This window comes from Numenius arquata, chromosome 4 (assembly GCF_964106895.1).
Source record: "Numenius arquata chromosome 4, bNumArq3.hap1.1, whole genome shotgun sequence".
Lineage (NCBI taxonomy): Eukaryota > Metazoa > Chordata > Aves > Charadriiformes > Scolopacidae > Numenius > Numenius arquata.
In genome coordinates this window covers 32,574,089-32,862,446 of record NC_133579.1, presented here as the reverse complement: position 1 = coordinate 32,862,446, position 288,358 = coordinate 32,574,089, and the positions used below count along the sequence as shown (strand labels likewise).

Below are 288,358 nucleotides of genomic sequence, written 5' to 3'. Positions count from 1 at the left end.
GGTGGAGGTGCAGGCTGGGGGAGAGACAGCTTCATCAAACAGCGCCCTATTTACTCAAGAGCTCACTGCTACTTTTTCCTGCGGGAGCAGCAGGGACAAACAGAACCGCTCAGATGTGCTCTTGAACGCAATGAGCTTTTGTTTGTTTATTTTGCAGTCCACAACTTGATCTTTTTTTCCCTACCTTTCCTTTTGCTACTTATATTGAGGCATCTTTTCAGCAGCTGTGCATCAGCTGACCGCAGAGCTATTGACTTCTGCAGACCTAGATTTTAATTAAACCAATGTATGATCTGGTCCATTATGTCCAAAGGAACACATTAATGCGAGAGTACAATTCAATTTCTATAGATCTGAGAAACTTTTATTTGGATTGCACTGTTTTCTGTGTCCATTGTAACTGAGGTTAGAAGCTACAAACATAGCAAGCAAAAATAAACTAGTAAAGGTTCCTAAAAGACTCAGGTTGCTTTTTTTTTTATTCTGTGTGCATACCTTATCATTATATTGATGTGTTCAATTACCATGCAAACCTACCAGTCTGTACTTCTGTAAGGGATTTGAGAACGAACATTATTAAATGTTTCTAGAATACATCAGATAATGTGGACTTTTTGGAAGTGCTCTGAGTAGGTTGTGAAAATGAATAGAAGATTCTACAGATTTCCTCAGTGCTGCTGAGGCCTGTGTTTACCACTATGAATTCCTTCATATGATGAGATACAAGAAATATTTTTGAATACCACTGATGTTTTGCTTTTGAATCATATCTGACATCACTCTTTTCCAGGATGTCAGGAGGGCAACCCTAGCCTTGCTGAAGTCAATGCTGGCACTGCATTGACCGCAAAGTCTCCATCTGAAATGCTGCATTAGTCCTCATCACTCACACTTCTGTTTTCTTAAGAAATATTGTCTTTTGAACAGTATAGCCTGAAAGGTGACCAAAGAAAATTAGATTGTTTTACAGACGAGTAAGCAGGAAAAGTGGGGACAAAACCAAAATGAGTTTTAAGGGAAAGCAATATGAAAATGACATGAGTGATCTGGTGCATTGGTTCTATTCATTTCCTTAGTTGTTGAACGGACAGTTTTGCAGTTCAAGTTTTGCTTTTCTGTTATGTATGTATTGTAACATATATAGTACTTAAAAGACTGCCCTGAGCATTGGGGAGAAAAGAGAGAACACAACCATAGTGTAGCTTTTCTGGTGTAGGAAAAGAAGCTGACAGCCCTACCTTTTACATCAGTAAAGCAAAGTTCCCCTGTTGACAGCACTCATGATTCCTGTTAAGATTGTCACAAACAAGCAAGTGTTGACATTTTCACCCACTATTCTTGTTATCTAGACTGAGTAAACTGCTAAAATTTTCATGTAATAGAAAGTTCCAAAAGTAAAGTTCTTACGAATTCAGTATGAATAATTGTATCATTTAATACACAAAGTGCACTTACAAAAGCAGGACAAAAAAAGCCAGCATAAAATTTACATCACAGTTCAGGAAAATGAATTCCATCTTTTTACAAAAGAGTTCTCTTAAGCATGTGCCTCACGCATTTCTTTGAATCTAGTTTTATTGAGTCTAGTCCTGAACACCTTCTGACACGGAAAGATCTACTTTTGTCAAAACTAGAACAACCTATGAACTTCAGAAAGAGCAATGTAATTTTCTTCTGTCTGTGGCCAGGATCCACAGTCATCTTTATGAGATGTTATTACTCACTTCCAATAAAGTATTTTGACTCTGTAATTTTCCATAGCAATCAATGGGAAGTATCTTGGAAGAAGTCTATAAAGGAGCTGGGAACCTAAGTAAGTTTAGTTAGGAGCTGGGAACCTAGTTAAGTCCAGACCTACGTGCTTACTCCCCAGTGGCTTCATCAGGAAGATACTACTGAGAAAAAACATCACAAGGATGTCCTCCTACCTTTGGTCACTCTAATGGTTTGGTACTTTATTTTTTATATGGTTCCAATAATAAAAATACTTGACTTACATTGGTAATTTTTTGTTTCTGGAAAGAGAACTCACTGTTAAACAATCCAGCAAATTGATTTAAAATATTTCTTACTACTAAAGTCTTTGTTACTACATAATGTATATATAATAAAGCATATAATTAAAATAATGTTGGTAAAATGCACTTATATTTAAAAATTAACATTTACTTAGCATCTCAGAAACAATAAACAGTTCATGTGCTCATGCACATTTCCTACCTTTTTTTGCTACAGTCCCACTTTTCATTTTTAGGATGCATTGAATAAGTGAAGCACAAAAATCAGAGGCTGAGTATAGGTATATATACATACAATTTCTCTTCAGAAAAGTATTTCGGTAAAATCTGTCTGCTCCTGTATAAATTCTTTTGTGTGTTTTTTTCCCCTGTAGTGAAGATGAAGCTGGAATTGAGGTTTAAGCCTCTAAACTGAAGCCTGGTGATGGTACAGTGAAATAATTTAAAGTGTATCCATATTTAAGCATACGAATAGTCCAGAAAATTCCAGAAATCTTTTGACAACTCAACCCTTAGCTGACCGACCCATTCTATTTGCTGCAAAAATATTGTCTAGATTTGGTTATGTTTTGTTTATAAACACAAGGCTGAAAATAGGCTTATTTTCAAGACTGACTTTTTTTATTTATTTGTGAAATAAGGTCATGCATAGTAGTCACATCAATCTTACTCCATTGTTTTTCTTTACGGCAGTTCCTGGAGTAGAAATTTACATTTTAAAGGCAGATGTGAACTTTAAAAGCCATTCAAAAGCTAAACCAAAAGCTTATGATTCATAACCCACCTTTCATTCACCTTCTATAAAGTTATTAGTATGGAAAAAGTCAAGTATCTATAAGCATTAAGCCAACTTCTATCTATATTCTTGGGAATAATGTAACCCTGAGGTCATAGTTGTTGCTACATTCAGATTTCTGTAGCGGAGAGGTGTCACTAATAAACTGAAGTTTATTGCTCCTTGCTGACATTTAGAAAGAAGTAAACATCTGTCCCTACTCACTTGAGAGCCATTGCCATTCCATCACAGAGTTTGTGCTGATTTTTTTTCTCCTAGCTCTCCATTCCAGTTCTTAAATATGAGCTCTAAAATAGCCTTTGAAATGCAGGCAATCAAAAGTGGAGAATGAAATATGAAGCTATAGTTTCCAAAATCCCATCGGTATTTCGCATTACAATTTAGTGTTTTAAATTAGTATTCTAAACATATGACTTAAAAATTATATATGAAAACATTTACCCATACTTTATTCAATGTCCAGCAATTTTCTCTGTAAAAATGACAAAAGCTAATCACCATGGCCTAGCAACATGCTTTTGCTTTTGTAAGGTCCCGGTTTCTCCAGTTTCTCCCAGCTTTATAGTCGTTGAAAAGGGTTGCTTGTTTCACTTTCCTTGATTTGTGTTAGTTACCCCATGGGATGCTTTTTAGCGTCGGCTGCAGAGAGCAACAATACTTGATTTTTCTTGACGTAACAGAATCAAGGGTACTTTGATGAACACTTGTATTACACTATAGCACTACAGAGCAAGTCGTATAAAACTCAGGAGAGCACGCTAGACATCCAGGTCACGGGCAGAGCATCTGCAGAAGTCATTTAAATGGATATTTAGTCTACCTTCAAGCAGCTCCATAAAATGGGCATCTTACTGGTTTGAGGAAATAGGGCAAGAATAGAAAGGATTAAGTTCTGTAAAATGAACTTCATGTTCCTATATAGGAAAAAAAGAAATACAAGCTGCAGAAGATACCTCAGCCATGTGGAAAATATCAAAGTTATCTACACTGAAAGAGATCATAGCAGAAAGAAGTAACTTGGTTTGAGCGACACGGGACTAATTTCTCTTCTATTGCTTGAGAAAACTGCACTTTTAGAAGACTCTAATGTCTTAATTTGTGAAAATATTTACTTTCTAGCCAGCTATGGTATGAGGGTTTCAAGGTCTCAGTGTTTTCGAGCCTTGCCAGGTGCAGGGCTGAGGAGGAGCAAGACCCGGGCTCTTTACCCAAGCTGGCCAACAGGATTATTTCATACCATCACATTCAATATAAATTAGAAAGTTTGCTGCATAGTGTTCTCTGTCACTTTCTCCCCCTTGATGGCTGTGATCCTGAGAACTTCTTGCCCCGGTGCTGGAACCCTGAGCCCTTCCCTTCCTCCCGAAGGCACAGCGCTCGCAGTGTCCGACATTTGTTGTCCTCTGCTGGGAGTGCACAGCTTCCTACTGGTATAATTGGCTGAGTATAATCCTTATATATTTTATATTGGTATTGGGATCAATACTGGTTCTTTAGTATTATGAACATTAACTATTTAGAATCATAGAATCATTCAGGTTGGAAAAGACCCTTGGGATCATCGAGTCCAAAAAGTATGTAGTCTTATCCTATTAAAACTATTAATATTTCAGCCCTCGTGTTTCGTTGTTTTTTCCTGATTACCCTTCCCACGTGGGGAGGGGTCATTGGGTGATAGAGTAATTGTCTAAACAACAATAAATTGTCGTGGGTTTCTCAAACCCTAACACTTGGAAAGCACAACTGCTGCTGAAACAGCTGTGTACTGCTGGTAAAGCTCCCGAGACAGGCAAAGCAAGCAGTTGCCAAAGGCAGTGAGGAGGCTGTTGTCAGTAATAAGGTCAGGGCCTCACTGCTTAGCACTGGAGACCTTGGTCACCAGGGCTGCTCTTTGGGCACAGATTGAAAACTGGTGGGCGGGAGCACAGCAGCCAGGGGAGAATAGATAGGACACCTATGGTGGCCGCTGACACTACTGTCCCCTCCATCCTGGAGGCAGCAGGAGCAGCATCTTTGGCTTTCTCAGGCTCTCCACAGCTGCTCAGAAGGGGCTCGTGTGTCAGCAACATCCTGGCCTTGGCTTGACCACCGTCTTCACTGGTCAAGGGAAGCAAAACTCAATTTGTACACACTGCTGAGGAGCCTGAAGATGGCTCCAAATACAACTATGCAAGAAAAAAATATGAGGGAATTGCCATTTTTCTGCAGGTATCATGTCCGAAAAGTGTGTGATTTATGTGATTTTGATTGCTCTTGGAATATTGAAAATTTGTTGTATGGATACCTATATAAGCAGAGATTTATAGTCTCCAGGAAAATGGTACAACTAACGTCTGTAACTACGCAAAGGACTTGTGCAGATACAGTAGAGAAAAATAGCCTTTTTTGTGGACAAAAACTGCTAGTTCACTATTTCTACTAATTTTATATGGCAGACTGTTGTCATATAAACTGTGAGGCAGGAAGAGAAAACTCTAAGGCAGATTTAATAGCCTTCATTAGAATTACTATTAGAATTATCAACAGATCCAAACTGCTTTACAAAATATATTTTCTATCTTCTAGTTAAATAGCCTGACAAAATTAATTTCAGTTACAAAGTTCTGGGGATGACTAGAAAGATATTTTCTTTCACAGGTTTGTATGCTGCCCATCACCTTACTACTGTTACGACTTTGGCTGTGTCAGAATTCAGGGAAAGGACATTAAAATATAGACATCAAAATGAGAAAATGGACATAGAAAAATCAGTCCATAGTTGCCATAGATCTTAACTAAAGGTCCTGCGGAAGCCAGATTTCAGTGCTGCTGTCAGTTCTCTGAGTTTTGGCTTTTTCCAGCTCTCACCATTTTTCTCATAGAACAGAGACTGGTTTTACCTTCAGCTAATTAGTGAAACTTTTTTATTGCAGTGGATGGAGGCAGCTCAAGCTTGATTTTGTTTGAGCCAGACTTTTCCGCTTTATTGATTTTGGTAACTACCTGAGTGGGTGCTTATTGATTCAGGCACAGCTGTGTGGTGTTTTAATTTGCTCCGGGAGAGGGCTTCGTTCAGAGTCCGGATTATTAGACTGATTCTGTTTTTCATTGTTCTGAGACTTCACGGGAGATGTTATTGCTCAGAGTTTATTTGAAGTTTACTGAAAATATAGGTGAGGTTGTCTTCCCTTCCCTTGTTTCCCAAGACTTGCTGGGTATATGCAGAGCACCATGAAAGAGGGTTCCATTGGAGGAGTTCCTAATTTAACTGCCCTACATTTCAGAAGGCAAAACAGAAATCAGAAAGAAGAATGATCAATTATGTATAACCAATCTTCGTAAATACCTTCATAAAAACCCCACTACCTTTGGAGACACTCTGTTTCGGTGCTCAGCTATCATTTACAATCAGAAAGCTGCTTGCTATTGTTAACTTGCGTTTCTAGTGTAGCAATTTAAGCATGCTTCTTTCTGACCTGTGGATATGGAAAACAGTTTATTCTCTTTCTTTTTGCACTTTTAAATATCAGATGACTTGCATGCCTTGCTGTTCAGATTCACAGGTGTCCACCTGGTGGAGTGACTTAAGGTTGATCCAAAATACGAAGATTGCCTATGCTTGTCCTCCTGGAACAAAAACAGCAATGTGCCTTGATGTACAATTATCATTTTTAGTGAATTCAGAGGATCATACAAGCTGTCCTAAAGAAGCATTGAAAGTAGACACAATAGTGGAGTATGCACACTGTGTGTCTTTAGGTGTCCCTTTTAGTCCTGCATACAGTGTGGTCCTTTGTGTCACCAGCCCTAACATACAGCAGGAGAAGTTGTGCCTTCTTTTGGTCATCAAAACCCCTCATGACATTATAATTATTAATACCGATACTCTAATTTTAAAAATAGATAACTTCTTTTTCTTGTGCCTTTAGAGGTCACTTTTACTGATATTAATGATGGAAAGATTTAAAGAAATCTTTTACAAATAAATGGTAATGTTAATATTGGCTGGCTATCAGCGCAAAAGAGGGCAATATCTACCGAGAATTCATCCAGAAATTCTCCCATGGTAGTTTGCAGTATCCCTGGGATCAAGAGAAAATCTGCATCCATACCTGAGGTAGGAGAAGAGATTGTCAGCTGAGAGAGAGTACGATACATCCAGAACATCAGAGAATGTTGCCTGAGTAAAAAGAGATATTAAAAGTCAATTAACTGAATTTATAGATTCAGATGTTCTATTTGGATCATTAATATGGATATTATGGGATATTAACTTACTGCATCTATTTCTCACTTTCCAAACCCTGAAAGGATCTGAGAAAAAAAAAAAATCCTAATGGATTTTTCAAATATTTTTAGCTCAGAAAGCATATTATCATTTAGATTACACAACAGTAGGCTACACAAAGCCTTATACTTGAATAAATTTGTAGTTTCTTAAGTATTATTGGTGGAAGAAGTGCTAATGAAATCAGTCTTTAATTTGTGGCTTTCTTTGTGGCCCTAAGCGCAGCAATGTTTTTGTTAGAAAACCACCAGAGGGAGCCTGGTGAGTCTGTAGAGACAAAATGATGTAGAAAAGTGACAAAGCAAAAATAGGTTTTTTAAAAAAAATAAAAAAAAGGAAAGCTAATCTTGCCTTTTTGTTCCTATGCAAGAAGCTTTTACACAAACCGATCTTTCCATTGATTTCAGTAATGAAATCTGTTTGGCTAAACAGTTTCCTGACTGAAGTCCTGTAAGAGGGCAATGAAGATTAAATGATGCGTCCTTGTTTCTTTAAACCACATCTATAGATTATTTTTTTTCAATTAAATAGTTAGGGGTGCTTTATGTACACATTAGCTAAAGTGCTTCCTTTTAAAAATTTATAAAGTGCCCTAACTTCTCATAAGGGATGTCTTTAATTCAACATATACAATAAAGACATTAGATTTGAAAACTCAAAAATGTGTTTTCTTCTTTTGGTACTAGTAATACCCCTTTGATATCACAATGGATGATATCCAATAGAGAAACTAAGGTAGCATCGCTGCATAAATGAAATTGCAAGATTCATGCATGAAAACTTTCTGAATACAGTTTTCCATTTTATCAATGGTTCAGTGTCAAAACAAACTAATGTATCAGATGGGATAACTGCAAAAAGTCTTAATTCAGCCATGTCCTTTTCAGTAATTTCAGAAGTTATCTGGACTGTAGAATAAAGACTACACTCAGTAAATTTGCAGACAGTGCTATTGTCAACACATTCAAGAGCAGGCTTAGAAATCAAAAGGATCTGAGAAAAACTAAGCCCCAATGTAACTTCCTTTGTGGCAGGATAGCATTGACACACATCCAGTTGAGGAACAACAGGCAAGGTAGTGGTGCCTTAGAAAAAGATCTCAGGATCATATTGGATTTTAGGCTGGACCATAACTAAATAACAAGATTTTATCATAAAAAAGGCAATGGTGGATGAGAAGCTCAACATGAGCTGGCAATGCATGCTGGCAGCCCAGAAAGCCAACCGTATGCTGGGCTGCATCAAAAGAAGAGTGGCCAGCAGGTCAAAGGAGGGGATTCTACTCCTCTACTCTGCTCTCATGAGACCTCACCTGCAGTACTACTTCCAGCTCTGGAGCTCTTAGTACAAGAAGGACATGGACCTGTTGCAGCAGGTCTGGAGGAGGGCCACGAAGATGATCAGAGGGCTGGAGAACCTCTCCTATGAGGACAGGCTGAGGGAGCTGGGGTTGTTCAGCCTGGAGAAAAGAAGGCTCCAGGGAGACCTTATAGCAGCCTTCCAGTACCTAAAAAGGGCCAACAGGAGAGATGGGGAGGGACTCTTTGTCAGGGAGTGTAGCAACAGGACAAGGGGCAATGGTTTTAAACTAAAACAGGAGAGATTTAGATTAGATATTAGGAAGAAGTTCCTTACTGTGAAGGTGGTGAGGCACTGGAACAGGTTGACTAGAGAAGCTGTGGATGTCCCATCCCTGGAAGTGTTCAAGGCTGGATGGGGCTTTGAGCAACCTGCTCTAGTGGGAGGTGTCCCTGCCCATGGCAAGAAGCTTGGAAATCCATGATCTTCAAGGTCCCTTCCAACCCAAACCATTCTAGGACTCTATTAAATACATACTGGAATATATAAATAAAACTGTCTGCTAAAATTCTTGGCTAAAACAAAATAGAACAAAATAAAATGTTATTTGATTTGACCATGAGCTTTGTCAGCAGCTAAAAACCACATTAATAGAGGAAGGTAATTACTGGAAGCCTGCTAGTTTATAAACTTCTTCAGCTGAAATGGGAAGCTGATGCTGCTTTATTTTGCAGGGGTCTCATGTTTAGAATAAAATTTGAGGTAACCAATTTTAAATGAGTACTAATATTGAAATGTTTACCAGAGCAAAGAGAAAAAGAATTTGGCTTTTGCAAGCATTTAAACCAAAACCCAAATTTGGAAGATGAAGTCTTAAGTTTTCATCAGTGTGTGGCATCTGTGTTTCAAAAACAAAGACTTAGAATCTGCATGTGTAAAACAGAACTTACATTTCCAAATGTCAATGGCAGTGATCCACCATAATTTTCTTATCCGTTTTCTCACAGTAATAGATGAAATATGGGATTATAATTGGAAAGGCTGTTCCTTTTAAGAGATGATTGCTTAAGATGACAGTCTACTTATACCGTTTCAGAAAGAAGAATCCAGCAATGTCAGCGATAGCAAAGAGTATGAGTTCATTTCCTAGTGAGTTGAGTTTTAACATTGTCTCATAAAATTAATGCTGCCCTTTTCTGTATTTTTATACAGTATAAATGGAATCAAGGTTTTCTACTTCATTGTTTTCAAATACGTCTAAGGAAAATGAAAATTCTTTAACTTTCTTACTATATTATCATTAATTGTAAAAGTTGTACAAAAATATGTTTGTTTTTCTTGTTTCAATCACTTAGGATTGCAGTCTTGATGTGGTATTACACAATCTTTTGATTGCATGCTAGCTCATGCAATAAAATCGGTATTTGAGATAATTGCTTTAAAAATTTGAATATAGTCCGATTTAACATGAGGTCAAGTATTATTTTAATTGTAGTTGTAGCTAATCCAGTGAAAATACACCACAAGAGCATTCAATGATTTATGAGTGGATGTGCTGGCATTTTGACTGCTGTTCAATAGCTGGACTCCATAAAACTGGTAATGATTGCATGGTGTAGCAAATATGACTGCAATTTATCAATAAAATTGTACTTGTTTCCTCTCAGAGGTAAAAACTGGCTTTTTATGTGACACCATAACCTCAGTTCCCAACATCTGACTGAATGTTTATACCTTATCCTCTGAAAAGTACAGTAACGGAATGACATGTACAGAGTTATGTGTGTGATAGTTTCTCTGTGGCCGTTTCTCTGAGTGGCAGTAGGTACCGAATAAAGAGTAACATGCTGAAACAAGCCTTGAACATTGCAGGAAAGAAACAGAGCTTCTGTTTGCTAAACCTCCTGCTCTCTATGTTATGGTACAGCCTCTCTGATTCACACGTCGTTTCACGATGTGACAAGATGCAGTCCTGAAGAACTGCAAAATGACACAGGAGCAGAAGAGAAGGAATGTTTCTCTGTGGTAAAAATTTTTGTAATTTTGGGAAAAAATATGGGGAAACAATAGGAATTCCCTTTGTCTGCTGTCACTGTTCCCGACTAGAATTTCAAACAGCCTATTTTGCATATTAGTATCACCCCTTATAAGACTCTCATATCATATATTGCATTGTCTTCTTAGACAGGGTAGGATGGATTGATTCCTCAGCTTTAATTAGGTATATTTGTAAGTCAGAAAAATAATCCAACTACCCCTGGGAAAAGGCTTACAGCTGGAAGACCAGGTTGGAGAGATGCAGACTCAGTTATTTCCACAGCAGTTTTTAATGCTGTACTCAGGAAGTAATCAGATTTTTTTCCCCCTCCCTTGCCATTAGTAAATTCCCAGGGAGTTTTTCAAATGCTCAGATACATTGCTGGCCAGAGATATGTGAATACCTAATGCAGAAAGTGGTCACAGTATTAATTTTCCTTTCTGGACCCGATGGCAACGAGTGAAGAGAATGGTGTATGAGTTCTCGGCTCATGATTGTGAGTTATCATTTCTCTGAAAGCAAGTTTCCTCATCTGTTCCCCAAAAGTGAAGGTGAGTCAATTAATAATAAGAACAGAAACCCTCAGCTCCAGCTCAAACATGCAGCTGTTTGATCTTCCTAAATAATTGCCTCTTTTCAGCAATCCTAAAAACTCTCCTGGGTTTTATTTGTCCTAAAGCAGAAAAAAAATCCTTCAACTTTAAATTACTGTTCATAATCCTAACATTTTGATAAGTGTCTGTGATCAAACAGTATCTAATTACTCCATATGTTTAAAGGAAATGCAAATAGTCAATAGCTACTCACATACAAGATACAGGAAGATGCCTGTAGATCTAGCTAGCTATATAGCTTCTATAAACAGGAGTATCATAGGATACCTTACTGATTTCCATAGAACTAACAGAACAGGTTATCGTGCTTAAGCGTTAGTGCCACCAAATCCTTGGAAGACATTTTGTTAAAGCATTCCCAGGTCTAAAGCTAAATAACCAGCTCTTAACATCAAAAGGTTTTAATTCTCTTTTTCCTTTCCTTCCAGACAATTTGCTATAAATAGAATGCTATTGCTACCAAAAAAAAAAAAAGTTTCCTTTCAATCAGTACATTTTTTTCACTAACAACAGTTAAACCACTGGAACTGGAGTTCTTTCTCACTTGGGAAGATTTATAAAAGAGCACTTGCTGCCTTTCATGATTGGAAGAGCAGGAGCATTATAGCCCACTTCACAGATGAAGATTGGGATGAGGTCAGTTCTTACAGCAGTGACCATTAGTTGTCTGCTTTGTATATGACCTTACAACCTGCCAGAGACCCAAAAAAAAAAAAGAAAGAAAAAAAGGTAGAACATAGAAATGTGACTAGAGACTAGGAGAGACCGGGGAACAGCTCACTCATTACGATTGTGCACTCACTGCCTCAAAGTCTTTCAACACGGGGAAACTTTAGGGTTGATGTACACATTTAGTCCAATGCAAATCCCTTCAATAAGGCAGTCTTGCAACAGTTCATTAAGAAGGACCTTCAAACACGAACATGAATGGCAATAGGATAAACTTCAGTTAAATTTCGACTCAAGGACCATAAACAGTGTAAAATACACCTGTAAGGAAAGAAATAGCACCCCAAAAGTCATTTTCAGGGAAAATGGACAGAACTTCGTTTAATGAAGCAATCTCCAGTTTATCAGTTCCCCTGAACCTGTTTTGTAAAGTCTACAAAGGAGATATTGCCTGTATAAATAAGTGATCAGTATCGGGGGGGGGGGGGGCATGGGGCAAGTACTTTGATTCTGCAGTACTGAATTCAAAGGGCAAAATTTCTATCAAGTTGCTTGGAAGGAGAATCAAATGCCAAATTTGGTTTATTGTGGTTTCCACATTTTCTGCAAATAAACCTAAATAATACTAGTCATGATGATGCTTTATAGTGCAGGTAAAGCTGATCTATTTGGAGTGACTGATTTTAATACTTGAGCTGCCATCTTTTTGCTCAAACACAGGACGTTGATCAAGAACGACACAGTGTGATGAGATATCATTTCCTGAGAAAATTCTGATTTTAGGGTAATATTCCTGTAAATATCTGTTTCTGGGGATTTATTTTATTTGCATAAATAACATTGCTGCATTGCTTCTCTGGGCTATTTTTTTTTAATCACTGATTATTCAAAGGAGATTATGTTTATGTTGGAAAAGAAGCATCATTGATTATGATTTCAAAGGCAACATTGGATTTGAGGAAAAAGCAGCAAAAACTGGAAAGACAAGGGAAGCTGCTTAAAATTATTGATTCTATAATGATATTAAACACATTAATTATTTGGTGTTATGAAGAGATGTATGAACAGGCAGGAGTAAGATTTGTAACAGCAACAGATGGAATCAGAGCTGCAACAGCAGAAGCATGAGAAACTGAGTGTGTAACGGCAGACATAGCAACGTCCACACTTTGGATTCTTCACACTACTTAAACCACCTTTTGTTTCAAGAGTAGCACCCTTATGTTCCCCCTTAACATCGTGTACCTCATTGAGGCTATAGACACAGAATGGACAGAAATATAAGGTATCATGGGAATAACCAGATAACTGTAGTTAATGCAAAACTTGACAGTATCTCAAATATTTCCAGGTAATGAGTCAAATCCTATTTTGAGAGCAATGACAATCTACTGAATTAAATGCCAAACTGGGCATTAAAATTTATGTTAGAAACATTCATTCTCATACCAAACCATGCAAAGAATAATTACAAAAACATCTTCATTCACAAAAGTATTATTAACATTATTATTATGATATTATTATTATAATAATATTTATGTATTATTATGACATCATTATTATATTATGAACATTAATAGTCTAAGAAATACCCCACAATTAATGTGTTTTACTTTTGTCATGTCCTGATTCTGTGCATTTTCATCTAAGAATGTGATTCTATTTTTGGATAAAGCAAAGCTAAAGGATACTGAACTCTGTCACGTTCAGGCCAGGACAAAAATACTTGAAGGATAAAATTACATTGCTCAATGAATTATCATTAATCAACATGGGGGAAGATTTGTTATTTTTCACCATAATGCAAAGGTAGACAACAACTCAATGCCTTCTCCTCCATTTATATGTGTTTTTGAAGCACTAGACATTGCCTTCTTTCCCCGCTGGCCATACTATAGAACCATATTTTGCTCTGAGAGGTCTGGATTCAAATTTGCCGAGTTAAATTTCTCTCACACATACCAAGAAAGATTTAGTTTCGAATGCGCCAGACCCTAAAGTCATTAACTTCAGCAGAATTAGCAGTACAGGTCCATGCAGATTTGTTAAAATCCCTGCACAATAGGTTGTATTTTGTACTTATTTTAAAGGCTAATATTCCCTTGAATGACAATGAGCAGCTAATCTGTTGGAAGGGCAAACCAGTGAGTTTAAGTGAAATCAGAAACTGGATAAAGAATTCCGTGCAAAGAACCATCCCTGTAGTAGTGGAATGTAATGTATCCAAATAGCTTTGGATAAGGTTATTTGCCCTAAAGTTACAGGTGCAGTTCAGCCACAGATTTAAGCCTGCATAAATTAGGCCCTAGAGATTTACTCCCAGTAATTCTTGCCTAAATTCTTGTTAAGGCCGGCAGTGAAGGACATAGAAATCACATAAAGTAAGGCTGAATGCAGGAAAATCCAGGCGTTCGCTTAGGCTATAACTACACTAGCGTATTAATTTTGATTAAGAGCAAATCCCTGGCTGACCCCTGTTCCTGTACTTCCGTTCTGCCCACTCAGGGTGAGCCTGGGGGCTGCCTTCCAGCTGAAGCTGAGCTGGGGATAGGGTATGCTCCAGAGCACACACAGTGTGCTGCGGCGGCTGATGGATATTCAGTGCCTCAACCAGACTGGAGTGGGATCCAGATAAAATCACTGGAAATGTGTATATCATGGAGTTTCGGGTTCCAGGCATTAACTGTTTGGTTCAACGGACCATGTCCCCTTGTGCCGTGCTACTTGGTCCCGTAACACAGCCAAAATGCAGCTATTGCCTGAAGGCAGGATGAAAATCATCTTTTTAGTGTAGTAATTAGTCTGAACCACAGGTTAAATAATTTGTTGAATTTGGGCTGAAGTTAGGTCCCTTAGGATAAATGTGGGTAGGTTTCATACTGAGTAGAATAATTGCAACAGGTTTTGTCACTGTGTTTTTTATGAACAGGTATTAAGTCAGTCACTTAAGCAGCAGTTGTTTACAGCTGACATTTCATTAGCCCAAGTATCCCTCCTGAATGGCTTTGCCCAGGGCAGTGAGTGTTACCCTTGGCAGTGAATCTGCCCCAGTATCTCCTTTACTGAGAGTAATGAGAAATAGCAAAATGAAATTTGCAAAATAAAGAAGCATTTACACAAATAATTTGGAACTTGCATCCATATTCAGTTGATGATGCTATTATTTGGCATGCAAAAAATAATAATAATCAGATAGTTATCTTAGTCTTTCATGATAAAAGCAGTTTCATAATAGTAATCTTAGGGAATTCATAAGAAAAACAGATTTGAGCAGTGCTTGCCTGAGTCCTCCTATTAATCATCCCCGAAATTCATTTAAGAGTCTGTGCTAAAGAAATTTCTCAGTGGGAAATAAGGATGTTTAGCTTCTTGCATTGCTAGATTCACTTAATGAGTTATTAAAAGTCAGGGCCTTTCATATTGAAGTTTATTAATTATATAAAATATAGATACAACAATAAATCCAGATACTATTTACTTTGAACTCATAACAGTTTGCAATAAAGTTTCTTCTCTGAAAATTAATAATCAGCTGCAGCTGTGGGTCTGTTTTTTAAAAAATACCAAATATTTTCCCTCTTTCCTTCACATTCATCATACAAATGCTGTAAAGATGCTTAGAAATAATGAACAGAATTGAAAATTATTCAAATTTATTTCTTTGTCAGCTGTATAAAGAAATTCAGGTCTAGAAAGGACCTTCTAGATCAGTATATTGCAGGCAATCACTGTGGAAAGATAAGGTACAATCCTCTCAGTGTCATGGAGCAGCAGGGACTTCAGAATTATTATTGAAGTACTGTTTCTTTGAAAACATCCAGTTTAATTTGCCTTTTGCTTAGTCCACGGTTCTCAGAGAATGTTGATGTAAGAAACCTCCCTTTTAATCTTAGAGAACACTTAAAGAATCTAAAAATGATGTGTCAAATCTGTTCTGTGATTCTCTACCTAAACTTTGAAACTTTGGGGTTTTTATAGTTATTTTCCTTCTTACTGTTTTGGGGATGGAGAGCGGTGTCTCTGTGTGTATGTGTGTGTGCACATGCACATGTGTGTGCACATGTGTGTGCACACGTGTCCGCACACGTGTCCCCTTATTTTTGAGTCCAGGCAATGGAAATGTTTCAGATTTCCATTAAGCAAAGATCAGATCACATTAAGCACAATGACAGAAAAATGTTAATAAGATTCTAGAGAGTATAAAATCAAATTAATTTAAAAACAACCTTTCAAAAATAAATCTGAGGAACGAAGAACCATGGAGGTCTGGCTGCTTTGCAAAGAGTCCTACCCAGAACTCAAACACTGAGTGAAAATTTCACTGAGTACTCACCTTACTTGGCAGCTGCTCATCAGGATAGACATCACCTATGTCATTTTTCTATTAATTAATAAAGAAATTCTGCATTTTTATGACTTTAGTTTTAAAAATTCAGGACTCGGGAACCAAAATTTGATCAGTTCAGGCACACAGCCTGGTATTTGCAAACTTCTCTTTCATATGATCCTTTCAATTTCTCACATTTTGTTGACTTTCCTTCTCAATGAATTTAAATATTGACCCATGATAGGCATCCTTTGGATCCAAACAAAGGGCAAAATCAGCAGCAAAGGATGCCATTCATTGTACATCATCTCATTACTCATGTGAGTCAATCTAACAGGTAAAATGGGTTAGAAAAGCAAACGTTTTCAATACACATATTTAAAAGAGTTTCCCAGTAGTTTAGATGAATGAGGATATTTTGATAAAGTACATTCACATGTGCAAGGCTGTGTTCTGTCACTCATTCTCTTAATTTTATATGAATCAGTCATTTAAAATATGGTAACCAGGTAAAGCTGCTTAAAAGCTCTTGCTGACTAGCTCACCTTGACAGAAAAATATTAAAAGCAAATTCTGGCCAAAATCTGCATTTACTTATGAGATCAGTATACACTATTGAAATTTTAATGATGCAGCATTTTTTTAATGCTCGGAAATGACCTAATTCATGTGCCTTCACTAAGGAATCTAAGCTCCATAAGTAAACAACAGACAAAGATGAACTTAAGTACTCTAAAATAGCCTCCAGGGGTCAACTCTCTCTGCTGACTACCAAGAAAAACTAGGCTACTGACCCATACTTACCACACTGAGAAGTAAAAACATAAATAGAAAAAGACACACTTGAGTTCCCATAGGTTAAAAACACTGTTCAACCCAATTGCTCTCACATATGTCAAAAGTCAGTGACAGTTTCTTGTAAACACACGGTCTATTGGAAAGATGATACACAAGTTATAATTAGAGTGTATTACATGGATAGCTTCCAGTCTGCTTTCCTACTCTGTGTGCTTGCCGTCCATAATGTGATGTCTGAAAACTAACAGAGCCACCTTTGAGATGAGTCCTTGCTTAATTTACCAGTAAAATTTCTTTCTGGGGGGGAACTACAGAATTTCAAAACCAAATAATGATTCATTTTTATAACTGCAAGAACTCAGTTATGTGCTGTCAATGTGTGTATTAAAATAGTCTCTTCAGTTTTTCAGGGAGCCCCAGCAGAGCTCTACTGAGATATGTGGAAGATATTTTACAAACCCTCCAGAAAAGTGGTTGGAGCACCCAAAAAACAGGTAACTTCCTCCAAGAAAATTTATGTTTAGTTTTTTTGGGGTTTTTTTGACATGCTCTTTTATTTCTATGCTATCCCAAGGAACTTGATATTTTTGCTGTTAAACAACTTCTGTTTTATATACTACATTTTCATTTTCACACTGCCCAAAAAATAGTGTTCATGTAATTGCACACATCCTAGTAGATATCGGATTAAATTCAGCTGCAGCCTCCTAAATTTTGAATACATGTACTCCTGCTCTCTTTATCCAGTTTGGCTACATTGGCCCATATCCCACAACAGTGCAATGGGTGACCTGGGGTTGCCCTTCTCATCAAGCACATCTCCTTGCAGAGACAGCTGAGGAATGACTGAAGGAAAGCTCACCCTGGAGGATGCAGAACTGTACAGGACTTGGGAATCTTTCTGGTAGGCAGAGGCAGCCCTGTGTTCAGCCCCAGCATGGTTCAGTTAGTTAGCAGTGCTGAGCTACACTCATCATCTTTAAATGAGCAAAATTTTTCCATACAAACTGGGTGACCCCTACAACCAAGGTTTTAAACCATTTCTTGAACACCTGTAACCTATGACTCCAGTACTTTGGCTACAGTATATCAACTCACTTCCAGACTATACTAGTACAATTCTTTGAGAGAAGAGGAAAGACCCCAGTGAAGTCAACATTTCTCTGTTTAAAGCGAAGGAATTAAGATTTACTCAAACCCATGTGAAAATCAGCAATAGCATAATTTTACTTTGTGCTTCTGTGATACATTAGACATTTTTTGTTCCAAAATGTATTTAAATAATTGATAGTCTATTTCTTTTGGCTTAGACAGACAAAACAAGCTTCTTGAATCCCACATTAACTGATTTTTTTCATAGATGTCAACATAGTAGCAATGGTCTTCATAAATATTCAGTAAAGGTACTGGATTACATGGCAGAGCAGAAATGGTAAAACTGTCTCTATACTACTGAGGTTTACGTGCACAAGAAATGATCTTTATTCCTAGCACTAACTAACCTCTAAAAATCTCTTCATCAGGGAGAATAGTTTCATTAGTTATATCCTTTAAATCTATAATACTATAAAGACAGGACAAGAGAAATCCAGGTGAATATAACTCAGTGATATTGGCAAGAGAAACTATGGATATTCCTCAGTTTGTTGTCAAAAGTACAAACGTCGATTTGTAATGCAAGCATAACTTCATAACTTCAAGTGCTATTTTTAATCTAGCTTTTTCTGCCCAGCTATGCAATGTGTATCTCTTGTGTATAATGCATAATCATATTTTTTCAGGTAAAAGCAATGCTGAAGGAAAAAAACCCTGGAAGCCAAGACTTACAGTTAGTTATAACTATGCATGTTTAAAGAGAAGAAGTTCTGAGATTTCCGCAAGCAGGATGTAAAATTGGGAGACTGCCTTAATTATTCCCAGCCTTCACCTTGCAGAGAGTAGAAAGCCGCTGAAAAAGCGTTTGCATCTCCCTTGTGTCTTGTTTTGCAACTGTTGGCAGTAGTATGAGAATCATTCACAAAGTATTATTATGTATTTTCTATTTTATTCAAGCAAAATAATTGTGTCTGTGTGCATGTAAACATTGCTATTCGAGTGTCTAATACCAGTGTTTGCTGTGGTAACAATTCACCAGCTGAAGCCCCGTGAGTGATGTGCAATTACTACTCAAAGAGTTCAGAGGTTTCAATAGCAATTCACAGAAGTCACTTCATAATGGTGCTGCCTTCTGGCACCACCAGTCCAGTTTTCTTTCACCTGCCCAGCTGAGAGCAAAATTGCACCAAAAGTGATATCTTTGTTGTATTTTTCCTCATGACATTGTTTTTTTCGGGTTGTAAAGAGTTAAGGTTTTTTAGGATTTATACCTAAATTGCTTCTGTAGTTTCCAGTTTAACGTATTTTTCATGAACATGAATTATATCAGCAGCAGTTATGGCTGCAAAATACCAATTTCAGCTTGTTCTCATCTTGATAATTATTTTGCTCACTCTGTCTTGTTTGTTGGGTTATAATAATTGCATTATTAATATGCTTATGCTGATCCCTTGTGCTGCCTAGTGGGCTGCCTTCTCTCCTCAGACAGGATTTATCTTAAAATCAATATAGTCCCCTCAGACTGAAAAAGCAGAATTTCTTATTTGAAATTCAAATACAATGTTCATGCTAATGCACCTAGTGTTTTAGGTCCACTTCGGAAAACTGTGGTACCAGGGAGTTAATTCCTCAGAGAAGCAGCATAAGCAGGAGTTGCTGTCAACCTTCTCCTAAAACAGCATGTGTGCAAGACAACTTCCTTGTTCTGATGAAAGTTTTGTCTTCATTTTTTAAACTAAAATAATAACCCAGCTGAGATGAAGGTTGTTGTTGGTTTGGGGTTATTTTGGACCAAGTTGCTTTTCCTTGCATAAGTGGGCTCGTGGGGTTTGCACGCACAGCTTGCTCAGCACAAAAAAGCCCAGCAGTCCAGCATAAGATTTTAGGTTCTGGCAACTAAGTCTAACCATCCTTGTTTGTTCCAATGGTAAATCCAAAGGGAGTTGAAAACACAACAGATCTACCCTGCCTGAAGTTTTATGAATCTGTTGTAACCGAAACACTTGTGGCTGCTTGGTCTGTGTGACAGCTCTTAGTATGCTTGTGTGGTAGAGTGGTTTGAGGACCAGGCAATCTGAAAGGACACTTTCTAAAGAAGTACTTGACTTTCTTTTATAACCTTTTGAAATGGGCACTTAAGAAAAATACATAACCATTGAGAAAATATTAATTACACCTATAAATGTCTATATACTTTAGAACCTTGGTTCCTTTTAAATTCTGCTGACATCCATGTAAGCGGTCCCACTGAGTATACTCGGGGCTTGAGGCTTCCCCTCCCTGTGTTGTCTTATGGAAATCAGCAGGCCTTTTCCCAGACAGCTGCTCACACAGAGACACTTATTTTATCAAGCAGGGAGGTATTGGCAACACATTCCAAGTAGGAGGACTTCGATTTGCTGGAATTATTTTGACCTGGGTTTCTTAATCTTTTAATTTGACTTCCCTGGTGAACTGCAGGGAGGAGGTGGGGAGGTATTGCTAAAACAGCTTTATAGGGCCTGTTATGAAAAGGTTCTTTATGGAGCAGGGGTAAGAGTAAGGGTAAGGGTAAGGATAATAGCAAAGGAAAGGAAGGATGGAGAAAGAGCTTACAGGGGTCAGTCTGCTGCATTTAAAGTTGGTCACTGTGAGCCCTTTCTTTAATCCCACTCCCTTTGGAGAGGACATGATGTGGCTGATCTGCAGAAGGACCAATTCTGTAACCACCTATTAAGCTAATGCTATTTAAGAAATGCTCATTATATTAGTTGATTTCTGCTCTGGGTTGGATTAGATACCAGAAATGGCCCTTTCGGCCTATGTTTTTTGAAGTGTGACACTTCTTTATACAGCGATTCATTTTATTAAATTTCTTTGTGTATCTAAAGAAGGAAGAGAGTTCTAAAAATAGCTCATAAATCTTGCTACCACGGTTTTTAGAGTTCTTTTGCACATTTTAGTCAGCTGCTAAAGAGACATGAAAAAGGCATGATAAAAAAATTTAGTTATTTTACCAAGTTGAATGTCCTTGAACACGTTAAAAAATTCTGTAGCACTTTTGAAGGAGTTTTGTACAGATTATTCATAGAAGAGATCATTTTCTTTATAGCCACCTGAACAACAACAACAACAAAAAGTTCTAGTGAATTTCTTCTTTATTAATTACCCACTTCTTTTAAATCTCCATGGTGCTGAAAAAGGCTTTTTTATGATTTAGTTTAGAAAGGCCTCTTGAGCAACTCTCAACCCCCAGTCTGACTGAAAAATATGCTTGATATAATACATTGACTCAATTTGTTTTGAAAAGTATCTAGTCTACTAACCTGACAACTCCCAATGAAGGTCCATTATTATACATGGGAGAAGAATGAACGTATTTCTCTTTATTTCACATTTCACCATTTGGTCTCTCTGGGGCTTGGGTGAGGAAAAGGAAGATGTTTAATCTGTAAAATTAGTATAACTTCTTCCCCACACAACTGGATATTGGACTTTTTGTTAACTGAAAATGTAAACACTTGTCATCCTTGGCTAGACGTGCAAAAGAGGGGTATGTAGAAAGAGAAAGAAACGATGTCTCTCCATAGGTAGAAGTGGCCTAGCTTCTACAGACAGAGGAGCAGCTACTATTGATTTTCCTTGTGAGTCTGTCTTACTTCGGGACCAGAGGAGGCATTCCTGGTGAGTAGGAGAGGGAGGGGAACTGTAGCAATGTTCTCTTTTAAGCATGAGAGTTAAATGGCCTGAATGGAAAAAAACCAGTGACTTTCAGGACTTTTAGTCAGCTTGCTTTCTAGAAATCCAGGAAAAAAAAATCCATTATTGATACTTTTTAATTGATAGAATTATTCCAAAGAAGCTTAATTTCAACAAACTGCAGTTTTCATGTTTAGACATCCATACGAAAGCTGTGCTTTCGTCTATACTGAACCATTCTCCAAGCCTTTGAAACAAAAGATGAAGCACGCAATTATATATGCCATGGGGGGGGTGGGGGGGGTGTTATCCTTATTTACTGACAGGAGTAAAATGTCAGCATCAAACAATCTGAACATTCAGCATGTCAGAAAAGGCTCCCAAACCAATTTGACATCAGTGTATTCTTCAGCCTCTTTTTATCTTCTTTTTATCACATGCTGAAGAAACACTGTTACAGATGTATTTTTCTGCAGCTTGATCACTTTCGAATCAACTCTGGTTTTCATTTCAAAATGTCCACGGCCACATGCCTGCTTTATTTTCTCTTGAAATCAGAGCTGGCTTGAGTGCCTAACTACAGGTCAATAGGCTACGTGAACAGTTACAGGTCTGACTGACTGATAGGTGACTCGTATATCTAAATGTATTGTGTAAGGTAGCCTGTGTTTTCAGAAGACGTAGAAATGCAGCTCTCAGGCTGTACTTCCTCTACTTATTTTTTCTATGTCACCTTGAAACCTTACTCACTTTTTATCCGTATGAGATTCTTCACAAATTGTTCAAGTGTATGTATGTATTATTTGAGTCAAGACAGCTATTGTCAACACTCACAGACAAACCAACTTTTCTTTCTGGAAAAGTATTCTTGTTGTATTTTAGCTATGAACATTTTGTTATATCATGTTCAAAGACAGATGTGATCTTCAATACTTGCTTTCTACGAAGAAGCAAATATAAATGAAGACTAGAAAGGAATGATACAGAAGTGTGGCAAGTTTATGGAGGACTTACGTTGCAGGAAACCACAGGTAGTGCATCTTAGCAAGACATTGTATGAAGGTCCTATAAAAAAAATGCTTGGAACAAAACCTTTGAAAATTTGAAGTAGAAACTGTACAAATTTATTCTACAAATCATAGAATTTAATAGAGAATAAACCAGTTTCTAGATAAAAGCTTTCTGTATATGTCCATAAAAAGAATGCAAAATATATAAGGGTAATGCCATTCTCTACTTTGAGAGCATGCAGTTTCCCAGTGAGAGTGTGCTGGGTGGACTGTGCTGTACAGTGCTTCTTAAAAGTGTTCATGGAAAAAACATCTTGTGCAACCTCCTGCACTACGACTCTTCCTTATCATGAGGATGACAGGACCTTTGATACGGTCCATATTTTCATGGTTTGCTAAAGGCTGCCCGTGGGGAGGCATGAGTGTCAAGACCAGCACTCTGCCTTCAGTCCTTAATGCGCTGAAATTAGGTCAACCTTTTTGGTAGCTTCACTGGTACAAGGAACACTAGAAGTTTTGCTGAAATCCATTCACTGTTGCATCAAAACTTCTCCACAGGCTCCAAGACAGAATTTCACTTTTGTTGCTGCTTCGTGCAAATTTACCTGATACTGAATACTTTTTTCCCTTCTCTACTTCAAGGCTGTGAAGTAATCCCTAAATCATAACCCTGATACATTTTTCATTGTTTCTGTTGGTATGTTCCATCTACTACAGATCAAATCAGCTCAAAAAAAAAAAAGTCCTAGCATTTACTATTTAACACAGTGCACATAGCAGCTGTTTCTCTGATAGCACTGGCTGTCTTGTCTTCAACAGCTGTAATTTTTGAATGATAAAAAATTATTTTGAAAAACCTTTACAATATGCAATTAAAAACCTAGGTTAATTGCAGCACTGAATTTAAAAGTGCTAGAGATATAAAGCATGCAGGGATGATACGGTCTTCTACAGATGTTCAAGGAAAGAAATCAACTTTTGTAGAGGAACTGGTTTTATAAGGAAGACCACAGTTCTTGTTCAAAATTGAAGTAATCTCATGTCTTACAGCTCGTAATTTAGTCTTGTTTATTATTTCAAATACCTGCAACAACTTACAAGGTCCCCACAAAACTTTAAATCTTTGTCTTTTTTTTCCCTTTGTTTATTAAGGATTACATTTTGGACACAGAGGGTTTGTTCAAACTCTCAAGTACATTAGAAGACTAGACACTCATTTAAAGTGCCTATAATTAAAACATTTCTTCTGAAGTCCTGATGGGAATTACAGTAAAAGAAAGATTCTGCCGTTAGCTTCAGAGATGTTATAAGGAAATCAATTAATATATGATGCATGACACTTAAAATAAATGTTACAAAAGATAATAAAATGGAAAATATTCTTCCCACTGACATGATATTTAAAAATGTTCTAACAGAAATAATTATTTTCACACAAACTGGCAGCCCATGAATGCCTTTTGTGTTCATACACAAATGTGGACTGTCTTTTCTTTAGGAAGAATAATTTTTCTTTTTAGGAAGAATGGGCCCTGCAAGTCTGCTGACGGCGAGGCTGTTACCTCTCATGTGCTCAGTCATGAAGCACATCACTGGGAAAAGCCAGCATGGACTCACCAAGGGCAAATTTTGCAATTGTTTGCGAAACAAACCCGATCGCCTTCTACAACAAAGTAACCTGCTTGGTTGATGTGGGGTGAGCGGTGGACATTGTCTACCTGGGTTTCTCCAGGGCTTTCAAAAGAATTTCCCCACTGCCTCCTACTAGAGAAGCTGATGCATTATGGTCTAGGCAAGTAGTCTGTGTGGTGGGTGCCAGAGGGTGGTGGTAAAAAGCTTCTTTTCAAACTGGCAGCCTGTCACAAGTGGGGTTGCCCAGGGATCAATATCGGGTCCAACGCTGTTTAATATCTTCATAAGTGATCTGGATGATGGGATCAGCTGTACCCTGATGAAGTTTGCTGAGAATACCAAATTAAGTTGGGAAGTGGACACTTTGGAAGGGAGAGCCATCCTGCAGCAAGACCTGGATGGTCTGGAAGAGTGGCCGAACAAGAACCTTATGAAGTTCAACAAGTACAAGCATAAGGTCTTGCACCTGGGAAAACATGATGCAGGAGTGCAGCACAGACTGGGATCTACCTGGCTGGAGAGCAGATCTGTGGAAAGGGATCTGGGGGTCCTGGTAAACAACAAGCTCAATATGTGTTAACAGTGTGCTGCTGTGGCAAAGCAAGCCAACAGGATGCTGGGAATCACCAGCAGAGATAAAGTCATTATCCCACTCTAGTCAGTGCTTGTCAGGCGACACTTGGAATACTGTGTTCAGTTTTATTCCCTGCTATACGAAAAAGATGTGAACAGGCTGGAGAAGGTCCAGAGAAGGGCCACCAAGATGATCAGAGGACTGGGAAGCCTACCATAAGAAGAAAGTCTGAGAGAACCGGGTTTGTTCAGCCTTGAGAAAAGAAGGCTTAGGGGAGACCTTATCATCATGTTCCAGTATTTAAAGAGTGGCTAAAAAGAACATGGAGACTCCCTTTTCACAAGGAGCTACATGGGAAAGACAAGGGGTAATGGGTACAAGTTACCCCAGGGCACTGGACAAAAGAAAACAATTTTTCACAGTGAGAACAATCAGCCACTGGAATAATGTCCCCAGGGAAGTGGTGGATTCTCTATCATTGGACACTTTTAAGATTCAGCTGGACAGGGTACTGGCCATCTTGTCTAAACTATGTTTTTTGCCAAGAAAGGTTCAACCAGTTGATCCTTGAGGTCCCCTCCAACCTGGTATTCTATGATTCTATGATTCTTTTATTTGTCAAGTGCATGGTAAGTGCTATCATTTATAATGCCAAAGCGTTTATTTTATTCTTCTTATGCATCTTTTGCTATGCAGTGTTTCTATTTGTTTAGCATGTTGGCACCATGGTGCAAGGCCAAGTAAAGATTGCTATTGCAATTCAGCCTGTTTCTAAGCAAAGGCGCCAAGCTTTTCCCACAGCATACTGAGCTTTGTTTCACGTAAATCACACATTCTCCAAGCACAAAAGCTAACATCTATTTTCAGAGTATATAATCTCGGAGAAGAACAACATGTTCTCTATTTAATGTGACTCTACTGCTTGTACTAGAAGATAAAACACTAAGTATTTCTTTGGAGGGAAAGCTCTATTTAAAGTATCGGGAATATAGCCCACATAATTCTATTCAAGTTATCAAGTATTTGATGCCTTACAAAAATTCTTCAAGCTATGATGAAGATTATTTTTACATTATTTAAAATAACCTACACCAGTTGTGAGTGAGGCTTGTAAGGCTCTTGTCTAGCTTCATGGATATCACAGAGCGTGGATCAAGCCCCAGGTCTATATCACATGACAGGGGAAACATCAAACAGGTGGAGGAAGCATTCAGCACCTAAGAAATATGCATGCAGGTTTACTCTGCAGAATAGTCACTTGCATTTACCAGAGATAAAGAAAAATGTTGATGACTAATTTCTTTTCCATCAAAAATATTTTCCAGTGATTTTCCTAGAATGTTTGCAAGACCATTTCTTTGCAGAACCTGCTTCGTATATCTATTTTACTCCCAGGAAAGATATAATTTTATCTAATGAAAGCAAATCTCACCTGGCTGTGCTGAAAGCTCATGCACTGAATATTCCTGGGTACTCTGCAGCCATAGCTAACTACCCCGATAAGGCCCACATAGTACAACAGCATTTTCTTCTGCAGAACTCTTTTATCTAAGAACTTTTGGCCTGCTCCTAGTGAAAAGGCAAATTCTTCCTGCCGGCTACAAAATTATTCTCATTCACAGGGTGATATAAGCAGAGTAGCTCTTAGTATGTCTCCTCCAATAATGGAGAATAAAAGAACTGGTAAAACATGAACTTCCCATTATTACGCCTACTGCTGCCACAGTCTCTGCACAGTTTCTCTAATAAATCCCATGTGTAGTACAAATGCACTATTTCTTCTGCCTGAGAAATTAGATAGCCCATGAACATGGGAAGGATGGTATTAGTATCAGTCAGCAGAAAAGTTCCTGATATTTCAGTGTTTTCTAACCTGCAAACGTCCCCAGGTTCCTTTGTTATTTAAAGAGGACACAGAAGTGTCAAGAAGAACAAACATCAAAGTGTGAAGTTTATATCTAAATGAGTGGACTCACAATTATTTTTGAGTCATATGCTAACCCTGTGCTGTGTCAGTGTGAGTGTTTATGTGTGGATATGTGCAAACATACACTAGCCCCATATTTTGGTGAGACTTTCTTTACAGCAATAGTAATGGCATGCTCAGGCCAGGAAGGAGCTATAGCATGTTAATCTATCATGGGTCAGTCTCAGTGCAGCCCCAGAATTCTTTTTTGTTAGTGTGTCCAAATGGGCTACTGTTGCTAAAGAGAACTGATGTAGAGGAGGATGATGCTGAGCCAGACAAAGAGAACAGGGGTAGCTCTTGCCATGGGAAAAGTGGGGTCCAACACAGCAGAACTTCATAAATCTCACTAAAACATTTCTTTGTTATTCTGTCTTAATAGTAACCTGCATGAAGCACAACACAAGGTGTAACAAGGAGGAAACAGGCCATAATAAATGCAAGATGTCAAAAATTACAGCATATACCAACATTTATTTTCCATATTATTATTATTATTTACTAGTGCTTAACTGCATCATAGCATTTTCACACATTTGTGCACCTGTGCAGCACCCTTCACTAGGGAATTTTCTGCTAATCCCCAAGCCTTCAAAGATGAGCTTGTGGCAAATCAGTCTTAGTGCAAAAAAGGGCATGTAGCAGAAATTTTCAAGGCCTTTTCAAGGTAATAGCTATTTTCTCTTTTTTTCAAAGTGTAACATCTAAGCCGTTATTATCTTCTTATTGTCTTCTTATTATCATGCTAATGTTAAGAATAACGTACACTGTTCTTGTTTGTGCTATGCTGCTCAACTGAAATATCAGTTGTGTTACACATGCACAGATTTGCTTGTGCACAAATCTACTATTAAGTTTTCTGCTGACACCTTCACCAGTCAAAATGTGTTAGAGTTGACACTGATGATACTTCATGCTCACTAGCCTCTAGAGAAACATCATTCTTTTCTTCTACTAGAGTGGTTAATAGGAATATTTTTTCATAGCTTCACTGAAAAACTGTTTTAATTTTCTGTGTAAACTAGTTACACCTAGGAACGTAACAAGAGAGCTAAGTCAAGGGCTGGTGCCTATATCCATTTCCCTCCTATAGTATGCTTAGTAATTGCACACATCCTTTCATTGCCATCATTTGTGGTACGTAAGACCATTCTGTTGGCAGAGATAGCATGAAGAAAACAAGGCAAATATTAGGGAAATGGTCCAGTTTCAACACTACAGTAGTACAGATCAGCGAATGCACATGCAATGCAACTACAAGGAGCAATGAAAATGGCAGAAACTCAGAGAAAAGGTGACAGAGCCAGTGGCTTTGCACACCGTTAGTGTTAGTACATGTATTTTTTTTAGTGGGCGGTGGTCATTACCCTTAGAGCCATTAATGGGTGATTTAGTCCTTTTGTCAATGGGAGACTGCAATTCAGCAATGTAGCCTTGGTAGCAGACTGCAGAATAATGGAAAAAATGTAACTAACCTTGAGGAGGAGAGAATGAAACACTTCAACACAAAGTGAAGTGTTGCCCACCATTATGTCTCTCTTAGGGAGATGGTAAAAATATGTACCCAGAGACCAGGACTTGCCTGATCTCCATTGATTTTCTACACAAGGATGCTTGTCCTATCCTCTCCCTCATCTGTCTGCCTCTTAGCCATTAAGGCATACAAAGAGAGACAAAGTCATCTATTGATAATGTGCTTACGTGCTGGCCTACTATCAGCACCCTTTACCAAAATTACCAGACATTATTGAGCCTTGGTTCGTCTTTTTTCCACAATAGTGTATGCTTTTGCTAAACAGCAATTATTTAAGCTAAACTCCACTCAAGCATCTGTCTCAAGCATAGAGGTTTGGGGGAGGGAAATCTCAGCCCAGATGGTTCAGCTGCTTCTGAGAAGAAGGAAATGCATGCTGATTATTCACATTAAAAATAAATCTGATCACCCTCTCAGAATGATGCCATTCTTATAGCAGTTCAGAGAGTTGGCCACATTTTTAGCCATTATAAAGCTCTCTGAACCCTAGTGACTTCATACTTGGAACAGGTACAGGCAAGGAAAGGGAGAGACCTAAATCAAATGTACAAAAATTTCACATTTTCTTATGCACAAGAGCTGATCCTGGCCCATTCTTCTAGTACATTGGGTACCTGGCATGAGGGCCTTTTCTGGCATGTAGAATTCACTTATTTCAGCTCCCATGCAAAATAAATAAAGAAATAAGAATAAATAAATGTTCTGTCCTCTGCATTTATGATTAATTGACATGATCCCAACATAAAGCCACCTTACTTATGAGGAAGCAGCAACATGGCGGTGGCGCTTGGTGGGTGCCTGGGGCTGTCACTGAAGAAGGCACAGCACCTTGGCACTTGAGGCCTGCCATGGCTCATGGACAGGCTGCTTGCGGCAGCAAGAAGGCACAGTCCCTGCCTCCATGGGGGATGGAGAGTCTGGAGCTCTGCAAGCGGGGTCACGGACTGTAGGGATTCCCATTAGGGCTGGCTTGTAGGGAGGGGGTGAGTTGTGGGGCCGGTGCTCTTCAGACCCATGATGGGAACTACCTCCTCCTGCAGGGGCCCATGCTGGCTCAGCTGGGTTGGGCCTAAGGTGGGAAAGACCCCATGACTGCAGGGGGCAAGAGCCTGCCCCGGGCTGCCCACAGGGGCAGAGGGACAGCCCTGAGGTGACCCTAGGACAGGGTTCAGGGCTTGAGTGGGAAACACTGGGGCACCTCAGCACCAGGGTTTGCATGGAAGCACCGAGATGTCTCTGAGGGGGCAGTGACACGGTTTAAGTGAGAAATGCTGAGGTGTTGGCAAGGACCGTGATGCGATTTCAGTAGGAAACATGGTGGCCCCTCAGGAAGACACACCAAGGTGCTTCAGAGACTCTTGTTTCCTCTCCTCCTTAGTATGCAAGTCTCTTCTTTCCTTTCATGCTTTTTAACACAGCTCTTCCAAATTGGGAACTTTGTAAGTTAAGGTGCTTAGACTCATGGTTGGTTTTTTTCACTCCCACCAGTGATTCACTAGTTTAGGTGTCACTGCTGTCCTAGTCAATGCTCAGTCTCACCCTTTCTTCCCTGGTCTCACTCCTCGTGGACCTTTGCAGCCAGGACTCAAGTTTCATCCTCCTATTGTAGAAGACATGAGATTTCTGGAGCCAGACTCTTTTTGGTGGTTCCCAGTGACAGGACGAGGGGCAACGGGCACAAGCTGGAACATAGGAAGTTCTATTCAAATATGAGGAAAAACTTCTTTGCGGTGAGGGTGACAGAGCACTGGAAAAGGCTGCCCGGGGAGGTTGTGGAGTCCCCTTCTCTGGAGTTCTTCAGGACCCACCTGGATGCAGTCCTGAGTAATGTGCTCTATGTAATCCTGCTTTAGCAGGGGAGTTGGACTAGATGATCTCTAGAGGTCCCTTTCAACTCTGACAGTTCTGTGATTCCATGATTCCATGATTTTCATTACAAAAGAAAAGTAGGGACTGATGAGTATAAAATTCCATGGCAAGGTGTTAGTTTTTACCCTGCTTCTACATATCAAATAATTTACACTCTCATTTTCACTGCACAATAGTTGGAAGATAACAGTTTTAGCTTTTCCCATCAAAAAATACTTGCTGCACAGTTATGTTATCAGGGAAAAAGCACTACTTACTCAATAAAATACCATCTACAAGGTATACATTTAAAAACTTTGAGACCCAATTCTGCTGTAACACACGCCAACAAAATTGCACCACACATTCATGTTAACTTTTCACCACCACTGGAGTGGTTTTGGTGTTGTGAACCTAGCACGTTTTCATTTCTCTAAAGGTTTTATTGGCCTCTGAGGGGAAATATGGAAGTTTCATGTAGGAATTTGTTGATATGGAGTCTTATTGTACGAGGAGTGATTTATTTTGTGATGTTTATCTTTGAGGTGAAGTATGGGAGGAAAGAAGGACAGCAGTTTAGTGACAACAAATGGGTATTTTTGTAAGGGACAGTTCAGTGCAGAATAGAGGGCACAGCTGAGGATGCCTGAGCAGTGCAATGGGATTGCTGTGGAAAGGTAAAGTGGGGGTGGGCTTTGGAAAGTGGCCTTCCTGACTACCTCCACCTCTTTTCTTCTGTCTGACTAGCCTGAGGAGATCAGTGCTGGAGCGTTACCCAGCGCAACAGTGAATCCCTGAAAACTTGAACCTCAAAAAAAATCCACAGAAAGCATGAGTTCAATGCTTTTCATATCACTTTATTATAACTAAATAAAGATCAGAAAGAACCTCGGGCTCAGCCTGACTAAATAGAGTAACTGGAACACAGCGCTCTACCCGCTGGTTGAGCAATGAGGTAGAAACTCTGTGGCCTTGGAGAATATATTATTATAATACCTTACCTATTGGTGTGTTTTATATATAATAAAGCATTAAAACTCAGAAAACCTCTTGCTGTCTTTACCTAAAGAAGAAAAGCCCTGTGGGGGGTTGTGGGGGAGTAATAGGAAACCTAAATTATATTCACCTGGAGAAGGGTGCGGTCTTGAAACCGGGAGCAGCCACACCAGAGCTGGACAGCTGGGAAGAGAGGACTGGGTGAAGCATTGCTATTAGTATGGTTGTGCTCTGCTTGCGTGAGGTGAGTTGTGAATTAGAATAGATATACGTCTTATACTTAAAATACATACAATACATACAGTAAAATAAGTATAAATTTTATTTTACTATGAATCAGAAGCCGCATTTTCAAGTTCAGAGTTAGCCTGGGTTAACTTTTCAGGCTCTCTTTATGCAGTGTCGTTATCTGGAGTCACTATGCAACAGCTAAACTGGAGTTTTTGCTTCAAGACCGAAAATGTTCCCATGAACTAGTTTAAGAAAAGAAATCACACGGATGCATTGCTGAACTTAGTGTTTCCTTAAGTGGGGGAGGTCTTCTGTGCGTACTAAAAGATCCACAAGCCTATTACTGTAAAAGCTAGAATAAAAGAAGATAGAAATTAAAGATAAATGTAGATAAGTAAATTGTAAAATAATATACTATTTCTAGATTTTTAAAGCTGAGTAGTAGTCCAGGTTTATCTGGACTTTGAATGCCAACTTGAAGTAGCAGAGTAGTATAAACACTTAAAGAGAAAAATGGTATTTGGGGCATAAGAAAGTTGATGGTACCACAATCTGTTGCAAGGAATTGGTGTTTCGTGTAAGGAAGAAAATTACACTGTCGAAGAACATGCAGTTCTTCGTTGAAGGTGATATACAGACATTATAAGCAATTTGCCATTCGTTGAAAAGAACAGATTCTTTGGTATTCAAAGTGAGAATTAGTGAACCGGGTCTGAGTGTCACCACAGACCTACTAACACTAGCTTGCTTCTCTCCTTGCTTGGTGAACGCATCTCTGGTATTCTTGCATTACCTGTCTGCACCTTTCTTGTTGTGGATGTCCCCCACTTTGTTCAACAGGTATTCCTTAGTTCTATCAAAAATTACGTTCAAGAGAAATAATTTCTCTTGGAGCTGGAGAAATTTTCTCTTTCTGGGAAGGGAAATTACTTCAGCCGTATAGCCATAGTACAATTGTCTTGAATCACACAATTCCCCCAGCAAGGATAAAAGTCCAACCTGTCTGATGATCTATAAAAACCATTAAAATTTGCTGTGATTTTTTTCTGTGGAATTTGAAGACAGTTCTTAACAGAATCAGCAGTATCATAAATAGGCAAATTGTTCAATGAGTAGCAAAAGTGGGAGTATTGTTGGTCATGATCCTTTCCTAATTTTGTATGAAAAGGGGTTTTTTTTGGTCTTCACTTGTATGTAGATCAGCTTGCTTTCCCTGAGTTGAAGGAAATCTATGTAATCTCTTTGTTTGCATTAGTACTACGCAGAATTATTTTGTGCTGTTGCTCTGCAAAGCTCAGCATCCCTCCTTTTAAACTGAGCTAGGAATGTGACATTAATATGAGGTTCCTCCTGCCTACAGAAAGGAAGCCACAGAGCACCTCTTCACTTGCATTGGCCCTAGCAAAGTACAAAAAAATCCAACAGCTTCAAAAAGCATTCAGCCAACAAAGAGCAGTTAGAAAAAGAAACAGTTAATGGTATTTTAAAGGTCTCATATGCCTAATTATTTGAAACTGTATCCTGCTCATAGACTGATACTGGAGGAAGTTAAACAAGTTAATTAGCAGGTATTTTGGCAGTCTGCTCAGTTTAATTCTCTTGCTACATCCTGCTAGGTCAGAGTATCCAGAGGGTAATAATGAAAAAGCTTTGGAAAATTCTGTCCTGGCTGAGTGGCTGTACATCATGATCAACTGCCCTTACACCCTTGCTGCACATATTATTTTATAAGTTACCTGAGCAGATTTTGCTGTTAGAGATGCAAGTGGACACTTACCCACCTTGGTAAGGTTGGGAAATAGAAGGAACATTTTTTTCTTGATTCGATTACTTAGATAAAACCACAATAAAGCCACAGCCTTCAGGCAGTATTCTGTTACCTCACTCACCCTGGACTCTTAAGCTGAGGAGGAAGGGGTGTTTGCAATGACAGAATACCCATCAGGAGACGGCCCAGATCCTTGAACCAAGATCAGTGGTCCTAGCTAGAATACTGATGCAGAAATACTGGCTTAGCAAGTCAAAGAGGGTGATTTCTCAGGGAAAATTGAGATATTACAGTTTGTACACTACATAGATGTAGTCCTTGGAGCAGGTAGCATGTTTGGTAAAAAGATGTATGACTACTGTAAATCCAAAGTATGATCTTTTTAGAATCTGAAATTCAACTTTTGGGTACCCCTGGAAGCTTAGTGCTATATTAGAAGCTCACAGTAGCCTAACCAAGCAGGCTCACACAGAAAAAAGCCTGAAGCACCAGATATGTTTGGTGCACATGGTTCATCCATGTTTCAGTTTTGCAGAAACATGAGAAGTAAATGGTGTAGAGCTGTGCTTTTTCCATGCACCTACATCCACGCAGTGGGGGAGCTTTCCCAGAGAGCAGGTCCCCATGACCATGTAGGTCTCACCAGATCTCACTCTACTTTCCCATTGCAGCAGGCCAGGGGGCAGGAATCAGCCATTCTGTTCCAGCTGCACAGAGCCATTTCTGGAAAAGTCCTTCACTAGCATGTTCTGTCTAAAGCAATGTTGCACTTGCTTAAACTCCTTCTTTATCCCTGCTAGATAAAGAACCATGCTCTTTACTGGGGCAGGTGGGTAGGGCCTGCACATCTCACCCAAAAGCCAAACGCAATTTGCTTTGGCTGGTAGGACAGTGTTTCCCACAGGATCAGCTGCTCAGAGGACAGCAACCTTCCCCTCACCCAGCAGTTTTTCCTTCTCCTAGTCTGACTTGCTTCCTGCTCTCTTGCCCAGAACTGGCTGGCTATTCCAGATGCAAAATAAAAATCAGGACACCCTGTAGAAAGCCAAATCAATGGAAAAATCCCTGATTTGCAAAGCATCTTCATGCCCTGACAATATTGCACCAAGTTCCAACTCTAGAGTCCAATGGAGCAACCGCTTTTTACAGGATGAAACACCCAGCACAGGGAACAGCACAACAACTCCAGCCTCCGACTCCTTCAGCCTGACTTTTGCACTAATACCAACATTTTGTGGCTGACTGTCCATCTGGCAAATCCATGGGCTCCAGTGGAAATGCCCCTTCCAATGTACATTCTTTTATTTTCTTGTGAGATGGAAGCAGCTCCTGCACTGGGGGCAGTGGGCTCCATTCTAACCAGAAATTCATAAATCTCACTCAAATCTGTCATTCTGTGTTAATGAATGTTGACATGCAGTGGCAACATAACACAGTGGAGGTAAATGTGTAATTACAAAGGTAAGATGTAACGAGTTTTCATATATGTGTGTGTGTATATATATATATATTTTTTTTTTCTAATGCTTAAGTATTTCATCGAGTTCTCATGCATTTGAGCACCTGCATAGTAGCCTTCTCTGGGGATTTTGCTGTCTATCCTCAAGCTTGCAGAAGGCAGGCATGTGGCAACTAGGGTTGATGAGGAAGAAGGACATGTTGGACAAAGTCACAAGGCAGTCTTTTACAAGGAAACAGTCTTTTTTTTTTTTTTTTTTTTTTTTTCTGTGTTCCAAAGCATAGCAATTAAATAATTTGATCTGGTTAGTATTATCTTGCTAATGAGTGACCCATACTGCTCTTATTTTCAATAATGTTGTTCTCTCAAACCTGCATTACTTGCCCACATATGCATGAGCCTACTGCAAAATTTTATAAGATCAGGTAAAAAGCATTAGCATTCCTACCAGAGAAGATGAAATCTAGGTTGGCAAGGGGGTCAGATTTAAACTTTTCTTTAGCAAGTAGAGGTACTGATTAGTCTCACATTCGGTTCTGGAACTTAATTATTGTACTACATGCCTTTTGAGCAATGTACTGCATACAGAGGATAAGCATATCTTGGAGCCTGTGGTATGTTTTTTTAAAAAGTAAGTATTACACAGTACAGTCTTTGTATCTGCATAATGTCACCAGAAACATCCGCAAATCTTCAGTTCTCTCTGATCTTATTACTTTCCTGACAGCTATAAACTGATGCCTCAAAATGCAACACTACGGACAAAAAGGTTTCTTTTCACCAAACTGAATTCCTCTGCCGGAGAAATACTCCAATGACAACAGCAGCGGTAAGCTAGGGTTTGTGCCATTGTGCGCTGGAAAGGGAATAGAAGTCATTCACGGTTCTTGCTAAAGTTTTAAAGTCTCAATCCTCCACTGTGACCCTCCAGATACTAGTGGGATTTTTCTCTTAAATCATCAACGGCTCATGTCATCTGACTACAGCCTCTGCAGAGTTATTGTTCCCTCTGCAGCTGGCTCAAAAGCTAGAATGTAGTGAAAAGGTATCCACACTTACACTGTTTTAACAATTTTTAAATCAGTTTCATGGTTTAAGGTGCTAGACTGGCACAATATGTTCTTTTTAGAATATTTGGACTTGCAATATTTTAATAATTAGAAAGCAACTGCAAGTGCACTGGGGCAGTCTGCTGGCCTTTTATCAGTACAGGCTTGTATTTTCACACATGGCTTGGAATGTCCACCAGTTACTTCAGCCAGCTGCAAGAACGGGTAATTCTATAATAAGGAAGAACAACTTGGATAAGTACTACTCACTGGTGAGAGAAAGTTTGCATAGATATTCACAATAGATAATTTAAAGTTCTCATCCTTTCTATTACATAGTGTTATCTGACACGACTTATGTTTGTGTTTTTTGATAGTCCCTCTTTCTTGCCTACTTTAATCAGAAGTGACATGTAATTTCAGACATGATGCAGTGAGACGAACAGTTCCTGACTCATAAAGGTGCTGTGTCAGTCAGCAAACAGAAAGATTCACGGAGATTGCGCTGCTTCACATTAGTCCAGACTTTCACAGGTTTCTATCTAATCCCAGAACAAGAAGCGTTAAAGCATTGCATGCCGTGCATGAGGCTGCTGAATCACCAGGCTGTTTCAGTCTGGAGAAACTATATAGAGCAGGTTTATGATATAGGTGAAAGAAGTTCTGTCACTTTCCAGAATATGTTAATTCACAACTTTTAAATAAAGGTTGTTGCATGTAGAAGACCAAATCTTCCTTTTTTGCCAATATCTCCAATTACTATTTCAGCCTTACAGCGCTAGTTCAGAGTCCCATCTCTCAGTACACAGGCATTGTCTTCTGAGTGCAGCAAAGGCATATGTAAACTTACCAGGCAGGGTTTTAACTTTGCTCTGGGAATGTTCACATGGCTGGAGTTCAGTGGCATAGAGTCAGCTGAGTCTTGTGTTTGTCCTTACCTTCGCCCATTCTCCTTGAACCAAATCACTCTGTGGCTTCTGACCTTTTGGTCAAAATAGTAAAACTGACTTTCCCTTGATGCACCATACGTGACAGCTAATTTTGGAAACATAAAAGATTGTTGATTTGTTGTCACAGGTTTATTTCAGACAGTATTGTGGATTGGGAAATAAATATTACCACTGTCAGAAGGATTATTTAACAAAGCTGTAAAAAAATCTGTATGGCTACCAGGCAATGAAGATACCAGGAAAACCTGTAGAGAAGGAAATTCTCTGCAATCCAAACTGAGCATATCTAGTGCTCTAAAAACATACCTTGGCCAATCTAAAGTTGTCCAAAGACTCAAAAACAGTGAAGAAAACCGTGGAGACTTAAGACCATTCCATGCAATAACGGCTGTTCAGTCTGACTTTGTGCTACTTACATTACTTTCAGAAATTTAAATTAGAATAGGTGTTATTTTTAGCTTAATTATTTAACTTGGTTTAACCATTATGATATTTGTTAATTAAAGGTTGGTTTAATTGAAACTAAGAAGAAACTTTCTCATTTTATTAAATCTTTATTCATTGAAGTCAGGCTTCTAGAAACATATATAGAGGGGTTATAACTGGTTTAAGTGGCAGAACTAAAGCTATGGGCTGAATCTTATGCAGAAGTTAAAACCAATTATAATACTCCTTTTCAATTTTAGTCTTGAAAATTAGTCCTTAAGTCAATGCGTAGTGAGACAGATGTACAGTTAGATGTGAAATTCTGTGAAGGCAAGGCAAAAAATTAATTGGACTGGAATTTGAAAATTCATCAACAAAACTTTAAAAAATATGCAGGTTGAACACATTCAGCACATCAGAGGAAAACTGGAGTAGCATAAAGCTGCTGAGTGAAGGTGCATACTCAAAGCCACTTTCATAGTACATAGTTCCAGTTCTCTGTAAGCAGTTCAAATACTCCGAAGTTTGGTAGCACAACTGCAACCATCCTCTGTAATATAAAGAAATGCACTTTCCAATACTTTCAGTACCCCTAAAAGGGTTGTCAGTAAATTCTCTAAACATTCCTTTATAAGCAAAATGGATGATGACCATGTCACTGATTTGCAAAGTTCCAGGGAAGGGAGCATTTTCCTCAGCTAAAAGCAAACAGAATTTCAAAGATTTGTGTCATATATTTTAGAAGTGAAAGAACTCTTTCTACACTCAATGATAAGATGAGTAATAAATATGGGAAGCCAAACTATTTTCTTCATTTTTTCGATTAGCTTTTTAAAGGTATTTATCAGTGAGGATATGACTTTCTAATCAGATATAACCGCTAAAACTTGACAACATGAGAAACAGATTCAATGTAACAGTGAAGAAGTCTTCTAAACATGCTTTAGTTCTGCCGATTTAAATGAAACTTATCTCCTATGCTAGTAACATAAAAAGATTACTGGAAGAAAACGTTGGTCTGTTTGAGATGTAATTATAGAATAAACCAGGCCTGGATGTTTGATTAGATTCAATCTACAAATCCTATTCTGTATATTCAAACTCATAATTTAAGTGTTTCATCTAAATTCAGAGGCTGCCAGGTGCAGATGATAAGCATGAAATAGTACAGTACTTGTTACAAAATGTGAATATACTACTCTGAGGTAACACAGTTTGACCCGTATGTTAGATAGTTGTGATTTTTGACACAAGCAAAAATTCATCCTGTGAGCAAAAAGGCCTCTGCTGCTTCATTTGTCTGATCAAGTGAATTTTATTTGTCTGGCTTTGTACGGCGTTATATCTAAGGTCCCAAAAAAGTTGTGAATTTTGTGCCATGGACTCACTGCATCATTCAATAATATAGTTCAAGCTGTAACTGTCATAAAGCCACTTTGTAGACACTATTCCTGATGTGTGTGATTGCAGTTACAGTCTTGCCTCCTATTTCAGCAGTATAAACAGTCTTGTGGAATAAGGAGACTTTTCTTTCATAATGAAACATTAAGGTAAACTGCACTTCAGATTTAGAAAATCTGAGACCCTATCAACATACAGGCTATGTACTTACAGTACTTACTCTTCATTCCACATTGGGACAGCGAGCTTTAATCTAAATTTAACACAGGGTTCAGGGTAAGAGGTAGCCCTGGCCCAGCCTGTGGTGCTGCACTGCAATGACCACACCATGCACACTAACAGACAACCCAAATTTTTGCATCTTCACTAGCAAAACCCCTGGGTGGATGAGATTCCTGCAGCTGATACTGGAATCTCTCTGGTTACCTTACTCCTTGTCTTGTTGACAGCTCCTTCTGACACAATCTCAGATCTATGTAAATGCCAAATCCCAAGAATAAATTGCTGTGAGGGCAGAAACATCTTTTAAGGGACTGTCTTGCAAAAGCACTGTTCGCTTAAATGTAAATGCTGTACAACAGAGCTGCTTCAATCTTAATGCAGTAAAACCAAGTATAAAAATAGATCATATGTTCATTATCCTCAAGCTTAGAAAGTCTCCATTAAAAGAATGAGAAGAACAATTCTACATCCATATGCTTTTGTGCTGTGGTGGCACATGTGCAAATTTATAACACCATTGCAATACCAAAATGCAAATGGAAAAGGCCTGCAACTTGTCCTTTCAGGTCTATCTACGAGCTCTATTATAATTCTTTCTCACTTTCAGAAATGCAAGACATTGAGGCTACAGCTTTCCACCCCTTGATTTTGAAACAAGTTATACTTTTTTCAGAGGGCTTGAGCTAGACCAGTAGTGCTGTCTGAGGCTGAAGTAAGGAGAACACGGAGCTTTCTTCTGAATGTTGACAAATAAAGACAGGAAAAACTCTATGAGTGTAATCTCCAATCATACCTGCCCTGAAGTATAGCACACTGCAGGCAGAATCATACGTTAGTGTAGGGTGGGGTGACAAGAAGCAGTAGCGACCTCGGAGTTTTTTCAGGAAACTGGCACCTGTGGCCATGAGAGGCTCTTGTAGCTGCCACTGTCATTCTTGCAGTTTGGGCAGGAGATCGTACCAATCTTGACCGCTTTTCTTGTGGGCTTGCAGTGTGCTAGTTACACAGTATGATAGTTCATATAATCACGCTATATTTGTTTATTGAAGTGTAGTTTCACTAAGTGAGACCATTAAATGTTATGGGCTATATTAAATTCTCTTATGCCTCTGCTCTACAACTACAAGATAAGCCAAGGAGATCTGTACTTTCTACATTCAGAATGTGACACTTCAGTATTTATTAGATAGAATCATAGATACTTTGAAACCAAGTTGTAGGCATTTCAGATTGGGTATCTAAATGAATAGAAACTTCTGTCTTTAATTTCTGGCTGTATGCTTCTCTTCATGTATCAAGTGAGGGTTGTAAAACACCCTAGTGCTACATTCACAAGCAGCATAAAAAATGTTGAGAAGATAAAAAATTCTGTCTCTAGAACAGCATTTCTGCAGCTAAGGGTAAATATGATAAATAAGGCATAATAATGCATTGTCTGCACACTGTGGGGAAAAAATAGCCAAAATACTGAGTAGCTAACTATCCACAGAATGCTACCCACCTGTGTGTTGAATGAGGCAGGGGTCTCACTGAAGAATATCATTCAGTTAAGCACTTAGATAGTGCTGGCCCTCATCCTTGCATTTCTCAACTTTAGAAACCTTGACTTAATACCCTCCCTGTCTTTGGTCAGTTGGTTTTGTAAGTAGGATGTATTCAAGGAATACTGAAGCTCTTGTAACATGGTGAACAACAACCAAGATTGAGTTCACTTTTCCTTACTCAGCGGTCATCAAATAATGACATATTTCATGTCACCTAATAATGTTCGTAAAGGAAGATGTAAAAGGTAGAGGGAGGTTGATAAATGTTACAGGAAAGTTTAATAACTTTGCAGTGTTATAGCACTTTTCCACTTTTTTTTTCTCTTTTCCTTCTTCCTGCTAACGTTTCTTCAAACTTGGTCTTTTCTTATTCTCCATCCTGTGCTGTCACCTGCATTTCAACATAGTTACTGCTGAAAATATGGATGAGAGTAGCTGTTTCCAAATCTCTTTTATATTTAGATATTGTAATAAAAATATAATGAACCTGCAATGAGTGATTTGCAACACCAGAACTCCAGTTTTCACTATATAAAATGTACTCAAAAGTCCCAAAACTTAACAAATAAGATACAAAAGCAAATAAATAAAATAAAAAAAGCTGTCAAAAAATGTTTACTGTACTAACATTTAGAAGGATGCTTTTCGTTCTTAAATTGCTAATATTTTTTGTCAAATTCTGTACTAAAACAGTGCATTTTTCCTGGCCAGTTAATTGCATATATGCAATAAAATGGAAGAAACTGTAAATCAAATGCAGTATGAATTGCTAGTAATAGACATGCAAAAATGTATATAAAATAAACTCTTATTTGTAGTAACAAGATCCTGATTTTTTTCTGTTCAAGTTCAGAAACAACTGTGAGTATTGCTTTCAGGATTGAATTAGCTGAATTCTGAAAAATTGTGAAACAATTTTGTAAAATTACTCAGATCCTAAAAATTTAGTAATGTCTCCTTTATTCATCCTTGTTAAGTTTTCAAGTCATTTCCTACTCTAAATTTTAATACTATACTTTGCCATTCAGACGTGACAGCAATAATTATTGTAAGCTTCACATAGATCAAAACTAAAAAGCTTGTGACAGACAACCTGACAACAACATGAACGTTTGTCATCAATTTGTAGGCAAAGTTCCTCTTATTTCTATGTTGTGGTAGTTGCTATAAATTAAGTAGACCCATTCAATGCAAAGACAAAGGAAAAGGGCGTACAAGTACATAAATATTTGATTACTTGAAATTGTTTAAAGCTAATAAATAATTACCTAGCTTTGGGCAAATTTATGCCATATCTGCCAAATATCATTATCTGATATGTAATTAACCTGTCCTGTAAGTCTAATGTATTAGCAACGCACAGTAGGTTTCCATGTTTTACACAGTTTATATCTCAGTCTATGCCATCTGCGTGACACTGACAAGTTGCCACAACGATATCAGTTTTCCTGACCCTGCAATGGCAAGTCAATGACAGTGCAGGAGCATCAGTGCAAGGTGGAAAATTTAGGAGGAACAGAGTTTAATAATATCTGTATAGGCTGCTAGTTTTCTTTCTTTTACTCAGGAAGGGCAGTACCATCACCAGTGTTAAGTTCAGGTGCACATTTCAGGGTATTAAGTGTGTTAATAGTATGTTAATGCTTTGCAGAACTGAGGTTTCATTTGTCTTCATACACCACCAAATATCATAGAACTGTTTAAACCTTTGGAGAAAGGGTTCAGTGGGTGCTGGATGGAAGACCAGGTCCAGGAAAGGCACGCTGTCACTAGATGGCAGAGAGGTGGTGATTTTAGGGCAGAGCAGAGAGTTGCAGGAGAACTCAAAGACCTATTATGACAGCAGTGCTTAATAGCATTGCAAACTAATCCTTTTTATGTCATTTGCCATTGCAGACATTTAAAATTGCAGTACTGATGTAGTAGAAGAATATTGCCCATCACTTTGAATCTTGAAACAGAAGATTCACAAAACAAATGTACTTCCTTGACAGACCACAGGGACTCGTGAGGTTTCCACTTGTGTTTCTCTTCCGCTCGGCTCAAACTGTTTTTTCTCAACCTTTCACAGGAATTGCCTGAACCCTTTGGAGTTACATTTGCTAATGGAACACAGATGCCGAGGAGAAAACTTACAGCCTCCCTAAGGTGTATCTCTGACACAAAACAATTGCTAAAGAGTATTGTAGCAAAATAATTCTTCATAAGGCATGCCTAAATCAGCTGTTGGAGAAAAGACCACTATGTGTCCAGGCTCTTCTGTCCAGAGGGTCCTCCTTTTTGCTATGGTTTTCTTAGTTTCCTGCTCTGGGGAAATGACTGACATTAAGGATAATGAATGTTCTGACTCACACTTCTGTTAGCGATTAAGTCATATTAAAGATTCTCCCTCTGTGTGGGTGGAGGAAGCTGGGCCTCATTAGAGGTTCAGAAGGAAAGATCAATGTATTAATTAGTGCACTAGAAAATGACAGCCAGGATCTCTGGATCTGATTTTGCACCGTGCTCTAGCTGCACTATCTCGTATGACAATTCTTCTAGTCAGAATTTGTTCCATTAGAAGACTGTTCATACTCACAAATTTGAATAGGATTTTCCATTGTTAAGCATCAACATTAATAGCTTATAATCCTCCTGAGAAAAACAACTTTTATTTGTTCATCACTGTGTATCATTGGCCTGGCTCTTGTTATCTCAGTGCAAAATTTGAAGGTGAAACCCAGACAGAATTATTCCCTGTACTCTTGAAATAGTGTTGCCAATATACTGGAAAATGGAAGTATTCAATTTATAGTGACTGTTTCTGTTCAGGAAAGACTCATTGTCATCTTCTGTGGCCCTCTAGATCTTGGTAAGTAAATAGGATAGGTAATTTTGTACCTCTTGGCTCTGTAGCTGGACAAAAGCTGCTTTTTTTTAATTACTAATTTTCAAAACCTTAAAATCTTACATGCATGAAGATGCTATTTTTTTTAACTGTGAAACTTTCTCCCAGATGATAAATATTGTGTGTATTGAAGATTGCGTTTGAATTTTTGATTCAGAAAAGGAGGCAGCAAGGACACAAAAAGTTATGTGGCTGTTAAAAACTACTGGTGTAGTTTTTAGCACCAGGAGCCTGGTGCACCTAAATTACTATGTCAGGTAATTATCAGTGTTGCAACAAGACCTTCATCAAGATGGGCTATCCCGCCTATTTTTAAATTTTACAATACTATTTGCATTGTATTGTAAAAATGTTTGCATCTTCCACTGTAATATTTGGAGGTGGGTAACAGAAAATAGAGTAAAATAGAGGTGATGGTAGCTGATCCAGCATATTCTTAAGTGCTAAGTTTATTTTTTGGTATTTATTATACATTCTGTCATTTTGGGGGGGTAAAATTACAGCTGCCAGCTAAAAGGAACAACAAAGTATTAGAAGCTAGCTAGAAACTTTGTTGCATTAAGAAATTCTTTCATTCAAATTTTGTTTAGTGCCACAGACTTTGTTCCCTCTCCCAAAAGCTTTCTATTTCCATGTTTCCACTATTATTAAATACTGTTTTAATGCTCAGGATTTAACTTTCTGGCTGAATAATGAATGACTGGAGTCCACAGAATAAGGTAAATACAATTGCCTTTCACTTGATTTTGTTTGCTTGCTTGTATCATCCATTTCTTGCCTTTCTATTATCTATTTAGATTGTAAGTTCTTCCAGGCAAAAGGCATTATACTCTTCCACACATTCACTTGCTTCATTTTCTCTAGATTCATTTTAAATGTATTTTAATTGGTAATCCCAAGGCAAGAATTTTTTATCAGTTTCACCTGTAGTTTTAACTTGTTTTCAAAATGTTTAGCTCAACAGTTTTTTAAGACTTTTTCCCCCATACATTTTTGATTCACCTTAGAGAGCAAATGCTCAAACTGCTGCTCAGGCTTTGAAACCACTAACAGTCTGTTATGCCTTTTTGGATGTTGCTAAAATTCAGTCTCGTGTTTAATGATTCTCATCAGAAAAGAAATAATATCTTAGATCCATTAATTTAAATGTACTTTAGCAAGAGCTGCTTATGCCACAGTTATTAATATTCTCTTCTCATACTGCTCCTCTCTGAGTGACTGCAACTACTAGCAAGTATTTTGGCATGCATGTAATTAACGAGAACCAGGAGTATGTTTGGTTAATGAAAAAACATTAGAGGAAGATTTAAATATCCTTTGCTGACTAATACTCTTTTATCTGAGGAAAGGACAGCCCATGGGCCTGGATGGTGTTCAGCTTAGTATCATTCAATTCCTTGCATTTGGAAGGGATTTTGCTTTTCTTGTTTGAGGCAAGAGCGGCAGAACATTTTGTGCTGTGGTGTATCACTCAGGGTCGTTTCTTTACCTGCTGTCCATTATTACAGACAGTGTTTTCTCTCCATCCTTCCCCTTCAACATTTCAGAGTATCACAAGCAAACAAGGTCCGTAGTATAGAAAATGGACAGGAATAAACCAGAAGTCTAAATCGTTGTGCATACATTTCAGATGGGAAGAACTGAGTTTCATAGTGACCTATTTTCTGTTTCTAAGCTGGACCAAGAGCCTCAGAAAATACATACCCACCCTCCATTCAGCAAGTGCAACTTGACGTCTCATGCCATTCTTCTAGCTGGTGGTGCCTCACGACATTGGGCTATGACATTGCTGTTAAAAACAATGTATTGTTTCAGCTTCTTCCCCACCAAGAGGAAAATGATATGGTTGTAAACAAGACCAAGAAACTATTTGCATTGCTGGAGATCTTCACGTACAGATCTCTTCACCCCCAGATCTCTTCACCCCAGTGAAGAGATGGGCACACACGCTGCCAAGCAACAGTTTCAGAGCTCTCACAGAAAGGTGGGACCTGTGGCATGTAGTGGAATAATATTATCTCTGTTACTGTTGCAGAGAACCTACTGCAGTGAAAGGGGTATATTAAATCATAGGTGATTTCCAGAGGAAGAAGAGATTTGGCCAGTAAGTGACACTTCTGTTGGCACAGGCAGTGTTCTTTAAGCTTGTCCGTGCTTGCTGGTGTACCAGTCACGCTATGTTACAGGCAACAGCACAAAAGTGTAAATGATTGAGACAGGGTGAGTATTCTTGAACTCTGCCTCTTCCACGCTCCATTATATGCATATGGTATGTTGATTTTAGTTTGATTAATGAGGTAACTTTTTGGATTTCGAATATTTCACTGTTAGCTAGTTGCCTGAGAGCGGAGAAGGCTGAAATGGTTATCACACATCTAAGAGGAACTCTTAATTTACCAGACCAGATCATGACTCCCAGTGTAGCCATCACACGCTTCTAAACAATGTACTGGAAAAGCTTCCTAAAGTGAAAGTGTCAGAGTGCTGATTTTTTCCCAGACCTTGTCCAGAAGGTTTGGTTACAGCTTTGCTAACCTGCCACAGTTGAATGACACCAGACGCACTAACAGTAGTATGTTCACTATAGAAAGAAAAAAAAATAGATTAGGATCATGCATATCCACCTAATTATTATTTGCTAACAATACATTTTTTCCTATTTATCTGCTTTGAAGACTAAAACCAAGTGTTATGTGCCAGACAGTAGAGAGTATACAGTTTATGTGGGCTCAATTTCTTCTTAAAAAAAAAAACCTTTAATAGAGCTTGTCATTTATTTCTTTACTTTTCCCCCCACTTTTCTAACAGCGTTATTGGAAATTGAAGAAAGAAATTCTGTCTCATTTCTCAATAACTGCTCTTCACTAGGAGACTAGACTTCTTCACGTAAGCATGCAGGAATGCAGTATATTGTATTTTCGAGCTCATAAAGTGTAAAGAATGGAGCAAGCTATTCTGTTATTGGTAGCAGTTCCATGCCTTGTACTCCTCCATTTTCATAGATGTGCAAGCCACATACTAAGACAAAGATGCTGGTTTTTGACTGCTTTTTGGTGAAAAGCATCTTTGCTCTATCCCAATTGCACAGCACTCAAAAATTTTTGAAACCTTGTTTGATTTCATTGTCTGCTTTGTTCAGTCAAAGTACACAGCCATATGCACCGAATGGTCAACACGGCATAGGGATTTCTACCTCAGAATTGGATGCTTAAACCGATGTAGTTTCAGACCATATACGGGAAATCTAGTAATTGCTTTGGCTAATTTTTCTATATTTATGAAGAGTGACTCATGTTCCTTGCCCACACAGATTCGCTCCATTTTCTTATTCCCCTTTAGCCAGAGTGTGCCCCGGTGCCTTCCTCCTGATTTGAGGCATCAACCAACACTTCAGGACTATGTAACACCTGGTGCTTTCTCTTCACCACTGGCCATGTTCCTCAGGGACAGTCTGCTTATGGGGAGTCACCTGACTCACAGATGATTCTGTCTGTAAGCTTATTTCTGTACAGAATATTACAGTTTTTCAAGACCTAGGGACAGATATCCCTAGGCTGAAAGGAACTGGTGAGGAATGGAGAAGCAGTCTGATAAAACAAATAAAACAGATGAACACTGGTTGTTTTATTATTTTAATTTTTTCCCAGATAGCTTTTGTGTAGGGCTTTGATTTGTGAAGTTTGGGTGAGATTAGCTGTGGATTTCAGACCTGTGACCAAACTTTTTCAAAGCTTGATGGACTGTCAGATCTGACAGTTTTGTTTCACTAAGATCCAGGTTTTCTACAGCCACTGTCACACACAAGCTTTGAGGATTTAAGCAAGCAATTTCATCTATCTATCTCTGCATCCATTTGTCTCTTAATTTGGCTTGTCCACCTAGGCTAGTTTTTCTTCAGCGCAATGGCCCTTACTGTGTTGTTTGATTCTGCTGTTATGACAGGCAAGTATAATCTTGGCAGGATCTTACAAACAATGTTATGATAACAATAATTAAAAAAATAATAAAAAATATATACTTGGAGACAAAATAGTAACTTAAATAATGATTCCTTTGTTTTTAGAAATGATTGCAGAACATAAAAGTGTTAAAGAAAAAGCTTTTTCTTTTTGTCTCTGAGCATCAGATACCTACATGAAAGTCTACACTTCCAGAGAAGTACAGAGGTAAAGGCAGAGTCAGAGGTTGGAAGAGCAATTCCAGATTACGGTCTCTCATAGTACAGATAAATATGAAGTCTAAATGTCAGCTAAATACAACAATTTTCCCACTTTGGTTTTGAATGAATAAAGCAAGGTTATGTAATGTATGTAAGAAAAGTCTTTCTCCCTTATTCATGTAGTACTATGTCCATTTTGAGAAGTTATCATTTGGGGCTTGGGTCTTTCCCTCCCTGTCTCAGATTGCCTCTGCCCAGTAGCCTCCACCTGAAACCATGGTCATTACGGCTTCTTTTAGCTTCCAACAGGGAAACACTTTCACAGTGCATCTTCAGGGATGCTTACATCTCCGCTTGCTCCCCTTCCCGCCCTTTGGTGGAGTGTTAGCTCTCCTCCCCTTCAGTCCTTCAAGGACATCCAGACAGACCTTTTGCTCCTAAACTCATGTTAATCCATGTTTATGCAGGAGATAATCAGGCCACTCTTCTTAACGAAAACCAAAATTGTTTCCCCTCCTTCGATATGCATATATTGCTTTGTCAGCCAAGGGGTTGCTGCCTATATATAACTAGCTAGTAGACAATACTGCCCTTCAGTGAGTAAAATTCTTTCCTCCTCTGTTTAATGACTGCTTGCCATGTTTCAGTGTGGGATGTAGCTTTCACTGCACTTTATATTCTATATCAGTCTGTACATTAAAACCATAATTGAGATACTTACACTTAGGTGCTTGCCTGCGTCTCATTGGCTGAGTACTGCTTAGATTGACAATGAATTTTGGTGACAGTTCTCCAACCTCCTACTCCAAAGCATTCCATTGTACATACTAATGGTCTTAGGATAACAAAGCTATACATATAATATTTTTTTTAACTCAAGAACCTGACTATATTAGGAGAGACATGCTTTTAAAAATGATAATAATATAGTGACTTCCGATCAAGTTTAAAAAAAACTTGAAACTCCAAATCTTTGCAAAAATTTGCATTTTGAAGACTAGACATACTGACTACCATCAAAAACACTCTGAGTGGAGGTAGTTCAATCTTGTATTTCAGATGTGGAAATGGCAGGTTTTCTCTGAAGTGATACTTGGTATTGTTGAAAAACAGCTCAAGATAAGAAAATAGTGTTTGTGAGACAAAACTGAAAGAATAATTTATACCAGGGACTTTGATGAACAGAAAGTGAGGTTAAATATGTCAAGTAGCTTCCACACTCATTTCATTATTTGTTTAAAGTTACTAAGCAAACCTGACTTGATTCCAAAGGGATTCTTCTACCTAGTCAGCAGTATCTCAAAATTCAAGCTTTTTGTTGATCCAGAAGAACTAGTCAATGTACAATCACTAATTGAGCTTATTGACCGCGATTCTTCAAAACATCATTCATATCCAGCTTAGAACACGTGACTGAATCCCACTGGAGTTGCTGTAAGCACATGTTTAAATGTCTTTTTTGAGCAAAGATGGACAGAAATCTTGCAGATTTGCATTTCAGATCTAGCACCTTCTTGCCATATTTCAAAAGTTAAAATCCCTATGGCTGTTTCAGCCCTGAAAGGGTTAGGGAGTTCCAGAAGATGCTGTCTTCTAGACAGTCCTTGCTTTCTTGAGAATCTAAGTCCTCTACCTGAAGCATAACCCCTAGAAGAATTAAACTCCTGACAGTGTAAGTGGCTGAATGCAAATTTTCATTTTGTCCTGTCACTGCTGGGCAGTCTACTGTATATGCATGAGCCTTCCCACTAATGAAGAGAGAGGTTTGATCAGGGGCTGGGTTTGTTAATTGGCTCTGTGCCAGGGCTTTGACAAGACTTAAAGAGCCCTCTTCATTATTTCATGACCCTGAAAGGTCTCTCATCCAATATATATGTTACCTTAAAAGTGAGTAACTGTACAAGCACTTCAGCCTTTTTAACTCCTTAAGCTACTTGTCCCAAACACTTATGACAGGACACCTCAACCAATGACATCCTTTTCTTCATGGGAATGCAATATAAACATGGAGAGAAATATGGAGAATTTAATGTGTTGGATTTTTTTAACTTGATTGGATGCACTCAGAAAGCATTGGCAATGTTTACACAACTCTACTGCTATCTTTTCGCCTTATTCTGTACAGAGATCAGACAACAATTTGATGGATCTGGAGGAGGGAAAACAGTTTCATAATAATAAACAGTTTCTGCATCAATGTAGCTAACGGGCACATCAGATGCTAATAGTTGTGCATGAACTTTGTGAGGCATCATGATTATCACATTATCCTTTCCCAAATCATCTGCATTTATTTCCCAATGACAGTCTTTTTCTCTCCATTTAATGGTAAGAAAAATGAAGGAAATTAGCTGGAGATTTTCCTCAATGAGAAATTTTTCAAGAGAAAAAGGTAAATTACATTTTTTCTTAAATAAAAAAAAATCTCAGAATATATCAAATGAAAAAAAAAAAATCTGTCTCTTGCCACAGAAAAGTGTAACCACCACTGTTTTTACCTCTTGTCAGAGGAGTTAGTTCTGAAGCCTGTTATGACAACTGAAAAGTTAGATATCAGTCTCAGAGAAGCTAGACATTGAATTGGGCCATAAAAGCTGAGGACTTAACTCACAGATAGCCTTGGAATGACTGCGACAGTTTCTGTGGAAAAAGGCAGGTGGCAGTGCTTCTATATTAGATACTTTTCTAATCATGCGGACAGAATATGTTACTGATATAGACCTGTCCGTGCAGGACCTCTCTTGAGCAGTACATCCACATGTGTGAAAGGATCTTGATAAAACAGATCATTGTACAAAAGCAAATTTCACCTATCCTGACACCTCATATAATAAATAACTTTGCAACTAATGTTATTTTTTTTTAATAGGAGTGCTTGTAAAAAAGTACTCCACACCACATTGAGAAATTGCAAGATATAATCCTAAAGTGGGATTTTTTCCAAGTACGGGCATGTAGTAACGGTGCACTGCATCACTAATTCTCAGTATTATTGGATAAAGCAGAATTATTTATTTACTTTGTGATCTAATATTTAAGACATGGATACAGACAGAGAGAAATTGACAACACAAAAATAACTTTCTTCCAAATTTAGTACTTTGCAAGGGAAATAACGGAGAATGTGAAATTGGCAAGTATCATTATTATTGAAGAAACAGAAGACTTCATTAATAGACAGTGCTGAGTGAGAGACATGTAAAGTATCCATAAATATTAGTTGTTGCATGTTTTATTTTAACCTAATATTTCACTTAAACAGTGGTCTTATGACAGAAGTTATCATTAAAATACTGTTTTCTCTACTTAATAAAATGGTTTTCAGCTTTTTGTGTAACTGCTGTTATCATCCTGAATTAAATCTCTGACAGCAGGCTGGATGCCACACATGACAGAAAATTCAATTCCTCTCCCTGAAGAGCTTACAGTCTGATTAAGCTGACATTCAAATCGACGTAGATCTGCTCATTAACTTAAGGGAAAGGGGCTGATTTCATCAGCCCAGATTTAGAGTTAAGGATCACAGTCGCAGACTGCTTTGAATAGGCAGCTTCAGTGAATCTAAGTGAAAGATGACATTCAGCAAGCTCTTTGTTGCAAGTGGAACACCCATCGAAAGCACTTCCCCCCCACACACACACACTCAAAGATGCTTTCCCCCGGAAAAGTGGGATGCTTTTTGGTGCTACTCCCAGCACTCAGCACAAGCAGAGCAGAACACAAGATTTCCAGGGAGGCTGAAGAGATTCTGCTTGGCTTGTTCAGCCCCCAGGGTCAGCAAAAGAGGCCTGACCCTGAAAGGGATCCTTTAATTTTTGAAGTTTATTTTCAACAAAGCAAGTGTGGAAACTTACTCTAGAAATATATTACTTCTTACATTTATTGACAGTTTTAAAGATATGCGTAAGATTTGCAAACAGCGATTTAAGTGATTTCTATCCCGTTTCATGGGAAAAGCAGGAGCTAACTAGTAGCCATGATCTAAATATATTTGCTCATTGATAAAACAGATATTTTTTCTTCATCTGGCTGCAAATTAGATTGTATTTGAGCTCCTAGTTTGGTCCAACCAGTAGGAGGTAGGCATTTTCATTAAAAATGTAGGTAGTACAGAATTCTTCAAAGATCTTCATGAACTACAATCCCACAGCATGAGAAAGTGATATAGTCAAAAGGAAAAAAAAAAAAAAAGCATGCTATAATAAAAGTGTACTAGCTGTAATAACGTTCATTAATGTCATGGTGAACCCAAGGCCTTTTTGTGCTAAATGCTTTTTCCAACATGGAAGTAAAAGATGGTGACTATTGAGAAGACTTTAAATAATAGACAAGACAGCAGATGGACACAGGCAGATGGGAAGGAGTATAAAGAGGCGAATACTATCGGTCAGCTTGCCTGGCAGTTGTCTCAGTACACCAAGAGCTTAACCACAATCATGCTGTGGGTGGGTGTTTTTATTTGGGGAGGGAGTGAGTGGGTTTTGCATGTTGGGGGCTTTTTTGTTTGGGTTTTTTTATTGTTTTTCTTGGGCTTTTTGTGGGTTTTTTGTTGTTTGGTTTTTTTTTTTAACATACACATTATTGTAATTGAAGGTATTAAAGCAACTGGAAAGGGGATAAAGAGGTAGCTCTGCAGATGTTTGCAGGGAGAACTGAGGGCGCAGATAATCTCACAATGTCATCTCTACCTTTCCCTCTAAGGATTTGTGTCAATTTAGCAGGTTATATGCTCAATAAGCAGTTAACTGGCTTCAGAATTTCCCACTTCATACTAGACACCTACCTTCATTTTGGTGGAGTTAACTCTCCAAGAATTTTAATTGCACAATATTTTGGTAATGGGGGTGAGGTGCATGTTACCTGTAAAACTAAACATTGTAATGTAAAGAGGTGTTCAGTCTAAGGGTCTTGTGATATTAAATATATACTTGATTTAACTTGGATTGATGGGTCGTTATTGTCATCAAAATCACATTCTCCCTTAATAGTCATTCTACAGTAGAACACTTTAATATTCTTCACTCTGTAATACGTCCTTTCTGAATACATCATTTTCTCATGCTGTGAGATGCTGATACTTGATGTAAAAATTATGCACCAGCTATATTACTAATAAAAAAATACAACTATCTTCTGCTATTCTGGACAGGCGGGTGGGTCCCGTTCATGCTAATTTACAGTAGTACTTTCACAAAACTTATCTTTGAATGAAGTTCAAAATAGAACAGTAAATCATGTTGATTTCTAAGTGTAGTGAATAAAACATTCTAAAAATTCTAAATTAGAACTTTGTTTAAAATGTATCTAGAAAAACGCTTTTTATTTTGTTAACTTCTAAGGACTTTTTTTTCCCAGTGTAACTCTGTTAATGAAAATGAAGTTTCATACTAGTAACTGGAGCTTATCAGGAATGGAAAAGCTTACCAGGAATGAGATAGACTATTGCTATCTCAGAGCTGCTTATTCTTTTTCCTTCAAGAGGCAGCTTTAATATTTAAAACAACTAAATACAAAGAAGCTGTATAGTTTGCATCATGACAGAGATGAGCAAATACCCTAAAATCTATGCAGTAGTGTATTTTGGGAAACAGCTGGATGTATTTACTCTTGTTTCTAGACTGAATATAATTTTTTACAAGACATTTGCATCCAATAGACTGTGAAATACATAACAATTAGCAACAGAAAAGATCAGATACACCTGGAAGTATTGTTAGGCGGTCAACTCCACCCATTGGAAGACTTAGTTTTGGCCACTTACAAGTTCACCAAATTTCAGTTATTTGGGAAAGCAATCTATTTGGGATGTGCCCTTCCCTACCACCTCCAAAATGTTGTTTGAGCTATTTCTTACACTAGGATTGTGCAGAAAACTGCTTTCTCCATGTAAAAACAAACCAGCAAACTTAGGTTTTGCAATGTAGTTGTAAAAATCCATATGGGTTGTTAATATTTAGATCTACAATGCAGGTTAAAATGAACATCCAGTGGCCATGTCCTTCATACCTTGTATTTTTTTTTTGGCAGAGAAATGGAAATCTTAGCATAGTCAAATCTCAGGTTGATTTGAGGTGAAGTATTGGCTGTGGAGGCAAGGCAGCAATTAACCCGCTCAAGTCCCTTTGAAAGTTCCAAGATAATCCTTTATCTTCTGAATGTTTGGAGGTTGTGACTTTTCAAAGTTGAGTCTTGTAGCATTGTGACTGTAAAGAAGGTCTCCTGAAGACTGATGTATGGAAAAAAACCCATTGAAATAGTAAGAAGGGAATTGAAGACAATACTATTCAATCAATCGATCAGAAATGTGTTTACAGTGATTACTGAATATTGTATCTGCTTTAATAGATTCAGACTTCTGCATTGTTCTTATTTTCAGTCTTTTTCATAGTAAATCTCAAATAGTGGTCTTTTATTATGGTTGAATTTATTAGGTGTATAAACCTGAAGCGCTCTCTGATTGAGGTTTGAATCATTCTCTTATCTACCATCCCTGAATTTGGGGTAAACTCTAGTGTTAAGCAGTGCAGTACAGTACACACTGTAAAAGGAATGAACTACTAACTAAAAGCTTCTCTCTTTCTACTTGCTTACCTCATAGCATAAGTCAATACATACTTGTCAGTCAGATGCAATCATCAAAAATAGACATTTTCTGGCACAAACTGGGATACTATGAATGAATGAGACCCATTTCATTGCAGTGACACAACACCCTGCAAGGGTACTGTATCCTACTCTTTAAAAATAAAATGCAAGTAATTTCCTTTTGTTGTTCACCTCCACTTTGCTAACTTTAACACTTTGCAAATGTAGTCTTTGGGGGAAGGGAATGTTACACATTGACAGTGCTAGGTAAAGTCAGCAGCAGAACAGTGTCATGTGCACTTCATTAACAAACATTGCAAGCATAGTTGATAGAATTCTTTCTTATTTACATTGCAGTAGCTATTTAATCTGTTCCGACTGAAAGAAAAGATAAGAGAGTGGTTCGCACACTGCCATGTATGAAAGAGAAAAGTATTTCCCAGTGGGGAAAAAGAGAAGACAGTGCAAGCAAGTACATGCCCTATAATCGTGCACTTTGCATAGATTTACACTGGAAAATGCTTGTTGTTTTCAAATCCTTCTAGACTATGCAACAGCAAACCAGAAAAATGGCATGATTTCCTATCCTATGAAGCTGAAGCCCAGCTGCAAAATGTGATTGTTTTTGTAGCAGGAGTGGAGACAGCAAGGAGGCGAAGCCCCCAGTTCAGTTACTAGAAATGTTTGCTGGTTTTTCTACGCTCATACAGCCGCAGCTGTATTCTGGAGTATGTTTTATGTGTGAGACTGCTTGGCTTCCTCTCATTGGAAACGCGTTGAATAGCAATAAAGCAGAGCTTTGTGGATGTCTGCCCACACAGTGACTATAGATTCTTTCTTTAGCAATGGGAGAAAATGTAATAATGGCTATCAAGTTTCAAATTTAAAGAATATGTTTTACTTATTGTAAAAGTGATCTGAGCATGTCAGATGCTCCTGTAAAGACATACCGTATTTCATCTGCATTCTGTGATTTACTTTCAAAATGCAATGAATTCAAGAGCTGGGTGATCACAAATTGCATGTCATACAAATCTTAGCCTTTGCAGATTTTCATTTCAAGAATGAACACTGTAACAAAAAAAATCATACATTACCTTATATCACATATTTTAATACATCTTTTATTTCCCTTATAAAAATGAATTTGTAATTTAAAATGTCAGAATCCTATGATTATGTAAAGAATAATAAGTAAGTTATTTCATTGTAGGTGCTAAGCAATCATTCTTACTGGTAAATACACTAAATCCATTCTTATGTTCTGAATCTGTTTTTTTCCAATTACCCTTTTTTGGAAACTCTCACTTGGGGAGTTGTACATCTTTTTTAAAACTGAGGAAAAGCATTTTTCCCCTTTTTTTCATGAGGAAAAGTAAAAGGACTTCCAACTGGATAGCCCTGCATCTAACATTTGTTTCCAAGCTCAATGCAATATGCAGTGAGAGCTTTCACGTTTCTGGAATAAAGCTAATTTCTCCAAATGGCTCCCATAAACCGGTACTTCAGCGCACTGCAGGTGTTGGATTGAGAATATGGATATTGCAAATGGAGACTCAGACAGGCATTACTTCCTCTCACACTGAGCTGAGCAAGGACTGCTATCTTAAAAACATTTATATTGAAATACAGGAAGTGTTGTGTTGGTCATCCTAAGGAGAAGTCCCAGCCCTGAAGAACATGCAATCATGCAATGTAAAAGCCAAGTTGTAATTTGTGGAAAGGGGAAAATGAGAAGAACAGAGGTTCAAAGTAGATAGAATCCTGGATATATCCACTTCTGCCCCTCTTCAAGTTAGCTTTAGGTCTGCTCACAGAGGCCTTTACCACACTCCATCATGGCTTAAGAAAAAAGGAATATACATGCATCATATGTATGTACATGTCTATGTGCATGCATCTGTAAGTAATTAGTGAGAATACAGACACTTTAACTTGTGTAAGTGAAGAGGTATTTATACACAGGCTTGTTTTCCATTCATTCATTTGTAAATTAACTGCACACATCAGACATGTTTTCTCTACTGATTAAGTGCTAGCGAGAAACACAAACATGGTAATGTGCTTAATAGCATTTAAAGACATCAAATATTTTCAACTAACTTTTCCATTAGTTGCAATTTTCATGTTCAAAGAAACAGAAGAGTAAAAACTCCTTTTATCACAGGACTTTTTTGAGCACTACTGCAGCAGTACATGAGATCTGTTTGAAATCTCCTGTGAGATGATGAGTTTTACAGAAAACTGGGTTGTCAAAGGCAACAATTAGACAGAGACAAAAAACTATAAAATGGAGAAAACAAGTTTGAAAGTCTGCTATGTTCATCGTCACAGTCCTGTGCTACTACAGCCAACTGTTTCTGAGCTTTTTGATCTTTTTCGGCAAACAGGATATTGGTGGTATCATAAAAATAATGCTCATCTCTTGAAAAATGCTTTACAATTTGAAGATAAAATATTTGGCAAATTATTCTGAATAGAAATTCTTGTTTTATCATTGTTAGGTTATTTCTGCTCTGAAACATAACATCACTCAAATCTTTAAATGCCAGTATTTCTGTAAATGACTGATTTTCTTTCTTATTCAGGCAAGGATATAACATGTTATTTGCAAGGACTGTCAATATCTATTACATTGTCATTCATCCACTGCTGTCTTCATCCAGTAGAGCGTCATAATTTACCAGGAGAAAGATTTTCTTTCCAATATATATTTACAATGAGGTCATATGCCTTAATATCTATGGCTAGTAAGAAACTATGAGTTTGGACAAGAATTCTGAAGAGGGTCTGTCCCCTTGTGGCTGTAGAACACCTCGATTCTCAAGGTTCATTTAGAAAATAAAAACGCAATTATTTTAAGAGTCAAAGGCTTCAGAAACAACAGCTTTTTAACTGCCCCATCACAGGTATTTGCTGAAGAAGGACATATTTAGAACCATTTTTCTAAACATTTGGCAGACATATTCCAAAATTTAGCCACCATGACCATAGAAAAAATTCTCAGCAACTTTGGGATTCATCAGTTACTAACACAGAACTCCCAGTTTGTGACAGATCTCAGCATCTTCAGATACTGGTGTTCTGTTTCCCTATGTACGCAGTCTGAGATTACTCAAAAAAGCACTCTCTGAGATGATGCTCTTGTATTGGAGTCTTCTTGGAAAAAGAAGCGACAAGAACTTGTTCTGATTCTGCTTATAAAAGTACTGCAAGCATTGTGTTGTTATTTTCAAGGACTCATACATAATAAAAGGTTTTATGAAATGCACATCATAAAAGGTTTTATGAAGTACAGCAACCTCATAAGTCTTTATAATTAAGATTTGATTTTAAGACTTAAATGAAAGCATTATCATCTGGAGTTCACTGAAGGTCCATTCATGAAAAATTTCAAATGAGTTCATAATTGGGTCTAGATTATGTTTCCTCTGCATGTAGGGCTTGATATCATTAATCTTGCATTGGCAATCACCACTGTCTCAATGATGGTTCCTCATTAGGGCATTTTGTGATTTGCCATTTCAGTTCTTGAAAGTGAATAGCTGTCCTTTCATCTTAATTTAATAGCATCCTGTGAATTTTAATTAAATCATTCTTTGAGTTTATATCACATTGGTCTGGTTACCCGTTATGAGGCTTTCACACCCAAACTATAGTTTCCCTAGTAAGTCTAACCTATTGGCCAACCAGGTCAATTGTTTCTCATTAGGAATAATAAATGGCCAATTCTAGCACAAAAGTACATATGAAATATTGAGAAAATTCTGCTTTCCTTCCATTCCCTTTCTCTGATTTGCATAAAGGAACACTTTATACTTGACTCAAGCAATTTTCACTGGACAGTTAATTAAAAAAAATATCAAGATTAATTTCCCTGTGTTGCTTGACTTCATCCTGTTGTTTATTCAGGTAGAGCTCTTTACAGTGGCCCAAAGAGCAGGGGTGAAATAGTGTGTGGGGAATATTTGAAAAAAGAAGACGACATTTCTCTTTTCTGTTTGCAACAGGAAGCAAACAGAAGAAGAAACGATACTGGCTTTGTAGACCTGGCCACATAAGCGTTGGTACTGAACATACACGCTTGCTTTCTTCATGAAGAGTTTCCAGGAGCTGGCATTCATTAGGAACAGAATTATAAGGGCCAAATCAGAATGTCTAAATTTATAGCTACCAACACTGTCCATTGATTCTAGTGTTTTTAGAGAAGTTTAATTTTTATGAGTATATGTAAATGAGCATACTGAATCTGCATACATAGAAAAATCCTGGAACAGTAAGGGAAGCTACAAACTGAAGATGCTCAACACATTAAGAGAGAGCTGATGCAGCTATGACATGTAACACAGCTGTACAGACATTAATTTTTCAAAGTTTTTTCCACAGACTTTATGACAATCCACATTCTGCAGTTGTGACTCTCCTCTCACCTCCCACCTTTAGGCCTCAACACAGTAACTGGGCATAATTGTATGTAGACACACACAAGTATTTTTTTTTAATATATATATTAAAATGTATGATTTGCATATGCATATCTCTATGCAAAGATATGTTCACATGCGTAAGCACATGACCCACTGCCTGCAGGATAATTATTCTAGCTCAAAGCTACATGTAATATGAAAGTATGCAAGACGGGTTCTAGTCTCTTTACTATGATTTATTCATCTGCCTTCTGAATGCATAGTTAGATGAAATTTTGGATCTAATTTTTCCAAGAGATTTTATGCGAAAAAGGCAGAGATGACCACCTGAAGACTGAAATTGAGTGTTGTCTTTTCAAGCTGATAAACATTAGTTTCTTATTGTCATGCTTTTTAACAAAGTTACCATTTAAAAGTAAAAATATGCATAAAGCTTAACTATCAAACACATTTAATGTGCTCCTCAAATTCCCAAGAAAAGCATTATCTTTTTGCCAATGAAGGAGTGTGAGGAGAGTGATTCAAAGCAGTATTTTCTGTGTTGTTAATGTAAAATTCCCAGACTTTGAATTGCTCATAATGGTGATATTCTAACTATTCGTTTCCTCTGCAACCCTTCCTTCCTTCTGTGTTCTTTTAAACTCACACTCCAGCGTTTCATTTTCAGGTTTTAGCACGCTGTATGGTAGTCTTCGTACTTACAATAAAGACTACCATTGCAAACTCCTCAGTTCGCACTGTAAGGAATTACTGGTAGGATGTTCCATTCATACAAAGGAAGTACTTATCCAAATAACTGTTTATCCATAAAACATACAGTTTATAATCTAGCCCAAAATATTTCTCTAAAGCCTCCTCCATCTTCAAAGATGAATAGTAAGCCAAAAAAGATTTAAGTTATGAGGAATTAGTGGGTAGCTGACTTAATAACTCCATCTGCTGAGGTTTAAACATGATGCACTTGACAGGTGCAACAGATAAATACAGTAATCACCAATGAATCTTCCAAATAAAGTGGCTTCTTAAAAAAAAAAAAAAGCAACTCTCTTTAAATTTACTTCCTACTTTTACATTTTTTTGCACAGGATGGAAAGAAACATTACTTGCCCAAAGTATTCATAAAAGTGAACTGCCCCCCCAAAAAGCCAGATGAAATTCAAAAGGCAGTTTCTTTTCCCTCAAACCCCACACACCCCCAGCTGGGGGACTCAGCTGTGAAACTTCTGCCCAAGAAGGTGGCGAACTTTGCCCACGCCTCACGCCAAGGTGGCACCGAGTCGCGGGGCTACAGGAAGCCCATCCCATAGCGTGTGGCTCCCAGTGAAACACAGAGTTATGCCCTGTTTCACCGGTAACTCGGGCTCAGACCAGGCAAAGCCGAGTTACCTAGGCATCTGCTGTGGGTCCATGACTTTGAGTCTACAATTGCAGTTAGCGTTTATTTTTTTTATCATGCCCCCTCCCCCCGCTTCCCCAGGAACCAGATTTATTAAAATCCCACTAGGTCAAGTTATGTGGACGAGTTACCGGCCCACGGCTGTCGAGCCCCAGAGGGCAGCGAGCAGCCCGGCAGGTTACCACCACTTGCCCCTCCAGCTCCTGGTGGTCCAAGCCCACTCGTCCCCCTCCCACCCTTTACCCGGTAGTAGAGCGCTGCCCACTCCGCTCAGGCCAACGGGCTCCTCTCCCTCCTTTCCCCCCATCCCCCGGGGGGGGGTCCCTATCCCGCCCGCCTCCGCCGGCGGGGCACAGCGGGTGTCCTCGCCCGTTGCTTGTTTCTGGTGGCGGGCGGCGCGGCAGCCGGCCGGCGGTGAGCGGCTGCCGGACGCACCTCCCGCCCAGGTACCGGGCCCGCCGCCGCCGCGCTTTCAAGGGAAGCGGGGGGTGGTGGTGGTGTGTGTGTGTGTGCGTGCAGGAAAAAGCAAGCCAACAAACGGCAACGCGCCAACACGGAGTGGGGGGAGCTCCGCGCTCGGCGGCGGGAGGGAGCCAGGCGCGATCCCGAGGTTTCTTCCCCCTAGCTCCAACCCTGCCTCTCCCGGTGGGTGGCGGGGACGGGGGGGGAGTGCTGCCCGCTCGCACCTCGGCTGCCCCCGCTGCATGCAGCCGCCGGAGCGCCGCAGCCCAGGAGGACACGCTGGGTGCGTTCTGATTTATTCCTTTCTTTTTATTATTATTTTATGGCGGGGGGGGGTGGGTGTATTTTCTTTCTCTCTGGGTGGCTTCGCAGAGGGGAGCCGTTTAGAGAGGGCAGCTGGGCAGCCCGGGGGGCGAGCGGGCCCCCCTCCCTCCAGTCCCCGTCCCTGCCGGCGCCTCTGGGGCCGTGCCCGCCCCGCACGCCGGGCTCCGCCGTGGTGGTTGTTGTTGTGCTCCGGGGAAGGAGGCGGTAAAGCCAGCGGTTCACCCGGGGCGGGGGGGGCAGGGGGGGTAGCGTTTCGACTCGCTTCTCTTCCTCCTTGCCGCCTGCGCCTCCCCCTCGGCGGGGCGGCGGTGGGGGGCTCGTCGGGACACACCTGGAGCAGGTGGCGCCGGCAACAGACGGGCAGCGGTAAGGTGGCCCCCGGGCTCCCTCCTCCCTATGATTCCGCCTCCGGGACGGGTACCCCGCCGCCAGGGCGAGCGGCGCTCGGGGCTGAGCCGCCCGCCGAGGGGGCAGCCGCCGGGGCCGGGACCGGGGCGTTACACAACCGGGCGGGGGGCGGGAGGACGGCGGACCAGGGGGGCACAGCCTGTGGCGGCCCGGCCGGCAGCGGGAGGCCCAAACTCGGTACCGTGGGCTTCCGGTTTCACATCGTGGCCGTGCCCGGACTTTTAAACAGAAACGGCCAACTTCTCCTTTTTATTCGGTGTTGGGTTTTTTTGTTTGTTTGTTTGTTTTTTACCTCAGGGAGGGCAAAGCCTCGCCACAGGCGCTGGCGGGCAGCGGAGGAGCGGGGCAGGTGCTGCCCCCGCCGCCATCCCACCGGCTGCTTCCCCCCCGCCCCGCTCCGTGCCTCCCCGGGCACTCACCGGCCCTTGCCGGGCGTGATTCCCCGTGAAGTTCCTGTGAGGAAAGTGTCCCGTGAGGAAAGCCTGAAGTGCGCCGGGCGGCGGGGACAGGGTTGCGGCCCAGGTGCCGCGGTGGCCCTTCCCGCCCCCGGCTCCTGTCAGCGCCTCCCGCGGGTCCCCGCCGCCGCCGCCGCCACCACCTCCTCCTCTTCCTCCTCCTCCTTCCCTCTCTTACCGGCTTGGCTCGGGGCCGCCGTCCCTTTCGGTGCGCGTCCTCAGCGGTGCGGTTGCTGGTGGAGGGTTTGGCGGCGTTTAAAATAAGCCTGGGTGCGCGGTGGGCTGCGGTGGTCAGGGTTTCTCCCTCTGCTCGTGGGTTTTGTCGCTGCGGGGCTTGTCTTGGGAAGGATGCAAACATGTATTTTTGTAATTTTAGGTAGGTCAGTCGCGCTAAGGTTTCCTGTGGGCATCGCGTTTGTCCTTCAGGATATTGGATGCTACGTTTGGAGGAATGTTGATTTAAAAACAAAAAAAAGATACGAAGAAACTGTGAAAATAAAGGCTTTCTTGTGGAGAAACTGAAGTTTTCCCCCTTTTTAGTGGTGACCAGAATTGAGTCTCAGGTGATCAAGAGTGACAGCATGTAATTTACACTGCTTTATTTCTGTTATATCGGCTAATTATTCTTTAAAAGCTGAGATTAGTAAGTGGGACTTTCTGTCTGTGGGGTACTGCTAGTTCACAGGCACAAACAAGTTAACCTGTAGACTGTGGGGCGATTGTGTATAAAGGCTTGAAATACCTGGCTGGAAGGATGATGAAGCGCTCCCTGTCAGTCAAGGTAAATAATAACAGAGTAAGAGACACTCTTGGTTTATGTTAATGATTTCATTACTGTTGGTAGTTGAGTAGGAAACAGTTCTCTAAAGTCTTTAAATGGCCTTAGAGCAGTGAGTGATAACTGGTATGAGTCTGTCAAAGCTCTCAAGCATCATGGATTATTACGCTTTTTGCATTTTACATGAGCTCTGCCTGTATGCATTCTGAATTATTCTAAAGAGCACCCCTGAGAACATTAAAAATGCCGTACCGGCATATACCGAAGTTTCTATTGGCAGCAGCCAAGAGTTAGGTGCCCGGATAGGACCATGCTAGGGAAAGCTTGCAGTGATGCTTCCCCAGGGCATGCTCTCCAGGCAGCTGTGGCTGAAGGATTCCCTTGGAGAGAAGTGTTGCCTTTGTGCTTGACAGATACAAAGTTTGTTGTTTTGTTTTGTTTTGTTTTTTTTCCCCTTTGATCTTATATAGTAGCTTTTGAAGCCATGTAGACTTTTAGTAAGATAATAGAAAGGTATCTGAGGAAATAGGTAACCAGATGGAGTGTTTTACAGATGTTATTGATCACCAATAGGATGGTCAAAGGGCAATTTCTAGTTTGCAAAGGCCCATGCATGTAAGTATATTAATGGATATAATTTTCCAAGCGATATTCACATATTAGGCTCTGAGACAATCCATCTAAAATAAAGCTTGATATTTATAATGAGAAAAAAAAAAGTGTTATGCTCTTTGAATGTATCCTGATGAAAGGGATTCAAATTCATTTTCGCTAAACTGGGAGGAAGTAATGAATAAAATGTAACGTTTTGTCGGCTTCACCGGATTTATAATAAGTAGAGAATTAAGAACAGTAATTGAGGATTTATACCATGCTGTACAACTAAAAAGTGTACACAAACTTTCAAAGCCCCTGTTCTGTAGTGATAATTACTATGGATGAGGTAGTGAATGTTAGTCATTATTGTAGTGACAAATTTTGTCCCACTGCAGACCCTCTACTTTATGAAATTGGAGCACATTACTTTAAGCAACTGAAAATATTAAACTATGTTTATTTTGTGCATTCATGAAAATTTTCATGACAAAATTGCTCATGCATTGGGCTTTATTCCTCATAAAGTCAGCTCCCATATGAGAGATTTCTAGTCAGCTAAGGCCTTACATCCTTTTTAAAGACAAGCTTGCCAGAATTATCAAAATCATGGACTCAAAATATCCTGCACGTGCACAGAAGGATTATATCTGTTTTCAAGGCATGGCAACAACTAAGTCTTGACATTGGTCACCTTGTGAATAGGTACCATATTTGGGACACGCTTCCAGCTCTTTCCAGTTCTGAGAGTTTGAGAAGATGAGTGTCAGTGGTGTGCTGGATTACAAATGAAGGTACGTGGAATGGTAATGGTAGGATTAGGCAAGAGAGCAACCTATCCTAGGGGAATGCCGGTGTTCTCTTTCGGTGTTGCCTGGAGAAACACGGAATTTGGAAAATAGATGCTTGAGTCTCAGTACCACTGCTTATGCACAAACTTCCTATTTGCTCTTTTTGTGATGGTTTTATTCAGTACTCGATATAAATTACCCATATGGTTGAAATAGCCACTTTATTCCAGCCAGTTATTTATCCCATCAAATAGAACATATCATTATAGTTTAGGCTCTAATTGCTCTGCTACATGATTGTTATGACTAAAGAAACACTTTCATTGTAAACTGTTAAGAGAAGGCAAATTAAACTGAAATCCATGTCTCATACTTGCAGCACAAGTAGCAAAAGTTGTTGCGTACAAAATGGTATGCTACCCGTTTTCTGTCAACTTCTTACCTGCCAAAAGGATGGGCTGTGAAAATAGCTGAGTGCTCATATATTAGAACCTGGGCAGTTTAGTTCAAATTTCTACTTAGCAGAACTAAATTGATTTAACTTACATGAGAACATAACGATTTTTGACAGTCAACACAACATATGGACTAATGTGGATGAAATCTAATATTCCTTGGCTAAAACACTGAAAGCACAACCAGTGTTTACTGTGGGAGAAGGCTGGAAAGTTTGCAGTGTAGGACTGCTCTTGCATGCCGGTTTAAAGTGTAAACTCTTGTCATGGATTAAAGGATAGCGCAGTCTTCTGGATCACTGGTGAGGTGCCCAGTCCTGTGGCGTTTAATTACCTGAATAATTTCTCTCTTGGGCAAGATGTCACGTTGAAGCTGTGATCCGTGTTTTCTGTGGTGAGTCTCTTGCTTAAATAAATGGCACCAGTGATGAACAGCAGTAGGTCAGGAACTTTTAGATGCAGTTTTGAATAGAGCCAGTTGATAGTCTTTTATAAAACAGGTGTTTTGGGGGTTTCTTTAAAATGCTCTGTTGCAGATGGAAAAAGAAAAAGCCATTACAATTTTCCAGAATTGTTACATGCTTCCAAGAAAAAATCAGCAGGACACTGGCATTTCTGAAGCAGCTTGAATTTATATGTATTAAAAAAAAAAGTTAGCTACCAATGGAAGAAGAATCAGAAAAAGGATACATGCTTTAGAGCTCAGCTGTTCAAATAACTTGTACAACTGGAGTTTTGAACAGATAACACTAAGCTCCAGTACTTTTGCATATTACTGCTGTTAATATCCATTTTCTGGGGCACCCAGCTTTCTGCACAAACTGCTTACTTTGGACCTAATGAGGTAATCGGTCTAAAATGAACAAGCAGGTCTCTGAGAGACCGGTCCAGTTGCCAAAGGCAGTGGCTGACTTCAGTGGAGATTACATTAGAGCTATATTACTGTAGCCATCAGTCATAGTTCTGGGTCTCGCTGTACTAATTGTTGTGCAGGCAGATTGTTCTCACCCCAGTGAGACAACATGTGAATGCTGCATCGAGCTAACAGAGCACAATATGGTAACGCTGACTAGGTCTTAAATGGAAATAACACAATCGAAATCTAGTCCTCTAGGGGTTTCGCCCACCTGAGAATTTAGACAAAATGTTCTTAGTTATGCTTAGCACTGTAGAATTAGCTGTGGTTGGAAAGAGTTGCATGAAACTTCATTGGCGGCTCTTCCCTAGAGAGACAATGATAGTGTCTAATCTTGCATATTCAGTGACATTAAATAAAGGCTATGTCACGCTCAGTTTTAGATTTTCTTTACTTAATCATCTCACTTAATCACTATGGATTTTCTGTATGTGTTTCTCTGGTTATTTTCATACTCTAGTAGCATGTGAAGAAATTTCTGTCTCCTACTATCTAATCATCATGCAAATATCAAATGTAGTCCTGGTTGAATCTTTGCGTCACATGGGCTTTTGGGTATAGTAGTAAATACTTTTGATGTTAATTATTTAAATGATTAGCAATTTCACTAACTTTTCTTAAGAGCAAATTGTACTTACGTTTTCTTGCTTTGCCAGCTGTTTTCAGCATTTGACTTTTGTGGTTGGTTTTTTTTTTTAAAGAAATTTTCTTGATGTCCAGGAGATATCAATCACTCATCTCATTTTTTACATGTCATCTTCTTAGTTGAGAGGTTTGTAGAGACTGACCCTTCCATAAAAGGTTGATGATTCTGGGTTTAACTTTTCCATAGAGACTGACATGCAACTTCCTATATTTTCTTTAAAGGATTCAGAATCTATTATGAACAATGTTTCGTGGTTAAAGAGTTTCTAAATAGCAGATACTTAAACACTTCCTGAAAACAGTATTTGGATTTTAATGTTCCGGGTTTCTCATATTTGGAAAAAAGCTTTGTGCTTCTTAAAATGCTCAGTTAAAAATAATGGGAGAACTGTTTGGTTAATATAAAGTGAGATCGTTCCTATGAGGCTTCTTGCATCAGTCGCAGTAACTGTGAAGTCCCAGCTCTGTTGCTTGGAATAGCTGTAAATCTTGGACATAGCCCAGGAAAACCCACGCAAAGGGCAAGTGAGAGAAAAACAAGAAATAACATGGAAATTTCCAGCCAGTTTTTTTTCTTCTGTCCTGAAGTGATTTTGAAATAACTCAGTAGGGACGTTAGTTTTCTAAATCTTTGCTTCACTATGTGCTTTTTTTTTTTCCCCTGAAGCTTTTATGAGGCCTTTCAAAGGGCAGGAACAAGCAAAGTAATAAAACCTCTGAATTGATCAATCTTTTCAGATATCTGGTAGTTAGTTTTTTTTTTTTTTTTTTAATACACACCATTCCTTAAATTAATTCAGGTATGTAGTGTAGTTTTTATATGTTTACCTGGTGCTTTATCTTTGGCTTCTGCTGAAGAGTTGAAGTCTCTGGATCACAAGTGAAAATAGGTTTGTTCTTAGCCTACTACTTATTTAGAAATCACAAAATTTAGGTAAAACAATGCAGTTGGACAAGTTATAGCTATCTTTGGAATTCAGACACTTGAAAAAAGAGGCTTGGCAGCGTACTGACAGACACACATAAAGCTGTTCTGGAGAAAGTTTATGTACCGTTTACAACCCTTGGATCTGCTCTTAATGTTTGCTTTTAATCCTTGACTTCCTGGAAGAGATTTTTCAAGAATTCAGGAGAAGGAGCATAGTAATCAAAGATACTGATATGTTCATCACACCTGGCTGCATTTTTGAGTTAGTTCTCTTGATTGTGGTCTTGTGAATACACATGCAAAACGATAAAACCTGATGGTTATTTGTGATGGATTAGGTTTGATTGAGGACTTGTATAGTGCAACAGCAGCCTACCATCTCAATAGTAATGTATGCGTTCTCCACAGATTCAAAAAGCCTTGAAGTATAAGTGTTCTGTAGTTGTCAGTGTCCTGCCATCTTTTTTTTTTTTTCCCTGGTTATAAATTGGGCCACGATAGTTTGCAGATTAGAAGGCAATAGCATATTCTGGGTATCCACGGACCTTTCAGAGGACAGGGTATAGCTCCTTCTTCTGTTGTGTCTAGGGATCTACTGTCAACCCTGTCTGGGCATGGTATTGCCAAAGTGTGATATGGTGGTAAGAAGCCAACTTGGAGTAAGTTTGTCTTGGGACATAAGGTGTTTCACTGGTAAAAATGTCACAGTAAAATCGTAGTTTCCAATGTGACGATAGCCTCAGAGGCCTAAGGAGGGTTTTCCTGTACCTTCTGCTTAGCGTCAACATTCATAGTTTTCCTTGATAGATTTCAGATAGATGTACTGAAGTAAGGTAGAGTGACTTCAGATTGGTGATGCAGGTTGAGTGCATTCAGTGGTAGAGATGGTCTTTGCTGTCTCCTCAAATTTGCTTCCTCACCAACCTAACTATCACCTCTACCTTGTCTGCTGCAACTGACCAAATCTCACTCATTCCTCAGCCTTTGTATAGGCTGGGTTATTGCCTTGATGAAGGTACAGCCTAGAATATTTTTTTGTAATGCAGCAAGTCTGCAGATCCCAGTGACAGTTGATACTGTCCTATGGCCTTAAAATCTCTGTGTAAACCTGAGTGTCATCAACATATCCCTGGCTCACAGCCATTTTCTTCTGACTAATACATTTAATATGTATTTAGAACTTCTACTGACTTCCCATAGTACCCACTCCCAGGAAGTGTTCCTGGAGTCCATGACAAATTCCTTGAGTAACCTAGATTCTCAGCTCATCTCAGAAGAGACTCATCAGCTTCTGGGATCACAATTAAGTGCACAATATGTCATGGTTAATAGCAAAACATTGCTTTATGGTGTTGTGTAATGTATTGTAATGCTTTTCACTTATCTTTCTCCATCATTGTTATTTCCCAGATGTCAGCATCCCTCTTCTCTTCTGATTCTAAAAAAAAAATCAGTCCTTAGTTAAACTCTGTTGTCAAATCTTGTTAATTCTCTGGATGAAGAGTAGTGTTGGAACATCATCTTAAAAGCTAGCATAGGCAGAGCTTGCAGGGATTAAAATAAAATCATATACTTGTCCGTTTGAGTGTTAAGAAGGTACAGAAGCAATTAGGATGGGTTTGTGCATCCACTGTCTTTCTGTGTGAAGGACAGCTCCACTACTTTGTGTCTGGAAAGGACCTGTTACAGTGAAAACTATGGCAGCAAAGACTGAAGCCAGATCAAGGAAAATAATTGGCCGATGTTTTCAGCAGATCTGTGGTATCATGTAAAATACTGATGAAACAAAATAAAGCAGTAACTTTGGAGAGTGATGTGTTCCTCGAAGCTTTATCCATAAAGAGTGATACAATCCTTATAATATGAAACTTTCTGCCCTTTATTGTGTTGCATTCGTTGTGTTTTGACAGCTCACATCATTCTAGAGAGCTAAAACAGGAGCAAAAACCAGAATCCCCAAAATACTAAAATACACTGTCAGGTTACACAGTGATCCCATTTTAGTTTGGCTTTTTAGTGAAATGGTCACTGAAAAGTACTCAGCAAGTTAATTCTAGGCATTTTCATCTCTAGATTGCGCAGTTAAAAGGAAAAAACCACAAAGCGTGAAAGGCTGACCAAAGACAATGGTGCCCTGTTGTGGAAATGGTTGCCTGGAGTGCTTCATCTATCAGCAAAATAGGTGATAGCAAAGATGGGCAGAACCTATTAATATTTCTTAAGTCAGCCTTGGTGTCAACTCTCCCTTTGTTTTTGTGAAAGTAGGAAGAAGATAAAGTAGTGATGTTTTATTAATGGGTTTTTTTTGTGTTTTGGTTTTTTTTTTGTGGGGGTTATTTTTTTTTTTTTTACCTTAATATATGTGCTCAAGTAATTGGGACTGACTTAGAGGAAAACAATTGCAATTATCTTTTACCTTGGCTCTTGTTGGGCGTTTTACACCTCGACTCTTTCCCCAAATGGTGGAAGTTACTATATTGAGGGATATCTTACTAAACGAAGTGTATAGCTTCTACAAATAGAAACTCTCTGGCTTGGTTTTTCGCAATCTTTTATCTGTACTATTACTTTGCCCTGACTTGTTTGTGGAAAAGAGAGAACTATAAGCTTCTGCGTAGCTTTCATCAGCACAGTCTGACTCAGCACTGTTTACCTGGAGGGTAGGCAATAATTTGGCTTTGGTTTTGTTTTTCAGAAAGATACTCTTGTCAAATGGGAAAGAATCTGTAATAGGATCCCAGGGAAAAATTGTTGTTGTTTTAATGGCAATTTTAGTAGGTGCTCTTCAACCAAATGCAGGATTGTTGGTGTTGAAAATGTTCATCTGAAATTTTGGCTGACTTGTATAGTGGATTGCTAAATGTTCTATTCTCCTCCTCTTGTGGTAAAAAGCTTTTTATGTGGTGTGGTTATTGGGTTTTGGTTTTTTTTCATTTTTATTGTTTTCTTAATTCTAACCCCTGAATGCCACAGCCTTCTTTATCAATGAAAACAGTATTTGAAGAAATTTGGTTCCAACTCAAGGCTAGAGTTGTAGCTACAAGTCATAATTCTATGTGCCCCTGGAAAGTGTGAGGAAATGTTGCAAAATACCTCTCATTACTTCTAATTGGCCTTTTATTGCAAACGGTTTGTACATTTCATCTCTGTGAGTAATATTTTGTCCAACTACTAGGCCTTAGTGAAAAGGGTAAAATATACCTACCACAAACAGCATATAGCAGCAACAAAAGTGTGCTCTGTGGCTGAATGCAGTTATCTGGTACAATGCTGAGTAGCATCATACTTGGAATTCTTAACTGCGGTTTATATTCTACCGTTAGGGACTGTTCTATCAGCCATGAAGTTTATGTTGTGCCTGTAGTCTCTTCGTGTTTATAATTAGCTTTTGGTTTTGGTGGCTTCTCTCCCATAGCGGCTGTGCTACTAAGTGAATTAGGATTAATTGTGGTTGAGGTTGTTCAGTCTTCCTGGCTCAGTGAGTTAAGGAGCGTTGTAGAGGCTTTTGAAGGACATGTTCTGTGGGGCCCTCATCAGGCACATGACTAAATACATGCATACGCAGTTCTTTTGATCTGCGTAAGTGCATACAATTTGGAGAATAATGAAGGCATTCAATTTACTGCACATACATAGATCACTTGTACAACATGTTTTGAGTATGCCAGAAGTTTCTCCTGTCTTCCTGGTTGCATTGCGCCTAAATGTGCATGCTCTGATTAACATACGTACACAATTCCAGCAGATTTGTAGACTCATTCAGCTTAGAAGAGGCTTCGAGAGGTCTCCAATCCATCCTTCTGCCTGAAGTGGGGTCATGTACCAAATCAGACCAGGTTACGTAGGGCTTTGTTTGGTTGGATCTTGGAAAGCTGCAAGGACAGATATTCTGCTATATTTTGGGGCATCTGTTCCAATGCTTGATTATGCTCATAGTGTATTTTTTCCCCCTTATATCTAAAGGTTTCGGTTGACATCATTCTCCCCCCACCATGCACCATGGTAAAAAGCCTGGCTCCACCTTTTCGGTAATCTAATCTTAAATATTGTAAAGCCACTATTAGATGCTCCAAAACCTCTTCAGGCAGAAATATCCCAGTGTCTTCAGCCTCTCCTCACAGGGCACGTGCTCCAGCCACCAACTGTCTTTGTGGCCTTTCACTGAACTTGCTCCGGTTGACTGATGCTTCATACTGGGGATCCAAAAGTAGAGCCAGTAGTCCAGATACCTAAGTAATGGGTGGTACATGAAGTAGAACAATTGCTTCCCTCAGTCCACTGACTGTGCTTCTGTTGCTGGATCCCAGAATATTGTTAGCTCCCATCGCTGCCAGGTGGGCTGCTGATTTGTGTCTCACCTACTGTCCTCCAGAACCCGCAGGTCCTTTTCAGCAGACCTGCTTGCTACTAACTTAATCCTCAGGCTGTGCTCTTGTAAGGTTTCTGTTGGCTCATTCCTCAAGCCTAAGTCAGTCCCTGCCCATGGCAGGGGAGTTGGAACTGGATGATCTTTAAGGTCCCTTCCAACCCAAACCATTCTGTGATTCTATGAATGGCAATCCTGCCTTCCGGTACATCAGCTACACCCCTACATCTGGTGTCGCCTGCAGACTTGCTGAGGGTATGTTTTGTACGTTCTGCTGGGTTACTGTTAAAGATACTAAACAGGATAGTGCCCCTAACCTATCTACTTGTAACCAGATTATGGGTAGATTGGGAACCATTAACAGCTACTCTTCAAGCCTGATGATAGAGACGGGTTTTTATCATCTACTGGTCTACCTATCTAGACTGTAACTTACATCAGGTTAGGTGCAAGGATACTGTGGGAGACAGTGTTGAAAGTCTTGTTAAAATCAAGGTAGGTGACACCACTGATCTCTCATCTGCAAATCCCATGAGTTTACGACAGAGGACAATCACATTGATCAGGCCTTGTTTAACCTTGGTAAATCCATGCTGTTGATTCCCAGTCACCACCTTCTTCATATGCCCAAAAATGACATCCAGGTGGGCATATGGAATTGGCTGGATGGTCGCACCCAGAGGGTGGTACTCAATGGCTTTAAGTCCAGATGGAGAGCAGTGACAAGTGGTGTCCCTGAAGGGTCCATGCTGGGACTGGTACTGTTTAACATTTTTATCAACGACATAGAGGGATTGAGAGCACCATCAGCAAGTTTGCAGATGACACCAAGCTGTGTGGTGTTGTCGATACACCGGAGGGATGGGATGTCATCCAGAGGGACCTGGACAGGCTGGAGAGGTGGGCCCAGATGAACGTCATGAGGTTCAACAAAAGCAAGTGCAGGGTTCTGCACCTGGGCTGAAACAATCCTCAGTATAAATACAGACTGGGGGATGAGGTATTAGAAAGCAGCCCTGAGGAAAGGGACTTGGGGGTGCTGATGGACGAGAAGCTGGACATGAGCAGGCAATGTGCACTCGCAGCCCGGAAGGCCAATCACATCCTGGGCTGCATCAAAAGAAGTGTTGCCAGCAGATCCAGAGAGGTGATTCTGCCACTTTGCTCTGGTGAGACCTCACCTGGAGTACTGTGTGCGGGTCTGGAGCACTCAATATAGAAAGGACATGGACCTGATGGAGCGGGTCCAGAGGAGGGAGACTAAAAAGATCAGGGGGTTGGAGCACCTCTCCTATGAGGACAGACTGAGGGAGCTGGGGTTGTTCAGCCTGGAGAAGAGGAGGCTCCGGGGTGACCTCATAGCAGCCTTCCAGTACCTGAGGGGGGCCTACAGGAAGGCTGGGGAGGGTCTGTTTACAAAGGCCTGCAGTGACAGGACGAGGGGCAATGGTTTTAAGTTGGAGAAGGGGAGATTTAGATTGGATATTAGGAAAAAGTTCTTTACCATGAGGGTGGTGGAACACTGGAACAGGTTGCCCAGGGAGGTGGTTGAGGCCCCTTCCCTTGAGATATTCAAGGTGAAGCTCAACGAGGCCCTGGGCAACCTGGTCTAGCTGGGGGTGTCCCTGCTGACTGCGGGAAGGTTGGACTAGATGACCTTTGGAGGTCCCTTCCGGCCTGGACCAATCTATGAATCTATGTCTGAACATACCATGGGAGTAGATTATCAAACAATGACAGTAGGCTGGACCATGATGCTTTCTTTCCCAGTGATCCCTCAGACTTGGTAACCTGTGCAAAATCCCTTTCCTGCTCTTCTTTTCTGGATGCCTAGTTGTTGTCCATCTGTAGGTGACTGAGAGCATGCTGGTCACAGGATGGAGCACCTGCATCTTGGGAATGTGGTGCTGAATGAGTTGGGACTTCATGTGACCTGGGGGAACAAGCCTGTTAGGAACAGGATAGAGTGAGTCTTGTTCCCTGCGTGTGAGGAATTTGTGAGAGAGGAAGGTGGCAGCAAAAGTGACAGTAAGTTTAATATTATATTGGTTTGATCATTGTATTGGTGATTTGCTTGTAGCCAGTGGGCTTTGTCTTAGATTCTCTTTTGTATTTAATTATGTCGATAATCTTGCCATTAGCTTGGTAATAACAAGAAATACATATGCAGGTATCAGTGAGAGGGCATCTGAAAAATCTTTATTTGAATTCTAATATGCATTTAAAGCTAAAGCTTCTTTTTTTGGTGGTTGGTTGTTCGGGGTTTGTTGTTGTTGTTGCTAATATGAATTTAAAACTTCTCCAGTCATGTGGTGGCTTTTTTTCTTCTAATCACCATTTTGATATTCTCTTATTACTCGTAATTTTTTAGGTGGTCTTTGGAAAACACCGCTGACCCTCAAATGCAGTAAGACACGCAGTAAAACTAGGACTTGCTTGATTTGCACATAGTAAGAAGCAAACAAACACTTATTGGGGAATTTAGTATTTCTCAGATCTTATCATTGGCACCACATGACTTACTGGTTTAGACTGGTTTAATTTTCCAACTTTTTCTGTTACTGATAAACAATGATTACTCTGTGTAGTTCATCACGTATCAAAATAATTTGTCATGTGATGATAGTGGTCCTTAGCTTCATACTGTACAGAACTATACATTATGGTTTAGGTATTCATTTTTACTCACTGTGTTATTATTTAGGATCTGAAAAACCTCTTGGGAATAAAGTTATAAATATGTTTAACAAAATGTTTTTCCAGGACCAGTAGCTGAACTGGATGTAAGAGTTACATTTTACAGTTTAGAAATGTTCTAGTAACAATCCTGTCAGCAGTGAATTAATCAGAAATACAGCTTTCATAATATGTTTTGAATGGCATGGGTAATTAACTCGTGATTTTAATGCTTCCAATAGCACTTAATTGCAGCAAGGCTTTAATACTTTAGGAAAAAAAATCCTAATAGATTGCAAATCATTGTGTGTATTTTAACTCAATATTACATGGACCCCAAAATCATATTGGTGATTTCTAAACTGAGACTGAAAAATGCATGTAGGGGAAAAAGTCAGATGCTAAAAGACAAACAGTACCTCTGTAGTAAGTTTTAGATACATAAGTTCTTACTGTTATCTCTAATGTCTGTCTCTTAGATTTTAGGAATCTGGTTTTATGCTTTAATTATTTGTGAAGTATAAAATCATGTTTTCCTTTTGTCCAATTTAGTAAATTAATCACTGCAAATAAAAGATTAACATACACATTTGACAATGGTAGAATATTACATTTCAAGATGGCCAAATGATTAAAGGTATTTCACAATCAGCCGACTCTGTACTTTAACCTAAGAGAAATAACCAGGGCTTTGGAAAGAGGGCAATGAAATAATTTCATAATCACTCGTGCATTATAGCAGTAATACTGGCACACACGAATATGAAAGCTGGTGTTGCAGTGTCTTCCTGATGCAAAACAATACGATTGTCTTCACTGAGTTTGCTTGTGTAAGAAAAGACCACCCAAATAAGTAAGATCAAATGAACGCAAGATTTTAAGACATTCATGTTTGTCACACTAATTTTATATAGATAATAAATAGATAAAAAGGTTATTTTGCATATGTTGTTTTGTGGTATTGAATCATCTTGTGATGATTTATTTTATTGATTGAGAGGCATTGACTTCAAGTATGTTGACTCAATTCCAACTTCTAATTACATTCTGTTTGTATAAAAATTCCTCCTGTAATGTCAGTTGAATAAGTTGCCTGTCATTTACTGTTTTAAGCATTTTAAGTATTTTCTATTTAAAGGTTGCTGCAATTCAGAAATGTTTGAAATGATTGTTATTTGCATTTGTTTGTTAACTCTGTGCTTTGAAGTTATTGAACAGATTTTATTCTTTATTGTAACTGAAATTGCCACTCTTGAGAGACTTATCGTATTTTTACAGTAATGATTTATGATCTCATGTTCTGATTTTACATAGAATACCAATTTTTTATAAGGTCTGATATCGTTCAAGTTCCTGAAAATTAAACTATCATTAGATGAAACTAAAAGACACACTTAAATTATTTCAGTTCAGCCTCTGTCATAAAGAACATGACTAGCTCCTCTACAGAGAGATCCTTGTGATTGCTGTCCCAACAGAAATTCGTAACAAAGAGCCTGAAGAAGGCAAGTGGCTTTTCAGCCTCACAAGAATAGTACCAGTTGACATGAAACAGGGAAAATAAAAATTATGTTAAGGGAAACTGAGGTAAGTTCAGACTAGCAGGATGCTGAGTACCATTACTATGATACATACATAGCATGTTTCAGTCCAGGAGAGATGATTTCCTCCTGCTTGCAATACCATATTTATAATACAAGCTCAGCAGGTAGGGGGAGGGGAACATAGAAAAAAAAACAACAACAAACTATCTCCTTTGTGAAAAATTATATATTCTGGATTGTGTTTGGACATGGGCAGGCTGCAGTGTGCAAAGGGTAGGCAAGTGAGGAGCAAGATGCTGGTATTGCCAGGAGTGTTATGACTTTAAATGAGCAAAATATTAATCGGTACCAAAAATATTAGGCGTCCTTGTTTCTGTTGTGTTGTGATACCATTCTTTTATTAACCTGTGCGTGTCCCAGTCCCACTGAACCTGGCATTGCTGTGTGTCTGATTCTGTTATTATCTGCTTACACTTTTTCCCCGTGTGGCATTTGAGAGAGTACATGTGATAGGGTCTGCAAACCTTCTCCATTCTAGCAGACAACTGATGTATAGTGTAATTTTAAGTGCTTTAGGACTGGCTATTCATATGATATAGTTGGCAAAATAAGGGAAATTTTATGTGCATTACTAATTGAATTTAAGAGTGAATATAAGTGAACTTTGATGTATCCACACTGATGAAATATTTACATGCGGCTATGTTAAAAAAAACAACAAACCAAACAAAAAAAACCCAACCCAAAAAACAGTTGTGGTGGTAATTGCTTTCCACTTTGCATAACTTTAAACATACGAAGTCTGCAGTGCTTTTAGCTTTTGTTTTTAAACATCCTTGCCAGATACTATGAAGCCTGTGGTTTGGAGGTGGAGCTGTGTTTTTGATCAGGGTGGTTATTTTCTGAGTGAATTTTGCGTGCTTTGCGATACTAAATGGACAAAACATATTTTTTTTCTTATCATCACTATATTTGTGTTTTGGCCACTGACAAGAGACCAAACTGGGAATGGATTTACTCATAGATACTTATTTATAAGTGGTAATGCATTAGACTTACTGAATGTACCAAAATAAGATAGTGATTTAAACAGTAGTGTTAGCTTAATAAGGGCAAGTTTGGTCATCCAGAACTATTGTAAGGTTTTAAAATACTATGGACTAAACATTAGGGACCACAGCTGGGCAATGTTGGCATAAAGAAGGGATTGGTGCTGTACATGGGCCATGAGCGATGTATTCAGAAGTGAAAGGCTCCAGCTGCAACATCTCTTCAAAGTAAATATAGCAACTTACTTAGAAGAGCTGAATTTCCAGTAAAAAATAGTTATAAAACAGCTAAGCTGTCAATATAATTTAATTGCTTGCAAACTGATTGATCCCTTATCTTTGTGATAAAAACTCATTTAAGCAAAATGCTACACTAAATAAAAGACCCATTGTTTTCACCCGTTGATAACTGACTATTAAATGACAGTTTTTGTTTCAGGTATAGTGTAATTGGTACTTCAGAAAATAACTTGCAGTATTGACTGCACTTTTAGTGCCATGAACTGTTGGTGTTTGAGAGTGCTGTAGGTGAATTAAGAGTTGAGAGTAACAGGTTAGGTAGTGGTGGTGTTTCAGGTGGGAAAGCGAGGAATTCAGCCAAATCAGCAGCTCAGTATCTATTTTCTGCTAAGGAGTGGGATGAGAGGCATCTTTATTGGTTGAATCAATGATACAATGCACACAGGTTTGAAATGGCTGTTGCTGGAGGGCTTGTTATGTGTATGTGGATTATAAAGTGTCCAAGACTGTAGAAATATTATTCATTATTGATATCCTGTGGTGGTGTGTTTACTGCAGAGTGCTTGAGGAGGGGATGGGATTTTAAGGCCTATTTTGGGATTTAGTCTTGGAGGAATATTATGAAAAGAGCACACAGTTTGTAAATTATTTTGGAGATCGGGGTTAAAGTGACTTCAAGAGCCTTGTATAAAGCAGCTAGTCAATCTCATGCTGAGAATTAGATGCCTCAGGTTATTATCCAACAAGCAGAAGGCTCCTTAAAGTCAGTATCCATCCAAAGCCAGCATTTTGTGCTGTGCTGCTGCTCCTGTTCCCAGAGCTGGGAGTGGTTGTGTGTGTGCTTTGTGTGTGTCTCACAACCCTTTTCTTTGAGGGCAGGTGCTGACAGCCTTGTAGAATGGCTGACTTGCCTAGACCGTGCCGTGCTTGGGATGAAGATCAGCTCCGTCTCTTCCCCAAAGGGTTCAGACCCGCTCCAAGGAGGAGGCTTCAAAAGTAGAGGCTGTTGGGCAGGAGTGCTGGTCCCTTTCTTCAACAGACGTGTGTCTTTGTACAGACAAAATTACAGTTTTCCTGTACTTTGTACTGATCGCTTACAGGATAAAATGGATAAGCAGGAATTCAGCAATGAACTCAGACGGGGGAATAAAGTCTATTTGTCCAGTACCCTACACCCTTGTGAAACCCAGCTGGCTAAAAGCCAGCACATTTCATTTTCACTCTCTCTTTCCAGGGAATCACTGGTTTTGTGATTTTATTTTTTGGGGGGGTTTATTATTTTACCTTTTTTTAAAGTCAGTTGTCAGTATATGAACAGGTTCAGCAAAAGTTAGTCCCTCTCCGCTCTCCCCCTGCCCTGCTGTCCTCCAGGAAATTTCCTGTCTGGAAATATGATTGGAATATCCTCAGGCAAAAGGAGTCACCTCTGTCATTTGGGGCTGTTCTGCTGCTGTGGCAAGAACCACGCCATTCATGCAGTCTCTGAAATACAGTAGTCAGACTTTTGCTTTCCATCTTGAACACAGCTAGGTTTTCTACTCTCCTCCAGTTCTTCCAGAGCCCTGCTCTTCTTACGTTTATAAACACTCTGACTTTCAGCTTAGATTTATACGTGGGCAGCATGTTTTTTCTCCTCTTCTAACACTGTCATTTAGCTTTGCTTTACTTAGGCTTGACATGTCATGGGCTTTTAGTCTTATCCTTGTATAACAGGCTCCTATTGCTCTCATCATCCTTGCATCTGTTCTAGTAAAAAATTCATGTTGTTAAATATGGCTGACCAGAATTGTACCTAGTATTCAGCTGAGGTTACGCTAGTGGCTTGTATGATGACATTATTTCTTCGCTATCTTGACTGGAAATATCCCCTCATAATATAATGTAGGTCTGTTTGTCTGTTGTCTTGTTTTTTTCTTTTTTTTTTTTAATTTTCCCCTGACAGATCACATTGGTGACTCACAGTTATCCTGTGATCAAGGCAGGCTGATCTTTCCCCTTGGTATCTTCTAAAACAATCCCTGGTTTCCCACATCCTGTGTGAGTATGCTAATCACATGCTTATTATCTAATGGTATGGGTGACCTCCTACTATAGCTGTTTTAAAAGAAAGGCAGGGAGGAGGGGTATTACAGTGGTTTCCACTGTGTCTTGTGATAAGGCTGAGCATTTGCAGTGTCTGAGAAATTCTGCTGCATGAAGACCTGGAATGGCAGAGAAGTACCTCATTGTATATTGATGGTGTTCTGGTGTAAAATCATGTGAAGCTGCTTGGCCGTGTCATCATGGCTGGAGTGTTGTTTTGCGTGACTGATGGCAGAGCTTGAAGTCCATGAAGCACTTGTAAAATAAGATAGGAGGTGTCTGTGGTGATTAAAAACCCCAGCATTATGTAGTAGCTGAGACTGAGTTTTCAGAATTACAGCTCTGGGTTTAAGTTTCTAATGTCTGCCTAAGCTTCTCAAGTGGGCCGTAAGTAATTTTTCATGTATTGCCCTTAACTTATCTCCGCCTTTGTTCTGTATGTCTAATATGGGAGAAAGATTTACTTCCTACTCATATATTTTGTATACTTATGTTGCAAGACCTTTCGGGAAGGAACTTCCTCGCTGTCTTTGCATGCTGTCTGGAATGAGACCACTTGGTTGAAGTCTGTGGACCCTGTCACGATTTTAATGGTGGTATTCAGAACGTTTTCTTCCTTTAAAAACATTCAGTTAACAATAAAAGTAAAATAGTTTGTCCCCGTAATTTACAAGAACAAGATATTCTTGTGAATATTATATATAAGCCTACTTAACTTTTAATCATATGGTGGATTCGAAGTATATTTTGGTAATCATCTTTGAAAGTGAATACACTGCTAGTTTCCTTATTGAAACACATTTTCTTTGCTATTTTGACAATTTGCCAGATTTTTTAATCTTTTTTTTTTTTTTTGTATGTTGAATTTGATGTAAATTGTGAACTGCATTAGAAAACTATGCTGAAGAAACGACTGTTTGGCCTGTCACATTCTTTGGTTTTCCTTTTCACATGTAATAAAAAAGTCTGATTTTCTTTTTAATGAAAGAGGGGGAAATAATTGTCTTGTGTACATTTTGTACATTCTCGTGTTCAAATAGAAAATTTTCCATGGGTCTGCCATTGTTCTCTTCAATAGTAATTCAGTAATGACTATTTCTATGCTGGTTTTGTACATAGTCTGGGTAAAGGTTGGGAAAGTAACATTAGTACATGAAATTTAAGATTTAGATAAAATGAGGTGATGTTTGAGTATGAGATGAGTACTTGAAAGCATATTTGAAGAAGCACACAAGTACAATAATTGTATTGGGGTGATGTAAAGACTTAAGTGCTTTCTAGTGGAGATTTCAGTGCCAGGGTTGCTGATGTTACTCATTAATTATTTAAAATTTCAAGTGCAAAAACTCATAGCTTAGTGACTGTAACCTGCTGAGCCTCTGACCTAAACAACTAAAGCCCAAAATACCTGGACTAAAATTCCATTTGGAAAGGTGATAGATTTATTTATTTCTCAGATATACAGTTATCCTTAGCAAAAAATAATTTTGCTTTCTTTGTTCAGAAGGGAGAGCAAACCATTGTATAATTGCCAGAGAAAATCCCAAACCGGTGTCATAGTATCTGTGTTTCCAGATGGGCATTCATGAGCACAGAAAAATTGCTTCTCTACAGCTTTGTAAGTCACTTTGTTCTTAAATTTATTTATTGATTGAGGAGCAGATGAATTTACAAATCCTTACTTAAGGTTCACAAGGTGTTACTTGCCAACTTGCATTGCAAACCCATTTCAAGCTGGAGAACTGCCTTGTTTATGCTAGCAGACTGTGGATAATGCTAACCTGTTAGGAGGCTGTCAGATGAACCTTGAACCTTGTTACGTGTTTTAAGCACACTCACAAATTACAGTGTTCAGGACTAAATCTCCATCAAGTTACTTAAAAAAATTACTTTCAGAGTGTAATCTCATGCATGAACCCTCAGGAAATCAAGCTAGTAAAGGAGAAGGCAAAAAGAAGTAAGAACCATAATGCACAAAGAATGAGAAATATAAGCATATAGTTAAGGATGCATTTTTTTCACGTCAGAAAAGCAAAGTTGAGTTTTGTGCCTCTTCAGCTGTGTGTTTATGGGAAGGGAGGGACATGGCTCTACAGCAGTAGATTGAGCCAAGAGGGAGTCAACTTGGAGTATGGTGAAAGTCAGACCCTTTCGTAATATCAATATTTATGCCAAATGTAACAGAGGAGCATTTACAGGAAACCCATCTCTTGGTTGATATGTTTACAGTACAGATAGATTATATACGAAGTCAAAACAGAAGGAGAGAAAGGTCGGGAGGAGAGAGAGGCTTTTACCTCTTTTTTTTTTTTTTTTTTTTTTTTTTTTTTAAATTGAGTTATTTAATTGAGAAGGATATAGTGGTTCAGTGTTTTGTCACAGCAAACTTAACGGTGTCTGGAGAGGGTGAATCATCTTCTTGTCCCATCTGTCAGTCTGTTGAATATGAGAAGATAAGAGCCAGCGTACAGTGCCTTTGATTCATGTGCGTTTAGACGCACTGCAGGTGTGCATTTTCTCATCAGTCTCTACAGTGCGCTAATGAAACGCTGATCATCAAAGTGGCTGTGTTCCCTGGGAAGCTTAGGGGACCTGCCTCACTTTGGAAGGGAGAATATACTGCTCACCATTTGGAGAGGACTTGTTTTTCTAAGCAGGGAACGGGGAAAAAATGTGAGTCTTCAAATATATCTTGTTTTTATTCTCATGGTATCTTTTCATTTTTATGTGAAAACAGATGTGAGGTCTTGTTTGATTTCAGAGTACCTTAATCTCAAAAACGGAAAGTCTCCAAGTAAAAAATAATGATACTTGTCTGTACAGTTTCTTGATTGCTCTGTGCTTTTCCCCCTCTGGTACTGGTAAGATTATTACTTTGGCCTGAAATTCTCTATGATTTCAATGTCATTCTTTTTTCTTTTTCCTGGTTAATACTGCACTTCTGTTATACATTCTTGTGTGCTGGTTTATCTTTTTAAAAAATATTTTAGCATTTAGGTCAAGTGTGTACCTTCTAGTTGTTGACTCATTGAGGCCAGGAGGTGAAGTCCACAGCTGTGGAGGTGTACTCCTAAAGTAAATGTGGTACTTTAGAAGCAATGATAGTGGAAAGTGATGGTCTTAGAAGTTTACTGTGTATCTTTGCAATGTACAGAATAAGGTTATGTTGTGTCTCTGTTCTTAGTCATTCTCTCTGTATCTTTCTCCGTCCTTTTTTTTTTTTTTTTTATTTTCATTTTTTTCATTGGCGAATTTATTTTACTGCAATGTCAGATTGTTTTGTCTCTGGAGTACACAGGTGCTGGAAAATATCACCAATGATTTCGTGTCTGATTCTTTTTGGAGGGTTGGGGAAAATTGGTCCTTGCTCCTAGGTTTTGTGTGCCATGAAGACCTAAACAGTCCTCCAATATGAAAAAAACAAAACAAAACCAAAAACCAGCCTGTTTTGTTCTGGTGTTGTGTATAAAAGACAGTGTGTAGCAAATTAAATGAACCTGTTGATACAAAAATAGAAAATAGAAATAAAAAGAGAAAAATCAGTCTTAATTTCGTAGGTTTTTTGGTATAGGTTCAAGGGATGTGTATGTTTGACATACATGTGGCCCTCTGTTCCCTAGACTGGGAACAGATGTGAGGTGCAAGTATCTCAGCAAAGGCATGGAGTACATACAAGGAAATCCACATTTTTGTAGGTGCTGTGGTAGAAGTGCAGCAGGCAGAAGGAATGGCGTGGTGGGGGACCTGGATGTGCTGGGGGCATCTGGACCTTGCCCCAGGTCTTTGGGTAGTACCTCCCTCCCCCATCAAATGCACTGACCTCTCTTTTAAGGTGGAGGTGATTAAGGATATTTCCTTATGACCCTGCAGGTGGATTGAGATAGAGTTCGCAGGGCTCCACTAATCTTAGTGTTTTGAAGACAAACAATAAGCATGAGGCTAATGCCATTTGGTAATAATCACTGACAATTTGTGTTTATTTAAGGGAGTATAGATATCAGTGTGTGCTAAGTGATGTCAGGTGAGCATTTTTATATTCACAAAGGGAAGCAGAAAATCCCTGTTGAGAAATTTGTTTTAAAATTGTATCTTTTCTTTTTCTTAGTGAGTGGGATGAAGGTGATGGTATTCCAGAAAGGAAAGTGAAGTGGGTTGAATGAAGAAAGAAGAGAAAAGCAAGAGAAACCTAAGCTACAGAAAATAAAAATATGTTGTTTAGCAATTTCATTATAATTGTTTTTACAAACTGTTGTCTATAATCAAGTTTGGACTATCCTTAGCTGTGCTGAGGTGGGATTCCTGAAAATCACATGCTTTTATAAAAAAAAAAAATAAAATGCAATATCCTTCTTGTTGGCGATAGAGGAAAATTGTAATCAAAGGAGTCAGAGAAGATCTCAAAAAAACCTTGGGTCCTGTCTGCTGTGTTTACCTCGTGGCAATTCTAGGAAATAGCTTGCAGCAGTGTTCTTCCCAGAATATATTCTGTCTCAGTGTTGTAGCCTTTCTCCTGTGTTGTACTGTTTGCATAATAATGTAGTGAAAATTAAATAATTTTGATGTCCTTTGCAATGATACATGAGGTTATGTAAATTATTGAGTGACTCTGCTAGCACTGAGGACTACTTTCTCAGATAGATGTTGTTTAAGAACTTGGCCTATCTCTAAGAGGGGTGGCTTTCTAGGTCTAAGATCCTTGTTAAGGCACGTGCAGTTGTCTATAAACATGGAAAGTTGTCTATAAACATGTCTAGGTTGGCCAGGACTGTGATATGCAAGGCACTCTACAAGCCTGATTACATACACCTATCGGTACTAAACTCCTGGTGACTTCTCTGATTTATATATTACCGTCACCACTGAAATCTTGGTTCTGATCACTCACAATGGAAATGTGTCTGGAATAATGTATTTTTCTGGCAGGAAGGGTTTCGCAGAGAAGTATAATTGTGGAAGTCAAAAGGGAAATAAGATTTGATCTTGCAAGGATTACACAATTTCACAGGTAATGAAAAATTAAATCTGCCTTAAATAACGATGAAACTTGTAAGGGAGATAAGGCACCATATTTTATGAAATAATTTAACACTTGATTTAAGAGGGCAGGATTCCCAGGAAGGAGTTTTGCCCATGAGGCAGGTTACTTTGTTACGTGGTTGCTCACATCTGTCTCTGAAGCTTCTGACCATGGCTGCTGATGGAATTAGCTGCGGGTCACTCACCTGTGCCCACCAGAGGTTTTCATTCTTGGTGCATTGGAATACGAGGCTACCATGATGACGGAATTCTGAAGAAACAGATGAGGCATGCCCAGTGTCTCAGTCTGTTTTGAAAGAAGGCTGTAGTGAAGGGCTTCCTTCCAAAGATGTATATCACAGTGAGAGCCTAATAAAAACCCACTCAAAGATTTCCATCTAGCTGGCAGCCAGTGCTGGGCAATGTGTCAGCTTGCTTCCCAGGAAGCTACGTAACCTGGACCTGACACTAGAGAAAAAAAAAAAAAGTCTTTTACATATTGTTTTGCTGGGTAAGTTTGTAATTAAGAGTCTACGTTAGAGGGCTACCAAAATTAGAGAGAACTTGCACATTTCTTAAAAGTAATTATGCTTTTTTTTTTGTCTAATGAGATCTGGATATGGTAGTAAAATGTATGTTTACTTGGATAAGAATAGTCATGAATTTAGCAGGAAGTTTTAAGTAAATTCCTCAAATATTTTTATATTCTATGGTTACCCTTCCCATGTGTGAGTAAGGCCAGGAGCACTTGGTGAACGTATCTAGCATTGTAGCTCCACAACATTATCCAACAACATCAGTCTGTGGTGAATACGTATTCCTAGACAAGGTAATAATTATGTTCTGATACTTGTAAATATGTAAGTACTAGCATACCTTTATTATTATGTGTAGTTCTGTTGAGTCATAATTAAGTGTGTGGGAAGAGGTAAGACTAAACCCTTATTTTACATAACTAAATTACTCTTCGAGGATCATATTTAACAATCCATTTGCAGCATCCTGTGATTTACATTTGGTAGTTTATGTATTTTAATATGAACCATTAATGTTCAATAAAGGTGCTTCAGGTGCATTGGCTTGTGGCCTCTTGTAACTCCTGAATTTCAGTTGGTGAGCTGTCACTGCAAACCAGCTCGTGGTCTGAAGTTTATTGTTTGTATTTAGAATATAAAAAAAATTACAGTGTTCTGTGAGATATTACAGGAGGACACTCTTTACAGTCTGACCATTACAAGGAGTGAACTTTTCTCAGGCTCCTATGAGTGAGTAAGAAAATGCTATTTTGCAGTTAAAACAGCGTAACTTGGAGAAAGTGATATCACTGTATTTCTTGGTATATTCAAAACGTTTAGAGAAGCATTTTTCTGCCTTTCAGTGAAAATTCTAAATGATAATGTAAACCTCTTTATAGGACAGTGTGTGTGTGTGTAAAGATGATTAGAACCTCTTTTTAAACTACAAATACCCATTTTATTTCAACAGGCAGACTAGAATGGGCTACAAAAAATGATATGATACATGTTTCTAAACCCCTATTTTTAATCATCCATTCAGATAGAGAATTAAGTTACAATATCCCAACATACGTACATTTTTATAGGTATTGTTTATGAATGTGATGTGTAGGACTGAGTTTTTTCCATCCCTTTTTGGATGAGTTTTATTATTATTTTGTGCTTGGCAGACAACAAGGAGAAGTTTCTGTCCTTGGGTAGGGCAGTGGCATTTCTGTAGTTGTTGCTAGTTGGAAGATGGCTTCCTATCGTGAAGAAAGCGGGAAAGCCGCTTGGTCTAGGCTTCCATCAGGTTACCTGTTAGACTGATTCCGTAAGAAGGTAAATTGACGGGAGGAGACACTTTATTTTATTTCCTCAGGCAAAATCCATGGGCTATTTTTGGAATTACTTGAAGCAGCCTGGATAGCTGGCGTGACCTTTGTATCCGTCATCAATCGGGAAGTGCCTGGCTCTCGGCAGCAGAGCTGGTTCAGCTCGGTACGTGGTCGTGGCGTAGTGCTGGGGTGGCTGGGTGACTCTGCTGGCGGCAGTTCACAGCTTCCCGCCGTAATTCACTCACTTCACCCAAAGGAGTTGTTAGGCAGCTGAAACGTTCTCAACTTTTAGTCCTATTAAATCAGTTTGCTCACGTGGCCTGTTATTTCCTGGGCGTCTGGGATGGTTTTAATATGCTGAAACCCACAGTCTTGGTGGGGAGTTTCGTAGGTGATGTACTGGTGATCCTGCAGACTTGCATAGTGTTCCCTCTCATTTTATGACTCAAGCTCATGTGTGAAACCTCTCATCTCACAGGATTTATGAAACTTGCTGGGTTTCACCAGGAAGGTTTCAGATAAATGCTATTGTTGTGGTCATAGGCTCGATCTCATGCTCAGGCCTATCCTGGCAGCGTATTGTTAGATGTCATTCACGTCAGATTCAAGGAAGGTTACTGCATTTCTACAGTACTTCTGGTTTTGCATTGTTTTAGAGCTTCGTGACTGTTCTTGTGGCTATTTATCAGTGCTAAAGCATGTACGGACACCTCTGCAAACAAGAATGTTCATCAGTTGACTGACATTAATAAGTGCAAGAAGCTGCTGCTTCGCTGTATAGTCTGGCAACCTGTATGTTATGAAGGTGACTAAAACGAAAATACAAATCTTTCAGCTCAGATTTTTTGAATAGTTGGCTGCAAGTTCCTACAAAGGTTGTACAATGAGTAATCCCACTGAAAGCAGTGACTCAACTCATTGCATAACGATTGGCGCAGGTAGAACCTGTGCAGTGTGGTCTCCTTGCCACAGTAAGAACCAAAATGGGTGTTGTAAGTCTCAGCACTTCAGGATGTACTTGCATCCTGATGTGAAAATGAGCCGTGTGCTTAGTTTTCAATCAAGCAAGGCAGACTTCTGCTTGAGGCTAAAGTGAAAAATTAGGTCTTTTTGTTGTTGTCGATGATTTTAATGTTTACAGACTTATGTGTATGTATATTTTTGCTTCCTAATCAGGTATCTACAGAAGAGTTGGCACTATACCTTTACTTTCCTGATTCACGTCAGATTTTTTGGAAGCCTTTTTTTCACAAAGGATTACTTACGCTTTTCTCTATTAAATAAGTAGTGTGAAGAATTGTGTTACTTTTAGGATACTCTTGCTATACGGCCTTCTGCTTTTGTCTCTTTGGTTAAAAGGTAGCTTTATCTCTACATAAGGAGTTTATAGCAGATACCTACAGCTAACTGAGACTGAGTTTAAACATCCGCGTTCATTTATGCGTGAAAAGGATGGAGTAAAATCTAGTTGTATTAGCGTTAATTTCTGAATATGAAGTGAGAATAAGAAGGGGTGGATCGTCTGAATTTTGACCACACGTTGTCCCTCTGACACATTCAAAACAACAAAGGAAACAGAAGTGCAGGCTGAAATCAATGCCATTAGTTTTCAGCTGTTAAGTCTGTTCCTGTAGAGAAATGTAGCACTCAGCCCAGATGTAGTTGTACTTTCAATCTGCACTCCCAAACTTTGAATAGCATTGTGCCTTTCCATTTCTCCAAGCCTTTTTTTCTTTTTTATTCCATTCTGTGTGTAATTTTTAGCATCTTGCTGAAGGAATTATGCACCTGGGAATCAAGAGGGTGTTGATCAACCATTTCATACACTTCTCCGTTTGCTTGGTTTTCATTTTCTTTGCTTGCTTTGTGTAGACATTTGAGTAGAAAACTGGCCTTATCATTTTCAGGTATCTCTGGTGTGGCAGCATGGAATTTTTTATTGTTTTTCTTTTCACTGGCCAACAAATGATTTTTAGACATTTATCTGACTTAGTTTCACAGCAAAACTTGTCTGTATTCTGGTACCTTTTTCTACCTTGGCATTGCAGGACTGGGACTATGCTGTGCTCAGTGTTTCATGGGTACAGGGTGCTTGTTCCTGTAGCGTTACTCCAGAGACACCAGGGTGACAAAGGGCAGGCAGGGCGACACTGATCAGAGTTCTAGTTTGCAAGTATTGCGTTGGCTTCGCTCTCTGTTCACTTAAACATATGTGTATTGCAGATCAAGTTTGATAATCTTTCGATAAATGACTGGAAGAGTAACACTTGAACATTATGCCTTTTCTTTCTGCTGTAGACGTTTCCTATAGTTTTGTATTCCACCGTTTTCTGTCTGTTGCAAAGTAGGTGATGTGAGAGGTGAGCTGCTGCTCAGAAGGCCAGTTTGAGGTAGTTTAGCTGTGAAACTCAGTTTATATGAATGTATTTGTATTTTTCCTTGAAAGTTTTCATAATCTTACAAAAATCTGAATTGGTTGTGCTGATTTCACAATATGAAAGGATATGATTTTTTGCTTTTAATCTTCTATGCAATAGATAGTAATGTTATGTTTACAATTTGCCAATAAACTCTACCTTGAGTATACTTACTCAGTTTGGATGTTTTTTAATTTTTCATTTGTGAGACCTCAGAAGTGGCTGTTTGTGAGGAATTACCTAATCGGATACCGTGTTATGTGGCACTTTGATTTTACAGCGAGTGGAATTCAGTGAATAGTCAAAGGAGGCTGCACTGCAGACCCTCACTAATTTGAAATTTATCTTCGGGATTGGGTGGAAATAAATCTAACAATCTCTCCAAAAGTTGTGGTAGAGATACAGGACAAGATTGCTTTTCATAAAGTACACATTTCTGTGATGAAAAGTCAGAAGTAATCAAAGTCTCTATCTTTAGAGTCCTTTGGTACACAAATCAGCGCACGTAGCTGGGGTTTTAACTATATTTGTATGTTCTACCGAGTGTGACCAGTTATTAGCCTATTGTTTTACTTCATGCATTTTCTATCACAGTAAAGATCTGGTTGTCCTTTTCTCCCAAGCCTTTTCATAAGATTATGCTTAATGAAATAATGTAGTCCTCTGAGAGTGAAAGCGTTGTGCCGGGATTTCTGTTTATTGCAGAGTAATGAAGTGTTACTGTTACCACCGGAAACTTCACTTTATTACTGAAATTTCAGTTCATAATTCTGAGAGGAAAAAGTCCACTTGAAACTTCTCTTGCATGTAGTCTCAGGGTTTTAAGCGCTACCTTGCACTTCAAATCGGCTGAAGGCAGCACCTGTGTATAAGAGCCTATACAAACACATGCTTCTATGAGAAGAAATATGTAGCGTAACCACAAGAGTACTCTAAAAGCTGAAATTTGAGTGTTGTGGTTTAACCTACATAAGCTCTGTTAAAGCTGAGATACAACAGGATGAGCCAGAAAATACAAAGAAAGAGTTGGCATTCCTTTCTTATGTGCTTGTCATGAAAGTGTAGGCTGTAAAGAACAATTCCATTCTCACCTCCACAGCAAATTGTTGGCTGTTTAGTGTGGTGCTTTTTTTCAGTAATTGCTGTTTATATAATGGCAAATGTGAATTTAAAAGAACTTACTTGATCTTTTATGGAAGTTTGTAGTTAGAGATCATTTGATATATATTACGCTGTTTTGGTATTATAAACATAATGTTGAAAGACAGAGCCTCTACCTAATTCCTAATGTAGTTTTGATTTATGTGCAAATTTCACAAAAAAGCCTTTATTTTCAGTCCTCTGTTTATGTCTTTTTTTAGAAGAAGGAAAACGTTTTGGTAATGCTTGGATTTGCAAAATAGACCAGATAAGCTTTTTTTTTTTTTTTTTCTTAGGATCTTTCACAGATCTTACCTTGGACTATAAAAATGCTTATTGTATGAGAACCATCTCTTTGTTCCATGTCAGATGAAAAATTAATTTGTATTTCAGTACAAATGTATTGGTTTCAAAAATGCTGTTTTGGTTTTATCTTTTCAGAATTTGAAGTTCTGGTGATCCATCATGGGGAACCATGTAGGAAAACGAGAACATGGCGCTGACAAGTCAACAAAGGTAAGTGTAAAAAAAATTGAAGAGGCAAGGCTACTTCAGCAATACGTATGTTATGAAATACATACTTTTTTTAGCACATTAGTATGTTTACTAGATCACCTTCACCATTCCTATTTTGTAGTTGTCACTATAAAATGACCACCTTTTTTTTTAAACAGGGTCCTACGAGATGTGGCCAAATGAGAATTTTGCTGTGCTGAATTTAATGAGATATGGTCTTCTCCTGCGTCAGATCCATAGCTGATAAAAAGCTTCTCAGTCATGGTGGAAATGAGCCTTAGAAGCATAATATTGGAGAAATTTTTAAAGAGCCAGGGAGCTTAATTATGTTCTGCGCATTGGCAGCTTTCCATGTGGGCATTCATTTGCTGTATCCATAAGAAAGAAACTATATAGAAACACATAAAATACGAGAATTCTAAAGGAAAAGATTGTCAGTCTGAGGAGATACAGCTTTAAAAATCTCCTCCCCAGGAAAAAAAAAAAAAGATGAGAACTATCAAAATGTTAATTAAAAGTTAGTATTTGCTTTCTAGGCCTCTGCTGACACTGTTGTATATTTTGCACATAATGTGGTATTCTGTTTGCCTTGTGATAATATCTTGTTTATTTGTTTTTCTACATTGTACCGGAAGAGAGTTCACACGTATCTTAAAAAAGAAACATCTTTCTATATATAAAAAAAGATGCTTCTTGTTGCTAGCTGTTGCTAATTTCCCTCCACCGGTCCCCACCCAAAAATAACAGTTTGCTGTTTGTGCCCACACTGTATAAAGCTGTTGCCCTTTGCATTGGACAGGTGATGTAAACAGACAGTTCTGTGCTTTATCTGGAGGAACATGGGTATTTTGCATTGCTGTGGCAGATAAGCAGCTATCCCTAAAACATATACAAACTAGAATTCATACAGTTATCAGTCCTTTGCCATCTCCTTTAGGAAAACATATGAGCACACTGGAACGAATAGGGAGAAAAGAGCAGGAAGAGAGGACAACTGGCTATGTATATTTTTGGTTTGTGTTTGTACAGTGTTTTGCAGAACGGTTTTGTGGCCCAAAGTTTTGGTTTTGGTACAAACGATAGTATGATTACTAAGCTGTGGTCTTGTAGTGACCAGTGTTGTAGACTTCCCCGCTAGAAAACTCAGTTCCGTAGATTGAGCAGAGTCAAATGCACCAAACAGATGTATGTAGCCTAATATTTTGATCCTTTCTGAGCAAGGATGTGAGGTACGGCGGGTGTACAGAGCTTGATGAGCTGTTGTGTACCACGTATCCCCTGCTTTGGTCTTTGAGAACAAAATTTGGTTAGAAAAACACATCGTAACTTTTCTCCCCCTGTGGGATCTGGGCTGCAGGTGAGTGAGTTGGCGGGTATATGGGGCCTTAAAAAGGAAAAGATTCTTCAAACTGTAGAGGCGATGCAATAGGTGCAAGTTTGTGGTGGTGGTGGAGAGTCAGAGTCAGGTGGCCATGAGTCTTGCACTTAGTGCGTAAGACAGGTCTACAAGGAAATGGATTGCTGCAATTTTTTTAATTCCTCCTTTTTCCTAATTAGTTCATGGAGAATACTTGATTCTGCAATCAAAATAATAATCATTTACCTAAAGTATTTTTGAAGGGGGAACTTATTTCTGTAGTGGTATCTTCTGTCCCTCACTCATCATTCTAGAGTGACAAAAAACCAAACCACCAAACCCCTAAACTTTAAAATAGGCAATACTTGATCAAAATCTGCCTTTATGCACATAAGACAGTAATCATGTCAAAAGAAATGGTAAGGCCACAGATTTAAAATCAGGAAATGTATGGTTAAGGCGCTACTATGTATTCCACATAACTAGTCAATCTTGATTGAGTTCTTCCAGGCAGCATTAAAATTCCTACCGTCAGTGGTAACCATGTGTCATTCTTTTTCTTTTTCTTTTTTTTTCTTTTTTTAAAGTTAAAGTAGCTTTTTTCTGCTGTTGGTCAATATAGCTGTAAATTAGAACTGTTTTCCCACCAGTCTGCTAGTGCGGTAGTGTGGTATGGGAGACAATTGCTGAAGTCTTGCAAAGACTGCAGTGGAAATGCTGAACTGCCTCCCCTTGCTCTTAGCAATAGAACTGCAATGAAAAAAAGGCTAACATCTCATTAAGGATCTTTCCAAAATTCATTACTTGTAACTTCAGGCTGTTTTCCTTTCCCAAAAATATAGTACAAAAGAACAACAGCATTTTAGGCAGCTGCTTTGAACCTGTGATTTGCTGTGGTTCAGATTTGCTGCACAAACGCTGTACTGGTTCCTGAGCTGATAGACCAGTTCTCCAGACAGCTCTTCTATGTATAGTGACACTACAGAGACTGTTGCCAAACTGTACCGACTCTAATTCTTGATTGTCCAATAAATGTCCTATAATACACAATTACTATGGGGTGCAGGTTTTTTGAGTTGGCATCTAGCTTTGGTTTACTTTCAGTAAATTTGGGTATTTGAATTACAAAATTAGAAATAGGGAACTGGAAAGCAATTATTTCATCAAATGTCTAACGTGACACCAAGATGCTTTCAAATTGGAAATGTGCAAAAGACAGCAAGATGGCTTCCCGTGCTGTGATAGGTCTTTCGAAATATTGTTCCTTTCTTGATTTATAAATATGCCAAGCTACAGTGATTATTTAATAAACAATAGGAGATACTGTGAAATTAATTGGATGCTTTAAAAAAAAATAGTTGGTTTGTTTGACCTAAATAATGCCAAAAAGATTTGCAAAACACTTGCAAACACCCTCATGTTTTACTCAAAGCAGTAACATACTCTGTCTCATTTCTGTCATATTTCTTTCTCGTGTCTAATGGATCTGTATTTTTTTTCATAGTTTTGTAAGATAGATAAAAACTATTCAATGAACCCAGCAGTTTATCTTCTTTCTTTGCACTTTGAAGGACATTAGACTTAGCAGTCTGCTTAATGCATTAGTAATCGTGTAAGTATTTATTTTGTTTAACTTTGTTCTTAGTGTTAATACTTGGGTTTAAACTTATGTAAATACATCTAAGAACAGCAATAGCAGAAAGAATGGGCTGTCCTTCGTGCCCTGAGTTTAATTTCTCAGAGAGCTAAATGTAGAAGGGTAGACAGAGTAGATGACTGAGGTTTTATTGGTCTTTGTTTGGAGCTGTAGCTGATCTGTGTTCATGTGGCACCATCCCTTAAACAATTCTGCACAGCGCATATATTGCCGTCTCAAAATCTTTGAACCTTCTTGCTACCTGTCAAATTGTCTCTTAACTTTATTGATTGTTCGGGAAGATGACATTGGAAAGAAGGTTTCCAGCATTTTCCCGTCTATTCCACAGCAACTACCAAGTGCACCAAGCCTGATTTTCATGTGTCTCAGGTCATGTAGTACTGTGGGGAGCTGGAAAAGATCAAAATCTACTGCCCTGCCATTTCAAGGGATTGTTTAAGAAACTTATACAGGCCTGGAACTTGTTAGATTATTGGAAATAATGGATCATCTACCTATTTCATGTCCTTGTCGTACTTGGGGTGTGCTGTAAGTAAACCTAATGAGCCAAAACCAATTGCTACCTCTGATATCTAACTCCAAAAAACTTTGGGAAACCTAAATTGCCACAGGATATTGCTTTCTCACAGGCCAAAATTGAAATCAGATGTAGTGATGATAAGGCATTCAGTCTACAATTTAATATTTTGTTTGAACTAAAAGCTATCTGTTAACAATGACTAAGTCTTGCTGTGTAATAAACTTATGAAAAATCTTGCCTTTAATTGCCCTGTATGCACCTAGATTCTGTGGTGTGTTTTGCAGAGGTTGATTTGATAATTTTAATAAACTAAGTGGTTCTCGGTGTTTAAGGAGAACTCAGTATAATTAGTTCAAGCTAAAATGCTACGGTGAGCATGTATCAATAAATTGGATGGTTTCTGTGCTACTTCTGAGGAGATTCTATTTTCTCTCCTGCTTTTTCCCCAGTTGTCTTGCTAATGTTCAGGAATTTGCGCCCTGCACAGTCTTACTCCGGATAATATTGGCAGAAAGTTTTCTCGCTCTCCCTGATGAGAGGGAGGTGGAATTCTGAAGGTGGCTGGCTCAGGACGGTAGTTGTATTGTTCACCTCATAGATGTATTTCTGCTATCAAAAGTGTTTTCATATTGATCTCGTCTGATGCCCTGCCTCTCATGGTTGAGACTGCTTATAGACCTGAGCCATATGTGTGGTTTTTACCAGGTGCTTCCTCTTGGTATGCATCATAGAATATCAAGAAAGGAAAAAAACAACAGATGAACTAATTTTATTTGCTTTATTATTTGGTCTGAAGTGTTATTTTTGGAAGACAGAGGTTTATTTTTTATACTTACAGTTTGAGATTTACATGACACAGATTATGCGGATTTTGAAGACTGGGTTATGCTTTTCTATAAAAAATAAATAAAAACCTCAAAAAAATTCAAATACCATGTTTGATTGTATTACGTTTAAATAAATTGTCTTATTACCATACATAAATTAATCAGTGCAGCCTTTTCACTTTTTTCCCCTAGCAATTCTGTGTTTTCTCAAAGTTTTACCTTTTGCAGCAGAGCAATGAAGAGCACAGAGGCTATAGCAGTGTATTCTTTGTAATTTGATATATTGATTAAAACACTCCCTCTCAAGCCATTATCTTTCTGCAGGCAAAGAAAAGAGTAAAAATTTGAAAATGTTGAAAGCACCAACTTTTTCTGCGAGAGCTTTGATGAGCATTTTCACCAGGCAGTTTTAGGGGTTATACACAGTAGAAATTCTCTTGACCTGCCAGTGTCTGGTTAAGCCAGTGGCTGGTACAAGGCAGTGCTGCTTTTGGAAGAGGGAGAAAGAGGTGTGAAGGGAAGTTCTAGGCAGTCAGCTTAAGCAAGACCAGTTCAATTTGACAGATGTCTGTTTTCTTCAGGTTCTATCATCGACCTAGATTTGGCCTTGAGCAAATCCTGTCGTGCTCGTTCTATTCTCCTATTTCATTTCTTAACCTTCATACTGTCTAACTGGATTGTTCGTTGGGACAGATGCGGTGTCATTCTGTATTAATTGTGGTGCTTGGAGACCTTGAGTGGAGCCTTCAGGCACTGATGTGCTTCAGCTAGTGAGATGATATCATAGTGGTACAGAAATGACTGTACTGGTTGAAGCCTCTGAGAATGCCAAGTATGCGGTAGCTGTGACATCTGTCTTCAAAAATTAAGACCATTGCTCAGTATGGTACTGTAAGTCTGTGTTTAATGTTTAAGTAGGCAAGTAGCTCTGCTATTTATAATTTATGTATCTAAATTCAAGTTGTGTTTGAATAGCTGACTGCTCGTTACACTCTTCAGGTACTGAATTTAATAGGGTCAACTGTACTTACAATATTTAAACTTTCTAGTGTCTAAAATATGCTAAGCTCATCGGAAGGATGTATGGAGGGTAAACTGTCCCTGGATCAGAGCTGGTACTTTTACACTTCCCTGTTTCCCTTTGTTGTGCATATGCGAAGGCCTCTGAAGGTGTAGCGAGGCTTCTGTGCAGAGCAGCTGGTGGAAGAGTTAAAGGTGGGAGGCAAGGCAGATGCGAGTGCGAGGAGCAAGTTCTGGTCAATGCCACAGCATTTAAGGAGCTGCCCAAATTGTATCATCTTGGCAGAATGTCACTAGGTCTGTGTTCCAGTGAAAACGTGAGTAAATATGTAGGTGAAGGTTACGTGGGATAAGTTGAGAGCATGTTTTTCTGTTGTGTGCACGACTGCTAAAGTACTAGTGGTTCTTGGTTTAGGTCTTGCAGGTTGAGCTTGGACGGGTGTAGAAAGAAGAAGCGCAGTTGCTGTGGTTTTGGCTGGGGGGGAGGTACGGTTGTGGGCTTTGTTCTCCCACCCGAAGCCTGCAGAGCTGACTCGAAGAATAGGGAAGTACACGCTGTACTTTTTAAGGTGGTGTGCCTCAGACGCCATGCTTTTGCGGTGTAGTTTTCTATAGTTCCCTTCTTGTTAGTGTTGATATAGAACTAGATAAATGTCCTGTCAAATGAGTCAAACCACTTAAACTAGCAAGGAGCTGGAAGGACAGGGGTGTAATGCACTGCCCATCCTCTGTTAACTCTCTGTGAACTGTTCTAGTTGCTGAGATGTTTTTTCTAATAAGAGTCAGCCCATACTTCAGCCTGAGAACATGTTGCTCGCTGCTTGAGCATCTTCATGCCGGAAAACTGAAGGTGAAGCTGTTTGTATCTTTAATCTTGAGGAAGCAGTAAGTGACATGAAGATCCTGAATGGGAGCAATATCTTCTTCCTCACATAACCTTGTTGTGCTTTTACTGTTGTGGTGGTCATAGATCAGCATGTGACAGTATGTTGTATCACCTGCTCTGGAAGTGGGTGAGAGAAGTCAAAGTAACAAACTAAAATTTCCATTAGTTATATTTGAGAAGAGCCTTAAAAAAACCCTTTCACGGTAAAGTATTGCCTTAGAATGCAGTTACATCTGTAAAATCAGTTAAATCAAGTAAAATCAAGCGTTGGAGAGATTGCCAAGCTTTACCTATGGGTACCCAGGGCCAAACCACAGAAGAATCTCCAGTATCTAAGACAGTATCTGTCCTGTAGCACTTAAAGTATTAAACCCCAGTAAAAGTGCATTTTGAAGTTTGTCCTCATTGTTTTCTCCTAATGCTGGTTCTCTTGCCTTTGATGTTTCTGGGCAATAGCTGGGCAGAAGAGTGCTGGAGCCATGTTTTATTCTAGTTCTCAGTTTCACATGCTTGTATTTCTGATGGTGCAACTGACTGTGCAGGTAGGTCAGTGTAACTAGTTGTGAGACATGGTTTTACACTATGCGTTGGTACAAAGCCAAAACCCCTGCTCTGCTTAGGTCTCATGCTAAATGTTCTGCCATGAGAGAAGTTCCGCATTGCGTTTGTAAATTTGGCTAGTGTGAAATGGACATCCGAAGGAAACGGGTAACAGGGCTTCCCCATACAAACAATCACTTTAACAATAGCTTCTTTTTGCACTTTAGAAGCTGAAGATTAATTTCTTATGCAACTAATTATTTGTACACTGAGCAAATTTAACTTGTCTGCAGCTACAGTTCAAAAACTGATTTTTCCACTTCAAGCTAAACTGTCATGGGATGTTTTTCCTTTTTACTTAAATTTCTCATTTCTCATGCCTTCTGCTTTAAGTTAATGGAAATACTTAGGTAGCATTTGCTGGAGAAAAAAAAAAAAAAAAAGGTTTTTGCAAAAGGAAATTGAAAAACTTTTAAGCAGAGTAATATGACTTTTTTCTTGATTGCTGAGATAAGGTTCACTCTTAAAAACAGTCTGATCTTTCAGTGCAGCATCCCGTGGATGTGGCCATAAAAATACCAGAATTTGCATAGAGCTGAAAGCCACAAGATACATACCACTTACCCTGGATAATTAGGGGGACTTCCAAGCATGAGTTGCAATCAAGAAGAGGCAATAATGGAAATCTTGCATCTTTTTCACAGTGCCACAGAGTGACATTCAGGTTGGTGTAGCTGGACTTTGCTAGAACTGAAAGATTAATTGAGGCAGCCGTGAAGGCACTCAGCTTGCTCATGAACTCTGTGCAGCTCTCAAAAGCCACAGAAAAGACCTAGGAGCCAGAAATCTTAGCAAGTCTATCACTCGTGAGATCTATCCTTAAACAAGTTGCTTATTGCCAAAACAGTAGTCACTGTTTTTGAAGAGCTTCATGATTGGATTCACTGTCTGGAGGTGCTGAGGTTTTCAGATGAGTTATGGAAATCCCAATATACTGGAAACATCTCTGTTTAAAGGATACTATCCGAGACAGTTATGTTGAAATCTGAGTGATTTTTTTTTTTTTTTTTTTGGTTTTGTGGTCATAACTGACTTATATGTCTAGCACATTTTCCCAGCCTTTCACACACCCCCTCTTCCTTCCTCCCTTTATCTTCCTTCTACTCCTTCCTACACCAAATTTCGTTCTGCACGCTACTTTCTGCCAGCATCTCCATCTCTGATGCAACCTAAATTCAGTGCCGTGTTTTGATTTTTCTGAGGCATTAGAAATAATACTTAATTGCTAACAGTGCAATTGCATGCTCAGAAACAGCGAAGAGACTGCCAGCTAACAGGCGGTCTCATCAGGAAGGTGGGAACACCGAAGAAGAGAAGAGAGAAAATGTTCACTTTTCTGACAACACACTTGAAAAATGGTTTTCTCTTCCAGCCAGCTCTCTCACTTCATGTTAACGTACAGCTCTCACTGTATGTTGCTTTACAAAGCAGTCCAGTAGTGCTATTGCCGATATTTGAAAGCTGAAAATCAACTATGATTTTTTTATGACCAACTGTTGTTGTCATTTATATACTGTTTTGTCATAGAGTTGTGTTGCCTTTTTGCATTTTTACTTTGCACCTGTTAAAGAATTTGTTTTATGCAGAAAACAGAAGAATTGCTGTTGAATTCTTATGGGGAAATGTGGGTAAAATTTGTCAATATGAAGTGAAACTGTGTGAAAAAAACCTTTAAATCCCACTTTAATTCCTTGTGTGCGTGTATATTTATGTATGCACATGTTCCCATATAAAAAAGTACAAGTGTATATTTAAAATATATATATGTATATATATAAATGCAGGGTATATTCAAGTATAGATACTTTATTTACATCCCTGTATGGCTGTCAATGTACTCATCAGGGTAAGTGTTCTCTTAGTGTTGAGCCAGAGCTTTCTGCTGCAGATGAAACTTGCCTTATGGTGCACAGTGATCAAGCCTGAATAATCAGTCAGATGTTTTGTTTGGTTGGTTTTGGTTTGGTTTTTTTTTTTTTTTTTTTTTTTTTATACCCCAATGTCTGAAATTCCAGACAATCCTGGTTTTTTTGAGACTTGGCAGATGAAAGGTTGGTGAATGTGTGGGACTCTGAGAATCTCAAGTCAGTGCCTGTAACAGTTGAGGAATGTTTATATCTCATAAAATACATTAAAGATATTTCAGTAATTATTACTACTGTGTATTGATTAAAATATTTAAATATCTTTATGTTTAACAAATACATAGTACTAGTACAGATAAATATATCTGAGTGTTCTAGGAAAGGCTTCAGCTCGCAGTAGGTGAGACCCACTGCATAAAGCAACAGCTGTTTTCTCTTTGGTAAGCTCTTATATGGAAAACTCAGTGTGTTTAGGATGATTGATGTTACTTCTGGAGCTTGGTCACATGAGATGAGATTCTAGGTCGAAAGCTGTACATAATGAAGACTAAAGCTTATTTTCTTTGCACTGAAAGAAATAACTTACCTTATGCTGTGGGGTACTTGCTGATAGAAGGGAGGTCCTCTTCTATGGTGTGGTGCTAATCTGTTTCTTTCAGAATACAGTCAGTGTTAAGAGAAAACTTACATTACATATTTTATTTGAGGTGGATCTGAACAACATGGTCTAGTGGGAGGTGTCCCTGCCCGTGGCAGATGGATTGAAACTAGATGATCCTCCGACTCTAACCATTCTATGATTCTTGCAGATTCATTTACTTGATAAGTAACTTCTAACGTTATTTTTTTTTTCTACAATTCAAGAAAATATAATTCTTAAGAAGCGGGTTTTCTTTGTATTTCCTTCAGCTAATTTCCTGACTTGTAAATAAGGGTATTGGTAAGGCGGAAAAAACAAGTGAAATACCTATTTAAAATTAAGCTTTGACACTTTTTCCCTCTTGCTTTAACCTCAGTGCTTTGTGTTTTCCTTTCCTGCAATTTCCTTGGGAGGAGAGGGAACATGACTCTGTTCTGGAATTTCTTCAATGTACCTTTTCTGCCTGTTGCATCCCCTTTTCCTTTCCTCTGCTATCTTGTCTGTTGTTTATTATTTTATTATTATTATTCTATTATGCTATGCTATGTAGGCCCTATAAAGATCTACAAAGCCATCTAGAAATGAAAGTTTTATGGAGCCTGGGGGAAAGGAGGCCAAAAAGTCCATGTCAGTGGATGCATTCAGGTGGGATGGGGAGCCCTGGGTTCTAATACCCTCTCACCAGATTGTCCAGGTGTCCTGGCTAGTGACCTTTAACTTGAAGTACACAAACAGCCAGGATAACGAGTGCTATGTCTGCCTTTGAAAAGGGATGCTGAGGTCTTTCAGACATCAGATTCTATGCTGGGATTTTACAGAGAGAGTTTATAATGCAATAGCATAATGCAGTTAATGCTGTAATAACACTGTATTGCAGCTGTTGAGTCACCTGATTATGGGAGAATAAAAGATCTGTGGCATTTTGGAAGCTTATGGGGCTCAACACATAGGCTTTGTATCAAGTACTTTGATTCCACTCCTGCTGCTGTATATAACGGACAGGAGACCCTCTAAACATGTCTTACATGGAGCTCACAAGGGAGATGGCTCCACCAGGAGCCGGGGGAGGGGGGGACAGGGACTTGGCTTTGATCCCAGCTTCTGAGCGCTGGTCTCAGCAGTTGACAAGTTGTTCTGGTTTTTGCCCTGATCAGCTTGCTTTAACCAATTAGGCTGTGAACTGTGGGCTGGTGGAGCAGGTGCAGAGCTGCTTTCTTCCATGCAGAGAGCCAGATGGCCAGTTAATTGTCCCAATCACTGGGTAAGACTTGGCCAATTCTCCTGCTCAGTTCTCAATTCTACTGCTGCGCTCCAAGTTGGTTCTTGTGGCTTTAAGAAAATGAGGACTTCAGGGACATCTCTGAGCATCTGGACTTCTCCTAGTCATGATTTAGAGTGGTTAGTTTCAAACCTGGAAATGGTTCCTAGCTGGCTTTTGTTTTCTTTTTCAAAGAAAAAATTGCCTAATGCTTAACAGGAGTACAGAGTTCTTGGTCTGGGTTAGGACATCTTGCTTGTTACAACATAGTATCGAGGTCTGGTTGTGACAGAAAAGACTTAAAGTAGGAACCCATGTTTTGAAGAATTTTACAAGGAGATCTTTTATCTGTTGAGTTACATATTACGGGACAAGAGTTGTGTGGGGCATTTGGAGGGGAGAGTATTCTGGTTTGCTGGAGTTTCAAGGATCGTTTTTTACGATAATTATTTTTAATTGTTAGGAAGAAATGGGAACTATTATTTGAATGCTGCACTTTGGAAGATGTGCTAGACTGTAAAGGATTGTAAACTTGCTAATAGAGTTGCAAATGAAATGTGTTTGCTTATCTATATGCTTATACTCAGTGTAATAACTGCAACTATAGTTTACATGTAACCTCTTCATATGAATGTATTTGTTCGTGAAATGCAATTTATGTAACTCAATCAGTTGCTTTTGTGCGAAGACAATCCACTTCTGTTACAATCATTTTAAGAGATAAAACTGTGGAGTGCTAGAGGCAAAGGATGGGATGAAGCAGAGTAATGATAATATGTTCTTTGCAGTGGTAGGGAATTGAATTAAAAAGATGCCTAGGTATTTCCAGTAGGCCACCTAGTTTGTTCAATGCTGAAAAGGCAGTCTCTTGGTCTAAAGTGATTCTGAGGTCCCATGTCGATAGTTGTTCAAGCAGCTTGAATAGGCTGTCAGTCAGTTCACATGTAGCCTGTATAAGGGAAGAATCAAATAGGTAATCTGCAAATCAAATCTGCATTTCTTCGAAATTATATTTTTTTTTTTATCCATCATGCTCCACCTGCTCTCTTCAGCCCTGGATCTGCTTTGTGCAGACTTTTTTAGTAATGTTTTGACTCTGAATCTGCCAATACTTATTCTACCTGGAAGTTATATAGGCAATGGATTATACTACCTCTAGGGAAGAAAGTGAAGAGCTTTGCGTAGTCTGTTGTGCTTATGTCTGAAGTCTGCACTGCACAGTATGTGAATAATACCAGAAAGTCTGGCTGAGGTCTGACTTCTTTAAAGTTGTACTTGCTCCTTTTTTATGATGCAATACCAGCAAGAGAATGGTGGTGGAAATACCTCTGTTCATGCACAGGTGTCCCGGTTTGAAGTAAAACCGAACCAATTTTCTGTTCTGTAACTTTACATCCTAGCTAGGCCTCCTCTAACTCTCTGAAATTAACGGCATATTGTGGAGAAAACTGCTCGTTCTCAGAGTGATAAGACCAATGTTTGTGCTCCGTGCCAAGGAATGGTATGCAGGGAGGCCCTTGCTGTTACTTATTGCTATAACAACCAAGGTCAGCCAATTTTGTTATTTGCCCCCTTAGAGGGTCGGAAACGGAAAAAACGTAGAGGGGTCACATCGGTGGGGAGGAGTGGACAGGACAGGTGACCCAAACCTGACCAACTGGGGTATTCCATCCCATCTGCCCCATGCTCAGTATAAAGGCTGAAGGATCAAAGGGTCAGCCCCTTCCTGCGATGGCCGACGTCCAGAGAGGACTCTGTCTGTTCATCTGCCTTTGATCCCGATCCGTGTGTTCCTGACTCCAGAGCTGGAATCCAGTTCCCATTCGTCACTGAGTCCAGTCTGGGACTTCCCCAGTGCCTGCCGGTGATGTAACTGACATCCTGGGAGCTTGATACGGTTTTGTATATATTGTATCTATTTCATTATTTTCTTCTTTATTTTTATTTTAATATTAATTTTTCATTAAAGTAGTTTAGTTCATTCTAAACTTCTGAATCTCCTTATCTCTTTCTCCTCCTCTCTCCTCTTTTAGGGGGGGGAAGGGGGGGGAAGGGCCATCTGCCGGTCCGGTTTTGGTAAATTCAGCCAAAACCACGACAACAGGTTTTATCTCTCCAGTTAAATTCTCTGCCTGGAGAAGCAGTTGAACGTAGCTGGTGCAAGTTTGGTTTACAGTTCCCCCACATGACTCTTTTAATTCCTGCTTGCCTATAGAATTGAGGCATGGGTTTTAGCCTTCACAACACATATGCAGTAATGTAAAATTCTATTTATGTGCAGAGGGTTACTAAGTAACAGTTGCTGAGGGAAATGCAGTCTTTAACTGCGTGACGTCTGTGCACTTAAAATTGCCAGCCAAGTAGTACATTAACATAGATTTTGCACATTAATGTAATGGGATTTGCTGTGGGCTATATGTGAGCAAAACCTTGGGAAAAACAACAGCAGTGTAGTTTGAAGAGTTGGAGTCTCTCTTCAGCCTGGTCTGTGGACAGGAGATAAAACCGTTTTCCCCATCTACTTCATCCTCTCCATACCGCACCATTATTATGAACCCTGATATATTTGTGTGTATTTATTTCTGTATCTACCTATAGATATAAAGGTTTTCATGTGTAATCAATATGTTTTGCATGTTGTGGTGGGTTGACCCTGGCTGGATGTCAGGTGCCCACGAAAGCCGCTCTATCACTCCCCTCTTCAGATGGACAGGGGAGAGAGAATATAACGAAAGGCTCTTGGGTTGAGATAAGGGCAGAGACAGATCACTTACCAGTTACTGTCATGGGCAAAATAGACTCAACTTCGGGAAATTAGTTTAATTTATTACCAATCAAATCAGAGTAGGATTATGAGAAATAAAACCAAATCTTAAAACCACCTTTCCCCTACCTGTCCCTTCTTCCTGGGCTGAACTTCGCTCCATATTTTCTCTGCCTCCTTCCCTTCAGTGGCGCAGGCGGATCGGGGATGGGAGCTGTGGTCAGTTCATCACATGTTGTCTCTGCTGCTCCTTCCTCCTCAGGAGAAGGACTCCTCACACTCTTCCCCTGATCCTGTATGGGGCTCTTCCTATGGGAGACAGTCCTCCACAAACTTCTCCAACATGAGTCCTTCCCACAGGCTGCAGTTCTTCATGAACTGTTCCAGCATGGGTCCTTTCCATGAGGTGCAGTCCTTCAGGAACAGATTGCTCCAGTGTGGGTTCCACAGGGGGTCTCAAGTCCTGCCAGCAAACCTGCTCCAGCGTGGGTTCCTCTCTCCATGGGGCCACGGATCCTGTCAGGAGCCTGCTGCAGCATGGACTTCCCATGGGGTCACAGACTCCTTTGGGCATCCACTTACTCCATTGTGGGGTCCTCCATGGGCTGCAGGTGGCACAGCCTGCCTCACCATAGTCTTTGCCATGGGCTGCAGGGGAATCTCTGCTCTGGTTCCTGGAGCACCTTCTCCCCCTCCTTCTTTACTGACCTTGGTGTCTGCTGGGTTGTTTCTTTCACATATTCTCATTCCTCTTTTCTGACTGCTGCTGGTGTTGCACAGTTTTTCTTTTTCCTTCTTAAATACGTTATCACAGAGACACTACAGCTGTTGCTGATGGGCTCGGCCTTGGCCAGTGGTGGGTCCATCTTGGAGCCGGCTAGCATTGCCTCTGTCAGACATAGGGAAGCTTCTGGTAGGTTCGCACAGAAGCCACCCTATAGCTGCCCTGCTACCAAAACCTTGCCATGCAAACCCAATGCCCGTGTGTATCTTTCTTCAGGGGGAGGAAGGTTGAGTGGCAAACAAACAAAAAGCCTGCTGTGACTTGGGTAGATTGGGTGTTGATAATACAAGGGGAAGTTTGCCTTGAGCTGCGTCTCCTCTAGTAACTGTGTACACCTCTAATTTTGCACAGGGGTTATCAGAGGATTTGTTTTTTCTAAGGATTTATTTTCAAGGAATGTTGTTTGGAAAGGTCATTTGAGCTTATGTATTGAAAAAGATTCTACTTAAGTGATCAACATTTCCTCTAAAGCAAATCTTGTATAACCTAACGCTAGGACTTTGAGCTGGAGACCTTTATAGGCTGATGAAAATGGGCTGCTGAACCGTCAGGAAGTCCTACAGCTTTTAACTCATTTCTCTATTACAAATCTATTTTTTGTCTGCAAATGCTTGGAAGATGCGAGGTGGGGGTGCATATGTGAATAATTATTGCAGAGGGAAGAGCTTATTAGGCTGTATGATTTGCTCATTGTGGACTATGTAGAACTTGATTTCAGTGAGGTTCATGTATTAATTATATCATTATATCAACGTATATAAAAGATGTACAAAAATAAATTTTCTTAAGTAACTACTACCACAGTCCTCTTATAAAAGTGGCATAAATATCTATCGGGCATATTTAGTTGTTGAACTTCCTGGATTTTTGTAGCGTTGCTTTATCTGAATACAAGGATTTGTTATTTGTTAACCACTGAGAAATGCATTATAACTGAGAGTTGATACTGTGTTATTTATCTGGGCTCTTAAGTAGCCAACATTGCTACTGTCATATGGATAGTATGATAACTTGTCAGCTTTGCAAAATTAACTTCAGTCATGGAAATTGATTTTCTTTTTTTTTTTCTTGCTTTGGATGATTTATAAAAAACCCCAAACCAAACCAAAACCAAGCCTACTGACATTATCACTATAAAAGCTGTTTACATTGATTTTATTTATTTTTTTTTTTTATTTATTCCTGCCATTGTAAAGTCTCCCCATTTTCGATGGGGTATAATTCTGAAGTTTTGCCTGAATGCATTTTTTGCCCGTGTTTGAGAGACTGTAGTATCTGAGGGGTTTTGTAGTCTTTCATACAGTCCACCCATTTTCATTTTGAGGCCAGAAATTTTTCCCTCTGGGAAGAAAACAGTCCCGAGTTCTTCATTGCTCAGTCAGGCTCCTGTTTTTCTGTAACTCTCTGTGACCAGCTGTGATGTTCAGGTGGTTTTAAACTGATGTATTAGCCACAGCTTTTCCCTCAGGAGGCTGTCATCTCTGGTGACAGTATTGACTCCAAGCAAAGTATCTTTAAAATCTATAGAAGAAGCAAAGCAGAACAAGGGGAGAAAATTTGTTAGCAGAACTCTTAAGTGTCTGTTCTCCCAAACATATCTGTTGGGAAAACGTATCTGTTCTCCCAAACCCCTTTCTTGGTGCTATGTAGGCACTCACGTGCATCTTTTCTCTCAGATGTCCAGGTTGAGGAGAACTGGACTTAAGCTTTTTTGCTAATAGTGCCTGCCCTTGCCATGTAGTTAAGGAACTGTTCATCAGTTCCAGACATCTGTAATACAATCATTTACAGTCATTTAACTAAAATGGATGCAAAAAATAAACAAAAATCTTTTCTGCAAAGCTGGAAAGGTTTGCCCCCAGCCTGTACTGGTGAATGGGATTAACCCATTACAGATGCAGGGCTTTGTATTTGCCTTTATTGAACTTCACAAGATTCTTACCAGTTTAGTTCTGTAGCCTCTGAAGGGCCCTCTGGCTAGCAGCTCTGCCTTCCAGTGTGCTGACCAGTCCCCTAGTTTGTTATTATTGGGGCCTTTATTAAAGACATTAAATGGTATTGGCCTTAGTGTTGATCCCTGGGGGATGGGGCTGCTGACTGACTGCCAGTTGGACTTTATAGCATTGATCACAATCCTCTGAGCCTGGTGGTCCAAGCTGTTATCAACCCCTTGTATTCCACCTACCCAAACCTTATCTTCTCAGTTTGACTATAAGGGTAGAGTGGCAGACTGTGGGAGGCTGTCATAGGCCACGCTAAAGTCAGGGGATATGATACTACGTTTTCTCCCCTCCTCCACAAAACCAGTCATTTCATCACGGGAAGCTGTCTGGTTTGTCAGATACCATTTGCCCTTGGTAGATCCAAGCTGGCTGTTCCCACTCCCCTTCTATCCACAGAGAACAATTGCTACTAAAACTGTTACGCCATCTGCTTTTAATAAAAAGATAAAAACAGCTAAGCATTTGAAATGCTGTGTGTTAATACAGCTCTCACTTTACCAATGTGTTATTGCCCCTTCGCTGTAGACACAGAGGTTTATGTTGAGCACAGAATGTACTCTACCTTCAGCAGTCTTTTATATTTCAATAAAGTACTGCACTTTATGACAATTGACCAAAAAAAATACCGGAGGTGAGGCCATTTTCTTTCCAGACAAATGCGCATAAAAGAGAGCAGAGGCATGAAGTGTACTTTCTAGTCTGACGATGATCCTTGCTTGCTTGAAACTTTGCTAAAAAGATGGACACTAGTCACAGCTTCACAAAGGCTTGGCAAATTGATACTAGATGGTATATGGTAACTCCAAACAGTAAAGAGTTAGTATTGAGTGGTCACAGGAGAAGGGCAATGCTGGCTGGCCAAGCTAAGGGTGTTTTTTTAATTAAATAGGTAAAAAAGAGGAAAGATCTGAACATTAGGCACTGAAGGAAAAGGTGGAAGTTGACGAGAAGAAGAACAAGTATTCCTGCCTGGAGTTTGAGACAGACCCACACAGTGAATAGAACTGCTCGCTGGTCATGCTCCGTTCTCCCCAACAGAGCACAGGGCTTGCGCAGATGATAACTAGGAATGGTGCAAAAGTAACACTTATTTAAATAACTTTTTGTTTAAATGTATAGCTCTTGAATTTTAACACGATACAAATATGTCGTTGTTCCTGCCTCCCCCCATCATGATACTTTTCTTCTCATGAAGGTGTGCAGGGCTTTTACTAGAACCATGTTAATGAATCAAGCTCTGGTAAACTGAATCATCTTTTTAAATGTCAGTTTCTATTTGCTTTTTGGCCAACTGAGTGATAAGGTGGCTGCTCACAGGTGTGGTTGCATTTCTGGTATTACCATTTCTCCCGTCTGTACATGCACATGAGTCTCTCATTGTCATCGCTTCTGACTTTTCCTTATGTTGGTAGTAGAAAAGATGGACGCTTATTTTTACAGTCAGTTGGAAATTTCTATTGCGTGGTCTTTCTCGGGTTTGATTTCTTTGTTTCACTTTATATATTTGGAAAATGGTAGCTACATCTGTTTGAAACAATATTGTCCCTGTAAACTGTTCCATTTTAAAAAACAACAACATAACAAAAAGCGCTTCTGAAGAACAGGATTATGTGTAGTGCAGGTGGCATCTTATTCAGTGGTTAGATTGTCGGTTCTTGCTTTTTAAAAGGTATGAGAACAGCCTTATGAAACATTTATACTATGGAGCATGTATCTTATCATACTGGGTATCTGAAGACACTTTTGATAAATGCTTTCTGATCACAGTCTTGTGTGTGTGTGTGCGCGCGCACACCTAAATGGAAGCAATTAGCTCGACAGGAAAACCTCCCCTATTTTCAGGTGAGTAATAGCGTGTATTTGCTGATGAATCAGGTGTCACCTGGGACTGAAGAAGCACTAAGTGTGAGATCTGAGTCATTTCCTCAGGCTCTCAGGGTTTGTGTTACCACTGGCTCATGATGGTGAGCAGCCATAGTCAACTTCAGGTGACTATATCTGGAAGTTAGGAATGTGTAAAATTCTTGATCTATAGGAAAAAAATGTAGTATTTTACCTGTACATGTTGCATATGAAATTACCAAGACATGTTAGAAACTAGCCTAGAAAACATCGCTTTACCGAAGTTTGGATAAATACTAATAAGACTGCATATGTAATATTCACAGCTGCATGTTACGGTCTGGGCCGCGTTAGGGTGTAATTGTGCACTAGGGGATGGCACCAATATCTGGAGGTGACCGTGGAACTGGTGTAACAAACCATTTGGTGGCCCAGTACCCAGAATTTGCTGAGGTCAGGCTCTGAGTGGTAGGCCTTACAACGTCTAGAAGCCCCAGTGAGATCAGGTGCTCTGATGGGGTTTAAAATATGTGCTCATTAAAGTGTGTTTATCTCACAACTGCATAAACATTCTGATATTATTTCTGCTGAATGAAACAGTACATCCTCTATTTTCTTGTAGCTTGCTTCTTGCTTTAGAGGAACTTCATACATCAGTTGTAGGGCAATTAATGAAATTGGCCTCTGCCATTCATTAACATCAGTAGCCCTTCAGGGTTTGGTTTTTTTGGTTGTTGTTTCCCCCCCTCACAGTGGTCAGTACAATTTGAATGCCAACATAGACATTTTAAACATAGACTGACTAATTGCCTGAAAATAAACAATTAAAATGTCATGTCTCTGGGCATGTTTGGGTAAACAATCGTTTTTATTTTTCCAGTATTTTTTGACTCTGAGACTTTGTTATTCCCTTCTGAGATGGGAAACTTCAACTTTTGAGCATGCAGGTCAGGATTTGAGCTTGCTAGCTTCACATGTGTAACAATGGTGCATTTTTCTTCTAATCATATTGGTGCAATTGTAACTCTGCACAGTAGTTTTTGTGAGAGTGCCTCTGTGTTGGCTTAAAGCATGGAGGAAAGCATTGTTCTCTTGTTTTGCTTTTATAAAAGAAAATAACAGAGTAAGGAGCAAAATCATGGGAAGGGGTATCTTTATACAAATCATTGACATGATTACACAGAGGTGGCTGACAAATTTTGCTTTGAAGGCATTCACCTGTGTGAAAAATGGAGCAGGCTTTAATGGTGAGTTCAGTAAAGCCTTTCAAATCACTTTTTCTCTGAAAGTAATAATAAAGGACCGTGATCGTTGTTTAGTGCTTAAGAACATTGTGAAAGGGAAATGGTAATCTCAGTAAGGGTCTGCTCCTCTGTTCCTGATAACAGATGCTGAAGTCAAAGCAAGCAGTTTCTATTTGTGTTGGAGACATCATTGTGTGACTTTTCCTTATTATTGGAGTTTTGGTTAGCATTTTTTTTTGAGATTCTTCTGACTTGTGTTGTATTGTTTTAGTGTTAATTAGGTTTATAGTTTTGTTATTTATTGTATATTTTATGACAGTCTTTGGGGTTCAGTTTAGACGGTTTCTTGAAAACTGACAGCTAGAATATTTCAGAAATCAGTTAGTCTTCTCTTTAGATTTTGCATTTTGTGGTTAGTAAGACAGCTAGTGAAAGTGGGAAAAGGGATCCTTATTTTACTCCTCTTAAAATGCCTCAGGGAAAATAATAAATTGATTGTAATAGATGTTCTGAAATTGCTTTCTTAAAAATAGTCAGAAAAAGATTATATACATTTCAGTGTTTGTTCTTTGGCTCTAGGATGATTTTTTTTTGAGAACATAGAGAAATACCTAAGATTTTTTTCATGTTTAGAAAGTAATTTTAATAAAATATAATTGACAATTATCTACTAGTTGACATTTGGTTTATATTGGAGAGACTTACAGTGGCCTGCTGAAAGGAAGGTCTGACAGATTGCGCCCACAGTTGGACATTAGGTGAACAAGTCCCTGGGATAGCAGTGTGGCTTTCTGAAAAGGTAGTTGTTCCTGACTTAGGATTTTGATATCAAAATGTAGCATTTAGCTTTCTGTTGCTTCCTGATAATTGTCTTGCATGAGAATTGAAGCTGCTGAGAGTTGATGGGCAAAATCTTACCTCTTAAAATGAAGTATTTTAAAATGTATTTTAGTGGTAGTGCCAGAGGAATGTTGTTAAATTTGTATTTATTGGATTTCTTGAAGGGAGGGAGAAACCTTTTATGCTACAAAACTGTAAAAATGTTTTGCAAGAACCGTTATTGGTGAAAATCTTTTTTTTTACTGAGTTGCAACTTTCTGATTTATTGGGGCAGGGGAAGATGATCATACTTTAGGTTATAGCTTTCCTTCCTTTGCAATTTTTGCAGTATTAGGTTCATGTAACTGCAACGCAAAATCTCTGATAGTGCTGCTTTTTCTTAATGTGGTTCTAAAAATTAACATAGACTTCCCAATTGTCTGTCATTCCTGTATCTTTAAATCCAGGATCATTAATTAAGATGCAATTACATTTTTATGCATATTCTCTTTCTCTCTCATGTGTTTTCTCATTTAGGAGAGAAATTTTGATCCATGGTGGTGTGGTGAGGTTGCTGGGGCTATTATCCCCTTGCTGCTCTTCTACCTGGGCACCCTTGATACTGGAAGGGGTGACGTGGTGCCTATCAAGCATGGTTATACGGCTCAGGGGCTGAGCAACAAGGGCATCGAGGCCAAGGGTTTTCTCCTTGATCCTCCCAGTGTGGTGTAGGTCTTGAGAAGAACTGCATGAATCCTAGAGGTCAACAATTGGTTGCACAGCTGGTGCTGACAACAGGCATTTGATTTTTGCAACCATGGGGACCCTCTTTGAGGATTAAGTACTTGGAAGAGACTGAATGTACCTGATCAAGTGAGACAAAAGCATCTTTGCCAATAGGCTGGCTGGCCTGGTGAGGAGAGCTTTAAACAAGAAACTATGAGGGAGGGAGATGATGACCCACAGACGAGTGAGGAAGTGGTGGACCAAGTTGGCAAGCAACGAGTGCACAGTGATGTGCACAAGAGGAACCTTGGAAACAACACAACAGGGGCTGAAGGCAGAAGTTTATTCAGTACAGGATTGAGGAAAATAATCCTTCAGCACATACTAGTTTTTGCTTAGTGTCTAACATTCCTGGTGAGTCTTCATCTGACTCAAGGTTTTAATAAGACTTACTATGTAACATTTGTAGCATTATTTTTTTTATATATAATGTTGTAGTGAGGAACTATTTTTAACACATTTGTATCTTGATAAAGTGATCCTTGATGATGTGATCAGTGTCTTGCCTTATCTTCACATATAACAGAATCAGAAGAATATCTTAAGTTGGAAGGGACACATAAAGATCATTGAGTTCAGCTCCCAGCTTCTCGCAGGACTACTGAAAACTAAACCATGTGGCTAAAACTGTTGTCTAGACACTCCTTGAACTCTGACAGGCATCAATAGTGAAAGTAACACTAAGCTAGAACTAGTAAAAGCAAAAAAGTATTCTTACTCTTTTGTGCTCATACTGTTGTGCGTGGAGGTTTTTCAATGCCCATGGGGTTTGCTAGATGGTCTTATTTTTCAAATACAATAGAGGAACCGGACTGAATGCAGGAAATCATGTCCTTGCTCTTGATAGTTACCCTTCCTAATCACTATTCTGTGCTGATGACTTAGGCTTCCATTTGCTTTCTGCAAAACCATACATTTCTGAAGTGAATAGTGGTTTTTTTGTTTGTTTGCTTGGGTTTTTTAAATTTACTTAAGTGGGAATTCCAAGGTGTCATACCAGTGTTTTACAATCATACAATCTATTTTGTGTCTTCATCAGTTTTCTTTAACTAAAAAAACTTACTTCCATGCCAACTGTATTTCAAAACTGCTGAGAAGAAATCTTTATTTACATTTTGAAAAGGGCAATCATGTTTTGATTATTGTGTAAATATCACCCCCATAAATCTTGATGTTTGAAAATATTTTCTTTTAAGTGGTGTTTGTGCGTTTATTTACGCTATGCAGAGGGCCTGCGTTCATTCTGGGAGCACAGTGCAATAAAACTCAGTTTCTTTCAAGATCATGCATTAATATTGGCCTGTTTAAATCAAATAGGGAAGAGGAAAAGCTTGTGTCATTCAGTTGCAAAGTTCATAATTTACATTGTGTAGCAGAGCTTGTTTCTCCCATTAAAACTGCAGGGGGATCCTGTGTGGTAGATCACATCTGAGAGCCGGTCTGGTTCAGTTCTCTCCGTCTCCCTCCCCTCATGTTGTTAAGATGGATTATTTTTAGCCCCTCGTTTGGCTCATTGAGGGCCCAACAAGCGTTTGGAGAAGCCCTGCTTGAGGGCATGGTGAAGAGGGGGGACACAGGCCTTGAGGATGGGACAAAGCTGTGGCCATGGTAGAGTGCATGCTAATGAGGAGCAGAAACATCAGATTTTCTGCGTTAAAATACTGTGCCACTTTTGAAAGACAAAGGTGTCTTTTTCTCAACAGTCCACCACCTCCCAAAAAAATCTCAAACCCTTTTTGTACAAGGTTTAAGTAACGTTTGATAATTTTATCACGGTACAGAAACAAATGCTTTGGTCGGTACTGTGGTCAGAATTTCATTTGAACCTACAGGTCTTGTAGGTAAATAAAATATATTTTAATATCAGGCAATTTGTGTGTAGAATTTTTCTTAGCTTTGGCCTAAAAATAGAATTCATAAAGCTAGAGACTGCTGAGTGACCTAAAGCAGTGAAAATGATCTTCCTTCCGAATCAGTATATTTGAAAAATTCTCTTCTAAAATTAACTGCTCGGTGTTGTATTTCATTCTTCTTTTAATTCTTGGCAAATAAGTGTAAAATCTGCCTTTTAAATGCGGAAAATGTCTTGGTAGGGAGTTGAAAGGGATGCAATTTTGAATCTGAAGCGCTTTTTTGTGAGCTTGCTTTCTCATGAACTAAGACTTGGGAAATGAAAGTTAAATTCAAGAAGCTGAAAGTCCATTTTTGGTGTGCAGTGACAGTTGTTTCAGGGCGTTTCCTACTCACCAAGCTCAGGGGGGATTTGGGTTAGTATAATGTATCACTGTGAGTAGAACAGTGAGAAGGTCCTTTAAAGTTGTCTACCAATTTTTTTTTATTTTTTTTTTTTTTTATGGTGCATCCCCCCAAAGCAAGCACTTAAAAGATACTTTTGTTACTCAGTAAAGCCAATCTTCAACTACATATAGAAATGACCCAGACGTATATGCTGGCGTATTTATTTTGCGGACTGAAGGACTGGTTCTTGCACGTGATGGAATGAAGAATAAAATACCAGAAGTGAAATTCTGCCCTCCTTGCAATCTGGTTTGCTGCTGGGGAACTGGGCAGAGCTAAGCTGCCGTGTCAGGTGCCGAGTTCCTTCTCTCTGTGTTTAGCTGGCACGATTACACTACAGCTTTTTGTAGCCCACGGAATCACGTGTGTTCCACTTCGCTTCTGCAGGCCTGCAGAGTCAACCAGTTATATGGACAAGGGAAATCTTATCCGTTTTCTATTAAAAAAGGTAATAGCAGCTGCAGAGTCAGGATATCAGCTGTGTTGGGTTTTTGTCAAAAATACCTGTCAACTGGAGTACTAAAAAAGCCAGGAGGTTTTTACAGCTGAGGGCGTAGAAAAGATGTTTTTTTGCTGATTAGAGGGCAGCCTGGTTGATTTCTAATAGTTTTGTATCATTCTTAGGCCTGACACTTTTACAGTGAATATTTTTGAGATGCTCTGTAATAACTTTAATTTTATAATATATTTCACTCAAAATATGTTCTAGGTAATGGGAGGAAGAAAATATTTAACTGAATATTTATTTTTTTTTACTCATTTGAGACACTCTGAGTATCTTTTTGTTCCTGGGCCGCTCCAGGCATCCTTTTGTGTGGTGAAGCAGATTTGGACATTGCTTCAGGCAATATTTATTTATTTATTTTGTTTAAAAAACCTCCTTAAGCAGCAAGCAAATGCAGCATCATACAGCCAGTGGTTGGTGGGAGTTCTGGGAAAAGGCTGTACTATCTCCTCTGAGTACCATGACATCAGGTAACTTCTGCACTCAATCATGGTTTGGAATAGTGAAGTCTCCTAGAAGCGCTCCTTTGTGGCCAGCTATTTCTAGGTTGCCCACAGGGAAGCGTTTGAGGAGCTCTCTCAGTGCTTTTGTTTTCTTTGCTGTTCAGTGCTGCTTGGGAAGAGTGCCTGCAGCCCAGCACCCTGCAGAAATCCTCCCGGCGTTGCTTCGAGGCAGGTTTGGAACACTGCTGGACCACTGCATTGTGCTCCCCAGGGAGAGCTGCCACCTCTTTACCGCCCTTCTCTCCATGTGGTGAAAAGGGGCAAATCAACAGGTTCACTGCCACAGGCAGTCCTGTATAGGCCCCTAAGGAGGATTCAAGGCTGAGGATCTCTAATAATTTGGGCAGTGGCAAGCGTTTTGCTTTTTATTCATTACAAACTGCCAAACTCAAACCTGCTGTACGAGAAGTTCAATGTACAAGGTTGAAAGGCAATTTTTGTCTGAAAAAAAGCCAAAAATCTTTGTAATCTTCTCTCCCTGACTACTCCTTTGCACTTTTTTCAATGATCATAGTTCGGGTTTTTTTTCCCTCTTAACTATTGTGCATCATTTTATAACTAGTTGCTAGTTCTTGCATCGCTGTTATGCTTTTAGCATAGATCAAGTATTCAGATTAGCCCCAGCCGGCAACTAAGCACCATTCAGCCACTCGCTCACTCCCCCCTGGGTGGGATCAGGGAGAAAATTGGAAGGGTAAAGTGAGAAAACTTGTAGGTTGAGATAAAAACAGTTTAATAGGTAAAGCAACAGCCATACACGCAAGCAAAGCAAACCAAGGAATTCATTCACTGCTTCCCATGGACAGGCAGGTGTTCAGCCATGTCCAGGACAGCAGGGCTCCATCCCATGTAATGGTTACTTGGGAAGGCAAACTCTGTAACTCCAAATGTCCCCCTCTTCCTCCTCCTTCCCCCAGCTTTATATGCTGAGCATGACATTGTATGGTATGGAATATCCCTTTGGTCAGTTGGGATCAGCTGTCCCAGCTGTGTTTCCTCCCAACTTCTTGTGCCCCACCAGCCCACTCTCTGGTGGGGTGGTGTGAGGAGCAGTTTTCTGCTCCTTGACTGTGTAAGCGCTGCTCAGCGATAATCAAAACATCCCTCCCTTACCAAGGCTGTTTCCAGCACAAATCCAAAACACAGCCCCATACTAGCTACTGTGAGGAAAATTAGCTCTATCCCAGCCAAAAGCAGCACAGATGACCTTTTTTATCTTTTTCCGGTGTACCATATAGATATATAGGAATTCTTTTCCAATTTTATCAATATGCTAGAATATAGAAGTGCTTTCATTAACAGAAGGAAACAGGATTGCTTTTGTACACTTTTTTATTATTACCCTTCAGAAGGACCTCAGGTGGTGGCATTTGAAAATTGCTACTCTGCTGGGGTTAGACACTGCCATCGTTCAGTGTATTTATGAAGCCCTCAAGGAGATGCACTGAGAGTTAAGGCTGCAGCATCGACATTGTGTTTTTGACTTAAACCACATCCTTTACACTCTCTATTTTTTTCAAGCAATATTTGTACCTGTTCAGTGGGTGGCTAAAATGAGTGCTTAAAGGAAAGTAAATTAGCAAACACTTAGTCCAGATAGGATGAAAGCGATGAGTGGATTGTGAAAGCATCAGTATTGATAGCTGTCACTCTTCAGACTATTCTGGAAATGTCCTTAAACACCTTTTGCAAAAGAGATTTGCTGTTGTGCTCTGTGTCCCAAGTCCGTATTTTTGGTTTTGTTCATCGAGTGTTGTTATGGTTCCTCTTTGATTCATGAGGTCAAGAGCTGCATCCATCAGTGTGCCTGCCAGATGCCGTTTGCAGTGGCGCTGTAGAAAAACCGCCTGGGTTCAAAGCAGGCAGCACATGTGCTTTAATGACATTAGTTTCAGGTCAAGTGTTCTGGAGGTTGTCAAAAACTCAGTGTGTTGCCAAGTGAGGTTTTAGATCCTTATATTGATCTTCACAGTTGTGTATTGTGTGTGTGCTGCTGCGCTGCTGCTGGTACAGCTGATGTGGTGGTGGTTGCCCTGCTCTGTGGAACTGGGGTGGGACTGGTGGAGGAAATAGCAAGTCATAGCTCTTGTCCGTACTTGTCTGAATTTTATGTGATTCACGGTCAGGTTTCCTGTGTACGCTTTGAGGACTCATGTGCCCAGAGTGAAAGACACGTGACAGGATTCTTGCTTCAAATTGAAAATATTGACCCGGAGCGTGTTTTTGTGTCTTGACTTAACTTGTTTTGCAAATTCTTTGCTGTTTTACGAGAATTCCTGGTTCTGGCAGTCTTAGAGTACCTACAGAGTAACAGGTCACTCACATAGCTTTTCCTCTCTCTCCACCACTACATATAGGGTACGTGAATTTGGGTTTGTTGGGATTTTTTTCAGTTCACAATATTCATGGGAAAACCATGTTTCTTGCACAGGGTTGTCTGTCCTGATTTTTATTTTGTTTTGTTTCCCAAATGAGCTCTGTGGTTTTAGCACCTTGCTCCCAAATGCAGTTAGCCTCTCTCAGTGGTATGGACACAGTAATGTAATCACTTGTTTTCTGCCTATCACGTGCTTGAACCTCTCTCCTCAGTAATGGGGGAATACCTTACAGACTAGTAGAAGCTGCCTAGTAGCATACTGTGGATCCATTAGTTGTTTTTTATCTGTTACATTCTAAGCTGAAGAGATTGTAGTTCAGTTATAAAATATGAGAACCACAGTGTGGTCACAAACCTTTTCTCAAAATGAAATAGAATTGCTATAAAGGCAAGATATCCTGTGTATTAACCCAATTTGTAAGAACTTCATGAACGGAATTAGTTTCTAAATGCCTTTTGTAAATGGAGGGGAGCATGTAGCAAAATAGTGTGGAACTGGTAATGGGGAATGTAGCAAATTTTTTTGAGTTGGAATTCAGTGTTTCTTACTGCAACCTCATGGTATTTTAAGGTTTTAAAATAGACTGAATGCATTTCTTCAAAGACCTGGATAATGTGTTGTTTTTCAAAGGCCTTTGCCTTGGGGGTTAGTGATGGGAGCCTTTTGTTTGAAACTTCTTTTGAAATTCTCCATCGGTGACATTAGCAGCAGTAGCACTGTAGTGTTGAAGCTGAGAGGAACAGAAAACTGTCCTTGGAAAACTCTAGCCTTCTCTTTCCATTGCTGTGTCATTTTTTTTCATTCTTTTACCTTAAATAAGATTTTGACGCATGCACAGGAACATAATTACTCTATATAGAAGTTACCGAGTAGAGGATATTTTTAGTATTGTATTTTAGAAACTGGATGTAAAGAATCTGTAGAGGTGAAAATTAAACTCAGAATATGAGGTATAGGAGAAAACTGGAAATAATGATTGTGATTAGCTTGCTGTTTAAAAGAGTTCTTTTATTTATCTGAAAATCAATGGGAAAAGTTGAATCCTTTTCATGACTGGTAGAGACTGAAGAAGGCAGTGATGTAGGAGTTCCTGGAACATTTTCAAGAGCTTGAAGCTGTAGACGTAAGAGGAGCCCAGCTTCAGTCTGCCATAACCCTGTTCTTGAATGTTGGCAGTAGTCTTGCTCGGGGAGTATGAATTAGACAGTATGGCATTGTAAAATTCACCATTCGTGTTCTGTGCAAGAAGCCTGGTGCTTGCCTGTATGTGTATGAGTTTCTGTATTAATGAAAAGGGGGGTTAGAAAATTTCCACAGTTAAAAAGAATTAATGCGTGAGTCCAGGAGGATGTTTGAACATACACGCGTTAATGCAGGTCCAGGAGATCTCTGCCCACCTGAAGAGGGCCAACTGCTGTTCCTTGCATTCCTGCTGTTAGTAAGGGTTGTCCTCAGCATCTCGTCTGTTTGATTGTGTTAAGCTGTGTGTGTAAAATTCCTCACAATGGATCGGAGCAAAAAACTTTGAGATTGATGGAGGTCACTGAAGAGAAAATGACCAGAACTTCTCCAGCTTTCATGAAAGCAATATTGTTAGTACTTTGTCTGGGGATACAAAAGTGACAAAGAAAACGATCACTCTTCAGATAGACTTGCATTCTGTCCTGCCAATTGGAGCAGTACTTGATACTTAGAGAAGTGTTTGTGCATTTGACAGACTTACTGATACCTGGCTCTCAATCAAGTTACTATCACACTTTTGAAGGAGCACATATTCATGATTTAAAGAGCTTTTTCTTATTTTTTTTTTTTCCTGGAATTCTGTGCAAGATCTGTTAGCTCTGCTGAGAAAAGGCAACATATATAACGTCCTGAAGGCATACTGTAACGTGGACATCATACATACATTTTGTGAATATTAAATGAAAGCTAGCCTTGCGTGATAGAATTTAGGTGAATATCACTGCAGAATTGGAAGGTTAGGAATATTTTGCAGAGTTCTTCACCCAAGTCTGGGGTTGCATGATCTACTGCTATGGATATGGTTTAGATTATAAAGATTGTTATTGTCTGCAACAATGTACCCTTTTTCTGTTATTCCAAAATGGAGGTTTATTGCCAGTCAGATCTGGTTTTATGCACTAGAAACTCTTGTCTGTCTTTTGAGCAGATGTCTGTTATATATCTTAATTTCATAAATGTAGCGTAGAGGAGGAATCAAGTGTTTTACCATGCCCCTAGTTCTGCTAGGTGTTGTGAACTTCACTGCAAGGAAGGTAACATGTTTGGACAGGAAGGAATGAATGAATGAAAATGAGAGAAGGAATTGGAGAAATAGCTGTGCTGCCAAAGCAGTAGTTCATGCACCCGCAGTCTCTGTCGTCTTGCTGCAATTAGAACTTTTGATGTCAGTGTGGCACTTTCTGAAAATAAAGGAAATTTCAGTCTGGTTTCATTTATGCCACTGGGATGGAGCTAAACATAACTAGCTGAGTACATAATAAGAAAACAGAGTAGATTGTAAAAGGCGGGAATGAGAGCACAGACAGTATGAATCTCTGCTTTGCATTGGATTTCTTTAATTCTCTTTTAGATATAACGCTTCTAGAATAACTGGTTTCTGATGAGAATTCTTAACCTTTCTGTGTGTGTTTTTCATTTGCAAAATGAAGTCATTGAGTAACAGTTTTATGGTTAAAGGAAAAGAAACAAGCCTTTCCTAACTAGTATGCAAGAATGGCAAGGTAGTTAAAAAACTGGCTTGAATACTCCAGAGTACAACTTTCCATTTCCAAGTTCTGTGTTTTCTTGAGGACATAGCTGCTTCAGTAAATGTAATATGCCTCACTGCACTTTTTAACCTGGCCTGGTGCTGTATTGCCTGTAGAACACAGCTCATTGTAACTCACCATTTCGTAATAATTCCCTTTTAGGTAAAGATCTTCTAAATAGGCACTGATAGCAGCAAAAGACAAATAGCCTTGCTTCTTGCACTAATGGGTGTGTATATAGCCAAACGTTTTTTTTTTTATGTTGCTATTAATTTGTTGCAAATATTTTGATAGCTACCTGTTATTTGTATATTTACCTATCAAAGTCTTAAAACGTGTGATATGGATACTGTGGTGCTCACTTGGTCGATAATGGGAAACCAGGCGAACTGAGTCACAAGGCATTGGTGAGCAGCTACAGTGGGAAGCACAAACAAAAGGTTCATGTAAAACTGTGGCAGATTATAATGCAATTTCTGATTTTTATCAGGGCTGAGTTAAGAGCAGCTGTATATGTACGTATTCACATATATACAGATGCAGTGTACATGCACACCTTACTTTTGAGCTACTTTATGAAATGATAGAAGTACTTCCAGTCTGTGACCAGCTGTTACGATGCAGCGGATGCTGGCTTGCTGCTTAGGTGTTTTATGGTATTTTGGAACATGAGTGGCCCAACTCATGGAAGAAATGCAACTCCATTGTGCTTTGGTAGTGATCTTGATGCTCTGCGGTTTCTCTGCCAGTGTCAGAACACCTGCAGAACGAGACATGTCCTCCTCGCTTTTTGTGAAGCACAGGTTGGTGGCCCTAGTTCAGAGAAGGGTCTAAGCTCATTGAGAATGCCCATCTCATCTCAAGAAACTTGACCTGGGTTCCAGTTTAATGCTAGTTTTTGTGGTGGTCAAGGAGATGCTTTTTGGGGAGAGAGAGTTTTTGTGAATTGAGGCCTAAATAATATTTCATGCTAAAATCTATAGTTCTTGAGAACCGATACTGTAAAATAAACCTGTTTTGCCTACCACTTTTGAAATTGCATTGAGTGCTCAACTGGAAAGTAAGAGCTAGATAGAATTACATTTACTATGCTATGTACAAAGGGCCTTTATTTTATAACCAACCACAAGCACATTATAACTGTAGGTAAGGAATCCCTCCTGGCACAGCTCAGGCAGCGTAAGGGAATGTGTGTTCAATTTTTCTGTTCATTGATTAGAAGGATAGAGACACTTAAGAATTTTTAGGACACTGGAAAAAAGAATTAAGCAACTGGCTATATCTTGTGTTTTAAAATGCAAGTTTATAATATAGCTTGTTTTAGAGCATCTGCATCATTGATTGTTCTTTCTTGTATTGTTTTTGGTAATACGAATAGTAGATATGCCAGTAATAATGTGTAAATTTTATAGTACAAATAATAAAGCAAAAGAAACCTTTTTAAAGGTTACATTTTGTATAGGAAGCCACGCCAAGTGAATTTACATCCAACCATGCACTGTCATGTTTTAGCCTGATACATCATACAACTTTCCTGTCAACATCTTGGAGCTGACATCTGTCAACGCCAACATTGTGGCTCATCCAGGGAGCAGACAGCACAGCTGCTGTGTAGTTCTTCCCAGTGATTTAACTCAAACCAAAATATCTCAGGGCTCAGTCTCTCTAATTTCCCTGAGACTGCCAAAGCCATGTTTTTAAAGCAAGGGACGCAAACATCTCTCTAATAAGAACTTGGAGTGATGACTTGTTTCATAGGCACCACTGAGTATTTGCTGGATGGTGTTCTGTTGCTACTGCTCTTGATGCCTTGCAGCAGGTTACAGACTTTCAGCTGTTTTCCCAAGAGGAGCAAGAGCGTGAGGAACAGCAGTCCCTCTCCTTTTGCACCATCAGCTTTACCATACACTCAATGCAGTGGAATACATTTGAAAACGGAGCTAACAAGCAGTCTCTTTACAAAACCTACAGCAATGGCTCTGATCAGGAATTCAGCTGTCTCCTTCATCTGGGAAAGCCCTGAACTTGGCTTGATCATCTAAATGCATGAAATTTGTCTTGTCCATGATGGCACAATTTTTAGTAGCTCTTTACTTTGAGATTGGTTCACTTTGCTGTAGCAGATGTCCTCTTCTGCTTTTTTCAGAGTTGAAGGCTGTTCTCCATGTCTTTCTACAAAGACCTTGTAGTTGAGTTGCTGCTCGCTATGGAGCAACTAAAATAGGATGAAGAACAATATGCAGCTTACTGAATCAGTGGCCACCACATGCAAGTGGTTCTGTAAACCAGTGCAGATGCTGTGGACCTTGGCATGTAGCCCTTGTGTGTGTGGACAGCACGTAACACATTGCCAACTGGGTGGCTCCACAACCCACAAATGATATCTGTGGTTTCGGAGCTTAAGTATTTCTGCTGGTCACAAAATGGTTTACCCAAAGCAAGTTGTCTCCCAGTATAGGCATTGCTGGTTTCTGACTGGGTCCCTCCATCTCCCCAAGGGACACCAGTTAACCCAAACCGAGATGAGCATCTATTAAAACTGATTTGTCTCCTCAGTTTTGAGAGAAATATAGCTGATGGGTTTATTGCATGGGATGCTCAGGTTGGTGGCTTGAGGGAGCTCAGAATCCTTTCTCTTCTGCGGGTTTTTCTTCCTCTGAAGCACAGTTTCTCCTTTCTTTCTTGTTCTCTCTGCTTTTTCTGTTCTTGTCTGCTGCTGTCTGACACAAGTAGGCTTCCTAGGTCTTTCTTTAGAGGTTTTTTTTCCCTAACAAAACTTGCTGTCTTGCTTCAAAGTTTCTTGAGTTTACATGCCCTAAATTTGTACTCCTGTCTTCCATAGGGAGGTTGACAGACTTAATCTACCTGTCATCTTATATCTTCTGTGTGGTTGTTAATAAGGGGAAATAAGAGACCACTTAGAGTTTGGAAGCGTGCTATGTTTCTGAGGGCAGAACCGGTACTTTTCATGGACAGATTGTATAGCAGCATTTTCAAAACGTAAGTCAGAATCTATAAATTGTACAAAGGTAATTTCTCCCAAACATCACACAAAGTTTTCTGAACAAGCATGTACTTGAATAGAGCAATATCCATCCTTTAATAAGCATAGGCATACTACATTTTTCTTTTTTCCCTTCCTCAGCTCTTAGGCAGCCCTTTCCAGTAATATTTAATATCGCATCAGTCACTTCATATCCATCATTCAACAGCTGACTGCATATGCAGTTTACTGTCTGCATTGCTGCAAGCTTGCATATACATTTTTCTTGGGTACCAAAGTAAAACACTTTAAAAACATGAGTTATTTTTTCTTTAGTAGCAATATAAATATTTAAAACTCAGTGTTTCATAGGTTATGTTTTCTTCAGTCTTTTCTAGCTAGGGAATGAAATGCTTTGACTTCTGGTAGTTTAAGTGCTGAAGCTGTTTACTTGTCTCGGGGCCCAGTCTAACACCAGGTAGTGAACTGGCAGATTTGTTTCAGAAATAGATAAATACGTGTGCTTTAAACAGTTAAGTACATTAGTTGGTTAAAGATTTGAAGATGGCTGCTCTTAAGCTCTCTCTAGCTCACTTACCATTGCTCTGTAAGGAGAAATATTTTGCACTATCTTCTGATCTCTTGGCTCACCAAGTCAACAATGGAAGATGTCAATAGAAAGAAAATGAAATATGAGGAGGAAAAGTAGAAACTTACAAGTCTTTCATGGTTTCCAAGATCTCTCTTGTTTGGATGTCTTCTCTATCCCTCCATCTTATGTCCTCTAGTCAGATTAAAACAGACTAAAAAAAAAATAATCTGTGTTTTCTGAGAGTGTTTTCCCTCAGTGTTTTGCAAAGCCGCATATACTTAGTAAAGATACCAGAATCCTCTGTGTTGATGATTCAGTATTCACTAAGAATGTAATGTGTGTGTAATTAAGAAGTTTGAAGAATTTTTCTAGTTGATAACTATAAAAGAGGACTAATCTGAAGAAATGTTTGTTTTACAGAATGCTGAAACCAAGGTAGAGGAAGCAACTAAAGAGAGTCCAAAAGCAGCCAGACTGACACAGCAGTCGTCAGAGGATAATGAAGTATTTGGTGAGTTAATCAGACAACAGAAAAATGTTACTTGATCTGTTAGCTCAGAAAAGAGAATTCCCTCAAAGTCCTTGTGATCTGCTTAATGTTGGTGTATAGCATTTCGGCACAGGCCTTACAGTTGCACAGAGACCTGGAAAGATAGAGGAAAGAACCAAGAAGAAGACAAAGGGGGATCAAAGGTCTAAAATAAATCATCTGTGAAGACAGATTTGCAATTGGTTACCACAGAGAAGAAAGATTGAATCCCACTCTTCAACAAAATTAAAGATGTATGCAGTAAGAGGGAAAATAAACTTTTCTCTGTCCATGATAAATAGGACAAGCAGTGAATTCTTTAAACTGCAGAAGGAAAGATTTGATTAAAAGTTGGGAAGGGGAATCCTAAAATAAATACTAAAACATCGGGATGCATCATCTGGGAAGTGTAGAGATTCATCCTTTAAAACAGGTTAGACAGACTGTGTAAACTGATGTCATGTAGTTCATTTTGTGGCAGAAGGATAGACTTAGGTGGCCTTTGAGGATACTTGGAGGCCTAGATTTTAGATGAGGTCCTCGTGGTAGTTTTCTGTAAATGCCGCCCCGGTTCCCGCTTTAGGTTTTGCTGGTAGTTATATTATTTGATCTGAAAGCAGTATTTGGCCTTTTCTTCTGCATTAACATTTGGAAAAGAGCCAGGGAAACCTTATTATTCCAACTTTATGTTGATTTTACGCTAGTAGAACTCCAAGAAAAAAGCAGTAATGCAGGAGAAGTGAGGGCAAGGCTGAAAGTTTATCAGTTGGTGTAGTATTTAGCTCCATTTATACTGGAGTGGAAACTCAAGATCTGCAGAAGTCATGTGGATTTTATTAAGGCTGAGTAGCTTGAAGACTTTCGGGTGAGTCAAATATTTTTTAATACAGTAAGGATTTTTTTTTCTTTCAAGGTACAAAAGGAATGGAGCATGAATAATTAAATCTTACTGTATATGGAAACAATGCTTGTGACCATTTAGACTGGTTTTGTTTAAAATCAATGAGATAATGTAGTGTGATTGGCACATGAGCCAATTCCTGGTATGAATGTTTCCAACACTGATGATATAATACTAGTGTCTGAAGAATCTACAAGTAGACTTTAAGAACTAGGTTTCAACTTTATTAATTCAGCAGTAAGGCTATTACCTCATTTCCTCTACCTTTGCAGCAGATCCAATGTTACTGGTTATAGAGCCCCACGGCACTGTGTAATGTGCATCTCAAACTGTGTCCTTTTTCAGTTCAGATCTCTGGTTTTCCGTCTGTGAGAAGAATGGGGACAACAAAGCAAGGAGACATTTGTCTGCCTCTTTGTACCAGCAAAATCTCAGGCTTTTAAACTTTCTTTGTATTCTGATCACTAGCCCCAAGCACCAGGGAACTAAACCAGTAATTAGTCAAGCCTGTGGTCCATATGAGGACTGTGAACTTAAAAATGGGAATTAAAAACCATGAAGTTCAGTGTTGGTAGGCCTAAACGCACCATCCAGTGATCCATACTCTCACTACAGATTCTTTTACTAATTTAAGAAGGTCGACATGCAGTGAACTGCATGTTCTTTAAAGCTAATGATTTACTAACAAATTGCTAAATATTTCCACGTTGAAATCTGTGAACTGAACTGCATTCTAAGATAACCAATGCTCAACCTTTGATAACTTGGCACCACAAGGAGGAAAATTTCTTTCCAACTCCAAAATCAGTCAGACTATAGCTTCTTATATCAACCCTTTTACCACTTTACAAATGAAAGTTTGGGGGTTTTTGTTGGTTTTAAGATTAGATAAAAATGGTTAAAAAAAAAAAAAAGAGGAAATACGGTGCAAATGGAGTCTGTAATCTTCTTTTTCACCCTGGTCAAGTGAGGAAATCAAAGTGGACTGAAGGTGCAAATGAAACCACTTTGGTGTGAGACTCCTGGAGAGTCAGGGAGAAAATTTTGGCAGATAAAAGTTTTATGTCTCTGAGAATGACACTATTGTATATACCTGCCTTTCCCTGCAGTTCTGGGCAATTTCTTAAGATGGGCAAATCCATCTCATAGGGGATAAATGCTCACCTTGGAACAGTTTTCCCTAGGTGAGTTGTTTGTTGTCCTGTGGCTTAAATGATTAGATTACAGACCCTGCTCAGTTATTCTCCCTCTAGCTTGATCTATTTCAAGCTGTCCCTCATTTCTTTCTTCTTTCTTTCTCCCTGGTGATGTTAATTATAACGAGCATCAAGTATGCACCAGGAGTCGGTTAATTTATAGCTTCAGCTTTGACTAGAATTCCTCTGCTGAAGAATTTTAAATAGCCTTCGGTCTCTTTGAGCGGGGGCAGCGCAGCCTTCCTTTTTCACATGGATTGCTGTCTTCTGTGCCTTATTTCTGTGCTTATCATAAAGGTCGCTTTCCCTGGACAGTGCCACCCCCTACAGAAAGGTTAGCACGGGCAGCAGAGAGGTCAGTTCCTGCCTGACAAAACCACTGAGCCCCCTTCAGAAAAGGAATCTGCCTGCCTTTTCTTTCTGGATGCGTGGGCGCTCAGAGGATCCGGGTCCCCCTGGAAGCACTGGCTGTCCCTCTCCGCTGAGCCACCCGGTGGCAGCAACTGCCAGTCCCTGGAAGCCACCAGAGAGCCCCGACTGCCAGGTCAAAGGCTCTTTAGCAAAGGAGATGGAACCCTCTTGCTTTCCTCTTACCTCCCCCCCCACACACACACCCCGTCTCCGAGGTTAGTGTTGTCTTGGACCAGGTGACAATATGGTTTGTCAGGAGCAGGGAACCTTCTGTGCTGTGGACAGCGTGGAATAGATGCAATTACTAGAGACTGTGATACAGAAGAGTTCAGAGGGAGCTGTGCGGTTTGAATACAGGAATTTTTTTTTTTTTTTGTAAATACTTGCTTCCACAGTGGTTTCTGTGGTTTCTGCAGTCCCTGTCAGCTGGGTATGGTTTTGGAGGTGAGCACCGTACTATTGAATGAAAATGTTCTGCTGATAAAGAACCAAGTGTGGATCTCTCTTTCAAGTCCGCTAGACCCAATAGCACTCTTTGTAAATACAAACAAAGGTTGATCCACAGCTGTGAAGGACCACTTGTGAGTGAACATGAATGTCTTAGTTTTCTTCTTCCTCTTCAGATGAGTTGAAATTGGGGGAATTGCCACTCTGGAGGGGTTTTTTTTGCATATCTGTTTAGTTTTTATTTTTATACTGGGGTATGGCTGAAATGTCGGTATCAACAATGGAGTCATGTTGTACCAGCTGCTTTATGAAACAAACAAGTTGGGTATATCCTGTTTGAGAGCTAATTCTCAAAGGCGGTGAACTTTTTGTACAAGAGAACAGAGTGGAGAAATGGAGCAGAAGGGTAAGGATACGGGAGAGAAAAGAAATCTAGTCTATACAGTAATGGTATTTGTAACTATGAAATTCTGAATTAACAAGAGTTAGTTTTGTTTGTCCTTTGAAAGGATTTTCTTGTGACACCCAACAGAGTTCTGTTGTCTGATATAGACTGAATATGTGTCTGTGATGTGGAACTAGAATGTCTTGCTTGCTACAAACTTCTGTTGAACTTGCACGTAGTCAACATGGTCTCTGTTGCAACCAGTATGTAGTCAGAAAAGTATCGTGAATGACATCTCAGTTGAAGTGAGAAAAGAAAATTGCCAGGTAGAGCCATATGCATTTAAAGAAATGGATTAGGAGGTGACTGCTGACCTCACTTCCAGAGATAGTTTTCAAAAGTTTATTAGATCCATTGCTGCTCTACAACTGTGAGGCAAAAGCAGGGAGCCAGTGTGCCTGTTGTTCTGACTGGCAGGATTGGACTTTACTTTGGTGCAGTCCCTTACTGCGTTAACTTGGAAAATGACAAAAGGCAGATTTTTATTCATGCTTTTTTTTTCCCCGCAGGTCTGAAGTAGCATAAAATTACAAGTAAGGAAAAATTCTCCATGGGGGTACTATGATATGTTGCCAGCATATTCCCCTTTCTGATAGTGATGCAAAGTTCAAGTGTACTAACTTTTCAAGATACAATAAATCTTGATCTTCTCAAACAGGAAATTTCGTTTCTATCTAGTAGATCAGTGCTAAAATTTTATCTGTGGAAGTGGTCATGGTTCTTCATGGTGTAGTGCTTTCCAGTGATCTCTGCTGTGTGGCTGGAGTTGTACTGTGGGGTGTTGGGTGGTTTTTTGTTGTTGGGGTTTGGTGAGGTTTTTTTGTGTGTTTTCTTTATATAAAAAAAGGCAGATGTGGGAAAGGGATGCTGAACACAGCCCCATCCGTCATTCTGCCAGTTCTAATTGCAGTGGTGGGTACATCCGGAGGTATCTTTTGTATGCAGAGCTAGAAACCGTACATTCAGCACAATTCCACAGTGATCCTGCCTGACCCTGACTCATTGCTGTGCTGATGCCTGCTTCTGTGTCCTACGCAGAATGTCCTGTGGATATTTGTACAACTCTATGCAGGTTCAAGAACTTCTGTCTTCATGAGATTTCCATCTGTAACGGCTTGACAGATGTAGTCACCCTCACTTTTGGCCTCCCTTAACATGGCAGGACAAGGGTCCCACAGTTGCTGCAGTCCCACTGCGTCCACATCTAGGAATACCAGTTTTGGGGTTGGTTTTTTTTTTTGTGTGTGTTCTGTTGGGGATTTGATGGTGGTATGTAAAGACCATTCTCCCATAATAATAGGCAATGTCAATCTCTTACCAATTAGGAAGTGGCTGTACAGAATACACTTACAAGGTGGGAATATATATAATTGTGTGTTATAGCTGTACAGTTTTCACTCTTTTATTGTATCCATTTTTGCTTTTTGATTCTTGTTTAAAAAAGGGAGAGGGCAGAATGCAGAAGGAGGAGCTGGAAGGCGTTTAGCAGCTCCTGGCTGCACAATGCCTTTATCAGGAGGTGATGTGGTCACATCAGGAGCGTCCTAAAAGCTGAGGGTTATTGTAGTTCAGTGACCTTCTTACTGGGAAGCTTCTCTCTTTGTAAACACTATCAATTGTGGGACACATGCTATGACTTTAATGCAAAATAATGGCAAGCTTACAGAAAAAAATCAATCTGGTGAGACAGCAAATTGTCCTAAGATAGATGTTATCACCACGGTGCAGTTATTCCCTCTTGCGTGAGAGGTAAATGGGGGAATTTAGTTTCCTGTAGTTTTTCGTTATAAGCTAAGTAATCATTCTGTTGTTCCAACTGTTCACATTATTTCCATTTTCCTTCACCATCTCTTTCCCGGTTTCTTGCAAGACTTGGCCTGTCTCTTTCCATCCAGAGACCACTGGTTTACCAAAACTACAACAGCAAGACTGGGTTAACTTTCTGAGATGGACAGAATAGATTTACATTTTAATAAAAAAAAACATTTGGCATCTTTTGTGCGGTTGTTGGGTCTCAGAGGTACTGCTCCCAGTTTTCCCTTTTTGATGTGGGGTGTTGTGGGGTTTTTTTCAGGGGAAGGGTTGAAACTGTTCTTGCAAGATCTTACGTAGCATAAAATGCTTTTTGCAAACTATGTGTAGTTTATATATGGACAAGAGAAGTCAAAGACTGGGGAGCTGCTGTGCTGGAAAGAGACCCACAGAATTTCACAGGCAGCAGTTTGCCAATTGGTGGATTATTTTTTTATTTTAGGGTTTGAAGCTTTTTCTAAAGTATAGATATTTACATTTTTTATGTTAATTCTGTGGTTGGTTTAGTTATAGCTCATTTTTATGGATTTTCTTTTTTTAACAATAGCGTTCGACAATACTTTTTCTGCCAGCCATCTGATGCTTTAAACAGTAACAGTAGCTCTTGGACCTCAAACTAGTTAATATGCCACCATAATTAATGTACTGCTCTACAACAGTGTCTAAACCTTTAGGATTACTTTTAGCACTGATGTTTGCCACAAAATTAGTGCACAAGCACTTAAGGGCATTTTAATAAGTCTGATCTGGTATGACTTTTTTTTCTCATCTGTACCACATGCAAGCTACATGAATAACAAGTTTGAGTTTTTCTTCTTTTATAGGGACTGGAGTTGTTACTAGATTTGTTAGCATAGATGTGGACCTGAGCCAGCGATGCCTGCTGTATTTTTAGCAGTGCAGGCCCGGTGGGCTGTGCTCGGTGTAATTAATCAGCACAATAACAGTAGAATAAATAACTTATTATTTTAATGCTTGCTATACAGTGTACAGGATCTGCTGATTTTTTCCCCCCCTTGTTTATTCAGTGAGTCTCTATGCGAGATGGGGGGAAGCACAATAGGCATTTACCATCCTATTGTTAGCCAGAGCACACATTGTAGCTGATTGTAAAAGTGAGGGTGGCTAAGGGTGGTCTAATGTCACGTGTTGCTGGGTGGTGATATGAAGCCTTTGGCTAATTAGCTAGCCATGAAAACAAGTTACTTCTTTCCCAGTATATTTTGTCGTCTTTGTCCCGTTAGCAGGCTGCAGCCCAAGGGAGCATTCTGTTTGCACAGAAGAAACAGAGTCCTCAGTGTTCTCCGTCACTGATCCTTATGTACCATCCAGTTTGGTTACGGCAGGATTTTATCTGTAAATGAATTAGAAGTGCTTCTGAAAGATCTTTATTTTGGGGAAAGTAGCTGGGATGTTGCTGTTGTCCCATTTCCAGTTTTGTGGAGGCTGAATAAATGCTCAGTTCTGGTTTGGGTGAAATAAGCAGCAGAGTAGTCCTCCTCTGGCCAAGCGCTCTTCTGTCGTGTTAGCCGAAACAGATGTTGTCATTAAAGTTTAATTACGATATGACTCACTTCTTAATGCGATGGCTAGAAGAGAACCAGAATGAGTTTTTGTACAATCTATTGGGAGAATACAGAAACACCAGCTGAGAGTAATAATCTTTTTGTGTCTTAAAAAAAAATAAATATGAAAGTCACCCACTTTGGCTTCCAGCCTAATAAGAATCATGGAATTTCATTGGGTAATTCCTGGATCAAATCCATAATACCTGATTTGAGCCAGAATAATGTCCTATTGCAAGAGTCCTATGAAAACAATGGATTCTCCTCAGACTTCAAGTGGTCAGTTATCCTGGTTAAAAAGAGGCACTTCGCTGATGGTCTAGCCCCCATAATTACCACTGATTGTGCCACTGGGCTCCATTAGGCTGCCCATAACACACATCATGAGACAGAGATCCTAACCCAGATTTTTTCTTATCTGAATGCAATAGATAGAAGCTAGGGGGAAAGGGGGATACAGAGGTAAACCTCTTGCCCTCATAAACACAGGAGGTCAGTATTAAGTTGATGCTTCCCATCCAGTGTGCTGTCGATCAGGTGAAATTTCAATTCCTTGCCAGGATCAGATGGGCCTAAGAAATTCTTGCTTGCAGTGGAACTTCCCACTCGCCCCTATTTAAACCTCCTTCATTGGCAATTTTGTAATTAGTTCTACTGACTTCTGCAAAACTATAAAGATAGTGAGTTGAGCTTAAAAATCAAAAATCCATCAACCTGTCCTTCCAGTATTAAAGAGGTGGGCTGGAATATGAAAAGAACTGTGAATATTCTTATGTTCAAGTTGTTGCCCAAAAAGTGTGGAAGGGCAGTGAGAGAGGTGTTGTAGCAGCATCCCCTTGTCCAGCAGCAGCTCTTCTGCCAAAGTGTCAGACTCGGTATGTGGTGGGTGTAGCTGTGGAAGGGAGAGCCAAGCAGCGGTAAGCCCACTGTGAAAGGATTATGAAAGGAGAGAGTGACAGCATATTGTAAGCACCCCATGCAAGCTGCTTTGGTGGTGACCTTGACAAAATATTATTATTTCTATGCTGAGTTAATCTAAATTGTGCTGCAGCCTAATGTATGACATTTGTAACTCTGTCTGCTAGACTGAGAATGAATCTAATGGTGGTGGAGAGTGAAAGCAAGAGGGGGAACACAGAGCTTTTGAACGAGCGAATGAAAAATTGCAGGACTTGGCATCTGTCGTCTTCCCCTCGGCACTCCCATCTCTTGTACCCTGGAGCTGTGAAACTCCAGGGCTGCAGCACCATGTCAGGCGGCACATCCAACCCATCCTGGAAGCTGTGGCTTTCTGTTAAGCATTTGTTCAAGAAAGCTGACTGTGGTTTGGCTTAACTCCTTCAGATGTGTAGCTTGGCAGCACTTGTGCAATAGTTCAGTTTCCCGGGCATGACAGTGTCCCTTTAAGTGCTGACAAGGAGGCAAAGAGCAGAAATGCACATCTGAGGTGTCCATTTTTGATGAGGAAAATAGAAGTGAAAAGGATTGGTATTTACTGGTGCGCACACACTGGTACTTGTACAGAAACATCCTGGTGGCGACGAGACGGCAGTCGCTTACAAGCCTTGCGAGGAGCAAAGAACAGCCATGATAATGCTGTTCTTTATTTTCTGTGCTGTTCAGAGCAGGCTCCCTCTCTAGAGCCTTCCCTATGCTTCCCTTCCCTGTTGCCAGTGAGAAGCTTGGCTTTCTGTAGGCCTTTTAATATTCCCACTTAACCAGAAGGAACCTTTTTTCTACTGGATACAAATTATCTCCATCAAAACAGGAACTTTAGATTAGACGGAGTGATTTTTAGTAGCTGTCATCCATAGTGAATTTTATGTATTTTTTTTCCCCTTTTAAGCCTTCTTGCTGTAGCATCTTAAAATTTCTGCTGTGTGCGATATTAACCATGGAAAACTAACAATGTCCCTGGTAGTGCTGACAAGGAGGATTGCAGCAGAAATCAGTATTTTAACGACTGAACTCAGTTGTTTAAACAAACACATGTATGGACACTGTTGCAAAAATAGTTCTAAATCTCTGTATCTCAAGTGACTTCAATAGAAATTGGCTACAGATAAAAGAAATTCACCAGACTTCTCAATTTTGTTTAGAAATATCTGTAATAGGGTTTTCTTTTTAACCTTTGCTTGTAGAAAAGCGATTGGATATGCTCTTGAAACAAAAGCAGCAGGTTTTGGACACGTAACTTAAGCTACCACACAATGTTACCATAAATAGACTTGGTTTCACTGAACTCAGTGGAGACAAAACGAAAATATTGATGCTTCTAAAATAAATGCTTAACATTTGACACACTGTTCCTTCCTTGAAATAAGTGGACTTCCCTGAGCGTTTATCAGGATGTGGTGACTCTATTTGCCTCCATTTATCTACGCAGGACCCCCTGCTTTTTCAGCACAGTAACTCTACTGATTTCAGCAGAGCTATGTGGTGGTTATGCCTGAGCTCCTACCAAGGACCATGCTGATCTTAGGTCCGCGGTACGTGAAGTCCTCGGTTCGGCCACCAGGCTTGAGGAAGCTGCCTTTCACATCAGGAATCCTGCACGCTGCTGAGGCAGCTCCAGGCAGAAAGACATTTCCATTTTCTCATCTGCAGATGTCTTGCCACCCAGAGTCAAATGATGAGAAGTAGAGAATTTTATTCTTGAATTGTTGAAGGGCTAAGTCTTAAATGGAGTTCTGACATCTATTTTTATGAGTGGACTGAAGTTTTGCAAAGCCTTTTTGGGCAGGATTAGTTCCAGACATTTTTGCCGCCTCCAGCTTCACCTATTCATCAGGTCTAAAATGTTCCAGTATTTCATTTTTATGAGGTAAGGGTATGGCATGAGCAGGACTTGGCCACTTTAGTAGCATTATTCTGTTACCTATTACTTTCTTTCAGGCTGTCCTTTGTTTTGCGTGTCATGTTCAATCTTGTATAGAAACTGGCCATCCTTAAAATGACCACCAGACCCTCTTGTTTGTTCTGCAGATTTTATTGCTCTGGTATCACATTCCTTCTGCATTTGTCAGTGAAGGAAATCTGTTGCAAAATAGGATGAAATGGAAAACTTAAGATGTGTGGATAGCAATTATACAGCAAGCCAAATTTCAGTCTGAATCCCATACTCAGCATTAGATATAAATTCTGAAAGTTTACTTATTTCAGTCTATTTCTTGAAATAGTTTTACTGCTCTGTTTCAATATGCATAATGCCAATATGAAGATCTGAAAGCAAATTTGTTTCAAGATCCACGCTGAAATAAAACCCTCAAACTATCAAGACCCCTGGAAAAATGAAAGCTTCCCTCTTCTTCCACCAAATTACTCTGCCCTTGCTGTGAGGGACCAGTGACTGGCCAACATCATCGTGAACTGCGCGGCCTACAAAGGAACAGTCATAAATGAAACTAAACGGGAACTTCCCTAGATTTCATCAGAATTAGGAATATGCTTTAACACTTGGAAATACTGTCTGGATTTTGACAGATATTTTGGTGAATCTGAGCTTAAAGTAGAATCAGAAGATTGGGCAAAATAACTGTTTTCCCCTTTTTCCTCTGTGACAAAATCCCCCTGGGCTCCAGCAGAGAGGTGTTAACCTCTGTTTCTGTATGCCAGCAACAAGAAATCTAGTTTCTATTTCAAAAACGATGCTCACCTGATTATAATAATTTGTATCTAGTAGCCTGTTTTCAGAATGTGAATTGGAGCCATCAGTGGGATTGAACCTAATTAACAGGATTTTCTGAAAGTGAGAAGCCCAGGAGGTGAGACTTTTAAATGCATGCATGCTTGGGATTTTTCTTTTTCCTTTTTAACTGCTCTGATTATTTTCATGGTGCCCATGATTATTTTTTTTTCCCGCTATTACTAAAGTACCATAATGCAAGCGCAGGCTCATTTCTAGCATTATTTCAGTTATTTATACTGCAGAAGCACCTAGTTGAGGACTAGGACCTCGCTAAGCCTATTGATCTCTAAACGTAATGGGAAGACCATAAGAAAGTTGCTCTGCACCCGTTGGGTTGCAGCCGATTCCTTTTTCTCAGAGTAAGTGCTTCCTCTGCCAGGCAAACTACTTTTGCATCCGAGGAGTTTGTTGTTCTCAAACTGTAGTGCAAAAATCAAATTGCTCTAGTTTTTGCAGAAGAACTACAGTTTCAGGATAAAGCCTGTCCTAGTTTGGAAAACTCAGTAGCAGAATCACAACAGCACAGTTACTCTATTCCGTGGTGTGCTCCATTAGCATCCCCTATACACGCTGTTTCTGCTCAGGACAGAGTTGCAGCTGCAATGTTAGACCCGTTACACCAATATAGGCCTGTTAGCAACTTCTCCCTGAAGGCACACATTTAAGTTATTTCTCTCTCCAGCCCTTTTGACTTGTAATTTTTCTTTCAATTCTAAATAATTATAAGGGGTGAAAAATGTCTTTGCAGTTTCCGAGTTACATTTTTCCCACCCACTTTTTTTTTTGTTTAACATAGGTGCTGATTACAAATGTCTCCTGCGGTGAAAATACAAGTCCTTTTCTAATGTATTTTCTTAGTTCCCTTGTAAAGGGACCCTTTTTAGCACTACCTAAAATTAAGATGCCTATTACGAGATTTCTGAGTCTGAATGTTTTTGTGAGTTATTTTCAAGATTCCAATAAAAAGAAAATAAGAAAAAGGCAGCATGCAGAGCTGCCCCTTCAAGAAAACAGAAGTGAATGTCTTGAAATCAGTCTGTTGCTCAAAATCATAGACTGCTTTGGCTGGTCATCATGACTCCCAGCCTCTTTGTAATAAATCACTACTGACATATACAAATATCTGACTTTTCTAGTCAGCTCCCTGTGTATCCCAGAGTATCATAATCATATTCTTTATCAGGAATGAAGTATGGGAAAAGTGTGAATATAAGCTAGTTGGACATCGGGAGCTATTTAAATTTAGAGCATTTTCTCCACCATCTGTATTAGTCTGCTTATGTTGACGTAGCTGTGATGCAACATAAAAAATTATATTTTAAGGGCCAGATTAATAATTAAAATAAAAATATAACCCGTTTCATTTAACAGATTTCTTTGAGAAAGTATAGAAATATTTGATCCTTATGATGGTTTTATTTAGGTGTCTTATTTGCTTTTTTAATTAGAGAATAAAAAGGGGGTTGATTTGGAGGTTCTCAGTCAGAATGTTGGAAAGGTATACATTTTTTTGACCTATAGTGTTTAAAAAAAAAAAAAAATCAGTGCAAAATAATGACATTTTCAACCAGAAATATCCTAACATTTCTTGGTTGTAGAACTTCTAATGAGGTCACATCTTCCTGAAAATTGCAGTTTATTTGCATCAAGTGTACATTTTTAGAATCCTTCAGGCCTCCTAAAAGTGTTGTGGTTACAATAGTGCATTTCTCTTAAGGATATTATTTAAACACAAAAATAAGAAATCATGCTAGTAAGCCATGTTTTTCTCAGAGTGGGGAAACAAAAAGCACAACTGAGATTAGGGGGAGGAATTTGATAAAGCATTTTTATGTCCTTTCATGCACTGTGGATGCATCTGTTTAATTCGTAATGGGGTGTAGGCTGGTTTGTGTGCTAATTCAGAGAACAGTAATGTGCACACAGTGGAGACACACAGGCACTTCCCTTGACTCTCAAGCGTAAACTGGAAAGTGCATCAGTCTTCTGAAGATTTTAGCACGTAGTACCAATTTGAGTTCTTGCCTATGTGCCACTTGTGCTAAAGGGGCATGAATCAGAGGTGGTGTTTTGTTCGTGTGGGTTTGTTTTTTGTTTTTTTTTTTTAATTAATAGATGTATGGGTAAAATGCTGGGCATTTAATTTTTGAGATTACTGGTAAACAACTTAATGTTTTCAACAAAACAAGTCAAGAATCATTAAAGTGCATCACAAGATTATCTTAGTGACTTGAATGGAATATTGTAAAACAAATTTTAAGAGGTCAGAAATGAAAACTCGTATGTATTCTTAGGAGGTGGTGGGAGAGGATAGTGTAGAGTAACCATGTTCTTTGCTAATTGCAGTATCTTTGTGTGCAGCTTTTTAGTCGGGTGTGTGGGGTTTGAGTGTAGGGGTTTTCCTTGTGTTTGGGAGCGGTTTGGGGTTTTTTTCCTTGTGTGTTTGTACTGCTTGTACTGAGATGCATTTCCAGGGTTCTGCCTGTGGCTTTGGGGAGAGACAGATAGATGTGGGATTAGAAACACATCTGTATCTATTTTGTCATTCTTCAAACTGCTTTACCATTCAACGCACAAGTTCTCAAGCTTGAAATCCTGAAGTAAAGGTTCGCTTGTCCACTTACACCTTCTAAATTAGCCTGGTGGTCGTCAAACTCAACTGTTGTCCGAAAATTCAGAAGAGGAATTCCAGGTCTGTGAAAATGCTTCACTTAAAATGTCCTGCCAGCAGTTCTACCTCAGCCTTTATATGTGATAGGCGACATATCTCAGATGATCTCAACTCTCAGGGGAACATAAGAATAGAGGCATTCTCTGCGTTCATGAGTGGTTGGAATAACACTGTGCTTAGTGATCAAATGAACAATCCCTTTGAGCTTTCGAGATAGTACCCCCTCTCACAGGGCATCGGAAAGCATTTCTTTAACAATTATGCAGCAACAAAGCACAATAGGATCGCTGGTTGCCATGATTTCTTTCGGAGGAGAAAAGTCAGAGTTTTTGTGTTACCTAGTTGTTACGATCTCAAATTAAACCACTGCAGCGGTCAAGGAGTGGAACTTAATCTGTTGCCAAATCCCTGATGTTAGTGGAATATGCTGCTGCATAAATGTTTGAGATTTTTTGCATATTAACCCATAGATTTTTGCAAAGATGTCACCTGCCTGGAGCTTGGCTGTTTCCAGTCCCTTTTCTGGCCTGCCTGCTTCGCATTAATCAGTTTTAAAATCCTCATGGTGTAAACAGAACCTGTACTGCCGACTGTGCTGTTCTTATGCTCTGATTCATTTCTCCAACCTACTGTTCTTCCTACTTACTGCGACTTATTCCCAGTTTGTGACTGTGCTCCACTTTTGCTTGCCACTAGTCTTCTCCCTCTGCTTTTTTCCCCATATCTTCCTCTCACCTACTGATGCATTTTTCTGCCAGATATTCTTTAGTGACGTTTACATCCTTCCATGTGGCTCGTTCCTTCCTTCCTCTTCATTACTCTCTTCCCTTTTTCATGGTCTTCCTTTACTGGTAGGAGTCAAATCTACCTCAGCTGCTTTCTAGTAGCTACTCTACAAACACTCAAAGTTCTCCTGGCGAGCTTCTTGATTATTAACCTGGATGTTACTACAACCATATTACACAGCATTATCAACACAGGATGTTACTACAATCATACTACACAGTCCATCTCTCTTCTTGCATCCCTGAGCATCGGAAAAAATATGACCCATGTGTTAAGGGTCCATTTTAAAGTTATTTAGATTTTTCTTTTTTTATTTTTGAAAAGACAAATGCCTTACTTGTAATAAGCTACAATATATGATATATAGGATATATGCTGTATCTGAGATACTGCAAGCCACGTGCCAGTGAATAATGCAGGCTTGCATAGATGAATACTGGTGAGATGATCTGGGCTAATAGCACTGCTCGGGGCTGTTGTGGCCATTCTGCTGTAATTGCAAATTCTAGTCAAGACTTAGACATCTTCTGCAACAGGACATCCTTGAAAAAGGAAGTTTCTCTCAAAAGTTTTTTCTAACAAATTATAATCCTTTCTGATAAAAGTCCATGTAGTCAGTCTTTAACCAGATTTTGGGCCTAAGATACACGGAGTCAGAATCAATAGAAGTGTACCGTTCTATTTTTCCAAATAGCAAAATAAATCATAAATACAACCCTAGGTAAATTCTATTACAAGTTGGTCATGCTTTCCATTGCTTAAAATACTGTCATCACTGAATGGTTCATTTGTTTTACAAACAATAGAAATCTAACTCTTGGCTAAAATTGGAATCTGACCTGCTGTCTCTAATCTACTTATTAGACAGGGGGAGGTTATTTGCAGTTGCTTAGATAGCAGCAATTTTAAAGTAAAATTATGCCGGGGGGGGGGAAGGTACTTCTGCTATAAAAATGCTGCTGAAGTATTTGCAGCCTGAAGTACACTTCATAAACCACAAATCCCTTGTACATTGCAATGCACAGATCTTAACTTACTGTAAGTGAGCCACTGCAGTCTCTACTAATAAAATGAACTAAGTTATTTTGGTTTTACAGTTATTAACACAAATTTTATTAAATGGTTTTAGTAACTACGTGGCATCCCTGTAAAGCTGAAGCTTTAAGAAAGCAGTACTGCCTTGCCTGTAAAAGACTGTTTGGCCAATGCACAATTGCTGAATGTATGTATTTGAAAGGCAAAGGAATTGGCTAACCTGAGAACTTCTGAAAATGTTAAGTAAATCAGTCCAGTTTTGGAATTCCTTTCTTTGAATCTGAAAACTAATAACTATGCCAAGACTTTCTTATGTCCTATATACAGATGTGTTCGCATGATGCACAAGTGTTGCAGTTAGTCAGCAGTGAAATAAATACAAACACATAACATACATATTCTGTGTTCTTCCAGATGTTCATATTACTTAATCTTTTCATTCTAGATAAAGAAGAATACAAGTGGAAGATTGTAAATTGCATTTGCTTAAAATTAAGATCACGTGCTTATGGTTTTGCTGGTGCAGTGTCCATGCCCCATTAAGATCTCGAATAAAGGGGTATAATCTTAAGCAAAATTGCTAGTTCTCAGCCACTGAAATGGACCTCAAGTTAATATTGATAATACTTCTGTTGGAGTTTCACTGGCTTCCCCCCCTCGCCCCTTTCTGTCCCTGTGAATTAGATTGGTGCTGCCTGCTTACCATCTTTGGACCAAGAAACATATTTTTAATTTTGTATTTATACTATTTCTCTATACTTCAGGTTTGTCTGTACTTTTTAGGAAAGGGAATGAATTTCATTCTTGGTCCTAGATTTTCAGATGTGACCTATTATTTTGTCTGGAATCTGTCCTCATTAGTTCTTCCTACTGACACTACTACTTTGAGAGAGTTTTTTGCTCTGATAGTAGTTTTAAAGCATCTTGTTTGTCACCAGTCCTTTTGCTCTTACTAGTTCAGAAAAATCCAGTACCAGCTGTTATGTGCATGTAATCTGTGTTATGTCCTGCTCTGCTTCAGAATCCCTCAGTGCCATTAAATCCAGCCAAATGAGGCTGACGTGTGCTTGCAGCTTCTTTTGTCTGAAATTGAGCTCAGTGTAGATGGAGACGTTTGTGACTTTAGTGAGGCTGTTGATTTAACGAGAACTTTGTTCAACTGCATAAAGGTTAAACATTTCTTCATACAAAAGTAATCGGTGCAAATTTCCTGTGTTGTTTCATTTTGCTTAAAATTAAAATTGAAGTCTAGGTTTTATTAAAGCAGAGAGTCTTGCAGTGGAAGTAGTTTTTGTGTGGGTAAAGATGAAGGCTAAAGCTATTTTTGTATTAGAAGCACATGATGTCAAGTAGGTAGAAATGGCTTTGAGCTCAAGATATTTTTATGCTTGACTTTTTCCCTTCCACTGCCGTACAAATAATTACCTTCACCATTGTGCTCTGTGTTCTCAATTGAGGCACCATCTTGCAAAAATCAAGATTTTACTGTGCTTTATTTGGGCGGGATTACTCTGCCCAACTTTAAAGTTTTGAAGTAAAACTCTGCTTTACTTTAAAGTAGATCACTAACAAAGACATCTTTAACAGGGACCTTTCACACAGACGATACCATTGATGCTGTGGGATGTGTGTGGTAAGATTCCCCTTCTTCCAGCTCATCCCAGTAGAAGAGACTATTATGGTTGGGTTTGAGCTGCCTATAACCAAGAAACAACACAGTTTGTTAGATTTTGCATTGTTGGAGTGCCAGAGGCTGAAATTGGGGGTGTATAAATTTGGCATTCAATTTGATATTCTCTATACATTGCCATATATTCTTTTCTTTCCATCCACTTACTCAACTTATAGTTCTATACGTAGGTGCCTTGGCCACTGTATTTTGAGGTTTTCACTTGGAGAAATTTTAGAGACAGAAAAGTAAGTTTTGCACCACTGTTACCGGGTTTACTAATCATATGCTGAAGAGCCTACCACAAGCTGTGCTTTATGGTCCTTGCTGAGTAAAAGCTGCACACATTTTTCCCTTCTCAATCCTATTTTCTGATGGAGCAGAACGTACCTGATAATGAGTCCAAAAGCAAGCGGTTATTTATGTAGCAACAAAATGCTGCATAACTATGGTCCCAAGGAAGAACGGGGAGGTGAGAAAGTTCTGGTTTTGTTTTATCTTGTGGAAGGTATTTAGCACAGCCAGTTTTCTTCGTGTCCCGCTGTGAGGTGTTTTTTTCTTTTTAGTACATAGACAGGTAGTTTTAATGTCTGACTCTACTGCTGACCTTTTTTTCTTTTTCTTAATTATGTATTTTGAGCCCTGTGGGTTAGTATCTGGCTTCAGATTTAAAATTTTAAAAAGACCAGATGAAAATGTATGATAAATTGACAGCCTGTTACTCTATCTGTTAGGAAACTGGTACAAAATAAAAAGCAGATGTAAAATTGTTAAGCAGGCAATTTCCATGTTGTGGGTGGATTTTCTGAAATACCCAAAGGGAATTTTTAAATGCTCTGGAAAAGTTATCAGAAAGATCATAACCTGTGTGTGTTGTAAATAACAAAGAACACTAAGCACAGAGGTGAGCTCTGCAGAATGTCCTTAAGTATTTTCACATTCACTGCTTAGTCTTGAAGAAGAAAATTGTAAATGGAAGGGAAGGACTAGGAAAATCTGGACCATGCAAGCATTAGTAATGAACACTATGTCAATACCATGTTCTGGGAACTTGGAGATAAAATAACCGTTGACAATTGGGAGTTTGTACAGGTTGGGGTTTTTGGGGCATTTTTGAAGAGCTGAAGGTCAAAATAACTGAATCTAGGCTGCCTATGGGCTCTAATCCGACAGGTGAAATACTGATACCACTAAACTTGTCCAGTTTTGCTGGTAGTAGTGCCCCTAGCTGTATGTGTTTCACAAGAACGATACTGGGGTCAGCCAAGCGAGATGGCTAAATGGACCCATACTCTTAAACAGCAGCTGTCTGTAACATCCAGGTTCACTTGGCTAAGCACTAATTTGATCTTCTTCCTCTACTGTTTGATTGGGTTTTTTTGTGGCTTTTTTTGTTGTTGTTTTTTTGAGCACATTGTAATCTGTTTGGAACAGTTGGTTAAGTTAGCAATAATAGTCCAAAAGCAGAGCTTGGCGGATGCTGCTTTATTGCCAGCTCCTCCATACAACCGTTTTCAAACAAAGCCTATTTTCAGGGTAGAGCGGTTACACATTCAGCTTGTTTGCTTTTAATTTCCATTAGACTTTACTGCCAGAACAACATCGCCATACCAGTGACAAGGCTGAAAGTTGGCTTGCTAACAAGTATCGATGTTTGCATTAAAAAGCAATTTGATAAAGAGTCATATAAAAGCCTCTCCAAAGAGGGAGGCATTTTAAGGCAGTAACCACACAATAAAAATACTTAATTTCATTTTTGGAGACCACTCATTTTTAAATTGCTCTGGGTGAGTATACTCCATTGTATGCTGAAAGCAGAGACATAGTAGTTGATTTTATTTGTTATGCTGAAAGAAGAGACATAGCAGCTGATTTAGTTTGTTGTGGCTGCATGGGGTGGGAAGAGAAGGGAAGGCAAAGAATTGTACAGGTAGGGAGAGTGCATTTCTCCTGGCAAGGGAACAGGATGTTTCCTTCTTGTGCAGCTGGATCTTGGTCTGAAATTCATAGCACGTGCCTCACTCTGGCCATGATCATGGGTGGAAAGCTTTGTGTACTTGACTCGTTGCTCTATTTCAGACATGTACAATACCAGAGTGTTCACATCCTAAGTGGGATAGAAAAGTTGGCTGATCAAGCACATAACTGATCCTGGAATCTAAAGATTTATTTCTGTACTTTGAAATTCTTTCTCAGTGAATGATTTGTTTTATATGTGCACCATTAAAAACAAAGAAGTGTTTCTCCCTTCTTTAAAGTTGAGGAATAACGAGATACAAAGGATCCCTCTGAATTGCAGGACCCTGGGAACTTTTTCTAGCTCTCTCCTGGGGCTGGGTCCTGGCTTCTCTCTGTATTCGTGTGCACGCAATCGCTTCACTTCCTCCTTCCACACCTCTGTGTCCATGTTCCCATGTCAAAGAAACCTTAATGTGCAGGCTGGGTGACAGAGGACGTCAGAGCATGGGCGCAGCTGTATGACCTGAATGCATCCAGTACGAACAAACAAGAAGGACAGACTGTTTTTCTACAGGCAGACCACGGGCAGTATGGCTAAGGCTGCCTCCTAATTCTTTAAAGGTTAGCAGTGATTGCTGCCCTTGATCACTTTTCAATTTGTGTAGGATAGATGCAGGAACAACTAAAGAATGCTTGGACAATACGATGGATGTTTCCCAAGCAGGGATCAGCTTAGTTCTGAATCGTGATACTGTGTAATTCCCGTAAGAGAGATGAAGCACGTAGTTCCTGGTATGTGTGCTTGGTCAGAGGTCAAAAAGTTTCAATCAGTTATTTTTTAAGACTTTTTGCAGATTGTGTAGGGAAAACAGTCTTTCTGTAGAGGGGGAAGAGACATTGCTGTAGCTGTTTCTCTGGTATCACTGGCATCACTGGCATCTCTCCAGTCAGCATTCAAGTGCAATGGTATTCATTGAGTGTTAGTGTTTTGTCAGAAGCAGAGCCTCTTGCTCTATTTCAGTTGGTGTTACAAAACACAAAAAGATGGTCTCTTTGAATAAATTTCCTTCTTCCAGTCACTAACCCTTTTAAATGTATTTCTTTTTTTTTTCATTTTGGTTGCTTTTCTGGCTACCATTCAAGGCATATTTGAGCTAGTTAGCTAACCCTTCTGCAGGCGTAATGCTGCTGGTGCTCCTGAGTTATTAACGCTCGTGTTTGTGTAGATGCTGCTGGAGAAGCTGTGTATGGCCACCATGAGAAGCTTCACTGGCAGGAGGTAACCTGGTGCACTCCTCAGAGATGCGGTACCTCTGCGTTGCAGTACCTCCACCCTTGTCTTTCGCTGACATTTATCCATTCACTTAGAGTTTATGTTTATTAAGGGAATTGCCTTTATTCAGGCAGCAGGCAGGCTGGCATTTACTAATTACATCACATTTGTGTATGTGTATATGCAGGATAGTGCTGACAAAAGGCTTCTGCTTTCAAAATGTAGTAATTTTGTTACATAAAATAGGTCTCAGCTGTCTGTGAGTCTATGCAGACTTAGAGCTGTACAGATGCAAATTTTTTTTTGCACAGCATGGCTCAATGGAGTTGAGGTTTGTGGTTGTATCCAAGATACACCTCAGATACACAAGGTTGTACATCTGTCCAATTATGTTAAAATGCCTGTGAACTGGCCTGGATGTCATAGATCGTGCAACTTGCATGAGGACAAGTGGCTCATAACGACTCAAATACCAGTCAAAATAATCTTCAAGAAAGTTAGCAGATCTATACTGCAGTGCAAGAAGAACAGTGGCTGAAGATGATGCAATTTTTCTGCTGGTTAGTGGTGGGGAAGATGATAGTTACCACTTAGCTAGCCCCATACAACTTCCAAGGACCACACAAAGTGTGCGCTAGTTAAATGTGCACAGACTGGAGAAGAGAAGACTCCAGGGACTTCTGATTGTGGCCTTTCAGTACTTACAGGGGGCCTATAGGAAAGATGGGGACAAACTTTTTAGCAGGGCCTATTGCAATAGGACTAAGGGGTAATGGTTTAAACTAGAAGAACGAAGATTTAGACTAGATAAAAGGAAGAAATTTTTTACAATGAGGATTGTGAAACACTGGCGCAGGTTGTCCAGAGAGGTGGTAGATGTCCCATCACTGGAACCATTCAAGGTCAGGTTGGATGGGGCTCTGAGAACCCGATCTAGTTGAAGATGTCCCTGCTTATTGCAGGGGGCTGGGGGTGTACTATATGACCTTTAAAGGTCCCTTCCAACCCAAATTATTCGGTCATTCTATAAAATGTGAACTTCTCTTTCAGTTCACTTTTACTGTATTCAGGAAGCTTGAAGCCTTTTATTGCGTGTGGCAGACCTGGCAATGAAAAAGGTGGAACTGGCATGACTTCAACTTGCAATCGTCTAGTCAAACTGTAGAAAATCATAAATTAGACTTGTATGAACAACAATAAATGCCCAGATAATGGCATAAAGCAGCTCCCAATCAAGTTATCCTGTATCTTTTTCTCATTTTTTTATATGGAGTGCAACACATTACTTGTACCATCAGTAGAAGCGTAAGATAATTTGACAATTGCTGATTTCAACCAAATTTGTCAGCCACCTGCAAAGAATATGGGCCTTAATTTTATTCCTTTCAGGTATATGGAAAATATTTTCCTTTTCAGAATAGAAAACTGGGAATTCAGAAATGGGATGGATGTTCTTCTGTTCCAAATATTAGGTCTCTCCTAGTTTCTTTGTTGCTTGATAGACCCGTGTTATTTAATGTCATAGAGAGAATTGTCAGGATGAGGTGTGGGTAGGGAGGAGGGGATTTGTTTCGGTAAATGCCTCTTTATGACAATTTCTGAAAGGCAAGCTATCAGAGCTGGAGGCTTTTGCAAGTGCAAGTTTTTGTCATAATTATGAACTACTTATTTTCTTTTTTTATAAAACGTATCTTGGTTTGTTAATCAGTATGTGATTGCTTTCATTTCGCTTTCATTTCTCAGGCAACATTATCGCCGGTGGGCTTTTTTGCTGCTAGAAGGCATATCCTCGAGGTTCAGCCCCTCCTCTAAGCGTCTCATTTTTATTTCGGTAGTTAGGATAATTCAGTGGATACTGGAGGCAATTCTGTAAATTGGAATTGCAGATGGAAATGAGGTGGAACCCTCTGTTTTTCTCACACTCATCAGATTGAGCATGGATTAGTTTTCTTTCAGTATTTTTTGAAGGCCAAAGATAATAAATGAGGACTCAAAAATAAATGCACTTTCTTTTTGCGTTTTGGTGCTTTCAGGCTGTCGGGGAGCAGCAGGAGTGGCCTGCCCAACGCGGAGACGAGCTGGGACCCAGGGTGACAGGAGGGCAGGCAGGGTGGGCACCTCGGGTACCCAAACAAGCAGAGCAGAGCGGGACCGGGGACAGCCACTGGGGTCAGGTGCTGCATGGTGACCACCAGGCAAGTTGGCAGCGATGGGGAAGGTCCTGCAGCACATCGGGTTTCTACAGTCTGTGGCACCCCCTTGGCAGGCTGCACTGGTTGTCCTGGTTTCTCAGGATAACCAAAGCCCATGACTCACTGTGGTGGACTACATCCTAAACTGAGAACTGAACCAAATTGCAAGGGCTTTATAAATAGATTGCGTTATTTATATATTTCTAAAGGATGCTAAATAACTTTCTGGGATAGCACAGACTGCGGATAGGAAAGACTTCTTATTTTGCCAAACAGTCCCAATTTGTGGCTACGGAAATGTTCTTAAAGCCTTTACCTGGGAAATAAACAACCTTTTACTTTCAAGACTAACACAGCCATTTTCTGTCTGTGGAGCATTTTTTTACCTTTCGTGAGTTGTCTGCCCAGCTTCCTAGGAGGCAGAAAAATGAAAACTTCCTGCCGAGAAAATGCAGGCAGAGTTCTTGTCTTTGTTTTGTCGTTGCTTATTTCAGAAATGCGTGGTGGCTTGTGCACCCGCCTCCTGCACACAGGGGCACGCACGTACATTTCTTGTCTTACAAGCGGAAATGGAGCATCGTTTAGAACTACTAATTGTTGAGCCTTTTTGCAGGCGGGCACAGGTCTGCTGCCTCTGAGGACATGCCAGCTGGAGGCTGCGGATCCCAGGTTAGGGCAGCACCAGGCCCTCTCCAGGGGTTGGCCAGGTTTGTGGGCTGGGATGAGTGTGGCGCTGAGGGCTGCGACGTGACTTCTGCTGGCCTGGGGTGCGAGTGGAGCAATCTCTGCTTCCAAAAGGCAGGCACGGCATCGCCTGGCTTCCTGGGGTTGCATCTTCAGTTGGGGTAACCAGGAATGTGTGGCATGTGCGTCTTGTATATACAAGTGCTGCCCTTGATGCTCCTCCTAGTGTAACCTATTGAATCACTCTGGGCTCTTCGTACATTATTCTACAAGCTTTACTCATTCTCATACTTGCTGGGTGGATTGAGTGGAACTTACACAAATGACACTTGGAAAAATGTGGTTACAGCATTTTTTTTGCCTGTTAAAATATTTCAGATCATGCGTAGCTTGATTGTATTCTAATTTTAGTCTTCAAAACTAATAGTTCTTTTTGATGAGTATGTTTTCTTCATCACATAAAAAGTGACTTTACACATACTCAAATAGCAAAATAAAGTTTTTGAATTCTTTTTCTTTCTTTCTTTCTTTCTTCTTTTTTTAATAGCAGTAACTCCCACGAACTGGTACAAGGCTTGGTACTGTGCAAGCAGTTTTTCACTCTTAGAATGCTGCTACTGAAAAGCAGATATTGTGTAAAGTACCATCGATCACTGCCGCGGTTTTATACAGTTTGTCACCATTGTTCTTCGTATAGCATTGAGTCACATTTAGTACTATGGTACAGCTCACAAGTGTTCAGCAGGGGGAAAAAAAAAGTGTTGGGTTGGTTTTTTATCTTAAAAAAAAACCCTTATTATTTATAATCTAGTGTCAATGATTTGTTAGTGTATAGAAAATATGTCTAATGTGGCCTAGTCTAGATGAGAACAGGTTTATTAATATATTTAGAAGTATATAATGTGGTTTGTAATAATGGAGAGTGGGATGGAGTTTCTAAAGACCTAGAATAGCTGAGGTTAGTTGCTAAAATATTAAAGCAGAAATCTAAAAGGCTGTTCTGACAGATGATTAGCTGAGAGGCAGAAATGTTGTTTGTCTAGATGTACTTTAACAGCTTTTGGATTTCCTAATAATTTCCTGGATGTTTTTCTGACTAAGAGCATACTGTATCTCAGGTAAAATCCAATGGAAATACTAGATACCTATGTCTTTAATTAAAGAGAGGAATTGCGTAAATTTTGATATTTTTTTATGGAGACTGGTATTCCTGCAGTGCCACAGGGTTTGTTGTGCTCCCTGGATATGTTGCTAGGACCCAGTACCTTGTGCTTTTGCTAACTAAGAATCCTAAGTCTACTACAGGATTCAGATTTTTCCTGAGATTTGCTTTATTTCTTCTAACACAGCATTGATTTAAACAAACTGTTTCCCTATGAATGTGCTTTAGTGATACCAGGAATTTTGTTCTCATTTGGCAGATTTTTCTGGCTGCATTGATGGGGATGCTAATTGACACTAACTGTCATTGCCACTTACCACAGTAAATATGGTGGTAAGCACAATAAATGCTTTTCTCTATGCTAAGCTCAGTCTGTTGTAATGTGAATATATAAACTGGTCTCTGTACATGCATTGCTATACCGTGCATTCTGGGGTGGGGAAAGATAGGACTAAGACTCTCAGAAATGTTTCTTTCAAAGGTGAAACAACCTGAAAAAGGGACAACTGGAAACTTTTAGCACTTGTTGGAGGTTGGAGAGGTTTAATTTTGCAGAGAGGGAGCACAGCATTTGTGTGAATTTTCTAACTAGTTTTTATCTTAAAAAAATTTATGGATTGACAGCGATTGTCAGCTTGCATGAAGAAATCATATTAATTCAACAGAATTTGTTAGAGGAAATTTTCCTCGTGTGCATGTTTGTACCTGGGAATTCAGCAAAGGGAAACATAGGCGATTTTGAAGATTTTATTTTACATGTTTTAGGCAAAACAATAATCAGATTAGGCAAAAGAAGTGAGATAAATTAAATCAACTGTTATACTGAAGGCAACTGAATGCTTGACTATGATAGCATGTGGCTTTTATATTCAACCATGTCGGTCTGGAGTATACTGGCATGAGGGAGAAGAGGTTGAAACTTGTCTCTGTAGGTACAGAAGGAAGTTTGATATCAGGATAAAGTACTGTGATAAGGTGAAAAGTGGGTACCATTTCTGCAAGCAGAGTTGAGAACAGAAGACTTCTTTTAAAAGAAGTATCCACCATTCAGACCTTGAAATAAGCAGAAATGAAACATGAAGGTGACAGGAGTAAGGAATTTTAATTTTTCTCCTTTCAATTAGTATGCAGAAAGTACCTAAAATTTGCATATGAGTGGTATGTTATAAAAGTATGTTGTCCGTATGTATAGAATTCACAGATTAAAATTCAGTCACGCACTAGATTTACAAATAATTCTAGCAGTAGCTGAGCTGCACTTAAAAGATGGAATGATGACCACCTTTGTGCTAAGTTCATCTGGTTTTCCTTTGATGTAGCAGAAGAATATTGAGGAGTTAGTGATTGCCCATGCTGTGTGCTGGAAATTAATCCATAGAAAGAACCTGCGATAAGTCTATGCACCACACTTGTGTCCATTTTCGGCGAGCTGTGAGACTTGGAGCTTGACCACTTTGTGTTCTGCTGCCAAAGGGAGGCCACTCCAGGACTGTGCTAAGCCCCAGCTAGTTGTCGGGACCTCTTTCGATTGAACTGCTTATGCCTCCTGCCTTAGAGAAGCTGTACAACTTTCAGTTGGCCTCAAGTGCACGGCAAACAGGATGACTTTTGAATTGATGAGTGGGCAGAGCACATTTGCTCTCAGTCTAGCAAACACCGTGTAAATACATCTTTTCGAAATGTGAGGTTTCATGCTGCGCAGATGGTACCAATGGCCCCGGCTACTTTGGAAATCTTGTCATTTTGCCCCCTCCTTCAGCCGATACAGAAATGTTTTGTTTTCCTTTCATGCACTACCTGTATAGAGGAGTTTGTAAAAATGAAATGGGGAGAAACCTGTTTGTAAATGGGATGTGGAGGAGGCATCACCAGATGATCTTTGTGTTAGCACAGCCATTTCAGTTCCTCTGGGAAGAATGCGAAATGAAGTATTTCTTCTCTCAGTGCAGAAAGGACAAACTTCCAAAACTGGATCAATCTGTGGCACCAACCAAGAAATGCTTAAGAGAAGCGTGGGTGGCAGCCGTGGATCCAGCAGCGCTCCATTAGCAGAGCTGTGGAGGGTTGATGGGGTACCGCTGGAAAGACGTTTGCGGAATGTATTGTGAAATGACATTGAAAACTCTTACTAAATGTAGACAAATGTGAGTAATTCAGAGCAGCAGAAGGATTTGAGAAAGGGCAAAAGCCCGTGCAGTATTTATTCCCAAGTGGAAACCCTTTGAATGTAGACATTCTGTGTTAACTCCCACCATAAGATGTAAGATGTACAGGGGTGTTAAGCATTTGACAGCGTAAATTAGGAGAGGTAGTGCTTTAACCTTGTGACTCTTCTAATTGATTTAGAAGGGACTATGTGTTAACTGCTTGTTCTAGCTTCTGACAGCTCTGACTGGTATGGGGCTTTGCGATCAGGAGAGATTAGAGAGGTGAATTGCTTTGCAGAGATCATCTGGAATTTGGTCCAGAAGAAGCCTGCTAAAGCCTGCAGCAGTATGGACGGGGAGGTGGAGCTTGTGGGAGTGGGGTATGTGGCATGGCAGTGTGGTTTGGACAGCAGTATTGGTCCGGGAGTGTAGTGAAGAGGAGGTGGGAGGAAGGACTGGCAACTGGTGGGGGGCAGAGTGGGGAGAGGGTGCTTGATGTGGGAGAGCAGAAGGATGGTGTGAAAAACTGGAAGTGCAAATACTGTCCTTTCCTTCAGGGTTGGAAGACTTACATCCAGACATTTGAGGCTGTGGATTCTGTGGTTCACTGTGGAGTGTACCATCTTTCCACGTGACTTCTTGTAACGTGTTTCTTTATTCCCTGCTAAATGCTGGCCATTGCTTGCAGGATAGACAGACAGGGTGTTTTGTATCCACCTCTAAATGTCCGAGTTCATGTTTTTTGTTAACCTCTTCATCATCAAAAGAAACACTCATTCTTTCTGCTATCTTTCTTCCAAACACCTTATTCTCAGCTGTCTGCCAATATTTTATATTCTTTCTGTGGAATAATCTCTCTTGCTGTAAGACCTGGTGCCACTGGGTCAGGGCAGGCTCAGTGCAGACAGCTTTAGCCCTTTGTATTCATTGTTGTATTTGCTGGAACTTCCTGCATGGTTTCAAGTATTCTTTATTCTGGTTTTAGGACTGCACTTGAGGCTACGATGAAGAAGATATTGCATCCTGTAAAACCTATGATAAGTTCTGGAGATAGGTTTCTTTCTAACATGTCTTTTTTTTGCCAGGCAGATAGGCATTTTAATCAAATCTTTAATACATGCTTCAGCAATTGATATGAGTTTCCCTCTGAAAACTGTTTCTTTGGATATTAGATTTCTTCACTTGAGGAAATCACTTCACTGAGAAAGCTCTGAATAGTTTATCATTGCTGTGTGATCCAAACTACCTCTAAAACTCCTAGGTTTTTAATTGTATTGATTGTAAAAACACAGAGGCCTTGAAGAAATTTTTGCTGATAGCTTAACAAACTACCCACTGTGTATTGCACGTATTACAATATTTTCATAGCCGCTGCTTGTGCTGGCACAGAAATTACATGGCTCTGCTCCTGGGTCTCTGCTGACGGCCTCCATTATGCAGCTTCCAGACAAACCTGTTTTGACAAGCAAGACAGAGCATGGGGGCAAAAGTCCTGTTACTTCCCTTCATGGTAGTCAGCAGGATGCATCGTCCTTGGGTGCAGTGTTCCTTGTGCCAAGGCCCGCAGAGAGACTTTAAATCACAAGACCAGCCAAACAGCCTTGGGAGTTTGTTCGCTGGGAGCATTCTTGTCATAAATGCACTCAGGTGTGGCTGGATTCTGTACAGACTTCAGATACGGCGTGTAGAATTTGTCCTCTGAGTAACCTGGATTTTGGGTTTATCTTCAGAGTGGTCATTTTGACTGTCACCTTCTAGAATCCCCTATTATTATTATATGAATACATTTTAAAATCTGTTTAGAGTAAGCATTGTCAGGCAGACAAAAACTAAAATTGGAAATGCTGAAGATCCCTGAAGTGGCACATCTGCAAAGCATTCACTGTGTTTTTAGGATTAGCAGTGAGCTGCTGATCTTTTAGGCAGAATTACTTTCTCACTGTCCATACCAAAGGCAGAGCTGGAGCTGCAGATGACTGCTAGACACAGCGTTTGTGTCAGGCAGGGGTCTTCTCTCATTGCCAGCATCTTTAACTGGAGGTGAAGCTCATGACCTGGCCCTCTGCTTCCCCAAAGGGCACACAGCTGCTCCTTTCTTCCACCTCGTGGATGCAGCTGGTGGTGTGGCTCTTGTCCCCACAGATGTGTGAGCTTCTGCTGCTGCTAATGTCTTGGGTTGAGCTGGAGGTGTGAATCACAACATGGTCGTTGCATTGGCCCAGGACCCAGAGGTACTTACATCATCTACCTCCTGGACACAGCTGGAGATGCAGGTTACAACATGGGCCTCAGCATCCTCACGGGGCAGGGAGCTGTTCTCACTGTTGGCATTGTGGGCAAAGTAGGGAGGTGTGGGTCACCACCAGGGCTTCTGACTCCCACAGGGCACAGAGGTGCTTATGTCTTTTTAGAGTAATCCATCAGTTTCAGAGATGTGACAAGCTCTGTGAACAAACTCTGTGCAACTGGAAGAAAATCCTGCTCTTTCTTGCTCCTCTGACCTTTCACCGCAGATGTAAGGTGAAAATTAATTCCGAAGTGAAGATAATGTCAGACCGATACAGCACCTAACAGTTGCGGGCTTGTTCTGAGCGTAGAAAACTGCCGTTTAGGCAGCCTTGAACGGCCCCTTTTTGGCCGTTTTGAGTATTTTTGTCAACTTCTGTAGAGTCAGATCTTAAATTTTGTTTTACATATGCAAGAGCGTAACACCGTGGGAAATGGTCTACAGGCTTATTTGTGCCCAGGCATTTCAGATACTTTTAGAAATGTTAGCAAATATGTACTTCATACGTATGAGTGTGTCATTTATAGGACTGTAGTGTATCTTGGAATTTTTTGGAAAACAATTTCTTCTAAAAACTGCTAAAGTAACTCACCTCACTGTGAATTCTATAATGATGGTGACTTCCTGAGATCAAGTGGGCTATGTAAAGCTTCAGTTCAGTATACATTAACAGGGAAAAATAGAGAAATCCAGAGATAGCTCTATACACTTGAAGGATACATGAAAATTTCAAGCTTATTGGTTACAGCATCCTGCAGGTAATTCACAGCTACCAAATACCCAGCTTGCGTTGTGCACTCCTCTCTCTAGAACTGCGAGATTCCTTTAATTAGGTTTTTCCCTGTGCCTGCTCTATACAAAGCTGTGTTGGAAATCAAACTTTGAAGTTATGTCTCCAAAACAGCAAATCAGTGCGTTATTTTGGGAGGAGCTACAAGCATTCATATTATCTTCTTTTTTTTCTCTTTATTTTTTTTAACATTTGAACTCATATGTAGCACTTCAGGCTATACTCACTATCGTGGAGTGGTTTTGTTGGAGTTATGTTTAGGTAGTTGGTCTTGGGAAAAAACACACGAGTTGTATTATTCTTTAGGACTGAAACACAGGTCATATAAATAGAGGTTTGTAGCCTCACGCTGTAAGTGGTTTCACTGTGGTCACAATCAAAGTGTGTTTCTTAAAGTTAGCATATTTGGTTAACTTATTATAACTGTATTTTATTCTGCAGTTTATACTTCCTAAATAATAATCTACCACTCAGATGCTTAATCCTTGTTAAGAAAAACAGCAATGTTATCTTTTGGAGAGGCCACATGATGGGTTTTAACAGAAAATACTCTACAGCTGGTTATTTTGTGCTGCTTATCATTCTCGGAGCAACTTCCTTTGAAGCAGCTGGTTCAGTCACTGTCCTCACCTCACTCGTTCCACCAACATTTCCTTTTCTGCTGATTTCGTGGCCCTGTTTCTCTATGGTGTTATGAAAGAAATCTAACTGTAACATTGTATATTCAGTTGCCCTGAAAGGAATAGGTTATTTTTCAGGAAACCATAACTGATGTGGAAAATACAAAAGACAGTGAAAGTCGTTGTGAAATCTGAAGCGGTAGTCATTTTATTGTGCTGTTACTTTGGGGTGGGTGGGATATGTACAGGTTTTGCAACCTAACAATTATTCAGGCTCAGTGTGACTTTAGCAGAAAAGATGAATAATCAAGCAAACTTTGTTTAATACTAGTCAGTTGCACAATTTTTAAAGAGGACAAATGCTGATGGATCAAACAGGTGATTTAATTTTTCCTCTTTAAGTATATGAAATTACAAAGGATGCCCCAGCTCACTTTCCTGTGGGTGGATCCTTTGTGAGATACTCAAAATTAAAACAAACCTATATGTTCTAGTAACACAAAGGAACGTTTTTCTTTGAAAGTGGTGGGTGGATAAAATTCTTTGGTTAGGTTTTTAAAAAACTCTCTGCGGGCTGTGTGGAGAATTGCCACATGCTTCTCATAGATTCCAAATTTCTGCCATAGCAAGTCCCACTGCTTTCAACCAGAGGCTTTTTTGTTTTCTGTACTCTCCTTTGTCACCCTCAGCAAAGGGAGGCGATGCCAGAAGTTCTGGAAAACAAGAGAGAGAGGCCGCGAGCCAGGCCTACACTGCTGCATTCCTCTGCGATGGTAGGCCACCATGTGGGCTTCGTTTCAGCTCTTCATTGTCAATCAGGGGCACCGATAACCAAGTCACCAACTCTATGAGAGCGTCCAGGGTGCAAGGCAGTTCGTGCAATCAAGTGGATTGGGTTTAATTACAAGCTTGAGATAACAAATTGTTTTACTACAGGGGGTATTTTAAACTTTTTTTGAATGCTTCTTTTTACTTGCATATTTCTTTACTTAAACACGCTCACAAGCATACAACGCCTTCACACACCCATGAGGCAAGTAACAAAGTCCAGAGCCATGTGCTTTTTGCTGTGGTTTGTGCCGTGTATTCCCAAATAGGTGGCTTTCTTTACATGTAGCTGGTCCATGCAGTTAGGTAAAGGCAGCAGATGGCTCAGTAGAAAACTTTTCTGCCAGGCTTCAAAAGTAACTGATAATTTCTTACAAAGATGCATCCCTGAATTACAGAAATACATATGTAGCCTGACAATGTGTAACTTAGGCCCTCCAGCTAACTTCTTGCATGTTGAATCTGGTGTGACTTTCAGAGTAAGTTTAAGAAAATGAGGTCTGTTCTACCTCTGGTTTTCAGCTTCAGCATCATTTGTAACAGGAGAAGGCACCGAGTTGGTATGCAACTACTGCTACTGTTCCTATGGTTTAAATTAATTGCTCACTGGCTTCCTTTGACACAGCCGCAATGAACATGGCTCTTTCAGCTGCTGCCACTGCTCATTTTGCTACTTTAATCGAGCATCTGTGTGAATCATAGAATCATAGAATGGTTAGAGTTGGAAGGGACCTTAAAGATCATCGAGTTCCAACCCCCCTGCCATGGGCAGGGACACCTCCCACTAGAGCAGGTTGCTCAAAGCCCCATCCAGCCTGGCCTTGAACTCTTCCAGGGATGGGGCATCCACAACTTCTCTGGGCAACCTGTTCCAGTGCTTCACCACCCTCACAGTAAAGAATTTCTTCCTAATATCTAATCTAAATCTCCCCTCTTCCAGTTTAAAACCATTACCCTTTGTCCTGTCACTACACTTTCTGACAAAGAGTCCCTCTCTGGCTCTCCTGTAGGCTCCCTTCAGATATTGGAAGGCTGCTATGAGGTCTCCCCAGAGCCTTCTCTTCTCCAGGCTGAACAGCCCCAACTCTGTCAGCCTGTCTTCATAGGAGAGCTGCTCCATCCCTCTGATCATCTTCGTGGCCCTCCGCTGGACCCGTTCCAACAGCCTGTGGAGGGCCAAGTTTCTTCAGTAGGAGAGGAAAGATCGCACTTAAATAATGCAGGGTGTACAAGTTTGGGGAAGGTATGACGTTGGTTTTCCTCCATCAAGTCCCAAACCTGGCTCCCAGAGAGCAGCCCCTCTCTGTGGGTAACAGGATGTTACAGCATTTCAGCCCAGAGTAACCACACGTGCTTCCTGTTAATATCCAGACTTTGGGCACAGACTGCAACATTGGGTTATTACTGCACAGACTGCAAGTGTTTTCAGATCTCTGACACGCAGATGCTAGGACTTGTGTGTGCCTTGGTGAAAAGCCTGACAATACAGAAGAGTTTTCCAGCCAGAGGACCCCTGGTGATGGTATATCAAAAAATATCTGACTTGGATAATGTCACCACATTTTACACAGTAATACTGTAAAAGTTGCCTTCAGCTGAACAATAATGCTGAACACGGGCTGTAATGAATATATAGTGTATTCTTAGGGGTTTTTTATATTTGTTTTATAAAACCAAGCCTCTCAAATGATAAAATTGCCAGGAAAGCTAAAAATTACGTGGTGTTCGCTAATTCACAAGATAAGACTTAGGCTTGTTTATTAGAGTGTCACCATTCCAGCTAGATGTCACATTCCTGCGTGTTTTCATCTGGTGGTTGATTGATTGTGTCATGGTTTTACCGGGCAAGTTGAAAAAGTCGGGATAGTTACCCTACCAAAAGGGATACCACAGCAACGATTCCCCACAGCACCAGTACCACCTGCTACCGGGAACCCTCTGCCAAAGGCTGTTTTGTTACCTTTACTGTAGTGGCAAACTTAGGGAAGCAGATAAGACTCGTGACATTTGCTGTTAAAGAATATAGCACACTGGTTGTGTTGTATATAATTTTATAGTTTGCCTCAGTATAAATATGACCTTGAAACAGTTGCCGCCATATTGAAAGAAGTGTATTTATTTCACTGAATTTCACTGAATTTTTTTAGAGTTGGAAGGGACCGTAGAGATCATCTAGTCCAACTCCCCTGCTGAAGCAGGATTGCCCAGAGTGTGTCAGAGCATGTTACTCAGGACTGCATCCAGGTGGGTCTTAAAATCTCCAAAGAAGGGGACTCCACAACCTCCCTGGGCAGCCTGTTCCAGGGCTCTGTCACCCTCACTGTGAAGAAGTTTTTTCTCATATTTGAGTGGAACCTCCTATTTCTGTGGGCCCCATGGAAACTGGTACCGCCTGTATAAACAACGCATACATTAGGCCTTGCACTTAAAATCTAAAAGTCCTTTCTTGTCCCCCAGCCAGGGGCTTGAGGATTTTGATTATCCTTAAGCGGATCAACAGTGACTGTTATGTAGCAGAGGCCGTTTCTGGCAGATCACCTCTCTCATGTTGGCAGCCTTCAGGATAAACTACTTCACGGGTAGATTTTTCTACTTGCTGAGCTCTGTGAATTATCTTTCATATAGCTGAGAGAAGCCCTGAAAATGGTACATCTCAGGAAGACAAGACCAACTCTGTTGTGCGCTGAGGGAACGGAGACGAAACTGTCAAGTCAGCTTGGAAGGTTTATTTATCCCAGTGTCAAAAGCACAACACTGGAACGCTGGTGTTACAGACACCGTTGGGAGGCAGCAAGTTTTTCATTGACTGGCCCCTTGGAAAGAAGGTTTCTAGTCCTTTCAAGAGAGATTTTACTGGGTCTCTTACCCAGTAAAACAGCTACTTGTGAACTGATGCCAAAGTATGTCAAACGTTTGCGGTTTTTTTTGAGCAGGTCTGGAATACATTTTAGGTTAGAATCAGAAATGAAGTGAGAGGAATTGCACTTATTTTTTCATACTGTAGTAATTAGTATCCAAAAGAATTGTCATTCTCCTATGCAATTTTCATTTTTTTCCTACAGCATAGTTTTATGCTAAAAAGTACATACTCCTACCTGAATGAATGCTGTATTTATTTTTAAATATTCAAATTTATGTATTATTATTTATTTCCTCCAAAATAAAAGCATAAATAATATAGACATACTGTCACTCCTTTCTCCTGCTAAACCTGTGAAGACAGGTATTTCCATAATAGGCTGCGAACTGGCACTTCCCTTCTCTCTATCAAGACCATTTTGTGTTTTCATGCGAGCTCTGCTGCGATGCTGAGCTCTGCTTCCCCGACAGCTGCTCTTCAGCAGGAGAGGGCCAGGGAGGGCTTGGGGAGATGAGATCTTTCAGGACTCTGAAAGCAACGGTGGCAAGACTTAGGTATTAGCAAAGGTCTAGAATGAATAGATCCTTCAAGTACCTAAGGGGCCTACAGGAGAGATGGGGAGGGGCTCTTTATCAGGGAGTGTAGCGATAGGACGAAGGGTAATGGTTTTAAACTACAGGAGGGGAGATTTAGATCAGATATCAGGAAGAAATTCTTTACTATGAGGTTGGTGAGACACTGGAACGGGTTGCCCAGAAAAGTTGTGGATGCCCCATCCCTGGAAGTGTTCAAGGCCAGGCTGGATGGGGCTTTGAGCAACCTGCTCTAGTGGAGGTGTCCCTGCCCATGGCAGGGGGGTTGGAACTCGATGATCTTTAAGGTCCCTTCCAACTCTAACCATTCTATGATTCTGTGATCCTATTTGACCTACTGGGTTTCAGTCCAGCAGTAGCTCTCAGGGGGCATAATGCTGCCTGCAGAGAATGGCTGGGAACTGGTATTCCATGAAGCCGCAGGGATTCAGGGAAAGCAGCATTTGTCGGGCTCTTCTTGTAAAATTTTAAGTGGAAGTTCCATTCATCTGACCACAGGAACGCAGTCTCAATGTCAGCCCTAAAAACATGTGCTTTTACCAACAGCAGTGCAATCCTTTTTAGCAGGCTTAGCCAGGGATCTTTATGGACCCAATATGTAGTACAGAACTAAACTTGGTCTTTTTTTCAAGTTAGTTCAATAGAAGTGAATACAATTCTGTAGTAACAGGTGCCAGGTGGGGTTTTCCACTTTTTACTATATTTTGAGTACTAAGCTTTGTTGTAAGGAAATCGGTGCCACAAAAGACCCCTTATTCACTGCTTCATGAGGTCAGCGTAGAGGTGTACTCAACTCATCAACGGAGTGGGAACACGCTCACAACCTTTCAGTCCTGCCTTGCAAGAGCCTCATATGCTCTATAATGTCTAATGTATGCAGTGAGGGAGGAAAGTCAAAGGAGTGCATGTTATGCTTAGCAGATGGCTATTCTCACTTCTGTGGAGCTTTGGTCTACAGCTTGATAAGTCCATAGGAAAAGCTGAGTTTCTTGTGCAGAAAATTGTTCATCCTTCAGTTACTCTGAAGCGATAAAGAAAATCTGGATTTTTTTTCCCTAAAAGTGATAAGCTTTGGCAAGGAGGGAGGGAAGAGAGCAAGCTGTAATGGAAGCGGTCTCTTGGCTAACTGCAGCAGGAGTGTTAAACTCAAGTGAATCTGCATTATGAGACACGCTGGCATTTCTCTCTGCATTCATTCTGCTAGCAATTGGGAAAAATGTTTGTGTAAAGGCTAAAGGCAGCAGCAGATCGATTCTAGTTGTGTTCAGAGCTATGACCAACTGTTTGTTTCACAATTATGCGGCATGCCATCTATTCCAAACAGAAATATTTGTTAAAAATTGATTTCCAACAGTTTGACAAGCATCAGACAAACCCCGTAATTAGATCTGTGAAGTGAAATGTCTGATGGCATGTTGCCTTCTAACCATATTAGCAAAGTTAGGCTGAGCGCCATTTTTTGTCTGCAGTGTCTTAGCATAATGAGGATAAATCAAGCTTTGCAGTTCGGATTTAACAATACAGACATAATTCTTTCCTCCCTCTCCCCAAGTATTTATGTGAAGTGAAGCCGAATGGCTGTGGACACTCCGTTCTGCGCTGCAGTAAAAGTCCAAACCAGGACCTGGCTCATACCTCTCACTGGTGCCCGAGGGAGAGGGTGGAACCACCTCAGGGATTTTGATCGGGTACGCTCTGGTATTTTCTGAAGCGACTCAGCGAACAAGCAGGAGATCTGTAGCCTTGCTTGCTGAACCTTTCTCTGTGCCAGTTTACCAGTTTGCACCTGTTCTCTCACCCCCTTTTCTCCTTTCTGTCTGACCAGCGGGTACTCCCACTGCACGCTAAGCCGTGCAGGGCTTCTTGGTGCCATCTCCAGCGGTGGAGCTCTGGCTGGAAGCCAGGATTGGTCTTGCCATTCCTGCCAGATGACCTGCAGCAGGCTGCAGGACAAAGGGTTTTGATACTTGATACAGCTGAGCACCAAATAGTTGGGTCATTTTTCCAAGGAAATTAAGTGCTAAATTGGCCTGATTTTTATTCAGTCCTGGCTTTTGTAGTAGATCGGGGTGTGTAATTACTGCTGCATGTTGAAACTCCTCATTTACATGCGTACCCAAAGCTCTGCTGCCCTATCTACTCAAGATCAGAGTAAGAAGCGAGGTGTGTGATAGTGCAGGAGAAATGGAAGTGTGTGGCTTCATGACAGTGTCCAAAGCCAGAGTTGAATTAGGGCTCCCAGTGGTGCCTGATGCTATACTTGCTGCAAAACAATTCCTTAAGGTCCTTTTCCTTTTTCCTACTTAACTGCGTAAAAAGGAAAGGCAAAATGTTGGGAAACGGTCATCTTAATGCAGAGTTGAAACCCAGACATCCTCAACTGCAGCTTATATGTAGTGACGATGAACGTTACAAAAAGTCATGTGTTCCAGAATAGTGGTTTTCAGCCTCTTAAATAATGCAAGGCAAACTATTACTAATACATTGCACATATGCCTTACTGCTACAGCTCACTGAAGACAGTGAAATCTTAGGCGTTACAAAGATGATTAATTTTTAGGTGTAACCTTTTCTTGTTCAAGTGACTAGAAACAGGTAAGTCAGTACAAAATTCCAGATGTTTTATTTAATATTTTATTAGCAGCATTTCAGTAAACTTACTGAAATATACTTGGCTCAGAACTGAGAACTGTACTGCATTACATTTAACTATCCGGTTGTCGTCTTACAGAAGAGAGAGGAGCAAAGAAGTAGAAAAGGACAAATACACATTATATTTCATATACTGGAGAGCACTGCTTTATAAATATACATGACTTAAGTTAACATGAAAAGGTCCCTGAAGTTAAGTGAGATAATTTTCATATTTATACACTGAGAAAGGCCAAGAAAAAGGAAATTAGTAATCAGGCTCAGCAATCTGTAGCTACTATAAAACATATTAAATATTCGGTGTTACAGATTTGATTAATGTACTTTCTAGTGTTTGTAACGAGTAAATAATACTTAATTCTTAAGACTTCGTACAAATATTTAAGCTGCTGTCATGTATTATTACAATCAATATTTGCCATATGCTGTGCCTGTTGCACTAAGCCTCTCTTGAGAAGCCAAAGCAGGGGCATATGCTTCAGCTTTTATCAGCTTCATTTTCCTCATTTATTTTACAGCATTTGTAGAGGGAGCAGTAATAAGAATGTGAGAGGAATTACAAGTATCTGCAAGAAAGCAAGACTGGAGAGGAGTGGGAGGAGATGAAAAACTTGTAATCCTTTTCTTTTAAACTGAACACATTAAAACAGCTTAAGGACCTTTTTCTAGGTTGTCTTCTGTATGGAAGAAGACTACAGAGTTCTATGTACACAAAGGAGGAGGGACTGCCATAGAGCAGCTCTACCAAGTGTCCCAGGAGAAGGATATTTGTATCCAAGGACTCTCCATCAGAGATTGTAATTTGTATAAAACAAGTTTCCACGGTCTTGACAGTAGCTGTTGTTTGAACCACGGGGCTGAGAGGTCCCAGCTGAATAGGGGCTTACGCAAAAGTTTATCCCAAGAAATGGCATAAACTATTAATGTCAATTTGAGCACTAAGGCACGATGGTTTTGAAAATGCTTACATGTGACCTAGCTCCTATTAAAGGCAATGGGTGGTTGAATTTAATATTGTTTCATCACAAGCGCCTTTGGAATTTCTGTTTTGATTCATTAACAGACTGCTCAGAATTTTTGATCCATCCATGTTCCCTGGTTTGGGGAGTCACTGTGTATACAGGGAACAAATGGCTTTGTTCACTCTGGCCACAGGGAAGGTTGTGCCAGCGGCAGGCTCCAGAGCTGCACAGAGTGAGGGGAAGTGGAAAGATGGCATCGCTTTTGGGAGCGGTCCTCGGCCGCGCCTGGAGTGCCAAATCCCTGCTCGGCATCTGGCTCCCTCCTGCTGCTTTTGGGCTAATGTGAGGATGTGCTTTCCTCATGCTCTCACTTGCACGCTTTCAATGACTTTATTCACTTAAAATGTAAACAGAGGACACTTTAATAGCCTTCCGGTAATGCTTACGGCAATGCATTCTGCTGCACTTACTCTTCAACCCATTTTACAAGGGTTTAAAAAAAAAATAAATGCCTGAAGACATCTTTCTTCCTGGTCAGCTTTCTCTTGTACACGTGATACGGTACAGGAAGGGTACTCTATTTCAACAAGAGAGCTTCATCTTGCAGGGAGAAACAAAAAATAAAATATAGGTATCATATGCACAGCACTTATAATGGGTTTTAATAGAAGTCTTCTAAATATTTGTTTCTAAATGAACAGATAAGTGTATGTTTACATGCTCCATTAATTCTGGATATCCTTAAGACATTATTAAAGTGAACTGTCTCTCAGATGCACTTGAAGACTTAGATCAGTTCTTTCAACTATTAATGTCTCTCTGCTATATATTTATAAGTATTAGAGAAGAGCATGCAGAAAATGTAGGGGAAAACTTAAATGTGTGCTTTCATTACTGAAATAAAGCATACAGAAAGATTTATACTTTATAGCTCACTGCCTGTGCATTGGGAGAAGCTACTTTTGTGGCACAAATACCCTTCTTTGTTGCTTACCAATGCCCGTATTCAGTGACACAAAGAAGAACTGTTGCAAAAAATATTAGTATGCAGATGCTCTGGTGTTTTGTTAATGCATTTAATTAAACACAATAGCTCTTTTGTTTGTTTTTCTTTTTCTGTCCTTGAATGGATTTGTCTTATGGTATAGAATCTAGGCTTAAGAGTTGCTATTTAAAATGTTTTGCGGTTTTAGAATGTGTCATATATCCATGTTAGTTACTTTCTCTTTCATTTGATTAAGAACATCATCATTTGGGGGCTTTAATAGTTTTTAATAACTTTGAAAGTATCTTTTCGGGAAAACCCAAAGCCCAAAGTTGACAGCAAATATTTTCCTTTTCCCCACTGATGAGGTCTTCAGTGACAATTAGCATTGTATTTCTGAGAAATGCTTTTAGACCTTTTAACCAAAGAAAATTTTCGTGACGTTTCCCCAACATTTTCTAGGTAGTTTTTACTGAAGGAAAAAAAAAAAAAAAAAAAGTTGCACAGCCAAACTTCATGTTCTGCTTTTTCTGTGAAAAACTGTAGCAGCCTGATTACAACAAATTGTAACCTAAGTACCGGCGTGTATTTGCAGGAGCTGTCGTTACCGTCTCGGGTCGTCATCCATAAAATTATTTCACAGTTATTCTCAGCCTGAGAAAAGGTTTCTTTGGTGCCCTGTGGGCAGGCGAAATGATGCGAAATGACTCTGTCAAGTTTAAAATTGCTCTAGTGAATCAGCAAAGAACTTGAGCCCAGAGTACTTTGAAAACGGAAGAGTATTTGCCAGATCCTGTCCCTCCCATGGCACAAGACTAAATCAAATGGTGATTCAATGAGGTGATTAGAAGACCCTAAAGGTGACAATATGACTAACTGTAACTCATTTCTAAAATTTTGAGCTCTGTTACCTCCAAAAAACGTTTCTGACGTGGGGTGAGTGTGTGGGAGGTGTCAGCTCTCAAGGTTGCTTCTCAGGCAGAGTCCTACTAATATTCTTTTGATGTTCCTTGGAGGTAAGACATATTCCTCAGTGGGTGCAGTTTCCTTTATAACTGTAGGAATAATGGTATAGACTAAAAACCTCCATAAATCTTTTTTTTTTTTTTCTTCACTGATAGAAGGAGCTACAACAGGTTAAAGGCTAAGTGTGCTGCAGCTGATTCTTTTCAGATACTTCTCTGTTTGCATCAAAACACCACTGCAGAGAAGTCAGCAGACTTGCTCCATGGAGGTCTGTCTCGGCACCTTTATTGGCTGAAAGCTCATCAGTTTCTGATAATCCTTTTTGGTGCTTCTCACAAGCATTAAATACAAATCTCAGACAGTTTTGCTCTAGGCCTTTCAGCATCACCGCTGGAACATCATACATTGACTGCCAGGATCATACGTGGAGAAAAACCTGTCATGGGAGGCCAAGCAGAGACTGCAGTTTAGTGTTCTCTGCCTTTGGGAAGTGAGGACAATTTAAATAGTGACAAAACAACTTCCCTCATTACACTTGTTTGATCGGTATTGAAGTTACAGGGAGGGATTCCAAATGGGGATAAAACCTTCGGGTACAAAAGCTCTGACATCGTGGAGAGAGAACGTGCGCTTGAGAAGGCACAGTCCTGTGATGTCACTAATTACTTTTTTTTTCTTGTTTTGGAGAAAACAGGCACATTTTCGAGTTGCAGTCCTCAAGGGAAAGTACGGGAATGCTGATTGTTCAGACACTAACTGATAAGCCTCCTTATCAGTAAGCTTTCCACGTGAATAAAATCAGTTTCATTTGTGCTTCTAACAACCTATTGAGCTATTTACAAATTCTTCTAATTAAAAAAACCACCTGGAACTACTGCAAATTTTGTGTGAGAACATCCTGGTTTCGGTTCCAAGATAGCTTAATGTTCTTAAAGGCTGGTAGAGAACATAGTTTCATTCCAACTGCACATATTACGGGTTTTGTATGAAATGGGCATCTCAAGGCAAGGGAAAGAAAGCAGCATTGTTCCGGGGCTGTTTTTCACAGGCCTGTATTCATATCTCATCCTTGTTGTTTGCAGGAGAGGCAGATGTGAACCAGAACAATGGGACCTCCACGAAGAGCCCAGCGGTGACAGACTCCAAAGGCACAGCAGACCCAAAGAATGCCTGGCCCGAGGCCAACCCAGCTGACACGACTGGTCGCCCCCACTTGATCCGCCTCTTTTCCCGAGATGCCCCAGGAAGAGAAGACAACACCTTCAAAGATCGGCCCTCGGAGTCAGACGAGCTACAAACCATCCAAGAGGACAGTGCAGCAGCTTCAGAGAATTCGGATTTGATGGCTTCACAAAAACGCTCCTCTTTCCGGCACGGATCAAAAATGGCCTCTGCGAGCACTACAGACCATGCTAGACATGGATCTCCAAGGCACAGAGACTCGGGTCTACTTGACTCGCTGGGCAGATTCTTTGGAGGTGAAAGACACGTTCCCCGGCGGGGCTCGGGCAAGGTGAGCTCTGAGGAATAGAGAACTGCGCAGCCACAGCAAAATAAAGTACAATTAAACAGGAAGGGGGGGACTAAAAGAAAGGTGTAACTGCTATAACGCAAGAGTTGACTTAGCCAGCAAGACGGTACTTGCAGGTGTGTAATTTAATGCTTAGCTTTAAACTGCAAACAACAGCAAAAAAAACCATAGATCTGGGGAGCAAGAGAAGCTATTCTGGGGAGTAACGAGGAGTATTAGAAATCCAGGTGGCTCTAGAAATATTACTGAGAGGGATTTTTATGAACATTTGATGTGGTGCATTGTATGCATTTGTATGCTCTGCCATTTAGAGAAACTTCAGTCTGCTTCTGTGTGTTGTTTAAATATTTGCAAAACGGGGCTGGATGAAAGCACTAAGTGCAAGACAAGCTCTAGATAGTTTGGCACTAACTGAGGGACAGGCTTGGAAATAGATGTTAGAAAAACAACAAGAACTGTGGCCAGATTCTCAGCCTGCTTGCGCAAGAGCGCGTTTTAAGGTCAGCTGATAGCATTGCTGAGGAGATGGCTTGACAGATACTACCCTGAATGCCAGGTGTACAAAGTAGTCCAGCTGCTTTATTCTGGCAAGGAGGGAAGATTTATATTCCAAGCATTTCAAATTAGAAATTGTGTAACCCATTTCTTCATTATGAACTGAAAAACAAGGTACTGATGAAAGGATATTACTTGAATTCTTTGCTTTTCCCGGATTAACCCACCGCCTCTGGTAATTTATGCAGGTGGCATGTTAGCTCACTGTTGTTTGAGTGGCAAAGTTTAAGATATTTTCACCGTACCCTTTGCCGCGTAAATGATAAGCGGAGTCTTGTGTTTGTGTGCTCACACACTACATAAGCATTTGAGTGGAACTACTGCAGGGCTGTAAAACCTTTGTTTCAGCTGATTATTACGTTGTTTGATGTCTTGCACAAGTTGTGTGTTGCAAAAAAACAACACTCATAGTTGCTGGCTGGGCCCAAATATTTCAATAACCTCTGACAACCTTTGCTGGCTGTTCAGGAGTTCTTACCCGTGACATTAGCACGTGCAGCTTTCCCAGATGGACTGTGTCATAGTGTTGCACTGGGACACGATACCTGCTGCCCTGTGGTTTGAAACTGGTTTGTGATGCTACGAGAGCTGCAGGCTGTCCCTGCGCTTCACAGCTCCGCACTCGGAAGCACAATGTGTAATAGCCCGCCCTGGAGAGCTGTTGTAATGTAGAGCCACTGGATGAAAAATACTCCAGAAACTTAAAAACAGAAGCTTCTCACGCTTGGTAGCCGGTTCTAAGCAAAGCTGTGCGTTTTGGTCATCTTGTTTCTCACATTTGTGAACTGGGGACTATAATGCTTATGACAAAGGTTTAGCAATTACACAGTCGTTTCTGTAGGTACGTGATACATACACAACAAGCAGTTGCTGTGAGAATGAAGAAAACCACTTTTCTTACTGTTACTGGAAATTTCAGAGACTGTTCCCACCACTGTTATTTTCTGGAAGCTGGTTGGCTAGCTCAACTCTTGCTGGTTTATTCATATACTGTGTTACTGGATGAAAAATAGTATATGACATGCTCTTTGTACACCAAGGAAACAATACCAAAAACTTAGATTCCACGTAGAGAATATACAGAGGTATGTACGTTCTTGCTTAGCAATAAACCAACCGACTCACTTTCTAGTAGTGATGACTGAAAAATGGCTGCAAGTTGTACAGATTCTGTATTTCATCCTTTGGTGTGAACACGATTGCTATGATTCTCTACAGATCTCTACGGAGTTATGTATGAGAGGACAGGATATCATCTGTCTTAGCTCTGTTGCTGTTCAATAAACTGCCAGTTTGAAGCACTTAAATGTCTGCAAAACAGTACAGAATTATGGAAAATTCTAACATTTTTTTACCTAGCAGAAGTAATTAATTTTTTTTTGAAGAACAACATATAATGTTACAGAGTCCTGGCTTGCAGATCTCAGCTGGAAGCACAGAGCAGTTTTATTATGTTGGCAAAAGTCAGTCCCATTAGGACTTGCAGTGCCAAAGCCTCCCCGGCACTGTGTCACACAGTGATAATAGTGATGCGTGAAAACACGTCCCAGGAGGCTCTGTCATAGGAGGGTGTCAGTGGAGAAAATATTGAGCAAGCGCCACAGACAGTTGCTTCAATCATTATTTATTCAGCCTTTGAATCAACGCCTTTTGGTTTCTTGTATCAAGGAAGGCGCTTGTGGTGTCTTTTATTTATACGTGTGTATACAGAGGAAATCTAGATGGCTAATAGTCTTATTTGTGCTTAAAACCTAAATAGTTGTCACTTGCTGAATTTTGTAGAGTGTCAGAGCACTGAGAGCTGATGAAGGTGTTCACGGATGAGCTGAAGCAGAATAAAGTCCCTTGGCAGTTTTCCAGGCTCCACTAAGTAAACAGGCCTTTGGTAAATAAGATACCGTGAAAAGCACCTTAAAGGAATGAATTTCAAAGGCTTCGAATTGAAAAGTTCCTAGAGCTGCAGTGTTTATTTCCTTGCACTTGTTTCTGATTAATTTCTTTTGAAGCATTTCAAAGCGATTCTGCAGTTGCCTTTCTTGCGATCTTCCTTTCTCAGCCAGCTTGTGCCCCAGTGGGAGCGTGTATCTCCACTACCCACACCAGCAAGCACTGGAATGCCAACACAACACTTGCTCTTTGTACAGATTTAGGGCTGGCATTCAAGCAAAACACATTATAAATTCTTTGTGGAGGCATTTTCGTCTTGCAGCCATAGCTGAAAAGTACGTTAATGAATAATAATCACTATTGTGTACGGAAAGGTGGGGTAGGAACAAAGCGGGGACTGTTCGGTGGCCTCCTCTTCTCCCGTGGAGCAGGTTCTCCCTTACCCTGGAATTCCGAAGTTAAATTAAGAGTCCGTGGGAGTCCCATGGGAGTAAATGAAAATAGAAATACTGGAACCTACAGAAATACTCCTTCTCCTCTAAGGGGCAACAAATGCATTTGCCATTGTTCCCCCTGCCCCATCATGATTTTAGATAACTTAGTCAAAAACAGCTTGAATTTTGTACTTTGAAGAATTTCTTTTTAAGGTAGAATATTCCAAACAAAACTATTGTTGTGCACAGCCTAAATTGTATGGTATTAAAGAAGATTTTAAAAGGGTGACAGAAAGAAACTGCGGTGCAGACATTTTAAAAAGCATGCAAGGCAGTAGTGTAACTATAAATTACTTCCTTTCTAATCTTTATAGAATATTTATCTAAACATTTGTAAAGCGTGTAAGCAAGTTCGTTAAAATGATCAAATCTTTCTGGCGCCTCCTAGATAGTAGCCTGGATTCAATTTCGATATGTACTGAGAGCTGGTTTGTTTCTTTTACGCTACTGTTCATGCTTTTGTAATTCATTTGTTTATGATTACTTTTTTTTCTTACTAAAGTTTGGATTGTGAAATAAGAACTTTTCTGTCCTAGTTTAACATTATGCATTAACGTACTAAACTTTTAAACTGCGTTTGTGACACACTTGCAGCGATGGAAATATTGCGAGTGACAGAAAGTAATAGTCTGAAACCAGACTTAGTGAAAGATTAAATCAATTTTTCTCTTAGATTTTGCTTCAGTTTTGTACGCAGTCTTGTAACGTTCTGCCGTTGCCTGTATGAAGCCTCGCTCCTGTATTTCTTTCCCAATATATATGTGTTTGGCTGCTGGGAATATGGAAGGGGGGACACGGGGCTTCCCCTCCCTCCCTCCTTCCCTCCAGCCAGGGGGCGTGGGGAGCGCTGGGGCTGAAGTTCTTTTCAAGTTGCGCAGAACCAGGGTTTTAGCTCAGGGTTTCTGAGCCAGCCGTTCCAAACCCAGCCCAGACCCTGGTGAGATGGGGATCTACAGAAAAAAGATAAACCTGCACAGGCAAAAAAGTTTAGGAATGGCGGTTTTAAATAATGACGTGGAGCGATGCAATTGTCAGAACATCCAGGCATCTTTTTTTTTCTTTTTGCACTTGAACTCTAGTCACGTTTCTTGTGCGAGCTTTAATGTACGCTACAGCGCCATGAAGACTTTGAAAAGTAGTTCAAATCAATGCTGGTCTGACTGGTGTATGAAGTGATTTAAGCCAATACTTACTGTGATTTTTCTTTCCATTAGTTTTCAGGGAGTGGTATTGCTCGTGAGACACTGGTTTGTAAAGCCTGCTGTGCAAGCAATATGCTTGTAAAAAATTTTTTTTATATAGTTTATGGTGGTTGTAACAATTTTGTTTTAATCTTTTGCTTTATATGTGCTTTATTGTATTCATTAAAATGTTTACATGACAAAACCGGTGTACTAATGATTTAATTTGTTTTAAAAACTTTAATCCATTAACAGAAGTTGCAACAAACTACTTCATAGTATGTGCTGGGGTTTCAGATCCCTGGAAGAGGCTGTACGTCTTTCGACAAAATCCAGTTGAAACAGCGTGTTGGACGGAAACAAATAACGGTTGCCTCCCGGAGGAAATGACTAGGTTTGAAATAACTGAAGCTGCTAAATCCGGTGTTCTAGCTTTACAGTAATGGGAGCTGAATCCGGTAGCAGGTAGTAGTGAATGGTGAATGACCTAAAAATGAATTGCCGTATCATAATTGCCAGTTTGGTTAAAGCTCATTTCACTTGGGGCAGGCCTTGGAGCGCTTTGTGTTTGTCTCTCTTAAAAAAGTAGTAACCAGTACAAAACAAGCAATTATCAACAGGTGAGTCCCGCACAGCGGGTGGTAAGGGAAAGGCTCAGCAGCCAACATTACATAGGATTGATCCTGCCATATTCATTTAACACACGTATAACCGTACACGTTATACATGCTTAATAATTAACGCATTATTTAATGCACCGCAACTAATTATCTCTCGCGTTTTTCAAACGAATAACTGCTTGAAGCAATTATTGCAAACTGTAAGAGGAATTTGGAAGTCGGGCTGGGTTACGTGCCACGTGAGGGCTGCCTGGAAGAGCAAGCGCTGACTTTTGGTGAAGTATCAGCGACACTCCGTGCCCAGGCTGAGCGCGGCTGTGGGGCAGGGGGTGCTCGGAAACTGGTCAGAAATGGGACAGAGTAGTTGGGGCTCCTCGATTCGTATTAGAAGTTGAAGAGAAGCTCATGACTGGGTGGGGAGGAAAAGCCTGTGTACGTGCTTCACGGCTTTTATTACTGTTTACATGGTGTGGTTTTGCCTCTTAAATTCAGAAATGGATTGAGTAATGTGTGCAGGCTGAAATACTAATTAATCGACTGAAGCATTTTAAAGATCACCTGTTTCTGATCATTCTACAGCAAAAGATTTCCCCTTTTCATTAAACTTCTAGCGGCATCTTCCAGTTCAGTCTTTGCTAGACTATTTCTAGCTTCTCCTATCCACCAGTATGACATATAATAATAATCATCAGTTTAAGAGGGAGCTAATGGGGTGCTGTGAAAAGAGCTCCAAGGATTCTCTCGGGTGCTTGTGGAAGTCACAGCCTTTGCTGAGGGGCTTTGCCAGGACTTTAGTGTCAGGGCAGAGCCACGGCCGCAGGAGAGGCAGCGATGGCAGCTTTGGGGTCTCGTGGTGGGAACAGGCCTGGGGTGTTCTGCAGCAAATCCTCTGTGGTTCAACTGCAGGGTACCACGGCCCGGTTGAGAATAAGGTCAGGATTTAATTTTATCGTGACATAGCCGAGGGGGCGTGGGGGGATGTGTTTAAACAAGTGGGAGGATTTCATTTCTGAGCTACACAAAATCCTCCACCACCATTTTCAGCTGCTTGTATCAAACTTCACACAAAGCAATTTAAAAAGTGTTGGTGAAACATATACTGAATTACTGCTGCAGACCCAAGAGGGTCCTCAGCTCTGTTCTGCCTTTCGTTCACGATGCATCTTTCTCATTTCTAATATATCGTACAATGAACATGCCTTGGAAACTACAGGCTTCAGGATTTGGGTGGGTCATCTGTTGTCCCCCCAATTTATTCTGACTACATGATTGGAAATTTTACCTCTGATTGACAGCATTTGTTTCAGTAAATTACCCTATTAACCACACCATATCTAATTATTTCCTAATATTTAATTATTTCCTAATATTAAACTCTTCATACTACTACACTCTCCCCATAAGTTATGCTGATGGAGGCAGTAATACCTACTAAACTCTTGTACAGGTTGTTACAAGTAAGAAAATGGCAAACTAAAGGCAGAAAAGAAAGAAAATTGGGCCAGTCCCTTCAAAGACGAAAACTAATAAAATAGTTTGTGGGTGTGTGAGTGGGTGCAATCTGAGAGATGAAGTGCGCGTTGCAAAAAATTAAGGTTGTAGTAAGATTTTACTCTTCTGGCCAGCAGCTGTAAAGCAATAGCGTACACCGGTATTTATAATTTTGTTTTCCAAATAATTATAATCTTTTTTATTGTATGAGCTTCTTGACTATATGAAAATATAAGGCAATTGGCCTTTTAAAAATTTTTTTCAAGTTTCTGCTTTCTTGCTGATAACCATAACCACAAGGTTAGGTTCTTTTGCTGTAGCAGCACCAAGAGATGCATCTCCACCAAGTATGTGGTCTGATCAACAGAAATTGATCATTGTGAATACTAACCCTTGATGCCTTCCAGCTCTTGGCCACGTACAGTTAACTCCTTAAGGCCGGGAAGTTTGTTGGTAGCAGAAATTACCCTGGAAACTACCCTGAGAACACCTGCCAGCCAAAAATCTCTTTTCTGCTGGAGCGATTGTTCTTGACAAAAAACCTCAAAGCTTTGCACTGGGTTTCTGTGGTGGGTAATTTCAACAAGGCTTAATCTAGGTCATTGACTGATACCAACGAGGTAAAACCGCACAGAGAACAGTAGTGAATATGCACCAGAGACTATGTCCAAGCAGATAAAGAATGTCTCTCATGAAGAATATTTGCATAAAATGATTGATGCTAGGCAGAAAAATGCTTCAGAAAAGCAATGGTAAATTAAAGCATCAGGTTTTGCCCCTGGAACCATTGATCAAGTGTCACAACAATGGAATGAATTGGACATGGAGAAAAACCCAGAAGGTTTTTCATTGGTGCCATCGGGCACCAATCTCGCACTCAGGATCCATCATAAAACAGAACAACAGTCCTGAACAGTTGTCCTGATTCTTCTTTTTCCCCCCAGTAATTCTTTCCTCTCACCTCCTAATTTGTGAACTCTAATCATCAAGACACTAAGGAGTAAGAGGGTTATGGGGAAATGTGGTTCTGGATTATCAATCATCACTTCATCGATGATCACCTACCTCTCTGGATGGTCAGTGTTCACCAGTTTCCTTCTTCATGCCGTCTTGCTTCTCATCTTCCTTGGGCTTCTTCCTTTTAAGTCATCTCTGTTCTTTTATCCCGTGTTCTTTATTCCCATCTTTCTGCTAAGAATTCTTCCTCTTTCCATTCATCAGCTGTTTCTAGACAAAGATTATATTCATGATCTCAGCACAACACTGGAAAGCAGAATCTCCTGGACTCTGCATCTCTCTTCCTACCAATTCTGCTTTGTTACTTCCAGCAAGTTATTTCACTTCTCTCTTCAGTTCATAGAATCATAGAATGGTTAGGGTTGGAAGGGACCTTAAAGATCATCTGGTTCCAACCCCCCTGCCATGGGCAGGGACACCTCCCACTAGACCAGGTTGCTCAAAGCCCCATCCAGCCTGGCCTTGAACACTTCCAGGGATGGGGCATCCACAACTTCTCTGGGCAAGCTGTTCCAGTGCCTCACCACCCTCATAGTGAAGAATTTCTTCCTGATATCTGATCTGAATCTCCCCTCTTTCAGTTTAAAGCCTTTACCCCTCGTCCTATCACCACACTCCTTCATAAAGAGCCCCTCCCCATCTCTCCTGTAGACCCCATTTCCACATTAGTAAAAGCTAACAAACAGCACCATTACAAGGATGTGTGGTTCATCCTTTCTAAAGCGATTAGAAGAAGCCTGCTGAATTAGCTAATTATTTCTGTCACCATCGGACCAGCATATTGGGAAGAAGTCAGCATTCCCACTGCTTTTTGTAACAGCTCAGTAGGTTGTGAAGAGCCTGGAACAAGCACCATCACTGACCAAACAGGCACTCGGGTTGTACGTGAATGAAAATGGAAGCAACGACAGCAGCTTAACACAGCTCTGGTTTAGCAGTGTATGTTGCAGTAGGTCTATTATTACTGGAATAAGCATGGAGAGATATTATACACACTCCACATGTGCTGTATGTTCTATGGCTGCCTGCTGAGACCCTGGGTAGCAGCACTGGACGGCTCTGACGCGGTGTCACCTGCCCCCAGGAACACAAAGCCCCAGGTACAGAGCACCTCCCAGTCCTGAGACAGAGCAATTTCTGTCTGCAAGCGCCTGGCACATTTCCCATTGTTGCTCGAGTCAAACTGTATATAATATATTTCCTCCTGTTTAAAAAAAAAATAGTATATATATTCACTGAAAGGATGCATCTCAATTCCTCTTCGGAATACTGGTTTGAGATGGTACTAACTACAGAAACTCAAACCTGTGTAGGAATTTCCTTAGAGTTTGGCTTCAGAGTCCCTTTCAAGGACTACACACGATCAGCTGAGCCAGCAGGTTACAAATCGCCGGCTGCTCTTTCACCTCCCTCTTCCCACAAACCAGCACCAACAGTCATTCATCACTTAACACTTAAAGGCTCATTTTGGTCCACCAATACGGTCGCAAATTTGCTAGTGGGGGTTAAGCATTACATCCTGTAGGCTGTGGAACAGTTTGGTTTCCTGAGGCCATCTAAATGTACTGTTCAGATCTATAGGAGTTTGAAATTTGTAAATTTTGTATGGTTTCTTTTAAATTCATTGCGTATCTTTCGTGAAGACAACCCACTGAAAATCATGAAACCTGTTGAATTCATGAAAATGTCCATTGTTTTTCATTCCTACCGATGTCCAAATGCTTACGTGGTTTGATTACTTTTTAAATAGGCTACTTCCGTATTTCATATGTATTTAGATTTTGCCGTTACAAAAATGACATGTGATGTCCTTTAGATTTTCATTTCACATCCTAAAGTAGGCAACAAACCTATGGAATAAGATACTGAAAGGAACTGGAAAAACTATAAATTCGGTACTCCAAACCAAAAATACTTTAATACTATTATTGCCACCAATGCATATCATCTGCTGATTGGGAATTAGAGCTTTAAGCTTGTCTTTATGTGCATATGTGAGTTATAAGCAATCCTCTCGTGGAGGATGAGAGCTCTCAGTGAGAGCTTATACTATGCATTTAAAAGTCCCTCTTAGTATGAGTTGCAAGATCTAACATACTATGTTTATGCCAAGCAAAGTCAGATCAGCATTTCATGGGCTCTCAGAGTGTCACTAAAAAATGTCTGCTGCTGCTTAAGCACATCTTTTACACTTCTGCCTCAAATCTGAAAACAAAAATCAAGTAGGACACATAGAACACGTAACTGCAATTCTGCTTATGGAAAAATGAAGTTAATCTCCCAAATCCTACCACGTCTCAAGTCAGATACACGTCTGATCACAAACCTGGATTATCAAACACGGTGTCCAACTGTACAAACCAGGAGAGTTCCAGCACGGACGGCAACACCCCTAAATCCTCATTAAGTGCCACAGAAAATAATAAGAGCCTTGAGTCGGGCCTGCTCCATGAGAACACCAAAGCGCAAATACTCAGGTATCTGCACCTCAATTAGAAATGTAATAATCTTGCACAACCCCCAAAATGGAGCACACACTCATTATGTATGGATTTTTGTTAGGGTGTTAGAGAAATGCCCTTTTTTTTTTTTTCCCCAACAGCTCTTTCAAAGCATTAATGCAGGTTGTGCCGGCGAATTTCATTAGTTTGATGTGAAAGTACAAGGCTAACACAGGGAATGCAATGCCAACGTATAGCGACTGTTAAAATACCTGTACGTTTTCTTTGCGCTCCGCTGAAACTTACTCTCTTTTCTTCTTTTGTCTTAGTGGCTAAAATACCTAAGGTAGGTGGCACGGTGAAATAACGCACCTTTCCTGTGCTCCACCAGACAGAGCTGCAAAGGATTCCAACATTGAATCCCTCCCCACTGCAGAATAACTGTGGGTATTTTGCATACATTTTAAAGAGGGTTCTTCTTTACATTATGAATCCCAAAAGCTGTTAGTTTCACTGTGAAGTTGCAAACTGCGTCTCTTCCATCAGATCTCACAAAAACTGCTTAAACTTCCTGTATTGGCAAACGTTTGCTAATAATTAAGATTATTCACATGAAGGGACCTATCCTTTTTTGCTTTTTGAAGCGGAGTTGACTCAGCAGGGATCATTTATTTATCAAACAAAAAGTGGGAACAGTGAAATCTGAGTGTTCTCATCCGTCCTATTTTTTTAAAGGAAAGACTGCTCATGACTACAAGCTAGTCTGCTGCCCTAGAAGTTGTAATTATTTCAATTTATTTTTTTTTAAGGGTACAAACAGAGGCACCTCTATTTTCAAATTCCCAAACAGTACCCAAGGGCTCTGAATCTAGAATTGTACTTCGCAAGTACTTTAGTTTCATAATATACAGCTGTGGGAGCCAAACTTGCTTTTTTATCGGGCAACGCTCTTACGCAATTCTCTATTGGTAACGCAAGAGGGGCGGGGAGCTCCACAGCTGCCGGGCGAGAGAGAGCCGTAACGAAAAGAAACGAGTAAACGTCACCCATTCCTCAAAGATGGTCGCTCTGCTGTATTTCTGTCAGGTTTTAAGATCAATGCGTTCCTCCCCAAGTGCTTAAAGCATTCTTAAAGATAAATGGTGACCTTCTGAATGAATCAGGGAAATGCGCGGTGACCAGATGAGCTCAGTCAAAAAAAAAGAAAAGCCCAATCACAAAACATCACCTAGAAGGATAAATTAGATTTCTCTTTCATTCAGCAAAGCATTGCCTGAATCCATTCCAATTTAACTTTTAACACCTAGAGACATCAGTTATCACTGTTCTGAGGAAAATTATTTTCATAATCCATGAATGTGAACAGTCTCAGAGAAGACCATTGCATTTCACCCCCCAACCCTTAGGAGCTGAAAAATTGAAAGAACAAGCTACAGGTGGAAGAGTAATTCTAACCATAAATTAAAGGGAAACATGTAATTAACTGCCACAAATTGAGAATAATGTGGAGGATTCTGACCGCAGGTGAAGCTTGCTGATGATAATATGAAAGAGTTTATTTGTAACACTGGGAAAACCATGGTATTAAACTCATACAGAACCATCATTAAAAACACCTTCAGACCGGCTACGACCCGATAAGCTTTAAAAGGGGACCCAGTCTAAGCCTATGCTGACATTTGGCACCACAGACAGAAGAAAGTTTGTATGTAGTACACGATGACCTTTTTCAACAAGTCAAATTATTAGCACCTAATAATTGATCAAAACCCCAAACTCGGGCAACTCAACCTCATCTAAGCTGTGAAAACCTATTATCCCACCTTTTCTGGCACAACTGCCCAGTGGCAAGCCATAGCCCGCTGGGGAGCTGCAGGCTACACGCAACCAAATCTGATTTTGAAGTTTTCTGCTTCACATGCTGCAATACTTCTGCAGTTAGACAGCAAGCAGCTCCTGCTGCTGAAAATGGACATTCAGAACTGCAACACCCCAGTCTTTATCTTGGTACTTATCCCAAAGACAAGGCAGTCAGCTGGTTCCAGAGGCAAAGCAATCCTTCATTTGAACACAGATTAAAAAGACAAACACACGGCTGAAGTACGTGCGGATGCCTCGCTGGCTCCCTCTTCCTAATCATCCCAGCAGAGGGTATTTTGGCAACACTGGAATCAGCGACAAAATAGAACCCACTGCAGAAGTATAAGCAGGACTGACTGCCTGACACTACAGAAATATCCAATAAAATTCAGAAATTCCTTTTTTTCAAGCAATAAATCTCCACATATCATCGCCATGCAAAAAATAATGCTGATTAACACCAGCTGAACTTCTCTGCATTGGCTCATTTTTTTTTATCCGAAGGAAATTAATCTTCTAAACAATATATCTGAATTTCATTTCCCCTCAGAATTACGTAAGTTAAAAGGCCACTCATGAAGATGGATATTTCATCTCATTTTGCATGAGCCAACATAACATAAATCCATTTCATTCATGTAAGATCACAAGATCTGACACCATTCACTTAGACAAAATTTCCACGTAGCAGCTTTGAGCGGTAACACTAGGTCGTTTCACAGCACCTTTTATTCAGAGTTTTAGAAGATGTAAATCTCTGCACAGCCGCTTTCAGTACTAATAACCTGAGGCAGTCAGGGTCATTCCAAAAGCTACTGATTCTGGGAGGTGTCACTCGTGCAAAAAGACTCTTCAAACCTTTGAAAATCTGTTCTATAGATATTAACTTATTTGTCAAAAATCTCCAAACTGCTCATGAGTCAGGAGTTCAATCAGACTGTCTTCTTCCCTGACAAGTTGCTCAATGTTTTTGTGTATGTGATGAAATCAAAGTATATTTTAAATAACTTAATTATTTAATTAATTAATAAGAAGCGCTTAGGTGAGCTACTGTCTCACCATGGATTTCTATTTCATCTTTAGAAGCCAATGAAAATTTTTTGTATCCACACGATGCTTATAACATTATTGTATTTTCAGGGAATTCATTTGCACTAGGAGAACCACCGTGGCACTGTTGTTACTTTCATTCTCTCCCACCTTTTCTGTTCCCCACTGAACACACTTCAGATCCCTTGCACTGAACACAAAGCCTTGTGCCTTGGCATTTGCCATGATGGGCAGATGCCTGTAATCGGGTCAGTCATATGTAATGGTTGTTTTTTAACCTTTGTCATGCTGCATCCAGATAGCAGGAACTACACTGAATTTTTGACACTATTTTCACTGCAACAGATGCAGCAGGCTCTAACTACCAGTCAAGGTATTCACTCTTCCCAATGTGTTATTTTTGTTATTTATTTTTACCTTTAATAAATGGACTTCTCTCTATATTGCTCGGTAACCCCTACTGAAAATAGAAACTATCATCAGTCTCATTTGATTCCCCCATTCTAAAAAAACTACTGCAGTTCATCAGTGCTATGTAGTCTTTGAGACTATACTCTGAGTCACTGAGAAATGATACACGCTCCATTCCTGCTCTTGCACGGAGAACAACCCAACAGCATTTTAAGTTTTTCTCCATTTCAGGTTTCATTTCTAAAATTACATTCTATGATCCTACTTAGGAAAGAAGGAAAATTACAAGGTTTCTGTTATCAGAACTTTCCAGGAACAGGTTTAATTCCTCTCTGGGCTGCAACATTAAAAACACGTACACCCATATATATATATATGCACAACGTATATCCATATACATACTCTGTATTTGCCATTGTATTAAAAAAATTGTTCTTTCACATCACTGGCCACTTTAGGTTGCAACCTCTGTAGATTTCCAAGGCATTTTTCTCTTCATTCCTGGTGAAAATGACTCTTCTCTTCACACAGTTGCTGATTATCTTTCCTTCCCAGCTGACTTAGTGATGTTCTGCTTTTCAGGACATACATGCAGCCAGGATGAGCCACCACGTAGGGTCCATCCCCCAGAGATCTCAGCATGGCCGGCCTGGTGACGACAACCCCGTAGTCCACTTCTTCAAGAACATTGTAAGTCTCCCCTCTTCTTGCTATGCGCTAAAATGGAGTATTTTCTCTAGGACCCACCAGTAACCAAATACTCCCCAATCATTAGCCGTTATTTTGAGCCTCGTGAGTTGCACTGTACCTTTGAGCTCATCATGCCATTCAAATACAAAAATATTTTTTACCTGGAAACACAAACAATACTAAAATGCTACAAAAAAAAAAGTGGGTGAGCCCTGCATCAGCATAGTCAAATTTCAACAACCACCATTCCAATTATACAGCTTCACTATTTACAGGTTTTGTCCTTGTGTCATCAGCATTGGCTGTATTTAGGCATGTCTTCTCTTTAAAAAGAGACAAAAATCCAGCCTGTTCTAGGCAAAGCCCGAGACAGCAGAGGAGCTTCTCAGTGCAATTACTTAGATAGCACTTAATCCTACTAATTTACAGATAATATGCAAAAGACTTGATGATTCCCTACATTTATTGTTGCTTTGCTTTTACAATATTTTTTTTTGTTGGTTTTTAGGTCTCACCCCGTACACCTCCCCCAATGCAAGCGAAGGTAAGCGTTTCCAGGGGCTCAAGCAATGTCCGGGATCTTTTATGGGCTGATTTATCCCAATTTAACTGCCAGCCTGATTAATTTTCTTTAGTGGCACTAAGTAAAAATCTGGAGTTAACACTCGGAATATTTAAAGCAAGGGACTAAGAAAAGCCATGGTTCTTCTTTCTCATGCACTTCCTGACTGGCTGCATGACATGTAACAAATTAAAGCCACTCACAGGGATTTTTATATTATGTTGTTATTACTTTATGTAATAAACTAATAATAGGTGATGCTTTCAAACAAGCCTCACCCACCAGGAACTCTCCTTATATTTACTAAGCTGAACTGGCTTCTGAAGCACAGCATACTGACAGACCATGGCTAGTGAAGTCAGTTCTTGTAATTATAATAAAGAATCTTGCCTGTTTTGTTTTATGGCATAACTGTATGCAGATTGTTGATTTCAACTCCCGCCTCATTATCTGGCCAGAATTTCGTTATTTTTAGTGCATTTTCATCTTCTGCTGTGTATGGTACACTCAGATGCCACGTTCCATAGTGATCATCATGTCATTGTTTCTATTTCTTGCATGTACAGGGAAGAGGACTATCCCTCACCAGATTTAGCTGGGTAGGTGATGAACGCGCTTTCAATCACAGCCATTTTATTTACCAGGCCAAAGCATATCTTGCTCCATTGCCTCAAGCTGCTGCAGCAGTGTGATAATTTTGGTTTTGTCTTGATTTTGCTATTTTGCTTTTCCTGTTGCACTTTCCTCCCTCCTCCCACAGCACTTTAAGACGGTAATTTTGTTGCTTGCTCTTATCCAGCAACTTGACAGCCTTGCAGCGGTAATTTCTTTGGCTTTAGCGCGAAGGGAGCAAAATCCACTGCATGGCAAAGCTCTCTTCCCTTAAAGACTTCTGGAAGACTCTGCTGCTGCGTTTTTCTTTTCCTGGGAAGGACAAAAATGGGAGGGAAGGCTGGGACGAGATGGGCGCTTATTCCACAGTTCCAAATGCTTTTATACAGTAAAGTCTGCAAAACTAACACTGTCACTAATTCAAGCATTTTGCCCTACCTTTCCTTGCAACCCCTTTCAGTAAGATGTGATCTGCCTAAACAGTTAGACAAGTTCTTCCCACAGTTATCTCACAACTAATTAAATTCTACTTCTCTACCACAGGTTTGATTTTATATGAGATGGAGATGTAAATTATTTGCATTTTAAGGAAAAGTATTAAAGCCTTCAAGCCATTAAGCATTTCTTCCACTATCAGAAGAACACAAATTAGTCGACGTTTGACATCTTAGAACTCGTGAAAATGAAACATGTTAAGTTTTGTCACGCAGGTTAACCTTCCGAGTATCCATTTTTGGATTATTAATTCTTCTTTTACAGATTGGTGCTTCTCTCAGCTTTGACTATATTCAGACAATTTCCTAACATTGCCCTTCATCCTTGTTTATTACGTAAAAGATTATCTTATTCCAACACATCTAAATTTCTCATTTGAATATTACATTCCAGTGAACACAAAGATTACAATGTGCATATGATAATTTGAATGTGATAATTTGCAATCTATATGAAAATCTTTCTTTGTAGGGTGGTGAAGGACACAAGCCAGGATACGGAGGAAGCGGAAAATTCTATGAGCATAAATCTGCTCACAAGGGACATAAGGGATCCTATCATGAGGGCCAGGGCACTCTTTCCAGAATCTTTAAACTGGTAAAGTACAATTGAACTTACTATAAATACAAAAAAATTGAGTCCAGGAAAGAGAGAAGCCAAACCTCTCCAGAACCTGCCATGTTTGAAACAACCGCATTTCTTTAAGGCTTCTGAAGGAACTAGATTCGCATGGATAAACCATAAGGTTATCTCATGGCCTAGTAACTACCCACATGATAGGAAACACAGGTAAAAACACACAGTCAGTTACCGTCAGGAAAGAAGGTAAATCCCCAAAGTCCCACAAAGACCTGCACCGGATCTGTGCTGTGACTGAACTCACAAATGACTTGGAACACAGAAGATGAGTGAGTTTAGACCAGTGAAAATGAAAGTGCACTGATAAACTGCAGAACGGTTGCACAGGGCAGTTTTGGACAAATATTTGGTTGAGACGCAGTAACAACTTGAACAGACCCTGCTTGCTCCCATCCCAGGTGGGACCTCCTACAACTTGTCAGAACAGTGAGTTGCAACACCACACACAGGCAAATTAGAAACCTGTGTCATATGAAAAATAAACGTTTGGTCAGATTATCTTTAATCTGGTTCAGTTCACCATTTCGAGTTGCCGCACAGCCCCACAAACACAGCTAATAAATGAAAACACAGCAGGAAAAAAAAGTCAGTTGTGAGGATTTTTCACATTCTATGTCAGGAAAAAGACACGTGAAAAGCACATCATATCCACTGGCAGCTACTTCAACTAAGACTATTTTTCCTCAAATGCAGCAAAGCATTCACAAGTAACAAATTATCTAGTGTACTATTCACACCTGAAGAATGCAATCAGCAGTCGCCCGAACTTCAGGACAGAAAGTCTGAGACCCCATTAGCGGAGCTGATCATCTCAGTCTCTTACTACTCTTACTCTCCAACAGGAGACGTAACAGCACCTTCACCTGCAGCAGAAATACGTCTTTATCTCTTGCGTGGTTTAGGGTACACATCTTTCATTGTAGAGCTGTTTTTCAAACATATGCAGCACCAAGCGACAGCTTGCAAGCTTCAGGGAGATGGTAAGAATTCTTATGTTGCAATTTAAGAAAAGGAATGAGCTCGTCAGAGGCCCAGGTAAAAATCAGACATTTACCTTTTACATCTAATTTTCACACTGTGCACGTGTAGCTTTCTAGGGGAGTTCAGATACATCAACAACACAATGGGTATCTACTGACATTATTCGTAAAAATTCTTTCGAACATCCGAAAACATCAGATAATAATCTCTCCCAAATTTAACATTCTCTTTTTCACATAACCATCCCAACTACTTTAGCTTGGATTTATATGTATGTCGGATGATATACGTATACCAGTTCTACTGTTTAGATAGCCTTTTCCAAGCCATTATAACTTCTGGAACTCACATCAGAGTTTTATTCAGGCCCATTTGATTTAGACCCGCTGCTTACAGCAGGAGGCATTAATAACTATTTCTGTATATATTTCTGAAGTCTCTTACAATAAAAAAGTTATCCATTTTTTAAGATAACTGTGAAAGAAAAAAGCCAATTGCCTAATGGCTTACGCTAGTTTTCCTTGAAACAGTTCAGTAAAACTAAGGAGGGAGCACTGAAAGATGAGAATATAAATAAACAAAATCCAAAAGTACACATATACTTCATTTTGTTGAGGTAAACAGTTCAGTCATCAACTGATTACAGTAACAATTACCCCGCTCTCTAACGTCTGTGGTCCTAAGTGTATCGTTCAAGGTTTGCCTAGAAAGTTGCTAAAGCCCTGGGAGAAAAGATACTGGAGTTAACCTAATCTTAAATTTCAAAAATTAAACACCAAAATTTCAGCTTGGATCATCTTTGCTGTAAAACTGCTGTAGGGCTCTTCTGAATTGCAGATTTATGAATTGTCACAAGTTTTGGTTTTTTTTTTCCTAGTTTGATATCTTATTATTTGTAAAAATAGGCCAGATTTCAGCCCTTTATCTTTAATTAGTTTTTTCCTATATTTGCATTTGAACTTTCCATGCAAGACTGATGTTGATATAATCACATTAACGATTTACCCTGATAAATATTACAGAATAAAATTGTTACATTTCAGTTCTTTCAGACGTGAGACTATTGCAACTTGTATGCAAGGTTGCAAGGTTTTCAGTTTTTTGTTTTGGTGCGGAGTTTTTGTGGTGTGGGGTTTTTTTTGGTTTTTGTTTGTTGGTTTTTTTTTTAAAGTATACAGTTCAGGAGTAGCCACAAAACTGAAAATTTCCAAGACATCCAAGTAAATACATTGCTTTCATTAGAAAGGCTTGAATAAGAACATGCACCTACAAATAATTCATGAGAGACTGTCTAGCCTTCTATGAGAGATTTAAAGAGAATAAATTAATCCTATGTGAAAATATATGAAAAGCAATCATCTCTTTGAAGTGAAAATTCCAGTAATATTCAGCAATGTACTACAGGGCACTGCAAGCCATTTTCATTAGATAATATTTAAAATTCTGTTGTACTAAAGATTGATGTTTTTCAGCGTATAGCCCCAAATACACAGTACCTTTTCATTAACTTAACTCCATTCTTCCCTCCACAGGGAGGCTCTGGGTCCCGACCTGGATCCCGGTCTGGTTCACCAGTTGCTAGGCGCTGAAGCTCCAAGATGCCATCCAAGGATCATGTACTCTGCTTCATAATGTAACAGCCTTAGGATTAATAACAACTGCAACAATTACCTAGATAGATGCCATCCATTACTTAGTGCCAATTAGGTTCTGCATGCAGTAGATGATACAAACTTCTATTGGCAATCCCTGACCAACAGTTGAATGAAAGGAACACAAAAAGTAGCTTTACTAGATGTTTTCCTTATTTTATGTGAAGTAACAAGATCTGTGACTTTACTCATTCTTCTTCAGGATGCCCTAACTGTATGCTGGACTTCATTATTTCTCCCAAGCCCCTAATCTGAGCTCGTCTCCCCATTTCGTTTTAGTGAACATCAGAATTACAAATAAAGAGCTAATGTCTTGGATACTGAGCACTGCTGTTAATGAATTTATGAGACACTGCTGTTAAAAAAAAAATTCCACCGTGTGCAGAAGTTGTAAGGACTGTTTATCCAAATACTTTTTTTTGATTTGGGTTTTTTTGTTTTATTTTGTTTTAATCTTCCTTCTCTCACTCACAGAATAATTTATTTTCATAACAGGATTAGGCAGTCATGGAAAGGTTTACCAAACATTGGGAGTTTAAGGTATGTGAAGTGTGGGAGGGGGCAGATGATGTAGAATCAATACGATGCTGAGCAATAGTAATAAGGAAATTCTTTCCATACCATGAATTGCTCATTGCATCCAAACCATTAGAATTAATAGCAGATGAGGGAGAGAAAGAGGATTTCAAATTTGAGTTAGACTAATGTTAAGAAACAAGGGATATTCCCACAGAAGAACCATCAAAGATTGCCCAAGTGACCACTGGACGTCACTGGTGCTTCACACAAAACTCTGCTGCAAGAGCATTAACTTTGCAGTACAATAAGCAAGTAAATAAACATACAAACAAATAAGTCTAATTTCTGAAAGAGAGCCCTTCGGTACTGGTATCTCAGATAGTCCTGCACATCTCGCGTTAGAATTTCAAATCTTTCTCTTGGTATTGCAGCAGTGTTGTATTTGATCGGCTCATCTTTTGCCTGAGTAACATCTGGCTGCCTGTTAAGGGCAGTGCACCAAAGCAAACTCATAGTAAACTACTGTGAACGTTTAACTGTTGTACTGTAGTTGCCTTATAGAAATAAATTATAGCTGAGTTAGATTTAGGTATTAATCGTTTATAAATTACTAAAATGAATGTGTGGCAATGGTACTGCCAACCACACCTAGGGAAAAGGCTCTTCTGAATTGCACTGTTTTATTACTTCAACTTACCATTTCTTCAAGCTGTCATGTAAGTGTCTGATTAATTATTTTATTTTTTAGTTTTAGGCCTATGCATTGTAGACTACAGTTAATGCTTCCCAGGTTGAAACAGCATCCCTAATAAGTGCCCAGTAAAAGTTACCTATAAATATGTATCTTAATTGCATTTCACATCTAGATCTATTGTAGGTTTAAATCAGTGTCCATTAGTATGAAGCAATGAAAGATGAGAGGATAGAAAATACATAGAGACTAAAGAAAACAAAACCACCAAAATCATTAAGCATAAACACACGTATTACATCTTCTATTACCTACATGTGTATTTTTCTATTGTAGCTTCATTCAGATGTATACTCTGCAACATAATAGTTGATTTAATTTGAATACATATTGTTCTTATAGGAACACAGCTTTTAAAAATATTCATTATTGAAATAAAGTAATCAACTTGAAATGAAACTTGGACCAGTTTTGTCTTTTACAACAGATATCATATATATAAAGTTCTGTGGGTTTTTTTCACAATTTATGAATAACGTTCAGATATTAGAAAACGATACTTTGGGACCCAGTTGCCTGCACACAGGCTCCCAGTGACACGGCTGGTGACTCAGCATGGCCCACAAGGCTGACAATATGACACAGGATCCACGGGAGGCCAGTGTCTTTGTGGACTGGCAGCTAAAGGCTGGGGGGATATTGCAAGGCATAAAATGCCAACGTAGAGGCAATGAAATCCTGCCCTTCATAAACAAGTATAGCACAAAGTATCTGCTTTGAACATAGTAGTGAAAATCAAGTTGTTTTTTAAAGCAGCCTTCAAAAATGGGAAAGAATATTTAAGGTAAAAACTTTTTTCAAAATACTACACTGTAGAAGTACAGAACTTATCCAAAGCTTCTTCCTTGCCTTCATCACTCTTGCTTTCCCCTCGGTCATCTTTGCCAGGGGCTGCGGAAGTGGCTTTTTTGGATTTACTTCCTATAGGAAGAAAAGGTATGGTACTTTAAAGGCCTATTTTACCAACACAAGTCTCTCAAGAGAGATGAAAACTTAGACTGAAATTTATTCTTTTAGTTACTCACTAGTAGTTTTGCTGAAAAATAGCAGTTTAAATGGCCACGTGACTCGTAAGCAAGTGATTTTCCCTGAAATACGAATGCACAACCAGCACTGGGCGTGTGTCATTTCTTGTACCAAAGGAATGGCCAAAAAACAAAAGAAATACTTGAGCAGACACAAGCCAAAAGGCCTGACGGTAGCGTAGGCCCGAAGCTGGCATAGGCCTACTGCTGCACCCAACCACAAGGAACAGAGGCATTCCTGTGCACCGCTCACATGCCCACCACACAACGTGACTCTTCAGACAGGCCTTAGAACAAGAGCTCTTTCTGCTTCCTAAAAAGATGCATCTACTTCAACACCCGCTTTTGAAAACACCAACATACTGGTTACAGTGTCTGTATTTGTACTGAACATCAGATGCACTGCTTTGAAAACCTCCAACTCCATCTTACCAAGGAACCTGGGCTATAAAAACCTCTATGTTAGGATATTCAAGAGTGAATTCTTGAAGTACATGTGGGAGGAGGACGCAGGGAAGCAAATCAAATACCATGATACAAGAAAATTTTTTTAAAAAGTCTTATTTACTGTAACTGACAGGACCCCATGTGCTGAAGAACTGAATTCAGGAAAAATGTCAGGTGACGCCATAACTCACGGTGCTTATTTAACACTTCCAAGACTTACAACACACACTCAACGCCTCTAATCAAGACGTAACACTGTGAGACGTGACTGTTTAAAAAACGGCATCTTTTTACTCATGAGATCCGCTTTTAGCACATGCTCACCAAAGTATCAACCCCTATCGGTTTTTACTTGCTGGCCAAGCAACCACAGCTAGAGCAGACCCAATGCTTTCAGGCATTCAGGAATCACCTTCCCACTATGAAGGACGGATTTGCATCTGGATGTCACCAGCTATAAACATCTTGTGTCAAACTGCATTTGGCAACCTCTGGAAAGTCTCATCCCATATGCAGCAAATCAATCCCAGTTGCTGTGCGTTTTACAGTGTTCTCTGAAAGAGGGGGGAAGATGTTTTATATATGATACATGCAACACAGCACATTTTACTATATTATTACGGATAAACAGGGTGCTGTGCCATGGGGCCAGTATGCCTTCAGACAACTAAAACGGAACATCTTCCTCAAACAGCTGAAACGCTAATAGGCTGTTTAGAAGGAAAGGCACTGCTGGAAGAACTTCAAATACATTCTTTACATATCATACATATCACAAGACACGTACTTCTGGTAAACGCAGTTTTTAGAATTTCCTAGCATCCAGAATCAAATGCTTAAAAAATACACAAAACAGAATTTGGAAAAAAGTAATATTATTTAACATGTTTTTGAATTAAATATTCCACATAACAAAAGTGTTATTTTCATGTCACCATCTATATTACTTATATACATATGCCAAAGAGTTAACAAAAGAATTAGAAGATGCCCTATTCAAAACCAACAGTGATTTCTTACTTCAGCAATCTGAAATAACTAGTTTGTATCATAGACAAAGTATAGACAATATTTACATAAAAGGGCTTTTTGGATCTGAGAGCAATTATCTTTTAGAAGGTAAATTAAAATCCAACTCTGTATTATAGTACAACAAATCCACCACTGATCTAGAAGTACTTGTGGCAAACCAAAAAGATGAACTTCCTGCAACTGGGATTAGTATTTACAAAATATACTGATCAGCCACACAGAGGCTCATATAACTTTAAATATATATATATATACATACAAGCACACATATATATATCTATATATATGTAACATATAAATAAAATTCAAAAGAACAAGATAAAAATAAGAAAAGAGTTTCTGTCTTTGGAATGTCTAAAAGATGACTATGTTTTTACTCCAGTGTTTCTTCGCTATGAATATACTTAACAAGTGGCACCTTTCAAAGCATTACTTAGTCAACTAGGTAGTTTTGCTGAAACAATGACTTAAACAACAACAAATAAAAGTAAGATATTTCCAAAATTCACAAAGAAAATAATGAGGAATTTACAGATTTGAAATGATAACTGTTTACAGCACTGGGGAATATTGTATAATATAGGTGACCTAGTGTGCATCTTTATCGCTGCTAACACAAAATCGTATGTTTTCCTCCCAGATTTAGTATATGGCTGTGTTTTCCACAGATACTGAGATATGTACCTGCTGATCCAATACAGCAAACATAAAAGAAGAGGCTTTCATTGGAACCTCTTCTAGTTTGGATTCTCTTTAAATAATTATTGCTGAGTTTAAACCTCAGACTTTTAATGCAAAAACTAACAACTAACTGCCTCTGTGGTTGGAATGGAAACGAACATGCTCCCTCTCAAGAGTTTAACTCAAGAAAAGCCATAAGTTCATGGCATTTTATTTTTTTCAACAAGTTCTCAAAATGTACTGAAAAAAGCTTAAAACAGAAATACAGCATTCTCCTGTGCCTTGTAAAAAACAAAACTATTTTATACTGCATGCATCTACTCTGTAACATTGTTTCCAACCTCAATTATTTCTTTAAACACCTAAAAAAGAAAGATGACCAACAGTTTCATGGTTTTCCCACAAAATTATTCTTCACCTCCTTTAAAAATGGGAAACATTCTATTCTGATATAAAGTTCCAGTTTATTTTTCAAATAGATATACTGGCTGTGAATTAGAAGATGAAACTGTACACAGTATTACCTGAGTTCATTGATTCACAGACAACTTAGCACAGATTAAATGACGTTTCCTCAATATTCTTCTACAAGCTTAAAAAAAAAGAACGATTCTTTTAGGTAATTTTTGTAAATAATTAAAAAAACCTATAATATATTATTCTATCGTTAATATTTTCAATGCTTGAAGCTTTAACTGTAAAATCCATCTTTTCCTTTTCTGAAATTTTGTTTAGAGAAATTCGAGTCCCAGAAACATTTTTAGGTGTCAAATTTTAAGATGTCACCGAAAAACATTGCCTATACTTTGCCATTCATTTGAAGATTCTTGTACCACTTCTTCTAAATTCAGAGCACGACTAATGTCTTCCCCTTCTTGTTCTTGATGACTAGCAGGCTCTTGTACAGGACCTACCAAAGTACAAGAGAAAAAGACGAGTATGATTTGAGGTACAGTGTAAGAAAAATACAAACAGCACTTGGGAATAAAGGAATCATGCTGGGAAAAGTATTACACAGCTACTTCAGATTCTGTAAATTCATCAGATGGTCTTTGAAAAATTAAAAAAAAGTTTTGTATTTCTGTACTACAGAGCTCCACATAAAAAACAAGGAACCATAAGCAGTAACCAATCTGTTTCAACTGGCTTTTGGGGTTTTGTGTGGAACTACAGCTCATCAACTCTGGTCTTTGGCTATTAGTGCCTAACTCCTCAATAACTTAAAGGAAGTGTTTTGTTCTTTTCCAGCAAAGCATATGGCTTTCTGCACTCACCATTACTATCATTATGCTACGTACCAGTGTAGCCATGAGCCCGTTTCATGTGCAGTTTCATATTGCTTTTCTGTGTAAATCCCATTGCACAGTAATCACATTTATAAGGCCTCTCTCCTGTGTGCTTTTTCATATGGACTTGAAGAGCGCTCTTCTGGTTAAAAGCCTTTTCACATACTGTACACTGAAATGGCCGCTCCCCTTATAAAAGAGAAAAATGTATTAAATAATTTCTCATTTCAACAAAAAAAAATACAGTTCAGAATTCACTAAAATCATCAAAATTACCTAGAAATTAAGTAGACGTGATCTTTTTCCTTGAGACTTTCTCAAAAACAGTGCTATGGCTCTGTACCATCAGTAAAACACCCCGAATTAAAATATAAATATTCTGACATAAGTCCTAAACCACTGATATTGTTATCTTTCCTACTGAATTTTTTATCTAAGTAAATTATTTAAAAGAGGTGTACAAAATCAGTTTATCAGTTTGACTCTTCTGTACTCAATGGAACCATCACCTTTTTACATTTACAAATAATGTAGATAAAGCAATGTTCTAGAATTAACAAAGCTGATGTCTGTAAGAAACTAGGAAGTCAAATGTGTTAAAAAAAAGTTCTGGTAATTCTACACAGGACCTGTGGCCTCCTATGCCAATACCTACTAGTAATTCCTATATCTTACCAAATCAGCCATATTCTTCCAAACCTGCCAGAATACTACTAATTTCTAAATATGAACCCAAGAACATTCATTACAAAAATATTTAAAAAAAAATTTAAAATACCTACTTTGCAAAACCAGACCTTTGCCTCAACACTCAACACTACTGTCTCTGACATCAACACAAGGCATGTTGCTGTATGTCATTAAGGAATTCCAAAAGTACTTTCTGAACTTACAAATATACTTTGCTATTAGTTAGCACAATAAAGCCCAAGCGGGAATATAAATACTTTTCCACAATTTTCCTTACAGGAAAAGGATCCCTCTCTTGCGTCATTGCCTGTATGTTAGTGTCCCCACATGCATTGTACCTTCCCTACTAGACCCATTGTAGCTTCCATGCTAAATCCAGCTCCTCAGACAATCAATAAAAGGTCCTTTAAAGCACAGAAGTGTTCTTTCTGTTTTTGTTAACAATTATTTCACTAGTTGGAAGTAAAATCTAGGTTTCCTCAGATACTTTTGGCTCTGGGTTTTCTAGCTGTTAAGATGAACAGCCTTTTTAGTGTTGTGTAATGGATTAACACATGGCTTTTTCATAGAATTGGAAGCATCTGCTTCCCTCTAATTTCAGCAACATTTCTCAAAACTCTTCACTGATAAATCTGAATGTACAAGATATTTAGAGCTATTCAGAGAAATAATGGGTTTTCCTTCTGGCCACTGATTCAGTAGGTATTGCCCATTAGAAATTGTTAAAAATGTTTAATCAAGATAAAAATCACATTTTCTCAGAGATCATACCTTTAGGAAAACAAATCAGTTTAGACTTAACGTTAGCAACAGAAGCTGGTATTGAGGAAAGAGAAAGCTCTGGCTGACTCCACTGCAACAGAGCTACCTTTTTTTGGGAGTTGTCTTATGCTATGGCACATCCAGTCAAATTCCTTGGTCCCCTCCAGCTTAGTGGCAATACAGATAACTTTCTCCTGTCCTTTTTAACTTTAGCAGCCATGACAGCTCTTTATTGGTAGCAGTGGTATGAAAAAGAGAGAAGTCGTTTCGGAGAACCGACTCCTATATTTAGAAATCATGCTCTTAAGAACACTGTTCTTACAATACAGAAGGGGAAGGGGAAGGCAGTTGGGCTATCCTATGTACAACTTTCAAGCTGTAACAGGGCAGAAGCTGTAACCTGAAAAGCACTTCGATCACAGAAAATGTGTGCTCCCTAGGAAAAGGATAGTCAGCACAGTCTTTTTATGGAGTAACAGTTGAAGAACATAATTAAGCAGAAAAGAACACAACAAATTAAAAGAACTGACATTAGAAACAGATGAACTAAGTAATTCAATGACAATGAAGCCTTGCATAAAGCAGTTAGCATCAGCATTTAAAACTGTCCCTTATTTAATGTCACTGAGCACACCCACTCCTTTGCACTTTTCTCCTATGTGCTTGAAGAAAATTATATCCAGCGCCTTTCCACCACTTTAAACAATGCTTTAAAATATGCTTTTATTAATCTGTTTCAAAGACTGGCAAACTTTTAGATACAAGCTCATGCATTCACACTACTGTTGCAGTAATGCTAGACCCAAAATACAGAGACGCTTAGTCACACCACTAAGCATGATGTTCTGGCTTTAAACAAAACACCTCAGTTTCTAAGATTTTAAGTGCCTTTTCTCATTTTAATTTCTAAATTCTTTGGCTTAGAAATTTAGGGGGTTTTTAAGCTTAAGGTGACATTTAAATGCAGTTACCTGAAACCATGAGCAAGGACACCAAATATAACACTCATATATATTAATGAGAAAAATCTTGTGAGATAATAATAATTTCTGGTGTTACCTGTGTGAATGCGACTATGTCTCTCCAGCTGACTTGGCTTCGCAAAAGCTTTTTCACAAGTATCACACTTGAACACTCTGGGCTTCTGGGAACTCAGTGAAGGTCCAGCCTGATGGGTTTGCATGTGTTCCTAAGCCAGTATAGGAAAAAAAACACAAAACCAAACCAAACTTATTTCAGACCATTTAAAAAAAACTTCAGCATTTAATGTAGAAATATATTCACACTTTGAAGACAAAAACAGAGGATCCCAGTCATCAGCAGACAAGCCAAAAAAAAGACGGAAGCCTGCGTATCTTTTTTTTTTTGTATATCAACTCTTTGCAAGGCTGATGCATCAGTGTCATTACCTTTCTGAAAACCTCTGTCAATAACTGTATGCATTGCTTGGTTTTGCATACGTTAGTCCCTTTGCTAATTATGTGAAGCAAAACTGAAGGGAAAAAAAAAAGGCAAAATCGGAGCTCTTGAAATGTTTTGTTCACTTACAAACATGGATTTTAGACAACTGTGCACTGCAAGTTAACTCTGCATTTTTTACCCTCCCCTCTACAGTATCGATCTCTCCCCCTTGCCTGATACACAGGTATTCCTACTCGGCACCTGAATAAGCAGCATTGTAAAACTGTACATGCCTCAAAGAGGGGATACATACACACACAGAGCATCACAACGTCAATGTGCAAATAGAACTATTTCACAATGAACTCTTAAATTAATTTAAAAATAAATCACTAAGGTCCTTACAGGTAGGAAAGTATGACACGTTTTATCTTTATGAAAAAACATTAATAATAGTTCTAACTTCAGTGTTCTTAATTTACTGATGTTTTGCAAGTTTAAAGGAGTATCTTATGTTATCTATTAACTTTTCCATTTCAAACTCTTTATTAATACCAAGATACTATTGAGATTACAAAAGAAAGCAAATACAAACATATTTAATTTAAAAATCTAATCAAGAACTGTATGTGAAACAGTACTATGAGTATTTGTCCACTTTTCAAAATAGGTGGGGATATTCTTTTCTAGCCTATTAATTACAGACTAAAGACTATTAATTACTGCTTACTACACCTAAACAATAAGCCTTCTTAATATCTATGAAGTCTTACTCCTCACTCCATGAAATGAAGCAAATTGTGTCTGCAGAATTTGTTTTCACTGGAACATAGCACAGCAAGACAGTTACAGAAAAGAAAATTATTATCATAGTAATTATAATAATATAGCATTATAGGAAAATAATAAAAGGTCTTCTCAGAAAATCACAGGAGATTCATAAACCACAGCTTGCTTAGAGATGAAGAAAATATCTTGCTTTTATCCTTTAAACCTTGCAGGAGGTTCATTACCTCCTGAAGCACTGAAAGAGTGGAAGCAGGCTATGACCTACTTTAGAAAAATTATCTGAAACTGGCTGCTTTTTTCTGTCTGCCACAAAAAAAAAAATCCTAACACAACAACAAAAAAACCAAACTCCAAACCCCAATAACCCCACCGCCCCATTTTCTACTTGAAAGCAAACAGGAGAGCGTCCAGATGGTCACCATAAAACTTTCTCTGTCACCTTTCTCTGAAGAAACAGATTGTGATGCCATTCTGTTCCACTGATCTGCCAATCCCTTATACTTTTCTCCTGTAAAATATATGCTTTTGGAAATAGTTCATGGGAATACAATGCTCTGAAGTGCAAGCACTTCTTTACAAACATACTTAGTGTTTTTTTGATTGTTCATATTTTTCAGATAGGAATTATCTTGGGGTCCTGAATGAGCATTATCTAATTAAAAAATAAGAATAGGAAACCTTTTTTTAAAAGGGCCCTTCACCCCTTCCCTTCCCGCCATGCATCGGTATGCAACTCTTCTGCCCCACGTATCTTTAAACATTAATTGGAAACACCTCTGAAACTACTGGCAATTAAAAGTTTGTTTCATTCCATTGTTTTAATAAGATCACAACCTCATTCTATTTTCATCCTAGAATGACGTCCCTGCTTTATTTACGATTTACAGTCACCTTGCAGGTATTTCCACTATCCAGTGACTTGGAATTGGACAGTTTAGTCCTTGCCCATTTCTTGAGCTTCTCCTCTCTGAAGTTGTAAAATCAGGACAGCCACCAAAATTAGAAGGGGAACTGAAGACAACGAACTGCAGATTTTTCACACTGCAGTTGTGTTTATGTGTGTGTGTACGTAATTTCTAAAAAGCCTTTTCTTGTGGAGAACCATGAAACTGCTGGTACTGATGCCTTTGGAGAAACAAATACAGTTAAGTACTGCCATCTAAACATTGGTACCCTGATCTCCTACTGGGTTTTTCTGGAAAGCCTGAAGTTAAGCAGTGCTCTTAATATTTTTGGTGATTTCCAGAATACCATCATTTCAAAATGAAGGCCTTCAATAAGAGATCATTGAACACTGAACCCTTCCCAAAGCCGTGGTTGAACCTCCTGTTAAAGGATGCTCAAAGCTGATATTGTGGAACACCTTCATGAAGAAATGAGTTTGATGAAGAGGCGGAATTTCTTTTAGGACACAACGGTAAATGGAATTTTTTTGTCTAAAGCACCCTCTCCTCACCAAATGTGAAAAATGATGATTTGGAAATTCATTTTTACTTTCATCATCAGAAATCCTGGATTAGGTTTGTACAGGATATAGAGAAAGCTTTCCTGAAATAAGACTTGTTAGATTTCGCAGCCACCAGTTGAACTGATAAAGATCACCGTTATGCTGGCTGGAAGAGAGTAACAGTGCTTCCACAGGATCAGCTGTATCGAACTGCAAACTTCATTTTTGATGAAGCATTCCAAACCTTACCTGGTCACTCTGGTTTGTATAAGTCTATATGGGAAAAGAAACTGTTGAAACTTCCTCAACATCTGATGAGGTTCAGTCTCCAAAGTTTAATTACAAAAACAATGTAACATCAGCCAGTTCCAAGTGAGACTGATACCTGGGGGTTTTGCTATCATTATTTACAGGAAAAGAATTATCAATACTGTATTTCATATTTTTTTCTGGAAAATTTCTCCTAATAGTTAACAGCATTAATAGTTTCACTTCACCTCATTCTGTGACAGTTTCCCCAAGGACCAATAGTCTGGCTGACCCACATGGTCACTCCAATGGGGTGAACTTCACAAACATGTATTTCCTTAAAATACTATACTAAAGTCAAGGAAAATAGTTAGAAAGCTCTCCTAAGAGCTACCTACTGTAAAGACATTGCCTTTGTCTCCAGAAATTTCCTGCTATGGATTCTGGGGAGCTGGCAAAATTCTGGGCAAGTCATAATGTATGCTTGCTCTTTTCTTAAAGCACTTCCTCAAATTCCTGCCTTTTAGTATCTCTCAGAGATGGGATACCAGCCTGGACAGATCACTTGTCTACTACAGCCCAATACTCCTAAGATGAACATCCTACAATCGGATTAAAAACTTGAAAACAACATCAGGTTGCTCATAATCTAGAGAAAACTACATAGAAAATATCACTAGAAAACAGCAATGTAAAAAATATTTGAAAACAAACGCTTCTTTTGAAGGTATTACTTGTACTCACAAGACAGAGCATCTAAAAATTGAATGGTAGAGTGCAAAGCAGAAAGCTTCCTATGATTCCAAAAACTTCTCTGGAAATCAGGATTAGCAGTGATGACAGACATAAGGAAATAAAGCAAGTGAAATCTTTCTCTGGCACCATTATTTGCATGACAGGCATTCACATTTTTTATTTTGTAGTCAATACATGCATTAAAATCTCCATGCTCCAGGAAAGAGTTCTCTATCTGCGTATACATTATCACTTAGACTCCCTCTCTCAGATGCACACCTCTCACACTGTAAAAGGAAAGGAAAGGTAAAGGGATAATAGGTACCTTTTATTAATATTGCAAGAAGTCCAAAACAAAAGAATGAGTCAACAGAACAATCAACTGTTATTACCAAATACCTTGAGATGCGTTGCCCGCTTGAAGGCTTTATTGCAGACATGGCAAACATGTATTCTTTCTTTGCCATGAACCTCTTTACTATGGTGCATCAACATGGTGGCTGAAGAAAAGGTTTGACTACACTCAAAACACTGGTGCACGCGACCTTCTTTTTCTGCTTGACTGCTTTTAGTCACATTAGGAGAAACCTCTGTCACCTGTAACAATTTACAAAAACACTGTCAAATAACTTCATAGGCACATCCTCAACAGTGATTTATTTTTGAAAATCTACCTCAATGTGACCAATTTTTGGAGAGTACTTGCAAGCAACTTAACAGCACAAAGGAGGCAACTAATTTTTCTGTAAATATGAATTTGTATTTCATTGCTCTTAAGAATGACACACATATATATTTTAAGAAAACAGAAATATTATAACTGTGACCAAATTCATTTATGCACTGTAAGTAGGACGTTTGTATAAATATTTTCCTATACTCAGTTTTATCTTCCTCAGCATCTCACATGATTCTCACTTCTCTCAAAATTCAAAGTCAAAAACATTTCAGACAAAAAAAAAATCTCTGATTTTACAGAGAAGAGTATTTTCCACTTGTTTTACTTCTTCATTAGAGACTATTATCATAAGGAAGTAAAGCTCTGAGCTACCAACACAAAGTTTCAGAAATACTGAAACACACGGAAAAGTTGATCAGATTTGGATGGAGTTTTGCTGCTTGTTCATTTTGCTTTGTTTTTAATCAATGAGGATGTTTGGAAAAATATTGTTTTCTTTAAATAAAGTAACACAAAACTCCTTCAACTTTATAGATACAAAAGACTCTGAAGTACCACAGCTTATAGGGAGAGAAAACAATGAAGATGAACAAAAGGAAGTAGAACCTTAAGTGAATTATTCAGGGTGAACTAAATTTGAAAAGATACAGAACACAGCAACATATTATCTGTACTAGAAACCAAAGACACAGTATAAAACAGTGGAAAGGAATGATTAAAAAAAAATTTTTGCGTGTGTTTCTGACTAGTTGGAACCTCCTGGGAAAAGGCTGAAATGCTGCAAGGTCGATCAATGTAGTCATCCTGATTAAATACAGAACAGTACACAGAATGGCAGAAAACTAGTTTACATTAGTGTTACTTTTTTTACAGTTACAGTAGTGCTACTCGGATACTGTCACCCTTTACAGATGACATTATTGCCTTATGAAATGGCACCCTGATTTATGAAAGTATATACAGATTGAAAAGACACAAAAGCAAGTTTTAAATTCCGAAGAGCAAGAATATTTGTTCGTGTTGAATTTTAAAACACTAATCTTAATAGTATTTGAACATTAAAATTGTTCAGAATTCACAATTCTAAACATAGGCAAATTTAAAAATCATATGCACAAAAGGTTAATAGAATCATAGAATAATCCAAGTTGGAAGGGATGCCTTGAGATTGCCTAGTCCAATGTCCTTAGGGCATGCTTAGGTCTATGCCTGGTAAGTTTCTGAGTATCACCAAGGGTGGAGACTCCACAACCTCCCTGGAACACCTCTTCCAGGGTTCAACCACCCTCACAGTGAAAGAGGGTTTCTTTGCGCTCAGATGAATTTATTTTTTTTAATTTGTGCCCATTATCTCTTGTCCTTTCACTGGGCATCACTGACAAGACCCTGGCTCTGTCTGCTTTACTCCCTCCCATCAGGCACTCAAGCACATTGATAAGAAACCCCCACGCAGAGCCTGCTCTTTTTTAGGCCAGCCAGTCCCAGCTCTCTCAGTCTCTCCTCCTAAGTCAGATGCTCCAATCCCATCACCATCTCTGTAGCCCTTCACTGCATTCAATCCTATATATCCACGTCTCTCGTGTACTGGGGTGCCCAGGACTGGACACAGCACTCCAGATGATGTGTTTTCACTGGTACTGAGAAGAGGGTAAAGATCAACCCTCTTGACCTGCTGGCAACACTTCTCTTGATGCATCCCAGGATGCTTTTGGCCACAAGTGTACATTGCTCATTCATGGTCAACTACTTGTCCATCAGAACCCTCAGTCCTTCTCTGAAAAGCTGCTTTCCTGCTGCCCTCAGTGTGCAATAGTGCAATGGGTTATTATTCGCCAGGAAAAGGACTTTTTTTTCACTTCCCTTTGTTGAACTTCGTGAGGTTCTTGTTGTCCCAGCTCTTCATCCTGTTGAGGTCCCTCTGAATGACAGCACACCCATTCAGTCTGTCAACCATTCCTTCAAGTTTTCTATCACCTGGTAAACCTGCTGAACACGCACTCTGTCCTATTGTGAACATCACTAACAAAGAATATTAATGAACTGTACTCGCCCCAGTATTTGAACTCAGGGGACCACCACTAATGACTGGCCTTGAGATGGACTTTGTTCCACGGATCACAACTCTTTTGAAACCAGCAGTTCAGCCAGTTTTCGATCCACCTCACTGTTCCATTTAGCTAGCCCATACTTCATCAGCTTGCCTATGAGGAAGTTATGGGAGACAACATCAAAAGCCTTACTAAAGTCAAAACAAATCACATCCACTGCTTCTCTCGTCCACCAAGCCAGTCATCTCATTGTGGAAGGTTCTCAGGTCAATTAGGCATATTCTCCTCTCCATAAATCCCTGCTGACTACTCCTAATCACCTTCTTGTCCCTTGTGTTGGAAATGCTCTGCAGGATTATTTGCTCTTTCCAAGGATTAAGGTACCTCAAACCAGGACTGGGTGACTGACCTGTACTTCCCCAGATCCTCCAACCTGCTCTTCTTGAAGGCAGGAGACCTTTTGATTTCTCCCAGTCCTCAGCAACCTCTCCTGATCACCAAGACCTTTCAAAGACAATAGATAGTGGTCTCATGATGACATCAGCCAGCTCCCTGAGCACTCCTGATTGTACCCCATCACCAATGGATTTGTGTATGATCCTGCTCTAGTGAGTGCAAGTATTGATCACTCCACCCTTTCCCACTGACCCGGGACTGCAGAAGACAAATCTTACCAGTAAAGATGAAGCAAAAGGGACACTCAGTACAGCCTTTTCCAAATCTTCTGTCACCAGGTCCTCTGCCCCATTCAGTAGCAGACCAACTCATTTTCCTTTTACTGTTGATATCCCTGTAAAAGTCCTTCTCGTTACACTCTGCCAGATTCAACTCCAGATGCACTTTGGATTTCCTAACCTCATCCCTGTCTCCTTGAATGGTGTCTCTGTACTCCTTCAAGGTTACCTGATCCTGATTCCACTTGCGTATGCTGCTTTTTTTATGTCTGAGTTTTGTCAGGAGCTTCTTGTTCCTTGGCCTCCTGTCACCTTTGTTTGACTTCCTACACATCAGGGCTGACCATTCTTGAGCTTTGAGGACAACATAAAATCATCCAGCTCTCCCGGCCATCCTTCTCTCCAGGTCTGCTTACCATATGACTATTCCAAGCAGATCTGTAAACAGACCAAAGTCTGTTCTCCTGATGCCCAAGACTGTGATCCCACTATTTACCTTATTTTCTTCCCTCACGATCCTGAGCTTGGTCACTGCCTGACCTTCACATTCCCAACAAGTTCTTCCTCCTTTCCAATTATTAGGTCATGAAGAACACTTCCACTCGCTGGCTTCTCAGTAATCTATATCAGCAAGTTATCATCAATGCATCCAGAAGTTTCCCAGATTTCTTGTGCCCTGCTTGTTGGCCTTCCAGCAGATCTTAGGCACATTCAAGTAACCCATGTGGACCCAGAACTGCAAATCACAGATTCATTTAGGTGGGAAAGGACCTCTTGATATCATCTAGTCCAACTCTTCTACTCAAGAAGGGTCAGCTAGGACAGATTGACCAATACCAAGATGAAAGCCTCATCTGCTGTTTCTTCCTGACCAGGCGATCTGTAGCAGACTGCTAGTATTCACGACAGTGTCACCCACGTTGGTCTGCTTGCCAGTCCTTACCCAGAAGGTCTCAGCTGGCTCACTATCCAGGCAGAGCTCCATGCAGTCCTGTTGCTGTCTTGTCAGTCTGTCCTGCTTAAAGATCCTGAATCCGGCCATGGCAGCGCTTCAGTTGTATCAGCTGTCTCTGATTCCAAAGAGATCACAGCCCTGCAACTGCACACAGACCTCTAGCTCCTCCTGTTTGTTCCCCATGCTGCGTGCATCAGTGTACAGGCACTTCAGGGAGACACACACTTGTGACAATTTTTCCAAGAGTGTCGAAATTTCCTCTATTACTTTGCCATCTCAGCACCTTTATTCATATACATACACTTGAGATGGGCCTCCTCCCTTCAGTTCTTATTATTGTTGAGGTTTCTTTTGCCTGTACCAGCCACAACTTGCCCACATCTTGCCCTTTGCTTGCCAGTCCAGTCCACCACTTCTTCACTTGATTGTGGGTCACCCTTTGCCTCTTCCATTTTTCTTATTTTACAGCCTGCATCATCAGGTTAGTTGAAAACATTCATTTTGCCTTCAAGAAGAGAAGTCTGAACTAATTTTTCAAATACCAATACTATATTACACATATAAAAGTTTTGATTGAAATGCAAATACATAAGAAGTTGAAATGACACTGTGTTACTCTACTATTAAAGCAATTTGGTTACAAAAAGAGAATGGAAAAAGTATAGCAATAGGCGCTTTTTTTTCCACAGCTCTCAACTTTGTCTATTATCTAAGTACAAACTTAATTGGAAATTTTTGGAGCAGTCTGCATTGAGAGCATGATTATGTAATGTGTAGAAAGAAACACACTATTAATTGCATTTGTTCTTGTCTAGGAAAAGGTTTTTTTTAACTCAAAACAGAATCTAGGTTACTGGGAAGTCACAATGAACCTCTTCCCAATACTCTTATTTGGGAATGACATCAGCCTTCCTGCTTCAGGACACAGAGGAATCATTCCAGTATTTTGACTAAATAGTGTTCTTTACCCACAAAAGATACAGAAATATTATTGTATCTACCTGATATGTTATTTCATCAGAGTTTGCAGATGCTGAATGGGGCGTATGGCTCACCAGTATGACTTGCTGTGAGCCTGACCCACTTTGGCTAGCAAGACTGGAATCTGTGAGTATAGCAGGGAACTGCTGACCCTATCAAAGGCGGGAGAAAAAAAAAAAAGTTAGAATAACTATATCTAAACAGCTAACTGTAGTAATGTAAATTATTTTTACACCTCAAAACAACTTCCCCCTCCCCTGTTTGAATAAGACCATTCCAGAATCTTATCTGAACAAACGCTACTGTTTTCTCTCATTTTCTCCTTCCATTTTAAGTCTAACAATTTAGGAGTAAGAACAGAGATTCAGTTCTGATTAATTTTTCCCAGCCTTGCATCAATTGCTGAATGTTTGAGCCTTCCCTTGTCTTTGTCTCTTCAGCTGATAATTTCTTTAACCCCTATATTCTGCTTTCCTGATTGGTCTTCCCATGTTATTTTCCTTTTTTAAAATGTCTTAACTTACTTCCAAACCACATAAAATCAAGGTACAAAATTACTAATTAAGATACACAATGTATTACTAATATCTTACTACTACTTCTATTTCTACATTACTGTTAAAGACATTTGAATTTCCCCAGGAAATGCAGTACCTTTATGTACTACTTGTTTATTCTTCAAGATTCCTGAAACATAGACTGTGTTTGCATAGTGCCCAAAACAATGTCCATTTTTATTTATGCCTGCCTTAACATCAGAGGCATAGTATAAACATCAACACTGCCAAACGTAATCACTTAAATTATTACAAAGTCTGAAATGAAACCACATGTTGCTTTGTTACTCTGTGATGCCAAAATTCACAAATCTGTCATAAGAACTATTTAACAAGTCTTTTCTTCCCCTCCCGAGAGCAAAACTGCAGAGAGGAAAGTGTATAATCATCCTCATAGGCTTTGCTTCACCAGGTTTAATCACAGCATATGCTAGGCAAAAAATCTTTCATTTACATATATTTACACACTTTAATTCTGGACATAAAGTAAGTAAAACTCAATCTAAACCTAGTTAAGCTGAGAAAGTAGATGAAACAGGCCAAGTTTTCAGACATCAAACCTACACTGAAATGCAACCACACAACAACCCTAAATTTTCACTTTCTAGTCTTTTAATATTATTTTTTGCTCTATTTTTCTTTCTCCCCACTCTGTACATTTGCCAACATGTTTTTGGCTCTTGATGACACCACAAACAAATTATGATAAAAATGAAACTAATGCTAAAGCTACCAGGCAGATCATAGTCCGTAAAGCACTGTTCTTATAAAATTTCTTATAGCGCTACCCATTATTGAAGACAGTCATTTTAATTTAGATTCTATGCTGTTATATGCCATGAAAGGAACCATCGCAACTGCTCTTCAACTCGTAAGTTCACAAGGAGGAAAAAAATTTACCAGATTAAACCATAAAAAGTTTAGGAATAACAGGCTACATTACTGCATAGTGATGAAGCACACAGTTTAGTTTATCACTAAAAACTGATCACTAAAAAAAAATATGTTTGAAACAGTAGATCCTATCTGTTCATTGCAAAAAAAAAAAAAGAAAAAACCTAAACAAAACAAACAACACGCCTGCAAAATTTATCTGTATTTCTGTTTAACTAGTTTATGCTTCTAGATGCCAGTGTGCACACATTGTTGGCAGAAAGAAGGAAAGTTAACTGAATTTTCAAATACTATGTGTTTACAGGATTACAGGACAAAATTATTTTCTACGCAAAATCTCCAATTCCTGCCCTGTAAGGCAGTAACATGAGTTTATCTCTCAGTTCAGAAAAGTATTTCTTACCTGTGAAGTGATATTAAGTGTAACTGCATCAAGACCACCTGACAGCATTCCCTGAGTGTCAGCAAGAGTCAAGGTGACACTACCATCTCCTCCAACTCCTGATGAAGACATTACCAAATTCTGGGCAGAAACTGTAGACTGAGATATGGGTGTTGTTGAAGGAAGGTTTGTTCCACCTGTGGTACTAAGTTCTGGAATATATGCAAAATAGTAAAAGAAAAAGCTGTTACACACAAACTCTTAGCTAAAAACTTATTTTAAATGAACTTAATTTCTATTTCTCATTTGCGAGGGCTTTCTATTTTGGAAGCAAATAAATCAGTTAAACAGCTAGTCATGTGTCAAAAATTGCCAGAGAGATGATAAAACTAGAAAAAAATACATCTAAATGTAGCTTGATGGACATCATACTGCAAAGCGTTAACTTTGTAACATGGGGTATGGGAGATGACTCATTGCTGAAAAGACACCCGAAGAAGCTTCAGGTTACATGTTTCTGTAGTCTGACCACTTGCAGAACTCTCAGTGAAATACACTTTGACTCACGGCAGTAAAATCAAAATTCAGTAACTCTGTGTCACAACACTCCCACCCTATTTTTGCAACATAGCTGATAATCTGTAATAGCAAAAAAGGCCAGTTTATTATTAATAGGTACTTCATAACAGTTTCATTATAATAGCCTGATGGCTCTCAGTTTATGACAAGCATCAAAAACCTGATTAGATGAGACAGAAGGTACAATACAACTGACTGTTTTTACTATTTCATTTATTATTTCATTACACAAGAGCATGCCTTAACCTTCAAATCTTACAGGATTCTCTGGGGTAGGCCTCGCCCAGTATGACACTAAAGGAGATTTGCTTTATAGATGTATATGAGCACTAAGAGATCAATGCGACCTGCTGCACCGACTGAAAGCATGAACAACTACATACATGCATATGCATTTGTGTGTATATACAAACAGCTATAGGTAGAAATCCACATACATATTTAAAATCTCAAAATTTGAATACTAGAGCAAATTTGATACAAAAGGTATTTTATTATCTGTCTGCAGCAAATGTATCAGACTTCTTCATCCTCCAATTTATAGAAATAGTCCTTCGATATTCCTGTAAATGCCTCAAAGTACTAATTTTAGATGTATCTTCTTGTTTTCATTTCTTCTTATTATGTGGTGTAAAGAGCATTTAAATTAACATAACAATTTAAAACCAGTGAGAAAACACACAAAGTCATGTAGTTCCTGAATTGTAATGTGCAAGATTATACCATTTCAGATTTAGTTACCTGGTCTAATATTTTTTTTTTAACAAAATGTTATTTTTAAATTGGAAAAATCACTGTCTGCTTACCTGGAGCATTTAGTGAAGTGCCCTGAGAAAGAAGCTGGTCGTTGCTTATAGTTAATGTAGCGCCTGTAGTCTGACTGTTGATGGTTGGCGCTGTCAGTCTTAAGCCACTATTCAGATCACTGCTTCCAGAATTATGCTGAATAAGATCTTGACCTGAATTGAAATTAGTCCTGTTATAACTTTAAAAGTCTCAACATTATTCTGCTACTGTGCTTAGAACTATAAACAAGTGATCAAAATATAATAAAAGTTGAAAATACAACCAAAATCCAAAATTCATTTCTACACATGCAAATTTTTATGCAGATGTTTGACAAGTTTCTAGCACAGATGTGTTTATGCATATCTAGACACTAACATGTAGAGAAATACCCGAGATTATTAATATTTAGACAAATAATGATCTTACTTATCTAGGTAAACTATAAAATCTGCGAAACTAAAGGCATATGGTTAAAATGTGATTTATTTTTTTTTTCGATCTACTGTATGAATAAGTAGGATACGGATACTATATGAATTACACTGAACATGTCCTCTTTTGTAAATACATTACTTCACATGATGTTAATTTTGTGGAACCGTCAACAAGCACAAAACATACAGACACTGAAAGCAGATTCTATCAGTTGTTGGACACCTACACCTCATTTTCCTTAGATGAGTGAACATCCATTAACAAACAGAAAAACATAGGTGGGGGACTGTGACACCTTAACATGGACATTATTGTCATGACACTTAAAAATACTAAACACGTTACACAAAGCAAAGAGAAAAAGAAAAAAGGAAAAGAAAGAAATTAAAAAGAAAAAAAGAAAGGAAAAGAAGGAGAAAAGCACTAAATATTACACTGGATCTATTAAAGAGATGCTATGTTACAAAATACAAACTGTTTGTAGGAAACAAAGATATTTATAGTGTATATAGGATCAGTCTCTTAGAGGCAGTAAGAAAGTTGGTCTAAATTTATTCAAAGAGACCTAAAGTATTAACCACATTGTTACAAAGACTGAACAGTAAGCACACCTCGAAAAATGACCACAGTATCTATTAGAACATGGTTCCACAGGCACTTAAAGAAAACTAGATTAAATAATCTCATCCCCAATGCCTGTTCTGCTTGTTCCAGTCCCAGTACTACCCAGGAGTTGCACTACCCTAAGTGAGGCACAGCAAGGAAGTAAGAACGGGTTATACGGGGCTTTGCCACCGAGTCAAACATCTGTTGACTCAAGGCTACAAATAAAATAGGGAACCAACCTAACATGCATCCTCATAGCAAATGTATTTGGTTTTCAAAAGCAGATTTGGGGAATATCTTTTAATGCTGATAATATAAAAAATGTACCATGGAAAAGTTGTGGACAGTGAAATTGCTACCTTAAAAAAATAGAGATCTTGTACCTTCAAGGATCATTAGAAATACTAACCAGATATTGTAAGAGTGATCTCTTGAGGACTTCCTGATGAGCTTGTAGTTGTAGAACCTGAAGCATGAGCTAGAACTTGACTCAAGCTGGAATTATTTATGGTCAATGTTATCTCATGTTGTCCATTTGAAGATGATACCATACCCTGTGAAGTCATGACTTGAGAGATGTCCTGTGCACCTAAATTTAAGTGGGTAGAACAAAAAAAATTCCATGAAGATCCTTTCTTTATAATAGATACAGCTTTTTAAAGTAAATAATATATTATTTTCTAAACTACTATAAAAGATGTAGCCAAGGTAAGATGCTAGAACTTGTAGCCTAAAGAAGAAATTGTTTTCATATCCAGTTTATTCCTCTGCGGGTTAAGATCATCAGAAGACTTTATATGCTCCTGAAGACTATAAGTGTTCTTCAATATTTTCATTATATAGTTCACCTTCTGAAAAAATTATATTCAAAAATGGTAACACAAAGTTGTAAAATTTGTTGAAGATGCTCACCCAAGAACTGTATGCTTATTTTATTAAATGAGGTATTGGGGGGGGGGATTTTCTCACTGTGGGTAATACCATAACTAAAATTAAGAAATTCAATGCACAATAAAATTATTGACACTGCTTACCACTAGAGTTGGTTGTCAGCACAGACTCTTGCTCAGAGAGGGATCCTATTGTCATGTTGGCAGAAGATGTTACTGTGGGCTGCAAAGACAGGCCTGATATAGGCTGAATAACCACATTAGCTGGCACTGCGTTTTCTGTTGCCTGTAGGGAGGGATTCTGTGGAGCCATACTGGGATCTCCAGTTAGCTGCTGAGCAAGTAAATTACTCTGCTGTAACGTCTGCTGTAGAATACTTGGATCAATCTGAAAAGCAAGTTTTCAATGTGATCAATCTAAAGTTAACAAATAAGGGTTACGTCTTAACATAAATCCAAAATTCAAAAGGTTGCATTAAGACTATATATAATATTAAGCAATATTTAATATTTTATAGATTATATAATACTTAAAGTTTAACAAACACTTCAAACTTAAATTTATTTTTTAAGCATCTGTATATAGTCAGTCTCCATAGTCGCTATGTAAACAGTCTGTTCGGCTTCAGCCATAGATTCTTCCCTCTCTTCCCTCAGTAAACTTTGGGAAACCAAGATCATAATTACAGATGAGCATGCTGGGCACCAGGTACACACAATGCTGCCACTCTGTACTGTCTCACTGTGGCATGTAACACTTATCACTGTCCTCAGGTTTTTGAAAGTGAAAACACATGGAGCAGAGAGAAGACTGATATGAGAAATTATCTATTTTTTCAGCTCCTAGGGCTCATTAACATCACAGTTCACAAATATCTCTGCTCCCATAGTTAAAAGCAGGTATTTTACTCTTTAGAGATGAGTGTTTGGCGATTGGGGAAACAAAACTAAAACACGGTCGTCTTCATTTTATGCTAAAAAGCTCTTGAGTAGTCAGACTCAGTAGAGCAGCCCGATACAACTCTGAAGAGGACCCTTCCCTGACCTTGCGGACCTGGTGACCTCCAGAGGTCTCCTCCAACCTCAATGATTTTGTGAAACTGATCAAACACAACTGAGTCCATGAAAATCATTCCTTCGCATAATTACATTTAAAAATTTGTATTTAAAATCATCTCATCTTTTTCTGTTGTTCATTTTACAAGCTCAATGGGAATTTAAATTGTGAATCCAAGTATTAAAAACTTGCCAAATAACACCAGTGTCTTATGTTAAGAACATTCCATGCAATAATTTTGATTGGTTTGTTTCTGCAGGGGGTTTCTTTCAGGAGAGGGGGTAGGGAACCCTAGCCTAAAATGCGTGAAAAGACAAAATGCAATTAAAAGAAAAAAAAATATACAGATTTTAAAGCAATCTGCCAAAATCCCTAGGCTGTAAAAAAAAGCCTGAAAAACTGAAAGAAACCATAACAGAAAGAAAACACCACAGTGCAGCTATTGTCTAAGTCTTCTAACACGGTGCAACTGATACAGCACGGTATTGCCGTGTGCCTTACTCAACTTGAGGGAACTCTTCCCGAAGTACATGCGCTCATTAAACCTCCTATAGCTCTCAAAGTGACTCTATAAAATTAAAAGCAAGAAACTGCGTGTAACCTACCTGTAATGTTATGTTGTTAATACTGGTGGCATCTATTCCAGAAATTTGAACATTTTGTCCAACCAGATTAGCAGCAAGTTGTAACTGTATTCCTTCAAGAGTGGCCAAGCTACCATCTGTCAAGGACACAGTTAAGTCACCTCCAGCTACCAAAGAAAACAGTTATATTATAATGTTTTTCTTTATCATTACTGACTGCCTTTTTTAGCTTGTTTATTTTTAGAAATTAAATCATTACAAAAGCTATGCACAGATACACATTTATTCATGCCATGAAAAAATCATCTGAAGTAGACGATTGCCTATTTTAAAGCTTCATAAATTCTATGTAATTTAAGGATTGTTATTATTTAAGCATTAGCCAGCACCTTATAAAACAAGAACCACTCCAGAGTAGCTTTGGAAGCTTGGAGAAGTTTGGTATAAATTTTCTTGGAGAGCGTGCCATGCCTAAATAGAAGCAGCACTCACACATGATACATATGTTCTGACTGAACATACACATGAAAGCTACTGCCACAATTTTGCACAGCACAAACATTGTTCAAGAGGGTTCAAAGTTCATCCTATGTACACACGTGGATGGAAATAAAGGTACATTAGCATTTAAAATATGAAATCTTTAAAACTTGAAAGCTCCTAATTTCAAAAGTCGAATAGACCATCTCTATAAAAGATCTTGAAAAAATATAAGGAAAAAGTCACCTTTGTTTAACATACCTTCTTCTCCAAACACCTTCAATATGATCAACCCATCTCTTCAGCTGATGCTTCAAAACCATCTATCTTTCCCTCTCCAAAATCTTCTAATATAATAAATCTGCTTAAAATGCACCCAAGAAAGATCTACTCTGCGCAAAACCCACGTTACTTATTTCAATTAAGAAGGCTCCTGCCTCTTTCTAGGACATCTGAACATGCTAAAGACTCCTCCTTATTGTGTTCACTCAAAAATCCAAGCAAACATCAGACAGTTTTTAATTTATCACTAACTGTGCCTGTCAAATACCAGTATCTTCCAAACAACCAATACCTTGTTGGTTTTGGACAACAGTTTAGGTCAAATAGGATAAACTGGAATGGCTACAGGTAAACATGACACTGACACATTACTGTGAATTTGTGGCCATACCTTCAAAATCATAAAACAGGCACTGAAAGATGTACCAAAGAAGAACAGAAAATCAAAGTCTCACTTTCAGAAGTGACAGACAGACAGTCCAAGACCCATTTAAGTAGTAAATTTAACAGTACCAGGGAACATTACCATACACCTCAACACTATTCTGCTTAAAACTGCCCCTGTCCCAACTTTGCCTGAGCCCAGCTAGCACTTAGACAAACAATTTCCATTCATGGAATGGAAAGATTACAGAATAACTGTTGTGCTTCTTTTCAAGAAAAGGTGACAGAGTATTACCAAAAAGAATACAAGTATTCCATCTACTTGTTATCTGTATTTTCTTCCTTCCTGCAGTGTAACACCACAGCAGAACTGAAGAGATCCTTTTAGGTGAACTGCATACATTTTCCCCTTCACTCTTAAAATTTATTTAAATTTATGTCACCACCATGCATTGAATCGTGAATTCAATAAACTCTATACCGGTTTGGAAGTAGTGTTTGGCATAATTTTCTGAACTCTAGCAGAAAGCAAAGCTCACTACTTGATCTCAACACCACCACTAAGAAGTCATCCATGTTTACCTGACACTGAAGCAGGCAAGATAGCCTGGCCCACAAGTCCTTGCTGAAGTAAATTTTGCTCAAATTGATTCGTCAAAACGGAGTTATTCATGATGAAAACGTTAGGGTCTGTTGAGGATGAATTAAGAAGACTGACTGGCTGGAGTCCCTCAGCTGAAGTACGGGTGACAGGCTTCCTAACTTTCTTTGTCTCTGGTTTATAATGACACTGTATGTGGGTTTTCCTGCGCCCTGAAGTACGAAACCGTAAATCACAGTGTGGACATTTAAAGGGCTTTGCTCCTGTATGCAGACGCATGTGGACTTTTAGACTCCCTTTTGTAGAAAAAGAATTACTGCATACATGACAACTGAAGAGCTTCTGGCCTGGAAAAGATTCAAAACCAGTAAGATAAGTGATAAAACCTCTAAAAATCAATAGCACTGAACAATTTAAAAAAAATACAGATTCTAAACTAATTTGAACAGACTAAGTTTGGAATAACTAGCCTTTTTTCTTTATAATTTTGGCTTCTTTTCAAATGAGTTTAGGATATTAATGAAAGGTATCTAAATTTTTTCCTATTTTTAAAACTTAATATGCTGTTAAAACTTTTATGCAGAATCTTATTTGGTCCCCTTGATGCTTGATGCCTCTGTCCTCCTCATCATGTCATCTTCCTGACTAATCAAGTTGTTTCAACTATACATCTCATGAAACTGGAGAATTAGAAGTTCCATCCTGACCTCTTCAGCCACTGATTTCCTTTTTAATTCCTGCAGCTTTATTCTTCTGTCTTCTATTTCAGCCTCTACCTCAATACTGACTAGTATTAATGGATTACAAGTAGGAAACAAATCAATTTTGTGAGATAATATTCTAAAAACAAAACACCAACCACCTCAAAGTAACCTACTTAGCAGCACAAACATTAACATTTATTATTTTTTTCTTAAACTTGATTTTATAAAATCCTGTCCATTCATAAAATGGAGATTTATAAAATTTATATGGAGATTTTAAAAAATGGAGATTTAGAAAATACAACTCCATCCTCTTGCTCAGGAAGATTGTTTAGTGTTGAAATGCTAAAGCAGATTTGAAATTAAAGTATTATAGACACCTCATACTTTTTTCACAAGCTAAGACTATGACGCTTTGTAAGCCAACTAATACAGAAGGCTGTAATAATATGGTTTACTCAAAATATCGTGCGATTTATTTGATGATGCAGTAAGTACCAAATCCCACCTGGTGCTGCCATTAATAGTGTCATTATAGTAAAACATACCATCCCTTGCAAAATGTGTAGTTAAAACAGCCTGTCAAGAAAGTAACTGGTTTCTAAACAAAGACATTCAAAATCTTACTGACCTGTGTGTGTTTTAACATGACAATCTAGAGTGGATTTTACAGTGAAACTCTTTCCACATTCTTCACACTTATATGGCTTCTCTCCAGTATGGATACGAACATGCCTAACAATTCCAGAACACACAAATACATGAATTTCTACTTTTATAGCAGTCATTAGAAACATTTATTTTGTATCTTACTAATTTTAGATTTAATTGAATACTTAAATTAACGTTACTTCAAGCAGAACTAGTAAAAAAGATTATTTAAGCATTTGCCCGTTTTCAAACTGATTCTTATATGTTTTTATATGCAAGTCCTATAACAAGAACAACATTTATTCTAAAACTTCATAATAATAATTTCAATACTGCAGGAAGAGAAATATAAAAAGGCTGGTTTAGTCATATTAAGAATATGTAATATTTTGACACATTTTTAAACCTTTCTGAAAAAGAAAAATGTATGTAAATACAAGTCAAACTTCAGCTTAGGCATAAAGAAGTTATATGAAACTGTTACTGCTAAGTTTCTGGTGAACAATTTAGAAATTGAAAATATGCAAAGCTTTTCCGTTCCTTACCTGACCAAATCACTAGGTTTTTTAAAGCTTTTGGGGCAATAACTACAACAGTTGGCGTATTTGGGCTCTGCTTCCAGTTCTGCTTGCTTATCTTTCATCTCACTAATTCTGTCTTTCTCTGCAGCAGACTGGACAAGAACTTTTTCTGAGACAGTGGCACTTTCTCGAGGCCTAATCTTTGCCAGTTCTGCTGTTTCTTCTTCTGTAAAAGTTATGACACCAGGACGAGATTTTCTGGAAGTTCTTTCAGAGTTTTCATCATCATCTTCAACACATGCAACTTTTTTAAGAAAAAAAAAACACGTCTGTTTAGCTTAATCTATCAGATGAAATTATAAAAATACAAGGTTTTATTATTAAACACATGGCTACCACATTACATGCTTAAACTTAAATCTCTTTCAGAGGTCTAACTATTCATGTCTGTGTTTCTTGGAAATAAAGTTGGATTTATAATTTTTATTTTTAAAATAATTATATACAGGTATAAGTAATTTAGGACAAAAAATGTTCTACTAGTGATGCACTAAAATAACTGTGTAACCTACAGTACCTTGAATACACTGGAAGACTCCTGGGAAACTGATTTCTTTAAACAATTTATATTACAGCAATTTCAGTGGCTCTGGACATTAGACATTATCCGTGCTGGAAAGCTAATTTATAACATTACTGTTACAGCATTCATGTAATCCACTGAAACATTTGTACTTGTTATGCAGTAAGGACTAAAAGAGTAAAAATGAAATAATTTACCTCCCCCTCCCGTTTCTGTAGCTGCTGCTACAGGTGAGGAGACTGCCTGATGTTTTTTCATATGTTTTTTGCAGTGAACAGTTGTTCGAAAGCTTTCATCACAGAATGGGCACTTGTAAGGCTTCATGCTCATGTGAGTTGCCATGTGCCTGGTAAGGCTGCCATTAGTTGTGAAGGAGGTATTGCAAATGCTACAGCTGAATGCCTTAACTCCTTAAAGTAACAGAAACAAATAAGTAGCATGCCTTTGTTTAAGTTTACTTATACAGGACATTTACAAAACCCAAATGTGCGTTAAGCTAATATAGAGCTGGAATACTCCGTTACCTGTATGAGTCTTCTCATGTGACTTAAGAACTCCTGAGGAAACAAAGCCACGGCCACAGAGTTGGCATTTATAAGGTTTCTCACCAGTATGCGATCGTACATGTTGCTTCAAATGGCTGGATTTCTTAAAACCTTTGTTGCAATATTCACATCTATTAGAAGAAAATTGTTTTCATTAGTTGCATATAATTACTAGCCATAAAACATTAAGGAAATTCTGTGACAAAACCTAAAAGTATAACAAACCTATATGAACGCCTGCTTTGATCTTCATTATCCTCAAGAAAATGAGGCCGTTGGGTGTGCAATTCAAGTTCTTCTTGCGATGACTGATCTTGGATCAAACGAGTAGTCTAGAAACCAAAGCCTCACGTAAATTTCAATAACACAATACTGCAATAAAGTCATACAAATAGGCAACAAAAAATGACAACATTTACAGTCAACACAAGTAATCAAAATTATGCTTTCCTAAATTTTTGATGAGGAATTAGGAGTGCAATGATACCTCGCTCTTTCATAGTGAAAAGGAAAGCAGCAAAATGTGCACCCACTGAACCAGAATAAACAGACAAGGTGGTGTGCTTACACCTCCCTATGAATCTAGACAAAAACGTGTCTCGAGTCTTGTAAATCTTCTGGTGTTTGAGGGATTAAATTCAACACCAAACCAGCTGTTTTAAACAGCATGAGCCCCACACTGAGTGGCAAAATGCACAGTGGTGGTGACAAACTTAACTAGCTTTTGAACAGCTAAGAATAAGCCTCAAGAATGACAGCATGTTGCAAGATTTGAAGAAAAAACTCCCAAGCCTGTATGCTGAAATTACTCAAACTCTTCCAGATCCTAAAACCCACCTCAGTTCTCTAAATGACATTTGCCCTTTGCAAGCAAGCATGAAGAGACAATAATACATGCAGATCATCATGGTAAACACATTACTACAGATGGTCTTCATACTAGGTACTGCTACTATCATAAAGAGTTATATTTAAACTGTATTTTTAGCTATTAAGCTCCTTTACAAATTCAACCAGATGAGAACCAAAAAAGAACATCATACACATCACAGGACCACTACGTGTTTCTAATGTTATTTTTTCTGCTTGATCATAACAATGTCCATAGGAATTAAAGAATTAGGACAGAATATAGTGCAATAATGTAAAGTTATTTCATAACATTAGGCCCTTTCCTTAGTTTTAGGCTTATGATTGAACTTTATAGCATTATGTCTGTTTTGAAGCCTAGAGCACCAAAAGGTAAAACTCTTTTTTAGAAACATGTAGCCAAGTCACTTATCCTCCCCCCTGCCCTGTTATTTTCCAGTTGTTAATCATAAGCAATCTAGAAAAGAAATCATGAAACTCTTCTGACTTCTCAGTTTACCTAATTACCAATGAAATAGCTCAAAGAAATTCATCACTGAGCACAATGGATTCTGCCTTCTAGCAGTACTTACCACATTAATAGTGTCTGTACTTGGAACCTGAAGAAGGGCTGGTGGATGGTAACTCGTTGAAAGAGCCTGAGATTCAAGTGTGCTTGAATCCTGCAGCTGCTGTACAGCTGGAAATTGAGCCTGTTGATTGTAGCTGTCATTCACTGTAAAACCTGCCAGAAATTAAGCAGTCACACACACAGAAAATACACTGAATTGGACTTCGAATTACACCACACTTTTCTGAAGACTACCTTCAAAAGATATTAAGTAGTATTACTATACAGTAATACTCATTTTATACTCTTCACTGTTGAGTGGAAAAATGCACAAATGTTTCTGGCATCTACGTAATATGCATAACAGGGTTACTTACCATTAGCTGGAATTCTATTGGAAAATCTCCTCCACAGAAAAACACTGTTTGAAGTTTCTTCAGGGTGCCACAATTACCTTAGAGCCATTGAAATTTTGAATTTCTTGTATGTAAGCATGCATGTGTCAAACAGGTTGACCCATCTCCCTTTATCCACGTTGGTACCACGCTCCCTTAACTACACTGGAAGCCGATCACAAGGATGCAAAGCTCAGTGGGGAGGATGGCGGGTGAGTGGAGGAGATGACCCAATAGGAGAACTCCAGTTTCTGATAAGGTAACCCCATTTTCTCCTACTTTGGATCTCCTCCACATATTCCCACTCTTTAGATAATAGTAAAGTAGAGCCTCTCAAAGGCAAACTGCAAAGTAAAAAATAAACATGTTTTTATTCACGTTTCCAGCACAAAGACCTGAAATTTTTTTTTTTTTTTTTCTTCTGAAATATCAGATCTTAATCACCTCCTTTTCTAAATGAATGAATGGAATGAGAGTATCAATGATTCAGAGCCAGGGAAGTATAGCTCAGATTGCAGGGTTTGGCCCTAATACTTCTAATGTTTAAAAAAATCGATGTCACGTGGAAAAAAGTGAAACCGCAACTATCAGTAATTAAGGTAAGGGCAGCAATTTTACTATTTCTGTGCAGTTTGCCTTTAGTGGACAAAAAGGGTGAAGATTATGAAAACAGGGTAGAAACAAATCCACATCAGATGACCACAGCATCAAAGGCCAAAAAGCAATGCTTAAAGAATATTTTGAAATACAGTATATCAAAAAATGAGATGTGTTAAGTTTAAGCAGAAATTTTCCCAAAAGATATTTTCACAGCAGAATACTATTATCAATATAGGGAAAAAAACCTACTTGTATACTATTGCTTACACCATGGAATGAAGACTAACAAACGTAAACAAATCTTGAAAGCATTATTAGTCAGGTTGTAACTTATCCCCAAACCTAATGCTGCAACTTGTATGTTATTTTCTCTCCTAGAGCTACCAAGATTACAAGAAAAAAAAGATTCAACATGCTGAATGAACATTGCACCTCAATGATCAAATAAAAAAGCAGCCTGAAGAACAGTGGTGCAAAGCTTTACAGTGATAAGAGGGCTGCTAATTTCTATTTTCAAATACATTTTAAAAGCACCTTTATGGAAAAATGGTATTCCCACTACACTTGAACACAAAAAAAGTAAGCCTCAGGAAAATGAAGCAAAAGTGATGCCACTTCCATGCCCCACATAAAAAAAGGACGTAACTATTAAAAGAACAAAGAAACAGCTATCTAAAAAAACCTGAAACTTTTTTTTAATCAGTAAAGTAATTTTTACTAGCCAAGAAGGAAAAAAGTTACTATATCACAGCCTGTTTCACTTCACAGTGTTTTAATAAAAGCAGTTATTGACATCCTGAAAAATTTCCCAGGATCATGAAACAAAACACTCAGGAAGAAAAATTCTGAAGTTAGAGGTATTTTGGTACAAACTGAAGAAAGAAATATCTCTGAAAGTAGTTGTGGAATAAATATAAACCAATGCTGTAACAAGAATATACATGACGCATCCCCCTTTTGCTCAACACCTAGTATGAAGGTCAATTTCCACTCAAAATTTTAAAAAGATCTGACAATTTTGAGCATGCTAAAGGCATTTGCTACAACAATACTATTTCTACAGAGCAGCATTTAAAAAAAACCCACCAAACACCAAAAACCAGACATTCAGTCTCAGAAATGAATTTAACAACCTTAATTTTCTGCTCCTGTTTCCATCATTATATATTGTTTTCCAGAAGCTTTTCCTTAATCTTCAAAGAACAGAAAGCATCTTAAGCTCTGTATAATAAGGGGAGTCTCTTACTACAAAGTCCTCTTCACTTGGAATTGAATTTTGTGTTACTTCAGTACAAGTAATCACTTGCATTGATTGTTTTTTCTTGGTTTTAGGACATCATCCAACCTATTATCTTCTACATCAACAAAACATACTGAAAAATAGAATAGCCTGGAAATCGGTTTACTAGTGGAAAGATATGTCTTGCACATGAGAATAAGAAAACAACAGTATGATAGTTCATAGCAAACACAGTATTTTAGTTTAGACAAAACTTGAAGTCTTTACTGACAGATCGTTTGAATTCTAACATTACAAACATATCTACGTGCACATGTGCATCTCAGTGGGGGTCAGTGACTAGCAATTAAATGTTCTGCAGGTTTGTTTCCTAGGCAAATTTTGGAACCAGTTCAACAGTATTGACCGGAATAAATGTGTAAATAGTTACTGAAAGAATCAGAATTCCAAGTCCTGACATTGGAGATTAACTTCTTAGGAAAGCAAAACAGCAGTCTGGTAGCAATGGTATATTTGTATGGGCTGAATAACAGTACTGAATAACAGTATTTGGACTTCTCACATCTTTTCAAGATCACCCTCCTATCACCACTAATCGAATTATTAACTTTCAACCATGCTTACAGGGAGACTTTAAAGGGAGAAAAGGTGACATAACCTATAAGAAAACACATTTGGTGACAGGCGATATTCAATAACCCAAAGACATTTTCTGATGAAAGATCTATTTGGTTGTTCTGACCTAAGTCGTCTTCAAATGAAGATGCCTCAATATGTAACCTACAAAGAACACTGAGGTCCTTTTTCTTAGTCTTCAGATCTAGCTCAAATGAATAATAAGTTATGATACAGCAGCATCCTCATAAGATCAGCACTTCTTTACAAGTCTGAACATATAAAGAAGAAAATCTATCTGAACAAACCAGAAATTCTGCAGAAGTATTACAAAGAAACCTGAAAGAATAAACAAAGTTCTGACAGGTCTGTGCAGACCTAAGGATCAGCCTCATCTGTCTGAAATGCAAAGATGTTCCTTTTTTCTGAAAAAAGGAAAAAGAAAAATCAAAAACCTACTGACGATTTTTTAAAAACTCCTACGTTGGTTTATTAATAAACACTGAGCCAAAATATTTTAACAAAAATACAGCCTATAAATATCATGGATAAAAAAGACATAGTGTTTTAAGTTTGGATGTTCTGCCTAGCTCATAGGAAAAAGAAATTAGGAGCATGAAGCACAGATGCAGACATAGGGAGAGGGTCGACCAATTTAACGCATGCATCCGCGCAAATGCTTACCTACCTGAAATTCAAAAAATTTGAAGGGCTCCAGGATCTTCAAGGAAACTTCAAAGAGTTGGGAATCTGTGGATGAGATTCCAAGTAGAATAGGAAATATCTTATACAAATGAGACTTACAAAAACCCACATCACAAATCACAGAATCACGGAATGGTATGGGGTTGTGAAGGGACCTCTGGAGATCATCTAGTCCAACCCCCCTGCCAGAGCAGGTCCACCTAGAGCAGGTCGCACAGGATGGCGTCCAGACGGGTTTTGAATGTCTCCAGAGACAGAGACTCCACCACCTCTCTGGGCAGCCTGTTCCAGCGCTCTGCCACCCTCAAAGCAAAGAAGTTCCTCCTCATGTCTATATGGAATTTCCTATGTTCAGGTTTGTGCTCGTTACTTCTTGTCCTGTCACTGGGAACCACTGAAAAAAACATTCTGATTCTCTGTAACAATTTTATAATGTACCGGTGATGAAAGAATTTTTTTATAATATCTAGAAGAGTCTCCCACCTCCCCAAGAAATCAATCAATATTCAATATTTATTTAATGGAGAAGACACACATACATAGAAACTGAAGTCTAAATAAGGCAAGAAAACAAGGTTTACATATCGGATTTTCAAATTCAAAGGAGCTGTAAAAATCCAAACAAAAACCACCACCACTCTTGAGAGTAACACAGAGTGAAAGGTTGTACTTTTTTTCATTCATTTGGAAAACTCTAAAAGGTAACTAATGAAAATAATCCACAGGGTTTTAACAGGACCTGATTCAATCTTGTTTAATAAAGGCAGAGACTGAGTTGGGTTTTTTTTTTCCCTCAGTTACACAGAAAGCAGCACAACCTAAGGAATTAAAATTAGCAAAAAATGATACTATTTCTTCAGCATCATGCAACTTAGCACAGTCAATTACATTTTCAAAAAAGGCACTATACAATTAAAGAGGGAAAGAAATTTAAGAACACAGAAGTTTAAGCAGATTGAATTCCAGTTACTCGTTACCAGTTATATAAATATGAAGTTATTTGCTGGAGTCAGAAACAAGGAGGAAGAGATGAACTGGTCAGCCAGTGAAGTGCGCCTCCCTACCAAAACAAATTATAACCCCTTGAACATACTCCCCTTCCCTGGCCTCCCACCAAAAAAACCCCAAAACCACCAGTAGCTTCGTATCAAGCAACAACTCAAGAAATCCAGTAGTGAAAGGAACACAGTCATTTCTTCAAGTCTCTGCAGGCTACATAAGCCTTACACATATTTCTCAGTATTTTTTAGGTAAAATACAAAAGAAGTTTACAATCTCTTAATTTGTTACTTATGTAGCTTTAAAAAATACAAAAGGAAACCGCTGTGGTTAAAGTATGATTTTTACATGATTATATTTTGCACTCTTTTTCCACAATGAATCCCAACAGCTACTCAGTCAAATCTTAGACCGTGTTTCTGATCATCTCAGGTTATGAGCATGTATATTTTGGGAGAAAGGTGTGTGAACTGTCTACTGTCACAGCAACTTCAAAACACAATCAGGGAAAGAATATGAAATGCCTGACTATAAACCTCATACTGTAATGACTAAACATCGGCTCATAAAAGCAAATTCTATTTATGTTTCAAAATATCCTACCAAATACAGTTTCAAAATAGTAATTTAAGGAAAAGTTTTTGCAAGTTGTCTGCATTGCAGTTACTTTGACTGTGAACGCCCGCATTTGAAACGATTTATGATAGCTATGCTGTAAAGTCAGATATAAAAAAATCACTTTAAAAACTGTTATTTTTTACTAACCTTGTGATAAGCCCTGTTGATCAAATGGCTGCTGCGTTATAGCTTGTTGTTCAAATTGAGTGATATTTTCCTGTAAAGCATGCTGGGATGTGACAAATCTATCTGAAATGGGGAAAGGAAGAGGAGAAAAAAAAGGGGAAAAAAAAAAAGAAAAAGAAAATAAAATCAAGAAAAGAAGATGTAATTAACTGGATAATTCAGTTGCTTCCAAAACTCTACATTTTATAGTCATCTGAATTTTTACTGCATTAAAAAGTAGTAAAAAAATCTTAGCTGAACAGGTATTTAAATCTTTGCTTATTGTAGGCTTTATTTATATTCCTCTGCAGTACTTAACTCATTACACCATGAAAAAGAGCAAATAAGCAAACCCAAAATAACTTTGTTCCACTATTACTAATAGAACTAGTATGTGATATATTTTGTGTTCTCTCACCTCAAAATACAGGTATTACTTCCCAAGTTGACTATATAGTAGTGCCTTTTATTAATAATAGAAGTGATGTGGTAAAGTTTTGTGCACTTAGTATTATTTTTCTGGATATTTATTTTGTAATTCTGCTTGATACAACTACATAGTGCAAACCTCAATTTTTTTATATTTTTAATAGTAAACCTGAATGCTAACGAATGAAAGAAACTGTACAACATGCTTTAAGGAGTTAGCTTTTACCCCATGTATTCTTCAAGTAAATTTGTGAAGAAAAGGTTATTTGAGAACTTGTAAACTTACCTCATTATAAACCTTGTCATATTTTAAATACTCACCCTCATCTTGGTCTAAAGGCTGATCAGCCAATTGTTGTTCTAGCGCTGTTTCTTCTGTACCCACTACTGGCTGCTGGTCCAATTCTAAAATAGCCTGCTGGTCTGTTGCAACAGCTTCTGGCTGCTGTAGCTCATCACTTTCAATCTCCACTTGCATCTGTGTAGAAACATGAATGCTCTGCTGATCTACTGTAGAATCATCTATTGAAGCAGACTGCTGATGCTGCTGAAGTTGCTGTGCAAGTTCATATCTGCAAAGAAAGGTAAAAAGGTCTTTTTATGGCTTCAGTTAGACAGTTACTCTATTTATGTGAAAATTTTTTTACACACCAGAATTTACTATACCTTCGGAGCTACCTAAGTGTTTGCTACCCATAAATAAACATCCTTATTCAATTATTAGCATTTGATACAGAACGAAGCTGCCTTTCCAAGTATCTTTAAGGAAGGGTTACTGAAATACATCAAAGGATTCATATAAAAATCGTAAACATACCTGTGAGTCTTCATGTGTTTTTTACAGTTTAGTGATGTTTTGAATGTTTTTTGACAATATGGACACATATACGGTCGAAGGTCATTATGGATCCCCATATGTCGCCTGAGGCTACCACCAGTAGTGAAGGCCCCGTTGCATATAAGACACTTAAAAGCTTTCAATCCAGTGTGTGTTCTAATATGTGCTTTCAGAACTCCAGCTGACACAAAACCTCTTCCACACTGAGAGCACTTAAATGGCTTTTCACCAGTATGTGACCTTTTGAAGAGAAAGCAGAAGGTAAAGTAGATTTAAGAGTTTGATTTATGAAGTTATTAGAAGACTAAATTTTAAAAATGAGCAAAATAAATCAAAGTAAGGCAACTGCTGTATGGATGGAAGAGGCTTCAGTTAAGAAAACCCAGAAACTGAAGCTTTAATAAATTATAAACAACCTGCACGTCATCACTGACAGGGCTAGAAGCAGTACTGTCTTAATTATGTTCTACAGTCCAATCTCCTTTTCTGATCATACTTTACCCCAATTAAAACCTCTTGGTTGAATTTCTTCTATGCCAAATATGCCATTATCATTCACATGTATTTTCCTCAATTCAGCCAAAACAATGTCCCCAAAAGTTTGGAGGAAAAAAAAAATATATGGTCCTCCACATATTGTATACTACTACGTTTAATAACGAAACTTTTTGGAAAGGAACTGTGTCCATCCTGAACAAGGCACAGTACAACTATTCTTTCAGACTGCTGTGTGAAAACAGTATTACAAAAGGAAAAGATGTACTATTGCAAGGCTTCCCCTCCCTCCTGTGGACAGCATATAGAAATCAAGAACTGTTTCAAGCCAGTTTGAGAACCTACCAGTACAGAACTTGATTTCTAAGGAGAACACGAGGAACTCGCCACAATTTGAATTACAGGAAGTGAAAAAGCGGTACAGAGCTTACATTGCAGAAACAAGCAGATTGCCACCTGCTTTACGGAATCTCTCCTTAGATCCTAGTATTCACAGTTTATCAAATGTTGCTCCCTGATTTATAACTCAACTAAATGGCAAAGCTCACTCCCTGTAAAACTGCAATCTGATCTAATTTCAAAGCTACCCTTTCTTTTGAAAGCAAGGTTGGATTAGTTCTCTCCACTGGTTCTCCTCCAATCTAAGTTTTTCTGTGACTCCATGACCTTATGGCTGTAAGCACTCACAGCCATACATCCTTATGGCTGTATGGAACTTGAGCTGCACTTCAGGCAACAAAATGATCCCCAAGAATGTTTACTCGATTACAATGTAAGCCTAAATTCTGTTAGATTTAGTACACAGGGGAAAAAAAGCTAATTTCCTTCTCAAAAAATAGTTCATTCAAAAGCAGATCATCTGGAGTATGCAAATACAAAATTACAACAAGAATCCACATGTAATGCTTGCTATTTTCTGTACATAGTTTAGGAAAAAGAAAGAGTCCAAGTGTTAACAAACTAAACTGCACACTAAACACAACCACTTGTACTCCTAGGACTGCACAGAGGTATGAATTAGTCAAAAGCCTCCTCCAACTTTACCAGAAAAATCAATTACCACTGGTTGACCACTTACAAGACAGTAATAAAAAAAGTCTTTTCAGTAAACACTACATAAATTTTATGCTTTTCCATAATTTTGTTATTACATACATTTCCTTTCTTCTTTGTATTTATTTTACCTGATGTGTTGCTTAAGATGACAAGATTTTTTATAGGCTCGATGGCAATAGAAACATTTGTATGGTCTGTCTGCATCATTCACAAAGTTATTGTTAAAATAATTTTGGAAGAACTGGCTATTCCTTGGGATTGGCTGGATAAGACCTGCATACATAAATGCACACAAAAAAAGAAAAATTAATTCGTGAAGTTATTCCAAACTTGCAGTAGTCTGAAGAGCTATTATTTGGGGGCGGGGGGGGGGGGGGGGGGGGGGGGGAAGTGACTTAACTTTTAGTATGCAAGTATATAAAGTAAATGAGCATGTTTTCAGCAATTATTTAAAATTATGCATGCATCTATTTCACATTATATATATTATATTGCACGTGCTATCTATTTTAGTGATAGCTCTTCTTTTGTCCATAGATCCACCTCATTACATTACGTCTCTGATACATCCAAAACAAGCACTAACTTTAAAAAAAAGCTGACAGTTATGAATTCTCTGCTAATCAAATATTTAGCTCTTCCAACCTCCACCTTAACCAAATGACATTTAATCAATGTACCCCGGATATACATTATAACTTGACAAATATTTCACATGCATTTTGTGATAAGTACAAATCGCTATGATGTATTATCTGGCTTTACTTAAAGAATAAAAAAGGTCCATTAAAAATTGTTGTATTTGTACATCATCTACTTTGGCTAATCACAGAATTGTCTAGGTTGGAAGGGACTTTTAAGATCATCTAGTCCAACCATCAACCTAACTGATAAAAAATATCACTAAACCATGCCACTAAGCACTATGTCAACCCATCTTTTGAACACCTCTAGGGATGGTGCCTCAACCACTTCCCTGGGCAGCCCATTCCAATGTTTAATAAACCCTTCGGTGTAAAAATTTTTCCTAATATCCATCCTAAACCTCCCCTGGCACAACTTGAGGCCATTTCCTCTTGTCCTATCACCTGTGACTTGGGAGAAGAGACTGACACTCGCCTCACTACAACCTCCTTTCAGATAGTTGTAGAGAGCGATAAGGTCTCCCCTCAGCCTCCTTTTCTCCAGGTTGAACAGCCTAGCTTCCTCAGCCGCTCTCCATGAGACTTATTCTCCAGACCCCTCACCAGCTTTGTTGCCCTTCTCTGGACCCGTTCCTGCACCTCAATGTCTTTTTTGTGGTAATCAGTCTTGCTAATTCTCTGGGCACGTCCAAAAGTTTATTGGGGAAAAAAACCCCAAAACTTAAATCAACTTATTTAAACAAATGCTCTTTATACACTGATGCCTGAAATCAGACAAGTGTAGTTATAGAAAATCAGTTAAAAGTTCCTGCTACTAAATGTCCAAGTGCTAACACAAGAGTATGCTGTCTCAGAAGCAGCCGACAGAAAGGTATCATCCCAAACACCCTGACAGAATGGGAACAGTAGCAGACAAGTTAAAAAACCAAAACCTCATCATCATTCACACATCTGTGAACTCAAAAGTACTCATCACAATATTAATATAAAAAGCTGAGAGAGTGATGCAAAAATTCAACAAATATGCCAAAGATCTCTATGGTCCTAAATGTTCACCACAAAAAACCTTTTATGCTGTCTTTTCTTTCCCCAGACTGCTTCATCTAGCATGCTATGTTTCCAGGGTTCACTCAAGAAAGAAATACTGTGTGATCTGAATATCTGAAGTGGTCAGCTAAGTTTTGTTGCTGGTCTGAAAATCTGAGTTTCTTATGCCCGATGCCACAATAATCGCTACTCTTGCATACAGTAATTTTTGGAAGCAGTGAAAGCAAAAGGATTTTTAAAGACTGATAAAGATTTTAGGCTAAAGATATTCCCAACGTAATACTCTACTACATAAAGATGACTACTCAACAGGCAAGGCAGGGGTTAGCAGACTGGTGAATCAAACAAGGAAGAGTAAATGCCTTCCTTGCCCATTACATTGACCTCTACTGGACAACAACAAATATCATCTTGAATGAGCTGTACAGCAACTTACCTTCTTCCAAAAAGGTAGTTTTATCAAATGTTGTAACATTTATTCTACAACAGAATTAAAATAACTTTATGAACTCTCTATACCATGTTTTAGAATTATTCTGCCCGTCTTTGAAATATTACCACTAACAATTACCACTATTTCAGGTCACAATTATAGCAAATACACTAAAAGCATGTCTGACTCATTAACATTTGTAATTTGAATAAACATCATAATCTCAAGAATAATCTAGGTCATGAACTGTCTCTTTTCTATACCAACAGTCTAACAACAGTTAAATCCCTCTCCTAATGTAATGTAAAAATGCACACGCTTTTTTTCCTGTAAGGATTATACAATTTCTCTGTCAATAAAAAAGATGACTTCTTAATTCTAGTACAAGCAAGCTATTAAATATGGCACTTTTCAGAAGCCTGATTATTTCCGATGACTTATTTCAAAAATGCATCTTCCTGAGTAAGATCCGAATGCGTTTGTTTGATTAAACTGTGACCTCTATTTTCCGGTGAAATCAAAATTTCAAGAGCATGGATTCACTTGCTCTTTACCTAAATCAGTTATGAGTATGGGCTCTTGCAAAGGAATATCTGGTACTGGAACACTAGTCTTTCCTACTCGAACTTTTGCAGGTTTACGTTGATGTCGCAGCTTCCTTAGTTCAGTATGTTTAAAATGTGAAGCAATATGAGTTTTCCGGTGGCCTGATGTTCTGAACTTTTTGTCACAGTGAGGACAAGCAAAAGGCCTAACACCTGCAAAAGATTAAAGAAAATATTAGTTTGTGATTTTGTTTCCACCATCCTACAAATGTAGCTTTGGAATACAGAGTTTCTTTTCTGTATTTTCTTTTTTTGTTTCCTATCAGGGTGTTTATTTTTAAACAGGTTTTCAAAACAGATCCACAAAATCGAATCAAAAGTAAATATGAAACTGCTGAACTACTAACTGGTTGTAACACAGCAGTGTAAGCAAGCTTGTTATCAGGACACTGGATAATGCAAAAGTGACAGCAATTTTCAAATGGTTCCAGAAGCTATTCTAAGAACAGCAGATAGCAGGTCAAATGTCCTTCCAAAACAGTAAAAAAAAATGAGAAAAAAGAATCCGCAAACACATAGGCAAATGATATATAATAGGAAAAAACAGAGGAACAGTGATGTGACAAAGTTTAAAGAAATTCTAGATTGGTCTGTGAAAGTATCAACGCTGTTTGACAGCAGTCAAAAAAGCATGCCAACAGAAATTACAAAAGAAAGACTTTTGCAGTACAAAATCCAGTAGAAATCTCTCTTTGGAAGGGATACCAGAGAACTTGGTAAGTTACAGAGACAGGCAAAGCTGCCAAACTTTCAGCTTTTGTTCAAGAGGAAATCTTGGACTTAGAAGGCTAGGAAACAAGACTGGGTATTATGAAGAAAACTCTATAAAAACACAGGTGGAAAAAGTGCACAAGAAATAAGAATGAACTATTCTTTACAATACAGCAACTAAAACATCATATGGAACTACTAAGCAGAATATTTAAAGCAACAAAAGGTGTTTTACTCAACAGGTACCTCAATATTTGAATTCATTACGTTAGGTTGTTCCAGTAGTAAGTTCACATGGGTTCAAAATCAGCTAAGTTCTTTGGAACAGAAATCTACAAAGAGCTGCTTAGCACAGAGATACAGCCTGCTTCACAAAGCCCTCAAGCCAAAGATTAGCAGAAGGTAGTTGTACGCTGCTAAGTGGCATTACTGTAGGCTTCCCCTTTTCCACACGCTGATGCTGCCATCAGAGGCAGCAGACAGGGCTTGATGAACCTCTAACCTGTCCCAGTAAGCCCAACCTGCTAGGCAAACAAAGAAGCAAACACCTCAGGAAAAATAAGTGTGCTGAACGATGGCCAACTATATGCTGGAGTTCCATAACCACTAGACTACCTATTTCTCAAGTCACCTAGTGCTTTTGCTACTTTGAATGAGTCTGACTTCTAAAATAAAGTAAAACTGACTTCAAAAGTAACAGACAAAATACTGGTTTACAAGTTTAAATAAAAACAAAGTGAAAAACTTTCTGCAGATGAATCCAACAGGTCATGATATTTCCTGGATTAAAGGCATCTCACTATAAAACACACTGAACACTAAACGCACTTAGTCAATGAATGATATGTTGTTGCAGAGTGTAAATACATAAACAGGAGTGAAAAGAAATAGCAGCACATTTACGATCTTATCTTGCTGAAAGGTTATATACCTGCAAGAACAATGAAAGAAAAGTGGAAAACAATCAGGTAGTCCACCAAGAGTGGAAAATTCATTTTTCTCTCTGCAGAGGATACAAGTTCAGCCAGAGAAGAACAGATATTGAAGACATCTTTTATTATGTAAACAAGGACCACATGAACAGAGGAGTTTTAGGGTATGTAGTGTAAGATACAGAAAACAGGTTAGTAAAAACACCAAGCAACACCTTGTTGTTGAAGAAAAAAAAAGGGAAGTAACTAAATAGTCCTGAGTGATATAGTGATATCATCAAAAAGTATGGGGAAGAGGAGGGAAGAAAAGATGCAGTGTAAATACGAAAGATGACTGGGATAAGTAAAATCGGGACTCAAATTCTAAGAGTATGACTCTTAGAAGCACAATTAAAAACACTCAACGTAGTCATATTAAAAATGAGCAACAGCAGACTCATCATAAGAAAACTAAATGTCCATGGCTTTTGTAAGCACCCAAAGTTTCAAAGCCATGAAACACCAGAAAGTTAGGACAAAACATTAAGGTCATCATATAAGATACTAAAACCAGTTCATTCTCTGATAGACATCTCTACAATTTAAGCACTTCACAGTGTCTTTTTTTTCCATGCAAGGTCTCACCCACATCATAGAAAATACAAAAGCAATTTTGAGGACTTACCTGTATGTAGACGAATGTGAACTTTTAAACTCCCTGAGGTGGAAAAGCATTTCATGCAAAATTGGCACTTGAAAGCTTTAATGCCAGTGTGTGTTTTTATGTGTGCTGTGAGAGTACTCTTAACGGCAAAGGCGCGGAAACACTGGGGACACTTGAATGGCTTCTCATGGGTATGAATGCGAATGTGGCGCACTAGATCACTTGGTTTTTTAAATTCTTTAGAGCAATATGGACAAACATGCCACCTTATTCCATTTTCTTCACGTATAGAACCTAGAATAAAGAACAACATCAGAACATCAGAATGAATGTGTTAGAAACATTAGCAGTTCTTCAAAAATTCCACTACACTGACACCATTATACAAAGCAATCGAAACAGAAAAACATTTTGCCGAGTAGATGCCATTACAACACATTTGGTAAACAATTAACTTCTCTATCAGATACATTCTGCTTCACAAAAATAGTGATGGACTGGAACGACAAAAACAAAACCCAAGAGAATCCTGCTGAAATTGAAACTTTTTGTGTACTGAAAAGGAAGAAGGGGAAAAAAAAAAGAAGAAAAAAGCTAAAAAATGTCTGACTTCACAGAAAAGAAACCAATTTGTATGCCACTTAGAAATACGGAATGTAGGTGTAATGCAATATAATATACCAGTTAACTTATAAATACCATATCTAACACAAAATTATCAATGAATATATCTCCTCAACTGTAACGACATAGAATTATTTTAAGTACTTAACATTTATCTAACTGGATTAAATATTTTATATGGCCCTCTCTTCTGCAAATTCAGACTTATATTATAATTTATCAATTTTTAAGAGGCGAAAATTTCATAAAAAGCCTTTCTGAAAAGTATACAATTTAAAGGCTACTTTTTCACAAAAGTTTTTTTACGATCCAAGAACCCTAAGCTCTGTCCTAAAGCAACAGCATACCTTTTTCTCAACAAAAATGACAAAACAAGCATCTAAATCCTATCACAGTTTTTTGTTCATACATGCTGTTCAATATCAAGTATTCGCTGATTTAAATCAGTTCACGTAGTGTTTTTCTCTGTGAACCATGTGAATACACTGAGGTTATGTTATTTTATCAAAAAATAAAGGCAGTTGTGTTTGACTGTACAGCAGTGACGTTTTATTTTCATTTGCAGTCAGAGTTGTTACTGTTACACACAAGGGAACAAAATAGTTATTATTACCAGAGGAAAAAGTTAATGTTGATTTTTAGCAGTTATGTTGGACAAGATAAGCTTTCAACATTGGATCAATTTCTGCCTCCGTTGCAAAGAAAAAAACCAGCCAGTAAAGTATAATGGCTATACGTGGAACAGACCACTTCTAGAAACCTTAAAGCTTGAGCAACCTTAATACTGAAGTTGTACGTAAGCACAGAGACAAAATCAAGACTTGCATACACGCAATATGGTAAGGAGGTGGAATATTAACGTGCATTGGTGACAATATCAAATCAGTACTGCAATTCCAAACACAGGTGACCTGAAGTATTAGCCACAATGTCAACCTTCACCCTCTCCTACATGGCCCAGGTCAGTGAAGATCTGGATGAGGGAGCAGCACTCCACTGCTGCCCCTGCGAGGCCTCACTTCCAAAGAGGAAGAGTAGAGTTTGCAAGAACTCTCTGCTCCAGGACACACCATGAAATCCCAATCCTCCTCAGAGAAGGATGATGGGAAAAAGAAGGAAAAAGATTCACATTCTTCCTTTTTTTTCTCCTCCAAAAACTCCACTCATCTAAATCCAGAAGATTTAAGTGTAACTTCACTTAAGGCCATTCTGACACATTTTAGTTTCAGTATAACAGAAGTTTTAAAACCTACCATCATAACTTACACACACTGTGTTTTAGATAAAAGTAGATGAAGTTTGTAACTGATCCACAATGTTTTGGGAAATCCCTTTACAAAGCCATCAACACATCCACAAATACTGTAGTCCTTACAGCACAAAAAGTAGCAAGCAGTGGCAACATTACCAGGTAAAAACGGTGATTTTTTCTTAATAACCTTTTTCTCTTTTTTATCCAGTTTATCTGTACTCTCTTGCTCCTTATCTTGCTCTGCATTATTAGGGTCAGCCTGATGATTTGAAAGAGTCTGGATATCTGGGTTCTGATCCTGGGCCCCAGGAGTCTTCCCCTGGCTGCAGTCAGTAGAATGCGCAGAGACGGGAATTGAAGACAACCCACTGTTCTCTAAAGCTTGCTAAAAGAGAACAGAAAAATTCTAGATTAAGAGAGAAACATTCCACAGTTGTTCCAACTTTTCTCTAGCAACTACTTAGAAGATATAACGCAAATATAATCAAAGTAATTAAATGTCTCATCCTCCCAGAATTTCAGCTGGACTTCAAACTTGCAAAAACATTCTCACACAACACTGACTTCTAATTGTGAGATTTTAAGCTGGATTTCCTGTACTAATACACGTGCCAACAACTGCCTTTCAGAAAAGTGCCAACTGTTTCTACAGAATCAAGCATTTGCCAGGAATATATAGCTATTTCTTATGCCTACTACAGGAAAGACTAGATCCCCATAAAAGATCAAATTTGAAGCCCATCAGCTTCTGGAGAAGCCATAGATAATACAAAGAAAAAGGAAGAATACTAAACCAGAGAAAGGCTTGGAAAAGCTCGAAAGCCTCTGTTAACAAATGACTGACAGCCATCAGACTGAGGCAAGAATTATGCACTCATTTTTATGTACACCCGCAAGGGACGGGAGTGTAGGCACCTTTATGAATTCTGTTGTGTATGAAAAGGCTCTAGATCAAAGATCAGAACACTCATTTCAGTAGAAGCATGTAGATATTTGATCACTTGGAAGAACTCCGTGTTTTACTTTTATTTTGTACAACAACACGGCTAGTGATGCTCATACAATAACTTAAAGAACCAACCCCAAAGACCGATTTATTTATTTTTTTAATAGCTATCACAACGGTAGTTACATTTTGTGTTATAATTTGGGGCAACTAGACATCACATTCCCAACTTTAAAGAACTCAGCATGGGCAACATGGTGAACTGGCACAGAGCTGCATTTAACATCTGGGTCTTCCAAAAAGAGATTTAAATGGTATTTAAAAGACTAGAGATGAAAAAATAGCTTAAAGGTTAGCAGGCTACCACCAATACTAAAGAAGAATATTTGCCCTGTTACATTATGTGGAGGCTGCAGAACAAGTACAGACAGCTGAATTACTGCCTGCATCTCTTCTGTTACGCAGCATCTCCTACTGCCAGTATCAGGGACAGAATAATGGGTTAGACAAAACATTGGTCTGACCCAAGAAGGAATTTTCTTTGCACCAGTAGGAATTATTCAAACAGCCCCTATAATTAGTACAGGAAAAGGGCTCTGTGTATGTTTTCATTTTTTAACCAGATAAAAATATTTTTCCCCTCTTAAATGTCATCATGTTTTAAGCACAGCATAACTTAAAGATGTGCCACAAGCTGCTTCTAGGCAACAGGAAAAGAAAAATACAAAAAGCCAAAGAGATCAATAAAATACCCATGTATGGGTGTGTACACTAAAAGCTTTCTCTTAGGTCATGCAATCAATATTTATAACCTTGCTTTTGTAAACTTATACAAAAAGATATCTTGCTGCATTCCATATGTGTTCAGTACACAACTCTGTCTTGACTGATACATAATTTAGAAATGCAGAAGGAATGCTATCACTGAAAATACTGAGAAAAAAAGGTCACTAAAATAAAAATGAGAAAGAAACCACTGAAATGTAAAGCTGTTCTCACACAGAACTCTTACCTGCAAAATATCTCTATTGATTCCCACTGCGATGTTGAGTTGTTGAGTAGGTTGTTGCGGCTGGTTATTTTCTACAGGACCTGGTTCTGATAACTCAAGGAGCTGCTGGATGACATCAGTTACAGCCTGCTGACTCTGATGAGCAGCAGCTGAAGACACCTGGTTTTCTGTCTGTTGAAGAAGTGGAGACCGAAAATGTGTGGCCTGAAATAGAGAGCAGAACATTTGAAAAGGAAGATGGAAAGTATATATTAACTGATCTGCTCGGTTCTCATATCTGAAATGTCTGTTACCTGTCCACTACAAGGATGTCTACTTGTATAAAATCTAAGGATTATACTGAGCTCTCATTCAAGGTTTGCTCTCTCCACTAAAGAATTGCTTCTGTATATCCCTTTCCTGGAGTTTTTTCCAAGCTGCGTAACTGTAACCTTACAGCTTGAATTAAGTTTATCATAACTACCGAACCTTCTACCAGTTTATAAAACACAGGGATCAATTACTGAATTCCACATGTAGAGTTTGTGGTGGTGTTATATCAAAACCTTCAGAACAATCAAACTAGTAACTTTTTTCCCCTTCAACTTTCAATCTTCTAAATCTCTTAGCTTTAATAGAATCTTTTTATACCCTAAAAATTTAAAAACACATGGAGCTGTGTCAATATTAAAAAAAATTTGACTTCTAAAAATCAAATTTTTTAATCTTTGATTTTATAGTTGTATCCTAGGCTACCTTAGTAACAAATATGGAGGAAAAAAAAAGTGATAAAAGGCCTTGGTATTTATTTTTTAAAATCAGAAATAAAGACTCCTCTTGTTCTTTTTCATTTATAAAATTCTCTTCCTTGTAACAGACTCCCTAAGTATACCATTACTGAAACAACTGCTTTCGATCATTTATTTTTCTGCAGAAAAGAGAAATATGTATTTATATAATGGCTAGCCCCATAATTCTGTTTCTTATAACACACTGGATATTTGCATCTAATATTCACTTCTGTTCTCTAAAAATACTCACTTCCAGGCACGCATGTGCAAACAAACACACATATATACAAAATGCCATCTTCTTTCAGATTATTTGTAAGAAAGAATAATCTTAGGCTTCTCATTTGTAACATTGCTTCCAATCTAAAAACTCCCCTGAGATTCTACTTATGCTTATACATTACACTGGACAGTTAAAACAACACAGTCACCGTATTTGAGGATGGTTACAAAGAAATGTATTAAGAAAAATTAGCTTGACTCAAATTATATCCTGCAAGCTTGATGAAATATTCTTAATACCTTCTCACGAGACGATATAAAACAAACCGTTATCTCATTTCTCTTGCATGCATGCAAGAATAGCACTTGCTATTTTGCCGATTTAACCATTAGTTCATCTTATTTCACCTCAGCAGCAGGACAGATGGAAAGAACTCAATCTCTCCAGATTCCAATTTAGCAAAAGTGCTATAAACATTTCAATATGTATTTTACAAAATAAAACATGCTATATGCCATTTTCGTTGCAATAAACAGAAACTGAAGCAAAGCGTTCGGCTAAAGACTGTTACAGCTCTTTATGGAAAACATTTATTTTCTTGCAACAGAATGCAGGGAAGCTCTTTAGTGGAGCGGGAAGACTACACAAAAAGTCTATAAAATTCTCCCAGGCTTTAGTGAAAGAAAAATAAATTGTCAATGAAGGAACTGATCAACATCATCTTTGACATAAAAATTATGGTACTCTTATGTATTTGGCTGGTCTGTTCATGCATTATACAGCGGTTTATATCCAGTCTTCTGGAGGTTATCTTTTTGAAAAATTGTATGTGTGCATATTTATATATTGAGTTTGTTACTATTAAGATCCCCTGTTCATTATAAAATGTTTCAGAGGCCTCTTTGTAGGTCTCACTTCAATAACTCATTTTAAAAACAGCATAGAGAATGAAGTGTTTTATTACTACTTCATAACCCCACATTTGTTCAATTAGAATAGTGGACCTTGTGATTGCCTTTAGTCTGTCTGACCTGCTGTGTAACACAGGCCGCGTGACTACTCTGAGTGAATTACTCCTCCTGTAACTGTACAGAAATTACAGCAGCTCTTTAAATCAAGTAATTTATTGTGGTAACCTTTTCTGTTGCTATCCAACTTCAACAAGTTTCTCCAACAGTAAATTATCTACACTAAAATTCCATACTTTATTGCAAAGTGTGAATTTGTCTAGCTTCAACCCTCAAAACTTTTTTTCTCTTCTCTATTAAAGAGATTACAGTTTTTCTTCAAAACGGCAGATCAAGTCATCCTTAAACATTTTACCTGATGGGTAAAATAAGATAGTGCACCTTGAATCTCTTCAATAATCAAATACATTCTATCATACTTTAAGAATTCTGATGGTTCTGATTCCTCCTGTATCTTTGAGTTCATGAACAGCAAACACTATAAACAGACAACTGACAAAAGCAAAAATTCCCAGAATAAAATACAAAGGACACACAAGCTTTTCATTTCTATACAAATTTTCTACTGTAAATAAAAAGACTAAAACTGATCTTTCCAGGCAAGGAAAACCTAACTTTTAGCTGATATATCAATTATTTCCCCTTCCTTCCCTATTCATGAGGAGAATTAAAAATCCTTGAAAACTCCTATGCTGTATCGTCTACTTCTCCTTTTCGTCTATATGTGATTTTATTCTTGGCCATATCAGAACATATATTGCTTGGTGCACCGAACTCAGCAAGAAATCCAGATAACTCAGTATCAGTGATTTGTCCTCTTCATAAAATTACCTCAATCTTTGTATCAACTTGATCAGTGATGATTTTATACTTTCTTCCAGGTCATTCATAAAATATTAAGTAGAACAGGGTCAAGAATTAATTTCCAAGGGACTCCATCAGAAACACAGTAACAATAGTGATTCCTTGCACACCCCTTCTACAAGTTCTCTCAGAAAGTTTTAAAAGTCACTGATGGTGCCTCACATTAATTTTAGTATGTCATTCTATTTGAAAATACAAAACATATCCCTGCTTTTTATCACCTCCATTACAAGAAGAAAAAGGAAGTATCATTAAGGGTGCAACTAGCTCTACTTACCAAAAAGCTAACATTAAATAAAATACCTATACATTTTCTTAAAACCATGTGTGATACATGGTACTGTCCCACGGATGAATCTGAGCATATAATCCTAGTTTAACAAATGAGGACCAACTGTACATAACCAAGCAGGCTGTGCATCTGAAGGCAAGGAAACAAGCAGATAGTAAATCAAAGGTGGAATATCTGAAAACATGTAACAAAATTGCTGCTGATTCACCTTAGCATTGAGGTCTGTCTGCACTAATTTTGAGATGATGCCATGTGTTCCTTTTCCACAAGATTCCCATGCATGTTACAGTACATAGTTACTGCTGTAAAAACAGAAGGTACCCGAGCAAGGTGAAAGAGAATTCAGGTTTCTGCTCTAACTCCTAGACTAGAAAGTCAGGCTTCTCCTTGCTTGGTTTCCTAGATCCCCCACACATAAGCTGAAGTTGACTCTGTAAAGCTTCACATGTAAACTGCTTGATGGCTCAGCAGTTACTAAGTCATTCTCTGAAGAAGAAACAGAGGTTTCAAGATGCTAAAACTAAGGATGGAACTGGACCAGTTCTCCCACTTGATCGTCAGGAGCATTGGCAACTCTGAGAGGAGGGGACAATGGGATCCATTGCTCCCAACTGGCACCTCTCGCTAGGGGAAAACGTGGCACTCTGCATCAAGTACAGGGAATCACACAATGTGGCACAATTCTTTTCAGACCTATGCTTTCACACATACACAGCCCCCCGCAAAAACCAGGCATCATCTCTGATAACATTCCTTACCAAGGAAAATAATTTCAATTGGGTAAAAAAAAAATAATGAAAATTTGCTTAAAATAAATTGCTTTTGAAGGTCATTTTTAACACTTTTAAAAGGTCTTATAAGAAACGTAACTATTTATATAACTGTGATTAACTATGATAAAGCAAGTCAAATTACTCTGTCACTAAGATACCACCATGCTGCAACCCATAGTCGACAAACACCACACGATACAGCTGCAACAAAACACGCTAATGCTCTCACTGTGAGTGGCACATCAAGACCTGCCCGTACACCAAGACTGCTTGCTATGTAGTTCCAGAAAGCCAGCCCTGCATCATCCTTCCCCAGCTCCATGGGCTCCTCCTGAATCCCACAGTTTCCCTGCTGCCTCAATTCCAACCAACTCAACCGGCACCAACTCCTTCCCTCTCCACCCAAACCATGGTATCCCTGCGAAGTCAAGTCAGAGGGGCAGGATAACATGGTACTTCTGAGAAACCTTACTGTCCTCTAGTCTTTTTATATAGGAGAATATTTGCCTCCATTTTGAAGGCCTAACGAGGAGAATTATGTGCAAAATCACGACCGTGACATAAATGAAGGAATATAGTCCATTCAAGACCTGTTCCATTCCTAAATAACCAGCTGCATTCACCAAGAAGTTTGCCTTCACATACTAGCTGATCAAGTTATCACAGAGGTCTGTTGCATATCCCTTTCCACCAGCTAAATGAAAGCTTAAAAAATTCTGTAAATTTTCTCCCACTTTAAATCTTGATGCAAAAACATGACAAAAACTGTACACTTACATTCTTCCATTTGTTATCAACAGGTTGCAAAAGATTAGCAGGGGATGTTGTTAAAGGCTGGGTGACAGAGTCCTACAAAGAAATGAAAATAAAGTACTTAAAGCCTTTGTACAAAAAAAAGAAATATATGGCTAATATCACGCATAAAAGTAGTGTGCTTCATTTTCCCACAGTACAGAGACTAGGGACAGAAAAAATGAGACTACGGGAGAGATACAACAGTACCTAGAATCACTACGGTTACTTCACAGTTTATATACATTAAATAAATGCAAGTTACAGAAACCAACACCTTAGCTATAAGCACTGCTGCAGCAAAAGACAAACAACAATCTTACAGTAAGACTATTTTACAAGATGTACTCATGTATCAGACAAGACACATTCTTTGGTAGCACAGCACTTCTGGAGACTTCAACTTTTGGAATTTCTTGTATTAAGGACACGATCATTGTTTATCCCCAGGTATATAACAGCAAGGATGACACAGATCCTGATCACAAACTTCAGAACATAATTATTATGCTGGAAATTTTTTGTTAAAAAAGCTCTGCAAGTTTTGAACAGAATGAAGTAGTCAGTTCTAATACAAGAATGCCAGTGCCAGTCTAAGATTGTATCATCTTTCTATAGCAATAATAATAAATTGATCAACCATTAAATCTCTGCAGCTTCAGATATGAAATTAAAAATAGAAAGTGTAATACTCTTAACATGCAACTGGCACGAGAGTTATCATCTTTGTTCTTCCTTGTTAAACTTCTTGGCATCTTTTTTTAGAAAGAAAAATTTTTCTCCCATTTTGCTTATACTATTATAGGGAGGTATTCTTTATTTTTTCCCTCCTTCATGCAAGCAGAGAAGTATGGATGAAGAAAAGATAACAATGCAATTCTGCAATATCAACAGGCAATGCAAATGCAAAATGCTCAAGCAAACCGAAACAAGAAAAACACAGCTGGATAGGGAAAGCAAACATAAGGTACTATGAAGGAATCCTTTTCCATTCAGCTTTTAAGATTAGGCTTCTGAATGTAGAGATGTACAAAAAGATATAGATTATATGTACTTGCAAGCAAACAGAACACATTAGTCTTTTTTTTTCTTTAGTTAACATGAAGAGACAAATAGCATCTGCCATACAAAAAAAAAAACTTTACGAAATCTAAAAAAGAAAAATAGTTCTCCAAACAACACTACTAGACACTCAATTTCAACAAGATACAGCTGCATAATGAAATCGAGACTTTAAATTCTAACCCTCCTCTTCAAAGTCTGCTATCACTTGTTATCCATTGACCTTTAAAGCATAAAGGTTGAAAACAACGTGAAACGGAGTGGAATGAAGGTTGAAAACGTAGTTATATTCAAAGAAAAAAAAATGTACTATGATACATTAAATATGCAATGGCTCAAAAAATAAAATAGTCTTATGAAACCAGAAGCATTTTCTGAAATTTAGCTTCTTGTATCTTAGCAAAGAAAAAACCAAATGTTCAGTGCTTCCAATAAAGCTTGGATTTTTCCCTTATGATCTGTCAAATAAGAAGCTAACATTTAAAACAAGTTATCAGAAATACTCAGAAAAAGAATCCACTATGTCTTTATATGGACTAGAATTATACAAATAGTTTCTGGAAGTGACTTAAAGCTAATATATAATTTGAATAGTTCCAGATTTCATTGTTCCAGCAAAACTTCACAATTATTTTTAGGGGAGGAAACCTTTCCTCCACACACAATCTGTAAGCACCAGAATTATATTGTACTTAGTTGTAGAATAAAATGTTGTATTTTCATTTAAACCCTCAAATTGAAAAATCTTTTTTTGCATATACTTGGCCAATTTACATTCTGCCAATATTTAATAATAAAAATCAATTCCAAAAATTACAGAAGACTTTAAAAAGAAAAAAACAGCTTTTAGTTCTAACCTGTCTGAAGAATTACTGGAATTAAGATATAGATCTAATTCAACTCTTAAAAGCATTTTCACAATATACCAAGCAAAGCTTACCACTGTAACATGAGATACATCTGTTGAAGAGCTTGCAGAATTCTGTGGACCACCCATGTGCATCTTGCTGATATGTGTATTTAAGCTACCCAAGCTTTTGAAGACACAGCTACATTCTGTACAGTTGTACGTTGGGCCATTCTTAACCTTCAATAAAACAAAAAAATTAAGTAAGTTTTTGCTACATCTACCATCTAAAATGTTGGGTTTTTTTCATTATTTATCCACATAACAAATATACTATGGGATTATGAGAGCTAAAATGGTTTATTTTTCCAAAATACTGATATCCAGTTATGGAATCAGTCTGGTATCTCTCGGATATCAAATCAACTGTAATCTATGTGCATGACTGTCATGTCCCATTACCACTTCTCAACATTGGGAAGCACCATAGAGCAAAACAATGTCACCTGGCAAACGTGGCCTCAGACTTTTCCCTCCTTACAATTTCCTACCATTACACACTTAGAAACAAAACCAAAATGCAACTTATCAATTAAGATGTGCCTGAAGATGTAACATCATACATAATACAGATGGAAGTTTAGAAATATGAACAGAAAAAATGGAGATAATTTATCTTCAAATTTTGGCTCTCTTCTGTTTACTTTTGCAAACGTGTCTCTTGTAAATTTCCAAGAAAAAATAAAATCTATTTCTCAGGTCAAAACAGAATGAAGGTGAGATACAGTGGGTCAAAGGCCATAGAGATTGCATAAAAAAAAAAAAAAAATCACCAAAAAAACAACACAGTGAAGGGCAGGAAAGTTTAATATATAGTTTGAACTGAATTTGAACACACAGGATGAGAAAGTGATCAGCAGCAACTTGTTTGAGATTTTCAGGCTAAGGGGTTGAGGTAATTAAAGCAGCTAAATTTGCAGATGCCAACCATCCTCACTTCCCCCTCTTCTTCAGTCTATCACACAGCAGTAAGAACCAGTGGAGAACTTTCAATATGGAAGGGAAAAAGAAAGTCTTCAACAGAAAACACGCTGTACTGTTTGCAATACAGTACGGAATTTTGTATTTCCTGACATTAGCTTAAACAGATAAGAAGACTTTCAGAAAGAGGCATAACTAATAAAATACAGGTACAACTAAACTGATATACAAAGTGAGAATCAACCTGCTTCATTATCACCTATAACACTATTTTGTGACTGTCTCAGAATAAAATGAAGAATTAATAGAGTTCTGCATGCAGTCTTGAAGTAAACATAGTGACAGCAAGAAAGAAAAAAAAAAAAAATCTACAAATGATCCAAAGCAATAACTAAAATGTTAAATCCCACAGGTTTCTGGTTTTTTCTTTTTTTTTTTTTTTTTTTTTTTTTTAATTACAGAAAAGCAGAGTAACAGTAAAAAGTGGAAAATGTTTTTGGCTTGATCCGCAACAATCTTGCAATATTGAAAAAAGTCAACGTAAATTATAAAATTAATGTTGGTGTGGGTTTTTTATGCAGCAAGAAGAACTATCACATACAGGCAGCTGTGAACAGTGAGGAAGACTAGTCACACAAAGACATATGAAATGTAAACATATGATTTAATATAATCAAAGCATAATACAAGTCATTAAGACATACTGTATGATATATCCTACAATTAAGAAATGCTAACATGCTAAAAGGATCCTTAACAAAAAAATCCAATAAATAAGATCTGTCGTTGTAATACAAAAATAGAAAACAAGAAAGCAAATCTCAGACAGAGTTAGGGGAAAGACTGATAGTAGAGATGATATTCTGCAAGCAGGAAAAGAAAAAAAGCTGCCTCTATCAGTTTATACTTTCCAAATTGAAACTAGGTCTCTTTCTATAGGTATTTCCAACCACAAATCACTCAAGTCAGCAAGGAAATTACTGAACAAAGTTGCATAGTCAATGTTGCTCAGAAGATTATATTACATTATTACAGCAGTACCTTTTGAATCTGTTTTGTTTTGAATTTGAATTTTGAAAAAATTGTCTGTCACAGAGAAGAAAAAAAATCAGCATAAAGAGGTCTGAGACAACAATGCTTTTTATCTTATTTTGTAATTTTCTTCTACCTGTAACTGAAAAAACTCTGAAAAAGGCTCAAAGATACATACTTCAAAGATAAATTGCAAGTATGCTCTACAATGGAGTTTGTGGGTTGCTGTTTGGCATTGAAATTTATCACCATTTTCTGCTTTGCTGCTTTTGGCTTACTTTCATCTGATCCTAGCTCTCATTCTTCCAAGACCAACATTGGTACATTTTTATACACCTAAAACCACTAATAATTTATTAATCTATCAATGTACTGAAAAGACAATGGGAAATGAAGGTTTTGCTAATTATCCTAAGTATACATTTATTCAGATTAAGGTATTTTAGGACAACTGAATTTGCAGGTAAAACCAACAAACTAGAAGCTATACTACAGCAGTAAAGCTATATTGACTGCAAAAAGCATGAGAGCGCGCAGGAATAGTAAACAGGACAATTCAAATACTGAAAATGAAATAAGCAGTATATTAGCACCAACCACTTTATGAATAATTGTATTTACCTCTGAATGAACTCTCTGTATGTGTGACTGAAGATTGCCTTTCTGAGAAAAGGCTGCAGGACAAAAGGCACAAGCATGGGGTTTTTCACCAGTGTGCTTGATCATATGGGTCTGCAATGCCCCCTTCTGGTTAAAGGCTTTTCCACATTCACTGCATTTAAAAGGTCTTTCACCTGAAAGAAAAAGAAAAAAAGGATGTGGGGTAAGGGGCTTTAAATAAACGTTAGTAGTTTCCTTTATCTAAATGAAAAAATGTATCAGCTAAAATAAAACACCGCATATAGATATATGGACACACACACACATAAAGACAGAAACACAAATTATTAGGTGTTGTGACAATGAAATTGTTTACTTCGACCACCAGTCTCAACATCTATTCTGATGAAGATCCAGCTTTCCGAAAAAGTTTATGATCTAACTGATGAGTATCAGTTAAAAGGGGCAAAATAAATAAAACCTGCATGAAACAATTATAAAGAACAGCTTCCCTCAACTTGGTGTTTGGAAGATCTCAGAAGCTGCTACACAAAACCACTGGTAGAAAAGAAAAAAGGGAAAAGAAAAACCAAAACCACATATACCATTATTTTACACCGAACCCTATGAAATGCATATACTGGCATAGCACCAAACAGGGGAGCAGAGGGCGGAACAGACAGTACTAATTAACAGGCAAAAATTTTACCTTTTATTTAGTCTAAAAATCAAGAAGTCTATATAGATACACTGCAGAAGTTAGCCTATGGTATCCGCTCCCCAATAAATATTAATAGCCGTTCATTTTTTATAACTACTTATTGGAAATGATATTGTGCAGCCCTGCTCAAAAATAATATTAAAACTGTGAATGTTTATATTACTACTGAACATTAAAGAAAATATAGGTGATATAGGAATGCTCTCTCACTATTTTCTGATTTTAGTGTTCTCAGTGCTGTGCATACTTAAGAGTTATTTGTAAATTAACAGATTAAGCAAGAAAAACTCCCCAGAAAGTGTAAGTGACAAAACATAATAGAACTGCATTAACATATTACAAAGCTATATATCTGAAAAACACAGATACTAAGAACAAAGTTCAGTTTCTTACAACTACGTCTTAATTGGCTACTGGAAATCTCCACTGTGAGCTCACGATTACTCTTAATTATTTTTTTTTTATAGTGAAACAGTTTAGCTGTGGTAAGTTCAGGACCTTGCCTTTGCACATTTCTATAGCAAAACCACTATGAGCATGCTGAACATTAATGTCTGCTACACCCGTAAGTACTAGCATGTGCTAAATATTATGCATACTAAAGTACTTTTAATGAATATTTTTATATGACTTCTAATTATATAGCTGTAATTACATCTAGTTTAAAGTGATTAATTCTTAATTAAATTCACATGGTTTGAAATAAAAGCAGCTATTTTCTGAAATAGATTACAAGCACGTAACTCAGTATTAACTCTGAAGGAGTGTGTATTTTCTGCTCTACTGCTTATGGCTTTTGAAGATGCTTTGAGGTCTGCAGGTTTTAACTATCTATTTTTAATAGAGATTAAAATTAAGAACACTGATTCAGTTCTTGAAATACAGTGACAAAATTCATATTGGGCTTTCATAGGTAAAAAGCTTAGTTTCCACTAATAGCTGCTGGTGGATACATAGAAGTAGTGCTTCAGGTTACTTTGCCTATTTAAGTAAATTCCATTATAAAAACTACATCTTAATTCTAGTGTGGAAATGTTGAATTTCTGTATTTCTCAAATATAACTTAATAAAATACAGAATTGGGAGGGGGAATAGCGGGCTTATTACTTAGTTATTAATATGGGAATTGAAATCCCTGAGACTTTTTTTTTCCCCAAAGGGTACAATTTCTTGAAATTAATAGCTATGAACAAAAAAAGTATTGCAATTAAGACACTAATGTAATGCTGTACATGTAGCACAGACATGCTCTTTTAACTATTAAAGACTTAAGTATTCCAAATTCTTTAAAGCACTGTTCTTCTTTCCTACATATTTTACAGTACCTCAAGCAATTGGATACGAAGCAGATTGTCTGAAGATTTAAAGTAATGACATACTTCACAAATTAAATGAGTATTCACTACCTACTCAGAACTTAAAATGACCCACCATCATGTGCAGATTGGGACTACATTTTCTGTCTCTGGTTTCCCAATAGACAAATGTCTTTTTACTCTTCAAAAGAACTATAAATGTTCTTGAACTTTTTGAAGCTTCAGAAAAACGTCCTCAACCAACTATAATCTCTTTTTTAATTCTCTCTAGAATAAGCTAAAATAAAGTATAATTTGATACAAAACTCTAAAACAAGAAAGTTAACGTTCAATGACTTTTTCTGGATGTTACTTTGAGGCAACTTTTACAGTAGGTACAAGGGTGACCTCTTGTGTTACTGTTTTACAATTAAATTATAAAGCTTAAAAAGATTCCTAAGAAAGATTCCTGCAATGGAATTTTTATTTCTCCCTTAGCAAACAAAGTCTTTTTTCTACATGGTAACTTGTCACAGCACTGTCTGAACAGACTGCAATACAAGCAAGACTGCACACTTACATAATTTACTAGTCTAATTAGCTAAAACCTAGACAAACAGGAATTTATTCACAAGATGGAAAATACACATATATCGCATATCACTGGAGCACCTTCAACGAAGGTTTTGTTTAAAGCCAAACTCAAGCTGTATTATGTATGTCTGGTTAAAACTTGAGAACTATTCTTGCAGTACTCTGTACACTTCAAAAACTCCTGTATTAATTCATACTTAGCATTTTTCAGTTATTTCAATTACTTAAGAGTTAAACAAATGCACATATTTATTACAGTAATTTTGCAAAAACCATCTGCTATTCATTCTGCAAAACTGAACAGTCACCTGCTCTTCTTCAAGTATCAAAATTAAAATCTAGGCTTATCAGCTCACAAGTTCACTTTGGACAGCCTGAAAATGGCAGTTACGGTAAGTACAGAAAAGATATGGCAGTAACTTTTAATAAATCAATCTAAAAACAAAAGCAAAGCCACTATGTTAGCAGTATTATTCATTCTCATGTATTCCTACTCTATTTGTGACTGTAAGTTTTAGAACCTGTTCTCTAGAGTATGTGAGATCTTACTTACAGTACCTCACTGGTCCTTATCTAGGTATTCCAATTTTAGGGTCAGTTGAAACTTTAAGTACCAAAACTGGTATTTTGTAACAAATGAAACTTGTAAAGTACTTAACGTTTCCAGATGTATATCATGAGAAACAGTATAAAAGATTTTTAAAGGCATATACATTTCCTAAACAAAGGAATTGCATAAAGGGTGATTTAACCAACAGGAAACAGTACATCTGTTTCACTAGATGCTATCTAGTGGGGCTACTACAAGTTGGGGCTACTACAAGCCCCAACTGGGAGAAAAATATTTAACATTTCACAGATTAATTGAATTTTGTAAAACAAATGCAAATTAAAGCAGTTAATTCCACAATCTTACCTGTGTGTATCCTAACATGTCGTGTTAACTGACTCGGCTTCTGGAAGGTCTTTCCACAGTGAGGACAGGAATAGGTAAACCCACTTCTATCGATATTTCTGTTATAAGATCTGGTATTTGATACTCTGTCATTAAAAAAAAAAAAAAAAAAAAAAGGAATTTAAAGAAAATATTCTTAATCCTAATATTAAACATTATTTTGAAGAAACTGATTTTACCCCATCATTTTTTAATATAGAGTGTAAATTTGATGACAATGTATAACATCAGCTGCAACAGTAAAAAACCAAACTCTTTAATGATACTAAAAGAATAATGTAAATGGAGCACTTTTCTAAGTGCCTACACAACAACAAGAATTTTACAGTTATTTCTGCAATAAAATGGATAGTTCTTAGAGGTTCTCTAGCGACATTCTCACTGTAAATTCTGCTAGAAGTGTACAGTGACTTCACAACTACTATTTTGGTGGGAACTTTCAAGTCTGTGCAACTTTATTTCTTTTGCCTAAACACAGCAAGACAACTTCTTTTTCACTAGAATAGGAAGATCTCATGAACTAGAGCACAAATGCAGTTGCTGAGGTCTAACAAAAACAAGTGAAGAATTTAACAACCCAAACATTCACCACCGCTTCTCAAATACCATGTCTCTGTGGAGACTGTGATGTGTAAGAGATGATATAAACTCCCACAATTCTCTTCTCTACAAATAAAACTGGTTAGCTTAAAGTGACTGCTGAAAAACAGCAACGTGGAAAAAAAAAAACCAACTGATTTTATGCCAGAAAAAAAAGAAAACCAGAAAAACTAGGAGATATTAAAAGACCATTACCATTACATACAAACACAACAACTCAGCTAAAGAAGGTGAAACCAGAAGGTAAATACCAGTGTGGTATTTACAGCACTCCACATTTTCCATAGTGCCTGCATATTCACACCTATACAGTAATCCAGCCTGTCAGTACTGCTTAAAGCTAACTGAAATTATACAACTTTAAATACCTGGTGTTTTTCTGAACAACTGAGAAATAAGAATTAGCTAATGTGGAACAGATGTGCAAAAATACACCACCATGTTGAAACACAGGCTGGTATAACAATACAAAAAATAGCAGGGGAGTAACAGTCCCTGCATAACACAAGAAATCATTAAACTTCTGCTCAAATGACACATCCTTCTACTTAAACAAATATTGCATGTGTTTTTTAACTCTTTGTATACCCTTGCTCAGCAAGCACAGTTTGGTTAATATATTTTACTCTTACATATTAATTTTATATATCCAAATTTACTGAAATACCCAGAGAAAAAAATCAACTGAAGATTGAAAAGCAGGAGAGAGAACAGCACAGATGTCAGAAACTCCTTTCCATCTCTGGACAGATCTAGACCAGCCTGATTGTCAGATGAGGCTCTCTGATGAGTAACATCTGTTTCAACTGTAACTGTGGCATTTTAATAAAGGAAAAAATATCCAATTTGGAGACAATTGCAAGGACAATCTTTCAAGGTCACATCACCTTCTAAAAGATCCCCTCATTTAGAGTTATAATGACCATTTTTTTTTTTGCAAAAGGTAGATACGAAATTTAAATTATAACTTCGTAAAAGTTTTCCCTTCAAATATTTCAAACACAAAATAAACACCTTTTTGGGAAGGAAAAGTGCAACTACTTTATGAAAAAAACCTTAAGGGAACAAGGCTCTTCATAATTTTAAAATGTAAAAATTTTTTGAAACTTATTTTATAATGAAAAGCAAGAGTCAAATAGTAAAATTTTTAACTACTGAGGTATGTCTTTGAACTTTATATACAGTCAAACAAGCTGGGTCAAATGTTAACTTTTTATAGTGGAGCTGAACAATATGAGAGGATTGTGTCAAATAAAAATAAAAAAAATTAAAAATCAGAATGTCCACATTTTTCCTTTCAAAATAACTTCTCCTGAATCTCAGAAGGTGGAGCAGGATCACTGATGCAATTCATTAACCTGGCTCACATACGTGGTTTTGGTACTGCTGGTGAAAGGACAGTAAAGCACTGTTAGGAACAATAGTTTCTTGAACACGAATGCAACGTGTTCCCACATCTAAATAGTAAATAAGGTGAATCTCATATAAAGAAGCTCTGAATCTGCAAGTAATTCATATTTATGGAAATAAAGATAAATTATTGTGGAGCACTAATATTTCATTTATATCAGAATGTAGCATGCATAGTACTCTCTCAAAATCACAGCCATCTGTTAGATTCACTCATCTATTCTTTATTTATTCATTGTAACTTCCACAGGAGATGTTCACAACAAGAATGTTTTTTTGTGTGTAATATTATAACTCAATAGAAACATAACTGCACCTCAATTTTCAGTTTGCAAATGGAAATCTACAACACTTTTTTTAAAACTTCTGGAACACAATTATTAAGATCTCACAACCTGCATCATTTGCTAATAAAAATAATTGGAAATACCCGATATTTCTCGATTTTAAACATATATTTTCCCATCTGTTTTTACAGAGCAAGGATTAAAAGAGAGATCAGCTGTCAAAAACATAAGCCTCTCTTAATGTTTAAACTAAACTGACAGAGTAAGTTTTTCTTTCTCCTAACTTAAAGTAATTTCCATCCTCCTAAAAGCGAAGTTAAACTAGAGAGCTGAAAGACAGAACAAGTTTTCCCAGAAAGTAAGAACAGCACTCATTCAGCCTGATTTTTCCCTTCATTTTGTGCTTTTTCAGATTTACAAGAAACTTGCAGCAGGCTGTGAGGACTACTTGCAAAAGATGATTAAAGTGCAAGGAACAACTTATTTCTTTGCAGAAGGTAAGTATTGGGATTTTCGCAATTACAGTAACTGCTACGTAAAATTAGTGTATGTTTTCTTCAATGCACTGCCATTAGCCTTTAAAATCACACATAAACCCAGTTCAAAAATCACTCTGTATCATAGAAACTTTGCCTGTGTTTATAAATTGTGGAGGAATGGCTGAGTGAAAAGGGGCACGACTTGATTGCAATGAGCAACCCAGTCTTTGATAGGGATGAAAGCCCGGAGGAGGCTGTGAACTCTCCTTGAAAAACAGAAGCATGAAGAAGTAGCTACATGATAAACAAAGATAAGCGGTACTGCCTCCGGGAGATAGAGAAACATCTGCTGCGCGTGGACAAGAGGTCCGCACTAATTGTGTGAGCACTCTAGGCGCGTGAACAGAGACTGTAAGGCAATCGTATAGCTGCTGCTAGCGCGTGCTCTGCTTGTCTGTCTTTATATACTCTGTGAGAACTTGAATAAAGTGAGAACGATCATACTCATATTGAGACTCATCGCTACTCCGGGTCTGTCTCCCACTCCGACATCAAATAGCTAGTGGATGGAACAATGCTTAGTATGAGTGCCTAAATACAAAAACAGCGGGGAAAAAAAAAAAAAAAAAAGAAAAGCCTCCCAAAATAACCACCTACTTGAGCAAGGTTTTAAAAAATAAATGTAATTTCATAACAGCATACCAAAGAAAAGAAGTGATCTGCATAGATCATGGTACTCTGCTGACTGGAAATGCTACTCTTGCTTCCCCTAGCTATCACCATAAAAGTAGCATCTGCTCATTTTGTTACAGTCCCGTGATTGTTACCTTATTTTATAGTGAGTTTTCATATGCTCCTTTAGCTGCGAGGAAGTTTCAAATTCCTTTTTGCAAGACTTGCAGCTGTGGATCCTACTGCCTGCCAATTCTTGACGATGTTCCTCCATGTGTATGGACAGCTGACTCTGCAAAGTAAATTCATCGCCACACTCTGAACAGATAAGATTCTGAAAGAGATAATAGACACTGATTTTTTTTAAAATTCCCACACAGCAATACAAGCTTTGCTCCAGTAGATGAATGTATCCTTCTTTGGACATTGGCAGCTCGGAGCAAGCAGCAATAAAAGCATAAAAGCAAAAAAAGTTTGAGCCCCATAATATAAATCATGAACAATAATCACTGCGAGCTTATGGTTAATATTCATATTTTAAGAAACTCAATTGAAACTGAATTCTGAAGAAGTTCATATGGTAGCAGAAACAAGTGGTTCAGTAGCACCCTCACAACCACTCTCTATTTCCTTGGTAGGCCAGTTCAAGATAGACAGAAATTTACCTCAGTGCCATTACGTTTCAGTCTACGCAACCATTTGTAAAAAATACTACTTTCTAACCAGAAACGTCTTAACAGTAGATTCAGGGATTTTACACTTTTACGGGTTAAAATTGTGGGAGAATGGCTAGCTGAGAAGGGTTACGTAGACATGATCCAGCTGGCCGAGCAAAAGCTTGAGAAACATCGGATTCAGCCCCCGTAACTACTGGGCTGGTAAAGACACCTCGTCCTTGACTATAATTGTTGTAAGATAACAGAGAGGTTGCAGCTGCTCAGGCATGGGAAAAGAGGATGAAAGTAACTGTAAAGAAGGAACCAAGGGCGGAGTTGATCTTTCTAAGAACTAACCAATCATGAGCTTAACTTTTGTAATATGTATGAGCTAATTATGTTAGAACATAAAAGGCCACTGTGTGAATCAATAAACGAAGCTTGCTGATCACTCATATTGAGTGGCCCTGTCTTCCCTCCATCGCGACAAATGGCGCCCGAACAGGGACCCTACAGAGGGCTGAACCTGCGAGCCACGGTCAACGGAGTCTCAGTGCTGGTCCTGTAAGCAGCGCAGGAGGCGAAAGGGATTAAAGGAAAAGGTCCCCGCACCCAAGAGCGAAAGGGATTAAAGGAAAAGGTCCCCGCGCCCTGGAGCACCTATAGAGAGTGTCCTGCCGGCTACGCGCCGCCGAAGTCTGGAAGGCTGCAACAGCGCGCTGACGAAGGTATGAATAGACAAGCGGCGTATGATTTGCTCAAATGCTTTTTAGAAAAGCGGAGCATTTAGGGTATAGATAACGAAGGTATGAACAGACAAGCGGCGTACGATTTGCTCAAATGCTTTTTAGAAAAGCGGAGCGTTCAGGGTATAGATTGTAAAAGGGAGTTGCCTGGGTTATCAGCGTATGGAGTAGCGAGAGGTTGCTTTGATAATCCAGATACGGTTTTTGAACACGAGGAATGGCGTAAATATGAGGATAAATTGTTTGACGAAGTTATATGCGATAATAAATCAGCCAAAAAGTTGATAAAGCCATGGCGGGCAGTCGCTAACGCCCCGTTGCAACACCGAGCTGAAAAAAAAAAAAAAAAAAAAAAAAAAGGAATCCCTTCATATATGGGTATTAAGCAAGGAAGAGAGGAACCATTTGGCCTGTTTATCGATCGAATAGCAAACGCCATACAGGCGGCCGGGGTGCCCGATTATCTCAGAGGCACTATACTAAAGCAGTGTGCTATACAAAATAGTAATCCGGCCACACGCAACATCTTGGCTACATTGCCAGGGACATGGACTATCGAGGAAGGACTAGAAAGGATGGCTCAGGTACCGGTAGGGCCACAGGCAATGTTAGTTGAGGCAGTAAAGGAACTAGGGAATAGTTTAAAGGAACACGCGCAGGCTACGCAGAGTCAAGTTCTTGCAGCCCTTGCTCCTTTGCAAGCCTCCGTTCATCGATTAAATGCTACTGGATCACCTCGCCCACGATGCTACCGTTGCGGCGCTGCTGGACACATCAGACGGAACTGCAACGCCGGCTCAGTATGGTGCAGAAACTGCCGGTCGGACAACCACAATGAGACTGCATGTCGCGCTACCAAACCGGGAAACGGACGATTCAGCGGGAAGAGCCGCCCCGCGCTGACACAAAAAGCGGCTGCATATCCGGCAGCACTCAATCCCTTCAGCTCAGACCAGCCACAAGCGGAAGCCTCGGCTTGGACCTGGCAACAGCAGTAGATTGTACCCTGTTGGACTCAAAGCCTGTCAGCATTGCTACCGGCACACAGGGACCAATCTGTATCAATGGACAAGCTGTCGGAGCACTACTTATAGGCCGTTCATCAGCCACCATGCTGGGACTTAATGTGTTGGTGGGACTGATTGATAAAGATTACCACGGTGAGATCCAGATCATGGCCCACACGTTATTTCCACCGCTCTTCATCGCTAAAGGCACCAAGGTGGCGCAATTAATTCCCCTACCACATCTTGCGGGAGCCCTTCCACCGCTGTAACAGCAGCCACGAGGGCAAGGAGCCTTTGGATCTACAGGACAAATGGCCTTACTAACTGTCGGCTTGCACCAAAGGCCACAACGCCCGGTTGCTGTGCAATACGCCAACCTAACTATATCACTTGTTGCTCTTCTAGACACTGGCGCTGACATTTCCATAATCAGCACGCATAAGTGGCCAGCTCAATGGCCGACCTACGCGAGCAGCGCCACAGTCGCGGGAGTAGGAGGATTGACCCTTGCTCGCAAGTCACCCCTTCTACGATGGACCATAGGGGACAAGGTACCATCTGGGTTCCCAGCCGTTGGGTAAGGCCCGCCATCGACCACCCTGAAGTCGCCGCTGAAGGTGACCCGACTAATCACCGTAAACCAACGGACTGAGACCGCTGCGCCTGAGTGTGAACCACGAGGTCGCAAAGACAGAAATTAATTGTACAGTCTGTGGGGTCTGTAACCCCTAGGTATTATGTGCATGCTATTTGCTTAGAAGTTGAAACAGAGAAAATGGTTAATTTAGGTATAGAAAGCTTTATAGTAGTTGCCTTAGTTGTAAGCATAAGAGCCATCCCATATAGTGAGATGTTTGACCCACGAGAAAATGTGTGGATAACTTTAGCTCGATCACTCAACACGACCAGCTTTTGTGCAAGCCTAGCAACACCCCGCTCCCCATTTACTACGTGCCTTATAGGGGTGCTCTTGGAGTCTGGTTGGGTCTGTCTGGATGGCTGAGAAACCTTTTACAGACGGGATTGCTAGTCTTAATCATTGTACTAATAGCATTGCTTTGTGTGAGTTGTGTTGTCTTGTATGAAAACCCTTGTGTTACGGATGTTTAACCAAGCCTGTGTCATTCAAAATAAAAATGGGGGAATTGTGGGAGAATGGCTAGCTGAGAAGGGTTACGTAGACATGATCCAGCTGGCCGAGCAAAAGCTTGAGAAACATCGGATTCAGCCCCCGTAACTACTGGGCTGGTAAAGACACCTCGTCCTTGACTATAATTGTTGTAAGATAACAGAGAGGTTGCAGCTGCTCAGGCATGGGAAAAGAGGATGAAAGTAACTGTAAAGAAGGAACCAAGGGCGGAGTTGATCTTTCTAAGAACTAACCAATCATGAGCTTAACTTTTGTAATATGTATGAGCTAATTATGTTAGAACATAAAAGGCCACTGTGTGAATCAATAAACGAAGCTTGCTGATCACTCATATTGAGTGGCCCTGTCTTCCCTCCGTCGCGACATAAAATGATACAGATTGTCACTTACTTTTTAACACTAATCCCACCACAGTTACTACTTACTTTTCTTAAGCTATCCTCACAGAAAAGACAACATAAATAAATAGGGACACATGTTTTTGACAGATATCACTTCAACTCATTAATTTTACAGCAGTGTTAAACATACCACTTTCCAGTTATATTAGTATTCCATGTCATTTAGAACGGAAATCATATTTATAATGTTTAATGCAAAAGCACTGCCACTTCTCTGAAATTCAGAGGAAGAATCAAAGTCAAATATCGTTTGAATGAAAACTAAAAGCTCTGCATTTATTTCACTTTCTTTAGCTTTTCAAAACCATTCATTTCATTTCTCAGTGTATCTTTATTTTACAAAATCTAAGCAGAGAGTTAAGATTAAATGTGTAAAAATATTCACCATCTCTTTGGCAATACATCTGTTACATGTTCCTTACTGGTGTGTCTGTTACTTTAGACAGTTTTCCTCTGTTCATTTTTCAATAATTGTAATTATCACTGCAAATGAAAATGGTTTATATCTTCCCTCCCTTTTTTAACTCCTTGAATGATCAACAAGGGGGAAAAAAAAACAGTGTTCATTTAAATAATGATATTGACAAGAACGTTTTAAACAAGTGGAAGATATGCACTGCCATTTTTAAAATGCTTTGACAATTAATTTGTTCTCTAAGTCTGAAAAAACAAGAATTAAGCAATATTGCCAGACATTTCCACACAAAATCTTAAAAAAAAAAAAAATCTTTGGAAGTCCTTTAATGAAATGAAATGCTACCTGAAAAATTACTTGTTTAACCTAGAGATCATTATTACTGAACTCAAGTTACAGCGTGGGACGATAAATAAACAAATACATACGACTTTCTTTTCCAGGATGTAGATTCAAATATGAGTAAGAATAGTTCTCCCCTGGTTTTGGCTGGGATAGAGTTAACCTTCTTACTAGCAGCTGGCCCAGTGCTATGTATGCTTTGGATTTAGGATGAGAATAATGTTGATAACACACTTAAGTTTTCAGTTGTTGCTAGGCAATCAAGGCCTTTTCTGGTCCTCACCCTGCCCCACCAGCAAGCGGGCTGGAGGCAGGGGCGGCACAAGAAGTTGGGAGAAGACACAGCCAGGACAGCTGACCCCAACTGACCAAAGGGATATTCCATACCATATGACATAGTGCTCAGCATATAAAGCTGGGGGAAGGAGGAGGAAGGGGGGCACATTCAGAGTGATGGTGTTTGACTTCCCAAGTAACCACTGCATGTGATGGAGCCCTGCTTTCCTGAAGATGGCTGAACACCTGCCGGCCCATGGGAAGCAGTTAATCAATTCCTTGTTTTGCTTTACTTGTGCACGCAGCTTTTGCTTTGCCAATTAAACTGTCTTTATCTCAACCCACAAGTTCTCTCACTTTTACCCTTCCAATTCTCTCCCCCATCCCACCTGGGGAATGAGAGAACAGCTGTGTGGTCCTAGTTGCTGGCTGGGGTTAAGCCACAACAACTTCATATTGAAAAATATTGTTCTTATACAACAAATTTGGTTTATGACAAACCTTTTGTACAAGTGGGGAAAACCTAGCCAAAGAAAAGCTTACAATGCATACTATGCCAAGCTCATGGTCCCCAAAATAGAGAATTTGTCATTCACTTCTCAGAATTTTTCAGACACACAGTATCTATAACATTAAGTTGCTATTACACATACTCTATTAAGCAACTTCCAAAACCAAAAGAATAGCCTAAGAAGCAGCATTTTGGGACAACAGAAGTCCATGTATTTTTATTCGTTACTGTGGAACTTGCTGTAGGAAAGCAAAGACATGATAAAATAGAAAAACTGTACAAAAAGCCAGAAATATATCAAACCCAATAGTCTCTCTCTGGAATAGACAGTATCAGATTCATTTTTGTGCCCCTCAAGAAACAAAATATCCACCACCACACAAAGAACAAGTAACCATAGGTTGTTAACCTCACTATGGTTAAATCTACCTTTTAACACTAAACAAAAGGGACTGTTCATACATTGCCAGATAATACTTAGAATTCCCAAACTCAGAAATAATTTTGGAAAGCTTTACTCATCTTATTCTGCCTTTTTTAACTGATTTTATTTTATCAGATGCAATATCTGAAGGCACACTTTGGAACTCGTGATCTTCACCTGTTTAGTATGACTCCTACCATCTGTAAAAGATTATTTTAATTTGCATTTTTTCAAAGACCATTACTGCCAAATTATGAGACAGGACAAATGAAATACAGTGAGCATTTAAAAAAAAAAAAAAAAAAAACAAAGAAAAAACAAACCACAAAAAAAACCCGTATTTTTAAACTCTAATTTTTACTCTATATCCACCAAACATCCATTTTAACTTTTTCAACATATTAAGATTTTCGTAAAGCCAAAGAAAACCTTATCCTCTCGGAGAAAGAAGACATATTAGCAGTTTTAATGCTATAAATTATTTTTTTTTCAGTTTGTATTTGCATTCTTGTCTCACCAGCTCAAAAAGTACCACTGTCCATTTCCACTGAGGAAATGGACAAAACCAAGAATCAAAGAATCATCTAGGTTGGAAGGGAACTTTAAGATCATCTAGTCCAACCATCAACCTAACTCTGACAAAAACAAAAAAACACATCTCTAAACCATGTCACTAAGCACTATGTCAACCCATCTTTTGAGTCCTCTACAAGGTCAGGCATATTTGCACAAGGCACGTTCTTTATGATTAAAAGAAAGCTACCTTTCGTGAGGAATTTCAAATGAGTTTTTTCCATTACACCAGTTTATCACAAACAAATCACAAAGAACACAAGGATAAAAGTTAGTTTTTTACAAAATAGATTTAAACAGCCCAGAAAATTCCTTCTGGATCCTCTCACAGGAGCAATCAATCATGAAAATCTGCATTTCAATACAGACAGATATGCTTTCCCAAACCTAACTGGAGAGCTCAAGATGCTTATTTGTGTCCGTCAAGGGTTTGTACTGGGACCAGAACCATTCAGTATCTTCATCAATGACACAGACAGTGGGATCAAGTGCACTCTCAGGAAGTTTGCAGATGGCACCATGCTGAGTGGTGCAGTTGACAGGCCTGAGGGGCAGGATGCCATCCAAAGGGACCTGGACAAGCTCAAGAAGTGGGCCTGTGCGCACCTCATGAGGTTCAAAAAGGCCAAGGGCAGGGTCCTGCACCCAGGGTGGGGGCAACCCCTGGTATCAATAAAGGCTGGGGGATGAAGGGATTGAGAGCAGCCCTGCCAAGAAGGATGCTGGGATACTGGCACATGAAAAGCTGGACATGAGCCGACAATGTGTGCTTGCAGCCCAGAAAGCCAACCATACCCTGAGCTGCATTAAAAGAACTGTGGCCAGCAGGTCGAGGGAGGTGATTCTGCTCCTCTGCTCTGGTGAGACCCCACCTGGAGTACTGTGTCCAGCTCTGGAGCCCTCAGCACAGGAAAGACATGGACCTGTTGGAGCGCATCCAGAGGAGGGCCACAAAAATGATGAAAGGGATAGAATATCATGATGTCCTATGAGGACAGCCCAAGAGAGTTGGGATGGTTCAGCATGGAGAAGAGAAGGCTCCACAGGTGACCTTACTGCAGCCTTTCAGTGCTTAAAGGGGGCCTACAGGAAAGACGGGAACCAACTTTTTAGCAGTGTCTGTTGTGAAAGGACAAGGGGCAATGGTTTTAAACTAAAACAGGGAAGATTTAGCCTAGACAGAAGGAAGAAATTTTTACAATGAGGATGGTGAAACACTGGTACAGGTTGCCCAGAGAGGTGGCAGATGCCCCATCCCTGGAACCATTCATGGTCAGGTTGGATGGGGCTTTGAGCAACCTGATCTATTTGAAGAGGTCCCTGCTCATTGCAGGGGATGTTGGACTAGATGACCTTTGAAGGCCCCTTCCAACCCAAACTATTCTGTGATTATAATTATACTGGTTTCTTGTTACTGCTCTTCTGCATTCATCTGTAGATAAAGTTGGCTGATGCAGCGCAAAGCAAGACCAAGGTTACCCAAACTTAGCTTTGTGCAGTGTTCTCCTCAACTGCTATGTATGAGTAAGTGAGTATGTATCTTTGCTCCGTTTTCAGATTTTCAGCCTTTTTAACAGGAAGAGTAAGAAAGTGATAGCGAACAGGAAAGAGAATGTACTCCACTGGTAACTTAACTTCTTATCATGCACATTAGGAAAAACTCCTGAATGACAGGTAGCGCCATCGTCAAGACCCTCTGCTTCAAGTTCCAGCTGTCCTACAGGCCCCGTGCATAACTACTGGGAAAGTCATTCTTGCAATTCTGTATGAATTTATTGTTATTTCATCTGTTTTATCACAGAATTATCCAGCATTACAAGAATATATTCATTAGCAGTTGAAAGGTGTTAATAAATAAATTTAGTTTTTAAGCTGCAGATTGAATTCTAAATTGAAAGGCATCACACAACCTGTTCTTCTGACATCTGCACTAAGTATCAAAATCAGAGCAGCTGAAGTGGATGAAAAATCACTGTTATAAAAACAATAATAAAATAATTCTTGGGCATCTTCCTTGATGCTCAGTTTCCTTATTCTGATTTTTTTAGCAACTCATAAGTCAAGTTTCCTCAATAAATACCCATTAAACTATGTATCATTATAGATACATTAACATGCAACAAAATTGTACTTAAGTCCTCTCATTTTCACTCAGTTGTGTACATGACAAAACGTGAACTGATAACAAGATTTAAGAAGGAATACATTCTCTAGAGATGGCGTTCCCTGCCTGCTTTAGGGAAAAATGTGAACAGGCCTATCATCCCAAACCTACTGGTAAGAACTGCTGTAAGCTGTCTGCAGTTGGTAGGGAGAAACATACTATTACTATGTTTATGATTAGAAGTCTGGCGACAAACGTGCATACTTGACTCAGATCCAAATCTCCAATGCAAAGTGCAATTTTAAAAGGCTTTCACAGGAGGAAGAGGTAATTACATGATTGAAAACTTGATGTTCTGGGCAGTACAATTAATTGCAGTAATGACTATGAAGTGTGCAAAATACTATTACACATTAACTGTTTGCTAAGAATTTAACCAATGCCTTATAAAAATGGAAAATGAAATTGTGAGAGAGGAAGGAACAAGAAGTCTTCTCAAGCAAAATAACCACTCAAAAAAAGGGGTGGGAATTCTAGATATCGGAAAAGCTTCATGATGTAAGAAATAGATGGTGAGAGCGCCTCACCACGACACCTGCCACGAAAAATGATCACCTAGGCTATTACATGTGGTCTTATCAATGTACATGAAATCACAGAAATTGCTTCAAAATGAAAGCATTTGTAAATAACTAACAAGTTAATATTCATATATGATATGGTACCTATCAAACATGCACAGATTCTCTTTGTTATTAAATACTGGAAAGGAACACTTGCTTATATCCAGTACATTAATTTCTCCTACTATTTTTAAAACAGACTCCCCACTAAAAGTCTTACCTTTCTTCTGAATAAGACCACTTATTCAATCCTCTAGGCTAAAGCATGTAGGTAAGTGATTAAGTACAACCATTATGACATGTGTTTTCAAAATTTAAATTATGAAGTTTAATGAATTACCTCCTCTTTCTCATGTAGCATTATATGAGCTTTCAGACTGGCAACTCTGGAGAACTTCTTGTTGCACACAGGACACGTAGGATCTTCACCATTATGAGTACATTTATGAAGTGTCAAGTTGAATTCAACATTGAATGACATCGGACACTGGTCACATCGGTGAGGCTGTTTGTTAAAACCACAAAAATAAAGACAAATTTCCCATAAGTTACATACAGTCTAGGTGACCCATATAAACATAAAAATCAAAATGTTTAAAACAAAAAATGCAATTCAGATACCCACATATGATAATGATCCTTAATAACACCAGTCTTAATTATTTTCTCTTTGCAGCCCACTACTGAAAACGCAAATACAGTATTTCAAGAGCATATGGGGAAAGAAGGTAGGGGAACTAAAGGAAGAAGAGGTTCAAAACAAACTGAATGAAGATAGGAGAGAAAAATGAGCAAGAGATGGAAATAAATTTTCTTTCTTCAACTCGGACCATGAACTCTCCTTGAGCAAAATTAGTAATTGCACCAGCAAAGCAGTTTAGTTTATGCTAGGATTGGCTGTTCTTCAGTTGGTATTTTCACAATCAGTTTCCATTCTTTAAGAGCACTTTCACTGCTAGACATAGGCTCTTACACAATTGTTTTAGCAATATCAACTTCCATTTTTTATATATCAACTTTACAACATTGAAACTTGTGTAAGTAGTTCTTTGTATACATGAATTATCATCTCAAAGTCCTACATTTTGTAAAAATTAATCTGTATCTACAGCTACCTCGAACAGTAATAAAATTACTTTTCCATCACTTGTAAAGTGTTTTAGCTTTGTGAAATAGAATGCAAGAAACAGAAATGAAACATTTCAGGTTACAGATGAAACCTGTGACAAAAGCATCATTTAAGTCAGTCCAGTCCTAATCATGTATCTGTATTTTTCTCATTCTTTCCCATATTTGATTTGTAAGCAGCTAAAGGGACGACATTAATCTACTAATACATACATACGAGATTAGGTCACTTGACATTACTGAAAACAGCTGTAAGAGGCTAGCAGTGGTCTAGTTAATCAATATAAGCATCATTTTCTCTTTATTGCTAATGGGTAGAATCAATTTGCAAATTTGATTAAAAGAAACCCATACATTTTTCTCATCTACCTGAATATTTTATAAACCAAAGAAAAAGGCTAAAGTTAGAAATTACTGAACTGGAAACAACAATCTAACTAAATAGCAAAGTAAGGTCCTGTCTCAAAGGAAACGAGGAAAAATGAAAGAGAAACTTCATAAAACTCTGAGGGTCCCCAAGTAGTAGTTATTAGTGATGTGGTTAAAAAAAAACTGAAAAGAATTTCTTGTGTTAGCTTTACTTGTCAGTATATGAAAATATCAATATACACAGGTATTTTCTAAGTTTATATCTACTAAACTTCATACCTTGTCATTTTGCTCATGATCCCTCATATGGCGCTGGAACTGGGTCTCTTTTGGAAAAGACAGCAAACAGATCTCACACTTATGGAAGCTGGGTACTTGGTAAGCAAAATTACTGTTTGCTATACTTGGTGTCAGAACATCATCTACAAAATAAGCATTGAAACATTTATACGCAGTCACATTTCATTTACTTATAATTTATTACAAAAACCAGAATTCTCTGAAGCAGAAACTATCCAAACTCCTGTAAGATTTTGACTTCTACAAAATTTTGAATTCACTGGGTCTTGAAGATCTCGGGCATAAACATTACCGCTTCCATTGACACAGGATCAAGGGAATATATTCATCCCTCTGACTGCCAGTTGCTAAGGATAAAAATAATCACCTTAACCTAGGAATCTGAAATCAATTCTTTCTTGCTTCATAAACACCCATCAAGTTTGTAACAAAATAAAAAGCTGCCAAATACACTAGGTATGAGTAACATACTGCCAGGGGTTACTTTTTACATCATGTAATATTATATCATGTGTTTCTAAAAAGAACCAAAACTTTTTAATATGACATAGTCAGAAGTTCTGATTACACAGGTTTTCTGCCCTCCCCTGCTCCATTCTCTATCTTTTTTTCTTTAAGAGACATTTAGGCATCTTTTCTTTCTTCTACTTCTAGCAATGTAAAACCTTTATTAGTTATCTTTACAGCTGTAAAACCAACACCAATGTTTCAAATAGCTGAGAGACACAATAAACTGCAGTCAAACTGTGTACACATGAATTCAACGGAGAAAAAGATGATTATGTTTTAATAAACCCAGTCTAAGCCCACACAGTTTTCTTGTTTTGAACTCCCAGTCACACAGCTTTTGATACACAAAAGTTGCAAGCTTCTATACCCCCTTGCTCAAATGGCTGAAGTCAGTCCTATTAATATTTTCCTCATATCTTAAGTATGCAAGTAAGTTAAACACATATTACACTTGAGAAGATTCTGTATTACTAAGGAAGTTATCCTTATTTAAGAAAAACTTTGAGAAAAGCAACTGGCGGGAGAAGTTAAAATATGTAAGATCATTCAAAGCAGTACTAATAAAACAAAAATAAAATTCAACTGACTCGCACTGCAGATTAAGGACCCTGAAGAGAGAAAAAACCCCATAGAATTCAGTTTCAAACACTGCCACAACTCAACAAAGCGCATCAACAACAGAATGCAACAGGATGCAAAAAAAAAGGGAACTTTGATTTTATTATCTAGACACGCAAGGTCTGATATTTCCCTTTAAGAAAGTCAGTACTTCTCACCATGTATGTAAGAATTAGGCATAGGAAACAACAACACAACTAGAAGTTTACAGCATCCTGTTTACATTTCCTCAGAAGAAACCAAAGATTATGATTCACATAGTATTGCTGCTCAGTACTGCACCTACCTCGAAGTCCTGTCTCATTCAAGAAAAAATAAAAATAAAAATAAATCAGTATCTTATGTCCTGACCACCTTTTCTTCCTGCTAAAATTCTCATAGACAAAAAGCTTGTAGTTGAGGAAGCTCTAGGAAACACTGCAGCATAAGATATTTTAGTTGAGAAACCACAACTAAACAATGTCCCAGGGACTTTACTTCCCATTTCTGGACTAAGTCACCCAATTAACTTTTGCTTTGCAAAGTTTAGTTCTGCATCATTCTGTTGGAAAGAAATAATTTGCTTCAGTATCACAAATCTTTAAAATGTATAAATTTAAACCTACTGCATCCTTCAAAGAATTCGCAGCTGTAATTTCATAGTATATGCAAGCCCTATCAATAGCAGGTATCCTTTCCATCCCTGAAACGGTCACGGTTTTTGAAAAGCTAAAAAGCACACCTTTAATTACAAGACACCGTCCTTTAAGTGTCTTTGCAATAAATATACCCGAGTATGATTAAAGGGCACAAAATCAATTTCTGTAAATATTAGCATAACAAGAAAAAGAGAGGTAAAAGAGAAGTCTGCTCCAGTACTTGGAGTACATGAAAACTTAATGCAAGAAGCTTTCCTTTCCCCTACAAAAAGAAGTAATTGTTCGACCCTATGAAGGCCTGAGCTCTCACTTTAAATTGACAACTCAAAAATGATCCAATCCATGACTTTAGAAAGGCCTTTAAACCTCCTCCATGAACCAAAGAGATTATTATCTTTAAACATTCACTCTCAAGATCAAAGACACCAGACAACATACAAAAACAATGTCTAAGCAACTGAAGTAACGAAAGCATAACTTTGAATTAATCAAAGGTGCTAATTTGAAACACAGGAAAAGCAACTTACTCACTAGCATCTGAATGAGATTACCAACTGACTTATCTTGACTATCAGGTCAATAACATTTCTATACATAATTTTTATTAAAATGTGTAGCATATCTGTATGAACTGCAATACTGATTAATCGACAGTCTGTGAATTTTCTTCTGGAATTCAAAAAGGACTTTAAATTAACTATATGTTAATGAAAAATTAAATACCCTTGTAACGTTTCAATAGAATTTAAGTGGTAACTGTAAGTATATGAGTAAATGAGAAATCATAACACATGACGCACAGAGATATTTCAACTTTTCTCTAAAAGACGATGGGTAACAAAAGCATAATCTTAAAATATTTCATAAATAAGAACAGAAAAACTGCCTTTGCGAAATGAGGAGCTGCACACATCACACCCTGCGTCAAAGCACCAGGAGTTTCTCAAGACTAGTTCATGGGTGACCATAAACCCTGAGCCGCCTGCAAGCCTTTCCACCTTCCTAACAGCCCTCAGACCCCAAGAGAGAAGAAAGAGAAGGCACACATTTAGCAAATTCATTGCTTACATCTGTAACATCTTAAGCATTACTCTTTCAAAGAAAACCTTTGTAACTCTTTGCAAAGCTAAATCTTGGGCTTTTTTTTGGTCCTACCTTTCATATTGCTAAAGAGGAAAAAGAAAGATGTTTGGGAGTCAGGACTGGACCCTAGAATCAGCAACTGGACTATACAGTCCAGCTTGACTTGACTATACAGTCCAGCTTGACTTGACAGATGACTCTTACTGCAAAAATCCTTAAGGAAAAGGCAGAGGAAATCAATTTAGGTTAGATTTCAGAAATCTTCAAAGACTCGGCTACTGGAAGATCACGCTGAAGACTGCTCAAAGTAGTTAACAGCCAGTGTGAACAGCGAAACAGTCCAGTTTGGACTTAACTCTGAAAATTCAATTGTTTAACTTTCATTCAAAGGGCAGGATTGAGATCTAATGCAGGTTACAAATAAAACACAAATTCATCCATTCATTAATACTATGTCTGAACTAGCTTAAGGCAAAGATGAGACTACAATACTTTTTTTCACTTGTATTCTCACAAAAATGGTTTGATGCTCTATTACCAGCCAAATACTGGGTACTTCTAGAGCTGCACAGCTCCCTTTTATTATGCAGGAAGTGACTTTTTATTTTATTCTTTCAGTAGTAACAAGAAGAATATTCCGAATAATATCCCTGCTGAAATCAAGCAATTGGATAACAGCAAAGACAAAACTTTTATGTTGTACGGAAAACCAGGGAGACAGAAAAACAGGAAAGACGTCGTCAATCTGAAATGGTAACAAGCAAGTGAGATATATTTTAACTTTTCAGGCAGGTGTCAGAGATTCATAAACTATGACTTGGGTCTGTCTTCATTTCAATGTAAAAATGAAATAACAGTTTGACAGTTTTTTGTTAGAAGAATTAATAACCAGACAAAAACACTATTTTCACTGATACCTCTGTACCATACCAAGTCAAAGTAATAACCTATAGTATCATATTCCAGGGAAATCAACAGTAAAATCTAGTTATGCAATCACCTTTCCTTATATTGGAGGAAAAAAAATGCTTTTAGACACATCAGCTTAGACCATGAAACAAGACAAACTGCAAAATACTGAACCTGTCTTAAAGGCCAGTATTTTTGAATACCCAAAAATACAGGAGATGATGCCAATCGAAAAAGTTGGCAGTGGGATGTGCAACCTGTACTTTTAAATGCACTGACAAATTTGTTAATTAAAGAAAAAATAAAATCCTCCACACATTCCCCGTGTACCACAGGAAACAAAACAAAAATACTGACATACGTGACATAGTATTTGATGGTCACAATTCACCATTTATCAGATTAGCAACCTTATCATAAATAGCTAATATGGTATCTGTGCTCCCAGAAAAATGTAAAATATTGGGTACACAGATTAAGCAATCTGTTTATTGTCAGATATGCTCTGTCCAGATGAAAACACAAGTCTTCTCTCTGTTAACGAAGTAATAGAATGCCATTCAAATCAACAACAGAGAAATAGAAGTTTGAGGTTTTATTTAAAGACATTAACTGACCAAGCATATAATGTCAACAAAATTACATAATAAATTAGGATGCTTTTACTAGAGAGAAGCTACCTATTGGCATCCATAAACAAATACACAGACAGAGAAAGCACAAAATGAGTATCAGAGTAACAAATCCCCTGAAAAACAAGTGATTCCTTCAAGTCTGCACGCTACAACAAATGATAGCCCTCACTGAACAGCTGCAAAGTTTAAAACACTGCCATTTATTAAATATTAACTATATGGAAACAGTGCAAAAGCTACTGCCTTTTTTTTTTTTTTTGCAATTTGCATGTTTGTCTAGCTACAACATAAATCAACCCTATTCCATCACAGCTTGAGAGAGACAGTCAAGTATCAATACAATTAAACTAAACAGGGAGCACTTAGCTCATTACGCGGTCATGCATTTTGACTCTGTTCTTAGAGTTTCTTAGAAATGCCCAAAAATACCAGAATCAGATTGGCAAAGCACTTATCCAAGATAATAAATTTCAGTTTAAAGACAGAGTTATTCAAATACTCTTAATGTTACAACCTTCAAATTCTTTTGAAATTAATTGTCCCTCACAGAGCAGCGGCAATCAAGCTTCAGGTCAATTCAGCTACAGAGTTCTGTGATACAGCCTTCATGAAAACTTGACCCTGGGGAGTTGAGTCAGCGAGCAGGTGCTCTCTGCTATAAACCACCGATGACAACTGAATGTGGAAGGAGGGAGACAGAATTAGAGCACTCCCAACCATTCCTTCCTTATGTAAGCAGCGCTGTGCCTCATGGCAGCCTGCGGTCTTCCCTGCAAAGCAAGCGCAGATGGACGCACTCAGCTGTAAAGGCAGCACAGCCTTATTAGATCTCTAACAGCCTACTCGCACCCAACTGAGAGGGCACTGCGAATACAACGCTCAAGCTTGCGGAATTCACGGATGAAAACTTGTCACTGAAGTTAAATGGCAGCTGGCAAGTTTAGGGACAAAAGGGTCTGACCCTATCAAAACCTATTTAGTAATTTACAAGCGGAAAGGAAGTGGTAGGACAAGAAAACAAAACAGGGATGGCAATATTGATGTTTCCTCCTGCTACACTAGGAGTCATCAAACACAGATGATAATGAATCATTAAAACATTTTGCTTAGTTCTGCAATCATAGAAGAATCAGGTTAGTTTAAACCTAACTCAGCACTTTCTTAAAGAAAAACAGGAGTCATTCCTCATGACTTTTAATGAGAAACTAAGTGGAAAGACTCAACTCTCAGTCCATGTATCACAGCAAAATCCAGAAATTAATCAAAATTTGCTCATATAAGAAAATGTAGTTTTATTACATTTTGATCAACACTCAATCTGGAATTTAAAGTCACACCAGCCCAGACACCTAGCTTCCAGGCGCCAAATGCTCAGTGTTTGCTGACACAAAGCAGCTGCACCCCTTTCTGGACCACAGATGACTCCAGAAGTTGCACGGCCACAAGGATGCGCTGCAGGCATTACACCCATCAGCACCAAATGGTGCTGTGTCTTAAATTTGTGACTAAAACAATGCTGATAACACACCAATGTTTAGCTATTGCTGAACAGTGCTTGTACAGTGTGAAGACCTTCTCTGTTTCTCACTCTGCCCCCAGAATGAGTAGGTTTAGGGTGGGCGAGAGGTTGGAAGGGACAGCTGACGTAAATTAACCAAAAAGATATTCCATGCCATACAGCATTATGCTCAGCAACACAAACTTGGGGGTAGTCCTTCCAAAGCAGTCTTTGCTCAGAGGCTGACTGAGCATCGATCTGCTTGTGGGAGGTGGTGAATGTTTGCCTTTGCATCACCTGGTTGGTGGTTTGCTTGCTTGTTTTGGCGTTTTTGTTTTTTTTTTTTTTTATCTCAACCCACAAAGCTTTTTGTTGCTTTTGCTATTCCAATTCTCTCTCCTACCTACTGCAGGAGGAAGTAAGCAGGTGGCTGGTGGGTGCTTGATTGCTGGCCAGGGTCAACCCACCATATAGATATACCATCCTCATCATCCTAATCTACACAGATAACTGACAATCGGCATTTCCTTAACCAACCCTGATAGCTTCATCTGGTATTCGGGTAAATATCGCTATATTTCTTGCTAAATATTCCAAACCAGGAGTTCCACCTTTTTGACAGTTGCATATGAATATGCCCAGGTAGTATTTTTCAGCTGTTAGTTTTTATATGATTTGGATGTCAGAACTTAACATAACATAGAACTTAAACACAGGTTATTTAACTGTAGAGATTAGTTAGGGGAAAAGGCATAGACATATTTCAAGTATAGGGAAGAAATGATGTAGAATTAAAGAACACCAGTGTAATCTAAGTCTATCTTCTTTTCATTGAGACCCAACATACCCTTCCCGCATAAACTCAAGATTTTGTTACTGTAGAACACTGAGATGAGCAAATATACCTCCCAAGCTCCAAAAGTATTTAAAATTAGCATCTTCTATTACACTAATATCTTAAAGAAAGCATAGAATATTTTATGCAAAGTCAGGCAGTAAAACTAAAAGTAAAGGTAACAGTTTGAGATACTATTACTAAGAAAGTATTGGTAAGATATCCAAGCTTAAATCTGAGAAATATATTGGTATATGTTTTCTCATGTCCTTTTATCAATATAAATAGAATACAATAAATGTTCCCTTGCGTGTTTTCTCTGTGCTACCTTAGCTGCCCTGGAAATCATTCTCACATCTTAGAGAGACCCTAAGGGAATAGAGTAAACAGAACCGCCCCTCAAGCCAGTGGTTCTTAAATGAATGTTGGCAACGATGCATAACAGATTACGGAAAATTCACATGGCCTAGAACTCTTGACAGTTCAAACGCTGTAATTCGGGTTACCTATAACCACAGCAACCACACTGGGAACTCTGAGACCACACACAGGAATAATTCCTTTTACCTTCCTTTTTAGGTTTGAAGCTATGTAAAGAGAACCTGTGTGTGTTATTAGTGTGCTAACACCAATTATGTGTTGAGAGCTGCTTCTCCTTTTCTTTCTTTAGAACCTTTTTCTAATGCATTCTTCTTGCTTCATATATAGTCAAGGTCCTAGCCTGAAATTTTCAGAAAGGCGAGAGAGCCAAGGACCTGCTGCACCTCTGTAAAAGGATTTGCTACACAGTAACTGCTAAGCAGCCAGAGCAAGAATCAAGAAGCAGCAAACCCCCAAATCACAGAAGATTCATTCCTTTTAAGCTTCTTTAGAATCATACCCTATACTTCAGCCACCACAAAGGAGAATCACAGAACATTTAAGGTCAGAAGGGACCTCTGGAGGTCATCTTGCCCAAACCCTCTGCTCAAGCAGGGCCATCCACAACCTTTTGCCCAGGATTGAGTACAGATGAGTTTTGAATATTTCTACGGAAGGAGACCGCACAACTTCTTTGTGTAACCAATGCCAGTGCTTAGTCACCCTCAGAGTAAAAAAGCGTTCCCTTACAGAATTGTTAGGTTGGAAAAGACCTTTAAGATCAAGTCCAACCAACTTATGCTCAGAAAGAACCTTCTGTGTTTCAGCTCATGCCTACTGGAGAGGTCAATTTGAACTGTTCAACCACATGTTTGGGGAAAAAAAAAAAAAAAAGAGAGAATCGTTAAGATCGTTTTGGGGTAAGAGTACCAATGCAAAAAAAGTCTTCTTAGATCAGCAGCCATTGAGGTAAAGATATTGTTTTGATTATTTCTGCCTAGAGTTCATTTTTTTACCTGAAATATTTAATTCTCCTAGAACAAAGAACTTGTTCTAGTAGTTGATATGTATGACAGTTAAAGAAGTCTAAGGAATCCGCACAAGAAAACATTACCGATTCACCTTTATTTTCTTCCAACAAAGCTGTATTACCATAAACATACAGACTGTACAACAACAGAGAGCAACACTTCTGCTCCATGACAGACATTAGTCTACCAGGGTTGTAGGAATTCTGAGGGTTACACTAAAAAGGAACAAAAGCTAAAAAAAATACAATTTCCTTAGAAAAATAAATTTCATAACTTTTGTTTAACAGATATTTTCTAAGTAAGATTCCCTCTGCTAAAAGTGAAGCCTACAGAATTCACAACCAGTTTTCAAAGTCTGTCACCTGTACCCGAATGGGACAAACAGCCAAATGTCCTGAGAACATAAAGTCTCCAGATTCAGGCTGTCCTGCTCAGCCAGAGCTTCTTCATTCATGACCTTCTTTTAGCCACATGTAACTGTAGAAAAACAGTGTGATGCTTGCCAAACTGATTTTGCTGTTTTCACAAACTGCAAGGACCAAATACTCTAGAACCCACAGTATTTGCCCATACAGGGCAAAGTCCTTGCAACTGCAGACTGCAGAAGTCTCTGAATCCCTGTGGTAGCCCTATACCCTGTAATTCTAAACTGCTGTCTGCAATCAAACTACCTCTACCTAATGAAGCAACTTCATTAATAAATTAGCAAAATTTAAAAAAAAAAATAATACATGAAAAATACAAGATATGATCAAGCTCACAGCAAGACCTGTCAGCCACACTTCTTAACATAGGAAGGGTCTAAGATCAAGATCCAACTACAAGGAAAAGGGATACAGCTACTAGGGATTTTTCTGGACAGCTTGTCTCAGTCTTGATCTTTTTCTCATTCATACATCATGCCATTATTACATGCATACAATACATGCATACCCTTGCAAGAACTACTATAAAACTAAGTAGACATTTTAGTTAAAATAAACTTTTTTAAAAACACTCAGGTTCCGAAACTGCTAACAGCCAAAGCTCTTTGTGTCCTTCTTCATATACTTATTTAGTGCTCAAAAGCTGAAATCAATGTCTCCAACAAAAAAAAATAAAATATAATAAATACTTCTGGTAGGAACCTGTGGACCATTTGGCTTTCCATACTGAAGAAAATATTTCCCTCAACTTCCCAACACTCATGTAACAATACAGCATTTTTTTTTTTTTTGCCTGCCAGCATATTTCAATTCTATAAAAAGCATTCCACAGAAGGCTCACCTAAAAATCCCTCTTGCAGAGCCAGAGCTCATCTGCAAGCATTCAGAAAACCATACATTCTAAATATATACTGAAAATATTAATTGACTTTTCATGACTGAAATAACCATGGTATTTTAAAGTTTTATTAAATCTCTCCCCTCTCTGGTTAAAAAAAAAAACTCTACTGCTACATATTTGCACTGAAAGAAAAGTCATTGAAAAGGGTTTCAGGTCTACCTGAAAGTATTTTGCTGTTTGTGGGCTTTATTCAGATTCAGACCCCTAGTAACATCAGCAGGAATGAACTACACAAGAGAGCCAGAAAACTGACTAGCTACAAAATGCTGGCAGAAAAACCCTAGGCCCTGAAGTATTCTCTAGTCATCAACGACACTAAAATGCAAGCAAAAATTTACAAATTAAAGCGTGAGACTGACTAGTATGTTTGGGAAAGAATACCAGTTCTTTTCTATGCACATACTCACAAAGAAAACTACAAAGGTGTTTTTAAAGGCCCCAAAACCAGAAAGCACTCCTTCTTGTAATCAGAGAGATGGCAGAGTTGAATCCTATCTGCACTGCTTTATCATCCTTTATTAGAAGCTCTCATTAATTTGCCCCGGGGGGAGGGAGGGGAAAGGAAGCAGTGCGAGGGGAAGAGTGGCGGAAGGACTGGGGACCCTTCCCGTCCCGCCTGCCGCCCGCCCTCCCTACTCCTCCGGCCCGCACCAGCTCCGGCCGGCCCGCGGCTGGCACCTGCGGCCCGCAGCAACCGCACCGCAGCCTGAGGCGGGCCGTGAGGGAACGGAAGGCTAGGCCGCCGGCCTGGGCCGAGAAACCCTTGGACGGGGCAGCAAGCGAAGGCAACGGCCGGCACCGTGACCGGTTCCCCTCGGCGGGTGAGGGGGCCATTACGGCCGCCACTGCCCGAGAGGGAGGCCAGCGGCTCAGCAGGCAGGCGGCAGGGCTCGCTGGGTCGGGCCAGGCTGCCTCCCCTCAGCCCGTCCGCCGGAGCCGTGTGGGGCGGCGGGCGCTGCCCGCTCGGTATCATTCCGCAGGGCCGGGCCAGGCTCCCTCCCCTCCGCCCTCTTGCCTATACACTCGCACAATAGACCCGGCCTCCCTCCACCCCATATCCGGGGACTATATGCGGGAGCCCGCGGAGGATTTTTTTTCCGCCATCTCGCAGCGCACCGCGATTCCACACACCACCCCCCTTTCTTTCCTTCCTTCCTTCCCCGGGGCTCCTCACCGCGCTGCCCCGGCCGCCCCGCTTTACCTGACGCGGCTCCGGCCCTGCGCGTCTCCCCGCCGGCTTTGGGAGGCCGCCCCCTCGGCATGGCCGCCCCCTCCCTCCCCTTACCCCCCCCCCCCCCCCGCTTCCCTCCCCTCCCCCCCCCGTCAGCGCGCGCACACACACACACTTGGCAACGGCGGAGGAAGCGGCGGTTGGTGAACGGGGGGGGAACGGAACGAGGGGGCGGGGACCAGGCAGCTGACCCAGCCCTACACACGGGCGGCCCCGGGGGCACTCGCGGGCGCACACTAGGCCCAACCGGAGGAACGACGAGGGGGAGAAAAGAGGGAGCTGGGAAAGAGGCGAAACTCACGGCAGGGCCGGGGCGGGGCGGGCGGCGCAGGCGCACTGAGGGCCCCTGGCCGGCGGGGCGGGGGGGGGGGAGGGGAACGGCGGCGTGAAAGAGGTCGCGGAGGGGCGGTGGTGGAAAGGAGCGGTTGCGCATGCGCAGGGGAGGGGGGGTAGTCGCGTGCCTGAGGCGAGGGGTGGGTACATCCGGGTGCGGCGGCGCATGCGCCGGGTGGCGGAGCGTAGCGGCGCCGGATCGGGCCTGGTCAGGGTCTCAAATCCGGTTGGGGCCTCCTGAGCGTAGGAGCTGGTACGGCGGGTCTGGGTACGGCGCGTCGCTTCAGCGTCTTGGGCTGAAGTTTCCTACTGAAGACATAGAAACAGGCTGGGGCTCGGCCAAAGCCGCCGTGGCGGCGTTTCCGGTGGGCGACGGTTCCCTGCCTTCCTCTTCTGTGCCCTCGGTCAGCTCTGGTTTTAGCCTGAGGGGTGCGGAAGGTGTGGGCCGCGGCCCCAGCCCCAGGACTGTGACTCCCTCGTCTGTGGCCGGCCCGAAGAGATCTGGAGGGGTCATAAAAGGTCACCGCATCATTTAATAGCAGTTTTGGGGTTTCATAAGGCATAATACCTAATTCTGTAACCTGTGGCATCTGTGCAGTCAAAGTGTGCGCTCTGGAAAGGTACCGATAAAGACGGAGATGTTTTCATTGATGGCTTGTTCCAGCGCTTTGTTGCTTTCATTGCATTCAGAGACACTGCTGTGTTTCAGCTTTGAATTCATAGGGCTTCAGCTTCTAAAATCAGATTTTTTTCTTGCCGAATAAAAAAAACATTTTAACACAAAACACTTGCCTTTGTTGGGTGACTTGATTAATCTTTTTTCATTATCTCAACAGTATGATGTATTTAAGATTTTAAAGCTTTCTGTGAGTTCTGCTTTCTTTCTGCACCTTTTAATTTTTGCATACCCTTCTTAAAAGCGTGTCTTTCTGTACAAAGGGAACTGCTGTGAGAATGCTACGTGCACTGATAAAACTTTACTGTTTTTTGACTCCTAAGTCTTTCACCCAAAGAGTCATCCAAAACTCCCCACTGAACCAGTTTACTGCTACTTAGTTACTGCTCAAGTTCTTCTCGTTGCTTTCTAGGATATCCCTTTTTTCCTCCCCCCGTCCCATATGGCCAGCAAATGAGTGGTTTCTTTATTTCAAACCATATAGTGTTTCAGTAGCCTGTATTAAAACACATTTCATGTGATGTAGGCTTAGTTAAGCAATCTGGATGACCCTGCCCTCATTTATCATATTTATTACTTTAATGTCACTTTCTGTAGCCTCTGCAAATAATATTAGGCAGGTACTTCAGATCACTGAGGAAAAAAAACAGGGCAGGCAGGGGCAGTGATACCTGTAAACTATAGAAGCAAAACGTTACTTAATAGTTTTTTCATTGTTGAATGTTAATTATCACTTTGTTAATTCATTTATCTTGTTCTGTTGCAAATGTATGGACCTATTTTTTTTCATCAGTTCTAAGTTAACTGCCTTTCAGATGCCTAATTAAATTACATCTGAAAAAACTTGCCTTTAGCTACCAAATTTAATCATATCAAAGAATGAAATCAGGTTTTTGGAATGCAAGGTTTCATTTCTTTCTGAAGGCTAAGGTTGAATAGGCAATATTTAGATAATTTTTTTTCTTCTTCTTCTATTTGCCCGTAAAAAATGTACTGTATTTAATTTTCTCTGCAGAAGTGCAGCATTGATAAGTATGGAAAAAGGTGGGCTGAAGCTGCCGTGACCCTTTCCTGCCGCTCCTTTTGAGCTGCCTACTTACTATAGTCCAGCTACACGCAGGGAAAAGGCAAAGAACAGCAGTGGCCTCTGGTGGTTATGGGATAGTTCTGTGCTGAAAAATAAGGCTGCCGGTCGCTTCAGCAGCGAACAACAAGTACATGAGGCAGGGTGACAGCTGTTCACAAGATTTCAGTTAGACCCTAGGGACAGGAGTTAAAACCGAAGAACCCCAACTGAATCAGTGTCTGAAACAACTTTGCACAAACTCATCGTTTTAACTACTTCTCCTGATTTTGGTCTAACTTTATTGTCAGGATTCTCCTTTTTTTGTTTGTTTGGGTTTTTTTCTTGAGGTCTTCTGCATTGGGATTAAGAACTTTGAATCTTGAGTTTTGTTTCAGTTTTAAAAAGAACTGAAGTGCATTTGACAGGAATGTAAGTGGCATTGTATGTGCAGGCAGCTTCTGTCTGTACTGATAGCAATGAAAATTGTACCTCATTTTCAAGTCTAATGCAAAAGCCAACTTTAATTTCTGTTTTAGCTTTTCAGCGTTATTGTTCCCCTGCATGTCTTTCAGTGTCCAGCAGCAGTACATACAGTCATGGTTAATTTTGTACTGCAAAAGTCTGTGCATCATCTGTTCCAAATTTATGGGGTAAGTTTGTTGTTGCCGACAACTGCATCACACACTCATTCTGTACAAAACTAGCTCTGCATAAAAGTAGAAAAGAATCAGTTTTATTTCTGATCCTCAAGGTGCCTGTGGTGCTGGGAGACAACAGTTTATGAAGAGTGTATTGAATAGATGTTGAAAAGCATATGAAAATAACTTTTTATTAATAATTCAGTGGTAAATCATATGCTTAAAATACTGTCTTTAACTTGACAGGCATTTTCAATCTATTGAAGCTCTTTTATCTCTGAGTAATTTCCTTCTTTGTCTGTGTGATTGACATAATATTTTTCACCTGCACTTTGCAACGGAAGAAGGGTGCTGCATGCATAGCTAAAACTGTTGCTCTACTTGTTAGTGAATCTATTGTCTACATTTGCAGAGATGCTGATATTTCAAAATATTTTAAATTTGGTTTTTGTAAATAGTAAAATCACCTATTGCAGTCTTTCTCTAGAAAGTCTCTGGCATTACTCTGGAGGTGCTGCACAGGAAACTTGTCAATTTTGGAGTGTGCCCTAGCCTTGCAACCCGGTGCCTTCTCAGGTGAGAGCCCAGCAGACCATTACTCATGCTCTGCTGTCCATGCAAAGGAAGCACGAGTCTGTTTCACAGATGGAATCTGTAACATAATACAGAGAGTGCTAGATGGTTGGCCTTTAACTCTTTGTGTCATGAATTTTATCTGGTATTGCTAATTTCTAGGAAGAAAAGCAGCCATAGTGTCAGCCCTGGAAATATGCAATGTTAAAAGTTATGCTTGCTTTTTATCTACAGATGAAGAATATAGCAACAGAGAGAGTAAGGTTAACACACGGCCACAGAACAAATTGAATTCTAGGTTTTACTACCAACTAGTAGTACTTGATGTGCTACTAAATTTTAAGGCAAACTGATGCAATCCAGTGAACCATCTCCGTAAAGCTACTTACTAAGTAGGATACTATTTACTGTTACAGTTGTCAGACAGTTACTGTTGTAAAATGCTATTTTCAGCTGCTTATATGGCTTTGCCACACTTCAACTGTTCGGACTAAAATTCCCATGCCAGCTGCCTAACTTCAGTCTGGGTTCAGTTGATTTGAACAAACTGCTTCTATTTGTCAGATTATGTTTCAACCTTTTTTTTTTTTTTAAGAGGGCACATAAAATTATTTGCTTCACTCACCAGTGAAACTAATAAAAAATTTTGACTCTAGCATGAATTTTAAGTCAGCATGAGTTCATTACTCTCTCCAACAAAAAATTATCCTTTTATATATGTTTAAAAAAAATTGATTAGAATGTGCTGAATCATTTTCTTTCCATTTTAAGGAACTGGATCGTGTAACAGCTCTCTGTCCACCTTTTCCAAGCTGGGACACGGATAGTACTTTCCGTGAGTTAAAGCTGTAGGTGTGTGGTATTCCAGGTTGGCAAATCCCTCCACATTTTGCTTAAAATCACGACATATAAAAAAGTATAACACCTTTTGAATTCTCATGTTTTAGCTTTTGCATGTCTGAATGCTTGTGAACCAGAAACAAAACGTACTTCTGATGACTGTATTTTTGTATCGTGGTTTGGCTTCAGGCAATGGCATTTTAAGAAAAAACATTGCAATTTTCCCAACATGATGGAAATAGTCATACACCAAAGTAGTTCTGTGTTCAGCCAGAGGTGAGAGAGATAAAGACCATCACAATATCTTACGTACACAATATAGCCAGGCCTCCACAGAAGGGTGTTTTGATAGCTGTACCAGCACATTTGCCTACTGTAGGCACAAAACAGTAAATACACTTAGGTCTGACTTACACCTGTTGCCAAAAGGAAATAAGCTGTACCAGGAAGAGCAACTTTATGCTTATAGGACATAACCTGAACTAGAACCTGCAGTAATGTGGAAATGTCAATAAAAGCAGCAGTCTTCTCTCATATCACTATAATAGCAAAAGCTAGAATAAACCTGGTGTATGTTTTTAGTTTGTATGACGTTGTTGACATTATATGCTGCAAGAACTGCAGTATACATTTTATATGAAGGATTTCACTAAAGAAGTAGTTTTCCAATGTTAACGTATTAATTTCCAAGGAAAGATCAATGTTTTCTGTTTTGCTGGGTTGTTTTTTTCATTTATCAAAGAACGGGTGCATCCTACTCTTTCTTGATTTGCTTTTGTATGGTTAAAGGACTTGGGTTTCCAGGCCTGTCAACCAGCTTGCTTCTAAAGGTGCTATTCTGGTGGGAAGTAGTGTTTTTATTAAAAATTAATATGCTGTAAAAATCTAATGTTTACACTGATTACAAAAAAAAATTAATGATGATTGAAAAGGTAAATGAAAATACTGTTAGGCACTTTAATAATATCCCTAAAATTCTTACTGTCAGTTACAAAGCTGCATGTACAATTCAGTATTTTGACAAAAAATTCATTACAGTAGTAAAGTTGTATACTATGGTATTGTAGAATACTGAGATGGTACAGCTCTATTAAAGGTGAAATCTTACTGTATTTTGAGGCCAGGATGGCTAATACAATAAAAACAGCACTGAGTCTAGCAACTTCTTTTAATATTCACCACTGAACTTAGATATCTCACATCTGTGTGGCTTTCACCTGCTGTCAGCTGGGCACTGACTCAAACTGATCATCTAAAGGATAAAAATTATATTTGTTGTCAGTATTGGGGTTCTAATTGGATAGCAATGAATCCCTACAAAACCATCTTATCTATGCTGGGTCCTGCCCTGGGATTTTAAGGCTCATTCCAAGCGTAAAACCAAACAGAGATACCACAATTTTCTTGTGCAGCTTTCCTAAATGTGCAGTTATTACCATCTCATTGATCAGTCTGAGGCTCTATGACTGGTGTCTTTTCTATTGCGTTTAGTGCTCCCATTTTTCTTCTCTTTCTGTGGTGCAGGTACTCCACTGGCTGAACTATATTTTCTGTTTGTGGGTGTAAAATGCCTGGAAGACATTCCAGTCCTTCAAACACAACCTGCTTTGCTGCAGGAATGCTGTAGTGTATTGTCTGCTTTAGACAGTATGGGCTGTTAGGTTTGTTTTGCTTTTTAATCTGTTTTAAATAATGTCAGAAATTTACTGCAATGTGTCATGATTTCTTTAAGTGACATTAGTTTCTGTGTTGTCTGTACTACCTGAGATTGCAGCCTCTAAGCTTTCTCTGTATGTTTGCTTTGTGCGTCCTTTTTTGGGGGCTAATTACATGATCCTTATGGGTTTATGATCACACATTGTATAATTTTAATCTGTTTTTTTGTGGTTGCAATTTTGCTCCCTATTCTCAAGTAATAGTATAGGAGTCTTCATAATCTACTAGGTTCACCGATGCCTTACTGTGTCCTTGGCATTTAATTTCCTGTTTGTACGCTGCCTTGTCTTGATGTCTTAAGATAGGCTGAGGTTTATGTTTTCTGTTTTATGTTGCCTGTTTTGTCCCTTCCTTCTTTCTCCTCTTTCCTCTACTCTTTCCTCTTCTCTTCCCTTTTCCCGTGTCTACAAGTTTTGGCATGATAATTTCTTCTGCTACAAGTTACAAGTGTATGACCCCAGACAGAAGGTTCATCCATCATCATCTTTTTCTTCATAATACACCATGAGTGATTTTATGTGCTCTTATAATTTGCTTGTCTTCTCTGCTCTGTATTGCTTTTTGATGGTTTTCAGTGTTGGGGGTGGGTTCTTGGGCAGGCTTTTTGCTGTGTTTCTGTGCTTTTCCTATGTTATGTGTGAAAATATCTCTGAGACTGCTCTGTTGGAGAATTGCTGTCCATATTGCACTTGTCTGTATCTCTTCATAATGTTAAGATGGAGCTTTTGCACATTTTCATTCAATCTCTTGCAGCTTCATTCCAATTTCTAGTTTATGAGGATTTTAATCTGAGAATTACAGAATTCAGCTGTTTTATATAATTCAAAAATGTACTGGTCTGTTTCTTCCCCAGATTCTTTACTGCAGTTGTGTTTTAAAAAACAAAAACAAAAACAAAAAACACTTTCATGAGTTCTTGAGGGAATGCAAGATCCTAGAAGACCTCTAAAACATCAACTTTCCTGGTCTTCTCTCGGTATATCCAGATGCTGTTGGAATATGTAGTAGGCTTTACAAGTAATGAGCAAGGTGCGCCTTTTCAAATGCATTCCTAAATCCATTTTGTAGTAAAGAATGCCCAGTTACTAAACAGATTATATTTGTGTCTACAATGAGATCATGATTTCACGTATATGCAAGAGTAAACTTGTTTCCAACATGTGCATGTTTCAAATGTTGAGAGAAAGAGTACAGGCTCAGGACTTCATTCTCCCCCCCACATATAAAGATCTCTCCTGCAAAACTGTTTCTGAAATGAGGCTTTCTGTTCGTAGAAATTACGCTTCACATGTTTTTTTTCACTATGAAGACTATGTTTGGAAAATTGGTCTGAAAAGAAGGATGAAGGTGAAGGATGTTTCGTTTATAGAAAAAAAAAAAACCAACATCCTTGTATTTGCCAAGAAGGTTGGACCAGATGATGCTTGAGGTCCCTTCCAACCTGGTATTCTATGATTTGGGGACACTACTTATATTTGTCCAAATATATTGTATTTCATAGAATCATAGAGTGGTTAGAGTTGGAAGGGACCTTAAAGATTTCCAACCCCCCTGCCATGGGCAGGGACACCTCCCACTGGAGCAGGTTGCTCAAAGCCCCATCCAGCCTGGCCTTAAACACTTCCAGGGATGGGGCATCCACAACTTCTCTGGGCAACCTGTCCTGCTTGTATTTGGACACACTACTGAGCTCTGATATCTGGATTCTGCATAGACAGTAGAAGCTTGACAACTCAAGTGCACAGGAATTGTTTTTCCCAAAAAAATTACCATGGAAACAACTTCACAGACTTTAGAGTTAGACTATGTATAGGAGTTACCTTGAAATAGACATTTTGGCTAAATACTTTGATCCTGAGAAAGAAAAAATAAAAATTTCCAGCTTCATTCAGCAAGACAGGAGATCTGCTGTAACCAAATAGTGCTTATCCATACTTTATTTAGATAGGTAGCTAGGGGATTTTTATAATTCAGAAGCATGTATTTTTTCCTACTTGTTGATAAGAGTCTGTCATGCTGTATCGCGCACAGAGGTATTTATTAATATAAATGAGCCCACAGTGAGAAAGCACAGAAAGCAGTGAGTATGTGCTTGCAGGGAAGGTAAGAGTTAAGAAAGTAAGCAATTATACTTTCCTGAACAGTAGAAATACATTGCATTTCTTTGAAAAATCTGATAACTATTTCTGTTTGAAACTTAAGCCTGACATTTCCTAAGTCAATATATTTATCTGAATGTTCATGTTCACAGTGTAGTAATTTTGGAAACTCATGTGATAACAAACAATACAATATAATCAGTTGGTCTGTTTTTATAGTGTTAATTCATGTGAAGGAGCGTTACTGTATACAGAGTCCTTCTGGGGATGTAGCTGCACATTGTGAAATATTTGGTGGCTGTTCTCACTTAGAAATTCCCTCCCTACTACTCTCTCATTGATTTTTCCTCTCCCTGCTGCTTGTCACCTTGGGCTTTGCTGGCATGATTGTCGGACACACACACACACGCATATCATACTTGAAATAGATCATGGAACTGACCCCATTTTAAAGGACATCTATTGTTGTGCTTTTGGCAATCAAAATAATACCAGTGCCAAACACAAACACCATCTCCTCAGCCAGACATTGAAGCTGCTAAAATCGGGGAGTCAGGTTTACCGTGAAATGGGAACATTGCCTTGATACAGTGAGGCCATAGAAGAGCATTCATAAGGGAACTGAGCTTCTGGCACTTAAAACCAGGAATATCATGAGTGAGCTTGTAAATGAAGAAGTGGTGAGAAAGTCAGTAGGTGCAGAAGAGCAAGTGGTTTGAAATACAGGTTTCCCAGGGAAGTTGTGGATGCCCTGTTCCTGGAAGCGTTCAAGGCCAGGGAGGATGGGGCTTTGAGCAACCTGCTCTAGTGGGAGGTGTCCCTGGCCATGGCAGGGGGGTTGGAACTCGATGATCTTTAAGGTCCCTTCCGACCCAAACCATTCTATATGATTCTATGAAACCTGTGGTACAGATAATGCTGTGGGAATTCAGCTACATTAGTCAGAGGGGAGAAAAACATCAAACAGGACGTGGAGACAGGCTGTCAGTTAAAGAAGAAAACATGGCAGAAACAAATGCTTGAAATCCAGGATGAGGGAAGTGAGTCTAGCCCTAAGTGAAAGAAGTGGCATAGTACATGCATCAGAAGCTTGACAGAAGAAAAATAATCCAAGGAACACCAAAACAAATGATTTGGTGATGAAGATGAAAGATGAAGTAGGCCTTCTTGGTGGTGATGTAGTGTTATATATTTTTTAAAAATTAGAATCTAATTAAGAAAATCTTCATCAGGCAACCTTGTGAATCCGTATGGACTGAAATTTGAAGCTTAGGTATAAAAAATATATCATTGGCTTTGTACAACTGCCCCACAAAGATAATACTAGTTTCAGTATCCTAAGACCATCAAAGAAGCAGCCAAAGCAGGAAATAGAATAATCATGGCCCTCCTCCATTCCCTGCAGTAATCAGACACATACAACATCAGACCATAACACAGATATCCCCATCAGTACCTGTGTGATGGAGCGTCTGGTTAGGGGGAGCCCCGAAAGGTCTGCAGCCCGTGAGCTGGCTCAGAGCAACACAGCTGAAGGGTTGTTCTGCAGCGGCTGCCATAGCACACTCGGCTTCAGTAATTTTCTGGGAATGACTACAGTCTCTTCAAAGAGGGGAACTGTGTAAAAGAAACACCTTGCTAAAAAAGGTCAGCAAAGAGAATTAAATCCTCTTAGTTTACCCGGAATTTATTTAGGTCACCGCCACGTTGGAAGCACAGGGCCAACACACCATGGAGACCACACTTATGAAGAGAAGTGTGGGAAAAGGCAAAAAAAAACCCCACATATATAAGGAGCAAGTGACAAGCATCATGAAAGCAAGGAGACACTCTTCAAAAAAATAGTGTTCATATTAAAAAAATAGGAAGGATCATAAATGCTGACAGGTAACGTGTAAAAGCACAATAAGACTAGACAAGAAGAATTTTGAGGAGCATCTAAGCAGAAGGATTCACAAGTATCAGTAAATCTTTCTTCAAATATATCAAAGCAAGAAGTAAGCCAGAGTTTGAAGGGCCAGGATGGTAATCATGGTATAAAGAGAGCACTCAGGGGAGGGTTAGGCCATTGCAGAGGAGCTAAATTAATTATTTGCATCAGCACTTGGTGCACAAGAAACGGGACAGGTTCTGATCTAAAGTCTTCTTTGTGAGACACTCCTCAGAGAACCTATGTGGAGAGGACGTGACTATGGAAGACAACACATGGAGCAAATACAGCACACAAAGAGCAGCACACCACCAGGACAAGGTGGTGTTCATGAGAGAGTTTAGAAGGAATTCATGTCTAAAATAGTTGGATGGCTCCTCAGACATGACAATGGTAACTTCTTGTGCAAAGCTGCCTTCACACTCAAGGACAGTTGAAAATTTGAAGGCAAATTTTTAAAAAGTTTTGAGAAGAGACCTAGGGAACTACAAAGCTTTTAAGCATGACATCTGTGCCATGCAGATGAGGTAGCAGGAACTAAATCACTGAATATCTTGATAAAATGGTCTTTTTGAGAAAGCCACGTTGGCTTTTCTGAAGTCTTTTCAACAGTTATGTGGCTATGTGGTTGATATAGCTTATTTGTTTTTTCCACAAGGCTTTTGGGAAGTGTCCTATTAGAGGTTTTTAGGGCAACTTAGCACCATGTCATGAGAGGAAAGATCCTTGTATAGTTAAATGGTTAGAAGACATGAATAAATGGTCAGTTTTTACGGTGGAAGGTGGTGACAGATGAGGTTCTGTAAGATCTATGCTAGGGCCTTTGCTGTTCAACATGCTCATAAATGACTTCTAAAAGCACATTAGTGGTGAGGTAATCAAGTTTGATGATATTAATTTATTCAGGGTAGTAAAACTTAGTGACTGAGCAATAAAATGATGGCTGAAGTTCAGTGTAGATAAATGTACAGTGATGTACATAAGGGGAAGAAATCCTGATTTCACTTACACGGAGAGAGAGTTGGGAGTTATGATAGATGGTTGCACAGAAACATCACTCAGTGCTCAGTAGTGATCAAAAGAGTAAATCAAATGTTAGGAGCTATTAGGAGACAAATGAAGAACAAAAGAGAGAATGTCACTCTGCCATTATGTAAATCTGTGGTTTCACCATATCTGTAATATGTTGTGCAGTTCTGACCTTGTCCTTCCTTACCACCTCAAAAAAATACAAGGGATTGGAGGTTTAGACAACGTCAACAAGGATGATCAGAGACATAGAATAACTTACATATGAGAAATGACTTAAGCTACAACTGGTTAGGCTGAAAGGAGATGTTTTTAATGACAAGGGGGAAGCTACAGAAAAAGGAACCAGGAAGAAACTAAATTATCATTTGGGGCAACAAATAATAATAATAATAATAATCAGAATTATAATAAAAAAAGAGAGTTGGAGGCGAAGTCAAAGGGTAAAAACCATAAAAACAGGGAACTAGAGATACTAAAATATGAAGTAGAATAGCTCTTAAAAGCACCCATTGGTCCCTGAGGGCATCCAAAGACGGTGAATGCTGCCCAGCAGTTCTCTGCACAGAGACATCACAAAACCTATAACCGCAACTGAATGCAAAACACTGGATTGAGTAATTTTTTGTAACCAAATACAATTATTTTGATACTTGTTTATATTTGCAATTTTTCAGCTTTGGGATGCTTTTTTCTCTCTTTTTCTTTGAAATGCAAATTATAAACACATATCTTTTAATTTATTTCTGAATGACCTTCTGTGACTTTAAACTAAACAAAACCAATAAAAAGTTCCAACTGACATCAGAAGGACAACTATTTAAATGAATTTTTCTCTATAATCTTTATCAGTATTTGAAGAATATACCAGCCCAAAAATACATCAGTCAGCATCATAACAAATCTTTATTTGAATATTCTTCCTTATTTAAATAAGGAAGAGAAACCAATTGTTCATCTATTTTCTATATTAAAACCTCATAGGACTGAGACAACCAAATAGTTTCCAACCAGTTTATGACTGCTGGTGTAATGTAGACCATTAGTGGCTAAATTACTGTGGGCTGTGGTTAAAATCACTGCAGGTGTTCTACTTAACGAAGTGTTAGTTAGGTGGCAGATGACCGTAAAATGTTGGGGTTGTGTGAGTCGTCAGTACTGGAGAAGGAGAGCATAAATACCAAGCTGTGTTACATCAAAGAAAGACATTGAGGATTGCCCTTCACTGATGTCAATTGTAGTCTTTGCTACATTCAGCATCTGCTGACCTGGGCCAAAATGTAGTTGCCAATATATATGTGGGAAGCTCTGTAAGTTGCTGGTAGATCACGTACACTTGTATCTATTTTATAGGCATCGCAGACAGCACAGGCAGATGGCTTTACTGAATTTTTGAAAGTCATACAGAAAACTAGGGGCAAACTCAGGGTTAAAAACCCAAGCTTCCTAATTCCAAATTCTCCGAGAGGGGATGAGAAGAATAAAGTGTAAAATCATACTAATTATAAAACAAACAACAATCTCATGTATAGGTCTTAGCAGATGAGCACACAACAGTAAGAGTTTTAGGGATGCCAGTAATTTAAAACAGCATTTCTTTTACAAAGGGTGTTTAAGAATCATTGCCTTAATGTATCCCTATGTAACACAAATCGGGTGATATCACTTTTATGAGAAGAACAAATGATTTTGTAATAGCATATATCTGGATTCAGTTTCTAGGTATGCAGTCAACTGCACAGAAACCTGATGCTGACTTTTCCTGGGGAAGGTTAGAACAGCTGCAGGCTCATCTTCCATGTGAGTTATCTGCCTGGGCTCTTTAGGTTGTCAGCACAGAGGTTCATCATTATATTATTACCAGAGAGATAACAAAAACGGTTTAACGTTTTTGTGGATACATGTATAGAAAGAGAAAAATTATGGCAGTTTGCTTCATAATCATTTACTAAAGGGCAGAGAAGCGTCAAGACTTTGAAGTCGTGATTGAAATACTTCATCACTTAAATGCCTGTTGGCCCACTAGTATTTTCTTCTTTTTTTCTTGTTAATATTTATTCTTTTTTCAGTGCTTATTGGCATTGCATGCCTTACTGAGCTTGTCTGTCCTTCTGGTTCATACACCCAATTGCTACACCTCTGTCTGCTTCATCCGACCTACTTTGTCTGTGTTTGCCTTCCCCAGCTGTATTTTTTCATTCCTGGCAATTTGTCAAGAGATAAAAACAAGTGGAATCTTCAAAGATGTTGGATACAAACTTGCAATACCCTTCCACTTACATCAGTGTGTATTGTCTGATTTTTCTGGAGCTTGTAGCTTGGCTAAGTATGGAGCCTTTCTAGGGAACATCAGCAAGTGAAATTCTGCTGATTTTCAAGTTCTTGTTTCAAAGGATATAGATAACTGATTTTTTTAAATGAAGTGACTGACAGTCCATATGAAGTAAGTGAGCTGTTATCCCCCACATTAATTCTTGAAAATCACAAAAACATTTCCTCTGAAACACTGCCTCTCCCTTTTTCCCTGTGATTTCAATCTGAAGATGACGCTTATCCCAGAAAAGATCAGCCCACACAGTTAAATTGGCAATGAAATTGAAAATGGTCGTATAATGGGAAGAGTTAGACAATCTTAACAGCAGGTGTCAGTGTGAACTCTGCCTGTGTAATTAAGGGTGAAAACAATCTGATTAAGAAGTTTCAGTGACATCACATGATATCCTCAATTGTGGATCTTAAAAGCTCCTTTATTATTTGAAAGTACTTTCCAAATATTGTTGTTTCACATGTCCAATGTATATCAAATAGTTACAATATCATAATCAGGCTATTTTTCTGTCGTCAGCAGTTTTCACTAGCAGCAACACCATAGTGAAATCTTTGAAATCCCCACCTCTGAAAGCAGCAATGAGATATGTAAATATTTGATGTTATATAATATCTATTATATTTGCTTTATAGAAGAATGTGCTAAATAAGTGATAAGATTGATTGAAAAGACAGATTAAACTCTGAAAAGACAGAAACAAAATATAATGTTGAAGAGATTTGAAGAACTGTATAGTCAGTAGAAAAAAATTAGTATAGAAAGTCACTGAGGCATGTAGTAATAAAAATCAATTGTCTGCAGAGCTGGCTGAACAAGTTGTAAGAAGTTAATGAAATGAATTAAATTAGAAACACCTGGTAACTAGTAAAGTAGGGGTTTTTTTTAGGATGGAAGAAATGAGCACTTACTTTTATCTTGAAATCCATTTAGCTTTTCCTTCTTTGCTTCTGCTTTTAACCAGTACTTTCACCCACATATTTCTATGCTAGCTGTGAAAAGATATTTTCTCTTATTTCAGGTCTTTGGAATGCCTACCTACATTTCTTCTCCAGTGCAGGTATTCCAGCCATTACACTGTTGGGATATTTAGTCGTCTTTTTTTTTTTCTGAGAAGAGAGGCATAGAAATTTTTGTCAACATGATTGCTTAAAAATCTGGTTTATGTAAAAGCTGAGGGTAATCACAGATCAGACAGCTGCAGGTTTATTCCATGCTAGGCTAGATATGAGATTAAAATCTTGTAGTCAAAGTAGAAGACATATGGAAGATAATTATTCCTTTAAAAGTTCTGCTATACATATACACATACACACACACACACATATATATATATATATGCAGAGGAGCAAGGCTGGAAGGCAGCCAGGTTCTCCCAGCTGAGAATTCCCCTGGCACTGAGGGACTCAGCTGGCATCCAGCCTGCTTTGCTGGCTCCTGCCTGGCTCTGCTCCTGTGCCGCAGAGCTGCAAGTACCTCACCCTTCAGCTACGCTCAGCTGGTGTACATAAAGAAGCTTTCACCAGGATTTAGGACAGTGTGGGTCCATCCCAAGAATCAGGGATCCATAACTGCCTCCATCGTTCAGTCCTGTCTGCACCCCCAAAGACGTTTTGTCTTTTTGGTGGCGTGTTTTGTATGGCTTGAGCGTATTGCTTGAGTGACTCCATAATGGGAGTGTAATATCTTCCTGATCCCTGTAAAGCAGAAAAGTTCTGCTACTCCTCTTATTACTCATGGGGAATTGAGGCAGTGCTTTGTTTCTACCGTCTTTGAAATCTGTGTTTGAATTCAAAGAGCCAAATGGCTGGAGCTACATCTGTATGGCCCGGAGGAGCAAGAGCTCAAATACGAGCCAGTCCTGCTGTCTGCCTCAGATTTCTTGTTTGGAGAGGCATCTTGATTTTCCAGATGAGAATTAAAGTGATAGTCAACATGCAGGCAGTCCTCAGGGTACTTTGACTCTGGCCCCAAGTAACAAGGCAGTGTAAATACAGCAGAGATCTGAAAGCTGGAGCTATTATGGCAATTAGGTGTCCATAATTTCAGCACAGCACAGCTAAATTTTATGAGATTGGGACCCAAGAATGGAATTCAAAGCCCAGAATATGGGGACTAGATAAAATTAGGATAACGCAAAAATGTCATGTTCTGAGGAGACGCTTAAAATTATCCTGAAGGCAGTGGTAATATGTAGGTTTGTCTGAAAATTCATTCTGTTTGGGACTTGCATATCCATATCAAGACCGCAAGGTAAGAATCTAGATTTCCTCTGAGAGTAAGTAGTTTCGAATAGGAAGGGAGCAAGTAAACTTTGATTGTGCTGTACCTTCCTAATGGCTAGAGCATTTGACCTGCAAATGGAAGACACTGGCCCTTCCATTTTCTCTCTCTTCAGCTGTAAGAATTTAAAATCGGCATCTCTTTAGGGCTGCCTTAACCGTTAGGGTACTTGGGGATCTGCTTTGGGGCATGATAATCTTATTGCAGGCTTAAATGGATTGTACTGGAGGCAGAGAGGAAGTGTAATCCTGTAGCCTAAAAGTTTAGACATTATGGACTGGGCTGTAAACAATTTGCCCAAACCAAGACAGGAACTCGGTGCAGGAGAAAGAATTAATGCTCTGGTCTCTTGGCTTCCAGGACAGCGCTTGAGGTGGCAGGCACTCATTTCTGATTACTTTGAATATAAAATATTGACATATTCTGCCTTTAAATGTAACTCCAGCCTGACATTCTACACGGGATTAATCAAGATACAGAAGAAACAAGCTGCACCTCAAACTGTTTCTGACTTTAGCTGAATGCTGCATCACCTTTGTTGCAGTGGGATTAAAAGTACAGGGGAAGGTGGCTTGTTAAAAAAATGGAAAAAAAAAAAAGCCAAACAAACCAACATTATGGATTTGGCTGTCAAAAGTGATTCCAACTGAATTAAATTTTACTAATTTGGTCTTTACTTGCCTTGCCTGAAGCCGCCTACTTGTCCTCTGCATTAGTGGGAATGAGATAGGAGTATGTCTACACTAGCAAATAAAACCGTTCCCAAGAATATTTCCAGGCATGGAAGCCAACTGGCATGGACTCTCAAGTACACCAGTGAACAAACACAGCCAGGCTCCAGAACAGGGTGGCTGGATGCAAATCCTTAGGTGGTAATGGTCTATGGGATGTTCTAACTCTCAAACCATGCCTGGGAATTGCTCGAGAGACTGCTAGTTGGTACAGGCCAAAAACATGCCAGGGACTGCTCTAATAATTTCAGAGCAGTCATATTCCAGTGTCTGGGAACATTCACAAGCACCGTTTAATTCACTACCATAGACATAGCCCTAGGTTCACCGGTATATTCCACAAACTCTTTTCAACAGTGCAAGATGAGAAAGACTGGTGATTATTGGTGAGGAAACATTTAAAATTAAATCCTGTCTCAAGTACCTGTTTTGTTGTGAACCTTTTCACTCTTGAGAGATATAAGTGTATACTTTGGTTCTGGATTTCTGGTCTTGTAGTATTTATCTTCTTAGTGCAGCCAACCTCTTAATGACCCATAGTAACATAAAATATCTTGAAGATGTCTACAGGTTTTCGAATTAGTTCTGTGACCTTTAGGGCAAATTTAGGAGTAGATGACTAAATTTGAAGTGGTTTGTGTCATTCTTGATAAACAGAAGCAGTCTTCTGTGCAGAGTCTTTTCTCTCCAACACCTATTGTTGTCTTTGATACCAGTTACTTATTTAGAAGATGATATAATTTTAAAACTGTCATTAGATGGGCTTAATTTTGTGAACTGGATAGCATGTTATCTATAGCTTTCATTAATACCTGTAGCTAAAAAGTGTGATTTGTTTGTGTAATGGTACTAGGCTGCCAGAGAATCCCAGAAAATAGATAATTTTGAAAGTCATTCAGGTTTTGCAGAACATTGCTTAGTTTTCTTGTGCAGTTAACTCTGCTTATTATATAGGAATTGAGTAAAATTATAACCGTGTTCCATATTAACTTGATACAGAAAAACTGAGGCAATGATTAGGTGTGAACAGAGATTGCCTATTTGAATTATCTTAATTTGTTAATTATCACAGTTTTAAATCTTTTAATTCCTACTTCCTACTGCTCACTAAATTTGTTTGTTGTGCTCTATGTTAAATTAGCTAAAAAGGAACAGATAATCCCCCCTAAATTTGAAAATCTATTTGTAAGCACCTAGCACATGAAAAATAACTGATTAGCCTTTACATTGCATGTAACTTTTTTTCCTGATTCTTACAGTCCTTTGATTGCAAATCTTGTATGAGAGAAAAAAGGTGGGTTTTTTGACCCCATCAAATATTGTTTTCTCTTGGAAAAGAAAATCAACTAAGCATAAGAAAGCATAAAGAATTCAGGTTTAACCTGAATAAAGCAGTTTCCTTTTTCTCCAAGTTATTTATTCATTCGAGTATCTTTTTCTGAATAACTCTTTACTTACAGAACTAATTTAAATCCCCTGAGCCCACAGAAGGTCAGACAAAAGCTTCTGTCACAGCCCTAATGCCCTTTATGAGCCACTTTGTATTTTTATGGAAGTTTTTTCAAATCATGATGATAAAGGGGCAAGGCCCTAAGAGGATCACTCTGAGGATCCTGTGGTTGGTATATTATAGGATATTGTCTTTTTTGTGATGAAATTATGTTTGTATATTTCAAAGACTGAGATTTACAGAAAATTAATGCATGAAACTGTGGAATAAAAAGCATTATTCTTCAGTAATGCTATATCCTACTATCAGCTGAAAAAATGTGTTTTAAAAACTCTTCCTTCTACTCTGTTTCAGCATCACTAATTCATTTAAATCCTTCCTGCTTCTATAAATAACATAGTCTCCATGTCATGACATGATATTCTAGTGCTATTCCAAAATATTGCAGGACTATTAATATAATGGTAGTGAAAAGAGACATAAAATTATGTATCAAACAAAAGTAAGAGTGATAGTTAGAAGACTCAATTTTCAGATGTTTTATCTAGATCTGAATTATCATCAAATTACCTATTCCATAAATAAAAGTCCATGAATATGGGTTGGGACAATGTGATGCATGAACTATTTGTATTTTATTGTGGTAAACATACTATGCATAAATCAAATATTATGACTGCCAGTTTTCATGAGCAAAGCAGTTCAATAAATAGATCTTTAGGACTGTGAGTTGCTCAAGGTAAATAGATTTGTTTAACATACAGCACAAGCAGAAGTCTGCAGTCAGTGTCCTCAATGTGTAAAATCTGTGAAGTTTGGTGTTTTCTTGTGGTGTTATGATTCTAGGAACTGGTATATTAAAGAAAATCACCAAATACCATTAAAATAATGACACAGTGACAAGATTGCAGCACTAGAAATTTATGTCACTTACTCATGTGTTGTCACATCTCAAACCGCTATATCAGTTCTAGCTACCTGGTCGCATTAAATCTCCTCAATTTAGGGAACTTCAACTAATACCAAAAAGTTGTGGCATGTTCTCTCGGTTTTCCACTTAATTTCAAATCAAAGGCAAGGTTGCAATGGTTGGTGGTAGTTGGCTTGGTTAGAGTCTGTGGGATCTGTGGTTTGCTGCAGTTTGTAGTTTACAGTCTTCTCCAGGGGAGCTGAGTAACAGACAGCGTGCAGCTGAGCCAGCGGAGGCTTTCTGCTTTTAATCACAGCTGATGGACAGTTAACTGCTGAGATTTAACAATGGAAGTAGCCAATGTTGAGGGAAGTCCAGGGACTATAAAAGCAAAGCAATAAAGAGCATTTAAAAAAAATGTTTTTATAGGGTGAGATGAAGGAAGTACAATTTTCTCTTTAAATTTAGGGAAATTTGATCTGAATTGTTCTCTTACTCACAGAACTATTTTAAACACCATGTCTTTAAAAGGTCAGGCAAAATCATCTTTCACAAACTTGATAGTCTTCATAAGTTACTATGTATTTTCATGTCCGCACAGATTGTTGTTGACTCAATATGACATATCCAAAAAAAACTCCACAGTCTATTAAAAACAGGCAAGGGACAGAGAAATACAGTTTCTTTAATGCATAAAATCTGACTGAAAATGGAACAGGCATGAAAAGGACTTGATGCAGAAGCTGTAGGATATTTTCTAATCTTGAATAGGTACCTGATGGAAATCACCTATTGATGAAGTGTTGCCAGACAGAAGAAAAGATCTGAGGATTAGCGCTGCAGCTGGAGGTTTGGTGAAAGAGCGATATGAAAATAGAGGGCAAAGGAAGAGAGAGAGGAGGCTGTGCAGGCACTTGAAATTTATAGACATCTATTAAATGAGATGGCATAGAGAAGAGATACTTAAGTGACTTGGATGACCCCAAAAAATTTATGTCAACAAGTCAAAATGGGGGAAGAGATCACTAGTGGAGGAGGAGCAGAGCTGAAAAATGTTTAAATCACTGAAAAGCATGGGCAAAGACCAGGCAGAAAAGGAAGGCTTGTTTTCTGGAAAGAACAGGAGTTACCTCTCCAGAAAAGGGGGGAAATGGAGATAGCCAGGGAACACAGCAGGAGAGATAACAATGTAATATAGGAGACTGTGAATTACAGAAATATAATTGTGTCGGTTGGAGGGGCCTCCGAAAATCACCCAATCCACCTGCCTAATGGAAGGAGGACTTTTCAACTGCTGTTCAGGTCAGCAATGGCTTTGTCTAGCTGAGTCCTGAAAACCTCCAAGGATGGAGTCAGTCTCTGTGCTGCTGCTCTGGTGCTGCACTACCCTCTTCGTGCAGATGTTTTTCCTAATGTCCAGTTGGAAATTCTCACGCTGCACATAGCTGCTATTACCCCTTGCAAAACTATCTGCAACTATCAAGAAAAGTTTCTGTGATCTCTGTATTTCCCCTTCAAATAGTTGCAGGCCACTGTTGGCTCACACCCCATTTTCTTTATCACCACCCCAAACAGATTTCTTCCCGCGTATGTGAGGAGCTATGCCCGTGGCTCCTTTCCATCTTCATACCACTGTGCTGGGCTCTCAAGTTTCTCAACATCCCTTCTGAGCCGGGGAGTGGGTGAAGCAGGACACTGTATTCCAGGTATGGCCTCACTAGCACCAATTAAAGGGGAATAACAACTTGCCTTGCCTTTATCTTCTAGCCACTCACCAGCTAATGCAGCCCAGTGTACTGTTTGTTTTAATTGTGGTGAGAGCATGCTGTTGTCTTTTCTGTGGAGGCAGCTTGGCATCCTCTGTCACCCTCAGATGGCATCTTACAGAGTGACATAGAATCTGGAAGGAAAAGGCTGAAGATTAATACTAACACGAGCAAGAGGCAGGTCAACATGAGCAAAGTTTCCTTTCTAACACATAAAAGTCACAAGAGTAGGCCTGGAAAAAAACCCAACTGTTCCACAGGAGGAAAGAGGTAGGATGTTAGGAGGGAAGAATCTCTTTATCATCTTTTAGAACAAACAGCACTAGCAGACTCTTTCATATATTCCCAAAGGATTACAAAGGCAAGCTAAAATTGCAAACCTAGATTATGTTAGAACCACAATCTAATTTAGATTGGAAGTGACCTCTGGAGGTCATCTGGTCCATACTCTGCTCAAAGCACGGCTTACTTTGAAGTTAAATCTAACTT

General features: G+C 38.9%; 2 protein-coding genes across 3 annotated transcripts; one reads left to right on the top strand and one right to left on the bottom strand.

Annotated features, from left to right (window-relative positions):
- The first annotated feature begins 60,162 nt into the window (after positions 1–60,162).
- MBP (myelin basic protein) lies at positions 60,163–184,154 on the top strand. 2 transcript variants are annotated; one of them, XM_074146422.1, is made up of 9 exons: positions 60,163–60,411; positions 89,228–89,302; positions 122,625–122,715; positions 163,402–163,832; positions 177,440–177,547; positions 178,056–178,091; positions 178,676–178,708; positions 179,688–179,813; positions 182,369–184,154. In XM_074146422.1, the coding sequence occupies exons 2-9, from the start codon at positions 89,252–89,254 to the stop codon at positions 182,423–182,425; spliced, it is 933 nt and encodes a 310-aa protein (XP_074002523.1). In that variant the 5' UTR covers positions 60,163–60,411; positions 89,228–89,251; the 3' UTR covers positions 182,426–184,154. The 2 variants fall into 2 exon arrangements, with proteins under 2 accessions (XP_074002523.1, XP_074002524.1); XM_074146423.1 differs by lacking the exon at positions 60,163–60,411 and adding an exon at positions 60,644–60,818.
- A 1,937-nt stretch (positions 184,155–186,091) lies between these two features.
- Positions 186,092–256,915, bottom strand: ZNF236 (zinc finger protein 236). The gene is made up of 32 exons (XM_074146861.1): positions 256,809–256,915; positions 255,373–255,537; positions 245,960–246,138; positions 242,318–242,442; positions 238,813–238,985; positions 236,272–236,418; positions 234,255–234,326; positions 229,588–229,791; positions 227,786–228,014; positions 225,775–226,047; positions 223,417–223,620; positions 220,867–221,011; positions 219,167–219,427; positions 218,671–218,921; positions 217,903–218,004; positions 212,606–212,757; positions 211,389–211,495; positions 211,143–211,294; positions 210,816–211,028; positions 210,060–210,339; positions 209,495–209,598; positions 208,141–208,506; positions 206,434–206,579; positions 204,916–205,159; positions 204,291–204,470; positions 202,858–203,010; positions 201,494–201,684; positions 199,660–199,791; positions 194,702–194,899; positions 190,741–190,870; positions 188,242–188,418; positions 186,092–187,853 (listed from the first exon to the last, which is right to left on the bottom strand). The coding sequence occupies exons 1-32, from the start codon at positions 256,833–256,835 to the stop codon at positions 187,726–187,728; spliced, it is 5,610 nt and encodes a 1,869-aa protein (XP_074002962.1). The 5' UTR covers positions 256,836–256,915; the 3' UTR covers positions 186,092–187,725.
- Positions 256,916–288,358: the final 31,443 nt, after the last annotated feature.

What these genes read in the sequence shown, in the direction of transcription:
- ZNF236 (XM_074146861.1), bottom strand. Translation starts at nt 256,835, where the DNA reads ATGAGGGATCATGAGCAAAATGACAAG. An exon ending in CACTTAATATCACTTCACAG is followed by an intron (nt 199,792 to 201,493) that starts GTAAGAAATACT and finishes CGCCTTTGATAG; the next exon opens with GGTCAGCAGTTCCCTGCTAT. An exon ending in CTGATGAAATAACATATCAG is followed by an intron (nt 194,900 to 199,659) that starts GTAGATACAATA and finishes AAATTGTTACAG; the next exon opens with GTGACAGAGGTTTCTCCTAA.
- MBP (XM_074146422.1), top strand. Translation starts at nt 89,252, where the DNA reads ATGGGGAACCATGTAGGAAAACGAGAACATGGCGCTGACAAGTCAACA. An exon ending in AGAGGATAATGAAGTATTTG is followed by an intron (nt 122,716 to 163,401) that starts GTGAGTTAATCA and finishes TGTTGTTTGCAG; the next exon opens with GAGAGGCAGATGTGAACCAG. An exon ending in CTCCCCCAATGCAAGCGAAG is followed by an intron (nt 178,092 to 178,675) that starts GTAAGCGTTTCC and finishes TTGCATGTACAG; the next exon opens with GGAAGAGGACTATCCCTCAC.